At 38.2% G+C, this 243793-nt stretch overlaps 6 protein-coding genes across 16 annotated transcripts; 1 reads left to right on the forward strand and 5 right to left on the reverse strand.

The window, feature by feature from the left end:
* Positions 1-48905: 48905 nt before the first annotated feature.
* On the reverse strand, positions 48906-62368 carry LOC128911268 (E3 ubiquitin-protein ligase Topors-like). 2 transcript variants are annotated; one of them, XM_054205850.1, is made up of 4 exons: positions 62233-62368; positions 52014-52140; positions 50112-50468; positions 48906-49956 (listed from the first exon to the last, which is right to left on the reverse strand). In XM_054205850.1, the coding sequence occupies exons 3-4, from the start codon at positions 50127-50129 to the stop codon at positions 49000-49002; spliced, it is 975 nt and encodes a 324-aa protein (XP_054061825.1). In that variant the 5' UTR covers positions 50130-50468; positions 52014-52140; positions 62233-62368; the 3' UTR covers positions 48906-48999. The 2 variants fall into 2 exon arrangements, with proteins under 2 accessions (XP_054061825.1, XP_054061824.1); XM_054205849.1 differs by having other exon boundaries at positions 62147-62368.
* A 44-nt stretch (positions 62369-62412) lies between these two features.
* On the forward strand, positions 62413-69629 carry MRPS22 (mitochondrial ribosomal protein S22). Its single transcript, XM_054205848.1, has 8 exons — positions 62413-62571; positions 63440-63594; positions 64357-64521; positions 65768-65911; positions 66349-66432; positions 67021-67166; positions 68400-68508; positions 69453-69629. The coding sequence occupies exons 1-8, from the start codon at positions 62451-62453 to the stop codon at positions 69543-69545; spliced, it is 1017 nt and encodes a 338-aa protein (XP_054061823.1). The 5' UTR covers positions 62413-62450; the 3' UTR covers positions 69546-69629.
* Positions 69630-70125: 496 nt separating this feature from the next.
* COPB2 (COPI coat complex subunit beta 2) lies at positions 70126-86389 on the reverse strand. Of its 3 annotated transcripts, none has more exons than XM_054205845.1 (22): positions 86295-86389; positions 84596-84733; positions 83874-83960; positions 81973-82099; positions 80672-80820; positions 79295-79441; positions 77869-77968; positions 77585-77727; positions 77164-77363; positions 76667-76777; positions 76295-76383; positions 76107-76213; positions 75668-75811; positions 74941-75071; positions 74429-74636; positions 74092-74202; positions 73046-73260; positions 72714-72806; positions 72454-72634; positions 72243-72311; positions 70856-70945; positions 70126-70481 (listed from the first exon to the last, which is right to left on the reverse strand). In XM_054205845.1, the coding sequence occupies exons 1-22, from the start codon at positions 86295-86297 to the stop codon at positions 70386-70388; spliced, it is 2739 nt and encodes a 912-aa protein (XP_054061820.1). In that variant the 5' UTR covers positions 86298-86389; the 3' UTR covers positions 70126-70385. The 3 variants fall into 3 exon arrangements, with proteins under 3 accessions (XP_054061820.1, XP_054061819.1, XP_054061822.1); XM_054205844.1 differs by having other exon boundaries at positions 70856-70948; XM_054205847.1 differs by lacking the exons at positions 70126-70481; positions 70856-70945 and adding an exon at positions 70962-71221.
* Positions 86390-101364: 14975 nt separating this feature from the next.
* RBP2 (retinol binding protein 2) lies at positions 101365-116749 on the reverse strand. Its single transcript, XM_054206878.1, has 5 exons — positions 116677-116749; positions 112312-112442; positions 106328-106506; positions 103159-103260; positions 101365-101495 (listed from the first exon to the last, which is right to left on the reverse strand). Exons 2-5 carry the CDS (start codon positions 112382-112384, stop codon positions 101442-101444), a joined length of 408 nt encoding a protein of 135 aa, XP_054062853.1. The 5' UTR covers positions 112385-112442; positions 116677-116749; the 3' UTR covers positions 101365-101441.
* A 13695-nt stretch (positions 116750-130444) lies between these two features.
* On the reverse strand, positions 130445-146931 carry RBP1 (retinol binding protein 1). The gene is made up of 4 exons (XM_054206879.1): positions 146859-146931; positions 146053-146231; positions 133955-134056; positions 130445-130686 (listed from the first exon to the last, which is right to left on the reverse strand). The coding sequence occupies exons 1-4, from the start codon at positions 146929-146931 to the stop codon at positions 130633-130635; spliced, it is 408 nt and encodes a 135-aa protein (XP_054062854.1). The 3' UTR covers positions 130445-130632.
* Positions 146788-239144, reverse strand: NMNAT3 (nicotinamide nucleotide adenylyltransferase 3). Of its 8 annotated transcripts, none has more exons than XM_054206872.1 (7): positions 239109-239144; positions 222108-222173; positions 168163-168247; positions 165932-166068; positions 157271-157454; positions 152859-152968; positions 146788-148887 (listed from the first exon to the last, which is right to left on the reverse strand). In XM_054206872.1, the coding sequence occupies exons 4-7, from the start codon at positions 166038-166040 to the stop codon at positions 148478-148480; spliced, it is 813 nt and encodes a 270-aa protein (XP_054062847.1). In that variant the 5' UTR covers positions 166041-166068; positions 168163-168247; positions 222108-222173; positions 239109-239144; the 3' UTR covers positions 146788-148477. The 8 variants fall into 8 exon arrangements, with proteins under 8 accessions (XP_054062847.1, XP_054062850.1, XP_054062846.1 ...); XM_054206875.1 differs by lacking the exons at positions 222108-222173; positions 239109-239144 and adding exons at positions 161357-161439; positions 175812-175917 and having other exon boundaries at positions 168163-168240; XM_054206871.1 differs by lacking the exons at positions 222108-222173; positions 239109-239144 and adding exons at positions 172416-172462; positions 175812-175904.
* Positions 239145-243793: the final 4649 nt, after the last annotated feature.

Genomic DNA, 243793 nt, shown 5'->3' on the forward strand with positions numbered 1-243793 from the left:
AAAACACTCAGGTGAAGAAATAAGGAAGTTTCACACGAGATTAGCTTGTTTTTTCCCCAGGAAAATATAAAGTAGATTTTTGTCAGTGTTTGGGCTGGGTAACTATCCTGCAGAACCTAAGGAAGTAAGGTACCTGGACCACAGTATAACTTCACTGTTGGAGCAATGGCACATTTGGAGACAACCTCAGGCCAGTCCCCAACCACCATCATTTGGGAAAGCTGCAGAAGCGACACGGATCTGTTTCAGTGGGTCATTCTCAACACATGTCTTCATCCTCACACACGCTTCCCTTTTTACATGGATTTCTACAACTTCTCTGCTCTGAATACTCACTAGATGTTTTATCACTGCTTTCTCTTCCTTCAAATGAAAAAAGAACAGCCAAAGCAAGAGGTGAAAACTATCAATCAAGTCTATTTCAATGCAAACAAGAGTCAATATTGTTACTGAAGGTGGTTTTCATTCTAAAAACCACCTTTTTTTAAAATATAAAAAAAAAAAAATCAAAATCTTGAAGACGTGGTTCAAGTTGTTTTGGTGTTTGTTTTTGGTTTGTTTTATTTTTGTTATTGAATTTCATTATTAACAGGTTGAATAAGAATTTTCACTAAAAGAAATATAACTTCCACGATGATCCTTTTGGAGGTCTGTGTGTGGGTGTGTTGGCTTTTTTTTCCTTTTTCTTTTTTTCCCGAGCAATGGTCACAATCAGAGCAGCAGAAGTGGGTCAGGAAATTTAACCTGACTGGGCGAACTCTGGGCTGAATCTGTAAGGTCTACAAGGCCCAGGTTTGTCAGAACTCAGTGGATTATATGCATCGGCATGGCAAAACAGATTTAAAATGCTGTCTATTTCAACTTAACATTTGCCCTAGACATTGCCGAATTTCAATTAATACGAACTCTATTGACTCAGCTTTAGCAGTCAGCAACTTCGGTATCTAAATTAAATTCTTAATTGCATATGCAGTAGTTAGTTTTTTTTTTTCTCTTATCCATGGTCATTTAACAATTTTTTAATATATAAAGACAACAAGTGCAATGTAATCCTCATGTTTTCAGTTTTGGTTAGTGGTATTTTATGAAGTCAATATATAATGCTGACAGATCTGAATAATACTGCATATGGAATTCTGTGGGACCTTTTAAAAATATTTTAAGTGTAACTGAATCATTTCAACTACTGTAAATGGTAAGAAAACGTATTTTAAGCATATAAATACCATTTTGAAAAACGTTTGTTGAGTTTCAGGTTTTTATTGATTTTAAAATGACTTACTGAATAGAGTTAAGGAGAACGAGCATAAAAGAATGATTTAATTTACTTCACATTTTTCTGTATGATAGCTTTAATGGAAAACAAGTGGATGGTTTATGTTTTAACTAGAATAAAATTAAATATAATAACGTATTGGAGCAAATTCAACGACAAAACTAGTATCTGGGGATACTAGGTGTTCGAGCTGCTTTTTAAAAATAAAGCACTTGCTATGCTAAAAAATAATTTTCTTTTTGCCAATGAGTTTTTTCAGGCTTTTCTCCGATGTTGTAGAACATACACATTTTTAAACACTGAAATGACAATCAAACACTTTCTAGGTGGTGTTTAAAGGCATTTAAATTAACTGCTCAGATTTTAGTTCCAAAAAATTAAGAAAAGATTCAGGAAAACTGAATTCTTGGAACAAATTACATAACAAGAAAATAATGTGGACACTGAGTTCTTACTTGTTTGTGTACAAAACTCATTCGTTTACTTGTAAACCTGGAATTTTCAATTAGTAGTCTAGCCTGAAATCCTCATTTTGATATGAATAACACTGTAATTTAATATCAAGTATGATCTTAAGCTTCTTTCTTATTCCCAGCATATTTAATATACTTAGAAGTTTACCAAATCAGCCCGGTCACTGAAAAGGAAAGAACCGAGTAAGTTTCCAAACAGTAATATGAGTCTTAACGAGAGATTTCAAATGAAAACAGTGATGAGTTATGCAAACGCAGCTGATATTGCATCATACTCCCAAATCTTCTCTAAATTAGCTCTATGTCAGGGGGCTACGCTGAGAGAATAGGTTCTTGTGAAAGTGTGTCAGATTAAAAAAAAGTAAGAATAATATCAGTTTACTGCAAGATCTAAGAGATCATTACATTTTATTGCAATGAGCAAAGTTTTAGCTTCCTTTTTCGGTTGTTTTGGGGGGGGGGGAGGAGACTGTTTCATTTTAAAGCTATAGCTCAGTTTAATATATTACTTTAAAGAATTACTTTCCTGTTTTTTTCAACACAAAATGTTTTCTGATTTTAATGCCACCATGAGCTAAATAAATAGATCTTGTCTAAGTGACAGATACTTTGAGCGCTCACAGAAGGAGGAATCTTTTAACATGAACTGTGTCAGAAGAATGTCTGAACCGCTTCTACTTTCTGCCCAGGGAGGTAGAAGGATCCCAGGCAAAATTGTATGTCACAAAGTGTGTCTACAACTGAAAGAAAATACATCAGATAGATAGAAACATCATAGACCTTTGTTACATTTGACAGAACAAAATGTGACTGTTATGGGTGTCTTTTAAAATGTCAAAAAGGTAATTCCTCAGACAGTGCAAATTTTGGAGTAAGATTATACAGTAGAAGGCACCACGGGCCTAAAGAAGCTCCACAATATTTCTTCAGTTGCCAACACAACACACTATGAAAATAAGCCAAAATCATGAACGTTAGCAAGAATTCAGTTATAACTCAATTACTGAATACAGCCCAAAATGATGCAGAACAAAAACTCTCGGTAGAGGTTTATTGTTGCCAGTTGTGACATGCTATACACAGCTACAGTACTGCAGTGACTGAATCAAGTACCAGGAACACAGCTAGGATGTAACTGATATAGCTAGAGAGAGTATCAAATTAATATTAGAATTTTCGTATGTATATATGTATGTTTGGCTTTCATTTAGATGTTTACATAGATGAATTTCATATGAGAATAATGAATTTTAGTTTATACATACAGGCTTTTTTAATTATTATGTAATAGCAAAGACATATTGGTGCAATATATAACAGACATGTGAATAATTCTTTTTAATGATCTTCATGATAGCTAGCTATCATGGGGTTATGCCCCACTAAGCTGATATCATCAATGGGAGAAAATGCAAGATTCACATATCTATTAAACTTCACAACCATTTTTCTTATTAGGGCTACTTATCTGTGTATTTATCTACTAGTTTTGTTGTAAGCATCATGTCAGCATGAACAGATTAATTTTTAATGCTTCTGTACATTAGCTTCATTTTGGGCACATGTGACTGAGCTACACATATTAAGTGATTGCTAAGTTAGACAAGAAGTTGATAGTAACAGAAATTGAAAAGCAGAAGCTGAAGCTCAGTCTTTGCAACTCCAAATTCTTCATGTGAAAGATCATAGAATCATTGAATAGTTTGGGTTGGAAGGGACCTTAAAGATCATGTGGTTCCATGCCACCTGTCATGGGCAGAGACAGCTTCCACTAGACTAGGTTGCTCCAAGCCCCATCCAACCTGGCCTTGAACACCTCCAGGGGCATCCACGTCTCTGGGCAACCTCCCTGGAACCTCCTGGATTGCCGAACCCCTGCTGTGTTGTCCCTCCAACAGATATCAGGGTGATTGACGTGCCCCATGTGAACTTGAGACTGCTCCTATCTGTCTATAGAGGGCCTCATCCGCTCGGTCTTCCTGGTTGCGTGGCCTGTAGTAGACACCCACTGTAACATCACCTGTCCCTACCGGCCCTTTAATCCTGAACTATAAACTCTCGGTCTGCTCCTCACCCATCCCCAGGCAGAGCTCCATGCACTCCAGCTGGTCCTTGACATAGAGGGCGATACCCCCTCCTCATCTCCCCTGCCTGTCCTTCCTAAAGAGCCTGTATCCTTCCATTCCAACACTCCAGTCACAGGAGCCATCCCACCATGTCTCCGTGATACCAATAAGATCATAGCCCTGCAGGCGAGTGCACGTCTCTAACTCCTCTTCTTTATTCCCCATTCTACGTGTGTTTGCGTAGAGGCATTCCAGTTGGGCCCCTGATGAGGCTGAGTTACTGGCTGGAGTGGATGGAATTCCTTTGTGCTGCACTCCAGGTGCTCTCCTACTGACCTGTGATCCTTCTCCAGGCTCTGGGCATCTATTGCTGGTACTGGCATCAAACTGGGATGGGATTGATGTTCCCCTCCCCCGAGAACTTTAGTTTTAAAACTAAAAACTTCTAAACTAAGTTCTTCACAAACTTGGCAAGCCTCTGACCAAAGATGCTCTTCCCCTTCTCTGACAGATGGGCCTCATCAGCCCGCAGCAGACCTTGTTTCTCAAAGCGAGTCCCATGGTCTGAGTAGCTGAACCCCCGGCTGTGGCACCAGTCCTGTAACCATTTGTTGACTTGACAGATTCAACTGGCCCTTTCAAATCCCTTTGACTGGGGGGACTGATGAAAAGAACTACCTGCAACCATCCTATTCTACTGTTGTTTACCTCTCTATTAAATGTAGAAGTCCCCTCTTCTCCTTGGGTTTGTACTGAGCAGCTCCCTGGAACAAACCCACATTCCCTCTCAGCAGCGTGTTTACCCTGGGAAGATGGGTACTGCTCCTGAAGCAGATGTTCAGGCAAGGGGCGGCAGGGGAGGAACATTCATCACCACAATTCAGAGCTGTAGAAAGATTACGAAGAGAGGAACACCATTTTCTAAGCATTTCCTCAGCTGCCCACCTTGAGCTTTTTAAAAAAATAAACTCTCTTGAAACCCTAAGTATTTCATATACCTGTTATTTATAGAGGATGAAACTCAATTCATCCTTTTAAAGACAGAGGAACAAGCATTTATTCAGAAGCGCCATCTGGTAAAACGAAATTCAATCCAACTGTCAGGCTGCCTGAAAGTTTAATTCAGAATCTTCTACTGCAGCCTAAAGTAAAATAAAACTTGCAGCCTCTGCTTTTTCTTATTGTGTTGCTATGTATATTCATTCCTTCTTGGAGCTTTCCACATCCAGACATGCACACCTATATCAGAAAAATCCATCTACTGGCAGAGAACAGAGCACAGAAAGGGCAGGAAAGCCAGGCTATGGCCTTCTATGTCACAGTAACTTTAACTAGTTCTCTTTGAAATTGAATACAGTGACTACGAAAGAAAGGTAGGCACTTAACGAGCATTTGCATCTTTCAAAATTTCTTGCTCCCTTTCCTCACACGTCTAACATATACATTGCATTTCAAATAAATTTTTGCCTGTGATTATTTAGATTCTGGTTATCTGTTGCACAACCATGCCCTATAGATGTTAGAGAGACACTTAAATTGTGTCTATTTTTGGGCACTTCACATGGGTGTTTTGGCTCATTAAATCTAGAGAGCAACTGCATGAATACAGGGAGAAGGGGAATAGAAAAGTAACTTCCAGAATACTCTCAAAGAATACTATGACCTTGTACAATTATCCATGAATCAAAAGGTATGCAGAACCAGCACTGCACAGAGAAGTCAAGCGGAAGCCCAGAGTCTGTGACTAGCCCAAGGTCACCCAGCACTCAGTGACAGGAATGGGAACGGGCCAAGGTCTCTCGATTGCCATAAACATGCCTTTATTTTAATATAAACCGTGACACTGACATGCAATGACACCTCTCCCTGTGAATATTTAGTATACATACGCTTCAAACTAGCCTTACTGATACCCACAGGTATATCAGACTAAAAAATATTCTTAAAATATAAATCCTAGAAAGTAAGAAGGCAAAACATTAAGATTCCTTGGGAAAGTTGTGAAGCACTCTGTGGCACAGTTCTCTATGTCCCATCCCAGGCCCAAAGGTAAATATTTCTTGTTTGTCGATTATGTTTTAAGAACTGAAGGCTTCATACCAGAAGTCATACATGTTTGGTTTAGACAGGAATATTTTGATTTTGAAGAAGGCGGCTTTGGTACTCTCTGTTAATTGTTTAAAAACTGATACACTGTAGAGTCAGTAGAGAATAAAACCAAATTATTTTCTACTTGTTTTGTCCACTTCAAATGAGAGGATTTATAATAGCTTTTTCTTTCCTTGCTTGGCTGTATCTCGATGAGAAATCACTGCCTGGATAATAAATTTTGTATAAAAATAAAAAATAAAAAAAAACCCAAACAAAAGACTTGAAGAAGCCTCCTATTTTATTTTTAATGAAACACAAGTTTTGCTTGTGGAGTAAGAATTTGAGTATATTTCCTTAGACATTTTCACCAAAATTTATAAAGAACAAAAATTACCAAAACCCAAATACATAAGAAAAAAAAAAAAAAAGAGAAACTTAATCCTGGAATATCTAATCAAACAATAACTTAATTTTTACATAGTGACACTTTGGCTTCAGGGAAATAATAATTTATGTTTTGTCAATTACTGCATTTTCCCCACATTTGTTTTTTTAATGGTTGAAATTAAATTAGTCAAATTAGACATCATGTTACTCCATAAGCAACAAGGTAGAAATCGGTCTAGCTTCAGTTACAAAATACACAACCAAATCTACTTGTTCTGCTTCATGTCATAAATACAGCCACAGGGTACTTTTAACAGGCTATGTGTTAAAAAGAAATAAAATAGTAGAAATGCTGTAAAATACTAGTCTGAAAAATCAATATTATTCATGTTCTTTCTGTAAGGGACTTTTGTTGAAGGAAAACCTGCAAATTTGGGCCTTTGGTGCAGTCCTGCAGCATATGAACTTTCAGAGGAAACTGAAAACTCTGATCCAAAATATTAATTTGGAGAAACCCAAATCTCTGATCCAAAATGTTAATTTGGAGAAAACCAAATTTGCAATTAAAAGGAGAAAAAAAACCACCTAGGAAGTGGCAGGTATAGGCTTTTTTTTTTTCCTTTAGAGGTCTGTTCCCATTTTACCGAGACTTTAATATCTAGGTTGCAACAACTACAGCAAGACTTCCTTACCACTAGCCTCTTCCCTACCTCAACCCAGTAGTTTAACAAAAACTCAGTTATTTCTGATGGAAAACCCTGATAAAAACCTCACACAAACGCTTCTCCTCAGAATACCTCTACTGCGTGTATGCCAAAATGGTAGCAAATGATGAGAATTAGATCTCAGGTATGGTCAATGTTAATTCAGGCCACACCTATAAAAGACATCCACAATCTACAGCAATTGTTTCAAAAGCTTGTTAGAGCTGGGTGATAAAGCGGGTACTTCTCATAAAATGTTTAAATAGCATTGTCTCCATCAAGACTTCTTTGTCAGTGTCACACTTAAGCACAGACAATGTAGCAGACATATCTGCAGAGCTGGGCACGAGCAGATCTTGAGCTCTGATCCCAGCTCTGCTACTGCTAGAAGGCACAGCCTTGGGCAGCTCACCTGGTTTGCTTCCCCCTCCTCTGCAAATATTCCTAGCAGTGGCCAGAGAAGAGAAATTTTGTTTTTTAGTAAATAATTAAGTCATCACAAAGCATGAGAAATATTACTACATACAACCCTCTGAAGATGGGCATTACGGCTAATGAGCAGATGCACTTTCCTCTCAGAAAACACTGCCACCACAGTGTCAGCATAATTCCAAAAAAGAGGACCACTTCCATTGGAAAATCTGCCACCAAGCAAGAAGCAAGCGTCGCTTATGAAACTTAACACCACTTTTCAATGACTAGCAGGAATAATCTTTTGGAGAAAGACAGATGGAGGCAATAAAATACCTGCCTCTGAGAAATATACCTAAATTTACAAAAGCCAATTGCCTAGATTTGAGGCTGGGGATAGCTCAGGTCCTTTGTCACGCACCACATAAGGGCTAAGACTCACACGTAGGCTGGGCAATGGCTGTCATCATTTCTCTGAGAACTGCTCAATGTTGAACTCTCTTGAAAATTTGACTCACTGTGTAGACCTTTATTACCAGAAACACTAAATCACTTCTGATTGATCCAATTTAAAGCATTTGTGCAGACTGTGCATGTATGTTATATGCAATATGAATACATTGCATGGTAGAATGTCTTTTTTTGCCAAATATAGTACCTTCTTGCCAAAAACTCTTAGCCAACAGTGGCAGAATGGAAACAAATAAACAATGTGCTGGAGAAGACAATTAATGTATGTGCTGGAGTTTCACTTCGAATCCAAATTGACTGAGTTCTGGCAGACAGATAGTTGGAGTTTAGCTCTTTATTCCAGAAAGCCAATGTGCAATAAACAGTAATCCTATCATAAATGCCTAGAGATATCCCAAAGGCACAGTCAAATTTGTTTTGCAGTGATTACATCCATGCCTATGCTGAACTGAAGAGCTTGGTCTTAAGTTCAGCATTGTAAATTCCCAGTATTTACTTCGAGTTCCACGAAGTCTGATATTTCTAGCTTGTGAATGCATGCAATTTGACAAGTCCTGTACTCTTTTAGTTAAAGAAAATCACTTGCACTCACAGCTATGGGAAAAATCTTAATGGTACAACCCCTAAGCACCTAAGCAATTCAAAACCAGAAGTCAAATAAATACAAAATACCAGTTTTTAAACTCCTCCAATTGTTAGGCTTCCTCTGATTTTTTTGAGGACATGAACTCGGGATTCTAAATGCTGGGACTGTGCAACATTCTTAACAAGCCTTTCTTCCCTGGTTTAAGTTAAGGCCCTTGTCTGTCTCAGAAGTTCCCTCATTACTTGACTTTCCAAATCATACACATGTCATAAGAAAAACTAATAGACCTCTAAAGATGGAATAAAGGACTGTAAAGGCACAAAGAAATCAGCATTATCAGCACAGGAAAACTATGCCTTGCCCAAAGCAAATAAAACGGAGTCAAAACTTGACTAGACTGAGATCAGAGTGTAAACCTATTCCTAACAGCCTGCTGTTTAAATAAATTTTGCTTCCTTCATAGAATCACAGAAACAAGAGGAAAACATATATGGAGACTTGTCCTTCACAAATAAGCTATTTGCAAGCCACGCTTGCATCCTTCAGCAACATGACAGAAGTTTACAGAGGGTCCTCAATTAAAAGAGCAGAACGCTTGTTCTTTGAAGAAGGAAGGCAGTCTTGATGTATCCAGAAGATTTTGCATCTTACAAGGCAAAAGAAAACTGTGTGACCTCTTTGCTAATGCGGCAGTTGGGGTTCTGTTAAGCTATATAATATCAAAGTACTAGTCTGCAAAAGGCTTATACGCTGCAAGCATGATACAGGGCTGTGTCCAAGTTACAAGGGTCCTGAGATGCTGTGGAATAAGGGATGCTACACTTTTTTTTTTTTTTCCAAAAATGCATGCACCTACCCTAAGAGATTTTATTTTTTTTTTTTAATTATTTTTTCTGCAGTAGCTGCTTAGCTACTGGAACCCAGCTAAAACACATTCAAAAGAGAGAAGAATATTGCCGCCTGTGCAGTGCAGTAGCTATACAAACTAAGAAAAGCTGCACTTGATCAACACAGTACTCAGCCTCCAAGAATCATTATTTTATTTCCTTCAATTCAGACTATAGTCAAGTTCTTACACAATGAAGTCCAGGGGTCTGTCTACTGTCTCCCGTTTCAGAGTCAGGGAGGTCCTTTCAATCTCTTGTACGAGCTGAGTGCCAAGGAAGGGGTCGGCCATTTGCTAAAGTGTTTGGCTCAGTCATCACCCACTGCTTTTTGCTTGCTGAAAAGGAATTAGTAGAAAGGATGGCAGGGGAACAAGAACAGATCAGAAAAGGAAGCAAGAGGAGAACAGGAAAATGATCATTGAGCCTTTTTAGCGGGAAAGTATTTCAGAGAATGGAACACCTGATGTATATGGCTCTCTGAAAGAAGTCATATGAGGGGCTTTTTTAACTGTATTTATGGTCAAGGAGAGAAAAGAAGATGATGAAAAGCTGTCTGTTAATGGACACGTGCTGTTTCCTATAATGCGGAATCTGCATATCTTCTCCAGTGGATAGACGTGAGGCCTAACCTCTGGAACACTTGATATCAAAGTCCTAATTAGGACAACTTGATCACTCTGCCTTGTAAAGGATTGAAGCCTTTTCCAAGTTCACTCTGAAAATCCTTAAGTATTGATGTACACCATAAAAGTAGTAAGTGCAAAGGGCAGCATTTTCAGCTGACAAATTATCCTGCCCAATCCTGGTAAATGTATGTTGTCAGTTCTAATACAGATTACAACAGTATCTTTTTAACGACTGGTATATCTATTTGTTATTAGGTATAGCCATGAAGAAACATTGCAAATATTTTCCACGAACTGGTATTACATTATACATTTATTGACTTTTATTTTGCATTTAAGGTTTTGTTATTATTTTATGGTAGCTAACTGTGTATTTTTTCTTTCTTTTTAAAATGAGCATGACAGTAAACAGCCTCACTGACCCTCAAAGGCAATTTGCACGTGCTATCAAAAAAGAAAAAATGGTTATTATTGATTAACCATAAACTTAATATTGTTTCTGCCTAAAAGCCTTCACTCAGCTCGACATATTCAGAGATCAGAAAAAAAATCTGAAAAAAAGAGAGTATGGAAGAGAACCATGTATATATACACACACAGGCCTCCCCATAACCAATGAGGAAACACAGTTGGTATTCAAAACCAATTGTCTATTGGCACAGATTCATAATTCAGTAGAAAAGCACAAAGTGGATACATTTTATGGGCCTATACAACAGTATTTGATCCACTGTATCATCTCTAATAGCACCATCTTGAAACTTTTTAAAGAACATTTATTTGTTCATTAACATTACAGGTAAAGTTCTGTAAAAGTGCCAGGTTACTAAAGGGCTCATCCCACTTTGACATCAAGAAGTTATTGTAGCTTGAGATATACTCCTGATTAATTCCTTAACTAACATTTTTTTTGTTAAATACCAAACCTGGATCTGCTAAGCACACCATGTTACCCCATCTGCTCATTAGATCTTGAAACATATTTTCTAAAGTAAATTGCACACCACAGTGTCTTACTCATGTTCTCACATATCTCTATTCTTTTTATGTTTCTTTTACACTTTAACTGTAAGCCCTCTGGGACCAGGACCATTTTTTGCTCTGTTTATATAACGCTTTACTCACAATGGTTCTGATCAATGGATCATGAATGGTCTCGTCATAAAAATAATTAGCATTTATGGTAATAAATGAGAGGTTTTCTATTGATTTCAACAAAGCTTGTCCCTCTGCCTCTCTTCAGTCTCTCTCTGTGCTTCTGTCTGAACCCCCCGTTGATTAATTCTCCACACATCCCTCCTCACTGGTATTTTATATTAGAAGAAAGAAACACAGATTTTTCAGGATAAGAATATGCAAATGAGAAAAGCTTTGCCTCAGTCTTCTCGGATTTCTTGGGCCTCCTTCGTTGTGGCAGCCCGTATTTATATTTTTTTCTGGGGAGCGTAGAGCTGCAAAACCTCATTGCAGAGCTATGGTAATAAAAACAAATAATGTGGCAATTGAGATGATAGCCATTTTGGCAACAATATCTCCTGCCCTGTTAAGTGCAGAATTAAGCCGTTTGTGCTGCAAGTGGGACAAGCTTTCAAATGGGCAGATGGCACAGAACCAAAATCCTTCTTTCCTGCTTGACAAATTGTTTGCTTATGTAGGCATAAGATGTTACGCTAGAAGCTCTTTAACGGTGATGTTGAACAACCTTCTGCTGTTCATCAAAGGCTGTGCTAGGCTGCATTCCACACTGGTGAGAAAGCATTTTAATGTATTATTTAGTAGAATGAATATGAACATTTCAAGTTCTTTAAGCTTTGATCCTGACAAAGGATTTACCAACAGAGAAGACCATTGTATTTAGGAGGACCTCTGGGTAATAAACAGGTGTATTCAAACAGACTGAATTGCACTTACGCTTCCAGTTTGCAAAGTTTTTCACTCACTGTGATTGACTGTATCCAGATTCTCTGATAATCTCTTCCCATACTATTTTCAGTTAAGCTTTGTGTATAATCTAAGAATGTCCCAGCAGAAACCAATACAACAAGTGAAACTACAGATCTCTTCTCCATCTAGGAGATACTTAAACTCATTTCAGCTCTTGCAGACCTGATGAAAGTCATAATTATTTACTGTATTTACCCTATATATTTTTAGTGAGGGAGTCAATATTTATAACATTACTGAATTAGTATTCAGATCAGCCACACGTAGATCAAGGGGATGTTTCCACAAACTAATATATCAAATGGCCTAGTACCTGCATTTCCAGTGCCAGAAGAGTCATAGGATTTCACTTAAGAAATTTAATATAAGCATAAAAGGCTCTCTTTCTCTGAATTTAGGCTTATGTAGCCAAATGAATCTTCTACAAAATTGCTTCTGTGATTAAAACTAAGCACACACACCATTAGAAGCTGTTTACACATTTAGTAAATTGTTGATATGTGTTTGTTTTGGGATGGAATTCTAGACTGCACAGTTCATAAGGCAGAGAAGAATAGGATGAAAAGGGTACTGATGTCCTCTGTTTGCTCAGTTTAATTAGTAAACAAGAAGTTTACTTGTATAGATCTTCGCTTATGATAGACATGCTTAAAAAGTTTTGTAATTATTAAAATAAGTTCCGCTATAAAAACTTGGATTTGTATGATTATTAAAAGTAACTCCGGTAGGTGCAGAGTTTGATTAAAAAAACACAGCTACCATTTCAATAGTCACTTAAATAACCAGTGAGAGTTGGAGAAAGAAAACTCATTACGTGTACCATAAGCCACCTTTATAAAGACACTCTTCAGATCACTTGTGGTTGTCTATGTGGATGGAAAGTGACTTTAATCATTGGCTCCCAACAGTGCTGAGAAATGTAGTTCAATAAGACGTAACGGTTAAGGAGCAGCTAGTTGTGTTTGGCTAAATCAAGGTTTATGATTGAAATCTAAGTAGTTTATTTGGAAAATGATCTTTAGAAAAGGGTGAACTTTTAAGAGGACTTGGTAAACAACAAAATTAAGTCTATCTGATTAGAGATAGCCACAAGTCTGAGAATTTAAACTTTAGATTGTTTGCGATATAGAAGGCATGGGAGGCCTCAGTAGAAGAAGAGAGTCTAAACTCCTCTCTGGAAATCCCACATTAACACCATACCCTGTGGACAAGGAAAGACGACCCCTAATCTTCAATACACCCCATGAAGATGGGGAAGTTGAGGTGTACGTGGACTTCATTAAGTCAGTAAGAAAGGATTACAAAAGAATTGTTTTCTCACTTCAGAAGGACATTAGAAAAACAGCAAAGGCGGCTAGCAGGAACAAGCGGATACAGAAAGGAACACACTTTCCTAGTTTTCTCAAGCCAAGAAGTAACGCTGTATTTCCTGATACAGCCCCTACACAGCACAAGTGTCAGTATGGGATCCTTTTCAAAAAGGTTGCTTGAGTCCAACAAACATGAAAGTGACAATTCTACTCCATGCCAGCAGAACAGCGCATTATATATTCTCCTAAATGTAGACATCAGATCAATTCTGGAGAACATCAAAATGGAATTCTCTGTGCACTGTTATGAAATGCGAGAGTAGCAATAGTGAAGTGTTACATTTTTGTTGTGCAGTGGTTAAGCGAATGCTTATAAAAATAAAGCCCTTTAGTTACTAGCATCACATCTGTACACAAGCTTGCAGTTTTCATAAGGTTTTTGCCTAAAATTAGTGACAAACTACGCCTCTGATGCCATTTTAGGCATAAATATGAATATCTTTATTAAATTGTTTTCATTGCTTCCTCCCACATTTGTTGGAATACCATTATGGACTCATGGCCTTGTAGTAATGAAAGGTCTTAAAGTTCAGTTATATTGTTTTGAACATTTTTGCTGTCAACATAATGCTGTTATCACACGTGTATCTGTGCAGCATTCATTGGTGGATTAGGGAGTGCTCTATATCTATACACTGAGGTAAGTTTCTTTATCAGAAATGCAGGGTTTTTTTTTCCCTGCCCCCCCATTTCCTTTTCATTATGATATTTCCTTAAAACACAGAAAAATACTCTTCCTCCACAAGTATCCCAAGCTTATTCTTCAGAAGGAAAATGCTCGGAAACAAAGCAAGTGTAATCAGACATTTTTGGCCACAATTCCTCTCACCCTGAAGTAGACATGTGAAACAGATGACCTGCTCTGCCTGTTTCTGTCCACTGACTGTAAGGAATACACCGATGTAAAAGAAGCGGAGACGAATGGCTCAGACATCCATGTCCTCACTTCCTACGTTCAAACACGGATCAGGTGAATCCCACCTTGCACAGACACTAACTCTGTCCAGCTCTGCAATGAGATGTAGCTGGAGCTTGTAAGCAAGTACTGCAGCTTGTAAGCAAGTACTGCATGTGTTGTAAGCAAGAGCTTACAACACGTAGAAAGACGGAGGGGAAAGCCACCTGCAGCGTACATTTACACATTATTGTAAAACAAGCCCTTTGGGATTCCCAAAATTCTACACAGGGTATAGAAACCTGTCCTGGCTTAAGCAGAGGCTATGGGACGTTTCCTACATTGCAGCGAAGGCTGAGATTATTCTGAATATTAATACTTGGCTAAGTGCTACAGGTATATGCAACTGGTCGCCACCTCTGAAGGATTTACAATCAGATTCAGTCCTGCTGAAATTTTTTGGAGCGTTTGCATTAATTGCCATAGGATTTTATGGGGGGGGGGGGCGTGTCACCAATAAAACCATCCAAGATGTTTCAATACTGCTTTTGTACTTTTTATGTACTAACATGTACAAACAAAAAAATCCATGGCTGTAAGACCTTTAAGTAATATAAAAATCCATGCTTTCTGCAGTCCTTCCAAACTTATACTTGTTTACACTAGGTATAGCACAGGTTTAGAAATAAGACATATAATTCAAAAAAAAAAAAAAAAGAAAAAAATGCAGACAGAATGCCTCCATATTCCAAAAAAGCCTGTGGGGCCTTTGCTCATCAGGGAAGGTACTGCAGATACAAACATGGAGCCCAAAGCATTTTCGAATAGCATGTTCCTGTGAATGCATTTTAAAAATATGCATTAAAAAAGCCACTCAGAATTATTCTCTTTCGCAATAAAAATAATTTTGCACACAAGGGGAAAAAAGTATTCATGACCAATTTTATTGCTAATTGTTAAGTGTCCAGCTGTTTATCTTTATTGCCTTTTGTTTAAGATCTAGTTAACTGTGTGTTTTACAAATGAGTGGGTGGATTGGATTCAAGCAAATATTTTTTAAAGTCTTGTCATAGGCCACTAGTGATCTCTCTTTTTTAAACCTGCGTGTATTACTTTCCACTAGAAAGTCTTCACAGAAAGAAGAACTTCCTTATAATTAAAAAGATTCCTTTTATTTACTACTTATTATTTTATTCTACGTGGCAAGAACAGAAGATTTTTGTCCCCTAAGTAAGCCAATTTGAGTTGTACATTCCAGTTCACGAGGCAATTACGGCTAAGTTAAGAGGAAGTTAATAGCAATGTTATATTTGGTGGGCCTCCAAGCATGCTTTCACAGTTTTGATAGCTGACAGAGAGATGGTCGTTTTATGCAAGACAAAATCCACTTACCACCGAAGTTACTTTGCCAGATCTTTCACACTGTCTCCAGTAATAACCAAACGTATAAATTAATCCCATTACTAAACAATAACCCTTGATTATATATGTGTGTTTAGTATGCCCATTCTCCAACAGAAAGCACATTATTATTGTGCCATTCTGGTGCATGTAAGATAATGTCTGATACTATGTGATGATAAGTTTCATGGCAACTCTCTCAAGCAAAGCAGTGGGCACTCATTCACGCATGGCACTGCCCTTGCCTGCTCTCTAGCACTGCAGCCTCTGTGCTGCCCAACCAAGCACGCGGAACAGTTCTGGAGCCGACATTTCCAGGAGAGTCTTTCCTTCAAGCCACTCTATCAAAGGCACCAATTTCAGTACATTAGGCTGGACTTTGAATTAGATACATAACAGGATCGAAAAGCTTTGTTAGTTATAATACCTGAAAGTGTTGCAAGGCAGCAGTCCAAGCATTGGTTCCAGAGTAATTTTTACTAGGATGAAATCTCTTACTGGAATGAATCATTACATATGGTTGCCTTTACTACTTCTACTGATCCTCTTTCCCATGCACTCACTGACCTCTCTGACTCTCTTGACTAAATCTAATAGTGGAGCTATCCAAAGATATCCTTGGAAACTTGCAATCTAGTGACACAAGAGGGATATGTTTCCAAATATTGAGACAGTTATCCCCAAGGATATTTCCTATGGCAGGCCTGGCAACTATGGAAGCTGCTATAGTCTTATTTTATGCTCAACAATGTCCAAGAAGTGAAGGAACTGGTGCCAAAAATATGCCCTAAAATATTAGGGAATGACAGAGCTAATCATAAGTTTTTAAGCTGGTGAAAAACATCTGAGATTCTATCGGTCAGCGTGGTAGCTGGAATGCAGGCTGTGTTCAGGAGGAAATTTGAAAATACACCTGAAAGACTTTTCAATGTCCACCTAAATACAGACTCTTGGTCACTAATAGAACTAAGATTGACACACAAGACCCGAGAATCTCTCTTATTTTCTACCTAACTCTAACTTTAGAAAAAACTTAATTTTAACTGATATGTATACACTCAATGTAAACAACTTCTGCTCTTCTATTCTGTGTCTAAATTTGTTTTGAACAGAAGGTTTGGCATAATGAGTACACGAAGAGTTGAAGGGAAACTGAGGCACATAGCAGTGATGTGATTTCTCATGATCTCAAAGGGAACAAGTGGCCAAGTGTTTGAACCCACCAGTTACCCAAGTTATCACTTACAATGTAGAAAAAATAACCAGGACCGTAATTTAAACTGATTTATCACAGAAAGTTATTTTTCAAAGTTAACATCAGTGGACTTGCATGACTTTTAACACAAACAGGGCAATAAATGTCAAACAAACTTGCAGCAAAACGTTGCAAGTTTAATAATGTGCACTGAAATGTGACATAGTCCATGATGTCTAATCTAATTTTTCAGGCAACTTCAAAAAAACCCTTGCAACAACACACAGCATTTGTCTCTGAGTTCCCGTCCTATGGAATAGCATACCGGAGCCAGGAATACCAAATAATTCCTAAGAACAGTCAAAACGGATTGAGTTTTTGAGTAAGCATATTTCTGTAATTTGCAAGAACAGCAAGAGGATGAATCACCTTCTGAACAAAAATTTTTGTCCCAAAGTTACCTGTATACAAGCATGATGTCTTCTCACTGTGATGGGGAAATTGTTAAGAATTAGAAAATAATGTACAACTGTGAATCCTGAAGGTATTCTTTCCATTCAGTGACTGAAGACAACGACACTCAAAATACATCTACCACAGAGCACATCCTAAATGCCCGCTCCAGTGACAAGCTGACAAAAACATCTGTATTTGGATGCAGTATTGCCCTTGAATATAGTTTAAATTGCTTTGTTGCAGATCAGGGACCTTATACATTGTCGGACATTGAAGACACTCAGAACGCGAAAACCTTAATTTTATCGCCATGATACTTTAAATTATTATTATTTGCAGTTTACTGGCAATGATAGAGACAGCAATATCATGAATCTGTTCTAATCCCTGGTGTTTATTCAAACCTGGAGGTTCCTGGTCCTGTTCATAAACTGCAGTCAAGGGAAGCATCTTGTAACAGAAGGGGGCATTTTACTAGAAGATATTCACACTCAAACACTACAAGCAAAATTCAGGCTTTTCCATTGACTTTAGTTATTGTCATATTGAGTATTAGTTTTCTTCCTTTAACATCAGAAGATCATTCTAAGCCCTTGGGGGAGAAGCAGCAGGAAGGATGTATCTGACTGCTGGGACATCCAGTTGGACAGCACAGAACTCATCGAGCTTTCTGCATGTCTTTTCTCAGCTTGTACAAAGCCAAGGAAAGACTGTGTTTTGAGGGGTGGGTAGGGGTGGGTGGGTGGGTGGGTGGAGCTGAGTGTATCATCCCAAGGTATTACTGATTTGGGAATGCTTGAATTTTTGAGTGTCCAAACCCTGACTAGTTCTCAGTTTTGAAGGGTAGGTAAGTACTACTCCCTGAAAATAAAGCCTTTAGGCAAATGGAGATCGAACACCAAGGCATAAACAGATCAAAATCAGCATTTGTTTCAGGAAACATCAGCCCATGTGATCTTTTATTTGCCAATATATTTTTTTCTTTCAAAGCCAGGTGCTGCAAAAGTCCTGGAGAAGTTCAGAGGCAGAGCTCACAAGAGCTTCTTCCACTTAGTTCTTCCCTAGAAGCCACTTATGTGTTTAACTGCTTTGCTCTACCACAATGCTGGCTTTGCATTTCTCTAGCAGAAAATCCTAGTCTGCCTTAAGAATTAAAGGTGCACCTATGATTTTCCTATGATTCCTATGATTTTCCAAATGGTTTCCTGAAATATTAATGAACTAAAGTAATAGTTATAAGAGACGAAAGAGCCACTTTTTGTTAATCTACTCTGCCTACAAAATATACAAGGATGAGCACTAGCCATAAGCAATACAATATAAACTGTTTTAAAGTACTGCACTTAAGAAAAACCAACCAACATACTTGAAAATTTCACAAGATGTTTTCCAAGACTCATCTCAACAGGTCAGAGACATGGTTTTCCCTTTCTAATCAAAGGTCTGAGGACCTTCCATTTCCTATGTGAAAGAATAACCTCTAGCAAACAAATAGCAACTTCAGCCAGAGCCTGACTGAAGTATCTATTTCTAAGTTCACACCACCACTTTTTTCATGTGACTGAGCATGCTTGGAACCTGGTTCGTGCTTAAATAGTTATTCATACCGCATCAGAGCTCTAGGCTTTACCTAATCAGAACACTTCATAAATAACAATAAAAAGGAGAAATTTAATAAAAAAAAGGAAGAAAAAATTGATCACGGTGATGTCCATAGTACAAGAAAGCATAATATTTAAGGAATATCTAGTATGATCTGTATTTTTAGTAATTTGACATATATAGTTTGGTCTAATAAGCCAACACTTAAATGGGAAAGCTATGCTTCCTCTAAAAATCAGAAAATTGAAACTACCTTGCAGAAGTTTATGAAAAATGGAAACTGTTTTGTCTCTGTTTCACAAGAAAAGAATTCATTGCATGAAGCTGTCAGTCACTAACATTGAGGCACTCAATTTTCCTACAAAAAAATGCACAAATGGCTTTCATTATATTTAGCTGCAGCTTTAAGAAAATTTAATCAACTTAAACTGTTTAGTCTTTTTCCCTGATGAAAATCATAAAGTCGAATTCACATTTAAACCTGTTTAAACTGAAGCTCCTGTCAGCACCTCTGTTTATATTAAATCTATAGGCATGAAATGCACTAAATTAAGAATAATGATATAATGTCTTAAGTGTATAACGTTAACGTAGGTCCCAGACAGAAAAGTGGGACAGACAGGCTGAACATTGTAAATTAATTTTCAATGTGTTATATTTATAGTTGTCATCTTTTCTAAATAGTTGCTCTTGTAGCTTTTACACATTCTACTTATCCATCTGTCTCTGTTAGTCAATGTCTATCCACCAACATTAGTATTTCAGCAGAAAATTGCTACCTCCAGATTTTCAGAATGGGTTGGCGCACCGGATAGCAAGTTCTCCTGGTACTAGCTTTCAGCAACAACAACAACAGTTACCAGGAATGGTACACCTGATATATCCCAGCCCCTGTGCTTGCAGCGTGCTGTCCCTAAAAGGCCAATGCCAACGGTTCTCCACCTCTTCCATAAGTATGGAATCTATAAAAAAAAATTAGGTAACAATAAGGGAACAAAACTGCCAGAAAAATACTGGAATTTGTGGATAACTGATCTTAGAAAGACGGGTACATCTTCCTATGAAGTTCCATCTGATCAGAAATAAACTACATAAGAGGTCTCAAAAACTCACCTCAGATTTGGGTTTGTTGCCATATTTCATATTTTATTGAAATACCATAAGATTAAAAAACAAACCCTAGAAAAATCCAACAACTATAGCATCTCGAAGCCACACTGTTAATATTAGGGCACTTTTTCTGGGCATTACAGTCACGTCTTTCAATTCTTGAGTCAGTGGCTCAAATTATACAAATTATCTTAAATTATGCAACCAAAAGGACCATTCATGTTTGAAAAATGAGGACAGTACCGTAAAAAAAAATTGGCCAATTATTGCATTCCAGACACTTCCATAGTGATTTTACAAAAAGTTTTTTGAAAGACCGGTAACCCAATTTTATATTTATATTTATGGGATTACAGCAATACTTTGGAATTTGTAGCTCTGAATGCTACCAAAGCTAAATATTTTATAAAGCTTGTGATAAATGAGATTTTAGATTACTTAAATCAGTAGAGGTTCCCTGAATCTTCTAGAAACCAAAGGCAGAACTCTGGAGTATTCTGGGACTAGAGCCATGCTGTAGAGATTATAAATATGTAAATAGCTCATATCCTGTACAAGCTAAGAGTTTCTGATATAGAACTCTAGAAACTGTCTAGAAAATTACGTAAATGAGAAAAATTCGAATCCAATTTTTAAATACTGTTGTTATTACTTGTTGCTCTGCATGCAGTTCTTTTCTTTATCAAAAAAGCACTGAAAAAAATTGGAAGTTAGCTTTAGTTTGTACATGTTTTAGGCCTTTTCCTTTTGAGAACTGTTGCAGCGACTGCATTTTCTTCTTACGCTTATCTGCTTGTTATTGTTCTTAGGTTATTATATCCTCACTAGCTATATGTAACAAGAAGGGTAAAACTTCAGGATTAATGAGATAAAAGTTCATGGTTGTCACACAGGCAATTTGTGGGAGCAATTAGTCAATTTATTTCCTTTTCAAATTAGCCTAGCACTAGTCACAGTGTGTTTGCTGTATTCTGGTGACTGGATTACTCTGAATAGGGTTTTGCATTTTCTTGTGCAGAAGATAAAATATCTTGGCTGTGGGTAAAAGGGCCTCTGTTCTGAAGTTGATAATAAAAAGGAGCAATTCATAAATGGTATTTCTGGTATCTTAATTTTGTTTTCAGGTACGTTATTGCAAGGTGCACTTTGAATTCAATATAGTGATACTTACCGAGTATCGTGGATATTACGCTATTTAGTAAGGCTTACATTTAAGCAACTCATCTCCCACAACACTGAAATTAAAGCAATTTTTGTGAAAGTCTTCCTAGTGTAGCCAGAGAAACACTTCACGCTAGATTTAATGATTTCAAAACGGACACCAAAGGTAGGTGGGAAACTGTCTTTTGTCATATGACCATGCTTGAGATTTCAGAAATCCTCCCCATGTGACATTGGGGTAGAAATCTGAGTGATTCTATGCAGATTTTAAATAATTTTAATAGAATCATTAGCTATGACAGCAATTTCAAACTAAAAAGAATTTTATTTGGTTTAGAAAATATCAAAATAGGCTACTGCATTTTTTTTTATTAAGAAGCAAACCTGCTTGCAATGGAAAATATATTCTGTATTGATGATTTTTTTTTTTAATTATTATTTTAAAAAGGTCAAATTATTTGACCAGCTCTGCATATCAAAATTACTCTCACAAAATCTCTGGAAGCCTGCAAATTTTCGATTCATTATTATAGACAGATGCATGTAGGCAGACACACGTGAATGTTGGTGTGCATGTGCCAGTTTTGGTCTGAACAGGGAAATTCACCCAGAGTTCAAACACATGAACCTCTCCATGAATTAAAAGCAAAATTAACTGTTTTTCCTGAATGCGCAACATTCATTATCAATGTCTGGGAAGCTACATATTTTGTAATGAAGATTATGATACCTTTCATATAAAATACACTGTGTTTAAAGTGAAACTCCCCTGGCTTTACTTTTTGTCAAAATGCTTCCCATAAACTTCTGACTGAAAAATCAAAAGTTAGATCTCTGAGGCTACATAAACTAAGTCAGGTCAAAGAACAAGTCCCAAAGAACCTTACCATTGATGTTAGAGTTATATATTTATTTCTCTAAGCTTTTATGCTTGTTTTCAAAGGGGTCATTATCATTGGAGCTCACAAAAATTTCATTTGCATTCTCTGAATAACTTCTGTTAGGCCTTGTTAACATCTTTAATTAAGTAGAAGCGAAGCAGAAGTAAATTACAGATTGAACTAATATATTAAAATACAGAAAACTTAAAGACACCAATAACTGCTAACAGCTTTATTACTACTACATTATGTCACTCCCTTACCGGCTATTGAATCAGTCATCACACACTCATGTGATTGATAGCATTATTACTCTAATGGTTTTATCTGTTACATGTACTATATTTTTGTAACATTCTTTATCTTTTTCTCCAAGATTTTTTTCTATTTTGGCATTTATATTAGGAACTGGGTTTGTCTCTAGTCCATAATACCTTCTCTTCTCTCTTGACTGCATATTCTCTGGAAAATTCCCATTTTCTTACACAGACTGCCAATCTTACCACTAATGTGGTTAAACTTTTTCACTGGTCTTCCAGTTTAATACATATTAAATTTCCTTCTCAATTGTACCAGATGTGATTCTTCAGTCAACTATTCTTAAAACAGTACGACACATCTTCCGTGTTCCTTCCCATTTTTCTTTCCTTAGCCCCTGTGAATCTTGGATTATTCTCCTGCATCCATCAGCATCTATGATCTTATTGGATCAAGCCCTCAACAAACATAAAAACCAGTGTAGCTTCATGGAAGTCACTGGAACATGAGTGATTTATACCAATGTCCCCATCTTTACAGTTCAAGCTATGTGAAATTTTATCCCAACAAAACTACAGTGGAAAGAGAGAGAAAGATGAAGCAGAACCTTTTAATACTCAATATTGTGACACAGCCACAATAATCTGTAATCAGCCACAGTAATCAGCCAGTTTGTGAAGTGATTTCACAAACTTATAAGATGTCAGCAAGTTCAATGAAGGGATTAAAAGGTAGTAAAAAGGCACAATATCGAGGAAGCTGTTTTTTTCCTTTTGAAGCCACTGCCTATTTGCAAAGGAATTAAATACCACACACATTCCACTAACTCAAACAGCACGTCCTGCACATTCTGCCACATCATTTGCAGTACAATTTTCTGGTCTGTTTTGTTCTCCCTCACCTTCAATAAATAGAAGGGGAAAAAAGATAGCAAAGCAGTTAAGCTTTCTGGAAGAGACGAGGAGGCGAGCTCAAGCCGCATCAGTGGGATCAAAATTCCAAAGAGGAAGGTTGTGTCCCTCTTTTCCTATGTTATCAGTCGCTAGCTCATCCCTTTTAGATTCACATGGGACTTTTTGGCTCAGGTTTTATGCTGTGAATCTGACCTGCCCCAACTGCAATTTACTTATCTGCAATTCAATTTTTGTCTTTTTTGCCTTTTTTTTTTTTTTTTTTTTTAAATACAGTCTAATCTTCATTGCTTGCATTTTAATTGCTTGGAAATGCCAAGTTGTTTTGGTTCAGTCAAACCACAGAGGCGACGTTTATCACAGTTGTTACACTGCGAACCAGTTCAGTTCTCACCAAAAAGAACTGTTATTCCCATCAGTGACAGTTTGTTCTGAAAACAAGGCTACTGATTTGGCCAAAGGAAACAAAACAGCCTTTCCCACTCTGAGATAGCTACAAGACTCTCATCTCAACCATGAGGCAGAGGGGAGGTGCCCCAGAACCAAGGATATTATAGTTTCTGGAGGACCGTTTACTGATACAGAGGCTAAATCATAGTATGTGAAAGAAAGATACTTCATTTTTCCTGCACGCCTTGTGGATCAAAAATTCAAATTATTCTTTTAAAAAGAAGAGCTATTATAAAATGCTAGTTAGGGTTAACATGACCACTCTTCAAAATACAGTTGTTGTTAGTGCAGTAAGAAGATATCATTTCACGTGTTGGCCAGACTAAGCAAGGATGAGAGAGATACTGATATTTTTGAGTAGGCAAAATAAATCAGTTCTCTGATCACGCTGTATTACCTGTCCTGGGTCAATGACACTGTGAGCCACCAGCAGTTTGCCTTGCTTCTTGGACAGCACATTCAGGCAAAAAGCAGACTCACAGGTCTTCAGCTTAGAAAAAGTCACCACAGCTAACAAACTATCTGGATTGCTTCCATAGACATTGAAGAGTTTACTCCAGTTATTTTCACCTTAAAAAAAAAAGGAAGGAAACTCCAGCTGTGGAAGTACACCAACTATATGATGATCCTTATGGGTCCCTTACAACTTGATATATTCTATATGTGAAACACTAGAGTAGGATTTGCTCTGCATCAGTTGTGGTCTGCCTGAAGGAATGTAGACCAAAACTGAGCAATTCCGAAACTCCAGGGCTCCCTGATTAACATAGCGATATAAAAAGACTGTGTCAGTCAGAGAAAAACCATATCCATCTCTGAAAGGAAGAGTGGCTTCTGTTGAGCAGCAGTGAACAACAGTTTAAAGACAACAGCTAAGGAACATCATAAAGATCAGTGTTGGAGGGGGATTAAAGGGAGGTCGCATGTAACCATCCCAGTTGGAACTCAGCCTAGAGTAGCATTTCAAACTGGTTTTCCTTTTTCAAGAATAATTACAATGAAAAGATTCAACCAAGACTGTCAAAACAGATGTCAATATTCCATTCAAAATATGTAAAAGCCTTTCATTATGAAAAGGGAATCTGTAACTCGGAACATCAGAAGTTAAGTTACAGAGTTTTTACATATCTGTTAGCAGTTTGTCAACGGCAAGAAATAAAGGTAGTACTCCAGATCCAGATGTCTAGAAAGAAGAGGCTAAAGTCAGATGGGGTTTCAATAGTCATTTTTAAAACCAGAATAATAGGTGTTTATTCCTAAACACTGTTCTTTGCCACCATTCATGGCCTGGCTGTGCCCTTTGTGACAACTGAGGGACTGGTGATTGTGACATGGAGCAAACTGATGGAATTGAAAGGGTAGGGGTACCTGTCACCAGTATCACTGAAACACAATGCTTGACTGAACCACTGTTAGAGACTTTTAAATCCCTGATTATTCTTTAATAAATAAATAAGATGGTAGGTTAAAAGTGAGATACTAAGTGTCTTTCAGCTTGTGAGTCAACGATGATGCATACCTATATTACAAACAGGACTTTTCTGGGAAGCTAGTGTCCTCTAAGAGTTTAATATGAACACTACAAAAGGTTTTTCATGTTCCTTTCAAGTAAAAGAGCAGTTCTGATAGTATCTACTCCTATTGAACTTTTTATTCATTCCAAACTTTCTTTTGTTCTACAGGGTTGGGTTTTTTTCCTTGGCAAACACAGGGAAATTTTTTGGGTACAGCAGTACATCTTGACCAAATATTTTGAACTTAAAATATTTCATTTTGTTGGATGGAATTAAAAAAAAAAAAGCGGCATTTCAGTTATCCTGCAATTATTTCTACTCTCTTGAAAGTTCACCTGTGCGAGGATAGGAAATGAAATATAAGGGATTTAGGGCACAGAAGGAGAGAAGTAGTTTATTTTTTTGGAAAAAGCAATAAGGCAAACATCAGCCACAGTATGTAGGAAGAAAAGCTTATCATAAACATTATCAATGTTTATGTGTCTAAGAAAATAGTGCTTTTTATACATAAGCAATCATATGAAAAGCTGGGTTTTGGGATGTCTATCAGCAGTAAAACTACTAGTGGGCTGGCATACACCAAGCTATTTATAAAGGGACAGTTCAAAACCTAGGTCAGATTTGCACCAGTGGAAATTTCTTGCCATCAGTGGAACTTTTCTGGTATAAATTTGGCTTTAGAATTCTGAGTCTTTCCAGAATCAGCTTTCTAAGCAGAAGTAAATGAAAGAGCTGGATGAATAGATTAGTCAACACTTGGAAAGCTGTCTTGGTTTTTAAAAGCTGAAAGCAGAGAAACAACTCTACAAATACTGTAGTACTGATCCAACAGCAGTTAATTTTAACTTTGGATGAATGAGGACTAAATTTGCCAGACTCTAAAAGCTTGCCTTTTCCCATACTGCCTGCTTTCCTCTATGTAACCGACACCAAGCAATTTGTCTCACACTAAAGCTTGGATGGATATTATTGAACGTTAGAGGAAGTTATGCAGCTTGCTGTCTATGAGAGAAAAGAGAACAGATCTTCTCTGGACTACTCTGAACGAAATACAACTTTCTTCAACTGCTGGACTCTGAAGTTAGTGACTTAGGAAGTCTCTAGCTCATTTTAGTGCTTACACTTCTTGCCCATGATGAGTGGATTTTTAAAATTAAAATTTCCCTACCATGTCCTTAGGAAGAACATTTGAAATTACCAGGTGACCCAGGTATGAATTCTGCATGCAAATGAAACAGTCACCTTGTTAAAAGGAACTGGTAGGGATTAGCAATACCAGCTGGTGTGAGGGGCTGGGGAGCCGAGCACAATAATGCAGTTCTCAGGGCATGGGCCTCACCAGCCCTCGGCACCTGAACACGGCAAACGAAGCACTGCCAGAGAAGGCAGCCAGCTTCAACAGAAAGTCCAGGTCACCAAGAAAGATCACGGTGTTAAGCAGGGCAGAGGTTTAGCCAGCAACCCAAGTCAACAAATCAGGCTCGGGACCGGTGCTGGTAACCAGGGTCAGAGACAGCCCAGCGACTGCTGTGCAGGCCAAAGGGATGAGGAAGGGCCAAGGCCAGGCCAAAAAGAAATCAGTCCGCAGATCAGATTTTGGATCAGTGGGGTCCATGGCTGGACACATGCACGGGCAAGACAGAGCTGCAGACAGGCACTCCTACAACACGGTCAGGCGTGGAGGAGAGCCCCGGGCTGAGCTGGGCCCAGGCGCGAGAGGTGTGTGCGCGTGGCTGGAGTCCCCAGAGGAGGCTGATCAGGGACACTCGGGTTATTAGTGCCCTCAGGACCCTGACAGCAATGGTGAACTGCATACCCTTGAGAGAAGTTGAGATTTAAGATATTTTGAAAGGCAATAGCTACACACGATCAAGAAAAATACTCAGTTGAATTCTTGAAGCTAAATATGTGCATTAAAGCAATCCTGAGCTAGATTTCGATTAGAAAATATATTCTAGTAGCCTAAGCATAGGCTTTATTTTATACAAAAGAAAGCAATGATTAAGTCACAATCATTTCCCTCATCTCTGCTCCAAAAGCAAGATTAGTTCTATCAAGGTATGTTTTTTTAGCATGTAAAAATGTCCCTATTAACCTTTTTTCCTATAGAAAATTCTTTTTTTTAATATAGAATATAAAAAGGGATATTGTCAAAAACTCATACAAGATAAAGTTTTTACATCGTCTTAAGTAATTCGTTGTCATTCATTTCATTTAAAACTGTTGCTTTTTCCACTCAGTGAGAATAGGATTTAACTGGTATTAAAATGAAAAATTGTATGTGGAAAAATGTTTTAGGTCAGGCTAACTAAACTACTGTACTCAGTGCTACTGTTTTTTTATGCTGTAGTTCATCAGTTCTGAAAAACTACATCTGCTGCTCTCTTGTTCTTGTTACCTCTTATTCTTGTGAGTTTCAGTATCAGCCGTTACAGCTTATAAAGAAATACTAAGACTTCTGTATCTGAACACCAAATAATAAAGACATAATCCTGAAAAGTTTTTATTCTACTATGGCTTGATGTACTTACGCTGGGCTTTATATGACCTGGTACAGTCTAGAGAATTGGTCTCAAATCATTCTCAAGAGGAGAAGGCCCATTTAGATCCCTGGCCATCAGAACTTAATGAACTGTAAAGAATCCTAAAGTTGGCCACTCTTTAATCCTGAAGTTGGCCACTCTTTTACTTTACATTGAAAAAAAAAAAAAAAAAGGAAAGCAGCATGGCTACAGTTTAAAAGCCCAGGACAGGAAATAAAAATCCATCATAACCAGCTGAAACTACAATGGAAGTTAATATTGGCAAGTTACATTTAAGCAAGATGGGTTCTGGTCAGGACACTAGGGTTAACACTCTTACGCTTTTAAAAAGGTGCCAGGGGCTATAAAATGATGACATGTGGTCAGAGCGTTGATTGCCCCTCTCGCAGAAAACAAATGCTTTAGAACATGTGTTTCTCTACTCTCCTCTCTCACACTGACACTAACTACTCTACTTTTTTTTAGTATCAAGCTTGTGCTCAATGAAGCCTGTTGCAGGCTGTCTTTACAAGTCCACTCGGGACACAGGATAGAGTACTTAAATCGTATCTGGTCTAAAAACGTGGAAGTCAATTATTTAACTTAATCATAGCATAAGGTCTTCATTGTTTAATCCCACTTAGAGTTGTTAAACTAAGAACAACTAAGTATAGTGAAAAAAGGAAGCTTGATCAAGTCAGAGAGAGACAAATCCAGGTACTAAATATTGGAAATTAAGGGAATGTTATAAGGAGTAAATGTTAGGTATGAATTCACCCCTCTCAGTTATCTGCAAAAGCCCATTCTCAGTACATTCGGTTCTCCAGTTGGCTCCTCTGCAGCCACAGAGATAGCAGTTAATTGCCTCAGTTGATTAGAAGTCACAGCTGCATCTGCAGCAAGAAGGCTACTTTTGAAATTAACTGAGCTATCAATCAACAGAATAATTTGCTAGAGTAAAAAGCAACTGGTCAGCTGTACACTTATCAACAAAACCAACAAAGTTTCTCTGGGAAAACTCCTAATGTTTTATCAAACAATCACATGCTTCTCTCCAGCCTGAAGCATCAATATAAATCATAGGCTACAGTGTTTTAACTATTCTCAACACTTTTACCAGCTTTCTTTTCCTCACACTACCATTTTTACTGAAGAAATCTTTACAGGTTTCTCTAACTTATTTTAACATGCAGCATCAACCACTTGCAAGGCTTACAGGTGCATAGTTCACCCACGTGAAACTTTACGATCCCATTTTTTGAATGACTGCACTCAATATAATGTTATCCATGCTGTTGTTTCTATTTGGTAGTTAGGCAAACCTGAAGTTAATAGGGACTTTGCTAAATGTCTGATAATAACTACTATTACAGATTCCTAAGAAGGCAAGAATGAAAACTTACCTGCTCTGAGTATTTTAGAAGAAACAGTGCATGAAACAACATACTACACTAATTTTTTCAGCCACTGCAACACACAGTGTACGTTGAGATTGTGGTATCTCCTGCCAGACAGCCTACTTAGTCATTGAGACACAAATTTTATTGTGTGGTTTGTTTTTTTTTTTTTAAGAGAAAATTCAAGCTATATGCTATTATAGCAAGCCTTGATTCTAACTACATAGAGTATGGTAACGCCCCCTTCAGTCTGATTCACAGCCTTCAAATATGTTTTGATCAGTTTTGCCTAGTTTCCCACAGGGATTTTATATTTGCCAATTCTGAAATATGATTATTAGTGCAGATAACAGGCTTTATTTCTACTGTGATCACTGATAGTCTCTTCTGCCCCCTCAACTTGTGGACAGCAAAACTTTAAACTGTTATTATGCAAATAACTACTTGTAAGTAGTAAACTGCTAGTATTTATTAATAAGTCCAAATACTTACATATTTGCAATTTTTTTTCTCCAATTTTATACGATGTCTCAGCGTGATAACTACTGTTAATTTTCTTTTTATCTACTTTGAACATATCCAAAACTTTACACAGGAAAAATTGCTGACATTGAAGCACCTTGTAAGGACTGAGTTGTATAGTTCAATAATATGTGAAGAATTTCTCCATGTGTCAATGCATAAATATTGAGCTTGAGTTCAAGTTTTTGTAGAATTTATGCCCAGTGGAGAAGGTGGCATCACAAATCCTATATAATAGTTACCAGAAAAATCTAGAAGACGACTTGTTAGAACATTGACTTGTTTTTGAATGTGTAAGGCTCAATGTTTAGATGGTTTATTAATGACAGGTTAGTAAATATAAACATAGTCTCTATGACAATAAGACCAGCATTAAATTATCTCTCAATGACTGAGTGCACTGTCTCGCAGTTCTGTACTTGTGTGGTAAGTAAGTGCTGAAATGGGGTAGGCAATCTTGAGTCAGAGCAGGAGTTTGCCTAATGCAATGTAGTGGCACTCTAGTGTCTAGTAGTGATTGGCAAGCGGACAGACATGTCAGGCAAAATTCCTACAACAGAGAAAGGAACAGAATTTTCACTGGAGGATAGCATATTACTTAATTCTCAGGTGGCAGAGGTTCAGCTACTACTTACTCAGGAAGAACATTATTGCCCTTCGAACTTTGAGAAGGGCAGGGATTTTATTAACTGCAATTAGAAGAGAGTTAAGCCAGAGATGAGTACATTATAAACCTCCCAAGTGTCTTTAAATACCTTAGACATTTTTACGCCCTAGTCATATCTTACACGTCATTTCTTAAAGTTATATGGCTCTTCCTGCCCACACAAATGAAAGCATACAATGTCATGATGAGTATTCTTGTTACAAGTTACCATTATCAATTAAGAGTGAAAGATTGGTCACTAGATGAATTAGTTTTGGTAATTACAACTTTTAGTGTGTTAGAAGCTGTTTTCTACAGTAGTGACCTTTCTTCAAGGTCTTCATGATGAAATTTAAAGTTCACAAAATTGCTAGAACATGGAAGCACTGAAGTGCCTGTGCTATGGGAAAATGAAAGTGTAATTTCCCTTTTAATGAATAATCAACACCATACTTCCAACACCTGGGTAGTGGGGCACCTTGTTGTCAAATATCAATGTTATCAGCTGTTTCTAACTTAGAGCAATAAAACTGGACAACATTAAATGGGTTTAAGGTAAAGGACATCAGCATCATAGTTAAGGTTATCAAGAAGCCGAACCAATCCAAGGGAAAACATCAGCTCAGTCTACTTTATATTAATATTTGTATGTTTCAAAACAAGTTCACTAATTCTTTTGAACAAAGTCATTGGATGATCTTATGAAATACAAAGGTTTTTTAAATCTTAGCTTTGTAAATTGCCTTTTAATGTGTCTTTCCTGCCACAGGAGAAACGAGTTTGTTGCTACTGTTCTTCTGAAATATTTACATTTTCCAGTTTAAGCAGACTTGATTCAAGGTAGATATTACAATTAGGCCCACATATTTTAAGATTGAAAATATACACTTTAATCCTCTCAAAATATTTTTCCACAAGTAAGAGAACCTTAAGAAATAAATCTGTTGTTTACAGGGCAACTCGAGCAACAGTAAACTGATTTTAATATTACTGCAAACTGTGTGCTGTACACTTCAATACTCCTTCTAAAGTTAAAAGTATTTCCAAGAAGCCACCTCACAGAGGGGAAACACTGACAACAGCTGTAGGCTGACAGGACAGAGAGGACATCAGAAAACCAGTTGTGCTATGAACTCCATATGATCAGATAGCCCACCAGGCTCATCATGTGCTTTGCTGCATTATTGCTATGAATCTTATTCCTCAGTATTTTTTAGAATCTGTGTTTTTAACTAAGATCAATTAAAAAAATACATCATCGAATGAAAACCCTACTATTGTCACCTATAGCTCTATCTAGATGCTCATCAGGTTGAAAGCAGTTGTTTGGGTTTTTTAACAGTCATGGATCTGACTTGCATTCATTTTATTCTCCTGTCCCTTCACTAATTAAAGTTTTAAAAATGCTTTTTTGTGAGCTATGATCCAGCATCTCTGAGTGCAGTACAACTATGCTTCCTGTATGGGTACTGACCCATAACTGTGAACAGATGTGCTGCTTCGACTCAGACGGAGGTTACAGATGTTCTGCTGCCAGCAAAAATGCTGTTATTTCAGTGAAGCAAGGGGAACTCAGAGCACCTTGACCCGTCTAAGGAACACCTTACCCTTTGCTTTACTGTTCTGCCAGGTTTTTCTTCTTTTCATATAATGTCGTTGATGAAGCTTTAATGTGTGGGAGACAAGGCTATTGCTGTTTATCAAACCCTTTGAAATGTCCAAAAGCTTTGCCAGAACTGGGAAGCGCAACTTTTATTGAACTGACTCTGCAGTGAACTCTCTACGCCAGGGTATTTTTACTTTTTTCTTTCCCCCCTTCCAGTTAGTTTTATAATAAAGCAGCAGCTGACTCAGCAGATATGCCCTGCTTTTTTCATTATCATTTCAAGAAGCTTAGAGAAAGAGGATGCTATATAAAGCAGCCTTTTCTTTAGTAAAGGAGAGTGGTGGCTTCAGGGGGAAGAATGTCTTCAAAAAAACTTCTTAGTAGCTTTGAGTTGCCTTGCTTCTGATCTAGTTTCTCCTTCACACTGAGGAGATACTAATGACAGCACAAAGAGGGGCAAAAGGAGGATTAACAGTTGATCCTTCCTGTTAAGGCATAGTCTTTCAGAAGTTACTCATGCTGCTACCATAGCTAATCCTTGTAAATACCAATTTCTAGGTTTGCACAATTTCTGAACTCAGTTCAACACCAAGCAAGTTTCAGGAAGATTTTTAAGAGGGGGGTCAGCCTGCTAGAAGCAACAAACCTTGCTAAAAGAAAGCATCCACTGGAATGAAACTAAAAATGTTATGTGATTCCATAACATCTAGTCAAGCAACACAACATTTCTTTTAAAGCCTCAAACGGGAAGAAAAAATTTTTTTCTTACCTATTTCAAATATACGTAAGGGATGATGCTTCTATGTCTCTGAAGATTAAAAAGAGCTTAGGCCAAAACATTCTGCAAGCAAAGTGGCCCTCTGTATGTCTGTATTTTGGGATACAGCTGGTAATCTAAGCAGTTTTTCCTGATTAGTTACTGTTACTTTTTACATTTATCTTTGCTCACCTTCTGGGAAAATAATTAAATTAAACTAGAAGGACAGTGAGTTCTTTTCCTTTCCAAGGAATACTACACTAATGATTATTAACCTACATTGAAACACCAAATACATGTACATTAATGATAAAATCCTGTAAAAAACATTTAAGTACTATGATTAAAAATTCACCTTTAAAAATAATTATTAGACAAAATAAAGACAAACAGCCAGCAATTAAAGGACTTTAGTACATGTTAGTATTAATTGAGGAAAAGAAATCCTACCTGATGGCTCAGGGTGATTGCTTTACAGAGATCACAGCACCACGGGTATTATTCAGGGGAAGATATCCCTGCAATTCCACACAGTTTATGCCTTTAAGGACTTGAGGAATCTTAAGCTGCAAGTGCTGACATATGAACAAATTCATAAACTAGTAAGCTCAAGCAATAGGTACACTGTTAAGCTTTTTGATAAAACACTGCAGCTGCACTGCCTCAAACCCTGCCTCCCTTCCTGCCACCCAGTACACCATATTCATCAGCTCAGAGATTGCATCCACCTGCAGAAGACAGAACCCTTACAGTGCTGTTCTTCCTTAATAGTTCTGCATATAGGAAAAGTATGCGCTGACAATAAAATGGAATGGTCTTATTAGGGGTGACTCTCTAATCACCTGCTTTATTTGTAGAACATATATATGTTTGGTTATACAGCTCCTCAGGTGATCACTTGCTAGAATTTAGGAATGCATTCGTGTTTACTGCAGAAACCTGTTATCAATCCAGCTCCATCTTGCCTTGAATTAGCTTTGCAAATCAGGAAGGTATTAAAAGAAGGGTCTGTCTTCAACTCTGAAATAGCTATCTAAATGATTGAATGCACAAGAAGGATATAGGGGTATTAGGAGAAAAAGAGTCATTTTAGCCTGTAAATTGAGAATGGCTGCGATTGTATGGGCTGACCAGGTGGTGTGGTACTTCTGGTTGCAACTATTATCCTGCTCATTTAGAGTATACGTACTTCACTGCATGTATAAAATCAAACTCCTGTGCCTGTGTTAAACGTTGTCGATTACACTTTTATTGTTTTAATTGATACTAATTAATGATACGTGTTATTAATGCTTTATGCATATGCCCCTATATCCCTATACAAAGCAAATAATATTTGCCTTTTCTTTTACTTGGCAAAGTGCATATGGCTACATGATAGTGTAATTTCTATTTTTAATCCTGAAAAGTATCTCAGTGAAGTTTCATTTGGGAAATTGAAATTTTAAAAGTTGTTTGCATCTCAGATCAATTTGGAAAGAAAATATAAGATAGAAACCAACAACTGTAATGAGATGAAGAAAGGAAGTGTGGCTGTGTAACTCTCCAGATGCACCCAGCTGTTATTAGCGATATTTCTAATTCTGCGATCGGTACTGATTCTCATAGAACTAAATGGCTTTCTGACTGCAAATCTATGAGGTTTGTTGATTATGTCTTTGAACTCAGATAGTCCAAGTACACAACAGCTGGTCTTCACAAAGAAATCAGACTTACTAAAAACAACAGCATAAAAGGATCGGATGGTTTATGGTAACACCACTACTGCGTGTAGTTTTATTAACGAGACAGAACCATTGCGAACAACTAGATTAAATGAGGAGTACTTTAGGCGAGAGATGTAACATTGTCACTGAAGCTGATTTATATTCTCTTTAACTTCTCGTAATTGCAGTCAAAATAACGACAGAATTTGCTAATCGTATATATCACTTTGGATTTACAAAGCATCACAGTCTTAAGAACAATACTGCAGCTACAGAGACACAGAAGGATTTTTAAACTCCAAAGATAAAAAAGAGGCTAGAGACAACTATCAAATGAATAAAGAGCAGTTCAGCTCTAAGCTGTCAGGGAAAATCCTCTGTGTCTCTGAAACTTATTTATCCCTTTAAGATGACCTGTGACCAGCCTGGTATCACCTCTTGTTCCTTAATACATTACTGGGTCTAATCAGAAGTTGGCACTACTTTGTGGGGTAACATACCATTGCAGCGTGAGGAATAGTAGCGCTATGTCCATCATGAGTAAGGAGCAAAGTAAGGGATCACAGAATTTGCTATTAGGGGCCAGAAACATTTTTTGGTATCATCTAAATCTCCAACCTTGAAAGAGCCATGTCCTCATTCTTAAGTAGAGCAACAGCTTGTAAATACATTTCCATATTCAAAGTCTAAGCAAAACACTAAGTGCTGTGAGACCAAAACCTGTATGTCACGTCCATTCATGTATAATTAGTTAAGCATTGTTCTGCTCCTCTTAATCTTACTTGTTAATTCATGACAATATCCTATTAATATAGTCATTTAGCAGACTGTTCTATTCCTGTGAATGTAATTACTTCATTTAGAAAAGTGAATGAAAATTTCATTGTGGATAGAGTTCAGAAGCACAGTGTAAGCACAGAGCTCTGCTACCTCGGTGCCTGCACTAGTGCTGCGGCACTGGGCATCAGCAGCTGGGGGACAAATGCCTTCAGGCATTTCCAAGGCCTCTTATTGGCAAGTCTGTCTCGCTTACAGCCCAAGTACTGATTTGTCCCATGTACCAGGGGACGTCGTCTAGTATCTGCACTAGATGAACCCCTCCCACACAGGGAGAACCTTGAAGATTCAGGTTGTGAGTTCCTCAGCATGCAGAACCATTTACTCGGCAGTTCTAAACTGTGCCTCCAGTCAGGACTGACTGCCCAGATACCCTGACAAGAGTGACTGGAATGCTAACGTGATTATTTCCAGGTCCATTAGGATTTAGACTGGTAGATCATGTAGTCTAGCATCCCCAGCTCAGAAATAAATCAGCTGTGCAAATACATTTCAAAGGCTGGGTGCCAGTTCACACACAATCTCTTTGGAGTCGGCTGTGAGCTATTAGCTGCCTCTATACACAATGAATAGCAAACATTGAGATCAATATAAAGCACTGGTCAGGAGATGACAGGTAGGACATCAACAGATTTCTCTTTTATGAAACTAAAAGTTAAGAGCCACAAAAGCATATGCAGGCTAAAGTTTTATCTTTTGTATGGTAACTCTCTTCATGCTTTGTTACAGTCTAATAATTTGGTAACCACCTGGTTTAAGAGCCTTCCGCTTTACTCTGATGTAAGCTGGAGTTCAGTATCTGCATCTGTGCCATTGCACTTTCATGTCCATCAAAGCTGGGGGGCGGGGGGAAGGAATGAACACCACCATCCTCCAAATCTTCATTATCCTTCTACTTTTGTAATGGGCTCAGGTGAGCACTATCATTCCTTAATTTGGTACCTTCTGGTTTATTTTGCAAGGCAGTACATTCAGAATCAGTACACGTTGCCACCATTGGTGGCACCCATCCCAAAGAGTAACACTACTCACCACAAAGTGTAACCAGTCTTACACTAAAACAACTGTAATACAGCTCACTCCATTATCCATTGAAATGGGAACTAGGGCAGCAAAATCACAGACAAAACATGGGTAAAATGTTTACCAGACCAATTGCCAAACTGCATCTCACCCTCAGATACTCTCTGGCCTCTCTGAAAATCATACACTAACTACCGTTTTGTGTCACTTTCAGCCTGTTGCAGCATGCCAGTGAAACCCTTGTTTAGCGGCCAGTTTTGCTGCCACAACTTGACTGAAAAAGTGAGTCTTCTACACCTCACGTGTCTGTAAATCCAGCAGCTGGGTGATGCTGGATGCATCCTATGCATTCTAACTTTTAAGTGCTAATACCATATCACTATGATTCACAGTAAAAAGAACTTTAAAATCCTACGAGAAAGGGAAAAATGTATTTTGTTAAAAATAAACTGGTTTTAGAAGCTACAGCTGTTTCATGTTTCTATTTATTCTAACCTCAACAGTGTTCACTTTTTTTCAGAATGTTTTTACAGGCTGTTTTGTGTTAAGTACCTGTTGTTTGGCACCTAGACGTACGTGCAACTTCTATCTTGTGTAGAGTATCATGACTTCAAGTGGGCTACACATATGCTGCATGTTTCCTGCATACCTAAGAACCTTACTAAGATGGAGCCTCTAGGACCCAGTCTTCCTCTCTTCAAATTCAATAACAAAACAGACCTTGACGTCACTGGGCAGAAAGAGTATTTTAAATCCCTACTCTACTTCTAAAGACAGATACAGCTTGTGACAATGGCTGACATGGGATGATTTATTTTTTTTCTTTTTTGAGAAAGAAAGGGATAATGCTTACACCTAAAAATATTCTGGAAGTTACTTTTCACTTTAAACATCTGTAAAGTAAGAACCTTCAGCTTACTGCTTGTGGTATTTCCCGCTGAAATCTACAAAGGTTTTGCATTCAAAATGATTACACATTTAAGAAGTGCTCTAAATGTCATCCTTTAAATTAAGAAGAGAGTGTTTAGCAAAGCTTATTTGTTTCCATGTCTCTGTTCAGTTATTTAGATATAATTTAGAAAACAAGAAGATAGAATGAAATTCCATAGCTGCACTGCATTAGAAATGCTGTCAAGACTGGCTGAAGATTACTGATCCTGCTTCAGTTGGAATTTGTACAAGTAATGTTATCTAAAGAAGAACCATATGAGGGCAAATTGAGCAGCACAGAATGAAAACTATTAAAGTTTAACCTAGCGGCAAAGTACCTAAAAAAGATTAGACGTTCAGCAATATATCTGAATACATGAACATCTGAGATACCTAATAAGCACACCAAATTCCTCTAATTTCCATTCATCAAGCCATAGTAAAAGTAATAAAAATCTTAAGAGCACCTCATTCAGTTATAGATCCACAATGAATTACTTTTCCCTGCTGCATCTATTAATTTATAATTCATGCTTAAGAATGGCAGAATGGGTCAATTTTCTAAAATCCAAAGTGGCATATACAAAAATGAAAATTACTTTTTTCAAATAATTTAACTCTATAAAAATGTATTATTTCAGCAGTAGGCTAATAAGCAGCTATTATTTGATACATACCAAAATGGCTTCTCTGAATGCTATTTAGATCAGAAGTATAAACAGTTTATTTTGAAGAGGGAATCAGACAATAAATTATCTGTACCTGCAAATACTCCATGGTTAGCTCATAATACCCTCCTTTATTGAGTTTTATTTACTTAAATGCTGAACAGTACTGATACCCTGCATTAATACTGTTCACTGTACAATACGCATGCATATCCCACAAAATACAACAAAGAAAGAGTCATGGGGATGAACTGCCACAGCATAACATATGGCAGCAAGTAGTGTAGCAAACTGAAGCAATAGTATACCAGAAAAAGAAGGATAATATTGGACAACACTTTCCTCAACTAAGAAATTATGGGCTCTGTAGTTACAGCACAAGTAGAGGAGACAGGAAATCTGGGATTTATTCTGGGATCTGTCACAGATTTCCTGTGTGGCTTTGAGAAAGTCCTGTGGGGTTAACTTCAGCCATGATGTTTTCTTTCCTCCAAGAGCATCTTGTGCCCATATCTCGACAACCCCTCTGTAGAGTGAGCTAATTAACACAAAAGGTAAAATGTTACTAATGCCACTTTTGTACATAAGTAACGTCAAAGTCAGGATCTAATACAGGTGAAACAATATGATCAGAAGCAGGCTAGGCAATAAAAGCACAAATACAAAGGCAGGCAACATACCCCTTCCCAGGATCTAGCAGGGAGGGAATAAAAAGAACAATCTCTCCAGCCGTTGACTGGTGCAGTTGTTACACAGGTAGAATCAGGAAGAAGCAATTTCTTTTCACTGGAAGCCAACATTTCATTTCCCTGCTTCCTTCCAAGAAGAAAAGGGGAAAATACAGGTTAAACTATACCTCCTCTGCAATTTTCATACACAGCGCATTCTCCTCATGAAGTCTAGCCTCCAGTGGTGTGAATCCAAGATACTTAATCTTCTATAGGATATCTTCACATACTTTACGAAATTAGCAGAGAGTTTTCAGTTACACAAAGTATTGTGGTCATTTCAACAGGTCAGTTTTAATTATCAGGCCTGGGTGATTTAGTGTCTCAGATTTGAGCAAAATAGAGTAAATCCCACATGTTCCTGTTGTGAGCTCATACCCTTTTGGGTTCTTCTGGATAGAGAGAGGGTTCCACCCATTCTCTGAGGACGAGCCCAACATTAAAATAACTAACCCACCACCGTAAACCATCTTGTGTTTTAGGTCACTTGCCCAGTGCTCTCAGATGATCCATTTTTATCCCCTATGTTCTGAGCTATTTTGTTTCTACTCAATGTTGCTACGTGCAAGGGAAATAAAACCTCAGTGGTGTTCTCAACTTTAGGGGAACACATCTTGAACAAGGTGTGACTTAATGGAATTTCCTACCCACAAGCCAATATGGTTATTAAATCACAGTAGGTATTTTGACTTGTTTCAGTGATGCTAATAGATGCTCGGATGCTATCGGACGACTTAATGCATTTATAATTTTTGTTATTTATAAACAGTTAAAACCCCCAATATTTTGGGCAATGGAAAATGCATTCTAGAAAAGCGTTATTTTGACTTTGATCTGTGCGAAGAAGAATTTACCAAACTTCTGAAGTAAAGTGATTTATTTTAGTAGGTGCATCAAATCTTCAACTAAGAATGACTTGCTCAAACTTTCATTTTCAGGGTAAGAGAAGGCTGGAATCAGACTTCAGAGTCACAATATAATACTAGATCCCGATCTCCTAAATCATCGTAAAAAATGAAAGACATGACAACATACGGCTGCATCCATATAACCCTGAATATATAACCCTGAACTTTTGTTCACAAACTGTCTTTATAGATTGTGATTAAATTTCTAGGAGAACTGAAACCACATTTAACCACTGAAAATGAGGCACCTGGTTTCTCAGAGATATGCAGCTGCGATTCTTCCAATATTGCTCTCAATTGGATCTGCTAGGCAATTGTGGGAAACCAGTCACTTCACTGAAAGTCCTAACTGGAAACAAGTGAATGCTGGATCTATTCTGACCCATAAGCAGCACAACTCTAAGAAAGACAGGAAGCAAGATAAGAGCTTGTGTCCTGAGTTTCAGGCTCAGGACTGGAATCAGGTTTGAACACAGATCTAAATGCAAAACTCAAAATCAAAGCTTTATAATATAACAGGAAGCTCAGGATACAGGGCTACACATTCCTTTTGTCAACCAAAAGTCTCCTCCTCCTGGCGTGAAAGCAAAACACATCCCTACAAATGCTTTCACTGCATTGTAATGGGTGCATCTGTCTGCTCACACTCATCCTCTCTTCCTCCTCAGCCCCATGTGCAGCCTGACCCTCCAAGAGCTCAACCAGCTTCCAGGTTGGCAGAGTCACTGAGCAGATTCCAACTTCATGCTGAATCAAAGAACCTTCTCCTGATTCGAGTCCAGCAATTGTCCCTCTTCCACTTAACTACCTCCTATGTATACCTACAAGGACATTCCCAGTAACAAGTCAGGCCTAATTATCCACTGATCCTAAAGAGGTACAGCATTAAACCACAACAAAATAACCGCAATGTGCTTTTCTCTTCCTAAGGGCTCTAAGGACACTAGAGCAAAAATGTCCTGGACATAATTCTTCTGTTTAAAACCATAGTAACTCTAAAGAGGTGAACAATCAACAGATTTCAGACCAAAGTTATAAAACCAACATCTTCCTGATGTCTGCAGTTGAAGTTATATTTCTCTTGGACATAGCACAGATCATTTTAGAATCTGCCTCAGTAAAATATATCTCATTGCCATTTATTGTTCCATTTAATTTTTGACTCTGGTGTTGTATCAGACTCTTTATGAATCTTCTCAGACAGTTGGAAATTTAAGTTTATGGGAATAAACACTTATTTTGCAGAGTGTAAGATGTGGGTCAGTCAAATCTCTACAAAAAACAATTAATAAGTAAAAGATTATGAAATATTTCTTCTCTATGATATGCATTTTGTTTAAGTTTTTATTTCCCGTTTTTAAGAATTCAAATCCATCTATCTTTACACAAACACCATTCACATGTATCCATGTTTTCTAGCACTAGCATTGCTACTTCTTCTCCCTATTACTTCATATCACTGCATGTTAAATGCAATTGTAACCTACCTGGGGCTGGTCTTATTGACCTACAATAAGCAGAATTTACTCAGTTTTATACCTTCAGGGCTTAGGGATTCCAACCGATGTGGCACACCACAGCACATTTCCTCAAACACTTCCTGCACACGTTCCATTGTCTCCCAGGAATATCAAAACCATGTTCCAGTTTTCAAACACAAAACGAAAAAGACTTTTCACATCTTCATTTAAGAGCAGAAAACCAAAAAGTCTTTACCTTATAATGACACAAAATTTCTAAGCAAAACATTCCTTTCAGTGCTGTTCTTTTTTAGCCTTGATCATCTTGTCTAAAGCATCCTGGGAAATCTTCTATATACTGTGATAATAGGAACAATAGAACAGTCTTTCCATTACAGTAGTATCAAATTTGGGGCATGTCTTTTCTTACTGTATGTTTGCATAACATACAGCACAATGGGTGTCTAATTCTGACACAGATTTCTGGGAATACAGCACAACAAAACCTAAAAAAGAAGAGAGGGTGAAGGTGCCACTGCGGTTATGACTAGGGCATTCTAAGCATGGGCATGAACGTAAACTCATGCAGAAGGGATTAGAAGACCAGATTGTTTACCATATAAGACAAAAATGCAAAGAGTTTTTAATAAATATTTTTTTATGCTGTTACTGGGTTTTGACAACAATATCATTTTGTTAAAATATCATAAGAATAGTTTATTATCTCACAGCATTCCTTGAAAATCTAAACTCTCTTGAGTTCGACAGAACTGTACCAGATAACTGACATCAGAACAGTGTCTGTCTGTTGTCCTTCCTAGAAAACTGGCAGCTCAGAAATGAACTAAAGTTAACACTCACAAACACTAAAAAAACCCTCTTCATCAAAACATGCGATTGCTCTACATGCAAATCTGCTGCTGTCCTGAGGGCAGCTATTTAGGGGTGCCTGTGTCTCAGATGATGTGTTCAACTCTCAGTCTTGGCTTTTATATTGATTCAGGGTGGCTACGGGTGGAGAATGATTTTAATCAATGTAAAGAAGTAAGGTCCAATCATAGGGGGTAAGGTTCTGGCCAGATTCCAGTTGGAGTAATTACACTTTACCTTCCTGAATTCTCTTCTCTTAATTGTTATTTAACATAGGATTCTCTAACAAGGTTGTATGCTGTTTCTAAGTTATTAAGAAAGGAAGGTAATTCCTGTGAGTCTACACACTAAACAGGAGAGAATTTATATATATTTGTAAGATACTCTTAAATACCACTAAGTAAAATAAAATAATTATTCTAAAAGGAAGAATATATTCTTATCACAAATCAGCCTACTGCTTATCAACACAAATGCAAAATGAAAAAAAAGCCCACCACATACTGATCTCTTCAATATAATTTGTTCCTTGGGGCTTCATCACCCTACCACTGAAAAGATGCCAGGCCTGAATATGGCACTGTCAGTTTAATTTTGTTCCAGTAAGTATCAACATACAACAAACAACACATGCATTAGTTGATGGCCCAACGTTTAAACTTCCTTTCTATATGACCTGATCTTAAAAGTGCTTTCATTTCTTTAATGTTCACCACCAACCAGTTCTGCAAAAATTCATCCAGAGATGACACACCATTAAATTCCTTGCAACCAAGCAAAGAGGAGTCACAGCAAACAACATGCACAAGGATAGAGCTGCCAACCACTTTGCCGGCTTCAGAGCCAGGTCACTAACCAACAGCCACACTCAGCCAGAAGTGCTGACCATAGAAGTTCTTGCTAAAGATACATGATTTGAACTGTGACTACTTCATGTGAAACACAAGATCAAATTATCTGGAACTGGGTGAAGGATGGAATAAAACAAACCTTTTTTAAAAAAAGTTATTATAATCTCTGAGCACTTTTAAGCTTCTATGACAATTACTAAAAGTCCTCTTTCTTATAAACATTTACCTTGCATTTAAATGTGGTATGTATTGCCCTTGACATATTGCTATAATTTACAATTATTCACTAATTTGTACCATTTGTTTGATGAAAAAAAGCAGTGAGAGGTGAGGAAAGATAAGCACCAGTTTGATCACTTAGTGACACAAGCCCAGATACTCAGATGCTCTGTGCCAGAACCCATACTTTTGCTGCCGTAGCTGACTAAATGGCCCAGGAAAGCTCACTCCTGACTTTCTGGCCTCCTCTGGCAAAGCCCAGGCACAGGTAATTAACGATGCCTGAGCTGGAACTCAGAAATAGAACACAAATAAAAACTTCTGAAAAACTTCATTCATGTACCATCTTTCCCCTTGCATTTTGTGACACATTGTTTTTGCGTGAAAAGCTATGAGCTAAAAACAACTTCATCAATAACCACATAACATGCTTTACCACCATTCCTGTCTAAATTACAGTACAGTAGCGGTTTTGCTTTATTAAATGTGACATTTCCAGATCCTCTTATATGTGATAGCAGATAAAACTTTTTAAATACCTTTTCATTTTTTTCTTATACTCTGTCTTTATTGCCATGGAAGAGTCCTTCAGCCAGAGTAGACTCTTGTACATCGTAAACATCAACAAAGCTTGTTATCTTTCACTAGCTATTTTTGCTATGCATTTAGGAAATTACAAAAAATACTATCTATGCGCTCTAGGAAGGAGAGAAAGCATAATTCTCCCTTTCTAATTATTGCACTTTGGCTTCCTCAGCGTATTTATTTAGCATCAAGATGTGTTTATGTTCATTGATAGATTGCTTAAGTTTACTCTTAATTTATTTTAATTTTATGTTCCAAGGATATTTTACTGAACACTCGCTACAAGACCTTCCACTGTGGCCACCCACATCCTGACATTTTCTCTCTACCTAATGCTGCCTCATGCCATAACAGAGTACACATATTTTATTTTATTGACTTTTTTTTTTTTACAGAATACATTTCTTTCAGCAAAACATACACATCCCATAGTATTTTCTATGTTATTTTAAAAAACTTGTGTAGCATTGCACAGTGTGTGTGTACATAAGCATGTACACATGCTAACCCCCCCCTCCTCAAGCTATTGTTGAAAACTTTTCATTAAAACTTTGTAAAGGAAGTCCATCTGCCACAGCTCAGGATGTCCTGTTTCTGTGAGGGGCTTTGGCTATTGCTTGCCCATTTTCTCATTGAAAACATAAGCAGGAGACAAGACATTTAGTCTTGCTACTATTAAACCAATCTGATTTGGAAAGGGTGTTTTGAAGGGTTTTTCCCCACCAGCTGGGAATCCTGAGGCACCGACACCTCCTCAGACAGCACACTTAGTTTAGTGTCCTCTGTTCTGGTGGTGTCACACGGGAAACAATTCATTCTGTAAGGATGGAATACATTCTGGTCATCAAGATAATCTCAAAATACAGCTGTTGTTCCCAAGCAGTATGTATGTCCCTGGTTGTCTTTCACTACAAACCATACCGAGCCTAGCCCTCGTGGGCTCCTGGCAGTGGTGCTCAGCAGAGCAGATGGGCTGGAGTCCCCGCCCTGACCTGGCCGGCTGCAGAAAGCAGCAGTGCTTCCGAGTGACCTGGTCAGTCAGAGCAGGTGGGCCTCTTCACACTCTAACCCAGCAAGGGACATGCATGCTCCTCCCCTGTCGGAGGGAGGAAACTGAGATCCTTGGCTTCTGAAGTACTGGGGACATAATTTGGGGTTAGCATCTGCTCATAATATATAATAGCTTGTTTTAAGAGACTGGTTGCTTTGTAAGAGGATGGAGGCAGCTCTGTGGCTAGTTTGGATTCCGATTTTATTTTGAATTATTGAAAGACAAACAATAAGTTCAAACCTCAGGAAAATTCTTTCATGACTGATCAGTGATATTTGTTTTATTTTAGTACTGCTCTCCAATTGTTCGGTTTTAATTTTACAGTTGATCTGCCTGCAAACTGCTGAAAGTCCCTAATCTCATTTCCACTGAGCAAGGACATTCCTTGTTTGTGTTCCTCATTTGGAAATAAAGGATTGTAGCGAGAGTTAACAGTTTACACTTACACACAGTGGAAGGTGGGCACAGCACCAAAGGCAGCCCTGGTGGGGATGGACACGCTGCGCACACCATTAATGACACCAAGACTTCTCTTCTCTTAATTGTTATTTAACATAGGATTCTCTAACAAGGTCCGTGCCATGTCACGCGCTGCAAAATGGACAGAGGCCATGGTCACTGGCTGACCTGGGGAGGGGAGGGCAGGACGAAATGCCCAGACCCTGGAGAAAGACACCCTGCCGGCTCCCCCAGCCCCACGGCCACCCTGGGGAGACGTTTCCACCACAGCTCACCTCTGCTGTTGCGAGCACATCCCGCGGTGCCCGGCTGCCTGAACCAGGCAGGGCCGGGGAAGCACAGGGGGTGGCTCCGGGATGGGCACTGAGAGCTGCCGATGACAGCCCCCAAAGCACCACCCGGCACCAGGAAAAGCTTCGCTCAGCCCTCCACACCTTGCAGGCACACTCGGCAGGAGTCCAGGCAGGCTCTGCCGGCGACCAAAGATAAGCAGCCAGAGACGTGAGGTGACAAGGGACATGTTGCTCACCGACATGGATGTCACAGTGGCCCATCTCTCCTCACCATTACAAATCTCCTTCTTGTTTGTACAGCAGTAATACACCACATGCAAAATTGTACAGAGGCACATTAAAGTTGTACCATCATCCCATTCTTGTAAAAATTATCTCTGCCTACCTTTCTGGAAGGTGAAATAATTAACTTTGCCAAACACAGGGCAGAGTGAAACTTGCTAGATAAAGAGGCAGCATTTAAAAAAGTTGGTCTGTTTGGAAAAATTGAAAAGCCATTGCACTGTTAATGCAAAATTATACTAGAAATTAAAATAATACCTGGTCGAAAGCCCTCAAACTTGCATGACAGCTACTCATGAAACACTTTAATAATTTTTTAAAATTAATATATATTTCATTAGGCCTCACAAAAGTGAAATTAGGAATACATACAATAATACTTCATTTTTACAATCCACCTGATCAATCTGTATTTTAAAGCTAGGGGAATTAAGAAACACAAAATGGGAAAGTGACTGACCCAGAGTCACCAAGAAGCCTGTGGCAATTATAAAGAACCCAGCTCCTACCTAGGAATTGGTTTTATCTTGATGAAAAGTGACCTATACAGACTGGAGAAGAGAGAGACCTAAAGCAGCAAAACAGAGATAGGATATGACACAGAAAAGTAACAACACACTACGTGTGATTTAACTACATTACCAAAACACAACCTTTTTCTTAAAGACCCTATGCAGGATTGGGTCCTTTTGAATAATGTTAGTTGTGTAAAACGCAGTGTTCTTGAAACCACTTCTTTTGAAGTCATCCAAAACCAACCAAATACTGATAAAGTAACAGCTGTTGCACTGGTTCTGGTTGTCTTCAAGATGACTCTTTAGCTCAAAATAAGGGTATAAGGCTGCTGTTGCTACCTAACACCTTTGGCTTTTACTTAATTTTTAAGATATCAATTCTCATGAATGCCATGGCACTGAGTAAAAGGTTATTTGAGGAGATAGAAGAGGGCAACACACTGGCTGTCATTCCTTCCTTCCTGTTCTATAGTAAGGAGCATGCTGATGATATCAGGAACTGAAAATTATCCCTGTGGGTAGATTAATCGATTGGAGAGCTTTAGAATAGACCAAAAAAATGAACAAATTTACTCACCAGTCTAACTCATTCAGAAATGATCCCCATGTAACCATAATGCAGGGAAATGAAGGTTTGAAATGCTTTTAGAGTGTAAAAATCGAGAATTTACACGTTTTAATTGTTTTCATAATAAAAAGGCAATATTGCAAATATTTTTGAAAGATGAGGATCATTTCATGCGTGGAGAGACTTTGGCTCCTGTCATTCCTGTGTGTGACACACAGCCACACAGTGCCATCTGGCGTTCTGTGGCCATACAGGGAATAACGCTGAGAACTTCGAAAGGATATTCCAAATTATTTCACAATAACAAACATGGATTAGTTTTGTTTTTCAGAAACACGGGACTACGTGATGAAACGATTACATCTAATAGTTGACAAGGCGGACACTATTCTGAACTACCATTCTTTTTTTGAGTAGCACTGAGGAGTGCTTAGAAGAAGAAAGCAAAAGAATGCCTGACTGTAAAGTAAGCATCATTTATCTGTCATCAGTAGGAGATATAATCATATTTAGAGCATATAGTACATTGCACAGAATCACATATTGTACCAGCATTTAGAAGAACTTTGATCAGGTATACTACAAAAAAAAGATGATGAGAGGGAGAAAGAGTGAATAACTAATTAAAATAATGCACATTTAGGGCAAATATGAAATAGTAAATTTGCTTTAAGGGTAAATACTTGGTCCTTAGGGATGAACTATGCACAGCAAATGCAGAGTTAATTTTGCACACAGTTATCCAAAACTATACAATACTGCTCTCATATTGCTCTGTTAGTCCCAGGATCAGACCTAATTTTCTGCTGCCTCAGCACTCAAATTGTCCTTTTAGGTTTTTGATCTACACTAAAACCATCCAAGTGATAGCCTGCTTGATTTGTAAGCATCAATCAAAAATTCCACTGCCTACTTACAAAGTAAATGGTACTTGGGTTGGAAGTAATTCTCCTGCACTGGAGCACACAAGAAGAATGAAGCGATCTCAGTGCTGCAGCATTCTACTGCAAAATATCACGTGGGTTGGCCGTATTTCAATAATACCTTGTAAGGTTTAGAAAGTCTTTATGCTGTTGCAGAGTCGCAAAGGGGACAGAATCCAATTTACAGAATTTTTCACTGTGAGGGTGGTGAGGCACTGGAACAGGTTGCCCAGCGAAGTTGTCAATGCCCCATCCCTGGAAGTGTTCAAGGCCAGGCTGGATGGGGCTTTGAGCAACCTGGTCTGGTGGGAGCGTCCCTGCCCAGGGCAGGGGGGTGGAACTAATGATCTTTAAGGTCCCTTCTAACCCAAACCATTCTATGATTCTACCTGTGCAGATCAAGAGATACCCTTGGTGGATTTATCCGCCCATGTGTGTCAGGTCAGATTTCAGGGTACCCCAGGTCTGCCAGATAAGACCCCTTCTGTCTCAAAAGCCAGCTGGAAGCCAGGCAGAGTATCCAGGGAATCTCAAACACCCCCAGACAATGTTAGGTGGGCCGCTAAATCCAGCCCCATTGCCAGCAGAACTCTTCTTACCTAAGCCTACCAAGTAACACCAGGGGAACCCTGGAAGAGGTTCATTACTACCCAGAAATGATTAATGCATCTTGGTTCTCTGCAGCAGAAGTTGGTTGCTTCATAGCGGCTGATGCCCTGAACCAGCTTGCTTCTTCCCCTTTGTGAGCAGGCAAAGGGGGAGTGAGGAGCTGTTTTACCGAGAGCAGCACTGGAGAGCCATGGCTGCCTAAGGCAGACTTCTGGTTTCCAAAAATGAGCTCACTGCCCTAGACTGGGAAAAGAATTGCTCTGCTCCAGGTCTGCAAGGCCTCCCATCTGGGGCTGCTCAGCCTTGCTCTGCCAGGGACCAGGGCTTTCGCTGGCATTAGCTGCCTGAGGTGCCGTGGGGCACAGCCCTGCTGTCCCAGCGAGAGCAGCACCAAACCATGGAGCTGCATTCCAGGGCCAAACAGAACAGCGTGGGCTGGCACGGGAGCAGAGCCCCGGGACGTGGGGGCAATGGGCAAGGAGCGGGGGCAGCCAGGCCTGGGGTGAGGAGCAATGGGCACAGGCTGGTCCTGAGAGGCCCTGCTGCAAACGCCTCCCTGGGACTGGCTGCCCGCATGCAGCCCTGAAGCAGAGCAGAACTCGCTCTTCGGGGCAGAAACAAAGAAACAGCAGCGGGGCTGCCTGGAAGGAGCTGCTAGCAGCAACATCCCAGACCCTCCCCAGCAAAGGGCGGCGCAGACGCAGCCAGCTCCCTCCAGATGGCCCCACTGACCCCAGGCTGCAGCTGCCACCGAGGGGGAAGGTGGGCACAGCACCAAAGGCAGCCCTGGTGGGGACAGATACGCCACACGCACCATTAATGACACTTCTCCTGCAGTCCTTAATCCTTTATTTTCTTTCTCTACGAAGTATGTTGAGGACTAACAAGAGCCTCCCAGTCCACTTTGGCCCCTCTTTGGTCGCCCCTTGGTGCACCAGCTAGTGCTGCCGGCGGGGCGGCCTCTTGCGGGGCTGGGGACAGTCCTGGGGGTCGGGGGCCCTCCTCTTTGGGGGACGCTGGGGCCCCCGTGGTGAGCAGTTCCTGACCTGGTCAGGAGCAGAAGGACCTGCTGCCGCTGCCGCCTCCCCTGGCTCCTCCCGGGGCTGGGAGCCCACAGAGCTGCTGGGGGAGGCCAGCTGGGGGCCCGGAGTGTCCCCCTGCGAAGCTGTGGGGCTGCGGCTGGTCGCAGGGATGTTGTCACCATCGTTGTCATCGCCCTCTTCCTCGCCAGGTACTTGTGGGTCCTGGTGGGCCAGGTGCTGGCGGAGCTCCCTGCTGCACAGGCGCACGGCGAGCATGTTGAGGTGGCGGATGAAGGTCCTCGTGAGCTCTGGCAGGCAGTTCTGCAGCTGCTGCTCCAGCACCGCCTCGTCCAGTCCCCAGAGGCACAGGTGGGCCACGATGCTGCCCTCTGCCGCTGCCACATCCCACCACCGGTCCTCAAAGAGCACCCCGAGCTCCCGTCGCAGCCATGGCATCAGGGGCTCAATGCTACTTGGGTGGCTCTTGAAAAAGTCTGCCCAGACCTCAGGAGGGAATGCGTCCACCTGAGGCTCGGCCTCCACAGCCCCCTCCTCGTCCTGGAGGTCTGCAGGGCATGGGATGTCGAATGTTAAATAATCATCATCTGACCAGACCGAGAACACAATATCTGTTGCCACACACTGGCACACGGCGCAGCTTGGCCTCTGCTGTGCCCAGCGCACTGCACAGCCTAAGCAAAAGGGGTGGAGGCAGGGTGACAGATAGGCGATATCCTCTTCATCATCACAACAGATGGGGCATCTCCACTCGCTCTTGCTGGCCATGTTCTCTGCGCACTGCGGTGGGTCAGGGAACGCTGAGTATGAGGAGCTGCTCCCTCTCGCCGGCACCGCAGCGGCGGGTGTCACACGCTGCAAAATGGACAGAAGTCAGGGTCACTGGCTGACCTGGGGAGGGGAGGGCAGGACGAAATGCCCAGACCCTGGAGAAAGACACCCTGCCGGCTCCCCCAGCCCCACCTCCTGCCCCACGGCCACCCCGGGGGGATGTTTCCACCACAGCTCACCTCCGCTGCTGCGAGCATGTCCCGCGGTGCCCGGCTGCCTGAACCAGGCAGGGCCGGGGAAGCACAGGGGGTGGCTCCGGGATGGGCACTGAGAGCTGCTGATGACAGCCCCCGAAGCACCACCCGGCACCAGGAAAAGCCTCGCTCAGCCCTCCACACCTTGCAGGCACACTCAGCAGGAGTCCAGGCATGAGCCAGGCTGGCCCACGCTCTGACAGCAACCGAAGATAAGCAGCCAGGGACGTGAGGTGACAAGGGACATGTCGCTCACCGACATGGATGTCACAATGGCCCATCTGTCCCGCAGAGGTCGCCCGGGCAGCGATCCGCCCAGCTTCCAGTGAAGGACTGTTCTCACTGTAAAAAATGTCTTACTTAGAGATAAATCCTGTCCCAGCAGGGAGGATAGCAGCTAAGAGCAGCTGATGGAGGCAGTGGAGCAGCGTGGGCAGAGCACAGGGGAACCCAGAGGAAACCCCTGCACTCGCACACCCTTGGGTGCCATTCCATTCACTCTCGTCCTGCTGTGCCGGTCCCCAGGTGGCAGGACAGAGGCCCTGGAGGGATGGAGTCCCTGAAGCAGGACTGCTTAGCCAAGGAGGCAACCTTTGCTCTTGGATAGCTCATGCGCCACCAGCCTGCCTTCCTCCTGGAAGCTGCTGGGCCACCAGGACAGTTGACCTCTCTATCCAAATAGCCAAGGGTAGAATGAAGTGTGTAGGGGGCAAAATGATGCAGAGCGGTAAAAGAACTTTTTTGGAAGATCGTTCACCTGGCAGGCGTAGTTGCAAGAATAACAGTTTGATCCATGGCCACCTCCCTGAACACACTGCGATGCCAGCCTGGGATGTGTAAATCCCACTTCCAGGGCTAGGGGAGTCAGGGTGGTGGCCACTCCCCACCCTAGGCCAGGTCTTGCTCCCTCCTCCTTCATCATCCTGGGGAGCTCCAAAGCTCGCCTCAGTCAATCCAGCAGCACAGGCAGCAACATCTAGGAGGCCTCTGTGAGAACTTGCAGTGCACTTCACAGCGGGCCCACTGCAGACCCCCTCTGCCAAAACTTGCACACGGACACCCAAGACAGCAGAAAACACCAGACTATTTGCACAAGACACCAGCGTAGTTACTACCCAGAGCTGCCTACCACGCATGTTATAGGAGTCTGCTGGATTGACAGCATTTCCTTTTCCTTTCAATCTCTGGACCTAGAACAACAGCTGTGTGATGCTTTCAGAGGAGCACCACGAGTGCTTCATGTGTGTAGCCTAAAACAACCCAGTCGCTTTTTTAGGAAATTGTGTTATAACTAAAGGGAACATAATCATTCCAATTATCTGGAATTACTAGGAAGCATCCAAAATGTCACTCAACCTGGGAGAAAGGGAAGTTAATTGCTTGGAAAAAAAAAACAACACTGTGTGCATCCTGGGGAATTTTCAATCACACATTCAGACTAAGCTTGCCATTCACACTGGGAAATTTTAGAGCGCTTCACTCCAGTTTAAAGTACACATTGCAAACGTGGTTGCAAGGAAGTTCCAGTGTCCCTAAGAGTCCTGTAAGAGTGCGGTGTGACAGCACAAAGCTTCGCACAAGGCTTCAGAGATTACTTTGAAAACATGGCATAACTGCCTGACGTAGTAGATGTTTGTTAGTTCTTCTGACTAGTAATTCAAATACCATCCTTTCCGAGTTGCTAAGATCTCATCCGATCACAATAGTCCAAGTAACTGTTATTGAGTAGTAACTATGTTGGTGCCTTACAGAGTCAGATCCTGAGTTTGTATGTGGCCCAAACTATTGTGCTTTTAATCAAAAAAGGGAGGGCTTGAACAGAGGGAGCAGGGTAGCCTTAGATCAGTTTTGGCCAGTTATAAAACTGCATCTTGAGGTTAGAGTTACCTGAAATGCTGTGACACAATCTGCAGACTTGCTGCTAATGAAATGAGAAGATCCTGCTTCCATTCTTTTTCCCTCAGAGGCTCTGGCACTCATTAGTCCCCTCTGTGACTTGATTCAGCTCAATAACCTGAAAGAAAATTATTCATTGTTTCCACTTCGATAATAAACTGAGACTGTTTATGAAAAGATATGATGTGTGTGTATGAAGTGGGTATAAGGGATGGAATCAGAATCAGGCAGCCCAGAATAGGGTGAATAAAAGGGAGAACCCTTCTGTTGTGCAGTTGCAAAAAAAAAAAAAAAAAAGTAACCAGGTACAAACATTTGGACTTCTAGCTTTTCATCTAAATTTTCAATCTACTTGCTTGCTGTAATTGTTCCCCAACACGGAAATAATTCCATGCTTTTACTTGGTGTACCTTTGACAAATGGGGGCAAGCTGCATACAGTGCATGGGGCAGAGTTAGGCCTGTGGTTTTTATGTTTCTGTCACTAATATTTCTCCTGGCATGCTGGGCCATCTGATGGTTTTTTCCCCTTGAAACATTTTATAAAGCCACTACTAGATCTTGCCAGCTGCCCAGCTACATTATTTATTCAGATATATAATATGTGCCTTCGTAAAGATCCAAGCACTTATTCTAGTCCAAATGTACAAACATTGACATATGTTAATGATCATATCATATATTGCACAATGGCATGGCTAAACGTACAGGGATTATGGGTACACAATAGAAAGAGCTGTGGTAACACAGTGTACAAGTTTCTGCCCAGATACATACTCTCTGAAAACCAAAAGAAGCAAAAATGCAATTACTCATTCAGTGCACAGTTTTAAAATAGTTTGTAAAGAGTATGCATATATATTTTGCTCCAGATTAAGCAGGTATAGCACCAGCTGAAACATTTTGTCCACACTGTTCTGGAAATCACAGAATCACAGAATCTTCATGGTTGGAAAGGACCTTTGAGATCATCGAGTCCAACCAAACAACCTACAGTCTCTGCCCTTCACAGCATGCCCTGAAGTGCCACATCTAGACGTTTCTTAAATACCTCTAGGGATGGTGACTCAACCACCTCCCTGGGCAGGCTGTTCCAGTGCCTGACCACTCTTTCAGTAAAGTCATTCCTCCTGACATCTAATCTAAACCTCCCCTGCCCCAACTTCAGACCATTTCCTCTGGTCCTGTCATTATTCACCCGGGAGAAGTGGCCAACACCCACTTCTCTCCAGCGTCCTTTCAGGTAGTTGTAGAAGGCAATGAGGTCTCCCCTCAGCCGCCTCTTCTCCAAGCTAAACATGCCCAGCTCCCTCAGCCTCTCCTCATATGACCTGGTCTCCAGACCCCTCACCAGCCTGGTAGCTCTCCTCTGGACACGCTCCAGCACTTCAATGTCCCTCTTGTACAGAGGGGCCCAGAACTGAACACAGTACTCGAGGTGAGGCCTCACCAGTGCTGAGTACAGAGGCACGATCACACGATCACTTCCCTGCTTCTGCTGGCCACGCTATTCCTGATACAAGCCAGAATGCTGTTGGCCTTCTTGGCCACCTGGGCACGCTGCTGGCTCATGTTAAGCTGGCCATCCACCAGCACCCCCAGGTCCTTTTCTGCTGGGCAGCTTTCCAGCCACTCTCCCCCAAGCCTGTGGCGTTGCTTGGGGTTGTTGTGACCGAAATGCAGGACCCGGCACTTGGCCTTATTAAACTTCATACAGCTGGCCTTGGCCCATCGATCCAGCCTGTCCAGGTCCCTCTGTAGAGCCTTCCTACCCTCAAGCAGATCAACACTCCCACCCAACTTGGTGTCGTCTGCAAACTTACTGAGGGTGCACTCAATCCCCTCATCCAGGTCATTGATAAAGATATTAAACAAAACTGGCCCCAAAACTGAGCCCTGAGGGACACCACTGGTGACCGGCCCCCAAGAGGATTTCACCCCATTAATCACAGCTCTCTGGGCACGGCCAGCCAGCCAGTTTTTAACCCAGCGAAGAGTACGCTTGTCTATGCCATGATTCGCCAGCTTCTCCAGGAGAATACTGTGGGGGACGCTGTCAAAGGCCTTACCAAAGTCCAGACAGACAACGTCCACAGCCTTCCCCGCGTCCAGAAGGCGGGCCACATGGTCATAGAAAGAGATCAGGTTGGTTAAGCAGGACTTCCCTTTCCTAAACGCATGCTGGCTGGCCCTGATCCCTTGGCTGCCCTGCACTTGCCGTGAGAGCTCACTCAAGATGATCCTCTCCATGATCTTTCCTGGTACCAAGGTCAGGCTGACAGGCCTGTAGTTCCCCGGATCCTCCTTCTGACCGTTCTTGTAGATGGGCGTCACATTAGCCACCCTCCAGTCATCTGGTACCTCCCCTGTTGACAAATGATGGAGAGAGGCTTGGTGAGCTCTCCCACCAGCTCCCTGAGTACTCTTGGGTGAATCCCATCCAGCCTCATATACTCATGTGTGTCTAGATGCAGAAGCAGATCATTGACTACTTCCTCCTGGATTATGATTGGTCTGTTCTGCTCTCCATCCTTATCTTCCAGCTCAGGAGGCTGAGCACCCTGGGGATAGCTGGTCTGACTATTGAAGACAGAGGCAAAGAAGGCATTAAGTATCTCAGCCTTCTCCTCGTCATTGGTTGCAACTTTCCCCCCAGCATCCAGTAAGGGATGGAGATCCTCCCTGGCTCTCTTTTTGTTGATGTATTTATAAAAGCTTTTTTTATTGTCCTTAATGTTAGTGGCCAAGTTGAGCTCCAGTTGGGCTTTTGCCTTCCTAATTTTCTCTCTGTATAACCTAACGAGATCTCTGTACTCCTCCTGAGTTGCCTGTCCCTTCTTCCAAAGGTGGTAAACCCTCCTTTTATTCCTAAGTCCCATCAGAAGTTCCTTATTCATCCAGACTGGCCATTTTCCCCACCCTTTAGACTTGTGACACTTGGGGACAGCCTGCTCCTGGGCCTTTAAGATTTCCTTCTTGAAGAGCGTCCAGCCTTCCTGGACCCCTTTGCCCTTCAGGACTGTCTCCCAAGGGACTCTCTCAACCAGTGTCCTGAACAAGTCAAAGTCCGCCCTCTGGAAGTCCAAGGCAGAGGTTTTGCTAACCCCCCTCCTTACATCACTACAAATTGAAAACTTGACCATTTCATGATGACTAAACCCAAGACGACCTCCGACCACCACATCTCCCACTAGTCCTTCTCTGTTTGTGAGCAATAGGTCTAGCAAGGCACCTCCCCTGGTAGGCTCACCTACCAGTTGTGTCAGGAAGTTATCTTCCATGCACTCAAGGAACCTCCTAGCCTGCCTGCTCTCTGCTGTGTTATATTTCCAGCAGATACCCGGCAGATTGAAGTCCCCAACCAGAACAAGGGCTGGCGATTGCGAGACGTCAGTCAGCCACTTATAGAATACTTCATCTATCTCCTCATCCTGGTCACGTGGTCTGTAGCATACTCCCAGCACAACATCTCCCTTATTTGCCTTCCCCTTCAACCTTACCCATAAGCACTCGACTTTATCATCACTGGAATCTAGCTCTATACAATCAAAACACTCCCTAATGTACTGAGCCACACCCCCACCTCTCCTTCCTTGCCTATCCCTTCTGAAGAGCTTATAGCCTTTCATCACAGCATTCCAGTCATGAGAGTCATCCCACCACATTTCCGTGATGGCAACTACATCATAGCTGTCCTGCTGCACAATGGCTTCCAGCTCATCCCGTTTGTTGCCCATGCTACGTGCATTCGTGCAGATGCACTTGAGCTGGGCTACCGATTTCACCCCCATCCTTGGCCCTTTATCCCTAGGCTCATTACTAGTGGGCCTGGTTTTATCCCCTTCCCCCTTCGATACTAGTTTAAAGCCCTGTCCATGAGCCTTGCTAACTCTTGGCCTAATAGCCTTTTCGCCTTTTAGGATAGGGTTTTCCCATTCTTAGCGAGCAGGCCCGGTTCCTGTAGATCAAGTGACCTGGTGACATCTTGAACTCCACAGTTTGTCCAAAAATGGACGGGAGTCCTCCCATTAACTCTAGTGGGCAACCTAATAAATATCAAGAGGTTTACTTGGAAATAAATGGGAATAACAATCTGATAACTATTGGACCAAATTAATTCTATGTCTATTTTTTTTCTAGGATTTTCTTGATTTGCTTGGACAGAAAGTAACAAGAACAAACACAACTGGAAACTTTCTTGTGAAATACACTCTTCACTAAAAAGCTGAATAACCTTGTACCTAAAGACAACCTTCATATCAAACAGGTAAATAGAGAAGTTTGGCTAGCAAATCAAAATACTTCTACTGAAAACACATGAAAAAATGTTAGATTTTAACAGCCTAACTGAAATGACTGGGATTTAAACTCACACTAAATTCTTTTAGCTCTGCTTCTGTGAGATAAAAATATCTTTTACTTTCTGAGCCTTCTGTTTTGCTTATTTGATCATGAAGAGAAGATACTGTAGATTTATGTGTTGTTTGTACTGGAGAGCACAGCTGTTTTAGCTTTTCTGTCAGACCCCCAGGATCCTGTCTTTATAATGACTTTTTTAAAAGGCACAGTGAGTTTGCCTAAGCAAATTTAATTTGTATTACATTCTGGATCCAAAGGAAAGAAAAAAAAAAAAGAACGGAACACCCCCTTCCCCAACCCCTTGCCAGCACCACCTTTAGAAGAGAGGGGATTTTAAGTTAAAATTTATTTATTTATTTAAAATAATATAAATAAAATAAATTTTATTTATTTTAAATAACGTAAAAAAGTCCTTTAGTCTGGTATGGGTAAAAAATTGGTTAAAAAAAGTTGGCCGTGTCATGTAGGCTCTTTAAATATTTAATAGCAAGCCAAAGGTACACATTGCCATATCAACAACAACAACAAAGTAAACAAAAAGATGCATATTGTTAAGTGGGAAACTACAGGAGCTTATTTCTGTGAAAAATTAATATGGGGAAAGAAGAAAGAGAAAACAAGGTGACAAAACAAATCGTATTAAATCCAGATGAATAATAATAATATAAGATGAGAACAGGAATGCTTAGGGGCAATATGAAGAACAATTATTAGATTTAAGGAAAAATAATTACATAAACCAGAAGAAGTTAACTTGTGAAAGAATCCCAGAGACAGATGGAGTATCAGAGGCAAAAAGAACATGAGAAGGGAATAGCACGCAGTTAAGAATGGTTTCTTGACACCATTAAGAAACAAGATGGCCAGTTGTGAGGTAACTACTCTTTAAACTGGAAAAAAATAAACAAAGAAAATTATGATAGAGACTGAACCAGTTTTGGGAAAAAATAATCTATTTAACTATAACAAGTCATCAGCAGAAAAATGTATTCACCTGCTTGTGAAAGACGAAGAATGAAGTGGTTGTGTATGGTAATAAAATCAGCTATTATGAGAAAAGGCTGTAAGAAAGAAAAATTTTGCAGTTATCACTGAATTGGTATTAGAAAAGTTTAGAATTAGGATGATATACTTCTGTGTCAGGTAAATTAATTGATAAAATAAATAAATGAAAAAAACATAAAATCACGTAATAGCCCTAATGAAATTTGGATTAAGAAAAGTAGGAAAATCAGACCTCCAGGCTACTTTGGGAGAATGACAAAACATGACAAAGTGTAACTAGTAGAGACATCTGATTTGGATTCTTATGAAGCCTTTGACAACAGGCCAGGCAATACACACAATGCACATCTAGGTGTAATCCGGACAGTCTAGGTTTCACTCAGGTGTTAGGTTCCAATGAAAAAACAGATAAAAGTACAATTATGAGAGAAAGGTATTGACTACTTGTGTTAGCAACAGGAGAGAAGGGAAAAACTATAATTAACCTTTAAGTTGGAGGGTGCCATCTCCTCCAAACATTCCTGTCCCCAGAGAACAAAACCAGCCAACAAATCTGTCAGGATCCTTGCTCTGTCCTTCTACTGCATTCTATTGTGGAAATAAAGGTATCAGATTATGTCCCATCCTGCCCACATGTAACAATTTGTGCTGTACGCCAGATTTAGTTTGCGGTGCCCTGGCGAGTGCTTGGATTCAGACAGACAGAACTTTAAATAGGGATGGAATGAGAGGGAGGTTAAAAAACGATTAAGAAGGGGGAAAACAACAATTACTCAAATCCTACCTTACTCTGAATAATACTGAATATTTACTATTTTTTTTCCTGACAATTCGTTTTTAAAATATAAGTATTACAAGAGCAGAAAGGAAAAATAAAATTTATTTGAAAAATACGGACTCTTAATTCAGAACTTGCTGAAGTTAGGGAAGGCCTTCCAATGGCTTTAATGGGCTTTGGCTCAAGCCCCTATAGTGTAGCTATGAAAACAATATAAACTGAAGTGGGTTTTATACCTGTACTATAAATAATGTATGTAATCTAAATTATTGGAGACAGTATTTGTATATATCTAATTTATCATTATTAAAGTGAGATTATGGCAGCTTTATGTGAGACAGAGGCAAATCTGGGTCATTAGCAAAAACAGTTCATTTACGATATCCACTGTAACTACTCAGGCACTTTTTCATTCTTGTTTAAAATCTCAATCTTGCCCCCCTGTGGCCCATAGGAATATAGCACACGTGCATAGTACAAGTTCATCTGAAACTAAACTGAAAAATAAAAATAAAGAGCATGTACAATCCTTTTTGTTTTCTCATTCTTCCTTCAAATTTGAAATGCAAATGTCAAATAGTCAAGGCACAAATAAAACCTAGAGGGACATTTGCTTTTCAACCTATGCTTACTAGTAGCACTTGCTGAAACTGACGGTACTAAGGAAACAAACTTGGAAGGCTTTTGCATAATGTTTCACTCATTCCCCCTCCCTAAGGATATTTACGTAGGCACCAGAAGGCAGCTGTTCAAGCAGGATGATAATGGCTACAATTGAGCTCAATTACTGTAGTTTCAGTGGGCATCTCAGTTATTATTTGTAAAAATGGGCTTTGTCCATGAACTACACATATTTCTGCCCTCAGAGGTAAGTTTGGCCCAGCATGCTGGGACAGAGTTCTACAGCCACATTGACCTGTCCCTGCTGTCAGGTATCAAAATTAAATTTGAAAATAAACCAGCTTCAGATATCTATATGGTCTTTAAGATAGAAAACAGCCACTTTGATGTATTAGCAAAGGCTCATGCATCGTCATCACCACCACCAACAAAATTGCCTACCCAGGCCTCTGGATGGTAATGCAAATCCATGGCTAAAGACCTTAAAAGACAATTCCAGAGAAAATAATACTCTCTCCCTCAACCAAAAGAAAATGGCAAATAAGATACTTGCAGATAGTATGCCTGCAAGTAGACAATCATATTACAAACGACCACCCCAATAGTTTTAGAAAAAAACCCACCTCACTCCATCTATGTACATGGGGAAACAAACCAACCACATCTACTATATTATTCCTTTAAAGGATAATTTGATGATATAACAAGGTTTGTGTCACCTCTCTTACTTCAGCACTCTCTGTGAAAAATAATTTCTCTTCAGACTAACCCATGCAGGTTTAGTAAAAAGAACTTCCAACACGGTCCACTGTGTCCCTCAGAAAAATGTTCCACAGGATTGCCAGATTCTTTCTTATCAGGAACAAGAGAACCAACCATTAACTTTAAAGAGGTCACGTCATCAACTGTGGACATGTACTCAGCCTTACAGGGTTCACTCTGTTTCTTCTTATAGCAGCTGGATGCACAGTTACCAAACCTTATATTTTATATTTTTCACTCTACTTTTTTTCCAAGAAAGAATTCTTCCTTCCTAACAACTTCTTACTACTAATTTGACATGTTTATTATTCAGAAAGCCTGGTAAATGACAGCCCCTTATTTTATCAATTAAATAGGTAAAGCAACAATGCAAGCTCTTAAGCTCCCCATTTGCCTTCTCTTTCCCTGAGATATTAACCAAACTGGTTCATTCTCAGCAGCCATCTGATCCTTTTGCCCTCCTGAAACTACCAGCAAAAAGGAAATTAATGCCAATTGCGGAGGTGATTTTGTATTGACAATTTTCCAATAGAATCCAGACTTAGACCACCAGTGTGTTTCACAGGGGACATCCACCTGTCATCAGATGGTTGTAATTTTCCAACAGCAACTGTCCTGGGATGCATTCAAAATAGTAACAAAAGCTAAGAAAGATTCTTTATTTCATTATCAATTTTTACACCCCTGGTTCTTCAAGCTGGTGTCATATTTTTAAGTATGCCAATATAAAACACCCTACTTAAAATGGTTACTTCAGTACAAATATAAACCATAAATAAAATATAACTAACCTATCCAATATAAATTGCTATTATTTTATAAATTATGTTAACCTGCTATACTTCCATCTACAGTATAGTTAGTTAATATTTCCTTTCATCCCACCAGCCAAAAGGCTAATCCTCACAGCAGCTGTTACTACTCCAGTACAGAATGAATGTGAATTTAACCTCTCCTGGATATAGCCTAATAAATTCTGTTGTTTTTCTAAGCACTTCTGTGAATTAAAATGGACATCAGCTTGCCATCCAAATTCATGAACAGGTCTGAAGTGGCTTTTAGGCAAGTGGCCAAATAACTTTCCAATTCCCTTATAGGGTATAGCTCTCACTCCAGAGATCTCTCAGCAAGAACTGAAAAAACCCCATCTTCTCCATTTCCTCAAAACTATTTTTCATTTTCTTAGCATTATTTAAATAAATTAAGCACAACGTTACTTTAAACTAACATTAAGCGTTCATTTGCACTCTTCGGTTCTCAGTGATTTCAACTTAATTGTACCAATACAAATAAGAGAAGAATATGCCCTCCTGCAAAGGCCAGGATATTGAAAAGCTTGAATATAAAACGCAACCCAGCACATGTGTTTGGATATTGAATAAGGCTGAAGAAAATAGGAATGGACTCCAGTACAATGAAGATCTGTTACTAGAAACAAATGTATTTTTCATCTCATGCTTAACTTTATTCTAAAGAAAACTAATATATGCTATAAAGTCTTCCTTTTCTCCAAGACTTCAATCTCCATTTTCAAAAGTAAGATAGTTTAGACTTTGATTTGGCAAAGCAACGAAGAACCCGCTACACTTTAAAACAATTGGAAATGCACAGAATTTAGGCACATTACTCGTGTTTCCATATCTGCCCTCCTAGAGATGAAATATTTCGTGTTTTGATGGGAAGTCATCAGCCAGCTTGCATCAATGTGTGGCTTTGAACATTTTAAAATTCAAAGCATTTAGGGCCCCTGTACAAACTTGCCTGCTGATAATAGGTTTTCTTTCTGTTTCACACCCCCTAACCACAGTCTGTAAGACTGAAATTCACCATAGAAAACCAGCTAGAGAAAATAAACTTCAGGTAATAACAAACTTTCAACCTGTTGAAATAGACTCAGTTAGAAGTTACTGTTTTAATGAAATAACACACCAGTTTCAACTGCATACACATTCTTCACAGCCATTAGAGCTGATCTGCTGTATCAATAGGATATAAAATTTAATTTTGATTTTATGCTTGAATACAATTATTTATTTTCTCTCCTTTACACAAACGTTAAAGCCCCCCAAACATGAGAAGCCTAAACTCATCACCACCAATGGCAGCGACTCCTTTTACCAGACTGAGGAAACCAGTACACTGAAGAGGCACAGGTACTTCTCAGGTAGCACTCTCAGGCATGAATACTCATGGTTTACTTGCTGTGTCCTTTGGAGCCCCCCCGCATTACGGGCCAGATGGAAAACCTGCTACCTGATAACCAGACAGCCCTTTCAGTCACCATGCAAGTGACAAATTAGCAAAGAGAGCCACATGAGGTTTTTAATTTTTATATAAATTACCACAGTATTTCTCCCTCACAGGCAGGCTGCCCAAGAACCAGCCCTGTCGTCCTGGAGGGACATCAGACCAGGCAGCTGCTGACAAAGCACACCCACCTACCACCTTGCACCTTTCCTCACCCCTCAGCAGCTACAGTTGACCAGTGGTTTAATCGCGGCAGTGTGCACTATGTTCTCAGCTCCTCTTTCTTACTACTATTTTGTCTCCCCACTAAGGAAGAGAACGTGACAGCCTAGAGCCCTGCTCCATCCCCTTACCGGCTGAGGGAGCCGGCGGTCCCTTCTCCCGCTCCCACCGTCACCGTTGTCCCTGCTCTGACAAGAACGGCAGAACGAGCTCGCACCTTAACACAGCCCCTCGCCTCCGCCTCACCAGCATTTTAATAACACCAACGCATTGGGAGCACTTTTTTGGCCCTTCCCAAGGAAGCGTTCCTTTCTCCCTGAGGCGGGCCCCCCCGGCGGCGCCGCTACGACGGCCTGCTGAGGCGAAGTCAGACTCCATTTCCCGACGTGCCTCGCGGGGCCGCGCGGCGGCGGGGCGGGAAAGGGCGTGTGTAAGATGGCGGCGCTCGGGGCGTGGGGCTCCGCGCTGGTGCCCGCGCGGCTGTCGCGCGTGGCGCGGGCGCTGTGGGGCTGGCGCGCGCGGCGGGGACTCGTGCAGGATGCGGGCACTGCGGACGGTACGTGAGGGGGATCCCCTGCCCCGGGACGGGTCTCGCAGCCTGTGAGGGCCCGCTGAGCCCCGCCGTGCCCTTCGCGGTGGGCGCTGCGGTTCCCAGGGAGGCGCCCAGTGGGAGGGAAGAGGAATGGGGCGGGTGTGCGGCGCGGTGGAGCCCGGCGAGGGCGGGAGGAGGCGCGGGGGGCCCCCAGTATGCCCCCATTGCCAAGAAGACCAATGGCATCCTGGCTTGTATCGGCAATAGCGTGGCCAGCAGAACTAGGAGAGTGACCGTCCCCCTGTACTCGGCACTGGGGAGGCCCCACCTCCAGTACTGTGCCCAGTTTTTGGCCCCTCACTACAGGAAAGACATTGAGGTGCTGGAGTGGGCCCAGAGAAGGGCAACGGAGCTGGTGAGGGGTCTGGAGAACGAGTGTTATGAGGAGCGGCTGAGGGAGCTGGGGCTGTTCAGCCTGGAGAAAAGGAGGCTGAGGGGAGACCTCACTCTCTACACCCACCTGAAAGGCGGGTGTAGAGAGGTGGGGGTCAGTCTCTTCTCCCACATAACAGGCAACAGGACAAGAGAAGAGAGCCTCAAGTTGCACCAGGGGAGGTTTAAATTGGATATTAGGAAAAAAATTCTTCACTGAAAGGGTTATCAAGCATTGGAACTGCCCAGGGAAGTGGTTGAGTCACCATCCCTGTGGAGGCATTTAAAAGACAGGTAGACGTGGTGCTTAGGGACATGGTTTAGTGGTAGTTTTGTCAGTGTTAGGTTGATGGTTGGACTAGATGATCTTGAAGGTCCCTTCCAACCTAGACAATTCTAAGATTCAATGACCGTGGCCTCCCCGCCGACCAGGTTAACAGCCTGTGAAATCCCCCCACAGAGGGAAAAGCCACTAAGCCTTCCTTTGAGGATGAAACGGTTCAGAATCTGCTCTACAAAATGACTGGGCTCAACCTGCAGAAAGTTTTTAGGCCGGTGAAAAAGGAGCTTAAACCACCCAAGTACAAGCTGATGACAGAAGCTCAGCTGGAAGAGGTAGGCTGCTCTGCTTTGTTGCGACTTGAGTTTTGGTTTTAGCAAAAAGTCTGTAACAGTCCCTCTTTCTGCTTCCTTTAATGCTGCTATTGAAAACATTTCAGTTTCTTTCTTTTGTCTCAGGTCATTTCCTAAACCAGTGTACATCAGTGTTTCTTCACTTTAAATCATCAGTTCTGTTTATCTAATGGTTTCTGATTTTTGTGGACTATAGAAGGAGATTGGGTACTTTTTTTTTCTTCTTGAGTGAAAGGTCTCCTTTATTATTGGCTCTCCTTACACTTCCTAATTGTGTTAAATGGCTTTATCTGATGCTTAAATTATAGCCCTGGGAATCCTTTGACTACCCTTTTTTCCTGTTGTCTGACCACAGTCCGGGATGACAAAGGGGCCTGACTTAAACCAGTTCTCATGTAACCACAATCACAGCAATATATAAACTGTTTATTGCAGTTTGTGCTTTGGGGGAATTTTGCCATGGCAAAATGCCTGAAATAAACTTGGTGTTTGCAGTATGATACATAGATTTTAGTTTTGGAACTTCTTCCACCAAATTGCCCAAGTTACAGTAGCGGTATATTGTTCACATGCATTTTGTCTACCTGGAGATTGAATTAGTGTCTCACTTCTTCTCAACTGCAGAAGGGGGTTGGGGGGAAAGGTTTTTAAAATTTCTCTCTAAATAAAAATATTTGTCCCAAAATTGTATGTTAGCTTTCCAAAAGGATAGGGTTTTTTAACTACCTTTTTTTTTTTTTTAAGGCCACAAGAAAAGCCATCGAGGAAGCTAAAGAAAAACTAATTATGCCCCCTGTTTTGAAAGAACGAGAACCAATTGATGATGTCTTAGCAGAAGACAAATTTCTTGAAGGAACTGAAACTACAAAATATGTGTTTACAGATTTAACTTATTCCATTCCACATCGTGTAAGTAACAATATATAAACTTATTTTAAGAGCTTTTAATTCTTAATTTCAAAGTAAGCTTTAGGTTTTAAAAAAATGTTGTTATAGCAGTCTGCAAAAATGCTGAGGAATTGTAAATTCAGTCTGGTACAAGGCAATAAAAAGACATATTTCTAAATGTTTGCTTCTAACTCATAATGATAAATTAATTCCAGTGCTCAGAAGCAGGTGTGCGTAGGGGAGCCGTGGGATAGCTAGTTAATTATTTTAAAAGCATATACTTGTGACTTGCTGCAAAGTGCTGACTTCTTCCATGCTTCCTGCAAGTTTTCTGTGGAATTGAATTACTTGGTACTGTGCATAAACCAAAAGATGGAGCTGCTTCACAGTTGCAAAGATCTGGTGGAAACCTGAGTAAATGATAAATGAATTCATGTGGAAGCTGTGAAGAAACAGTTGTTAAATAAAATTGTGGAGTATAGGGATAAAGATGACAGCTAGATTTCTTGGTATAATGAAACATCTAGCTTGTCTTCAGTACCAGTAATAAGAGGCTGGAAAAATCCTTAACAATAATTAAGATTTTAAGTCATCTCCATGGTTCAAAGATGCATATGGTGATGATCCTGTGAATGAGTTGCCAACTCTTCCATCTATTACTCCATCCAAGAGCTCTCTCCAGGAACCTGCTATTTATTCTCCTGCCTCAATGTATTGAAAACTTCCTCTTTCCTGTCTGCAGCCCTAAATCAAATAGGCTTGTGAATAAATCTGAATATATTGCTTTATTTGTTGTATCTTTTGTTTTGCACTTGCCCTTGCTTGATTCTAGCACCTACCTCTGAAACAAAGTTTAAAAAGTACAAGGCACTTGCATTCTTAATTAAGTAGATGTTATTGAAAGCATAAAAACAGGCCAGCAGCAACATTAACTCAGTTCTGTGGGTATTAGTTATGTTATCTGTCTAAATTTCACAGAGATGTAGCTTTTAGTGTAGGCACATGCATAGTTATGTCATAAAATAAAATTAAGATGCAAATGTAGCACTCCATTAGCAGGTACCAAGGGAGAAATTGTGAATTTAGCATATAGCAACAGTCAGAAAGAAACTGGTAGTATTAGTGTGGGTTGAGATATAGAGGGCCTTTGCCAAATATGAATACTTTTTACAATGGTTCTGGCTACAAAGAGAGGAGGCTTTGGGAGATAATGCTGCTTTTTTTTTTTTTTTTTTTTTTTTTTTTTTTTTTTAAACCTTGTTTTCAGGAGCGTTTCATTGTAGTTAGAGAACCAAATGGTGTATTACGCAAAGCGACCTGGGAAGAACGAGACAGAATGATACAGATATTTTTCCCAAAAGAAGGGCGCAGAGTTATTCCCCCAGTGGTATTCAAGGATGAACACCTTGGGGTAAGAGCTTCCTGCCTTCCTGTTTTTCAAAACTGATCATTTTTCCTTGCTTGTGCTCGGATAGTGAAAATGTGCTACTTAGAGGAGCTCTGAATAAGCCAGCCTGCTTGTATGTTTTAAGTGGCTTGAATTCTGTTTTGAACAGTTGCTTATCGTTGTAACTTACTTAAAATACATACTATAAATCCAAATTAGATTGTTATGCATTGATAAAATTGTATGCTTAATCTGAAAATGTGAACAGGTGGATCAGAAGCAAAAGTCGAGAAACTGTTATCAAGGGAGTTACTGTACTTCTATCCATTTTGTTTTGTGATTAAGGGGATACTCACTGCAAGTGTTACACAGGAGAGAAATATTGTGGCTGCTATTTTGATTTTGGATAGTTGGAATGGTGTGATACAGTATCTATTCCTGAATTTGAACTGTTGTTTTAGACTGTATTTCGGCAAGACCGTCATGAGGATATCCTTAACATGTGCATTGCTCAGTTCGAGCCAGATTCCCCTGACTATATCAGAGTGAGTTGACTTTTCAGTTTTCTAATAAATAATGAATATTAGTGAAGAACTTTAGGGTTTGTTTTGTAAACGTGTTATCTGGTGATAAAATTGTTCACATGTGTTCTGCCCCCCTCCATAGATTACCTGTTATCCTTGTGATGATCTTTTCTTTTTTTCTTGACTCACTGAGAACATAACTTCTATCGGGCAATTTTTGAAGTACCTTTTTTTCATAGTAAGATTTCACCTCTTTGCTTTAGCATTTTTACCCTTCAAAAATAGATTACAACTTGACAGCAGTGAAATTAAGGTTCAGAGGCTATGTCCCTCCCTCCCCAAATTTTTAGTACATAGCTAGTATTTTAGCTTTCTCTTAACATAAAGATGTCTATGCCCAAGTACTAAGAACTGGGTTATTCTGGTGTTACCCTGAATTATAACATGCTTAAAGCTTTAAGGTAGCATGGTTCAGCCTGTGGCTTACTCCTGCGCTTTAGGGATGTCTGAAAATAGATAAAAAAACTTTAAGTGAGAGGTAGAGGGGAGAAACTGTCACCAAGCTCCAGTTACGCTAATGAAACTGAAACCTTTTCTGTGTGTGCATAGGTTCATCATCGGACTTACGATGACATTGAGAAACATGCCAAATACGATCTGCTCCGTTCAACAAGACACTTTGGAGGAATGGTGTGGTATCTAGTAAACAGAAAGAAAACGGATGGCTTACTAATAGATATGATCCAGAGAGACTTGTAAGTGGTGTTTGTCACTTATTAATTCTGCTTATCTAAACAAATAGAAAACATGTACTATTGCTTGAAAATGAAAACAGTATCTCTGTAAGATGTATAGAAGTTTCCATTTGCATGGAATTTTGAGCTAGCTGTAACTTTTAGCTATATAGTTGCTGAATGGAAACACCAACTACAGTCCATGAAGTTGTAGGGTATTAAACTAGGTTTCTGGAAAAATTAACCTTTTGTAGTTGTTGGGGTTTTATTTTTGTTTCCCTTGTAATTGTCAGTACACTTCCAGCTCTGGGCAGTGCTGATCTTAAAGCCTAATGCTTTTGTACTACTAAGCTCAATTTTGTCTATTAAGATTGACACACTCTGTAGTTTAAAGTAATTCCTAAGTAGCTTGGAACAGATAGATAGGCTTTCATTTTAAATGGATGAATTTCTGTAACATGTGCTGCTAAACTTACTCAAAACTCCCTGAAGCATTTAATTGTTCAAAATGTCACTAGAGCTAGGAGAAATTTGTACAATTAGAACTCCAAGCTGCGGTGATGGCGGCATTCATTTCCTACTGGTGGTTAGAAACTTTCAACAGGTGGTCAGATATTACTTTTCAACTTGAGGATACAAAGAAATACAGCAAAGTTCCAGTTTTGGAATCAAATTGTTAAATTGTTAAATTTAACAATTTAAATTGTTGTCAAAATTGTTAAATTGTTAAATTCAAATATCTGGACAATTTGAATTACCAGAGTTTGGAGCATCTTTACCTGCCACCCACCCACTTTTGGCTTATGCTCGCATTTATGTAAAACGCCCGTTACAGATTTAAATTCAGCTGAGGGCTAGGTGTCACAAGATTTATAAAACTGATTCTGTAAAACGTGCTAGTTGCTGCAGTCTGTGTCAGAAAGTTTCTCTTTGGCACGGTTGTTCTGCTAAATACTTGTTAGGTAATTAATTGTATTTTACAGAGAGATTTCAGCTTTAGTACTGCTGAACAAGTACATCAGGCCTAACCTGCAGAATGGGTAAATTTGTGTACCTTACCTGGTGCACCTTGGTGTTCACATCCTTCTGTCTTCCTTCTCATGAAGAGGTTGCCATTGCGATAGATGATGGGATGCCTGTTTAGCTGTATGTTCTAATGACTGTGTAACTCAGTGAAAGCAGAAGTCTATGAAAGCCTGTGGTGTGCAAAGTAAATACTAAGTAATTGCTACAAATGGGCCTTTGTTTGTTTAGGCTGGATGATGCTACAAGTTTAATTACACTGTATCATATGCTTCATCCTGAATGTCAATCAGCAAAAGAAGCTAAAGAACGGAAACTTCAAGGAGTGGATCTCATCAAGGTATGCATTTGTTGTGGTTTGAGAAACCCACAACAACTTATTGTCATTTAGACAATTGTTCTATCACCCGATGACCCCTCCCCACCTGGGAAGGAGAATTAGGGAAAAACAAGGAAATATGAGCATGGAAATATAAAGACTTAATAGGGTAAGACTAAATAATTAACATTAATAATACTAAAGAGCCAGTATTGATCCGGATACCAATGTAAGATATACAAGGACTGTACTCAGCCCATTCTCTCAGCAGGAAGCTGTGCACTCCCAGCAGTGGACAGCAAATGTCGGACACTGTGAGCACTGTGGCTTGGGGAAGAAGGGAAGGGCTCAGGGCTCCAGCAGTGGGGCAAGGAGTTCTCTGGACCGCAGCCATCAAGGGAGAGAGCGAGCGCATACTCCACAGCAAACTTTCTAATTTATATTGAATGTGACATTGATGGAAAGAAACAATGCTGTTGGCCAGCTTAGGTCAAGTGCCCAGGTCTCACTCCTCCTCATCCCTGCACCTGGCAAGGCTTGAAAACACTGAGACCTTGAATCCCACATAGCCTAGCTGGCTATAAAGCAAATATTTTCTCAAATTCAGACACCGGAGTCTTCTAGAAAAGTGCACTTTTTGCAAGCATTAGAGGAGAAATTAGTCCTGTGTCACTCAAACCAGGACAGCTTTTTTTATGTCAAGGCTACTTAACTACAAAAGAGAAAGCTTTTAAACAGCAGAAGCCTATTTAGTAGTCTAAATTTCTCCTTCCCTTAAGCAGCAGATACTTAACTAGAACTGTTGTGCATGCCAGGTTGTGGTTTGTTTTGGTTCTTTTTTAAGCTGTATGTAGCTGCACCAGGATTTTGTCTGTAGCTGGCTGGTGCACCACTGGACTCATGAAATCTCATTATGCAACTATGCTCTTAATTGTCCGTTAATCTCTCTCCTGCCATGTTTGCAGGTATTTGTGAAAACTGAATCACAGAAAGAAGGCTATATACAACTGGCCCTCCAGGCTTATGAAGAAGCAATGGCTACTTCTACAGCTTCATGAAATAAACCTTAGTTCATCATGAGTTTATAAACAGTCTCTGTATAGGATTCCACAATAAAGACTTTCAAAGAAAGACTGATGCAACTGACTGTTCTAGAATTTTTTTTTTCTAAAATATGTAAGAATCACTACAGCAGCTGGTTATTTTCAGAAGTTCTGTAAATGAACTTATAGCACTCATCATGGCTTCTGTTTTGAGGTAACAACATGCCCCAACTTGAATTCCTTTACTGTTGCATCTTCAATCTAAAGAATTGCCCACAGTTCATTTTACTTACTGAAGTAAGCGTAGGGTCTGGACAGCTTTGCTTAGGAACATGTTTAACACCACATCCATCCCTTAAGACATATTACTGTTCTGTTAGAATTTTTAGCTAAAAGCGTTGTTTGGAAGAGTAACTGAGCTTCTAATTGTTAACAGGTATAAACTAAATAGCACAGGTGAAAAAGTGACCATATACCTAAGTGTATATGCTAAGAAAAGTCAGGTTAAAATACTAATGCTTGGCTACTGTGCTCCTGTTTCAAGTATTTGCAATACACACTATTGAGGCTAGGCTAAGAATAGTAAATGGAGAACTGAGGAATAGAACATTTAAAAGGGTTTATTTAATTGCTTGATAAATGAAAACATTTGTTAGTATGCACTGGAGCAGGCCTGTATCTTGAATTTCAACATAGTGGAAGCAGATTCCTTTTGTACAGCTGCTGGGTCTACCCTTCTTTCTACATGTAGATGGTCCACTTGCAGTATAAAAATCAAATTAACTTGGAGCACATAGTCCACAGAACTTCATTCCTTTGTTTGGAGTAATTGATTTGGTCATCGAAAAAATATGTTCACTCATCTAAGATCTCTTCATCCAGATTGATATCTGTGGTATCAATATCTTCCAGATCCAAGTTATCCAAATCATCTTCCAAGTCCAGTAGTGTCTAGGAAAAGGAAAGACTAGATTAAGGGGACACTAGTATGGTTACATGTTAGCCAGCTTATGTGATGTATGATTCTCTATGGTGTATTTGCACGTTCCGCAAAACACCACTGTTAAAGCAAGCTGTAGAGAGAAGCTACCCCTCTCAGAACTGCAACTTTTTACTATGTTCAGCCCCACTGTGTTTGGGCTTCACCTTTTGTTCCTTGTAAATCCACAATGCTGTAGGAACGGCCCTATATTACTGTGTCTGGGTCTATTCATACAGAAAGTGATGTTTTCCAGTACCTTGGTTTCATCACATTAGTTGAAGTCTTTAACACAAAATGAATTTAGTGCTTGTACCTCCCCCTTCATAAAAATACATTTCAGTACCTTTTGATCTCTTGTTGGAAGTATATCAGAATTCTGCAAAACTGTCTTCATCACCTCAGGTTTAGGAGATGGAACTGGTTCTTCAGCCTTCTTCTAATGAAAAAGAGATGCCTTAAGTTCTTTCGAGTTTAAATTCTTTCAACAAAAGCAAGTAAAGAGTAGACCTATAATCCCCCTCTCGTGGTGGTTCTCTTTCAGAGTTTCCCTCACAATTCTTCAGCCACATCTTCACAGCCAGGAAGCGTTCTAGTTGTCAAACCAGTACAGACTGTTTCACTGCCCAGTCTATTTAAAACAGTTGATGATGGAACCGATGCAATGAAAACAGCCTTCAGAAAGTGTCAGTTAGTTTCAAATACCGCAGCACTGTTAAAATGTAAGAGATTTGCAAAGTCCTCAGCAGGAAAGAGATGAGGTTACTTGAGACTGTCACAAAAGTTTTGGCAAGCAGCATTGCCTATGAACCCTATAATGGTTTAACACTCATCCTCCTTTGCTGCCGCACAAGTTTTATGTTAAGATAATTTATCAGCTAATATCATTACTGAAGCAATGGTACTATTCTGTTAATCATATTAATTACATAATTATCTCCTACAAAACTTCCCTTATTCAGTCTCAGTTGTGAGACAACTGTTTAAGGACTTCTATGCCATCACTAACCGAATGCAAGGATACGCTCGTAACAGTCACTAAAGCTATTTGAAAGTAAGCTAACTTCTCTGAACTGTCAGTGAAGTTTTGTAGTGCTTCTACAAGGAAAAAACACAGTATTTTAAGTGTTTGTTTCAATGTGGGTGCCTCATTATCTTACACTGAAGTCGTGTTTGCTGCATAATAGTTGGACAGCTGAGGTGGTCAAAAAGAAAAATCAGTTTGAGTTACTTCAGATATTAATTAGAACATATTTTCAAATAATTGAGTAGGATTCCTAGCCAATTAGTTATAGAACAGTCTTATTGCACAACCACGCACACTAGCAAAGAATATAAAGCATTCTGAATTACTGTAATATGCAAGAGTTTCCACATTCCAACTACTGAGCTTTTGGAAAACTAGCAGCAGTTGAGGCAGTGTTTGTATGTGCAACTGAAATTGGTTTTCTGCAGGATGAGTTCAATGGTAAGAGTACCATTACTCACATATACTAACAAGAGATGAACCAAGATAAGTAACTACCCAAAAGAAATAATTTCAGAGTGAAGAAGTCATTAGTAGTTACAGTAGATTAAGAAGAGTCTGAGGCAAGAGAACATGGAACTCAGGAGTAATTAATTTGTCCACTGTTAGTGAAATTTAGTGACCGTTATTGGCCAGGGTAGACGTTCCCATACAATAGCAAAGTTGCCTCTTTCTTAGAATTCATTATTTAGTGGCAAACACTCACCTGAGGTGCCGTGACTCCAGAAGGCTCAAAGCCTTTTGCTTCTTCAAGTAAGTTTCTTTCTTCATTTGGCTAAGTAAAAAAAGAAAAAAAACCACCAAAACATATGTTCATGGAATGTTTCTGTGGTTGCACTGACTTGCTTAAAGCTGAATTTACACAACACCAAATGTTTTTCTTCTAGAGACAAGAAGAGCTCCCACTTCTTACTTACAGTGACAAGGGGATATTCCCTGGCTGGCCGCAAGTCAGCAAGACTTTGTTTAACATATTCTTCAGCAACAAAAGCTTCCTTTAATCCAGGGAAAAGATTTTCATATTCTGTAGGATCAGCAAGAGACTCAGCAGCTTTTTGATTGACTTTAGAGAGATTCTCCCGCCACAGTTTAACAACCCTGGGGATGCAAGCCATAACTGTTAGATACAGCTAATTGTGACAACACTCTTCACGCTCTACATATGCTTTGAAGTTACCTTGAAACTTGGCTTGGCAAGTATGTCCGTGCAAGAAAAGCAGCTTCTGGGAGACGCCCGGTTTTAATCAGGAGTTCCAAACATGAATCAAGCCTAGAAGATTTTAAATTTTGATTTTAACCAGTGAATTTAATATAGACAAATTTTTGCATTGGATTAGCTGTTAAAGTAGCAGCCATCATAAAATAGAATCAGATTTTCTGAAAAGGCACACGCCGCTGTCTTTCTCCATGAAGTTTTAAGTTACCTGTAGTTAACCATGAGAAGAACCCGAGGTTCTTTGCGTTTCAGAAAGCAAACGGAACAACCTGCATCTCTTGCTTGCTACTTACTTTCCCTGCAGGAAGTAGCTCATAAATGCAACATTGTTCTTGCCATCTTTTTCTGCTCCTTCAGCTAACTTATTCACCATGTTAGCGTTTCCTGAGGCTGTGGCCAGCAGCAGTAGTCCTCCGTAGTCCTGGGCATGGTGGAGACACTCCTGGGCTAAGCCAAACTGGCATTTACTAATGGCAAGTTCAGCCAGTTGTTTCCATTTCTGTTCTGACTAATGGTACAAAAAGGGGAGAGGGAGGGAAAGAAAAACCAAAAAGTACGTAACCCTCGCAGTTTTGAACGGCTTTTAAAGATTTTCAGAGCATTCAACACAGAAACGTTAGTTTACTTGTGAAGGTACCATATCCCATCATTAAACTTGTCTTCCCTTTGAGATACTGTGATTAGTGCAGCTTCACAGCGTGAGACGGTGAGTGTTACATGCAGATCATTACACAGCTATACCATTACAGAAAATAAATAGTTTTTCATTAAACATGGAGGGAGGAGGTAGAAATAACTTTGGAAATTTAAACAGTAACAGTCTCTTAAAGAAAGCTCACAAGTTAACCCTCAGAATGAAAGAAATGTATTGGTGTCTGGAACTAAGTTCACATTCCTTATCACTAACTTCATTATTTTACAACAGGAACTGTGAGATCAGTTCTCTGAATAATGGCAACGGGACAAATCACTGCCTGCCAGTCTTCCTTCTGCATCGGTTTACGTTTGCCAAGGCTGGAACAAAGGCCCAGAGGCTTCAGTCCTGCCATTCCTCCTCACTCTTAAATACTGGAGATTAAGGCTTGGTTCCAGTTTTGTATTCTCCAGGAGTTCCCGTAGCTTTCTGAGCAGACAACATTCTTTTATCCCCACCTCACAGCCTGGATTCCTTTGAATTACAAGCAGAAGAGCTTCATCGAGGAAGTTGGAGGAACACTATTTATATAGTGTTCAGAGCGCTGCACTGCATCCCCATATACCACTGTCTTTTCTTACAGGGCCTCTCAGATTTATGCTAATACTCAGAATTAGTATAAGCCACCAAAAATTTTATGTTTACCTCTGCTTCCACTGCAAGCTGATATGCTATTTTTAATTCTCCAAGTTGAAGAGCAAGTTCAAAACGGTGTTCCGGATCTGTAGATACTGCAAGAGCTTGTTGTTTGAAGCCCTAAAACAAAAGTCTGGAAGTGAGACTGTGATCTGTCAGGTCAAACAGCATCCCAGATGTTCTAACAAAAACCCTCTAAACAGAAGGTTACGGTATTATCAAATGGATGATTAACAAGAGTTTATGCTTACAGGTAACATGAATGGGTTTTGCTTAGCAAATTCAATTAGAAATGCAAATAAACTGATTTGTTAAATTTTTGATAACCAAAAGGTAGTTTTCTTGCCTGTTTTTCAAGAAAATGCGCAACTCTGGTTCTCTGTTCTTTTGGAATCGTGGGAAGAACTTTGTCAGCCATACTGAAATCTCTTCTCATCACAGCAGTTTGATATTCAAGCACTGAGACCAGCAACGAGTAGCTAACAATGTTCAGCTCCTTATCGCCCAAATACAGTCGGTTGTCCTTAGGGATATAACCCAAGAGATACATTGTCCTGAAACAAGACAAAGAATATTCACCTTGAATAGATCCACTACCAAATAGTCCATAAAAAACACTCCAATAGGTCTTAACGGTAGCAAGAATGCTCACAGGAAAGATTCCACTTTTACAATACATACGCTTTCACATAACACTGTTTATTCCCTTTAAGATGATATTACTGCCTCAGAACTTACGTTAGCATGATATGTAAGAAAAAGTAGCAATGCACAGCAAGCAGGTGAGGAGGTTCACCTTGTCCAAACTTCACTGAAAGAACCTTTAACGCTTGCTCATAACTTGATGCAGGAACTTACCTGTCTAAATGGGCAATAGTGACAATTTCTCCTCCAACATAGTAGTTCAGCCTGTTCACAGAACTGGTGTAAATAAAGCAGTCTCCTACCCACAAGCCTGTTTTCACAATCTCCTGAATCTCACCAAGAACCTGCAAATAAAATTTGATTTAAGTAGCTATAGAAATGCCTACCTTAATTCTTAACTAAACCAATTAGAAATCTAGGAAACAAGCACCAAACTAAATGTTAAGCAAGACAATTAACTAAACGTTAATCAAAGACAACCTTCCTTGTGAAATTTTTCTTTCTGACATTTCACAGCACGCAGTGTTTTGTTTTGGTTTTGTTTTTTTTTGTTTATTTGGTTGTTTTTTCACTTGTTCTCAAACTTCAATAGCATTTCAAAACTTGAGAATTGCAGAAAAGGTTTAAACTACGTAAACATGGTATCCAAATGTGTGTTTGAAAAATAACCTCTATAGCTGCGTTGGGAACAGTAAACAGATGCATGAAGAGAAACGTAGGCATCAAGGTCTGTCGTGCTGGGATTCAAACCGGGATACTCTCCCCAGGGAACCCAAATGAAATGGTTAACAGTGTTCCTCAGACAGATGGACACCATGTGGTACTCAATGTTTTGGAAACTAAAGTTTAATAGGACTATGTTAGGGACTAATTTGTTACACTCTGGGAAGACTTGCTTCAGTGACCTCTAATCCTATTCCATTTTTTAAATAGAAGGTACCTCAAAAGCATCTTCAATTCCATCTTCAGTGACACCTTCATGTGTTTCTTGGGCTGCTGCAACTTTTTCTGATAGGTATTTCAGAATGAAGAACGACTCTTCCGTAGCAATGCAGACAAGCTCACCCGAGTCAGACCAGAAAATCTGTATCATCAGAATCAACAACAGCACCGTTTTAGAGACCCCAGGTTAAGGAAGGAGGATGTATAAATTAGTGTTAGAACATGTTAATTCCAACAGAAGCTTTAGGACCTGAGAAACCAACACATACGGGGACTTTTTCCCCCCACTTCTGCTACAAGACTGACATAAAACTTAAGAAGTTATTACTTTATAATTGACAGCTTGGCTTCATTCAAGAAAATCAGTAGTCTAGTAAAATAAATAAAGTCAGTAAAAACGGACAGGTAAATATCTTCAGTCCCATCCAGAAACTTACGTGTTTGGGCTGAATTTCAATTCTGCGAATCAGTTCTGTGTTTTCCCAATCATAGAATGCCAAACCATTAACAGATCTGACCCCCAACAGGAAGCCACCATAAATGCCTGCAAGAAAATAAAGATGGAAGAAATCCACATTGTGCAAAAAAGTGTGCGAACATATCTATTTTAAAACTAAATATTTACCTTCTGCTCCAAAATCAGGCTTGAATGACTTCTTCTCTTTGAAATTTTTAAATATCTTTACAACACTGTTGCTCTCCCTGATGGCATATCTAAATAGAAATTGCATTGTAAAAAAAAAAAAAAAAAAAAAATTATTCAGCTTCCTAAGTAGCAAATTACTAGAATTGTAGGTTGCTACAAAACAAGTGCATTTGATTTATCTTCAAAAATTAGTGGAGTGCTACAAATGGAAAATTTTAAAGCAGGACAGTTATTGAAAGTTCATTATCCACACAGGTCTTAGTCTTCAGGCCAGTTTACCCTTTGTACAGCCTGAAAACTAGTGGCAGCAAATTGAAGTTCATACAAAGGAAAAAAATCTGCAACGCTTACTCTGAAGAATCATGTGCCCACACGAACTCCTGTGCAGAACCAAAGCTCTTGTTTCTCAGAGCCATAGCTGTGTAGATGATGTATTCACCATCACCACACACCACAACAAACCTACAACAGGAGAAAGATGCATGTGTTGGATATCTGCGTTCAGTTCAACAGGCATGATCAAGCACATAAATTATCTGAAAAATGAAAGGCCCCTAGTCCAATATAATCACTGCAAATGCAGACAGAATAAGAGAGCTTCATATATGCCAAAAATGTCACAGGAAGGGATGTCCGTTTATGCTGTGAGCTCTTACAGGTGAAGCCCATCCATTACTCAGATTTTACAGTGCCTGGCTCCAATATACCTGTTCTCCGCAGGCTCTCAGCCACCAGCACAAATGCAACTCATTTTTTTTCACTCAAAAAGTTTTCCAATATGAAATAATAAAAAAAAAAAAAAAGGAGAAGTCAGATATGTTTAAGTATTTTGCTCTAAAATCTATTACCGTCCATTAGGGTTGTGCTGAATTGTCTGAGGATAGATTTCACAGCTCCCCATATCCTTTACAGCCAGTGGCAATCTTTCTCCGTCTTTGATTTCAGCATCTCCCATAGCTTTCAAGTTAGCCTGTTGGACTTCTGAATGTTTAGCCCAAATAATTTTTCCATTTGCATCCATGGACATGGCAGGTTCTTCACGACCAAGCTAGGAAGTGTAGCACAAGAATTTAGCAGATGGAGGAAATACATTCTTGATTTCCTTTTCAGTTGAATGTATCTAGTGAAATACCTTGGCTCTGTCTAAAAATGCCAATTAAAATGCCAATTTTTCAGTATTTTACATATTACCGCAGAATCAGAAATTAGTTGCTCTGTACACAGGACACCGACGAATCACCATTTCTCATTTCAAATCATTAGTTGTACCTTAACAATAATGCTGCCTTCATCATATCCCAAAGCCACGTTATTGGATCCTCTTAAACTGGCCACACACCACACCCTCTCCATACCATAGTTGAGGGTACTTTCCAGGCGGTAAGTGCTTGAATGCCAAATGCGCACAGTTCCTAGAGGAAAAGAGAAATAAATGTATGCCTTTTATCTCTTCTCTCAATATGAGGGCAGGAGGTATGTGGCCACACCACAAGAAGAGTTCTCCCACAAGCTCTTCCCCTGTCCTTTATATATCAGAAAAAACCCAAAATTACCATCTTCTGAGCCTGTGATAATGATAGGCAATTCAGGATGGAAGCTGACACACGACACGTTTTGAGCATGTCCTTCCAGTGTCTGCACACATGTTTTATTCTGAAAAAAAACAAACAAAAAAACCCCAAACAAGTCAGAGGTACAGGCACAGATAATAAACACATTGCTACATTTTTACCTTCATTTCTTAAAAGAAAAGTCTGCCCCCAAATCCAAAATTTATCTCAAAACGTATTTCTCTAGATTTCTTCCAGCAATATTTATTTCCAAAATTCTCAAAGAGCATAAGACATATTAAAAGCTGTGACTGTATTGAGTTAATTCCTCCTCCCCAGAAGAAACTATTTATTTTCCTTGACATAGTTGTTTCCCCTCTATTTTCAGATGGGTTTCTGCCTAAAAGATACACTTCTCAGAGCCAGGTAGCACAGATCAAAGCAAGACAGAAAGCTTAGTTCACTGAAAAAAAAAAAATAAAAAAAAAATCAGAGCAAAACTTCTACCTGAATCTAAATACATGTGAAGACAGATCTAATACTGTCTTTGTTAGGAACATTCGTTCATACAGTTATGAAAGAAAAGTCTACCCTGCTTGAGATAACTAAAATTGGACTAGGTAAGTGATGTATATACAACTGTACATGGGGGCACGTAGCGGTCCTTACTGCAGTCCATACTTAAATTAACAGCACTAGCTTTAATTTCTGAGCTTGGATTTACCCTAGGGCAATATGCTTTAACAACGTGAAAGTACTATCTAACAAATTTTATCTTGCCCTTCTGGCCATTCGTAAACTTGTACGCAGGAAGAACTTAGGAGCTCTAGGTTCCAGCAACAGTCCCTGAATTCTATCACTTTTTTTTTTTTCCTGTAGAACATTCAAACAAGTCACCTCATGACCCCAACAAACTGTCAAGTACAAACACATGTGCCTGTGAGCATACACACACGTGCCTGTGTAAATGTGCACAGGAAGAAAATGGAGAGAGGGAAGGGAATAAAGAAAAAATGAATGAGAATTGAAGGATGGAAAGAGTTGATACATGAAGAATATTCACATTTGAACATAGGAGAGGAGGGCCTCTATCCACAGTAAAAAAAGATGTCCGAAAGGTAGGGATTACTAAGCTACAAGAAAAAAAAAAACAATGCTAATAATATAAACCTCATGTCAAATTTAATTCTGCAAATTAACTTTGAGGTTATTTAAATTCACAGCAGGTTTTTGCAAGGGTTAACAAAGTTGGGTTTTTTTACTGAAATATTTATTTACATTAAACATTCCCCCCCCACCTCCTTCTTTCCAAGGACAAAGGAGGAAAATCTGTTGGTGTATTCAAGTCTTTTCCCTCTTTTTCTATTTTTTCACTAATAGTTTTGGTATGGCAGTCTGCACAAGAGTTTACAAAGAGTTGACCACATACCTGATAGTCCCAGATCTTAACCAACCGGTCATCTGCACCTGAAATGAGGTACGGCTTGTCTCCTCCACTGTAATAGTCAATGCAATTTACTCCTTTCTCATGGCCTTCCAGAGTAAAGTTGGGTGAAGAAGAGCCAAGCTGCCACACCTTCCCAAAAGAACACCAGAACAACCCAACAATAGAACACAACTGCTTGTAATTGTTTATCTTTTGCATCCAGGTCAACCTTGTCAGAGTAGGTATTCAGATGTACATTTACAATTCCAAAGATATGGAATATGAAATTCAAAAGATACATTTGTTTTTCTTAGGCGAAAAACTTGAACAACTGTTTATCAAACTACCACCCCCTGTCATTAAACAGAAATAACATGCTAAGTTGCACACACTGGGCTCACACCTCAGAACAGTGGAATTGGTTTCTTTCAACTTTTTTTTTTTTTTAAGGACATAAAACCATGTAAGATGCTGCTTTTAAGAAGTATCTGTTTATGAAATTAAATAATAGACCTAGAAAATGCACTGTTTGTGCATACACAGGTTGCCCCAAACTGTGTCCAGAATTTTATTTTTTTCCAGTTACAGTAAATGAATGACAAATCTCATGCTAAATGAGGACACCAAATTAAGTGAGTCAAGTTGTAGATACACTTCTATTTTCCCCATGATCATCACAACAAATCAACACTTACACACACCTAATCTCAACATCTGAGGATGTATGAAATCAAAACTGGCATTTTACAGACAATATACTGCTAATTTATAGGGAACGTGATGAAGTCTCACTGACTGGGTGGCTGTAAATCTCTAGGCCTTCATATTTAGTAATAGTTTCACAGCAAATGAAACTCATCAGGGTCCACCATAAGAAGGCTGAAGACACTTTGGAAACAATTCATATTATAGACAGCCAAGGACAGGGAAAATAGTGGGAGAAATGGGTTTAGTGGGTTTGTTTTTGGGGGTTTTTTTGTTTGTTTTTTTTGTGGTTTTGTTTGTTGTTTTTTTTTAAATGCACATAGTTAAAGGCTTTACTACATGTGTATATATGTTTCAATTCGCCCAAACCCCTCATTGAAGTATAACCATTACCCCTCCCCAGTATTTCAGTATAATCCATATGGAAATGCAGTACTTTAAATTTAGAGAACCACATTTCAATGATTAGAGGTGACAGGTGATCTTGTAAGTTAACTGAATTTCTTAGTAGGTGTATAGTAACTTGACCAACGTTCAGGCCTTTATGCAATAAAAATTCTATTATTGCACCTACTTTTAAGAATTCTGACCCACCGTCCATACAGTATTATTGGTTTGTGTATTCTGTCTGATAATTTTTTAATGACCACCCACCCCCAAATACAGTTTATCTACCTTGATTGTCCTGTCCAAAGAGGCACTGGCGAACTGATTATTGTCTTTTGGGTTTATGACAATCTGCATGACATAATGGGTGTGTCCTTCAAACACCTGAGAACAAGACCACTTTTTATCCCAGTCCCAGAGTTTAATAAGCATGTCATCTGAAAAAAAAACAAAACAACAAAAAACCAAGCTGCAGTTAGTTTAATATATTCTGATACCTACCTTCGTAAACTACGTAATTCTTACTAACTTCAAGTTAAAGGCTCACCCGTCCCTTCTCCTTCAAAGCAGGCACTGCTAACACTCAATATATTTTTCATGTCTAAGATTACTGGTCCTTCCTTGCAGAAGGACCACAGGGAGTATAAGTTCATCAAAAAGATTGTCCAGCAAAATGGTCATAAAAACTAAAACAAATCAGTCTGCCCAGCTCAGCTAAATATTCTGTTCAGACCAGACATCTGCCTTAAAAAGGGAGATTAAGAATTTATGTTAAGGTATTGAATTAAACTTAAAATACTTGGCAGACATTAAGGAATCGGACCTGTGCTTTCTTCTGCAGCATCTACTCTGATGAGCACAAAGGAACAGGCAGCTGAGACAACCATGCTGGCTTCCTAGTCCCTTTGTTTCAGGTGCAAGCATATTAACTTCAACAGCAAAACGGAGAAATATACGGTACTTCTGACTCAAAGGCTCTCTGCATCCTTGCAGAGCTCTGACTGCATTAGCAAGGTTTCCAGGAAGGAAAAGGAGCACAATGTAGATGTTCTTGGGCCAGATCTGTTGGGATACTGCGATCTCCCAATTCTGAGTAACATAGTCACTGCAATAGGTCACCCCAAATAACGGAGAACTCAATGGCATTTTGGGAAAAAAAAAAAAAAAAGAGATTAATGTTATCTGTTTCTTCTAGTCAGATTGCCATCTGAAAACATACTCCAAACCATTGTTGTTTTTTTTAAAAAAAAACATAACCCAGAACTTTAGTGTGGCAAACTCAAACAACAGCTAATTAGCACGCATACGAACTTTTCCTCTGGCAGATACTAACCAATGAGGTATTTTTGGTCTTCTCTGACGAATATAAGCTATTACATTTCAATTTGCAAATACAGTTGATATCCCATTAAAAACATGAATGCATATGGTAAAGAAATAACATGAAGTGGCAACTGTCATGTTGGCTACTTGCTCAAGGATTCCTGTTTCAGTAGAAAAAGGAAAAAAACAGACAATCCTTCAAGTAGAAAACAGAAGCCTAAAAATAGCTGGTTAACAAATATAAAAATATACCAAAGAACTCTTACCGCTGCTCGTCAGTATGAAAGGCTGTGTGGGATGCACAGCAATACAACGAATGTAATCTGAGTGAGCCTCAAACATGTGAACTCTTTCCAAGGTGTTATAATTAAAAACTCTTATTTGCATGTCATCCTATGAAAGAGATGAAAAGCAACCATTAAAATAGGACTCTCTGTTTAATACACCTTATATTCAATGCAGAGTAGTTAGAAAAAAAAAAACCAACAACAAAAATCATTCCACCACAACAAAATGTTTAAGAAAATGTATTTTCTGCACATCGCTACAAGTAGATACAAATCAGAATTTGATTAAGAAGTATATAAATTACCCAGGCCCATTGCAAAGCATTTATAAAAAGAGGAAAACTTCAACTAAAATCTAATTTTTAAAAGATACATTTAATAGTATTTTGATTTAAAATTAAAGGAAGTGCAAAAATGCTTGGAAAATTATTAATGCTCCTTAGAAAATGAAAAGCAAGGTGCTCCAACATCAGACTTACAATGATGTTAATGCTGTGGGGTCAGGAGGAAAGAAATTGTAGCTCTAAATCAAGTGGAAAGATTATTTCAATTTAACTTTTTTAAAATCGAGTTTTTAGGTAAAAAAAGAAAAAAAAAAAAAAGGATATCTTTATTTCAGATACGGTATTCCCAAACCTCTAAAAAACCCAAACCAAACAAAAAAACCCAAACCAACCCCCCGATTTTGAAGAACTATCTGACAAGGAATAAAACATCAGGTAAAGCTTTCAGAAGTGACCATGACTTACAAGGCCATCAGAGTAAATGAAACTTAGGTGCTGTGATAAACTCTACACTATGCGTTTTTATCCAAAGCATTTACTTTTCCACTCTCGCTTTTCCTCTTTCACACACATGCCTGTTTAAGCAGCAATACCTACAGAAACCACCCTTTGGAATGGCAGAAAAGGACAAGTATGTGTTTTTGAGGCCAGCTATCAGCATAATTAACACAGAACACACAGAATACGTAATGACTTATTGCTTACGTCACATTTTCATAGTCACTAAGACTTGGCTCTGCTGCTGACAGCCCCTGTCTTGCCCCTTCTTTACTATTTCTTGCTACTGCATTGCAGCCTCCCTTGGGAGTGCTAGGACAAATACAGCTGCACACTGAATCAGATCAAGAAAACGTTTCAGGAGAAATTCAGCTGATAAAAATGGAGACTTCAACTTTCTTCAGTTCCTAATCCAGTTCTCATACAGCTGATTGAACACCTGTGCTGCTAAGGCGGCAGTATTGTACTTATAGGGAAACTGTGCCCACTTGAAATAACTGGGTCATGGCAACATAAGACAACAAGATTTTTTGCTGTGTATAGGGCAGAAGACGAGCAAATAAAATAGAGACAAAAAATTTTAGGCAATTTAGACAAAAACCATTCCTTCCATCAAGAAAAATGTGTTATGAAGATTAGAATAAAACTTTTGCTCTCAAAGAATTAGACTCACTGTATATAAAAAAAAAAGTATTTTTCTTAAGGTGAACAAAACTCTAAAAAAATTATTTTTAATATAACCAAGAACAAAAGTAGAAAGTCTGGGATAGCCATTAGTTTCACCTTAGTTAAAGTAGCGCTGCTAATATATAGTCAAAATTGGGTGCTGAGTGTGTTCCAGTTGACAGTAAAAGTTGAATCTAGATCTTGCACTACATGTAGGATTAGCCACCATATTAGGTTGCTCTCCTTTGAAATAAAAAGTTCAAGTTTCTAAGCTTACTTAAAGCAGAAAATTTCTGGGAAACCGTAGCAAAGTATTCCTTTCTCTTCTACAAGTTCAGATCAACCATACTATTAGGATGTACAAAATAATGGCATGAAAATATAAATTAGAGAAATAGCACTGCATATGGAAATCACAAGAAGATAGCTTACAGCTCCCGTAACAACCCAGTTCTTTCTTGCCACAAATTTTGCAGCTCTCACTGGTAGGTCACACACTTCAAAAGTCTTCACCAGAGTCTAAAAATAAAAACAATAAGTTTATAGCACTGGGTAAAATAACAGTTTTGAAATCAGCTTTTTTTCTTTTCGTAACAGTGTTCAGTATATTGTCTTTGGCAACTCTCCAAAGAATCCTACAATACTACACATACACTTTTTAAAAGGAACATCCCTGTCCAAGCAGGGGAAAATGCCTGCCTCTTCTGTTTTTTTTATCACCACCTTTATGTCCTCCCTTCGTGCTTAACCCAGCCCCAGACTTCCCAAACACTTTTGGAGCTGCTGCCCAATTTCAACTATACTTGACAGATAGGTAGAGGGCTAAGACTTCCTTCAGCGTTCAGAAATACAAATAGCAGGTACAAGACAGAGGCATCTGATCCCTCAGAAGGAAGGGCATTAAGTTTGCAAGAAATACAGAAACCATATCATTGTTGAAAAATAAATTTATATGAAACGAAACACCATTGAAGTTATAGCTCAAGATATTCTTTGTCCATTATTATAGTGACTTTTGTAAATTAGATGGGGAGAATACAGTCAATTAGTGCAGTAACGTAAGATTCTTCTTGTGTATCTAGTATTGAAAAAATGGAGTTTATGCATCTGTCAGTTACGAAGATTTCATAATAAAAGAAAACAAAAATCATCACCTGGGTTTCATGGTTCCAAACACAGACGCTACCATTGTAAAGGCTAGCCAACATCCATGGTTCCGTGGGATGCAAGTCAACGCTCTTCACTCGGTCAGACCGAGCTGTTAGTTTCCGCTTTATATCAAGTCGAAGAGGCTAGAGAGGAAAAGAATTAAGAATATTAAGTCACTCAACATAACTGGCACAGGAATACAATGGAGGAAGGAAAGCTGAAGTTAAACTTTAAAAAAAAGAGTCATTTCTGCTTTTCAGGCAGACAGAAAACTACTATTTTATATCCATCTGCTTGTTTTTGTAGGGGTTTCTTGAAACATCACATCTCTGCCAATGGCAATGGATCCATTTAATTTAACTTTGTGAAATAGAGAAGTTTTTCATACTGTATAAAGTATCTCCAGAACAGTCAAAAAAAAAAAAAAAAGATGCTCTGTACATCTTCCTGGTGTCCCTGAACTACTAAAGCAAAGCAATGAGAATCTGCTTCTAATAGAAACAATAGAAAATGAATATTCCTGCTATTTCACTTGAAATAACGAAGACGTGTATAAGCCAGTTATCACAACAACATTTGCCTGTTATAAATTTATTTCCTTTCACAATTCCAACATTAAGCTTTAGAACCGAACACTATATTGCAAAAATGGGGGAAAAGAGAAGTTTAAGTCTTTCTCTTATAAAGAGGGCTTTGGCCTTCCACTTTCATCACTGGCAATGTAAAGCCAGTGCATTTAAAAGGCATGAAGTACACCAAAGCTATTTTCTAAAATGTTTGAGGCATTAGAGATTCATTTAGAGGCTCAAAGACTGCTGAGCTCGCTTAATGCTGCTGACATTTTATCTCAGAGAGCGTAACAGGTAATATCTGATCACAGAATGCTGCATGTGTTTTGTAGCAAAATAAAACCTGTGGTTATATATGTTAGACACCACAAGGAGAAAAAAAGATACCTAGCTATCATGTAGTACCTGTAACTTATGGACATGACATCTGACGGCAGAGAATGAACTTGTGATTTATTGCTGCTGCCATAAATACTAGGAAAGCAGGCAAGACAATTACACACGATGCTGCGTTTATCCTTGGAATTGCTCTTATCTACTGCTACTAAGGACTAGACCATGGCCAATCTAAGAGATTAGCTGCAACACATACTCAAAACACTTTGACAACTGTTAGCTCTGTTTGAGAAATTGTCCTGCAACCCCACACTGGTGACACAGCCCAAGGGATCTGCTCCGTGACCACAAGCATAATGATGCTAGGGGACGTTCAAGCACTTTCTCCCGTATTTAACCTAAATTACGGAATAACACCACCACCTGTTCAAGCAGCACGGGCACAGGGAAGCCCGAATCAAGTAAGAAGACCCCGCACGGACTTACTCCTGACTTGTGCTGCCCTGAGCCAAACCCGACCGCCTCGGGCGGGGCCCAACGGAGGGCCCCGCGACCCCCGGGCCTGGCGGCTGCTCAGCCCCTCACCCCTGCGCGGCCCCTAGCAACCCTCCGGCACCGGGGGTTTGCTCGCAGCGCGCTCGGCCGGCCCTGCCGCAGCCCCCCTCAACCCTCTCCGCCCGGGCCGCGGCCCACCGCCCCCCTCACCCCTGCCCGCCCGGGCCGGGCTCCCGGTCCCCCGCCCCGCCGCGCTCCCAGGGCAGGCAGCAGGCCCCGCCGGCGGAGCGGCCACCAGACCCACCATGGCCCCGCGTCGCCCCGACGGCTGAGGTGTCTCCGACCCTCCGACGTGGAGTTTCCGGACCCACGCGCTCTCGCGAGAGCGGCGCCCAGAGTTCCCGGGGCTCGCGAGAGAGAGCCCCCCGTGGGATGCCGGGATGTGTAGTCGGCAGCGCCCGGGCTGCGCCTCGCGGGGCAGTATGGGAGTTGTAGTTGCCGCGCGCGGGAGCGCGCGCCCCCTCACCTCAGGGCGGCTGTAACGGCTATAACGGCCACTGGCGTGAGATGAGGTCCGGTCCTCGCTGTCCCCTGCCACGATCCTTTGGTGCGGCCATGGACCTCTCAGGTAGATGATGATGATGATGGTGGTGGAGAGCTACCAAGGCCTGCCCGGTTGTGAGCGAGCTGGAGAATACAAGGGTCCTCTGATTCCCTTTGCCTGCTCAGTGTGGTCTCTCAGTGTGCATAATGGCGGCGTTGGTCAGAGGGGCCACGTCCTCAGTGGTGAGCATGACAGGGCCCTGAAGCAAGCCCCTGGAAGGAGCCAGCTTGCCTCTCTCATGTCATAAGAAAGATGTGAGCCTGGCCAGTCCAGCCTTGTAGATGTGAAAGGTTATGTGACACGTCATGGTTTAACCAGCAGCTAAGCACCATGCTGCTCCTTGCTCACTCCGCCTTCAGGTGTGATGGGGGAGAGAATCAGAAGAGTAAAACTGAGAAAACTCATGAGTTGAGATAGACAGTTTAATAGGTAGAGCAAAAGCTGCGAATGCAAACAAAGGAAAGCAAGGAATTAATTCACTGCTTCCCATTGGCAGGCAGGTGTTCGGCCTTCAGCAGGAAAGCAGGGCTCCATCATGTGTAACGGTTACTTGGGAAGACAAACACCATCACTCCAAATGTTCTCCCCTTTCTTCTTCTTCCCCCAGCTTTATATACTGAGTATACTAAGGATGATGTCATGTCATGGAATATCCCTTTGGTCAGTTGGAGTCAGCTGTCCCGGTGGCGTCTCCTCCCAACTTCTTGTGCACTCCCAGCCTGCTCGCTGGCAGGGCAGTGTGAGGAGCAGAAAAAACCTTGCTTCTGCATAAACACTGGCCAGCAATAGCTAAAACATCCTTGTGTGGTCAACACTGTTTCCGGCACAAATACAAAACTTAGCCCCATGCAGCTATTATGAAGAAAATTAACTCTATCCCAGTCAAAACCAGCACAAACATTTGTCCTCCTCTTAATCTTTTTGTTAGCTAAAGCTACAGATACTGCAACCCCAAACAGCATCTTGTAGAAACATCATGCAGAATGTGAGATTTTGAGAAGCACCAAAGCACAAGGAACCACTGTTGAGAAAATTTCTCCTAGCACTGCTGCCAGATTGAAGTTTAATTAAAAATTGCAATCCCCACATTTCATTATATAAAGGAGAGGAATAACATGGAGGATATTTATATTCTTTGGGATTCAGTTAAAGAAAATTCTCCTTTTGATACAAGCGTTCACCTGAGGAATAGGAGCCCGTGTGCTCTATCCTACAACACAGTAAGAAGGACTACATTTCCCTGGAGTGTCTACAGTTTGAAGGACATAAACAAACAAAAGTGTGAAAGAGAGATTACTTCAACTCTTTTTATTTTCACTACAAGAGAGCAAAGACAGAAAAGACAGATACTTAAAATTTAAAAAACGCACGCCTGATGACAATAAGCGAGGAGAGAAATGCCTGAAGCAAGAAAAGGGGCACAATTTTGTCAACTGTTACGAGTGAGTTTAAACTTTCAGCTTTCTTTGAGGCTTTCTTTTCACTCTCATTTCATTATATTAATGATTGTTGAATAATGCTTGAAACATTTGAGTACGTAATTTCAGGATGTAGAATCTGGACAATCTTGTTTAAAAGTAATGATCTGAGTAAAATTTATGTCTTTTGAGTCTAACTCATAATTTTTAGCCAGCTCAGGTGGAACACTGAAAGAACAGGCTGGAACACTGAAAGAAAAAATGTAGGGGAAGGATTGTTCTACCCAGGACACTCCCACTGTTAGGTAAATTCTTTGTTTCTCCAGACTTCAGACGTTGCTTATTTTCTTTACGGGGATATGTGGCACCTCCCGGGATCACTGCATTTCACTTTGGGTCTCAGTTTGCCAGCATCTCTGAGCTTGACTAACTTTATTATCTTGAGGTAGAATTATGGATGTCTTACTAATTCTGTAAGTATTCTGTGAGTTATCTTGTAACCTGAATTACTGTATTATTCTCATTAGAGCCTTCCTTTTAGAATATACACAGGCTTTTATATATTTAGGTCACCTGTGTATTATTGTAAAGTGTTTATTTCATATGCAAAAGTAATGTGAAGTGCTGTTCATTGCCAGGAGTTAATAGTTGCAGTGCGGTGAAGTGAAGTAAAACTCATTGCAGCCTTAACTTGGAAGATGATAAAGATTGATGGAACAACTGGTTTAAAGAAAAGACATTATTAACGTGTAGGTGGCAGAGCTGTGAGACAAACCCCACTGTAAATTTGAATTAAAAGCTCCCTTGAAACTGTAGTATTTCACTTTGTTGCAGATCAGGGATATAGCGGCGTTGTGGAACGCAGTTTGTCTCTTTCAGTCTGAGATGCCCAGCCTTTGTCTCTTCTCAATCTCTTGGAAATGTACCAGCCTTGGATGCAATACCAACTGATATACAGAGTATTAAACTGACTAGGATAGTGAGGAATTAAAATGCCAGTAAAGAAAGCAGAACTTTTAGCAGAAATGTCAAAACCGTAGAGTTCATACCAGAAAAAAATAATCCCATCCTCTCCAAAACCTGCAACCTGCCAGTAGCAGCCTGGTGGTGCATAAACTGATAGTTTTAAAAAATGGTTCTTACTTCAAATACAACCATATATGTGGTGCATACAGAGAAAATGGATACTGCAGTATGTAAAGAACGGATTGAAAGTTTGGTGTTTGAAGTCACCTAAAATAACATTACCTGACACTTTCATTACAAGCTTGCCTTTTCAACTTATAATTCTGACAAACTTCAGCTGTCTGGGTTTAGATTTTTTTTTGTATTAGATTTCTTCATCTGAAGAAGTGACCTATGTCAGCTTGTATTTTCAAGGTAGAAAAGTTTAGTTATTTTTTAAAAGGTGTTAAGGGAGCACAAAATACCAGTTTCTTTAAAATCAGGAACAGGATAATCATCAATATTTTTAGCAGCATCTGATATAAACTTAATTTAGGCAGAAAATATAACATAAAATATTAATCGTGGTAGCACAGTAAGTTACTGGCATGCTAATAAATAAGAGAGAGATGTCTATAAACAGGGAACTTTGACAAAAAAAAGGTTATCGGTGAGAATGAACGAAGTGCTGTACGTAATATAAAGACTCCAGTTCTTACCCTTTTGTGCTACAGCTTCTTTGAGTACATTTGATTCATTAGATAAATGCTATCTTTATGTCATTTATGTAATCACTTAGCAGGAATGATCTTGATTGGCCTGCTAGTGCTTCTGATTTATTAACACTTGCTCCTTCACATTTTATTTTCTGGAGGCCATAGTCACAATTTTGGCATGATTCCACTTCCATTAAGATCAGTGGCAAAAGGGCAGGCCTTGAAACCACAGAAGTGGTTTGGAATGTAGCAGTATATATCCTCCCAGGTATTCCAAATTTAGAGCATATGATTTCTTTTTTTATGAGATTTATAACGCCTTCCACTGTAGCTGAATGTTGGTATTAATGTACTTCTATTGAGTTTTGAGGCTTCAGATAAACTTATTCCATTTTCTCTGCTCTTCTTTAAAGAAACCATCAAACTACTTCTACGATCTGATTCAGCAAGCAGTTTCATTTGTTCTGAATATAGTCTTGAGATAGATAACATGAACTAGAAAACTTACAAAATTATTTCTTCTTGTCTGAGGAGTATCAGTCCAATAGCTACTTACAAATTTATATAGTGATATTCATGATTTCAGGACAAAAATGTTCATTTATTATCACTTTTAATTGCTAATGTATATTATTAAATTATCACTGCTGACCACAGAGTTGGAGTGTGCTTAGGAAATGATTCAGCATAGGGTTTTCCATAAGCTTACAAAGAATGTTTATTTAATGGTATTATCAATCATCAGAATGACCAGTTGCCAGCACTCTGGAAAACTGAAAATACCGCATTTTTTTTCTATTAATGTTAGACAAGATTGCCATAGAGTTATTTTTTATCCAGATATAAAGCAGTGGTAAAAGGAAGTTTAAGAACAGCTGTATGGACGCTTAGTCAATGTGAAAGGTTAGTGGCCAGACTTTGATGATTGACTATAGCTTGTGAATAAACAAAGTTGTTTGTTTTCTCTTGATCAGGTGGTTTTGTGTTTTCCAGATGCAGATATGAGGTTTCAGCCCCTGGTGTAACATCTGCATATAAATGCACATAACAATACAGAATCAAACGGTCAAAATACACTTAGTTAGGACAAACTGAACAGTATTAATATCTAAATATTCTACATTAGTATCTGTTTCAAAGGAACAGTCATGATGTTAAAACTACTTTTATGGGATTGTAATGATGTAAGACATTTTCTTTCAGTTGTGTATTTTCTCAAGAGAGAAGAAAGTTGAGGTTAAAGAGCAGCTGTCATTCTTGTTACTAAGATCCTATTGCTTAGGCACTCATCCCACATGACCTAATGCTCTGCTGTGAGCAGTCTTTTGTTTTATAGTTTGATAGCAGCATTTCACCATGGGCTCAAATGCAGGTCAGACTTGTGGTGTGCTAGGCACATAAAATCAAAACCCTACTACTAAGTTTTCTTTTCAGGTCAGGCTAATTTACGCAGGGTGTGAGAATAAGATTTTAGAAACCCAAAATGTGACCGTAATCCAGAACCATTCTCTCAAGATAAGCCTGTCAAATGGAAAGTGGCTCTGTCAACAGTTTTGGGGCTTTTTAAAAAAATTATTTTTATTTTTTTAATTTGTTTTCAGTAGTGGTAATATGTAGGGGTTTTTTCAGGAAAGGTTAAGACCACTCTGTCTTTGTGATTTGAGCTGCATAGTTACATGGTTTCTCAGTTTGTATTGTAGTTCAAACAATTAGCAATCACAGAATTTCATGGCATTTCTGTGGCACTGAATGTATGTCTTTGAAGCTTTTTCTTCACAATGACACAGTAACAAGTTATTTGTGTAGGAGAGCAAGCAGTGATGAAAGCTGTATTAGATTTTATCTGTGCTCTTTTATAATAATCATATATAAATAATACATTGCCAGAAGCAAATGTAACAATGTATTTATATATGCAAGTGCTACACAAGTTCTGTTTCTTTTGTTTTCCCATTTCTATTAGAACTTGAATCGTTACATCTTTCAGAGATACAGTCATATAAGTAATTCAATAGTAAAAGTGTGTGCTATGTACCCTTTTCACTTAGTTTGAAGACTGCAAGTTATCACAACCATCCTGATGCATTTTAATATGTACCTAGTATGTATTTGGTATTTAATCCCCTCAAAGTAAAAGCACTTGTAAACTTGCAATGTGGGTTAGACTACATACGTTGTCTTAATAGTTCTTTTCTCAAAAAAAATATTATAAGAATTTTATTCAATTTACTACGGAGACATACAATTACAATGATGACAGTATTTGTTGTTTTGAGTCTGTGAAGAGGACAGGAAACTCAGATAATGAATCCACAGGATGCCCCCCTTAGCTGTGTGTTTAAAAGATTAGCCACTAGATGACGTCTTGATTCTGTTAATCTCTTTTTTTCTCTCTTTCCTGACTGATGTCTGGACCTGAAATCCTGAAATTGTTTCTTACTAAATTTTGAAGGCCTTCTACAGAATTAAATACAATTATTTCAATTTTCATCTCTGATTTTAACAGCAGCCTGTTTTGTGGGGGTTTTTTAATTTGTTTTGGGGTTTTTGTGTGTGTGGTCTTTTTTCATCATCAGATTTTCTTTTTCTGTTATACTCAGAATTTATTTGTTGTTGACAAAAAGTCTTAAAAAAATTTTTTCTTCATACATTTTTTTTTCATGTTTTTCGTGTCCCTGTACTTCACAACTGTAACTTAAAAATAGAAGCAGGTCAGGATAATGTCCTTTACAGCACCTATTAACAGATATTTAGCATGTGTGGATAAATCCTTGTATAAATGTGTTTCATTTGAGGCACCTTTTTCCTTACCAGGAGGGCAGGGGGAATAAACTATATTTTTGTAAAGCATTTTAATACTGGCATAACTGTATCCATTTTATGATACGGACTCATACATTTGCAAAAGTTATCACTGATCCTGGTATTGACAGGTTTATATCCATTAATAATTCCTGTGTGGACCAGGCTGGAGAAAGACTGAAATCTTCTGTTTAACTACAGATCAAGGGAAGCATTGTAATTTCTATTCCTCATTCATTAGTCTCTGCGCTAATAGACTTCAGGTCTGTAGTCTGTGGTACACAAGCAGGTTACCATGGTATAACAAATGAACATGGGTCAGCTACTCCACGCTAAATGTGTGCATGTTTCTACCTGGCAGTTTCTTGCCATAAATCTAAGGAAAACCACACAGCCTCCCTTTAAACGTAAGATGGGGGACTTCATTATCTGAAAGGAGGTTGTAGAGAGGTGAGGGTCAGTCTCTTCTGCCAAGTAACAAGCAATAGGACAAGAGGAAATGGCCTCAAGTTCTGCCAGGGCAGGTTTAGTTTAGATATTAGGAAAAATTTTTACACTGAAAGGTTTATCAAGCGTTGGAACAGGCTGCCCAGGGAAGTGGTGGAATCGTCATCCCTGGAGGTATTTAAAAGATGATAGATGTAGTGCTTAGGGACATGGTTTAGTGATGGTTTTTGTCTGTGTTACATTGATGGTTGGACTCGATGATGTGAAAGGTCCCTTCCAACCTAGACGATTCTATGATTCTATTTTTGGTTAAGCAATAATTCAATATAGACATTCTCAGGTGGGCAGTTGCATGTGAGCAGTTCCTGGCATCCAGTTGACCAACAGGAACTATTTCCTTTGTGATAATTTTTTTGTGTGTCAAAGGGCTGCACTGGGCCACCCTTAACAAAAAAACTTACTGTAATGGATGTTGTATGATAGGACATTGCTGTGTTCCTGCACATACTTGGCTGTTTTGCTGAGAAAAACCCAGCCTCATTAGATGGGCTCGTAACTGAAAGAGATGCTATCCACTGTTTAAATTATTTAAATATAAACTTTAATGAAAATGCTATCTGATTTTTTATGTGAACTATTTCATGACAACTGATTAATATTATTATGTTAAATGTAGTAGAAATTAGTGATGGAGTTGTTTGAGGGGCTTCTCAGAGATGGGACTCAGAAGACTGGCACTGACTGCAAATAGAAGCTGGGAGCTTATATAAAATAACACTGTGAGGCAGTATTATTTTGTCATCAGTATTTTTGTGACTGTGTGTTGGCTGAGAGAATTCCGTTGCTTGGGAAAGTAGATTTGATTTGGACAAGACAAGACAAAAACTGGGCTTTTTACTAGCTTACATCACATCTGTGTTCATACATTTAGTGACAAAAGGAGGTTTCTGGCAATAAACCTTTGCAGCGTAGACCAGATTTTTGAGGAACTTTTTCTATGCTGAAGATGGTAGTATAGAAAAAAAAGTGCTTATTGTATTACTCATTTCATCAAAAATATCATTATATAAATTCTCTTCTAAAAAAATAATCACTTAATTAAAAAATTTATCTTCAGAGAAGATGCTGCAAATTCTTCTGTGGCTTCAAGTAACTTCAGAAAGGGCCATGGAGCATATTAGTACAAAGTATGTAAGAAAGCTTACCTATGTCATGCATTAGACAAGACAGGCACACTGCACTTTGCAGCTCATTTCACCATACTGTGATGTGGTTACAATCTTACACATTAACGAGAGCTGTATAAACCAGGATTTTTTTTTTCCCCTCTCTAATTAATACTGCCAGATAATAAGACCTGGCATTGAACTACATATAGAAGTTCTCAGATTAAATCCTCTCCTATCTAAAGGTGTTCTCTGGCATCTTTTTTGATACATAATCATTATCATGCAGGGGGAAAAAAAGGCGATAAAAGCACCAGGCTACCTTTATGCTCTTCAGTTGGTGGAGATTAATTACTGCCGATGCAGCTGACAGGAAAGGATAGAAGTAATAATGGTTTTCATTACCAAAACCTAATGGAGTGGTCAGGAAAGAAGAATAACTTGTAATCTTTTAACAATCTGAGAGCAATTGATTGAAATGTTTCCGTATTTTGTTCTTTAGTCCAAGTGGAATCTAGAAAATAACTAAACCATGCAGCCCAAATGCTCTAGTATTGATCTAATATTTGAGAAAGTGATTTGCACTGTAAACTGCTTAAGGTGAAACTGACTGTTCTGTATGTGAATCTGTATATGTATATGACTGCAGAATTACATCCAGAGTATATACTTGATTGTTACTATTATTGGTAATCTAGGCAAAGGACTACACACATTTTAAATATTTTGCAGGCACATATTTTTAGATAAATTGTTGCACTGTTATATTCAATAGAGTGGTACACATTTATTCTATGAAAGAATTTTAATCTGGGTCTACTTTCATTAGGAAACAAATTTGCAGAGACACTTGGATTATTTGGGCCTTTTTAAAACCCTATTCCAAGGTGCCAAAATATGTTCTACTTTTCATTGGAAGATTCCTAATATGTTCTAGGTCACATTTTATTTAAATTACTTGCACTAGGACAGCTACAGAGTTACTTTATAAATAAAAACACATATCTGAGAAGTTATAATAGTGTTTTCATGCACAGCCTTGTTTATAGTTTGTTTATATTGAGATCTAGAGTAAACCAAACAAATTTTTTTTTTTATTTATGACTTTGGGAAGGATTTACTTTCTTCTTTGAAACAAAAAAAACCCAAAACATAAACTGTATCAACAGAATATAGAGATTTATTCGTATGAAGAAACAGGCTATGAAGTAAACCCAAGTCTGAGCTCAAGGCCCAGAATCTTTATTGCCTTGCACTTCATGCTGTGTCAATGGAGCATTACAGAGGTTTAATCTACTATACTAAAATATGTGCTGCAATTCCTTTGAGTTTACTTGTTCCATTGAAAGAGTTCAGCCAGTTGGTGTGAGATCATCTCCTGATAAACATTACTCTCCTGTAGTACTGCATTGCCCCTGTAGAATCTGATAGTGCAGGTACAACACAAGCTAAACGAGGTGAGTCAGGTAGGAAGAAGTGTAACCAAAACAGTCTGATAACCCTCTTGCTGTGAGCAGATGTATCTGGAAGTTCAAACTGGGGCAAGGGCTGGAGCTATCTAGACTCCATTGGGGACCACACTGCAGCCCAATAGCCAATGGTTAATTTATTCCTGCCATTGTGATTTAGTCACAGTCAGCACTCATTTTGCACTGCTGCAGAATGACTATGCAATCAGCATGGCAGTAGAAAATCTGGTTCTGCTTCCCATTTTAAATGGCACAAGTTCACTAAAACAGAAATAGTTCAATTATGATCATACAAGGCCCTTCTCTGGAAAACAGTTATTTTCCTTTAGTGACTTTTGATGTGCTAACATTTTAACTAAGTGTTCATGTTTTCTGTGTATTCAGTTTATGCCATGAAGGAAAGCAATTTGCTGTAATGCTACTCAAGGCACCCATTAGTAGCAAACAGCAATCTGTGTTTTTAGAGAACCAAGGCTGTTATTTCACAAAGGGAGCCATACAACTCTGCCTTAATCCTCTAGCCAGTAAGGCTCATCTTCCAGGTGTTATTCCTGACTATTTTACTGATGTTGGCTTCCCCAAAATGTTTAGAAAGTGAAAGTCTAGTTTAGATTAAGTTGTTGGTGATTTATTTAAAGAAATACAATGTGATATGTATCTATATAAAAAAATGTAAATTTTTTTTTTTTAGATAATAGAAAAAATTGCCATATGTCACATGCTCTTATTTTTAGTTGCATGTTTTGAACATCTAAGTGAGAAGAAAAATGTTTAACTTAAAAACCTTGTTCCTAAACATTCGGGAAATTTATTGCATTCTTTCGTTATTGAATCTTTGAAGCAGATATAAATAACAGTGAATAGTAATACACATTTTTCTGACACTGATACTTTGAATGCATAAAATTCTGCAGCTTCAGAGTCTATATTCTGTGTTATCAGTAGATATGCGTGACCTGAGTCAGGATCTGTCTGAATGGAATAAATGACTCCACAGAAGTCCTCCCTGCTTAAGTAGAACTGCTTGCAAAACTGTCTCCAATCTACAGTTAGAGGCCCTTATAATGATTTCAAAAGTTGTAATCTAATTTAAAAGGTATAAAGAAAAGATAAAATTATATATTTTCAGAATATAGTATTGGCTCACTCGTCATGCCAACTGATTTTACGAAGTCTTTACTCACCTTTGTGACAAAGGCTCAGTAGCCTTTCTCTGATCAAGCTAGAATGTACGACCATGGAGTAAGGTATTTTTCAGTCAATGAATTAATGTGTTGAAAAGACATACTAAAGTATTCAGTTGGGTTTTAGGACTACGCATTGGATGGCATGTTGGAAGAGCATTGTTTTAGTCTGACCACCAGAAAATTTAAGCAGCCTTTGTCTTTACAGCGCCTCCAGGAAAAACCTATACTTATTCTTCTGTTATTAAAGTTCTTTTCCCCTACACATGTGTAGGAACAGATGAGAAAATTTTTAAATACAAGTGATCAGATACTAGAGATAGATAGCCAGAAAAAGACAAATCGGAGAATTGAGTAAGTAGCAAAAATATTAATTACTATAAGGTAGTCAATAAAACAAGTACTACTCTGAGCAGCAGAACTACTGAAGCTTGGTTTCCTATGGATTTTGTCTCATGGTTGAATCCATTGGTATCAAGATATGAACTCCAGCCAAAGGTTTTCCAAGTTACAGGCATTTATCCTGGTTTTATCCTAAGTGATTTTTCTGGGACTTGATAAACATGAGTTTACCCTGTAGCCTGTCTTTTACTGAAGCATTCTATCTGGCCATTCATTTTCATATAAAATTGTAGAACTTTTATATCTTAGACAGTCTTTATCCTTTGGCAGATTTGATTGGCCAGTCTACACTGAGCAGTTGGTTCAAAAGCTGTGGGGATGTGGGTAAACAAATATTGTGAACACCTATGCCTCATTTTCTTAACAAATGAGGCTAATGAACCACTATCCCCCAGAATGTAAATACCTGTGTGTGTGTAAATGTATTTATGTATAAATCCAAAAGTGAATGAAATAGAGGTGACAGAAAGAAACAATTAAAAAACTATAAGAAAATAGAGTGGTGAAAGGCAGCAAAGGACACTACATATTAAAAGCAGTTCAAAGGAATGCCCTTGGCAGCTTTCACAGGAAGATATCTTATTTAACTTTCCTGCCATGGTTTAATTCTGAAGTCACAACTAAATTTACAGGAACAGCCTTTGTGAAGGGTTTATCAGATTTTCAGAAAGCCCTTCTAAGACAGACTGTTACCTAAACTAAAAACAGCAGTAACCCAAAGTATAGCAACATGAAAACAGGTAAAGAGAACTTCCAATGGTTCTTAGGGTTTGTTTCTGGGTCTTGGTAAACATGAGTTTATGCTGTAGCCTTTCTCTTACTGCAGGTACTCTATATGACCTTTTTTTTTTTTTTTCATAAAAACGGCAAGACTATAATATCTTTGAGATCTTCCAGGCAGTCTTTTTGTTAACTATTCCTACAGGTACAATAAAGACCCAGCTTGATTTGCTGATGGAAGAAAGTGGATACTATGGTTGGACCATAGAGACTCCACAAGCTCCTCTGCCAGCAGTCCTTCATTATCTTTTCAGTACAGAAATGTTGCCTGATGTCTACCTGAATTTTCCATGCTGCAATTTTAAGTCTTCACCATCTGCATAACAAGTGTAATGAGCAAACTGAAATTAAAATATCTGCAACCTCTGCCCTTCAAATCAGTCACAAATTAAACCTGAAAAGAATGTTTTCTAGTGGGGAAAAAACCTTCAGAAGAAATCCTTTCTATTAATCTCTCCCCACTAAGGAAAAATATGTATCCTTGCTTAAAAAGAATAGAAACACATGTAATTAAAAAAAAAATGTTTTCCTGAAATTTTATTTGTCTTCATCAGATCTTGAAGTAAATGCTGATTTAGAAACCTCAGACTTTTTGACAGATGGCAATGGAATAGATATCTTTCACAAGCAGCAAATCAGCAAAACGCGTAGGATATTCATGGCAAATTTGAAAGCCATTCTGTACACATAGTTCCTAGGTGACCCTTCAGATCTTAACAGAAAGATAGCATCATCGGAACCAGCCAGACAACATTATTGGTAGGAGCATTTACAACATTATTCTACAGTGTTTGCTTGCAGTATTGCTTTCTTCTTTTAACAATTGCTAAAAAATTGCTAGTTGACTTTTAGGGTGAAAAATTGGCCCAATGCAGAGGATTTTTAGAAACCCGAACATAAACATTTCCTACACACACCTTTGTCATTGTCATTTGAATAGTCTAGTGACAGGTCTGACCCTTTGCCCAGTACTGTACTCACTAGAAAGTGCTTTTATTGTAGTACAGGCTTTTCTGTTTTTTTGATCGGAAGGTTGCTGGTAAATTCCCTTACAGTTAGCTGTATTTGGGTAATATTCTCCACGAGGAAAAGAATCAATGCAAATGGTAATCCTTCAAAACAGCTGAGACAGCACTGCATGCCAGAGGGCTGAAAAAATATGAATGAACATTCTCTGATTTACCAGCGAGGTCCATTCCTCCCGTCAAGTATTTAATCTGATGACAAGGAGATAAGGGACTTTGTACAGCTTAGAGACCAACATAACATCACAAATATGATACAAACAAGTACACCTTTGGAAGTAATTATAATGCAGCACAATGAATATCTCCTCTGTCTCCAGTTCTGTGCATACAGTTGTAAAGGACGCTACAAGTTCTTGAATATCAGTATGTGTAGGAAGAAAATGTTGTTTTGGAGCGTAAACAACCTTGCACATTTTCTCGTTCCCTGTTAAAAAGCCTAGAATTTTATTTTCCAAAATAGGCAAAAAAATAAAGTCAGATTTAGTTTTCTCCTAATCAAAGTCTACTCAAGTGCCAAATTGCCTATTTCATTTATTGCCCAATAATATCCATTAGATAAAAATAGTAAGCATAATAAGAAATCAGTTGAACAATGCTTGCTTTCCATCTTCAAACTCATCATTTGTGAATTAATGATAGTTCTTTGTGATATATGAAAGCTTTTCCTTTGTTTTTTGATTTGGTGTGAAGTTATGAAACCCTGCATTGTGCAGGCTTACCCCTGGCAAGAACCAGCTATGAGAAATGTCACTGATTAAAATAAGTACGTTTTGTTTCCTAGTGATTACTTTGTTCTGTTATCATTTTGAAAACTAAATGAACTGTGGTACTTCTTAGCCTAGTAACTAGCAGAGACTTAGAAATAGGAATTAAATATGTTTCTGCTGGAAAGTCCAGGTGAGGGCTGAACAGGAGTTTACCAACTCCAAGTGCAGTTTCCTCAATGTGAACTAACATTAGAGCGTTGCTCAATTGAAGTACACAGGAAGTTTGATGCAGGTCAACCTCTATCAGGAGAAGCAAAGTCCAATTCATGAAAATATCTCTACATATGCACTTATATGCCTATGGCCATATAAGTATTAGTGACATATTAATCAGATTTGGGCTTTTGCAAATGTTACCTTGTTTTCAGCTGGGAGACTGTCTCACCCCTTTCCTATCTTGAGCTATTGACAGCAAGTAGGCTAGGCAGCAGATGAGGATGCAGAGCAAATATATATTCCTCCATTTCTGCAAAGTTTTTTTTCCACATCTTTTCTCTAATTCCCTACCACTGATCTGTTTAGTGAATTTCCACTCCTCCCATACTAAACAGAAGATGGGGGCCCATGGACAAGGGGGAATTGAAATGGTGATAAAGTTTACGTGAAAGTTTATATATCTGCAAGGCAAGGTTGTAGGAAAGACAGTGTATTTTATTAGAATAATTCATATAGTTGGGAAAAAAAAAAGATGAGCTTTTGGGCATACAAGTCCTTCTTCAGTTCTGTGGAACATGTGCACACATTTGGTTGAATAATTTCAGTTTCCATCTACAGTGCTCACCATCCGTGGTTAACTAAAACTTGCCTTTGGCCAATAACATGAATTCTTTTGAAAAAGCCTCAATAAAACTGAGAAAAGTTGCATGAAAATGACTTTTCTTTTGAAATTCTCTGAAAGGTAGGTACAAGATGAAGATTGCAGCATGCTGGGTATTTTTTATGCACAGTGTACATGCAGTCTGTGTATAGTCTGCAGTTTTTCTCTTATAGACATATGTATGCCTTAGTTTTCACATCATGGAGCAACTCTTGAATGTAGAGTTTGCTTTAAACAGTGGACTTCTCCTCTGGGATTATTAGTAGGATGCCAATTCTAACTGGAGGTTAGCAGCATTGTCAAAAATCCACGTTAGGACTGTATTAAGGAGCTACAGCATTTCACATTGGCCATGAGACATTTATCAGGTGATAACTACTAGCAGCTATAGACCCGGGCCAAATTCAAATGAATAACCTTGATGTGAAAGACCATGTATTGTGTTCAGTGAGCCATTCTGTTGCCTGAAACTGTGGACTTAGTGATCCAGGACTAAATTAAATAGAAACAGTCCAATGAATGCCCAATTTTACTCAGTCATCCAAATATATTATGATATTACAGCACTGTGGAGAGATATACTGTGGTTGAGATAATTGTGACTGTTAATTTTCAGCCTTGTTGCTAAAGGACATTCCTCTGGAAATTATTACAAAGATGAAGGAAAGCATTATTTGAAAGACAATTACTTTTATTTAACTCCAGACTGAAAGGCAAAGGAATTTATGATGTTTATAACTGTTTGATACTATTTCTATAAAATGTGTTTGTTTCCATAAACATGCACAAAATACATTCACGTAGCAGTGTCAAATAATTATTGCAAATCTGGCTTGGTTCTTCTTTTTAGACAAAACATAACAGCATAATAGTGTGATGAAGATCTGGGTGGCTTTCTGGTCGATCTTAGTTTTTCTTCCTAAATGTCTGATGGCACACCTGGTCTTCACATGTCAGTTCCTACAGTATTAAAAAAATTAGTAAGTATATAGAGGTACAAACTGTATTTTGCATAGACAGCAGATCCCACCAGGAATTACTACAACTAAGCCACTGCATTAAAAAGATAAGCTTATGAAAAAGAGAACAGAAAGAATAGTGTATTATATGTAACCAATCAGTAGGCACACACTACATGTTGCAGTAATTAAATTTTGACAATTGAATTGAGCTCTAAGAAAAATAAATATGAAGATGCATTAAAATTGCTCTTTAATGCATTGGTCTTTAATGCAAGGCTTTTTCATGCTCTGTTATTAAAACAATATACTCTAATAGTTTATAATTCGTACGTTACCTCATAATTCATGAGAAGCAATGAAACAAGGAAATGAAAAAAAAAAGGAGGATGCTTTAAAAAGATGAGGACATTTGGTCCAGAGATACACCCAGCCATTTTTCAGAGGCCAGAAAAATGCACCATTTTTGCTCAGTGTTAAAACTGACCTCTTAAACGTTGTCACACCTGCACATTGCAAGGGAGTCAGTTTGGTTAGTCTTCTGATTAGCCAGCATTCCTGTGCCAAATAAGGCTTTGAGGTGAACTGAGGCTGGCTTTTTGGCGAACAGTTGGCCAAATCCACAACAGAGTTTCTGCAGACTGTTACAAGAATCTACTTGGTCCCTCTGTTTCGACAAATCTTAGCCTGAATCCTCGTGCTGGCATGTTGAACCTTTGTTGGGTCAGTTTTTGAATATGTGTTAAAATCGCGTTGAAAAAGTGTGCTGGATAGCTGGCTTTTAGTTAGGTGGCAGATAGTGTTTTTTAATTCATTGCTTTGACCTTTCAAGCATACAAACTTGAGGCAATGTGGTTGGCCATACCAGCTATCTATCTGTAGGGAAACTTGTGAAGGAGTAGATATCTAGATGCAAACCATGAGATAGAAACAATGAGCTTTCCTCCATAATCTCTCTGCAGCCACCTATTGCACCATCCAACATTACCATGCACATTTATTGATTGATCTCCCAAGAAACTCTGGAATCGTTATTATTATGTATCTATTTTTTTGCAATCATTCTGGACTTCATCGACTGCTTATTTCCTGCACAGGGTCTTCTGGCCTCTCTTGGACTCACCTCATTTATCTTTGGGCTACAGCTTACTAACTTAGATGTATGACTGTTTTGTCTTTTTTATTGTACTAGCATAAAGTAATTGCAGCGTAGGTTGTTTGCAGGATCCTCTTGAGTATCCAGAGGTTTCTGATCTGTATTACAGCATAGTATGCTAAAATTTCATAGTGCTTCTTTCACAACAAAAAATAATACTTTTCTTGCAATCTGTCCCATACTGGTATTTTTTTTTTCTACCAACAATTATATAAGAATGAGATGATGTTAGATGTGCAATGTAACAAGAAGGGTTAATAGCTGGAAAGCAGTGGAGTGGAGAAAAAAAAACACTGCAGGGTTATGACTTAATTGGGAGCAGGTGGAAAAAAAATTGAGCATTCCTGAGTTGTAGCAGAGGGGGGGATTTCCTTAGAGTTCAGAGATCAGAGCTGTCCAAATATTAAAGACCATTCTAACTAGAACAAGTAACAAACCCTTCGAAATGGAAAACCGTACTTTTTTGCAGTCTCAGTTATGTGCTATGTAGCTGTATAGGAGCCCTTACCAGATGCAGTAGGTCTCCTTCAATCCAGTGCTTCCAGCCCCTGTTATTCTTTTCACCTTTCTGAACACATACCAGTTTGTCACCATCCCAGGTCACTAGTGTCTGCATGAATCAGATAATTAACTCAGATAAGTTAACAAGAAATTTATGAATATGTGAAAGTAAGCTCAATTGAACAATGAGAAGACACAATTACAGTTGCTTTCTACCATACCCCATCTTCCTCCTAAAAAGCCCCAGATCAACCATTCAACGCAAATCCGAATGCATTCAAGATGACAAGTGTTTTGATGTGAAGCTTTTACAGTGCTTTGTTGTCATTTGCATTAATTTCTTCACATACACAAATAGAAAGTTTTCATGTTAACTAGTGAATTGCTGAGTGAATTAACAGATACTTGTGCAATGTATGCAAATTGTATTTTTCATTCTTGCTGTTTAAAGCTATTAATACAAAGACTATAAGGTTTCATGAGTGAAGACCTGGGGGCTTATACCAACTAGCGCTGCGCTAACATGTTTCTAGCTCTGCGTAAAATAACAAGAGGAAGTATATGTTAGTTATTATCATCTCATACAATAAATTTATTTATTTTATAGCATCTTTCATGTACTTTCACAAAAGACCTTTAAAGAGATATGTTCATGAACTGGAAAATGTGCTCTAGCTGACCCTGCTTGAGCAGAGGGGTTGGACTAGGTAATCTCAAGAGGTCCCTTCCATCCTCCGCTGTTTCATGATTTGGTGTGATTCAGAGTCTATTACTAATAAACAGGGTATGGGGTATGCAGATATGACCATATCTGTAAGGAAAAGCTCTCTTTACAGGCTAGATTGTCTACTCAGATACACTAGAGTAAATGCAAAGCAACTTTGTTTGAATTGTTCTAGATTTGAACCATTGTACTTTAGGGAGACATTTAACCATGTATCATAGGCAAATCCTCATCAGAGACCAGTTACAGTCAGTGGAAGTTCAGTTATTAAAAAGTTCCAAGAGTATTGGGAGCTTAATTTGCTTTCTAGTTCAGCACTGGATGATTTATTTCTCTTATGAGGGAGCTTTCTATTAATAACGAGACAAAACTCATTTCATTTCAGTTAACTTCTTATTTACAGAATTTTTAAGCTACATGCTCTTTAAATTATCCATGCCCTCTTTACATTTAGATGTTGCTTAGCAGTTTTACTGCCTTGATCTAACTTCAATGTGTTTGAGGCATTGTTTTGTTAATAAAATGATCAGAAAATTCTTTTTGAGCAATCCAGAGAACAGTGGCACGACATGCCTCCTTTTTCCCTCTCCTCTTCTTAGAAACAAATAATTTGTTTAGAAAAGCATAAATAGGCAAAAATTATTAAACTGGGTAGGGTTATAATTGTACGGGCTGTATTTCCTTCCTTCCAAATAATTGATAATGAAGAGGATAGTCTGCAAGTGAAATGATTTTGCACAGACAGGCTGTGGCTTTGATAGTGGTGAAGAGCACTAGAGGAGCATTAGTCTATGGATTTAAGGAGCGATGCAACTAACACATCCTTAGATCCTTTGTAATGCCTTCAGCTGATCTAAACAGATGTGGGAGCAATGTTTTAAAGCACAAACTCTGTCACAGGAATATATCCCACCCAGTGCTCACTGGAGAAAGTGACAGGAAGAAAATTTAGAGATAGGGATATTCAGGACTCTGGAAAAAAATGTGTCTTATTTGATGCCTTGCAGTGCTGTGAATGAGAAATAATTTGGAAGAAGTAATAGGAATTACACTGCACAAAGTTAGTTTGAGAATGAAAAGTCATCCATAGTGAATAAACAATGTCTTGTGTTAAATTTGTGCCACTCCACTGAAGGATGATATGAGTTCAAATGTAAACATGTCCTTTATGCTGCCAATTTCCTGTGGCAACTGCCAAAACAAAACAGGTCTTGTTGACAGTGAGCTTTGATCTCAGCTTCTCAGAGTTTGGCAAAAAGTTATGGAACCTTGTTTATTGAGAAGAAACTGATGGAAAAGACAGCGTATGTTTGGAGAAGAGCAAGAAAGCTGAGAGCTGAGTGGAAAAATAAAACCGCGGTAATTGGCAGAGGAGTTGATACAGGTAGATTCAGTGAATGGTGACAAAGACAGGCAGGTGATGCAACATTAGCAAGACTCTGATGGGGACAGTCAATGGAAATTTAAGATATACTGCCCTTCCTAACTTTGAAAATCTTGCTTAAGTATTTTAGGGGTGAGAAGAGAGTAGAACAGAAGCAGTATTGATACAGAAATATGAAGATGAATTCAGTAAGTTAATTTAATTACTGCTTGTATGTGTTGATTTCCTCACTAACTTCCCTGATACAGTCTTGTTTGAATGCCTCACAGGAACAGACTTATTAGACTCTGTCTGTCATAGGAGGTAGGGCATGGTTTGACATGCAATATGGTCCTTGATCCAAACATTACTTGTCCACGTATCTCACTGAAAGGTGTCTGAACATATGCCCATAGTTTCCTAGGGGAATCTTGAGCTCAGGTTACTCCTATAATCCTAAAGATAGTAAAGCATGCAGTGCTGGGGCTCCTTGCCTGTCTACCACTGCCAACGGTTTGCCACCCATATCAGTGGTAGCTTTGGCTCACATTTTTATCTTGTCTCTTCCCAAAGCTCCCTTAAGGTTAATAGCTGAGTGCAGGTTTATTTTTAACAATGTCCAACTGTTAAACTGTCCAACTGAGGCTGAGCAGACTCAGGTTAAAAATACAGTGTTAACCTAGCCATTCAGAACTGAAAAATTATATTGACATGCAGAAAGTCCTAAATTCAAAGGGTTGAATTTACAGTTTTATTGAGGAGGATACATAGGTAAAAATCCAGCTCTTCTGCTACTTTCTAAATACAAAAAGGTGTATCATAGGAAGGCTGGAAAAATCCCCTACTAGAAAACCTTGTAATTAGTGATTGTCCTCACATATCTGAGTAACCATTTTGATTTGCATTTATAATAAATGCTTGTAGCAGGAAATGAAACTGTGTCAAGATGCAAGTTATTTCTGCTTTATAAAAATCCTCTGATGTCTGTAAAACACTGCATTTTTTTTTCATGTATTCAGCTGATTTTTGGAACTGCTCAGTCCTGGTGCTGACTATAGTGTAAACAAATACCAGGTACCAAATTTTTACCTTTACTACTCGGTTATCCAGTCCTTTGGTATGTTCTTCAAACTCCACTCCCACAGTGAAATCCAGTTCGTAGTTTCTGAAAGTACTGAGTGATTTTGTTTTAAAATTATCTCCGTTTTGAACAATCTCCTTTGTTTGTTTCAAGTGTTTTGCAATCTTACGAGTTGCAAAATCAATACCTATGAAAAAACAGAAAAAAGAGTATCACAATGAAAATTCCAATGTTTGTTACCAAAAATAAAAAAACCACAGCAGTTCTATTTACACATCATAAAAATAACATTTTATGTGGAACATTGTTCCATAAATGACACTTTTACCTGCAACATATTGCAGAGAAAAAGATTATTTCAAAGAAAAATAATCTTATTATTGCAAGTAGACTTTCAATTTGAGGATCTTCCACTGATTATAAATTTATTTATTAATGGGATATTTGTGGGAATGTTATAAGCAGAGTTACAACATACAACCAATAGTGAACAGGTACTGTCGTGTTAAATCATCCAAATCTCCAGTGTTTTTGGAGAATGTGAAACAACAGGGGCTACTGAGACTGACATCGCCTTTTTGGCCTCATTCACACATGAAGCTGTGGGATGCCAGGAGTGCTACTAACATCTTATGCCTGGGAGCCATTCCCTTTCCTAAGCATGCAGTGTAAATCATGTAGGCATATGAGGGTACTAGTATGTGCAGGGTTATAAATGTTTGCCACCCCTAAAAGAAGGATCTCAGAATAATATTCCTTTTCAGAAAATAAGCATGTTAGAATGAGCATGTAATCAAGGGGATTTTGGCAATTTACTCTTATGAGGAACCTATAGTCTGTGGGAGTATACAAGAGGTTAATTAATTAATTTAAAAATAATGAAAATTATACTAATGAATAAAAAAGAAACAATCAAATAAAAGCATGACTTATCTGTTATTTTTAGACAGCAGACACAGAAATAATTTGTAGTTTAGATGTTAAAGGGAGACAAATTCAAAGTCAAAAAAGTGTCAAACTACAGGATTTGACAGTACCTGTTTAATATTCTGTCAATGTTTTAAGCAGTACTGATCTCCTTAACATCCTTATTTTGTTCATGATGAAGACTAACATTAAAATGTAAACAACTGCTTGCAACTGAATGCATTGAAAGTTACCAAAAGGAGAATATGTATTACTATCATGACAGTTTGCCCCAGACAATCCACCGAATGCCAGCTGCATTACCATCTGCAATAAATATTTCTGACCAGCTGGCAGTGAATCTTATTATGGTGCTATATGCAAATGAAATAATCTCACATGCTTCTGCAAGAGATTGAAAAATGGTATTGGTTTGTTAGCCATCCTTTAGTGGTTTCACATGCGAGTTAATCATTGTCAGCTCAGCAGTGCCACATACTAATGGAGCCTTTTTTCTTTCGGTAGATTCATTATATTACTTGTGAGGTACTAATTGAGTTGAGTTAGAGGATTGGCTTGAAAAAAATTGTCATTTTTGATATGGGGAATAATGTTCTCGTTCAGTATTTATATTCAAGACTTCTTGGGTATATTTTATCTGCTGTGGTGGATTAAAGGTATCTCTGGGTCTGATTTATAGACAGGTAACATAAAATTTAGTTCTCTCTGAGGAAAAAAAATGTCTAGACTTCTAAAGAAATGCTATTTCTGACTAATATATGAGTCTTGTAGCTCCTGGAGAAAAATCAGGGGATGTTTTATTAAAGCATGGTTTTCATAACTGCATTTTGAACAATACAAGCAATAAAAGTGATATATTGTTCTATTATAGTAGATTAAAATGCTTTGTAACATGTTTATGATAAAATCAAAGTTTCTGGCTTAAAGGGCAAAACTATTCTTTAATTAAAGTATAGAAACGTGTATGCATTAATTATAAGGATGGATGAATTTTAAAAAAACAAAACCTCATTGTGCTTTGAACCTGAGAACTTTATTACTTAGAATATTAAACACATGTAAAATTGTGAGAAACAGAGCAGAAGAATATCTTTTCACCAATTCCATGTAAATTCTTTCCCATCTGAGAATCACCTATAGCCGTATGCATCTTTGCATTGCTTTTGGTGGGGTTTTTTTTTGCTAATTCACTGGCACGTTTTAATTAGTATAACTTGTAGCATATATATACATGTATGCACAAAAAATCATGATGTACTTATGAAGGGCCAGATCCAGACAACTGGTGCAAGTAGCTCCTTCATCCCAACAGGTTGCTTGCATTTGTATTGGGAGAGTAGGTTGAAAATTTTATCAGAAAGTTCAGTGAGTACCTCTCCGGTACAGTCTGCCCAGGGTAGGCAATGAATCAAAGTATTTCCCAGGAAAAATACATCTATATTGCATTCCTTATTCTAACACATTCTTCCTCTTGCTTTGTTTCAGGCTATTGGAGTGGGTCAAATTCTTTTATTGTCATGAACTGTCACTATGGTTTTTAAGCAGGCTTCCCAGTATTGTATGCCTGTAGTCCAGACCCCATTGTAGGCTGAATCCATCCATTATTCTCCCAGTTTCCACTGGGATATATAAGATCAGAAAGGGATCAAAAATCCACTTGATTTGATAATAACAAAGTTGTAATTTATCCACTGACTGAAATGGTTCTAAGGATGCCACTGAGATACAATGAGTAACTGCTGTAGGCCTGTTCATGTTGGCACATGGTACAAAAAAAAATATAAAAATGGAAAATAGATTACTTGTTATAAAAGGATCAGAATATAAGGATGATAATAATTGAAGTTTAGTTTGAAGCTGATATAATCGATACTTGCATTATGACAGCTAGACACTAAATTCTTATTGAATTTGAGTGAAGACCACAGTTTAAATTCTGCAGTGGGTAAATTAAAATTCAAAGAAATGCATGTTATTAGCAGGTGCTATCCTTTTCCCGGCATTTTTTCCTGGATTTTAAGGCAAACACAAGTGAAGTGTTACAGCTCAACTGAAATAAACAATACAAGAATCTCATCCGATGATACCCTGGAAGGGAAGAAAGGAACAATAATGAGATAGCCACTACAACCAAATAAAAAGATACCACCATAATTACAAATCCTTTTGGAAAGAAAATAAGCACACCACAAGTGTTTAATTTGCATCCTAACAAATAAAGAAGGAATAAACCTAGAAAGTAAAGAGATCTCCATGAAGATAATTATGAGAAGAAAATTATCAAATATAATGAAATTTATCACTATGACGCAAGGCAGAACTAGAGCAAGATGACCACCGTGGCTGGTGGTTAGAGTAACACCCCACAAATGTGATTCAGTTCTTGGAGCAAAGAGCTGAGACAGGACTGAAGCAGAAACAAAGTAGAGAGAACTGAGCTAGAAGAAAAAATTGCAGGTAAAACCAAAAGCTGAGGCAGGCAGTGAGAGAAGCCTGAGGTAGATGAAGACAGCCTGGAATAGTCAATTTGTGGCAACTAGGGGTTGGGTTAAATATCATCCAGACAAGCAAGCCCCATGGCTCACTTGCAGTTGGCATAATTAATGCTGAAATCAAATTTCAGTTCCATATAAAGTAGTAATTATTCTTTATGCATAACTGTCAAACCCAAGCACTTGAATTAATTCAGTTAGTGCATATCTTTCTCCTGAAATTCATGATATTGGCTTAACAGTTCTTATTTTTAAAAAATAAATTTTTTTGTACCTCACAAGTATATGTGTATAGTATTTACAGACAAAAGTTATTGAGCTTTTCTCCATAAATGCAAAGGCTAAAAACTATGAATAGGGAAACTTCCCTTTCTCTCTTAAAAGAATTGATGCTTTGAGTAAATTATAACGCTTTTCAATTGTTGAATAATGATGAGAAATTATTTTTATGTGTTTACGTGTATTTCTTCTCTTTCAATCTGAACAGGTAAATAAAGTAGAGTTAGGATTCTTTGATGAAAGTAAAACTAGTAGAAAATCAGTGAAATCATCAAATTTTTCATGTCGGTTAAGGATTTTGTGGTAGTTATCCCTAAGTCAGTCAATAGTGTAGACATTGAGAATTACTTGAAAATGTATAGATTTAATTACCTGATTATCTTCTATGTGTTGGACTCTTCTTCCTAAGAAATAAATTTTCTTATCTGGTGGAAGATAGCTATACAGTGTACTTGTTGATTTCGAACCCCTGAATTGTTTTTATAATCTACATCTTTACAAGTAGTTATTTTGGAATCTGAGCAAACAAGTTCTTTAGATCTCTATTAATTTGGCTCAACACCTTTTAAACAAAGCACAAGGAACCCCAAGTCTGATCTCGACTTCTGATGAAATGTGCAAGGAACTTTGACCTGAAAAAGCTCCTGTTTATCAGCATCGCTCTTAGAGTGGTGTCAGCTACTGTAGAAAGGCAGAGAAATAGGAAGAGAAAATGCTGAACAGAAGATAAGAATCAATGACCACTAGATAGAAAACAACAAGAGATCTGGGAATGAGAAGTGCATAGACCCAGCTGGGCCCCTGAGGGCTATCAATTGCAAGCATAAAAATAAAATGCAGGATTGATTTTTGCCACATGCTAATTTATGATTCAGAGCCAGACAGACATCTCCAATCTAGGTTAAATTAGCCAATTCTAATGACTACTTTTTTGTATAAGTTTTATAGACATCATGTGTGCTAAGGAAACAACGGTCCTTTATGCCCTTCATCTGTGATGTTGTAGAGCTGAAAGAAGATTCTGGATTCTAAAAATCACACTTCTCATGCATGTATAAATCTAACTCCCATTTTTTTTTGCAGTTTTTGGAATGCAGCTACATTACTTTAGTGGTAGAAAGGTGATAGCTGTTCTTTCAATGCCAAACCAGAGTGTACTGAAGAAATTCTTGAGGAGTGTTGATGTCTTCTATTATTTATTCTTTTCAGCAAACTAAACATCTACATCTCTGCTAACATGAGTAGAGGAAGAATCTCCTGCATGCTACTTGCATAATCATAATGTCCTGAAGCAAAAAGTTTATGCCTTTATGAGAACAAAAATGCTTGAAAGGCAATTTATATTGAAAATAATAGATGCAGCAAAAGAAGGCTTTTCTCTCATAAAATTATCTTACACTCATTACAAAAATTGAGTCTGTCAGTGTGGGGAAAAATCAATCTACAAACAACATAAACTTGATCTTTATATGAACTGACAGGGATATTGCTTGCATTCAGTTAACAGTGTTTTGGTATTCTAGCATCTACAAAGAGCATGCTTAATATCCTATACAATGTATACACAAACTGTAGCTATCAGGCCTCTAACAAGAAAGAGGCTAAGAAAGTAGTAAATTAAAGCTGCCTAAAAAGCAGAACATCTCTTTTTGCATGTACACATATATTGTTGTCATCAATGATGGTAGTAGCCAAGTGAAATTAAGCTTAGTTATCCATGTAAACATATGTTTAAGAACTCCTGTGACTTAAATCTCCTTGCTGTATAAGGATGACTTCCACAAAAATTGTCAGAAATATCTGCCCATTTATCTTTAAATGCCTTTGAAGGCTTTTATTGCCTTTACTGTGCAACTGGTGCATATAATTTCAACTAGTTCAAACCACTAATTAAGTACTAAACAGTATTGTTGCTTTAGTGATACAGAATATCCTATTCCTCTTTAACAGAGACAACCAGGTTGTGACTTGACTGTTACAGTAAGTATATACCAGCAATAAAAACCTGCTTCTGTATCTGAAAGCCTGTTTGGTTTTTTTTTTCCCCATCTGTATCTGTTTTTTCATTTGTCTAAAAAAAATTAATATCTTTGGCTACAAGTCTTCTCATATATATATACTTAGATCATTACAGTTATAAGCACATTACAATAATTTGATTTTTTATGTGATTGGCAGAAACCCTTATGCCACAGCACACATTACAGAAACAGTCTCATTAATTTTTAGAAGGATTTCATTTATAATTGAAGCATTTTCTCTTTATCTATATAGTTAATATTCTTTTCATTTACCTAAAGCAACCATGTAGCCTTCAAAGTTTTCATTGGTTTCCATTTCCCACGTTCCATTGTAATCAGCAGGCATGGTGGCAAGAGCTTAAAACCAACTTCAGGTGAAAAGGTGAGGCTGGAAACAGAATCTGCTAAGAGAATGTTTTATAAACCTTTTCATATCTTTTTTTATAAGGTTTATGGTTTCCTAGATAATACAGTTTAAGGGTCGGAGTGATAACCCTAGAAAACTTCGCCTTCATTAACAAAGTTCAGTTGAATAGCTGGGAGACAAGGAACACTCTGAAATATGTAGTAATACAGGATATGATTTTACAGTGACCTTTGTAAAGGGGTACCTTTGAAATATGTTGAACACAGTGGCAAATTGTAAAACTCAGTTCAAGTTTCCAAGGTGAATTCTCTTTTTCAGTTCCTTTCTATGTGTCACATTTCCCTATGAAGAACCAGGCTTACAGACCTGACATACCCAGAGCTCCCATGTAAAATTGATGGAAGTCTCGAATGCATATCAAATGCATGGCAGGGCAGAAAAGGGAATATTTCTGTTGAAAATATTTTTGTTTTCCTTTGATTTTCAAAATATCTATATACCAATACCTACACTTTTGCCAACTGCACTTCCATATTTTTGTTTTAATAGCAAGTTTAGAAAATGTAAAGTAAATCACAATCAATCATAATCAGTATCAATCCTATCCCATAAATGATTTTTTTAAATTACTCTGAAACATAGCAATTTGTGTTAGAAAGGTATTTTTCACCCAGCAGCATTACGTTGTTGGGGGAAAAAGCAAAGATTTCAGTTTTGCAAATAAGCACATTCAGAATGTGAATGGAGAATTTGAATGTGCAGGAGAAGTTTATCAGAATTTAAAGTAAGCACTAAGAGCAAATTAATATAAGTTAAGGTTTTAAATTCTCTGGCTTTAGATACTTAAGATAACTTACAGTTGGTTCTATAGATAGAATAATTGAAGTGATTAGGAGCCAAAAAATCCTTGCTTTTCTTTCTCTCTTTTTTTAACAACGGGAATATTATTAAAAATTTTACTAGAAAAGTATTGTGTGATACTTAAGGAACTAACTTAAGGAAAAGAAATATCTTGATCTATACCTACAGGAGATATTAAGAGGGTTTTCAATCAGACATCAGACAAAGGCTCAAGGAACTGCAGTGATTGAAAGCTGAAATTAGGTGAATTCCTATGTGAATGCACATAGGAAGATATCCGCATTCTTAACTGTAGAATATAGTTTGTCTATTGACCGGTTTACCCAGTGAAATTGGTAATCACTGTTTTAAATCTTTATATAGGCAGAGGGTGGCTTTCTAAAACATATGCCTCATTTCAAGCATAATGTATTGGGCTGAACACATCTACTTATGTATTTGCTTTCACTATAAGAATTTCTATATGAAACACTATGAATGATGTTATGTTGAAAGTGAAATTTGAAAATCTTTGCGCTTAAATCATTGTTCTGTAGTGATATTATGTAATACTTATGCAATAGGTTTGATTTTATGTATCTTTGTGTACCTTCTTTGCCTCCGCATTGCATCAACACTAATAAATACAATATTATTTATACATTTTATATATAATACTAAAAGATCCTATAAAAACAAGAAAAAGAAAATGTTATCGTTCCTCAGCCAACCACTCACAAACACTCAAAATCAGCTGTGTAAGCCACATCAGTTCCCTTGTGCACATGCATAATAATCTTTAAGTGCATGATCACATTGTTTTTCCAACTGGAAGTCATTCTCTCCTTCAGTGTACTAAAGGGATGATGTCCAATTTATAAGCAGGTACTCCGTGTTTTACCTTATCTCTCCAGAGGCCTAATGGTGGATTTATGAGGAATGAACTGGATTGAATGTCTACAATCAACTTCTAAAATCACAGCATATGCTAGAAGCTGATGGTGAGAGATTTTATATGCTCATTGATTTCAGTTCTGAAGTGGTTTGCTTCCTATGTAACAGTCATTTTGGTAAGATGCAAAAGTCAGTGAAACTGTGTCATGTGATGATCAACAATTAACGTCCATTAAGAACTAATAAAAAAATAGACCGTTCTATTGCTATAGATAGGCAGAGCTAGGCACATTCTGAGAAAATTATGAGATGAGAACACCCTTTACATATAAGCCCTTAATTAACAGTATACACATATAATTGTACACGTTTTCACAGTGATGCTTTGTTTATGCCCATCCCTTATTGCTTGTTTAAATAACTTTTTTTTCAGCGTGTGTATTTTGTAAACTACATATTATGAATTCTCTAAGCATGTGTTTTCCATCAGCCTGAAATAGCTCTTTTGAGCCTTTTCAGGTAAATACGCATCTAGGAGGTTTACAGACACTAAATTTAACCAATCAAAGAATTGGCTAAGTAGGGAATTAATAAAACATGAAATATTGACTTGACAGAGTTCTGTGATGCTTCACGAGCTTTTAAAGAGAGTTTTCTTAAGGTCCACAAAGAGAATTTTCAGTTTACGAATCAATATCTTGATAGGCAGTAAAGCCACTACCACATTCAAATGCCTGCCTAAATCATACGGAGCCAAGAGACAGTACAGATGATGTTAACACATTTTTTGTTAAACACCCGTGCGGAAAATTGTAAGTCTGAAGATCACTGACCCACTGTATCCTCAGCATTCTCTTGGGTCTGTGCCTTGCTAGTTATACTGACCTGCCTCTCATCACATTTCAACTTTAAAATTTTAACTTATCCTCTTCAAATCTTAGAAATCATTCTATTTGCTCTGTGTTTATTGTTTATATACTGCATACATAGAGACAAACTCTCAAAATGGCAAAAGAATATTTCATTTCTCTGCCGTGAGTATAAGTTTGGGGAAATGAAGAAAAGGTGCCCTCTCCTAATCGACATAATTATTTTGTTCTCAGTATCTTTTCCTTGGAAGACCACCAGTAAATAAGTGGGCATGCCATGTATAGGATGTACTGAACCCTGGGAATGGTGGGAGGAAGGTGTCTTCTTCAGGTTTTCCAATATGTGTGTTAAAAACCAAAGCTCCGAGCCCATAGCTTTTGTATCAGTTTTCAACCCAGGGATAAGTTTTATGGTTGAGTAGTAAGACCTTATAAATAAAGCAAAGTCATGAAAAATCAAAAGACTTTTGTTAAAAGCCTAAGTAACTTTTTCAATCTTTATTTGTGTATGAAGAAACAAAGATGGCTTTTCTTGCCCCTGTCCTACAAATCAGTATTGATTAGTGTCAGTTTGAAACAACACATCTCATACAAAGAGCCTAGACTGACAAGATTCAAAGTGAGGCCCAAATGTTGTTTCCATGGAATTAATCATCAGTCATGGATGCTCCTTCTAACACTTGCCTCCAGTTCATCTCACTGTATCTGAGACCTGCCCAGAAGAGGAATCCTATTTGGGTAGCTGAACAAAGTTCATCCTTCTTGCTGTCTGAAAGAGCAGGTAGTGCACTCTTCTTGGGACAGATTATGCTGTAAAACACTGTTAGGAGCACTATATAAAGAACAGAGCTTAGTGGTCAAACTGAATTTTATCTGCAAACTTTTGGGCATGGTATTTTGAAGAGAAGTTAGCATGCTTCCCACTCTGTCCTTGCTTCATTTCATTTTCCTTTTAAATTATCTAATATGCATATATAACACAGGAGAAAAATGCCTTGTACTCCCCCGATCAGCCCCTACACTCCTCATGCTTGACAGCTGGGACTTTTGCCTATAGTTATTTGGTTGTTGTTTAACACATAGAAATATGGCAAGCTGCGTTAAGTTGTTCTTAGCAACTGAATTCCCCTGAAGGATTCAGACAGAAGCAGCATGGTCACAGACACCTATTATTATTTTTAACTTGTTAGCACATGTGCACTTACTAGGTTTATTTTTATTTTTAAGAAAATTAATCACTCAAAATGAATTCAGTGATGGCTGCTACTGCAAAAACTGTCAGAGGTGCTATCTCACTAGGCTCAGGGCTCTGTTCAGCACAAACAGGAGTAGTCACATTATGACAACTAAAAGTTGGAGGGAGGCAATCCGCTTCTTGTCAGTATGTAAGATGGCTTGCAGGCCTTGGGGATTCAGCTGGGTGCAGGTAGCCATCAGCTACTGGGCAGAAATACTGAGAAGTGGCAGGAGCAGTAGGAGACGTGTACAGCAGGAGAGGACGGAATCAAAAGGTGTTATTGGCCAAATGGGCTCAGCAAATACTATTTGATTGCCTGCTTGTTAATGGTTGCCCTCCCCCAATATCAAATGCCACTAAACTACCTTGGATAACCCTAGTTTATAAGCTTTCTTGCCAGGTCAGACACAACTAAGTATAACCAAGCTTACCTCAGTGTCTTGGAGTTAATTAGAGTTTTGGCTTCTGACTCTAAAGCTTCCTTGCTTGTTCAGGTCTGGACCCTACAGAGAAGGAATGAAAGTTTGACCAGTTGTACATATGGTTGTTGGCTAAACGCTTATTATTTAATGTCAGTTCTTAGCTGATCATGCCAAAACAGAAATCTGCAGGAACAAACTTTTTGTTGACACCTAAGAGAAGGGAGAATTCCTTCATTCACACCTCAGTAAAGGAACATGTCTGACATCTTGTTGACAGAACAATAGGGACAGGTTGCAAATGCTGTGGTAGGGTGAAGATGTATATATAACTTGCAGTTATGCCAGTTTAGCACATTTTCGTTTACCTTCAATTTAAACAAAGATGCACAAAAATAGGTTTTTAATCACTCTTTTAGAAATAAAATAATTGGCTTTCTGCCGTTGGATATTTTTTCTTTTTTTGGATGAATGACTGTCTATTTGCCATCATTCTCAAAGCCTTCCTCCTCTCTAAGAACTTTGGCTTAGCTTTTAGAGGCTTCCTAATGTCACTAGTGATCATGTTACCGAATTTGATAATAAGAAAAAATCATGCAGTGGATCCTACTGGCTTGAGGGCTCACTTTTATTAAAGTGGTTTGCATTATGAAAATTATGCTGTAGAGAAATAATAGCCAATGGAAAAGCTGACCTTGATTTTCAAAATAAAAGGGCAATAGTGAATTTAACCATTCCTTAATTCTCTTAAGCACTTATTCAATGCTCTTTGTCCACTGGCTTCAAGGAAGCAAGTAAAAATCATTAGCCTTTGTGAAATCAGAAAAACTTAGGGAGCGACATGGTTTGGCCAAGGTCATGAAATAAGCCACTAGTCAGAGCAAGTTACCAAGTATAACCCTTTATGTTAACCACTAAAGCATGCTTCCTCCTGGGCTAACTTTAATGTAGATTGAAAACCTGAATGCAGTTTAAGTGCTTTGTCATTGCCACTAAGGCTGCCTAAGTTTTCCCTTCAAAGATTTTTTTCAGGATCTGAATTCCCTGCATGAACTGTGCACTAATATCTGTAACTGTAATCTATAACTTAATTGTATTTATTCTGTGGCAAAGTTTTGTAATTGCAAATGCCACTTCTTATCTTCATCAGATAAAGGTTGCATTACTCAGACATTGAACTGGAATACTGACTGATGGTTTTTGAATTAAAAGAATCTATCGAAAGCAGTTTGGGTTTTTTCTTTGATGCTCCCATGACAAGCACAATTTAGCTAAGAAAATGTGTATCTCCTTTAGCTTGTTCATGCCTGACTATAAAAGCTGAAACGTCATTTTAATGCAGGGTATCATCCATTTGAATAACATTTTAAAGAATCAGTTTTATCAAACAGAAATAGTTCTTTTACCTCATCTGGAGAACACTTTATGGGGATACTTTCAAGTATCTTAGACCTCAAGTTTTCACATACCTCATAAGCGGTATAATTTGATGATGGAAAGATTTTGCGTAAAGTTCTAGAATCCAGATGAACAGAAAAAGTCCTATCAGCTGTTGCAGTTAGTGCACAATTTTGAATTCACTGTAGCCATTTAGAAAGAGATTAAAACTATTCTTGTGATAACCTTAAGGACCTAAAGTCACTGTCCCAGGACTGTAAATTAGGTCCAGATATATTGGTAAAACCCCAAATAATATTCTGCCTGTTTGTTTTCTTTCACTGTGTTGCTACCAACGTAGAACAGTTACAGAACTGTTATCCTAGTCCTAGAAAAATTCCTTGATAGGTGAATGTATCTGTTTCCTGAATGCTTTCTTTTTGCCATAAATCAGTTTTACTGCTTCAGCTAGAAAAAATTACTAGCTCAGTAACCCAGAAGCAAAATCTTCTAGGTAACTGAATGCCATCATCCTGTGCCTTTTAGAACATAGGCATAAGTCTCTATTTGCTATTGATTAAGGGATGCTCTGTGTTGTAAATTTCATAAATTTATTTCTCTCAGAGTGCTGTACAGTTATTCTTTTCAGCTTGCATCTCCAGCTCCACAACATCACTCCTGCTGTGGGAAAGGCTCTGACTTCATTCTGCCACAACCCATTTGAGAAATTAAGCCAGTGTTTAATTCTCCAATCCATCCTGGAACTTATTAGAAAGTAATTTGTTGAAATAACAGTGGCATTTAGATGTCTGTCTGTCCTTGTGGTGATTTTCTGGATTTAAATTGGCAGTTATTTGATAGAAATAGCATTTAAGATGGAAATTTATAGCCATCTTTACAAAAATGTAATTTGAAAAATCCAGATATTGTCTGATGTAGTTAAGTGAATCAGTATACTCTGTGTTACTAAAATGGAAATGCTAAATACTTGACACTGGAAGTCAATTTACAAATTATTGGTGGTGAGCCAAGCAAAATAACTTGGGACACATTGCTGAAGTTAAGATTTCTCCCAGACATCTGACAGGATGGGCTCTTAATAGCAGTGATACCATGTGGCTTCAGAAACTGCATGCGCATGCATGTAAAGCAGGGGGAAAGATCATTTATATCTGATTTATTGATGTTGCTGCTGGATGTCTAAATTGAAATAGGGAATTGATAAATATGCTGATTTCAGTTTTCGATAAAAAGTACTGAGTACATTTAATATCGAAGAAGATACAAATGAAAATAAAGTTTCTTAAAATGCGTATTTTAGTAGAAAAATTATAGATGTAGATGTGGATGTGGATGTAGATATAGATATATAATATAACAGAATGGCAGACTGTCTTTCACTAGAAGAGGAAAAGAAAAAAGAATTGAACTAGGCTTTACCCAAATTGAAAAACTGAGGCCTGAATATAATCTCAGATTAGGAAAGAATTCCCCAGAAATTCAGAGTCATGATCATGATTTGGTACATGGTACATTTCTCTAGTTTATATGTGAAAAGCAAGTTAACCAGTTGATTAGGAGAGTTACTTTTAAGTGAGTATTTGAAAGTTACTTTTCCAGTTTTCCATTAAAAGCTTCCTAGAAAGGGTGAGAAATATACCAGTGAGTTTTTACATATAGTAACTGGGTTTAATAGGGAAGGGAAGGGAAAGGAAGGGAAGGGAAGGGAAGGGAAGGGAAGAATTATTTATGGATGTTAAAGTATATTTTTGTCTGTAATCCACTATATAATAACAGCTTGCCTAGAATGTTGCCAAAGAGAACTTATGGAAGCTGAATGAATAAGGCAGAACCACCATGCTTACCTCTTTCTTGCTAGAACTATTTGGTACTTAGTACAAAATGAAGGTATCCACTCTGGTCTCTAGAGATTTTTCCCACTTGCCCCTTTCAGACTGTATTTGAAATTGTAGTTACTAGTTGTTTGGCTTCACCTTGATTGTATGGGAATTTCCAGATGATCTGAGGTTTGAGCATGGAAACAAGTATCTCCTTTTTATGAACATAGATGCAGGCTGTCAGGTGTGTGAAAGCAGTGCAAGTGAAGTGTCAGCATTGGCCCCTGTGACAGCAACAATGAAAAAAGAGCTTGAGCTGGGAAGTATTTCTTCACTACCATTAGACTTCTTATGAGGCATCTCCCCTTCATGACAGTGGGAAAACAAAGTCTTGTGCTGAAATGAAATGTGTTACTTATAAAAATATAGATAACTGGGTATTTTTTTCTAACTTGCCAAACGTAAACAGAAGTCTTTGTAGTAAGCTATATATCTGTTAGAATGATGTTTATCATTGCCTTTGTTGCTAGTAAAAGACAACCCTGTCAGGCAAAAGAAAGTGTATCGGTTATCAGGGTATTGTGCTCCATTGCTTCCCAGTTGAAAGATGAACTTTTTGGGGAGAGGATTGCTACCTGAATTAGCTCTCTTATCAAGAGATTGCAACTAATTGGCATTTAAAGGTAGAAAAAAAGTCTGTTAGAACAATATTCAGTAAAAGAGAGGAAAAAAATAATCCCTTTCTCTCCCTGTGACTAATATACCTACATTTTCAGCCAGCAGTCCTAAGAATTCAAATAACACTATGTCGTAACAGTGACAGTGGCAAAGTACAACGTGGTTGGAAGGTATATGAACCCTACTAATGGACAGTTGGGAAATTGCTTTATGCCTGCCATTCATTGCAATATGCTTATTGCCTTTGAAGGCTGATTTGCTATCTCTGTTCAACAACATATCCTTCACTTGTGAGTAAAGGTTATATTCCTGCATGGCAATCAGAGATATCTGAAGTTTCAAAGAAGACATTATATCATTATTATAACCTTTTATATAGTGTCTATTAAATGAACGCTCATTAGATTGAGTCTCTAATGGGATGCTTTGAAAGTTCACATTTATCAAAAGCAGCCCAAAACTGTTCCTCTTCCCCCCATAAATAGATTTTTCATTAGTGTCTGACCATGCAGGCTGCTGAATAATCTGCCTGTTATCTAGCCAGCACGTCTACATAACTTTTTGCTTTCTGTCAGTGGATAGCATTGTGTTTTAACAGTTTTCATATCAAGGTAGAGATCTCAGCACCTTGCAGAATCCCATTAAAGCACATTTGCAATACAGACAGTAGATTGGATTTAGATATCTAATTACAAGTAAAAATATTTGCATTAATCTTAAACAAGGAAATATATATTTTTGAAATCGTCAGTGCAGTTACAGGTAGTTTTGCTATCCTTTCAAGGAAAAAAAAAAAAAGTGAAAAGAGTGTTATTTCAGCAAATACTTCCGTTGCAGAGATCAAATTAACAGCAAGTAAGCACTGAAATGGCCCATGGTACAGCTTTACAAGGCTGAATCTTCTGAAAATAAGGTGCATTTGCACCAGGAAGGAAAGGAACATGAAGAAAAGGAAATCTTCTTGCTTTGCCCAAATGCTTTGCCATTTCATGAACCCTTTTTTTGTTCTGTACCACTGTGCACATGTTGCACAGAGGCACATAATGCACTCCAAAGAAGTTGTAGCAAGTCCAGGAAGAGCTTTACTTCACAAAAAAGTAACTGTTTTGATAAGTGTCCTTTTCTGTGGGTACCTATTACCTTTGTTTTTTGTCTTGACTTATACAGACATTTGTAGGAGGAGGAATTACCAGGCAAGATAAGAAATCTGCCATCCTATATTTAGGCATACGATCCAGTGTCTTGAGGTTTTATGCTTCAGAGATGAACTGTACTGAACCTTTGGTCATCTCTGTTATTGAAAGCTGTATTTATTTTGCTATTGATGATTTTGTTGTAGTGGGGCTTTTTTTATTTTCATTTTGCAGGGGGGACTTAAAAGAAGAACAATGTTATTTCTTTTAATTGGGGATGTACTCTACATTTGGCTCCACTTCACTAAGATTTAGGCATTCCTGCTTCAAATCTTTAGTGTCTGATGAGAGAATCTGATTAATCTGAACTGATCTGGTTTTTTATACTGAAAACCACTCACTTACTTCAGGGGAATATGTGGCTGAGAAGGCAACTAGGTTTTCCTCAAATTACACAAGCTGGAGTGGGAAGTGCTGCATGACACTGGGCCAGCTTTTCAAAGCATTTATGTGGCTGACGTGGGAAAAAGACTAAAAAAGTCCACATGCTGTTCTAGCAAATTAAGTAGTTATTACCTGTTAATTTTAACTAACAGTTAATCACCTGGTAAGGATTTTGAGTAACCTTCAGCAGTTTAAGTGCCTTTCTGTTTCTTTGGTCACCAAAATACATTTGGAAATATAGTAAAAACTATATGCCATCATGCTGTGAGTTGGAAACAGAAATGGAATTTTGCGTAATGTGATACTTCAAATGTCTACAACGCAGACTTGCTGTGTGCGAAAAATGCATTTTAAAGGATTGTACATATGTTTCTTTGAAATAATCCTCCATATGTTTTTGGGAGACATTTGCCTTGTGTTCCATTGCACAAAAATGACAAGGAAAGTTGCTAATGGCAATTTGTGTCTTTTTGGTCCTGGAGCTGGAACCAGACTGTTTGGAGACTATTTTGTTGAGGAACTCTGATGTTCCACTTATTTTCTGTTTTGCGCACTAGGGAATGAGTCATCTGTTTCAGCATCATTTAGGACAGTGTGAAACCTAGTTTGCAGTTCTTGTTTGTCTAGCTCCTAAATCAGCCCCCGTGTCTGAGATTGGTTGAAGTTGATCTCAGATGAAGTTCGGTATGATGTGTTACGAAAGTCTGTTCTGTGTTTTCTGCTGTTTCTTAGGTATAAGAAGTCAAAACTCACAAGTAATTCTTTCAGAATTCTTTCGGAGTTTTCTGTGAGCAGCTCTTAGGAACTGAGAAAGGATTTGTGTTTATATCTGAAACAATGGAACATATGTGTTGGAATAAAGGAGTAGTGATGACTAGCTTTTAGCTAGTGGTATTTTAGACCATATGTTGCCCTTAAGAATTGTCCTGAGTAATTAAGTGTCTCTGATGAACACTGGTATCAGCAATATAGTGGAGAGGACTGACTGCATTAGAGTGAACTACATTGTTGTACCTAAAAATGAATGTTTGGAGGAGTTGCTTGGTAGTGTGTTTGAATAAGTTCTTTGCTGTGCTGCTGTAACATATATAAAATGGCTCTTTTCTCCCCTTTTCTTCTCCAAAAAATAAACTTGGAAATGTCATAATCAAGAGTGGCATTATGTTTCTTGACAGGATGAGTGATCACACAGCTATTTTACAGAAGTACTAGTACACCTTCTTGAAATATGTTAACTTCTTCTGCATGCCCTTAACATGCCCAACTGGAGAGAAGTGCTGGAAATTGTAATGGTTATAGATAACAAGCATCAGTGTCTTGGTAAGAAAAGACGAATTGAATCATGCTGATTTAGAATTAGAAAAGGGGAGCAATGAACTGGTGTGAGTCTCGTTGCACTTGATTGAATGTTAAATTTCAGTGAGCTCACCCCATACGCCATGGGTCTAAGCCCTAACAAATTATTATGGTGACAGCATTGCATTATAAATACCTCCTTTGTGTAGTAAGTGCACTGACTGGCACTTGAGAAGAATTCGGTGGGAACATCAGGGCAGAGAGGGAACTTGCAGTTTCAGTGTAACTTCGAATTCCAGTGCAATTTTTGCATTAGCCCTTTCTTCACCTTTTCCTGTATTTCAGCTCTGCACTTCTGTACTGTCGCTTTGTGTAGCTGAAATGGGAGGGGAAACAAAGTCCATCCAACCAGTTACAGGAAAGCTCTTAAAGTGATTCCACAATGTTGATAAAAGCATTTTTAAGAACTGCACATCTTTGCAGTTTACTGCTGATAATCATGCTCTGTATGTTTCTGCACATGCAAAAACGAGTTCTAAATATTGGCTACTCTAATGCTTATGCACCCATAACTAACTGCTTGTGCGTCTGCTCCACTCTTGAACTGTCAAATAGCTGAACATTTGAATAAAATATTTTAAATTTGAAATGCTTTTGTCACAATATTGACCTTTTAATTTGCTCAGCATTAGAATAGTGTTGTACCATGAGATAAATAGTGTCTTGTTATGTAAATAACTGTAGTCAATAACCGCAGACCATTTCCCATCCTTCTTTCCTCCCCTCCTTTAATAAGAATGTGTCCCTTAAAAGATGGAGTTTTATTCTGCCTCCATAGTGTAGAAACTTAATCTTCAGGCAGTGCTATTGAAGGCATCGGTGAAGAACTGAAATGCCATTCTGTTTAAGTGTTCAGTGTGGATACTTATTATTAGCCATTAATATAGAGAAAGTGCTTGCCCTGGTAATAAAAAACACAGTACTGAAGGGATTCTGCTTTTGTGTGCACTTTTGCTATACAGGAGTAAATTACTTAAATAAACATTTGCTTTGAGGTTAAAAAACCTCCTTAAAAGAGAAATAGCAGTACCACATAGGCAGTATTCCAAGACAAATATGTTACTAATAGAGGATGAAAGGATGAATAGCCATGAATCTGTTATGCGATTACAGATGAGTCTGTCCAAAAAAGGATATATTACAATATGATACATACTAGGAAGTTTTATTGATGTTGTACTGGAGAACTCTTGCTTTTTACTGTCCACTTAAATTTAATATAGAGTCAACCAAATGATAGACATTGATGAAAGTGGATGTATCTAGTGGAGCACATCATTCATGCCATGCCAGTAGACTATTACCCTCAGTCCCATAAGAGACTCTTCAGGAATCTGTTGCACCTTCTTGTTATAAGGTATTTGCCATTCAGCTTGCTTATGCTTATTTTACAATAAAACTGTTACACAGATCACACGAAGCAATTCTTTACCATCTTCCATAGTTAGACTGTTGCATAAATGTAGACTGCAGCCCTAACTCTTAGTTCAATTCTGGTTTCTATGGATTAGACTGTAAGAGTTGCTTTTAGTCCATGTGTTTCCGTGGAGTGTTTCAGTGGTGTGGACTGAAATGGGAACACTGTGATCTTCTGGTGTTTTAAACAAAAGCCTCTAGGAATGAAACCCATAAGTTTATACACTGGAATCAACCTACTGACCCTGATTCTGTTAGAACACTTATCTTACTGAGATACTAGGGGTGAAGAAAATCTGAGTGGCATGGACAAAATAGGGAATGGCTGTTTGGTATCTCTTGCAGTACAAGTATTAGGAGGAATGACATTAAAATAGCAGGTGGCAGGTTCAAGCAAACAAAAAGAGGTGTTTTCTCAACATCTGACAGAGGCTGTTGTGTTTGTTAAAAGTTTACATTGATCCCAAAAGTGACTGGAGAGTTTTATGAAAGAAAAATATGGTGAAGGCTGTTAAATAAAAAAATTACATGTGGCTTGAGCTACAGATCAGTTAAGGCTGGGAGAACGCTGTGGTATAATGTTAGTCGTATTATATGGAAATCACAAAGGGTGGTGTTCTGCATACATGGCACTACAGAATATATCTGAAGATTAAATGCTCTAGCAACATTAAAGGCATTCCACAAGATTAATTAAAACCATTAATTTCATAATATTAATTAATAATAAAATACCTCTTTAGGTAATGGAATCTGGTTTAATTTGTGTTCTTTTGTGCCAGCAATATTTAGGCATCTATTAAAAAAATCCTGGATTTCTAGAATACAGAAGCAAAAAAATTAACAGTCCTTAGACATACATGTATTTTGTATAGATTAAATTAGATTTGCACTCATATCAAATATCCAATCTTCAAGTACTGAGATAAATGCTTTATACTCTTATTTTGCCTCCACTAAAATTAATATATATGTTTTGAATTATTCATATAGAACAGAAAACAAATCATTTTCCAAATGAAAATATCATCTGTACAGATTATGCCACTGGATCAAACATAATCAACTTGTTAAAAAGTATTAGTGCTGCTCATTTTTCTTCTCTCTTTCTCTCCCTTCCCTCTCCTTCTACTCTTCAAACACCATTTTCTTTACAGATCATGCCACTACGAAGGGTTTCAGTTTTGTACCCGATCCTTTGCATTTGCACATACTTTATGCTTTTCAAATCCTACTGAAACTTTTTTCTGGTCCTCTTGGAAGTCATGTGGGAATTCATGATGGGGATAAGCCCCAGATTTGTGGGGCAGGAAAGGATATGATCTAATCACTGAGAGCATTCTCTGGGGAAAAGTAAGCCTTGTGTACAGTAAAGCAGTTTCCAGAGAAAACAAGTACAGAAATGTATGGAACAATCATGAAATTTGGGTGAGGGAGGGGGGAAAGGAAAGAATTATAAGAAAGCCAGTAGAAAACTAGCTGTAATCCAAACCTTCTTACTCAGACTGTGCAATATTGTTGGATAGTGAGTGAGTTGAAGGGAAGGAGGGAGGAACAGGAGGGACTTAGGGGAGCAGTAAGTTAAAAGCAGGTTGAATACCTAGGACTGGAACAAATTTCAACATCTAAGATGTGGTCACTCTGATCTGCAAAGAAAGGACTGAAATTATGGGGAAGGAATAATGTACCAGGGTAAGAGAGAGATGCAAATCCAAACTTATGGATGCATTGCAGAATTAGACATAAGTATAGGGGGCTTATAATTAAAAGATCTGCAGAAAATATTTCAACAATGTTGCAGAAGGTTGAAGCTGACATTATCAAACCAAAATTAATTTTTTCCTGGAAAAATCAGGTGAATATCTGAGAAATTCTGGATGAGCTTATAGCTATACTAGTGTTACATACCTCAGGTAGATTAAGTTTGGTTTATCCCTAATGTTTGTTTAATTCTCTGTATCTTCAGCAAAGCTAAGCAGGTTGCTCATAGCTGTATTACACATTGCGGATTGTTTTCACAGGAAGTTGGGCCATCCTGAACTTTCAGGCTCTGAATTTTGCGCTGTTGCACCATGCCTGCTAAAAACATGGTTATCTCTCTACTTCTTCTATAAAGCTGAAACTTCATACATACAACAGGCCTTCATGTGCTATAAAGACAGCAAGTACGTATTCTTTCTGTGTGTGCCTTTCACTGCAAAGCCACATAACTATAAAACACGGCAGTGAGTTCCCCAGTCATCTTCTGAAGATCATACGCACCTAGAAATTGAACACAAAAGTCCAAACTGTGGGAACTGAAGTAGAACAATCATGCTTATGGCACACATTGGCCTTAATTTACCCTTCAGCTTTTGTCACCTAGCATTTTCTGCGTTGAGTATAATATCAATACTGGATTTAACTTTTAGAAATGGTGAAATGCACCTTTTTGCCTTTCCATTCACACTGCTGTTGTAAGCACTGGTCTTTCCATACAAAATTAAAAATGTCTGTTATATGGAAGTAATGCCGTTGTGCAGAAATACAGGGTTGGTATTGGCAAACTGTAGCTGAAATTCTGTCGAAGATCAATAAAATTAATGCGAAGTTTGATTCCTGAGTAGTAAGCAAGTCTAGATATGAATTCACCGTGAAGATCTTGGCTACCAGGTAGCTTTGAAAGTAGTCAGGGAGGCTGATGTTTTTCAAGTAATTGTAGAATATTATGCATTCAGTAAGCAGCTATTTTATGGACAAAATTTTAAATTACATTTTATGATAACAAGTTGTTAAAGGTTTATGGAAACAACACGGCTAATTTTATACGCATTATTTGGAGAGCATCATCACGGAAGCAATGAACGAACAATATTTCCTTTTTCAAGGGAAATGGTTGCTGCAGTAGAGATAAGAGGTTACAATTATAATGACAAGCAATTGAGCTGATTTGAAGAAAATGTATTCAAAATTAAATATTTCTGAAGTTTCTGTATTTTACGTATGTGAACTGTGGAAGTACTTCTGAGCTTGCCTTTTCTCCATAATTAGAAGCATGTTATATTGCTTCTGGTTGATAAGCCATTAGTTATTAGTATGGTGCTAAATTTGCCCTTGTACCAAATGACGCAAAGGGGAAAAGCTGTCTGTTTGATTACAATAATAATAGCTTTTAACAATTGGATTTACTTAGCTAGATGTTAATTGATCCACTTACAACCTTCTGCAAAGAGAGTTTGTGAATGTTACACAAGACTGCAGGGAGCTGGAGGCAAAAATTAGAAGACATCTGGTGAATTAAGGGTTATGAACTGCCAAGTTCTATGGAAGGAAAACTACATTTCAAAAAAGGTCTCAGTCAGTGCTGAACGTTAAAAAGATTTATGCAAAGTTTAATTGTGGATAATGGTGTGAACCCTCTCTTTATTGTGTAGGTTCAGTTTTCACATGAGAAGGAAAATATAGGTGGTCTGAAAAAATTGGTATCTGTTATAAATGAGAAGTTGGGGTTCATTCCTTATTTTCAATTGCCCTCTAGCTTTCCTTGGGGCTGAGGAGTGGAGAGATGTCTGGAGGGTGTGCATGGTTATGAAATCAATAATTTAGAAACTTGAAGGAAAGAGGTTTCTGTGTCCAATAATCTTTCAAGAAAACAAATGACTGATGCACTGAAATTTGGCAACTGGGATATCTCCAACCTTGTGTAAGGCAATAAATAACATTTTAAGCAGACAGCTATTTGCAATTTCACTTAAGCAGAACAGTATTTTTCACCTGAGATACACAGGTTTCTGATCCTTTCCCCTCCCCCACAACCTTTCCATCTTATTTAACTGTAACCAGTTTTGACCTGTCCCCCTCCAAGTACAAGAAAACTTAATCACCATTAACTGCTGGTCTGTGTATCAGTCAGGAGGGATATCCATTTAGCTATGGAAGAATAGCTAGATGACTAACACATGAGAGAAAATCAGCTTCTGCATGTATCTGGTTGACTAGGCTCAAGTATAGCCTCAAGTATAATTCCCAGAGTCTTCCTCAGGCATAAGTATTATGTATTGCCAAGAAAAAAATTACAAGGGAACTTAAAGTAAACGATTGCATTACATATGTCTAATTCTAAGTATTATGAGCCACAGCTGTTGCAATAGTGACACAAGAATTTGCGTGGAGAGGGAGTATTTTTCACCTGTTTATCATATGGGGATGCTTAAATCTTCATGAATAATATTTTCTTCGTATTTTCTGATGTAAAGTAAAAACCAAAACTTTACAAAATTGAAATAGTTGTCCGCTATAGCACATTTGGTGCTACACTCACAATATATATAGTACAGTTGAAATACCCTAGTTCAGAAAGTTTATCATCCCTGCTGTACTAAGTTTATAGTTTACAAAGACTATTTCTGAACCTCCATGTCTTCATGTTAGATAGGGCTGCTAGCTTTTCTGGCTGCTAGCTTTTCTAAACAGGCTGAATAATAGTGCATATTTTAAAACTCTCAGGTTAGTAGAGAATGGCAGCATTTGTTGCCATTTACATAAGGAACGTCTAAAATTTCTCTCAGTCTCAGCATTGGGTGCCCAAAAAAGACAAAAGCAATGCTACGCACAGGGGTTGCAGCAGAATAAGGAAAGGTATGTTCTCGCTTTAGAACACCTCAGACTCTGCCATAGCAACCTCCCCACTGATTACATCCCTCAAAATGGCTAATAACAGTTGTTACAGGAGACACTTGTAATACTGTGTCATGTGCTAAAGGCCTGATCCAACCAAGTACCCTGTATCATTGTCTCTTTTTGAACTTGATGTGAAGTGGTGGTGCTAATTGTATATCCAGTGTGTTGACAGACTGAAAATATAACAATTTGGTTTGCAAATTACTATTAATATAATTAGTGATTAAATCAGTGTTGGAAACTGCTAGGCCAATGCTTTGTTATGCATGACAGTCTGCATGAGAACGAGGACTATGATGCGTTGTAAAAAACATCTGCAAATGATATTGTACAAAGCAATGCTAGTCATATCTTTTGTGTGGTGTGTGTACTATTATATACAGTTTCTAGCAGTGATCTTACTATTAGTTTCTCCAGAATAAGAAAAAAAAAAGAGTGGGCAGATACTGGCTAAAGCGTTAGAAAGCATTGTGGCCATGGTTCTCGAAGTACTGTTTTTCCAGACTATCGATCCGTATCTATACCTATTTTGAGAAATCAGGTTTTTATTTTTGGTGGAATATTTTCAGTGAAGTAATGCTCCATTGGAGCTGATGGTAAATTCTCATTGGCTTCAGTGAAATCAAGACTTAAGTGTAAACCACATACTACAGCTCTCATCCACTCCCCTACAACTGTAATTCAGCATCTGAAAACAAGACTACCTGAAGGCCCCTTGCTAAGGCTGTGGAAGGGGGATTTCCATTGTAAGTAAAAAATTAGCTTACAAGGTCTTAAACTCCAATATCTTGTTTTATAACAGTCTTATGTTGGTGTAATCAAGAATTACGGTACACACACATTTATGATGTTTAGTGTCTTTAATTGGCATTTCTAAAAATAGTTTTATTTGCAGTTACTTCTTTAAAATGATTTGTTAAAAATATTTTATTCTAACTATACAGTTCTAATGTGATCTTCATTTCCATGTTTGCTCTTGTCACTGATGATGTTCATTACTAGCGTTTGGAGGTTTGGTGGTAAGTCTGTAAATTCGACTGTTCTTCACTTCTGTCTCAGCTGCAGGCTCACTGTACCTTCTTAAAGACTTGCTTACACTTGACTCCACACACTCTTATTTCCTAGGAAGATAAAATAATTTAAAAATACAGCTTTTACATAGGACATGCATTTTACGTTCATGTGTATGTCCAGCTTAATTTGAATCCACAATGTTCTATCAAATTAGATTAGGTAACTTGTACATATTTTGGCCTATTTTTAATCCTAAAAAGAAAACAGCTTGTTTGGGTTTGTTTTCTGGTGAAAGGTAGAGTAAGAGAAGTTATTTTGGGATCTCAGATCTTAAAGGACCAAATATGTTCCTGCTGCATTATTCTCTATTTGCAGTATGTGCGTATGTCTTTGAAATGGGCATTCTCTATTTTGGACACATAAAGAAGTTATTTGGGGATAGATTTGAATAACCAGTTCTGAATCTGTGTGTTGATGACTGGTAGTTCAAACCTACAAAACCAGAAATCAGCTGAAAGCCCACTCTAGCAACACAATGATCATGGCTAGAAAAGGACTGGTTGTTGTGTACAGAAGATTTCATCTAGGTCTATAAATCACAGCACAGCAGTGAGTTTTGACTGAACTTGATCATATTGGATGTCTAATGCTGTTGACAGTTCTTTGTTTTCCACAAGAGCTTTACAAAAATCCCTACTTACTAGTCATTGGATCATATTGAACTGAGCATGAGCAGGTACAATGATGTTCACATCTCGGGCACTGATTTGTGAGGCCTACTGTTGTTTACCTAATCTCACTGAAGATGCAGTTTAATCCTCTCCATTACTGAAACTATTTAAGGTAGACCTGAGAAGTGCACACAGTATGCGTGGGGATGTATGGAGGTGTTGACTGGTTTTGGTGGAACAAGAAAAAGAGGTGGAACTTTTCAAGGTACATAAAGAAAAAGGTTATGTATGACCTAGAAGAAGGGATGTACTTTCTATTTCAGGATAAGACTTTTAATAAAGCTGTCAGAATATTTTGAGGAAACAGGAGGCAGAGTTTCTTAAGGGGGACTTTGATAAAATGACATATTAAAAAAACCTTACACTGAGTCAATAACCTTATTGGCATATGTTGCTGGTCTCTAGTAAGAGAAAATGCTTCATGATGAATTGATAAAACAAGCAAACTGATATAGTGATTTTAGTTAGGACCTGTTTTGTTCACTTCTGTATAGGTAACCCAGAAGAACGAGTGTGCAGTAAGGGCTAAGAGATCTGCTGACAGTGACAAAAACCTACAGAGCAGAAGCGATCAATACAATAGAAAAGGGCAATAAAACTCAAAAGGAAATGGAGAATGGTCAAATAAGTCACTCACATAAAATAGAATCTAAAGAGGAAAAAGAACTACAAAGTACAGACCATAGAATGAAATTCAGAAAATAGGAGGCGATAAACTACTAAAGGATGTGGTACTACTCTCTACAGAACTGTGGAAAGAATTAAATTAACACTTGGCTCATTGTGTAAAGTTCAATAGGATCATAAAGCTATCAAAGTATCAATTTTTTAGAGGTAACTGCCCATTGTATCAAAGGACTCTCAAGAGTACAGGACCTAGTAATCTTAGCTGGTCAAAAATAAGATGCTAAATGTGACTCTTTTACCGTATGTTTAATGGAGAGAGTTACATTAACAAGGATTCAGAGAAATAGAGGACATCTTTTGAAGTTCATGAAATATAAAAAGTGATAAAATTGAAATATTGGGGACTGGCCTCTCACATACTTGGTTACTTCCTTTGCATGAAGTAATTTTGTACTGACTGTTGTGTATATGATAGATTGTGATAAATTACACAAGTGACAATGAGTGCATGGATGCCTGCATGAGCTGGCAGGTATGACACAGAACTCTTCAAAACCTTCTGAAGAAGCAGCCTCAGATCAGTCAGGTTATGTTGGGGTACCTGAAGTGTGACTAGACACATATGTTTGAGCAACTGAATCTGAATTTATGACTTCTAAAATCGAACTCTTGATGGGGCCAAGTATAGAAGGTGGTCTGGCCTGGAGGTCCATGGCTAGGTTTTATGGCTAGAGCATGAATCAGAGTAAGGATAGCAGGAATTGGGGGTAAAGAAATTGGTGCTGGGGATTGCAAATGGGAAGAGATGCTGACTGCGGATGTGGCAAGGGACAGAAACCGGGATGTCAATACAGAGAAATCCAAGAGCAACTAGTGCTATTGCTTCATATATGTGCAGATAAGTGCCCGTTATGTGTATGACTGAGTGCAGCGAGGTGTCAGTCGAACTGGTAGGCCAGATATTGTATGGCTAATTGCAACCCATCTGCCAGCAGAGAATCTGAAAGGGCTGATGGTTGGTCTCATGGCACCAACTGTTGTGAAGCTGGGAGGTAGTGTGGAAGTACTGTAGTGTGCTTGTGTATAGATAGAGACAATATGTATACACAGGAAATTCTGGAGGCTCCTTTTTATTGCTTCCCCCGTACTTTCAGTGAGCCCATGACCTCAGCTATAACGTGACCACTTACGCAGTAAGCTTCTCCCTACCTGCATTATATCAAGTATGTAGTCCAGATGGTAAGATCTGTCATATACATTCTTTCCCAAACTAGTTTCTGGGACTTCTGGTACTTCCTGAAAATTCTGTTTAGCAATAAGGAGTTTGGGATACTTTTGCAAAGATTTCATAACTCTGCTACTGATTTGAGTATTTAGAGAACATTCATTTAGACTGCTGAATGAACAATGAAGAGAAATGGAGGTTGGATTTTATTATCTCAGCAGGAAGACTGCCTTTTAGCCACATTGATGAGAGAGTGAAGATGCTATAAAGAGCTATGTGAGAAAAAGAATAGGCATTTTCTTTCAGGTCCTGTTAAGTTAGAAAGATAAAAATGATGATCTGAAAGAACATGACATTTCAAAAACCTAATTACTGTTTTAGTTCTCTAGGCTATAATGCAGTCTGGCCTGTAATTATTTTAAAAGAACAATGGCGTGTTTTCCCTTACGGCTTACTGTTGGATGCATAATTTCACCAGCTCCCATACTGTGTAGTTCACAGACTGTATGAAGGACATTCTGTTAAACGTCTTCCTCAGTGTAAACATTTCAAACTGGTATGTCTGGACAGACAGTTAACACAGTAAGAATACTGCTTTGACATCAGGCAGTCTTTGTAAGGGACATAAAAGCATCATGGTTCCAAATGAAAACGTTGCTCTATAAACAAGTCAAATGCTGCACCAATACCTAATTATGTGAAAGTAAGCCAAGATAACATACCACACAGCCTGCTGCATTACATCTAACCATTTTAATAGACTGGCATTTAAAGCCTGTTATGTGATCTTACCAGGTGCATCTCATCTCCTTCAATCCATTGGGTCCAGCCACGACCTTCTTTTTCTCCATTCTGTACACAAAGAAGCTTATCTCCATCCCAAGATACAGTGGTCTAACAAAATATATATGTTCAGTGTTACTGTAGTATTCTCTGATGTTATGATTAGTTTCCTTATAGAAAAACTTCTCTCCAATATAATAAATGATTAATGTATCTCGTAAGAAGAATAATTGTAGTGTTGTAACACTTAGGATAATTACGAAATAAATGAGCTTAAATACAAAGCCATGGCACAACTGCCTGCCAAAATCTGGAAGGATGAGATAAAGCTGTTTAAATACAAGAAAAAAATAATAAAATTAATTGTGTAAAACCACACACCTCTCTCCCTGCTGACAAATACAGCAGCAGAAGGGATGTGCAGCCTAATGCTGTATTTGCAAAAGGAGCTGAAAACTTGAGATTCAGTTCGGCTTTTCCACTGTAAGAAGTGTTCCCCAGCTGCTTTACCTGAAAAGCGTACCCACCTACAAGCAGCTATGGATGACCAAGGCTTTTAAATCTTGAGCTGTTTTTTCCTCATGTCTTAATCTGCCTTCCAGCATCAAGTAGAGTGGTTTGGAATTATCAGCAAACTGGTAACTTTTCCAGAATCCTGCTTTGCGTCACTGTAGCTGGAGAACTACTCCAGCCAGAACTGGCAGAATAAGAGTGAGAGTAAGGTGTGCAGGATTCAGCTTTTGTGAATATTGGTGCTGTCCTGAGTAGTTCAGTAGGACTTGATTCATAAACTACTTAAAGGTATAAGGGTGCATCCTACAGCTTGTTACTCTGGTTAGTCTTTACTGACAATTTGCCTTTCACGTCTTCCTAAAATAAAGAGAAGCGATACTCTGTAAAATAGTTAAAGAGGGAAGGGGAAGAGCAGTGACAATTTGTGCTCCATGAGGATAGTTTAATACCAATATTAGCACATGACTTTTATACCAGCTAGTTTGAAGTTAATCTGAGGACTAAATATGGAACTGCTGTCTACGTTGTAAAAGTCTTCAGACACTATCTGTATGAGTAGTCAAATATGGAGACAAGATGAATTCTGATCTATCATTAAAGGAAAACTTACTGCCTGCATCCTGTGTAGTTACTAAGAAAAAAAAGTCAGTCTACATTTTTCATTCTGGGAACTAAAACTAGTTCAATATTCAAGAACTATGCAGCCCTATTTATTTAATTTGTGTATGTCACAAACAATTAATTCTCAAATTATAACCATGATAGCCACTATCTTCAAATGAGTACAGCCAGCAGTTTCCACCCCTGGGAAGCTTTAGACTAAACAAGCATGGAAAATGAGTCACTAGAAAGAGCGCCAGCATAGATAATCATAGGCAAGGCATTGTTATGGATCCCATATAGTCTGTTTGCACCATATGGGGTCTCTGAAAGATAAACTCATGTGTCCTTGCTAAAAAAAACTCTCTGATTTGGAAAATATATTTACAAATTTTTCTGTTCTCTCTTGTAAAATGACTTATTTAAACTAAGTACTAGGTAACATTTTTAAAACAGTCATATCCTTTTAATGTACAAAATACTAATGTAGGCAGGAACATCACATTTGGGTAAAGCTGTAGTTAATTTGGTCATCATAGTTTATACTTGCATATGTGTTTTGAATCTGTAGACGTGCAGCTGGAGATAGAAGATAAATAATACTAGTCAAAGTGAAAAATGTTTAATTTAGAAGTTAACACATCTAAGACTTTCTGATGAGTCTAAAAAATGAATATATCAGAAAATGAACATTATTTCTACTGATGACTTGTAGATGTGAGGGATACTGTGGAGTGAAGCATTGGTATATGCAACTTTGCTTAGTAACTGCACTTATATTTATCCATTGAGCTCAGCATAGCTTAATCATTACATTAGCTTAATAGTTAAATTTTGTGGGTTTGTATGTGAATTCAAACGCAATATACCATGACAAAGTAAGATTCAACTTCATTAGTACTATTAATGCTCAAAGTCAGTTATGGAAGTTATTAGTCTTGATAATATACAGTAGCTTACTACACTTGGGGGCAACTGAGAAATATTTGTAGCAGTGCAAGCAAATGTTAACTTTTTCAGCCTCCAAGGGTGGTTGAAATTGTTTTGTCTCAGAAAACAACACACTTTTTTCTCTGGCTTTCTTGTTTTTCCAGTCAAGATTAGATATTGCTTTTGGAAATTTGGTGATAACCACAAAAAGTATAATACCACGGACCGTTAACCAAGCTTTTTTATCAGCCAATATTCTCGGTTCTCATCTTCTGCCTTTCCTTTGAGAAATATAAATACTGAAGGGATGTGAGTAAATCATAGTTTCTGATTTTTGTATGTGGCTATTTTTCTATGAAGGTTATAAAGCACAGATTATATTGCAGGAGAACATAATGTCCTCTTCTTTGTTAGGAGGACAACCACTTTATGACAGTAAGATTAATCAGCAGCATTTTTATCTTTTCTTTCTTTAGGTCAAACTGTAATGTCTCATATAATAAAAGACCCTACTAATACAGAAGATAGAAACTTCTCTTAACTCAGATTGAAATAAATTCTTCTATTCCAAATATCTCTATTGAGATACACACTGAGTACTGTTTGAGGCTGGAGTTGCTATGGCTGCTAGATATGCTCTGGCTGCTGCTAGAAGTCCACCCTTCACCGACAGCTGAGATATAGCAATGCTTGCCTTAGAACATTTCCAAATATTTGAGTCAGAACGTAATAGTAATATTCAAAAAATACCACTGTAGGGCAAATGGTGGTACATATAATCTCTTTTATTATATACAAGAGCAAAGATTTATTTGTAAAGACTGGATCAGGATATCACCATTGTACAATTAGGAGTCAAGCACCTGAATAGATTAGTAAGGCAGTTCTGCACAAACTTTTAGTTGCTGCTGCCTTCCTCTCCTGGCACACACTCACTACCAAGATAAATAAAGCAACTTTTCTTAGAAAATTTGGCTTTTATAATTAGCCTTGTTTGCCACCACTATAATAATAGCATTACCTAAGGTTTCCCTGATTACAGAAACTGAGCTACTGTCTCCTATCTGAAATTACTAAAATTTCTTTGCCAAGGTTTGGTGAGCACAGCATCCCTGGGCAGACAGTTCCTATTCTTCATCTTCCTCCAAAAGCAAGAGGAGGAGAAGTAGACAAACTTTGAGGACACTGGAAAGCTGCAATTTCCTGATGGTAACAGAACCAACTAGATGAAAATGTAGCATTGCCATAAGCATGCAGCATTGTAGTTTGTCATAAGCAAGCTTAAGTTTTGCTTACGTACTACCTGATCAAACCTAAGATGACTACTTCTTAGGTCAAATATGTATAATTCTGTAGGAATCTTCAACAGAAAATAGTTATTAATGTGATTAGTTGATAGTGTAATTAAAAATAGTGAAGAAGCACGAGGAAAGGTACTGGAGTGAGATAAATTGAGTGAGTCTTGCCTCAATTTAACTTTTCTCAAAAATTCTAAGCACCAGTATTGCACATCTGTTGCATTATGTACTCGTTGTTCTTGAGGTGTACTAACAGAGAATGGAGCTCCTCTGGGAGGTGAAGAAGCTTTTGAAGCCTGAGAAGACAAAAAATGTTCCAGTTTTCCTTAGTTTTATCATGTGATTTCTGTAGTCTTACGCTCTTTTTGTGTACTTAGATAATTTCCTTTTATTACTTGGCCATTCACATACTTTTGTTAGTGATTTAATCTCTTTGTGTTATGAAAATTTAAGTACATAAGCATAGCAGCACCATCTTCCTGAAAATTAATGTGAGAAGAAATGATAATTAAAGTATTCCAGTTATTGTTTTCAGTTATGAGATAAGGTAGATTTATTGAACGAAAGATTTAGTAAAAACAAAACAAACCTATTTGTTATGTATTTGCATTTTCTCTAGTAGCAGTAACAGTAGTGAAGTTTTGCAGAATTACAATAGATATTACTTCCAGCTTCTACTGGCAAGTCATATTGACCCACAGCCAGAGACACTGACTCTTGTAATCTACTGAAATATTCATCAAATAAACTATTTTATCAGAAAACTCTGCATTTCCCAGTGAGGTCCAGGTGCAAAAACATTTGATGCTGGCTCCGCACAATGTTTCACATTCCCCTGTTGGCTATCCCTAATACGCTTGCTTGTGTCATGTGCTTCGCAGTTGAAGATGCATAATGTATTTTCAGGTGAATGAAAGAAAATAACTTTTTTTAAAAAAAAAGTAGTCCATGAACATTTTTGTTAATGCTGCATAGATTTCCACACATTGCATTTACAAATATGAATTGCAGCTACCACCTTTCATCAAAAAGATGTAATTGATTTCCCATCTGTAGGATAAACACAGCAGTACCAGTTCCATTTTTCTTCTACTTCCCTTCAGAGTGTTGTCTCTACATCACGGTGCAGCAAATGACTGCAATACTCTAAAACTGCAAGACACACTCTGTGCTCCATCTCAATCCAGTAATTCTCTGCTTAGGAGAATGACCAGTCATTTTACAGCTGTAATTGTTTAATACTTCTTAAATCATAATGGAAAGTAATTGTTTAGGTCAGATGACACAGGAAAATCCAACTTCAGCTGTCTCCTATCTTGTGTTTACAAATAATACCAAAGAAAATAACCTAGAATTTTTGGTAAAACATGGCAATATATCCAACGAGATATTTAATATATCCTCAAAATAAAGCAGTTTCATCTGTATTAAGTATCAAAGTTATATAAAAACCTCTGGTAAGCAGTCTGCAGGGAAAATTTTCATCAAATGAAATGCTGATGGAACAAACTAATGTTGATATCACAGACGAAATCTAATGTCACTCTGAAGGGGCATTCTGTGATGTTGTAGTCACTACCTATGACCTTCTGTGTAGGAGGCATGCTGCACACTGCTAACAGCAGGGCCACAACCATGTTCAGGGTTTGTCATCTCTCCATCCTGTAGCTGCTTTTATCTCATCAAATCTGCATCTGGCAGGTTGGTGACAGACAGCCAAACTATTGAGAAGACAACAAATCCAACAGAAAAATTAGCGGTAGGATTCCTGGACTTTATTCCAAGATACTGTTGCTGGAAAAAAGGCTATACCTATTTAGCCATCCTGTAGCTAGGTTGAATGATAAAGTCTATACCAACCTTTCCTTCCCTTACTAACTTCAGTTCAACCCTGTAGAAGAAGCACTTACAAATCTAACCTCCCATTTCATCATTCTTGTTTTTAGCCACGCACCAACAGAACTCCCAAAGTTAACTCATAGGAAATGGCTGGTAGTACAATACCACTTATTTCTCAGCTGCCTGTAAGGCTGGCAGATGTGATGTCTCATAATAGGTATCTACACCTACAGGACTCTGAAATGTGTTCATGCCATTACAAACTTGCTCAGATTGTTATTGAAAGACAAGCTGGTTCTAACGTGGGCATTCTGTACCTGACTGTTAAGCTTACTGAAATTCACTATAGTCAAAAGATGAGACACTTCTAGAAGCAATATTTTGCTTCTATGATTGTCAGCATCTCCATTATTAGCAAAGGGGTTTAGGATTGGATTGACAAATTTTAGATCAAAGGGTAAGCTGCTGTCAGATAGGATCAGATCTTAAATGTTCACATTCCTTATTTTGAATCCTTGCTCATAAAAGCAATGAAGGAAAGCAACGACTAGAGACATGTTGCAGGGAGCAGGAATGTATATGTGCCAAAGCTCCAGGCTATGCAGGTGACAATATGTGGGAGGAGGAATAGAATCAATATTTTGGACAGTGCATATTGTTTTATTTCTTAGGAATGGTGGATTTTTTTTTCTTACTGAAATAAAATTGTATACAAATAATACAAAAATAGGAAGACTTGTAAATACCCTATGACAGAAAAAAAGTACAAAACAGCACATCCAATTCACTTTGTGCAAGGATGAAAATCGATTCTAAGACACTTACTGTTTAAATAAATGTGTATAATCGATTTATCCTCTGTGCAATTTTAGTAAGATACAATTGTACATAACACTAATGGTTTGTCATTCAAAATTGGATTTGGTAAATCTGGTTCTCAGGTTTTCAGCTGATTCTTTCTCATTGCACTTTCTGCATTCATAACACTCTGAGCTTTTTAGGAGTCACAAAAAGCTGAAATGCTAAGCCCATCCAAAACCATCTCCCCTACAAAGCTTCAGTGCGTTAGCAGTGGTTTTGTGAGTAACTAGCTTAAAGCTTCTGATCAGTCTCAGGTTTTAGACATGAATCCAGCACTGCAACATTTGAAGTTAATGACATCTTAAATTATATGACAAAAGATTCTAGAGATCTCATTTGATATCACCACGCAAATGTGCTGAGTGTATCGCTTACAGATAATAAGCAGTAATGCCAAAAGGGCACGTAGTGTGAAACAAGGCAGAAAAGACAACAGCTCCTCTTTACTAAGGCACAGAGACTGAATGAACTGAGACAGATTCAAGAGTAGACCTCTGTTCTCTGGAGCCTCAGAGGGGTTGACTGGAGGACTGTTCTTCCTCACTTGTGGACAGCAAGTCCACACTCCTGGCAAAAGGCCAGGAGTATCAACAGAAAACCACATGAAGACTACCTCCTTTAAAGTAACCCCCCCCCGAAAGTCAGAGATTCTTTCAAAGAGGAGCTGGGGATTTTACAGTACTACAGAGAGAGAGGGCAGCAGATTTGAGAGAAGACTACTATATATACACAAACAACAACATAAAAGCACCTCCCAGCAACAATCATTCTAGAACAATGCTTGTTCCAACAAAGTATATGAAAAGATACTTACAAGCCAAAAAGAAAAGGACAGCATTTGAAGAAGTAAAGAAACAAAATATTTGAATCAGAGGGATCCAGTAAATTGTTGATCTTGCATCTTACTAGACAGGCACAATTTATTTTGAGTCGTCTCACCCCGTGGGGGATCTCTACAGAAATTCCAAGTGTTGGAATGTTGTTTGTTGTTTTTCTGGCAGCAAAGTTCTTCATTCCAATACCTACTCTAAACTAGATTAACAGCCGTGAAATCCATTTGTGAACAGAGGAACCCGGCCTAAATAGTTAAATAAGCTTCGTGAGCCATGTGGTTTTGTAACAGGGCTTTATTCTGACCTTGCAGCAGTATAAATCAAACTATGTCCACAACAACTAAACTTCATTGCATTTTTCCTGAATACAAACTAGAGAGGAATCAGTTTCACATTAGACATGTTTGTTATTTAAAACAGAGCCATGATTAGTGTCAGACAACTTACCTCCTTTCACTAGGATATGGCACACGTAACTAGCACTAGTTTGTGTGACAGAAGGATTGGTCAGGTGCCTATGAACAATCCTTATGTGGCTCTCTTAAACGCTAAAGGAAAATACTTCATAACTATCAGGAAGTATCACATGAAGTATCAGGAAGATACTTCATATGGTAAGATGTATGATAGATATGATAAGTGAATTCTACAACTCCAAAATCCCCCTCATCCTACTCCACCCCAGCAAGTCTTAACTATGACTAAAAGTTGTATTAATTCAAATAATGGAACCCTAAACACCCATTTGATAACTTATCCATGGTTATGTTCTGCTTGTATTCTGTTTTCGTTAACTAAATGGTTAATATGTACGATTTCCCACCTTCACATTCTTGCTGATTTCTCTGTTTACTAGTCCCCAGTCATTGTCATTTCCTTTCCTGCTTCAGTGTAAGAAGAAAATTACTATGCCAAAGAGCACAGGGCTCTGAATTACTGCACCATCCTTCACTCGCTTACCCAAATATACAATTCTAAGGCAACTAATGCTGTTTTCAGTTACCCAAGAAAATCTGCGGTTCTAGATTTGGAACATAGGATCTTCCCTGATTTTTTAAACAGATCACTTGCCCTTAGTGTCTGTCAAAAGACAGATCCATTCTGGATAGTGTGAGCTAAAGCACTTCAGTCTCATTCAAATGCTTGAACAGCAGAGAAAAATTATAATGCAAAAACTTTCTCTGACTTTAGCAGCAAAATTATTAGAGAAGTAAAAATGTTAGGGAAGTAATTTTTGCATCTGAGCTATCCCATTCCCAATCTGGTTTAATTCATTGGTTGCAAAGACTTGGAATATGAAACTTCAGCCTTTAAGTTTTTCAGTTAACTTTTTTATAAACTTTTGACTGAGGTACTAAGCAAATACACTGTGAATGTACATAAGGGTAACTTTTCTGCTTAGTGTCAGATCCTGACCCGTTCTTATTTTTACTGGTACATATTTCCCATTGCAGATGTTTCCTCAGCTTCACCGTTTATTACTGATGGTGAAAAAGGGAGGCAAAATTATCTGGTGATGAATGAGGCATACTTTTGGAGATGGTTTTCAGTTGTTTCAATAAGGCCTTGCCTCTTGTGCACAATAATTTTTTTACACAGTAAAGTTTATGTGCATGAAACAAGGTTTTATACTTAGTGCAATACCTGAGACACTCACTAAATCACAAATAGAGATTATAGAATTTATCTTTAAAATTGAGAAAATTTCATGATGAGACTGGATCTTCACTGAGAGTGAAGATAGCAGGATCAAATACTGTTTGGGGAATACCAAAGGCATAGTTATCCATTTAACTTTAAATTTCTGGTTTTGTACACTATACATCTGATATATGTCACCAATTAAAACCATGAACAAACCCTTCAAACTAGTAGAAAATTTATCACATGGTCCAATTCAAACTTCACATCATATAAGAAATAACGTAAGACAATATTAATGTTCTAAAATTCTTTCTACACCGTCTAATGTCCACCTTGTAACATTTGCAAAGAATAAAATGCGCTCCTGAATATGTAAACTTTCATTTCACCTTTGTAGTTCCAAGTGCCAAGTTTTCAACAACCCTAAATATTAAGCATGATTAAACTTGCAGAAACACATTTTTCATGAAATTGCCAAGCAGAGAAACTCTTACTTAACTTTTATCTAGGAGATAAAATCTCTGGGGAAAAGCTCCAGGAGAATCACAATAGCATTATGGAGCTAAGTGAATGCAGATGTCTTGTCTCCATTTCTTAAGAGTCAAGGTTGTGCTGCAGCTTGCTCCATACACGGTTTCAGTAATGCTTAGAACGCATTGAGTATTACCTGTCTTCTTGGAAGTACCTTGCACTGTGATTAGTGATCTCTCCTGTGTCCACACATCTCTGTGGTCAACTATCCTAATCTTTAGTTTTACAGAACAAAGAAACACCTTTAACTAAACTAGAAGGGCTTTTGAGCTTCTTGAGGTTCCAAAGTAGCAAATTTTCACTTCCCAAAAGAAACAAAATCTTAAAGGAACTGATGTCACCAATTGCTGCTATCTATATTTCTTAAGAAAACAGAATCACCTAAAAACACGTTGCATACAAGGAAGCGATAGTTAAAGGTCAAAAAACCGACAAACTGACACTGCTAAGGTTTATCCAGCTCAATTAACTCACTGTTCCAGAAAGTTCAGACATGCTTCTATCTATTCCAACGATAGAAATTAAAAAATCGTAACTGAAATGAAGGAGAGGGCCTATACTATCACAGGAGTATCAATTCCTCCTATCAAACCTTCAACTTCTGACATAAGCATCAACAAAACTTTTTAGCCTTTACTCATCACAGCCAGTACTGATTTGGAATTACTGTAGTTACACTCTACCCTGACTGACTTAAAGACGTGTTTTACAGCTGAAAGGTGAACATAATTTCAGTGAATTATACACAAGATCTAACCTGTTCACCATGATAATATTATTTTTACTGATACGTTAACTCTAGCTAGATGATATATTCTTCATTAAAAGAAAAAATGATGTATACCTATTGGATGAATTACTTCTAAGGTTATTTATTCTAGTCTCCTGATGATTGCTCTGCTATATAGATTAATGTTTAATGTGTAATTTGTCTTATCTGTGTTACTTTGTACTTCTCATACATTGAGCCACGTGGATAAAATTTGCACAGTTGTCTGCTCAGTCCACAATACAAATAACGATAATTGATTCACAATCCCTCCCATTACCTAGGTTGACTATTAATGATTAAGCCATTTATGGTATGCAGTTTCACAAGCTACAGATGAGAAAAGGAAACACCAAAAATTATATTCAACCTTTGCTTTTATGGTGGGTTTTTTCATAACACCAGTCAGGGAGTGGTCCAGTATCTCTTATACCACTTCCATGACCCTTCTCTCACAATACTTTTTCTGGCCTGTTGGAGTTATTTTGTTGCTTAACAACTGCAAATTTTGCCTGACACTACGGTTATCAGATTTGGACTGAAGTGGCTTCAGAAAGACAGCTTCTTGTACTGTTTTGCCTTTGCGAAAACTGAGGTCTCATGTAGAAAATAAATCTTTAATAAGAATATTGAACTATAAAGTATGATACATTGCTACAAGGCAAATAGAAAACCACTGATCAGTGACCTTAACTGTACAGCTGCAGTTGGTATCTGTTCTTGGGGGCCATGAAGCAACATGGAGGATTTCTGAAAGCTTCTGTGGAGCTACATGCCTAAGTCATTCTCAGCAAAACGAATAGTTAGAGTTAGCGACTACCTCTTGGATTTTTTTGGAAAAGGCAAGAAGATGCTTGTACCTTCTGCTTCCAAGGCTGAGTAAGCATTTTACACTGAATAGTCGATAGATAAAATGTTTACGCTACCCTTGGAAGTAGGGTAAATTCGGTTCTACTCCAAATCAAATTTCTGTTGTAATGACCAGAATAATCTTTCTCTAGTTTCTTCTTTCTGGTTCAACATTTTAAATTCTTCCCCACCACTCAGTTTGGCAAAATAGGGTAGAGCACAATTACTTCTTTTGCCATGTAGAGGATGTTGTATTCCTCCTTTAGATGGAGTTTAATGGCATTTGAGGACTTGAGACATTTTTAGCACTTGAGCAGAAATTTTGAACATTACTGTCTTTGATAGTAACTTAGCCACCTAAGTCTAAGTCTTTCTTTGGGCTCATAACTGTTCAGTGGATCATTATCTTAATGGATCTTAATCATTATCCTGATTAAGAGCCTTCCAGCAGTCAAAAATGACATTGAGGCACTTTCCTATACACAAATACACACTGCTTTTTCCTTCTGTGAATTTTGTATTCTGCACTCTCTCATGCTTCTACCCTCTGTAACAAGGAATCCAGAAGGATTAGTTGAGGCACTCACTAGCTAGCTAGTCTTTTTTTCTGATCTTCACGATCTTTCCCTTTCCTGCCATCACCAGAGGAAAAGGCAATTTGCATATCCTAGTGTTAGAGAATAGTATCGATTTTAAATGGCACTATCTAAGAATGGAAACCTATTAATTCTCTTTTATGTCCCTCAAGGTAATTTTCTTTTGCTTGTCAACTTCTTCACTGTAGAATATTGCAGGTGTCATGCTTTCAAACTAACAGGAAAGAACTTGGTATTCTCAAGTTCTTCCCCTGTTAATAGGTATTTATCAGTCATAAGTTAGAAAATACTGTCTCTCTGGCAAGCAAAAAGAGCTCATAAGGCAGAGTCCTCAGTGTTTGCTTACTGATTGGAATAAGGTTTGTTCCAGTAGGCTAATTAACACATCTGCTCTAATAAATCCACCTGGGAAGGAAGGAGCCTCGGAACAAGAAAAAGAAAAGCTGCAATTTCTAAGCACTTGGCCATTCTTACACATGGGGAACAGTGCCTGACCCTGCCACCAGTGGATTTCCTTTACTGTAAAACATTACTTGGAGAAGAGTTTCTGAAATTCTTAACCTAAATGTCTTTTTGACTAACAAATATCCCAGTATAATTGAGTAACATTTCATTGACGTTACTATTCATTCATTGATAAAATTGTTTTGTGGTCCTGATTAAAACTAGCATTCCTTTAATGTAAAGGCACGCTAAAAACTGTGTGCACATCTTGGCAAACTGAAAAGTATAGAAATAATTTTACGAATAGCCACACAAAATGATTAACAGATGTGGTCTGTGAAAGGGCTCAGATTATTAATATTCTATTTTTCTTGTCTGTTGTTACAGTTCTAATTCTTACCATGCATTTGCGATCATCCACCCCAGCTAAATCCTCCTCAAACTCCTTTCCTACATCAAATTCCATGATGTAGTTTCTAAAAGTGCTTAGCGTTTTAATGATCATATGATCCCCATTCTGAAGGATTTCTTTGTCAGGTTTTAGCAAGTTTGCTATTTTTCTTACAGCAACATTTACATCTGAAAAAGAAAAAGAATTATTTTAATCCAGAAAAGCCTACCACAAAAAGAAGCTTGTAGCTCTTGGGAGAACTAAAACGAAGAAAGATAAATAAATACCCAGATCTTTTAGGCCAGCTTTCTCATCAGGACCAAGTCCATAAGCTAATTGTTTTAACTTAAAAAAGTTAATGTTTTGATTTTATGATTATGTAGAATCACAAAAAATAGCACTTGTATTTGACAGTTAATAAGGCCTTCAATATTTATATTGAAATACTAGCACAATACATCAAATTACATCAAATGCAAACACAAAATTGTATTGAATATATTATTGTCTCTTTATCACACGTAAAAATTTTACTCTTTTTCAAATTACGGTTGTTTTTTTAAGTTTGAAATCTGCCACTTACCTCTTCAAGCTATGTAGTTTAATCTCTGTTAATGTAAGCTTCAAGATGGTAAAAAGTAGAGGCTGCTTAAGACAAAACAATTTTGCATAAGGCGATTCTTAAAATGCATTGCTGAAAAAAATATTTCTCACAAAAATGATTTATGGCTGTACAAGAAAAAATAGATTCATGAAAGAATAAGACAGGTTGCATTTATTGATTATTTGTTAAAGAAACACGAAGGGAACCTTACCCAGTGCTTTCAGATACTCCTCAAAATTGTCATTGCTGACCATTTTCCAGTAACCATTGAAATCTGCAGGCATCCCTACTTTAGATAATTCTCAAAATCAAAGTCTCAGAACAGTGTGTTGATTCTGCACCACACAGCTCACTGCCTTTCTTTGTGGCGAGTTTGAACTCTGGTTTCTTTTATCTCTTTTTTAGACCGTGTAGCTATGCAAGTCCTTCTAATCCGATTATTGTTGAAGTATTGCCTTTAAATCCTTCCACAAGGCTGAATCTCTGAGATTTCTAATGACAGCAGGATGACTTGATTTAAACAGAATGAAACATTACCTTCCATATAACTTCTGTAAGGGTACTGATTATCTGGAGATCCATTTTAACCATATAACTCTTCATTTTTCATGCCACTCAGAAAAAAACCCTTTTAAATAGCTTTAGGTTAGGGTATTAGCCAAAGTTATACAAGTGCTTATCTTGTGTGTTTTTTGAGGCAAATCCTTCTTCCTTGAATATGTACCAGCTACTATGGTACATATTCATAGAAGGTACTACTTTTCTTTTCAGAAAAATAATCAGACTCTTTCAGTGAAAGCAATTTGTGTCTGGCATTACTTTAACTTGTTCTACAAGCTCCTTAATTCAAGAGAACTACCAGTGGAAGCTGCCTGGCCAACTGAGGGCTCAAAATGTGCCAGCTAGGTGGAACCTTCTATTAAGAAGCCACGGTTAATTCTGTATGTTGATAAATGCATGCTTTCAGTTAATTTAAACAACATGAAACACAGAAGTAGCAGTTTCTAGTTCTGTCAAAAATGAGACAGACTGAATCATCAGAATAGGCAACCAACATATAAGAGAATGGATTTTTCTGGCTAACATTAGGGCTCAAATACTGAGATAGCCTCTTATTTTCATTTATTTTCCATTGTGCATCTTCAAATGGTACAGCTGAAGTTCCTCTTGGATATGTTATTTACTCCAGGGCTTTGGCAATTACTTACTCTTATAGAAGACTCTGGATCAAAGAAGCAAAGACCCACTTTAAATCTGGGGATGAGGACTGTCTGTCATTTGAGAATCTGGAGGCTTAAAAGTGACGTGAATGGTGCACGCATTTTTAAGTGCTTGCATGAAAGAAAGATTTATTTCTATCTCTTGTCCAAACTGCCAAAATACAAAAAGTTATTTGGGGTCTTAAAAGTCAAAGTTTAGCAGTAATACGTATTTAAATACATACATATATATATAAAAAGAAAAGTAATAGTTCATTTTATTTTGCTGCTTCAGATGGTAAGGTGCCTTCATGCTAAAACTGTCTGTAGGATTACAGAATTACAATTCAGGAAAATACGATGTTTGACCCTTAAGTACTACTGGATATTAATATTTATTGTTAAGATCGTATTTTATTTTCATAAGGAAGCTGTTCTTTATATATTTTAAACTATGCAGCTGAGCATCCCAATTTGCTTAAGCACTACCACACACAAAACCACGAATTTAAAACACCACATGAATTCAAGAAATTTTGAACTGATGTACTCCTCATTAACAAGAAACAACTTTCTCAAGAACTTTACATGAAAAGAACACCAGGTCTGTCCACTTCACACACCACAGACATCAGTCATTTAGTGGGTTTAGTGTTGTGTTCTGCAATTTAAGAGGCTGAAGCAAGTCACCTTCGTTCTTCCGCTCACTCTCTTCTGTGTAGATATTATGTTGTGCAATGTAGGATATAACAGAATCTGGTACGAGGTATTTTACACTTAATCCTCTGCACAAGGCACAGCGTATCTGTGTTGCACTGATTTCATTCTGAATCCATTCTTTCACCAGAAAGATATTGTGCTGGAATTTAGTTAAAAGGGCTGATTCATTGATATACTGAGCAGGATCAGAGCCAGCACGGCTAATACAGACCAAACCAAACTTTTCCACTATTTCTTTGATGTGTTCTTCCTTCCAGAGATTGGGTGTCTTAAATGTCTGTAGAAAATCAGCCCCACAGAGCAGCTTTAATTCTGGTAGAACTGGAAAGAAAAAAGGAAACGAGAAGTTTCTATACTTCCTTGGTTTTCTAGGAAGTTTATCCTTAAAGTTGGTTTCAACTCACCACTTTTTTTTTTTAACCTTCAGTCCAGTTTTCTTTCAAAAGGCTGCAAGAAAAACTCAGCTTAGATTTTATGTGTCTGGCCACAATTACTTTATCACCTACTTCCTCATCACTCACAACTTATCAAATATTATCTGTACAATGTTAAAGGAGAATTATTCTTCCACTCAAGCAAGACAAAAAGGTGAAAAAGCAAATAAAGAAGAGAATTATTTTAGCACAAAGACTAGACTTGGTTGAACCTGGCTTCTATACCCCAGCCTGCCCCGCTTGCTTTGCTCAGGTACTGTGGGACCAACCCCAGGCAGCGAGGCCCTTGCCTGCCACTGGGTTACCGCATATGGGTCCCTGTCCCTTAGGGAGAGGCTGCCCTACTGCACTCTGGCACACAGATACAATGCTTGCATGTTGTCACATTAGCCAGAGAACAACCTAGAGTTTCGCTTGGGTTTGTGCACCTATATCATCTAAAACATGATGGACTGGATCTAATCTGACTACCCTTACTGGTACAATAGGCTAGTTAGTTGACCCATGAAGTTTTATTTTATTTTTAGAGAAGTTTTAACCAGCTGAATATTATACAGATAATATTTTGTGTCATGGGGCCATGGCATTTTCATTCTAGTACAAAGAGATCTAAAGCCAAATTTGCTGTACCTTGACTAATGACCAAGAATGACACTTTACTAGTATAATTTTGTTTTCTCTCAATTTCTTATTTGCTGCCCACTGCCTAAGCCCCAGTACAGAACTCTCTCTTTCGTCAGAGCCTGTTCTACAGCACTCATCATTACACCGTCTTAGTATTTCACAAACATTGACTAGGTATTTTCACAGCCCCACATTCATGTGAAATGAAGGGAAAGGGTGGACGTATTGTCCCCATTTTACATTTATTTGTAGTTATAGGTGTTTATCACATCTGTAAGTCTTATACAAACACCTTAAATCAGCGATTCGAAAAATAAGATACATACCAGTGATGATGCATGAAAAGCATACCTTAAGTGCCTTAAGATACGCTCAGTTTTGCAGAGGTTTAGTACATCCCATCGGTTAACTACACCAAGCATTCCTTCTCTTCTTACACCCCTCATTACATACCTTCTGACCCCTACAACGAAGGTGGCAGGGGTACTGCACTGCACCCTCCTGTGTGCTGAATGCAGCATTACTACAGAAGGAGGACTGTATGGGACAAGGCCATCTTTTCTTGTCTTTACATTCACAGATTCTACTCTTCCTTTCCAGTTCCCTATCCTCAGTTCTGTGTTTAGGCTGTTTCCAGCCCCCTGCTTTCCTGAGCCTTACCTGGGTTTCACGTCACAGCTTGCTTTTTACTTAACAGCAACCTCCACAATAAAAGAGTACTCTGTCCCATGCTCTATTAGTGGTAATATTACACCAGAGCTTTTATAGTGTTGACGGGTTTTCTCTGAATGTACACGCATTGCAGTTCTAGGTTAATAGAAGCTAAATTAACAGATTGTAGGCTTTACAAAAAGGCTGCCAATTTTACATCTCTGCATATCCCCATATCATCTGTACCAATGAGAAAAATGTGTCTTTGGCCTTTCAAGGGCACTTTGCTAACTGATCATCTGCAGCTTCCACTATAGATAATGGTATAAAACCCAAATGGCTACTGCAATGCTCCATTTTTTGATTAGTACAATGGCCTTTACTTCAGGCCATGGTATGTCTGGATCAGGGAAATTTTGCTTGTTTATGATTGGCGCAGCTCAATCAATGATGGTGGACAGAAATGAAGTGCAATTCTTTGAAGTGTTATTCAGGGAAAGAGGAAAGGGTAAGCTAAAGGAGAAATAACTATTAACACAAAGGAAGTAGCTGGATTTAAGGAATAATTAAGGGAGACTGCTGTTGGAATATGCCAGGGAAAAGCATTCAAGAGGTGGCAACAAAGTTGTTCATATAAGGCAATTAAGAGACTTGAAGTGCAGGGGATTCGATTAAAAATTAAATTAAGACAATCAACCATCTCTTGTAAGTAGGAGAAGAAATATTGCATGTGAAGCTACAGTTGGTGAATCAAGGAGTCCCTGGACAGTGAAAAACAGAGAGAAAGAACTCCGTAGTCTTGTTTTCATCTTCGTCCTGAATGACTAACACCAATAAGCTATTCTAAATTTATTAAAACTGCAATCATTTGTCTATACCTGTCCTCAGTGAACCTTTTTATTTGCAATATGTATAAAAGTGACCTGATTATTTAATGTGGAAGAAAATCATGAGGTTCAGCACCATGAAAGAAGTCCTACAGTTTAGTAGGCATACATTTAGTAGAAAAATAGTATGTTATGGAATTTTGCCACTGCCAAATTCAGCCGTCGAGCTGATCTTTGTGAAAGCTTCCATTAGGTGACTAAGCCTTTCTACAAACTTCAGAAAAATCCCCAATTCAACAGATTTCATGGTTGGGAGGAATTTATTTTTTTTTTGCACTGAGAGGAAAGGAAGAGGAATTGGGTAACAGTTGCCTGCCATTAGAAGTTAGTGCTATCCAACATTTATTTATGAGAAAGGGGAGGAATTCTATTCTGCTCTGGAGTTCTCAGTAGCTCTTGATCATTCCCCATACCCCATGGGATATTATGCTTGTGACCAAAGGAAGTGGGAAGAAACCATTCCGTTCTTTCTTGGTGGGCCACATGTTCAATACAACCAAATCTGTATCACTGCCCAGTCAGGCAAGGCACTGAAGGCAGAAATATTAAGCAACAACAGGATGCTAGCCTTACTCTGTTCAAAGTAACAGACTGCTCTTTGCAGATAGCTGCCAGATAGAATACCCAAACAAATTAAATATATATCCAGACAGTATGTACTAGAGAGAGAAGCCTATTTCTTGTCCATCCTCCTTCTCACCCAGTTTTTGCTATGCCTCTTGTTTTTGACTGTAGAGGAATCCTGTGATGACGGCTGATGAATTCTAAACTGAGAATCTTTACTGGGAAAGAAAGACTAGTTTTAACATTTGTTTTCTTGGCCATTTTTACATAAAATGCTATAGAGCTTGAAGTAACTACAGAAAATAATAGCCAGAAGAATTATTTGTAATGGAAAATTAAAATAGTCTTTACTACTTTCACACTAATTTTCCCTAGTGTTGCAATGTGGAATAATCTGACTTGTCACTTGCCAACAATCATTAACCCCACAAACATAAGATTCCATGGCAGTCTAAATGCCTTGAGATTTTTTTTCCTCTACCATCTACAACTCATCTTTTGGAAACTTTTGTATAACCATGGAAAACTTAAACGTATCTATTCATGTTCAAGAAGTGCTGCAATACTACAGGAAAAATATATCAAAAACCTAGCGTCACACTAGCAAGTCGTAGGGCTGGGGAATATGATAAAATAGGAAACCCAAAACTGACACTGTTTCTAAAACCTGCTGTACTTCTAATGTCAACAGAAACTTTTCTGTCCAGAAACGCAGTAAACACCAATGCATAAGCATTGTGGTGTGGTATCCATATACTTTGTCCATTGTCTAACACTAGAAATACAATTCTAAGTAATCCCTATACTTTTTGATAGTTTTTATTCTATATTCTATGCTTTGCAAAACCAGCAGGGCCACAACATACATCTCTGACACAGCTAAAGAGATGCTTATAAAATCAAGAAAGAATATAACTCCAAAAAAAGTCTCCTGTCTACGTGGGAGTTACTACAAAATATCTGCACCAGCAGTCATGCTGGCATTTGGCACAGCTTGTTTTTTGGCAGGCAGCTCTGACCCTCAAAACTTACCAGTTACTATGTTCAACTTCTTCATCAATTAGTCTGGTCTGGTAAAGCTGTATTGTTTTTAATGATAAACAAAGAGTTGTGTTTACAATTATGAACCAACCTGAGTTGTGGTAAGAAAGGGAATCCTCTGTAGATCTTTCTATGGGCCATTTGTTTTTCATTAATTCCTTCCTGGACTGGAGCAATCTGAGTGATTCATTGTAATGGTGCCTGCATTTAAAATAAAGGCTTCTGTGTGAGGTAATCCTCTCAGAGACGCACAAAGCGATTACCTGGCACTTTCAGATTCTAGAACACAGTCTGCTTTTATGCACTTCAGATTTGAATACAATTTGTTAAGAATATAGCATATTCATTCTACCGTGAGACTAGTATCAATGTAGTTAACATTTTGCAGGATTCAAAAGCAATTTCCGTAATGGCATTCTGGTTTTCAATTCCTTTTTTAAATTCTACAGTTATGGCAATTTTGGTAGCAATATTATATTTAAACCATTGTGGAGGTTTTTGCTTGAAACAGAATTAAGTCACGCTTCAATCACTAGATTTAATCTCTTTATTAAAAACAACCCCTAACAATGATGTTTCTATAATAAGTACTCAGTTTTCAGGAGTAGACTTTCTTATTCTCTCTCATCCTCTTCTCCACTAAAACATGTTCCCTGAGTTTTCACCTTGTAGTTTTCTCTTTCATTTTAATGAAAAGAAACACAATCCTGAGAAACTCAAAATATACAATTCCCATAAGCTTTTTGATATCTGCTATGCTTCTGCTTTTACTGAGTTCAGATCCATGAAGGTAGGCAAGGATCCTTTTGTCAGTTTTTCCAGGTTTGTATTATGTTATTCTTTTGCTGCTCCTGATCACTAGTGCCCCACTGCAATACTGGTACTATTACTTCATACTAGCAGCCCCTTCTTTGATCATGAGGGCAAGTGCCAATCTTACATTCAAACACCTAAACTCCCTCACTTCCAAATGAGCATGGCCTTGCCTGTTTAGAATAGCCCCTGACTTGCACCATCCTGGGCCATGCTTCGGCATTGCTCATATTGACACGAGCCAAAATCATTTCAGGTTAAACAGGACACGTAGACACAGGCTCAAGTCAGTGTTCCATCTCCGTCTAGTACATATATGGCCAAAGTGACCATCAGGTCTTATATGCTGTATCAAAGCAAAAATTACGAGTTACAAGGTACAGTCCAAATTCAGTACATGTACAAAGCCATAGACAACCCTTTGAATGTCTTGCTTAAGGAAAGAATATATAGTTAAGTGATTTAAATGTAACTCTTCAGATCAAGCAAATACTTCCAGCCACAGGAATAATTTGCGCAAGTGTCAAGAACCTACACCTAGACAGGCTGCATAACTATCTCCAGTAATTTCAGATGCTCAGCTAAATAAAATGGATAAACAAGAGGTGAGGGACATATGGTAGAAGAGGGTAGGTAGCAGTAGCTTGGCCAGTGCCTTCCTACATTTCTAATTGTAATTCTACATTGCTGTAAACAGGCTGAGTATAGTCAAGTACACTAACTTTGTATCCTGGGCTGACATTCTTGGGCCATGGTTCAAAAATAAGAACTCTTGGCAAAAAGTTGACTGGAGGACTAATGTTACAAGTACTGTAAAATCTTCACTTCCAAAAGGTCTGTTCAGTAGGTGTTTCAAGTACTGCGGCAGGGAGGGTTAAGTTATTTTAAAGACACACCAAAAAGAACAAACCAGTCTGTCACTTTATCAAGCATTTTCTGAACTGTGTATGAAGCTTTGAATAACCATATAATTAAATCACAAGCACAATTCAACGAAAGTTGGGTAAGATAGATCATTGCCAACTCTAAATCAATTCATAGTATATCTGCACCACAATCAAATCTACATTACAAGAGGAATGAATATAGTTCTTTGGTTACTGACAATACTGTTTTCTTGTCTAGGAAGAATATTCAGGAGCAGCAGCTAAGTGGGAAATAGCTCTATCATGTTCCCTTCTCCTCTCTAAAAAGGGCCTTGGGATAGTCTCCAAAATTTCCATACTCAATGTAACAGGCAACTAATAGCACCACCACAAGGGGGATATAAGCTTTGCCACTTAAGATTCTTTTATGTCATAACTATTTGGGAGCTTCTGCAAAATCCTCAGATTTTGATGAAATATGACGTTTTTGTCACACTCAGGTAAAACAAGCACTGTAGAAAAAGGCCATTCATGCGTCTCAGGACACAGTGTTCTACTGTAGTCAAGTGTACAATTCAAAATATTGATAAGAAGAGACACTTAGGTACAAAAATGTTTTTTGGCTTTGCCTTGCAATAGCAAAATCTCTTTCTATTGGTCCTAAAGTTTCCTACCTGAACAGGTCTTCCAGAGAGGTGGTGGAAGCCCCATCCCTGGAAGTTTTTAAGGCCAGGCTGGACGGGGCTCTCAGCAACCTGATCTAGTGGCAGGTGTCCCTGCCCCTGGCAGGGGGGTTGGAACTAGATGATCTTTAAGGTCCCTTCCAACCCGAACCATTCTATGATTCTATGAAGGCAGCAGCTGGTTCTTGGCTCTTTGACCAAGAATCTATAGATTAACCTTCAACACTTGTGAAGAAGCACAACTCCACAATAAACCATTGCCTGTTTATACGTGGTAAGCATCTAGCCCTGAAGCTACCTCTTTTTTAATATTCACTGTGATAGTTAAAATACAATATAAAGCCAAAATATCGACATGTGCTACTTCACCAGGATGCTGCTTCCCCATTCAAGGGCCAGGGTTGAACATTAGATTATGGCACTGGTTCAGCTCATTAATATAGGTCATCATTTGGAAAAAAAAATATTTAAGCTGATTTCTCTCTGTAACAGTCATCCATTTTAACATTTTGTGAATTTATTTATAAAGCTAGAGGTTCGCTTTCTAGGCAGACAGGAAGTCTGGCTGTTCATATCACATTGATACTACTTCACCTGAGCAGAAAATTACACATACAGGTTTTATTTACTGTACTTCATATCCTAAAGGACTCTGAAGTGGATTTACAATTTACAAACCCATTCTTGCAAGTAGTACTGACTTCAGTTGGAGCTGTGTAAGATCAAAGCCTTTGTAAGTAACATCACCTGATCCATAAGATTTATGGCTGCTTCTCTGGAGGAAAATAGTTTTACAAAACTGAAGTTTAGGAGAAAAATCCCATACCCAACCAATACTGCAGGACAGACCTTTTGCTGACTTCTCACAATTGTGATTAGGGAAAAGAACACAGAAGCTTTCTGCAGAGACAGGGTAGTGTTGCCTAGTCTTCCTCCTACCTTGACCTGATTCTGCTGGCTGGAGGGAAGGGGCAAAAGAAGCAACTGGATGTCTGTGTTCACTCAGTGAAGCGAATAGAAGCAGAACTAAAAGGCTCGACTAGTTGTTTTGTAAGTATATGGGGTATTCTTATGTATGCTTTTGTAAAGTAGCAGGTCTGGTTTTTAATTGCTTTCACATAGAGCCATTAGAGCTTTCTGGACAGTTGTTGGAATGCATGTTTTGGAGCCTTAAACTATACAAACAACTGCTTCCAGTCCGAAAGCAACGTAGAAAACGGTGATAGAAATGAAGAATCATTGATAGTTCTAACAGCACATTTTCTTTCTTGAAAGACATCCGTCAAGTCTTTCACTCTAACAATATCTGTTGACTTCTGTAAGATCTATATTTCCAAAAAGTGGCTAGCACAAGAAGTTCATGTTTTCATACCTCGACCCATAATGCATTTATTACCACGACCAACCATATGGGAAAAAGGCACATTTCAAGGTCCTTACATCAAGGTAACAGGTTTTGGACAAATTGTTTTATTTTTCCTTCCAGCACAAAACCACAACAAAATCAGTGATTCTGAAGAAAACATCAGCAGTTACGGGCTTGTGTTTAACTTGCCATTTGCCATTAATACGAAAATTTTTCAAGGACATGCAAATAGATAAACCTGCAGGCATAACAATGCCAACACAGCTAATCTGGAATAGGGATGCTCTTGAAGAATAGGTTTGTTTGTAAACCCTCTTATTTATGATTAAGATCTCTATATTACCTGCTTAGAGACTTAAAAACAAGAGAATAACATGAGTCAAGAACTTTGCTGCAGAACTCTTTCAGTGACTACAATTTTGCAAGACCCTTTTTTGGCAAAGGCTTTCCACATGCATCTAACTACTTACATGGCATAAATGCAGTACTGTGGAGTATTGCAAAGGTCTGGGGAAAGCCTATGTGCTTTGCACTAGGAAAGGAAAGACTCCAGATGGAGAATACTGACTATGCAGTCTTTCTGAAAGAAACTGATATGAATTTTCATTGCTCACAGATCTAATACTTTATCTCATAACAGATGATGCCATAAACAGACATGTTCTGCTTTGCTTGGGTGTTTTACAGGAGCGAGTTCTGTACATTGGTCTGGTAGCCTGACAGAATTTTGGCAATCAGTAACTTCATAAAGAAAGGAAAAAAAAAATGTAATTACCTTAATACTTTTACTGTCTCTGTCCATGTCTCCTGCTCACTCTCCCATGGATCAACTCGAATCCAGTCAGATGTCTCCAGTGCTAGTTTAGCCATTGCTATCCGGTGCTTTGCTGAAACCAAGCCTTTCTTTCCATAGTCGTCATTAACAGGAGACATTATGCCTTCAATCACCCGATACCTTCCTTTTGAAAAAAAGAAAAGAAAAAAAGAAAGATAAGTAATCTTCACAGAATTTTGAAAATTTAGGGTGGATGGGACCTGGGTAGCTCATTTAGTCCAACCTCTTCAAAGCATGGTTAACTTCAAAGTTATAAGAGGCTATGAACAACCTGATCTAGGTATTGTTTTTAATACAGAAACAGCAATTAAAAAATTAGAAAGCAGCCTTCTTGTTCCTCTGTGAACTGCTCACAATTACTATCAATATGTTTACCCTATTAGATGATTCAAAAAGGAAAGCTAGATGAATATACAATTTTCAGGCAAGTAGAGATATTTGTAATTTATGGTGCAAACTATCAAAATTGCTATAATTAAGTTTTATATTCCAATAAGTGCAGCTTTTATATAGCCAGGGCAATGGATGACTTAACTGACCACTGGTTTTTTCTTAAGCGTCTGATGCTTGTTTTTTATCAAAATCATTGTGCCTTTTCATTGTTTTAAAGGAAGAATTATAGCATATTACTGCAGCTGTGATTAATGCATTCAGACAAATCAGAAGATTCAAGAACAAAGATGGGGTTAATGGAGTCTAAAATGACTTACAGCACTACGGTCCAAACATCAGCTTTGCAGCCACTAAGGACCCTTTCTGTCTGGCCAATCATGTTAATTCAATTTGAAAATATGCCCATATTTTTCTACTCCTGTAACATGATGTAATCATTAACACAACAAGCTCTTTTTGTTAGAATTTGCAGTTCTGGCCTCAAAAAAGGAAACGAACATGTAGCTCTCATTTTAATAAATCAACAGGAAAATAAAGGACTGATATGAGCTCCATCCCTCAAGAAACGGAGAGAGAAAGGGCGTTTCAAAGAAACAGAAATGAAACAAAATGATTTCTAATGTAATACATGCATTTTAAACAACTATGACAAATATGATACTGAAGGGGGAAAAAATCCTCTTCCTTTTTTCTAATTCAATTGTTTCAACAAAGAAACGTAAATGCAGCAAGTTCCCTCTACTGCTTTGTAGTAAAAATGATACCCATGGGCTCATGATTTCTCATACTGGCACATGACAATTTAATATTCTAAACTGAAAATTTAGTAATGTCACATTTATTTTGATGTAATAGGCTAAAATTTTCAAAAGAACTTAAGCAAGTTGGACTTTAAAAAATAGCATTAAGATTCAATGAGATTTACAGGCCTGTCTCCTGCTAAAATGTCAGTCCGAATTATCCTCTATTTTAAAACATTCTCATTATAGGCAAAATGGTCAATAGAGCAAGATAAAATTTTCCAGAAACATGCAAAGATATGTATATATTTAAGTCCATCTCTTGATCTGAAATTGGAAATAATTTCACTTGACTTATGAACAAAAAATTATTCTCTGGTACTTTGATACTATTATAATGCTATAACAAATTCTCATTTAAAAAGAAAGAAACGACAGTTTGAATTCATTAATATGTTACCCTTATGTTGTGTTTTAGCCCCATCCGGCAGCCAGGACCATGCAGCTGCTCAAGCAGTTCTCCCCCTTCCCCTAGAAGGGCAGGGAGAAGAGGGAGAAAAGGAGGGGAAAGGGAAAGGAAAAAAACTCGTGGGTTGAGATAAAGACAATTTAATAGAAACAATAACAGAAAAGGAAAATAGCAATTATAGTAATAACACAAGTCACTCTCAGTGCCCGGTGAATTGGCACCGTCCAGAGCAGGGATTGTGGATCCTCCCCCCTGGCTAACCCCATGTATATACTGAGCATGATGTCTACAGTACGGAATATTCCACTGGCCATTCCGTTGTTCTGTCTATGCTCCTTCTCAGCTTCTGTGGGAAGCTGAAAAGAGTCCTTGAAAAGAATAAACATTGCTTAGCAACAACTAAAAAAATATATATTATTGACATTCCTTTCACAGCAATCACTAGAAAGAAAATTAACTCTTTCGCAGATGAAACCAGGACACCTTATTAAAAGGTTTTTCTTACACAATAATTTTATTTTTCACATTTCAGTTCCTTTCTTTTCAGTTTCTACAGATATAAGTTGTTCCCTTATATTTTAAATGTGTATATTAAATGTAAAAATTATAATTGCGTGAGATCATGCTAGCCAAGAATGACTGCAACCCTGCCATATCCTTGGAGTTGTAAAGATTTCAGTCTCTAGTCTGGCCTAGAACTGCATAAATAGTACTGGCTTAGCATAAACAAAGTTTCCAGAAACTTTACTCCCTGCTGAACAGTGCTTACACGTGCACATGCATTTATCCAGCCTGATTCTTTATACCAAAGTAACTATCCCAAGTAGTATCTTCTAGATAAGAGTTTAGGTTTACAGCACATCACTATAAAAAGGCAGTAGGCAGTACCAATGTACATTAGTCGTAAGTAACGACAGTATCAAAAGATGCATGTTTCATGCTAAATTTACTATGCATAAGATTTTATGGTTTTGTATGACTGAAAACAGTAGATGAGCCAACACACTTATTTTAATGTAGTTTGGTACCTTCCTCTTAAAACTCCAAAGCTTTAAAAGTTTCACTGATGTAGGCTTACACAGAAATATTACAGACAAATGCCAATCTCATCTCTAGGTTACAATGAAACTCCCTGTCATTCAGCATTCAGTTGACCCAACTTATACTCTATAATAGAAAAAAAAAAACACAAGTCAGACTTGCTGGTAGCTCCTATGACATCAATTAAATGTGATACCAGCTCAAATACGCAAAACTTCCCTTCCTGCAGATATGGACATTAGTTTAAAGACCATTTAGGTCTCATCCACATGCAAAAAACCAACACCCCTTCCCAAAACCACAACCAAACCCAAACACCAAAAAAAACCCAAACCAAACCCACCAAATCAAAAAACCGCAAACACACAAAACCCCACACCCAACCAAAGCCACCCCAAAGCCCAAACATAAAAAAAAAACCCTAAACCCAAAAATCCAAACCCAAAAAAACCTCCCTGCAAACCCCACAGACCTTAATGAAGATGACAGTTTTTAACTCATCACCTATCTAAGGTTCTGTCCTATGTATCCAAAGTCTGTAAGTGTGAGCTCAAGAAAATTCCCCAGCCTTTATGTTTTTTTCCTGGAGACTGCCCCCATTTCCTTCTCAGCAGTGGACAAGAGACTAACTTCTACATAGTAGTGCATTAATGTGAACACCGCAGGACACAGGATTGGAAATTTTTGGTTTGGGTTTTGGAAGGTTTGTTCAGGAATAAGCATTTCTCTGCTTCACTAAGCCTGTTCTAAGGGCGTAATGTTACATACGCATCTAAGATTTAACAAAATGAGTCTGATGAACAGTTTAAATTTTACTGCATAGTACACACACAACATCAAATACATAAATAAAATAAAAAATCACTTTGAATGCCAAGGAGTCAGTCCCCCTTTGTGAGGAAAGTGGCAGCTATTTCAAAACATAAAATGATGTAAAACTTGCTATCACAAGTGAATAACATTGGAAAATAGTAACAACACAATCTCATGTTCTGACCATCTAAGAAGCAACAAGAGCTTACATTAATGTAAGTTTTCATTTCTTCACTGAAACAACCACCGGGACACTTGCTTTTATGAATATGCTTAGTTAACTGGATTTTTTTTTTTTTTTTGGTATCAGCCTTCTATGTGTGACTACACATACATTAAAATCGCATGATGAAATTCTGTATTGAAGTAATAGTAATGGTTTCCCTTGAACCCACAAGAAATCAACAGTTACCCTCCCAGAACTCTCAGCCTACTAATGTTAGGAAAACAAATACAAGGATTTTTCATTGTTCCGTTTAAACAAAAATGTTAATTTTACCGGGGTGGAGGGAGGGATATCTAACATCTTTGTTCACATTAAATATAAAAAGGATACCATTCTATGCTTACCTCCCATGACACGTATGTAGAGATTGCCAAGCATGAAAAAGGAAAATAGGCAAGACTTTTTTTACCGCATGTTCAGTCACCTTCTGTGAAGGAAATTCAACAGAAGGAAAATCAAAGGGGTAAACAACTCAGCAATCAGTGCACTGAAAGTCAACATAAACAACTAATACATCAGAGCAGTAATGGACAATCTTTTAGGATAGCTCTCCATAGGATGGATGACACCACCTTCACCACTTCAGAGTGCTTGAAAGATGCATTCACTGAATTAGATGAGATGATGCACAAAAATTGTAGTGACAGATGCCATATGAGTACCTAGACAAACATAAATCATATCCACCTCATTGAGTGAAGTACGGGGCCTGAAGATGCAGATTTACCTTTGTAGTCAGACAGCCACTCAAATACACTGCGACTTCAGGAACTCCTCCAACAGCTGAGTAACTGAACATGCACATGATCAGTCCTCAAATAAAGGCTGAGCGATCTCCCCACATTACATCTAAAATAAACATTTCGATCAAGACCTCTAAATACAACTTCACTTCTCTAGAGTTCACTGGATTTGTACAAAAAGAAGGAAAGGCAGTATCTTGACAGCTACAAAAATAAGTATTTCCTCCAGAAAGGAAGGATAAAACGGTGGTTTTATCTTGAGAGTAACAATGCGAATAATAAAATATTGTAGCTCTACTCACAGGACACCTTATTCTGAAATTCTCTCATCCAAGCTGACTTTTGCCATGTAACGTGGCTGGGAAGCAATGCTTCTCTTCAGAGATGGTATGAAACAGACGACTAGGATTCCAAAGTCAAATACAGGGCATAACCCACATGCCACTGCAAGCAGGGGATGCCCGCCCCTTATTCTGCTGGGTTTTAGAGTAAGAGAACAAAACTTGTGGAACAGAAAGACGCCTACACTTCTTCCACTTAGAAAAAGCATTCCTTAAATTCAGAAAAAAGTTAGGGCCTAAACAGCATGCACTGATAACAGTATTCAGAAAACTGAGTTTTATGTGATAGAAGTGTTTTCTTTAGGGATGTGGTATGTCTTGAGATGTCTTAAGATTTATGCTTTCGCTACTTTGATTTGCACCTCTGCAAAGTGCCATCTATAGCTCTAATTCTTTCTGAATGCATCTTTCAAGGGTAAAGCCTAATAAAATTAACCAAGTACTGCTACTATTTAAGCAAACACTGCTGTAAATCTTGTAATGAAAAAAGAAGTCAAAGATTTGTGTTCTTTTCATTTTTTAAGTTCAGTTAATTTTAACTAATGTCTGTCAATATTTATTGTATATGTAGTGAGGAACTACTGCTGATCTGATCCTATTCCAATCATGTATCTGTATTGCTATACACACTATCAAAACAGTAGGATCAAACCGAGGTTGTTTGTTTTCAAATACCAGTTATCAGAATTGTTGCAGGAAAACAAACTGAAGTCTGCATTTATGATGACTTGCTACTGTTACAATCTGTTCCTATCCCTTTCTTAAAATATCAGTCCATTTTAAGCAGATGCAGCCCTTGAACAACATAAACTTCTGAATTCCCAAGGCAGGTTAGTGACTAATTACTGCTTGGACTTCTCATCTCTGCTGCCCAGCACTGCATCTGACACAACCCATTCATTGTGCCACATTTTTCCCAAGTTTTCATAATGTAGTAACTCACTGTATCATTGTAACCTCCCCCTTGCATCTGTCTTGTCACAGATAGAAATGTCTTCGCTTTCATACGCCCGTCCTTTGTCCTCTATCCCTTTTGGTCTTATCTGGGAACTTGGTGATGTAAGTATCCTCCACCAGCAATACTTGGGAAACAAGGTTTTAAACATCTTAGATTGATTCTAGTTATATTTCTTTGGACTTTATGGTCAAATGAGAAATGCACTCAAAGAGAAATAAAAGCATCTGGCATTAGGTATTGATAGACTAGAAAGGTATTTGTCACAGTCAGTGCAAGTTTCAAGAAAGAATTTTAAAACAAGGATTGAATCTGACAAAATGATAGCTATGTGTGAGGATGTGTAAAAAGTCAAATTCACATAACTAGAAACAAAAAGCAGATAAAGAGAATCATTAGAGTTACTCAGTCATACGTAGTTATGTCTGGTGTATTTAAAAGGCAGCAGGACAAGGTTTGTTGACTGATCTTAAAGGATGAATTACTTGACATGTGGCAATGAAACTGCAGATATTGCTTAAAGTATCAGAAACTCAATAAAATTCCTGACTTAAAAAAGGGATGTATGAAAAAATAAGATTAGACAGCATTTGAAACTGAAGTGATGTGCAAAAAGCTGGCAGACACAATTACTGGAGATGTCAGTCAGGATGCATATCAGGGATAGTCATGTCATTCCTAACAGTAAAACCCAACTGTGAAGTCAACTCCAGCCAAGCTATTGCACAACTCTGATTCTGTCTGAATTGTGATCGAGCAGAAATATTGAAGTAGCACCAGAAGAAAGTCATTCTCACAGACTCAGAAACATCACTACTCATGCTAGTTAATTCTTCGCTCATGCTAGTTACCTTTTCAGGCATTCAGTGTGTACGTTAGCTCGGAAGTGCATTGTTCTTACTGAGAACAATGTGAAGATAGCAGACCACTACCTCACTTCAAACAAGCTTTAGTCATGTATAACCCACTGTCCTCCAGCCTCACTATCAGCTCCCAGTCTGCAACTAGTGCTTCTTCTCAGCAAATAAGCTCCAATTTCTCCTCTCCATCCCTGGGTAACTGCAGAAGTGGAAACGTGAGATTGAAAACATGAGAGAATGACCAACTAATTTCCTGGGTGGGAATGTTCTGCCATAAAACAGGCAGGCATCCAGAATCGATCATTGTTATAGCATGTTGCCAACCCCTTCTGCTTGAGAAACTGTTTTCACTGTAGCAAGAAAGACCGTATAACAGATTTGTGCATCCATACATATAAACACATACACCTTTATTTACAGTTACTTCAAAGTTACCTCTACTTGGGATGGGTAAAGCTTCCACAAGCTAACAGGATTCTTGCTTTCCAGAGATCCTGGGCTAAGCATTCAGAAAGTGCAATGACGACACTGTAGGCAACCCAGACACAAATGAAGTCCCCTTCTTTAATGCATGAATTACTTATGCTAGTAAGACTCCACACATTAAACTGAGAAGCTGAAAGGCAAGTCATAACCTATTCAGAACTAAGCACTGATGTTACAGAGGTGCAATGTAATGCACAACTTCCATTTCAGCCTTTCAAAATTTCATTTTTAATATGATTTTCACTAGACTTGTTTAAGCAAACTGCTCTGAGTAAGGGGTGGAGTCTTGTTACACACACCCTGGAGCAGACCAGGCAATGAATTCTGATTCAGACAGAGTCATAATTCATTTCTCAGTTCAATCCTTCTTTCAAGATAAAGAAATAAGTTACTGGACTATAACATATGTCTTAAACAGAACTACCAATTGGTCTCACATTACCTTTCTACTCCTTGCACACCTGGGCAGCAGAAGCAGTTATAAAATTACAGTGAGAATAGCCAATTCAAATCCCTTTTTAACCCTTTATTTCTAGTTCTGCAGAAACAGTGAAATCATTTGAGAGTTGCAGGACTATAGAGACTCGTAGAGGCAGCCCTCAGAGCCAGTTGTGCAATTCTTCCTCATAAAAGTCAAAGTATATGGCGAGCATGCAGTTGCTGCTTTTACTGCACAACGCGATCAGTAGGTTCCACATTCTCCCCCCCCTCCCCACAATTTGACAGACAAATTCCTTTTACTATTATTTTCTGTTCAGGTTCCTACCAAGACACCTCTGTAGGAACTTCTCTGTCAGGTTCCAATAAACTATGATTCCCTTCCAACCTCTCCCAGAAATATTATGTGTGTATTTTAGCTGCCAGATGGAAAAAAAAAAAAAGTCTCAGCAACTAAGTAGTTGATAAAGCTGAGAGTTCAATGCTTCTCAGTAGCTTTTCTGATTCTTGCTGAAGTTCCTGATGTTACCCGCCCTTCTCCTTTGTTGCCAAAAATTTCTAGCCTGCTGACATCTAGCTTTTCTCATCTCCTTGATGAGGAAATTATTTTGCTAGGGGAGATAACCTGTACCTCTTAGTGAAGATGGCTAATGAATAATTAAGGTTTCATCTTTTCTCCAGTTTCACCCAGCTGTCAAAACTGCTAACTGTAATACTTCTTCATATTAAAACACAACGTATCATAAAAACATGAAATTTGAACATAAGTGTTTCTTCGCAGTTTCAAAATTCTTAAGCATGCACTTTCACAAGGCTCAGTCCATTCCATGAGTACAATCCTAAAACTGTTGATAAAACCTTAATTTTATTTGCATGAGCACTCATGATACCTGCTTATGTACCAAGCCAAAGGAAGAGGTAACGCTGGACTTTCTACATTGAATATGCCATGAAAACCTCATATTGAACGGTCAATAAAGAAAATTAAAATTAAGCCAGTTCTAAAGCGACAGTTTATCTATAGCAATTTTTAAAAATCTTTCTTACTTTTCACAGTAAACCACTGTGTGCATGATGCTAACAACACCTTACTGACCTGTTTGGTGCAGGTGGTCTCTAGCCAGCTCAAATATACGCATATGCATGTTGGTGATGGGGTTAAAGGAGCCACAAGCTAGAAGAATGAGAGGTATCCTGCTCTTCATTCTGACATCAAAACATTAAAACTCCACCCTAAAGGAAAAAAAAAAGTAAAATAAAAGACAAAGCTGACAAAGAGAAGTCTACTCATTGTTCCTCAAACTAAAAGGGGCTCTGTTTTCAGAACTGTGTATTCCTGGAACACTAGTAAAGAATCAGAAGATCACTCTGTATCATCCCAGCATACAGGAAGTACTAGCTCACAAACACATGTGTTCTTTGATATTATTAGGAAAGCACCAACAAATTCTGTTTCCCCACATACAGAGGCAGCTAGAAAGTATTTCTAGGAATTCATATTGACATTATTAAAAACTGACATATTTTTTACATGTTTTTTTTTTTTACATGGTTTTTTTATATTTATTTTTAACATGCTTTTCTCAGAAAACAACGTTTTATTCTGTCTTTCTGTCAACCCCGTATAAATAACTTCGGAAACTGCAGGCCTGCAACAAAGCAGATTATTTTTTTAAAAAATAAGTTCTTACCATGGACCTTTGGAACATATGACAAAACCCCATATGCAGCACGCAAACCTACAGGTCTGACTTCCTTAGAGGTGGGCTGGCAGCAGCTGGGGGCCAGCCAGCAGCCAGCGCATTCTTCTAGCCAGATTATCAGCAATTGCCTGTATAGTTTCTTTGTTGGATGGCAGAGCAAGTGATGGTGGATCAAGGACAGGGAACAGCAGGGAGGAGAAACTATAGCTGTCACAGGAAAACACCGGGGACGTTAAAAAGCTATGAATAGGGTGAATGGGTGGGGAGCAATGCTGTTAGGAGCCTTGCAGGTGCATTTACAAACAAGCCTTATATAATTTAATTAAAATGTCAGTCATCTCAATAAAAATGCAGCAGAAATCAGTGTAACTTAGCCACTGTGTTTGGAGCTACTTATTTGCATAGCTCTTTTTACAACTGATCCAGGATATATGCAGCATGATAAAACACAGTTGTGTCCCACATATGTATCTGTGAATCCAATATTTAGATGGGCCTCTTTTTTTCCTAGGATTTGAAATCTCCACAATGCTCACACCCATACAACAGACATAAAACGTTCCCTTCCCTTCCCCTGGCCTCCAACTCTCTCCATCACTGTAAAGGTCTTCCTGCAGAAGACACCCGCATCCCAAACTTTAGAAGCCAGTCTTGAGTTAATAGACCGAATCTGGTATGGCTTCTGTGCTCCGTTTAGTCAAATCCAATTCTCCATCTGCAGTGTACCAAAGCACTGTAGCTCAGAGCATACCTCTCACTGTTCCAAGTCCTTATATTCCCTTATATTTTTTCCCTTTCCTTAGAAAAATTTAACAATAGTGGTCAAATCAATATCCAGTTGATGTTCTATAGCTGCCAACTCTATCAGTTCATTTACTCTTTACTCTGATTTACTATCCCTGTAGAGACACTAACAAACTCATACGTGAAAATTGCATCCAAACTTCACAGGTTCTTTATTCTGAAAAATCAAAATCAAGGTGTTCTTCTGTTCAATATCAGCAATTCTGTAAATGTATTTTCATTGTATAGGGAAAGGTCTTTTTGCCTTGAAACAGGTAGCAAAACATTAGTATCTACGATTAACTGAAAAATAAATCATTGCTAGAACATGTCAGTGGTCTCCTATAGTCCCAACTTTTTGCTAGATATATTCTATCGCCACAGATTAGTCAATGCTGAACTCTCAATGATAAACTAATTAATTCCAGACTAAGAATTTCCTAGAAGCAGAAATTTTTTACAGTAATAACTACAATGATGTTGCTCAGCATCCAGCACTGCAAACAGGCTTATTACAATCTTATGTGACAAAGTAAAATCAATGACACGGTCATGTAACTTTACCCAATTGCCAAGCCATATCACTCAAACAAATATGTGTTCAGGAGGAAAAAATCATACCCATTCTTCCCCACTACATGTATCATCAGCAGCTCTAGCTCTTACATCTGCTAGTTGATGGCTCTGATATCCTCTCTCCTGTTCTGATGAAGTGTAGTTTACATTTCCTTTCCTGTTTTTTTTCTTTTCTTTTATTTGCCATCTTAAAGGTCATAAACTGAATGATTTCTTTTGTTTTTTAAAAGAAGCTTTTAATTCTATAGACTTCTCTGTTTCTCACCTGAAACAGATGTGTTGGATGGTTTGATTGCAGCTCTTACTCATTTATACCTCGGAGACTCTAGGGAAAGCCTTCAACCTGTAATCTTAATGATAAACAGACGGTACTGCTTATGGAAACTCTCAACCCAAAACAAAACAACAACAAAACAAAAAAAGACAAAAAGAAATAGGAAAAATTCAAACCAAGAACAGTACTAACAGTAAACATATAGCAAAGAGGCATTTCAAATGATGTTTTTATACATATATACCTCTGACACACATACCATATATATAAAATATCTATATATGTAAATAAAAATCAAAACATCAGCATTTTTATTCCTACTATCCCCTATATAGTGTATCCTAAATTTATTCAACGGGTATGGTACAACTTTTAAGATTTCAAACAAAACTTTCTGACTCAGCCGCTACCTTAGCTGTTATTAATTAACAAAGATTTAAAATCATTAGACCACCCAGAATAACAGGGAAAAAAAAAAGAGTTAACTGATTTTTCAGCTAAGGTCTCTTGAGAAATCAAACAGAGGAGAAAACTTTAAACACAGAATTTTACACAGAGGAGAAAGCCTCTTCACTTTCTGTGACACAGTGGCAGTCACACTTCCTTTAAGTGCTACAGCGTCCCAGTGTCCCTACAATGACAGGCTTCTACAAACATTCAGTTCAAAGTCATATGCATTTTACCTACACACATGAAGCAGACTGTCCTTAACTAGTTTCACCAACTGAATACAAACTACATACAAGTAGATGACTGTGCTCTTATGAGGCATTAACTGAGTGTGCACGTTGTGCCAGGGGAATAAATTTCTATTTCATGTGTTCCATAAAAACTAAGCAATTAAGCCAGTCCAGAATACTTCAATAAGTTTTCTCTCTTGCCAAATGACCTACAGACCAAAAAAGCAGTAGTTTCTGCTTGAATTTAAATACGGTAATACCAGTTTGCACCTATTAGTTGCTATATGTTTGCAAAAAGTTACTCAAGCGTAACATCAATAAAATACGTTGTTAAATAAATAATCTGTCATTAATTTGTCCCTAGCAATTGCCCCTACACAATGCATATTTCATTAATGTTGTGCCAGAAGACATGTAAGTGTTTTCGCCTATTGACGCTCCCAAGTCTAGCTAAAATACGAAGTACTTCTGAAGAAGTTGTGCATGGATAATTCAATGTTAATCCAGTCTTGTTGCAAGGTTGTAAAAAGAAATTCCAATTAAGTCAAACATGTATCTTGATCTCCATCAGGAAAGGTGAGTTAAAAATGCACATAGATTGGGAGGGGAAGAAAGGGCAGAACGTGACATCTTAAAGAGAGCTGCAACCAAGAAAGCAAATTTTGTCTCTGGGATTTCCTTGGTACCCAACTTCTAGGAGTGCTGAAATGTAATGATGTTATCAATCAGCAGCCCTTCAATTACTCAGTCCTTCTAGAATTCAGGTCCTCACCTCTGTGCTTCCACTTCCATAACTTTGAAATCAGAGCTAATGTTCAGCTATTTCAGAGGCTGGACCTGGCTTCACACGCACCTGAACTGAAGTGACTGGACCTGTAGATACCTTCTTCATGTCTTCTTCTCCCTAATTCTCCCTATTATATTTGTGACAAAATACTGCTTTTATGTATAAGCTACATACATGCAAGTGCTCCATAATCATTAAATGATCATCTCAAGAACCCTTTGAGGGCAATGAATTCTATAAAGGAATCACTTCTGTACTTAAAATCATTCTTGCATCAAAATGTTATACCTAGCAAGGAATTGAAAAGAAGAGAAAAATCTAGATATAAATTGGCAGTATTTATTTTGAAAAAATTCCAATACTGGCATCACCCCTATTTTAATAAACATAATACATGCATTACAAGGAACAAAGCATTGTTATGCACATGCAACTTCAGGACCTTTTCTGTCCTCCCCAACAACACTGTGTACCTTCTCAGTATATTTAGGCATTGATTAAGCACAGGCTCCAGAGAAGGAAGGCAACCAAAACTTCCAAGAAGAGGTGCTTTGTTTCACATCATTTTCTCAGCACTCTCTTATTGAGTTTATAAAAGGGTATTGTTAACAAATCAATTTTTTGGGGGAAAAAACCCAGCCATTTTCTTTTACAGTCTCTCTCTCTCTTGTTAGTACTAATCAGTAATTTTTAGATATTGGTGCTAAAAGAGACAAACTCCCACAATTCTTCATTTACTGCAACTGCCAAACTCTTAATTCAAGAAGCAGAACTATTAAGTTGTATGGTAACATTTTATATTGATTAGGTATTCACTACCTGGCAAACCAGTTTCAAATCCTCAGTTTCATGAGAGAAGGGGCAGAAAATCACTGAAAAGTTACATTTGTACTGAAGCTTTCCCACTCCGGTACAACTACAGTACCTCTGAACTCTTTGTATGATTGAAGTGATTGATTTGCTGCTGCCTTGCTTAAAACTGTAAGATTTTAGCGGAGTCTGCTCTGCTATTCAAGTGTTTGCTGCATCAGTACCATGTCTATGTGTGCACCTCAAACGATCAAAGGACCTAAGATCCCTGTATTTTAGTGTGTACAGTCCCTGTGTACAGTAAAAACTGTATTTCAGAATTCTAAAGAAAATGCTTATAGTGTGTTAGTGAAGAAAGTTTGTTAAAGCAAGAGACACAGATGCCAATTGAGCTATGAAAGCATCTTTTGATTTGATGCAATTAATATTTTTAATAATTGCCTATGATAGAAAGACTGCACCTTCTTACAACTAGTTTAAAAGCATTTGACGGAAACCTTGGGAATAAGTCAGGTAACATCACTACAATCAAGCAGTACTAGTAAGATCTGTATGTTTATTTTAAGAGTATAATAATTGACTTAATTTTAAAAATGTAATTCTGGTTTTAAAAAGAAACAACCGCCTTTGATTTTTGCATGAAGAAGTCATTAAACTCTGCAAGTACCTCTCCTGTTAGTTCAGCTTTCCTCCTGACATGACAGACACTGCCTTCTGTTGTACTTCTAATCAGTAAAAGATAAGACATCTTTTGTCATCTTTGTTGTCCATTTTCCAAATTCATAAATAATGGAAGTAAGAGAAAGCACAGCTCTGACCACAGGCTGTGAGGGTTTGCTGCTCTGTAACACTGTAGGTATTGTTTTTAATGATTAAAGAGATTAAGACTTAAAGAATAAGGTTTGAAGGAGACAAGTTACTGTATGTTCCCATTTCATGCAATAACTGTGTATGGCTCCTCCTGGTGAGCGCTTCTGAGTCTGTGGGCTCTAACCTGAGCACATGTACCAACAGCCTTGGCCAAGCAGGTGTCTTAGAAATGCCAGTTACCTTACACAGAAGTGTCCATAGTTTAGAAGCTTTCAACAGTATGGTACATCATATCATAGAATCATAGAATCTTCATGGTTGGAAAGGACCTTTGAGATCATCGAGTCCAACCAACCATATGGCTATACATACAAGGGCAGATAGCTTCAAATGAGGAGGCCACGCTTAAGCTATACAAAAAAAGTTTTATGATGGAAAAATCATTGTAATTTCATTAGAACATTCCTGCAAGTTCTTTTTCTATTGCCAATATTCCTACAATATGTCTATAATAGATGACGTTACAGATGACCACAGTTAAGTTCTGCTGAAAGTCAGTAATTAGAGCCATATCTGATTAATTATCAGAAGCACAATGGAGTGCTGAGCAGTGCAGTCTGATTCATGAGCTGTTAAATTAGTAAACTGGAGGACAAGACACTGGTATGTGCACACTATGAGGCAGACTCACCCTTGAGGTAAAATTTCTGCAAAGAGCAGAAATAAACTGAATCTTAACACAGGATAAAAGTGTTATCTCCTCCTGTGAGGGTGCATTTAGATTAATTTAGATGAAATTTAGATTTGAACAAGGTCAAAGCTGCCCACATCCATTCTTCTTCTTGGCCACATCATTAGCTTCCATAAATTCATGCTGCTGCACTGAGCCCAGTTGAGTTACACCAGTTAATGTTAAGGATGTTATGATTGCCAGACACCTTTTCAAAGTCAGAAAATAAAAAGTACATTTTAGTAGCTGACCCAAATCATAGCAAACCACAGCACACAAATATCCCTTGAAAATATGACCAGATATCAGATTTTCTCATACTGTTCCTAATCGGAGTCACTGCCATAACAAAAGTTACTCCAATCAGTAAGTTCCCAGCATGTGCTGTCACTGAAATCAGTCCTCCACAACAGTGACAAATATTTACCTGTATATCCCCACCTTCCACTTTCATAATGAACATAACATAAATACCTGGGTGAGAGAAGAAATGAAAAATGTACAATCTAGGGTGATATTTTATTTGTTCATCAGAAAGTTACTCACCCCAGCCAAGAAGAATTTTACAAGGTGCACATAAATATTAAACATAGCCTAATATGACACTCTAATCCTCTAAAATAGCTTTTTCAGGGCCACATGATGGATCATATTACTGTTAAATTCCAGTGACTCAGGTGCATTTCATTTCTTTGACTTTCATTGGAAAGCCATTAACAAAGTATATGATAGGATACACAGTCTTCTATCAGATTCAGCATATCAGAAGTATGAAGTTGCCCCTTCCAATCCCCACACCAGGCTTTTAGTCAGAAAATGCAAGTCCCATCACAGTTTCTAAATCAGATTCAAAGGAACCCCCAAACCTAATCACCTTCAAGCTCACTGCAGTCTTCACCAGAGCAGCAACTTATACAACCTTACGAAAATCATCCGGGCTTTTTTACATGTATCTTTGAAAATGGCCCAAAGCATAACAAATATTGTCTTTAGTAATGCATAAGGTTCTTTTGTTTAAGATAGAAGATCAGATGAATAATGCCCATTTTGTAAAAAAGGTATTTCATTCTGCCTGCCCATAAAACATTCAGCAATGCTTAGACACAGAGCTCTAGCAGTTTCATCTAGTTACAAAGCCAATGATACTACACTAAGCCAGAACTACGCAGAAAATAAGTAAAAAAAGACTAGCTTGACAAACCACACGCATTCAGTGATCTCTGGGTAATGCAGGATCTCAGCATGCATTACACAACTGCAGACCCTACACCTTTTTGTAGCATTTCAACAAGGTCAAGAGAATACAGTCTGCTCCTGGCACCTTCTTGTATTCACTGCAGTATGATCTTTATAATCACTTATGCAATAATCCCTGGGGACCTCTCAACATCTAACACTCAAATCCTTGCCTGTTCCTTGTCCCATTATCACACTAATGAATAAGCTTTTTCTTCTTCTACAGTTGTTTAAACTCTTTTAAGTAACCAATACTCATCCTTCTATTTGCATGTATGAGTCAGTCATCCACAAAGAACAGGATATTGATTTCTAGAAAAAAGAGGATACACACAGAACTGCAACCTAGAGTGGATATTTTTAAACAAATAAACTGCTGATTTAGTTAAAGTACCAACTTGTCTGTCAAAAAAAAACTCTTACTAAAACTTCAAGAATTCCTTTTGAGAAGTTATTCAGAGGGGTTTTTCTTCTTTCAACATCTTCTGCAATTTTCTTACAATTAGCAAAATACGTTTAGCAGAACTTAAGGCGAATCTAGTAACAGAACTACAGTTTGCACACAAATGGTAGATATTTAAGTGGTAAAGATAGCATCTTCAATCACTAAAATCTGTTCTTATAAAGCTGGCTTTAAAGGACAGCAAACCAATGAAAACCCTAAAAGTACTACTGCAGAACACTCAGATGCAAAATAATCATTTATAGCAACCACAGGGTAATGCAGGATTTCCAGAACTGCCAGCAAGGCCAAAGTTAAAACATCAGCATCCATAATCCCACTGCTTACTTTTCTGTTTCAAAAAAGGGATAACTATTTGCTATCTACTGTGGTAGCAGCAACTAACTCCTGATGCTATTTGGGTCGTTAGGAAAGAACATCTCACTGGCTCTACAGTTATATGGAAGAGGTCTTCTAGCAAATAAAGAATTAAAATAAAATTAAAAACTTGATTAAGAAGGCTCTGTCCCTAATGGAGCAGCTGTGGCTGGTGGCAGGGAATACTGGGGGAAGCAAGTGGCCAGGATAGTTTCCCTAAATTTCATCTCCTTTCTCCATTGCCTGAGAGATGGCTGGGCTGGACAGGCCACTAGTCTGACACAGTATGGCATTTCTTAGGGTTTTCAAGATCTCCATCACACTTTGTAAGCCTATATGGCTAATTTCTCAGTTTCTTCTTGTTATTGGTAAGAAAAATACACAATGCTTTGTGGGCTGAGAGGCTTCTACAGCATTTTTCAAGCGGTGCACTGCACAAAACCAACAATATGGGGGAAAAAATACAGTTGTGAAGGTGGCCCTTGCCCTTCTGGCAGCTCTCCTTCAGGGCAACATCGCCCTGCTAGGGACAGGGCAGATGCCTGGGGAGTAACAGTTTCACTCAGCCCATTTCATCTGCTGCGCCAGATGAAATTTTTTTTATGAATTAAGACCTTAGAAATCATGACTGCAATAAAATCCAATTTGTCTCATTAGTTTCTTTTAAAAGGCAGAACCTCAAATAGCTCAAATTGCCCTTTGACAGGATTGTCACCTGTTGCGTCCTGAATGCCCCCCCTCAGACATCTCTGGGCTTCTCAAGGGTCTTTTAGAGCATCTGAATGCTAATTACCTTATCATACCTAAGCGAAATTCTACAATTTGCATTTCCAAAGTTAAAGGCATGAAGCTAATTTATTGCTAGAATCAAACAATGTAACTAGACTTAAGTAGCAAATAATGCCTGAAAAATGAACTACTGGCACATCCTGTATTGCTACAAAGCTTAAAGAAAACAAACATCAGGGATCATTTATAAAACCAAACAACAGCTGTTGCACAAGGAGGGAAACAACCTTTTAAAAGTGCAGGAGAAAGATGAATAAATTACACCGTGGAAGCCAGGTAGATTAAAAAAAAAAAAAAAAGTAGCCATATATCCTTTTCTTTAACTCTCACGGGTGCTAGAGTAGGTGTTCGGGGGGGGGGGGGGGGGGAAGCTTTAATTTGCGATTTTAAATATGTATGTGTATATATATGGTCCTGGATAGATGTATTTGACGTGGAGAGCACGACAGACTCCAGCCCCTGAATCTGAAGGCCCACATGTTTTTGGCGGTGTCTAGGGACAGACCGGCCCCGCTGCCGTCGCCGGCAGCAGCGCCCCGGCCGGCCGTCACCCCGCGGGGTGACACTGCGCACCCGGCCAACACCCGACCCGCGCCAGGGGCCCAGCTCAGCACTCGGGCTGCCCCACCGTCCCTCCCCTCCGGGTACGCAGGCGGGCACAGACGCGGAGCACCGGCCCGGCCTTCGTCCCGCAGGCCGCCGCCAGGCTCAGGGCCTGGCGGGGAGGCAGCGCGAAGTCGCCGGCCCAGTGGCGCCGCCCTCCCCGCCGCCCTCCGGCCTCCCCGCCAGCCCCAGCTGCCGGCCCGGGGACGAAGCCCGAGCTCCGGCGACACGGCGGCTGCCGGAGGGCCTCACCCGGCCTGGCCCCGCGCCGCCCGAGCTCCGCGCCCGGACACTGTTCGGGGAAGCCGCCGCCCCGCCGGCTCCTTCCCGCCGCCGCCAGCGCCTCCTCACCTCCCTCCCTGCCTCCCGCCTTACCGGCGGCGGTGGGGCCGGGTCAGCCGCTGCCGGGCCCGTGCGGGACAAGCCGGGGTAGCGCTGCGGTTGCAGCGGCTGCCTCCCTCTTGCCCCCTCTAGTGCCCCGCTCGCCCTCGGGGCTGGCTCCGCACTGCCACCTGCCCCGCCAGCGCTGCGCCTGGGACATCGCGACCTCTCCTTCACCAAGCGCTGTTAGGCGTCCTCCTCTTGTTAGAGGGCAGGGAAGTTGATGTTAAACTCCTTTGTTCACCTGAAGGGGACGTTCCAAACTTTTGGCTTCCTGCTGTTATTTCTGTTTTTAAGGGCTGACCTTGCGGCTCCAAGGATTGTGCTTTCAGGGTGGCGAGATCGATTTGCAACCGAAAAGAGTTTGTGAGTTCTTGTGGCTTTCTCAGAGGCTATAGGAATAATTCTCAGGAATAACGAAGCTCAGCTTTCTCTGTTTGATGACTAGCCTCATAGAGACACCACCTTCTCCATCAGCTATTGAATATTTTGCAAAATACACAAATGTCATAGATCCTAGCAAAAAGTGAAGTCCAGAGAGTGTTAAGTTACTTGCTCATTCTCTTTAATTCTTAGGCATGTAAAATTCAGTTTCATGAGTGTCAGAATGTCACCAGTTATAGAATCTACCCAAAACCTCCTGTTTTTTATAACAGGATATCCCCTTATAATGGGAAGCACAACTATTCCTCTTGTCTGACATTGTGGTAAAAAATAAATAGGATTGTGGATTGTTTTTTTAAGCTTTACTGTGTGAAATGTACATGCAAATGATAACATTTTACTGCTGCATGGAGGCCATAAACTGTACTTCAGACCTTTGGTTGGCTTTGCCGAAGGCCAAGGAATGGTTTCAGCATCATTTTTCAGGTCTTTGGCTTGTGACTGGGAGCAGGGTATATACTTTTTAGGCATAACTTTAGAAAGTCTGAAATCAACTTAGAATTCCCAGACAAAGCACAAGCTTAAAAAAAAAAAAATCCAGGTAAGTATATAAAGTATCATGTTTTCTGCTTTTAAACATATATAGGTGTGGTTTTGGGTCTTCCTAATGCTGAATTTCTCACACAAGCAGATGATCCCTGGAGCTGATTGATACTTTAGGATGATAAAACCGGCAGTGTGGGCAGTGCTGAAATTGTTTGCCTGTGTGTGGCTCTGTACTTCTCTGTGACATTTTCTTGCTCTTCACTGGTCTTACCCTGTTCCCATGAAGTTTTATTTTAGAATACAACTTATAATTTAAGATGTTCAGGGAATCCTATTGTTAGTGATGGAGTTATTTTTTTCGTTGGTTAGTATGGGAAAAATGTTGGACAAAAAGACTGTATAAACAATTTCTTCCATATAAGCAGCCTGGACTATAGGTGCTCAGGCTTTAAAATCCCATGGGATTGTATAATGATGAAAAGCCAGATAGGCAGTTTTAAATTATGTAATGTGGATGTATAAATAATCTTTCTTATAAAGGGTTCTACAACATTATAGAAACAATAATTCCCCCAACTCCCTTTTGAGAGAGAAAAGTCCATTTTAAAAAACTTTATGAAGCTGACATCCTAGTGCATAATGGATCATTTATTTTTGCTGACAAGGCATACTAAACACATAAAGCTTATTCTGAAAAGGAGCAGCTAGAATTAAAACCTCCGCTTTGTAGATTTTGAATTGCTGTTATGTGTTTCGGGAATAAGTAAGATTCCCTATAAAAGGAAAATTGTGCTTCATTTACAAAAAAGAAAACCAATCCAAACGTTAAATCTTCTGCATCAAGCTTGAACACTAAGGGTGAGCATCTGAATTGACACAAATTAATGTGGTTCCACTGATCTCAATGAGAGCTGTTCTATGCTAGCTGAGGTTCTGTCCTTCGCCATTTTTGTTGTAAACTGAATCAGTTGTAGTAATAAGCATTTCTTGCTTCTTGCCTTTAAACATAAGCTTTCCATTTCACATTAGAGTTTTTAGGAAACTGTTTAATAAGTTAGGTGCTTTTTGAACTGAGTTGTATCTAGAATAATTTGCTAATGGTAAACAAAGGCAGTAGTAGATCTGATCCTAAATTGTGTTCTCCATTGAGTCCTCTTGAAGCAGATGAAATTGCAAATCGTGCCTGAAAGTGCAGTGATGTAAAAGACGTGATATGGGCAGAGATGACTATCAGACAAGAAAATGTGCAAGAGCTGAAGCACTGAGATGCCACACTGCAAGGGAAGAACAAACGACCACAAGAAGTTGCAAGTTGGTTATGAAAGATGAACTAATTAAAACCTGTCTTCCAGCAATTAAATTAAGGCAAAAGTTACCACTACAAAATCATGTAACATTCTGACAATTACCTAGAGATAATGGCAATCACTGGACCAGCTTTTACTCTTTATCACAGTAGTCTTATTTTCATGGGGTTTAATTCCGGACTTGTTCCAGTGGGAGTCTGAAGCAGCAATGATATTCTCTTACTCTTCTGTTACTATTAAGTAAAACATGTTAGAATACGCATGTCAAGGTGTAAAACTGTGAGTACAAAATTCCAAGCCAAAGTTGTTCCAGATGCTATGTATTGGTAGCTGTATGAAAATTTGGCATTCACTGCAGTTCTTGAGACACAAAGCTCCCAGGGTCTTACACAAGTTATGCACATCAAGGCTGTAGAATTAGGCCTTGTAATTGTAAAATCTGCCAAAACAGCAGCACGGCAAGTCGGCATAATCTTTTAGTTCTTGGCATCTGGCCTTTACTGATGCGTAGTTCAGATCTGAACAAAATTCTATTGGGAGGAGATGGAGAAGAGAAACAGGAGAGAAGTGTTCATTAACCTTTACCCTCCATAACAGAATTGGAAGGCATTAGCTTGAAGTCTTGGACAACAAGGAGACCATTCACTCAGCTTAATCTATGAAGTAAATACACAAGCCTTTATTTTTAAATTACTTAATGCTGCAGTTACTGTTAGTTTGAACATTAAATCAAATATTACAAATGCGGGTAGACCAGAAAATGTTAACTTCTTGTAAATTAAAAGCATTGAGTTGCTTGATTGCTATTAGAATTAAAGGCAAACGTTAGCAAACTCATTATTACTGAAGCGAGCAGTAAAAATCAAAAGGCTAAAATGCAGTACAGAAACACAGCAAAGCAGGCTCCGGTGTGCTATATTCCTCTGAAGCTGCAGAAGATAAATGAGCAGAGGTAGAGACAGGGCAGAATACAAAGCTTGATCTAAAAGCTAAGGAAAAAAACCCCACCAACTTAAAAGGGCTCAAATAACAATCATAAAACCTTTTAACTTGTCTGTTAAGGAGGACTTAGCTAGAAGATAAAATACAAACACTGAAAGGCAGATAAATAAAAGTTTCTTGCTTGTTTTAGGCATCATGATAGTCAAAGCAGTTTTTTGTCACAGGTGGACAGAATGGAATGTTTGCTTCATTTCTTTCTTTCTCTGTTTTATTAGAGAGTCTGTCATGGGTGCATTTTTAATTGTTTGGGTTTTTTTTCTCTCTCTCCTTAATCCTCCACTGTTTGTGAAATTCTATCAATATATATCAATTGTGTCTTGGTAGGCATTGTTTTCTGTTCATTTTGTCTTTTCCTTTTGGTCATTGATTTTACTTGCTTGTATTTTATATTTTAGTGACATTAAAATAGCTCATTTTGTTTGCATAATGTTTCAGGAGCATTCCATATTATCTTTCCAGTATAGTGGTATTACTGGTTGATAAAATCTCAACATTAGGGTTATGTTTGGTAATTTAGTGACTCTTAAAAAAATTGTGCAGGGTTGCATCTAGAAGTAACAGCAACAACATATATGTAGTCCAAGACAATTTTCATAAGATCATTTAAAAATCACTTTTTTAATATAATAAACTTGTCAGTGATTCTTCCAAGTGGATTTTATAAAAGTATTTGTCACCTTGCTTTTCATTTTAAAATTCTTTGGGATATCTGTTGATGGATGTTAGCTATCTGTTGATGAATGTTATCCTGCTACTGTATTCTTTCTCTGTAAGCTACAGAATTTTACCTGCAGGTATTTTTAATAATTGTACCAGAAACCACGGCATCATTTCTGTCAAATATCTTTCCTATACCTAAAGTCTCTATATAAATTGGCAGTTTGAGATTTAATAGTTCTGCTGAGGTGAAAGTGGGAGTAATACTGTTATCAAAAGGAAACCATTCCTGTTTTCCTGGTATGGCTCTGTTCAAATTCAGAAAGGACCAATACAAAAAATACTGGTACTTTAATATAGAATCATAGAATCATGGAATGGTTAGAGTTGGAAGGGACCTTAAAGATCCTCTAGTTCCAACCCCCCTGCCCTGGGCAGGGACACCTCCCACCAGACCAGGCTGCTTAAAGCCCCATCCAGCCTGGCCTTGAACACCTCCAGGGATGGGGCATTGACAACTTCGCTGGGCAGCCTGTTCCAGTGCCTCACCACCTTCACAGTAAAGAATTTATTCCTGATATCCAATCTAAATCTCCCCTCTTTCAGTTTAAAACTGATACCCCTTGTCCTATCACTACGCTCCCTGATAGAGTCCCTCGCCATCCTCCCTGTAGCCCCTTTAGGTACTGGCAGGCTGCTACGAGGTCTCCTCTTTATAGTGCAGGGACCAGTCCTGTAATGATTGGAATAATTTTAATTAAATTACTTTTAGTTAAATTATAGCACTAGTCAAAATTGAAATGTGTCATGGTGGCATATTTGTTCTGATAAAGTTTTGACTGTATAGTACTTGCTGATCTCTTGCACAGATAGGACAGAGAGAAAAGAAAAAAGTCTAATATTGGAAAGTATATGGGTTTTCATAAAATTGGATATCTGACACAGTTCCATTCTACAAACATACCGAGAGGATTTTGTATTCTTTTAATGCAGAACAAAGACTAATTTCAAAACCTTAAGGTTTGTTGTGAAACAGAGCTGTCATCTTTTAGGGAGTTCTGTAATTTTTACAATAGCTTCTCCATAACAAGGAGTTGTGTAACCTAGAAAAATTAGTATAATATGTGGATTTCATTATTGCTTATTTGAGGAATTACTGTGAAGGCTCATCATTTTCCCACTCTAAGTAATGGAGGTAATCCAGGCTTTGATTCCTGTTGCCGTAGCCATGCAGGTTTGCTGGAATGCTAAAGTTCATTGCTATTTTCTGAGAGGAAACTGTAGTTACAGGGGGTTTTCCCCATGTGACCTCCTTTTCTTCTCCTCTGCTACTGATCTGAGGAGGAAATTGAGGGAGTTTCTTCTCCTCTGCTACTGATCTGAGGAGGAAATTGAGGGAGTTTTTGCCTGCCCATAACTGATCTTACAGTTATTACACTGGGAGTTTTGTGGACAAAGTGTGGTTTTTGTGTTTTGAGGAGAAATTGCAGTGTCACTCTTCCCACGAGATAATTCCCTCTGTGTATGCGTGGTGATGGTGCTTGTGCTCTTCGAAAGCCGTACAATTTCAGCAGGCAGTGCGAAGCGTTACTCAAGCCATGGGCAGCTGCAGCCCCTTAATGTCAGTCAGATGCCTGCCTTTCCTGTGGACCTTGTATTGCCATCCTCCTCAAGGGCTACTGATACACAACATGGTTTTAATTAAAAAAGAAATAATTGTTCATATTTGTGCACTTTTTCAAAACATGCAATGTTGTACTTTAAAGTGTAAAAATAAAATGCAATGTAAATATCACACTTTACCCATTTTTATAACATAGGTCTCGTTCTTGGTTTTTGTTATCTCTGTCAGCTGGGGGATTTCTCTCTCTCTCAGCCTTCACTGGTCTAATTTTTAATGACTTGGCTAGAAGATTATTTAATCTGTTTTATATAAACTTTAAAATTATATGATGAGGCATAAATATAATGCTCAAAATCTTGATTTCAGTATAATTTAATATAAAGGATCTTTTACAAAGCAGTATTGTGCAGCACAAAGCATCAAGGCTTTCATCCATCTTTATTGTTTCTCATTTAGGCGCAGATCCACACTTACATGCCAGATGGCAAGTGCAGAGGAGTTTCAAGTTATAGCTGCAATAGATGAGAAGATAAGTGCCTCTTGAGAAAGGGAAAGCCAGATTGCATATTCCTTTCAATTGCACCTGATGACTTATTGCTAGTCACTAATTGGCTTGTCCGTACACAGGCAATTCAGAATCTGACGGCAGTGCCTAACTTTATCTGTAGCTCTGTTCTTCCTGCAGAGATCACTGGCGAAATAAACCCATGCAGAGAAGAATATTTTATATGAAGCTCTGTGAAAAGCAGACCTAAGGGTTTTTCTTTTTCTTTTCATTACTGCTGTGTCGAGATTTTTTCCTTCAGGAGAGCCATAAAATCTCGCATGACTGTCATTGTTAGTTATTATTGCAAAATAGAGTAGCAGACTATGGTGGGCTAACATTCAATGGACAATATATGCATATTAATAAAGAGACGGGAAACCACATATAAGTAGGCCTTGGTCTGTTTTTCATTAAAGATATGAATGTTTTGATAGCGATCTTCTTTTCCCACATATTTTAGTCCTGAGTGGGGCATTTGACAACTTAGTCTGCATACAGAGAACCAAGAGAGCCAACTATGAGGAGCATAAAATAACTCAGGAATGAGAAACTGCTGGTTTATTTTCACTACTTAGAAGCCATCGGCAACTGAAATGTCTCTAGACATGTCTCTAGAGCTTTAGAACGGTGTTGTTGCTTGCCATTTTTGTTGAAAGACAGTATCTGTGCGTAATAGTACAGTGTATAGCCAATGCTGTAATAAGCCCTTTAAAAGGTGAAGTATCCACTTAGAAAACAGCATTCCTCATGCAATGAAATGTCAGTAATTTTCCAGCTAATGCAGAACCTGCATTGTCTCCCAAAGCCTTCAATTCAAACTATTTTCCCTTCTCGCGTTTTCCCTAGATAACATTTTGCTAAATGCAGTGACAATTTAACAGAGTTATGTGCAAACAGGAAAAAAACAGTTTTCTTCATTGTAAATTAATATTAGATGTCCTGAAGAAAAATCAAAGAAAAACAGACTATGTAATTAAGATCTTCATGTGCAGTATCTTTGTTGCCCATGCATCTGTCCCAACAAAATAGGCAACATATCAGGGCTGTAAAGCCATATAAATAGGTAAAGAGCACATCTTGTTAAATAAACATGAATTACAATGAATCACTAGGAATCAATGGTACTTCTCAAAGGCATTCTCAACAAAGGAAGGTGTGAAAGACTAGAAATTTTTCTTAAGTACAACAGGACCACGTTAAACAACTAGAAAAATGATTGGAGAGATTCCCAACACTTTAAGCGGTCTGTGAATTGAGTCCACATCTTATAAGTTACTGTTTTCTTCAGAAAATTGCTAAATTTACTTTTCCTGTTGAGGGCCTCCACCAGTAACAGATAAGACACAATCACAGACAAGCATCCAATCAAGAATGAAGCCGTTTAACACTTGGATAGCTGTGTAGTCAAATCAGCAGTTGTCAGGGAAATGAAATCTAGACATCACAAGTATATTACAAGTCAGAGAACGTAGACTCCTAAAAATCCTGGGTTAGGTCTTTTTAGTGGTGGGGTGTTTTTTTCCCTCTACATATGATCCGGACCTCTAAGATAACAGGGTACTTGCAGTAGCCCCACTGCTACAGCTGAGCCAATAGCTTGCAGCTGCCAAGAGTTTAAATCCTTTCACACGTGTGAAGGAATTACCTTGCTCATCAGCAACCACAGGTGGGTGACAAACAGCACTTATTTAACAGACAGCAGCAGTTCTCTTCTGTTGGTTTGACAGGAGCAGCAAAAGGTCAGTTATCCAACTGAACATACAGGGTATCTGTAGGTAGCCCCAAAATAGAATTTAACAGAAGTATCAGGTTGTGTGTACCGTGAACTTGCAAGCGTGAGTTATTGTTATGATAGTGTAGCCCTTTCAGTTGGGCTTTTGAAACCCTGCACTTGCCTAAGGACTTTGGAGAGTCGTCATTACAGTGGTTTCTGTCATAGCTTGGGCAAAACTGTGATCCAGTTTAACAAAATGCCTCTCAAGACAGCTGCGTTGCTGGATAAAAATGTTTGCAGTACCCTTTGTCATCTTGCAAAATAAGGGGTACTTTGTGGTCTATAGCATTCCTTAATCCCTTTGAGGGAAAATTATTAACTGTAAATTAAGGGAAGAGAGTCTGTTATGATTTGATGTGAACACATTAAGAGGCTAAAACCAGAGAATCAGTATGTCCGGCTGGGGAGACAGCAAGAATTAAGGTAAGCTTGCCAAGAGATGTTTGAAATGATAGTATGTGCTGTAGTTACCTGACAACAAACACTTGCTAATAATAATGATAAAGCAATAGCACATTCTGTAACTGAAATATCTTAAAATGCCAAATTGAATATTATAATTTGTTTAGCATATATTCTAACATGATATGTGTCAGCCTGTATATAATATAAGATAATGTAACAGCTAAAATTATTAGATAGAAGGAAGCTTTGACTGATGGAATCAAAATGATGAAGGGTTCGCTACTTACTACTTAATCTTTCTCTACCCAGTGACCAGAAGCAAGCCAAGGTGAAGCTCAAGACAAGTAAATTTGTAATAAGTAAGTGAAATCAGTAAGCCTTCCTATAGTCCATAATCATCCATAGGATTTCACTGGTCTATTACTGTGTTGGGGGAAAGGGGGGTGTCTTATAAGAACTGGATAACTGTTTAATTAACTGTCATAATTTAACATTTATGATTTTGCATATCAGTATAAAAGCAACCAATGTCTTACTCTAGGGCATTACTGTTTTACTTCTGAAGCATTAGGCATTGGTTATGGTTAGAGAAAATTCAAAAGCACCATTGGTCCAATAGTGCAGTTATGGCGAAGTGACGTGAATAGTTTTTACATTAAATTATTGCTCTTAAAGGTGCTGGCTTGACTGATGTACTATAGACCAACTTCACCTTTAGACATACAGCTTCTGAAGATGAAAAAGTAGTTTGGTTACTGTATAGCTAAGCGATAATTTTTCCCAATGGAGAAAAATTACAGCTCTTTCTCCTTGAGATTAAATGTCATTTGTTGAAAACTTTAGAGATTGTTTTCTTCAGTCTATGTTTTTGTTCTCAGCTAATACTAATTCAGTGGGGTTGTGTGACCTAAATCAGTGAGTTTGTGCTCGAAACTACCAAGGCTGATTGATCTTGGTTAGGATTGTTTGGAGAGAACAGAGGTGATGGAGATGCTTATTTTTTGGTGAGATGGAACTTTCTGTGTTTGTGAATAAGAACTTTGTTAAAAACATTTGCTTGTTTTTTTCCCCTGAGTGGGCAATGGTGGGGTACTAGGTCTGCATGGAACAGTGGGGACTTCCTTATGCTTACTTTTCTGCCACAGAGATATTCATATGTATGAGTCACAGCGATTTTCTCTGTGGCTTTTTTAACTTGATGTTTTAAATGCTCTCACTGCTGTTTTTATTTGTTAATACACCATGTCACACATATCTCTGCAAATACAGCAATGAGTAATTCCATTTTCGAGGTCAAGCCTGTTACAGGAGTTGCTGTTTTTCTAGATAAAGGTTCAAGGTGTTTTTCAATGAATCACTACTCTAATAAATCATTTTGTATATATACTAGCATATACAAGTTAGGATATTAATTTCTATGCAGTGCCTGTCATGAATATGTAGTTTAAAAAACCTGAGATGAATAAAGCATATGGCCTTTACATTTCAAGATATCTGTAATTCACTGTACATTCATGCTGATACACAGACAAAGGTGAATTAGTTCCAGACAAAAATGCATCAATGCTCTATTGAATAGTCAATTATTAAACACATAATGGAATCTGTGGTTATCAAGGCATGCTCAGAATGTGCATAGGATGCATAATTTGCACCAGTATGTAACAGAATCAGTCTATTTCTAAAAAACTTGGGCAAAATTATATTAACGTGGATTAAAATGAGTTATTGCTTCTGTTGTACAATGAATGGGCTTACTTTACTTCATTTACCCTCCCAAAGAGCTAATTTCAGAGTCTTATTATATGTACAAACCCAGACAAATAGCAGTGAACAACATTATTTTCATCGCCCTCAAGAAATAATCTATCCAGTTTTCAGTGTTCCATTTTGTGGAGAAATAATGTTTTTTGGGAACCACACATGAAGGTAAATGTTACAACGCAAATGTCCTGGCAACTGTTCTTGTAGCAATTTGGTTGAATAAAATGAAGAAAAAAAGCAAATAAATTATTGCTGAATGATGAGGAAAATCTCATGAATGCCACCTGCATGAGGTTTTAAATATTGTTCATTCACCTAAATCTATAGTAATATAGATAGTATAGTGTAGTTTTATTCGGGGGAAAAAGTCTTTTAAATTTGCCTGGAAAAGCATTGTCAACAAAGTATAAATGTTATTCAGGCTGTGGCTGTTCGTTATTTTACTGCAATTATATGCCATGGTTAAGGCATTGGATCGTTGGCCTAGTGCATATTTTTGATTAACATTAGGCAAGCTGCAGACTTATTGCAGTATGTTTAAAGGCAGCACTTGAATCAACACAGAGGTCTGTCAGGCTGGCTCTGTCACTTCAAGTGGGATTTAGGAGAACTTTATTCTCAGTTGCATTAGATGTAATTATGGGTATAGTTAATTGAAATATTACTATATATTTTTTAATGGTTTATAAAAAAAAATTGTATTCCTGATCTGTGACTTTCAAAAATACTTTTTGCTAACATTTTTTTGCAGCGTAAGTAATTATAGTTATTTGCATGCTCCAATAAAAATTTCAAGATCTCTCCTTAGTGAGATTCAACAGGTTGCTGTTAGTTTATTTTCCAAACAGATCTGGACAATGTGTGAGATGAAACTCAATTATTACTGGCATTTTGTGTATATTAAACAGGCAATATGTGTGATGGAGGGCTTCATATGTATAAATTGGTATATCCAACAAAAAGAAAAAAGCAGAAATTGCGTAACTGTTTGTAAGATATTGCAAGAATTTCTTGGCTAATGAGATTACAACTGCAAGTTAATTCATCTGTGTGAAAGAAGTGGAATTCAGAGGGAGAAGTTCAGAAGTGGAGACTGTCCGTACATTGCTTTCCAAGATACCTTTTCTTTTAGGAATTTCTGCTAGAATTTGAATGCGAAAATTACTACTTCTTTCTGCAATCTGGAATTCATTAGGGTATTCTTGTAAACATGCTGACCCTCACTACATGATTGTTGTTTTGTGAAAGATGCTTAAGACCAGAATGATTTATATGGATATGTGCAAAAAACTATCTTAGCCGAGTGACTTTGATACGTAAGAACAGAAGGAAAGTTTGCAAAAGTGGTGGGTGACATTTTGCCATTTCTGTGTAAGACATTTAAATGCATCTCCAAGCAGATAATGCAGGTGGGAGCTTTTACTGCAGTAAAACACAAAGGGAACATGCCATGATTTTGTAAAAGCAGGTGTATCATCTTTCTCTTCATGTTATGAAATACTTAAGTCACACTTAGCTGTTGAAGACAGCAATCTGAAATAGGATGATATCTTGTTATAACTTCTTGAAGTTAACTCAAATGGAGTAGACTTTAACAAAAACTTTGCAAATGAGTGTAGTTAAAATTACCAGTCCAAATCCTCAACATATAACGTGCCATTAAATCCTAACCCCCAAAGCATCAATTCTAACAAAGCTCTAAGTAGAAATATCTTTGTCGCTAACCATTAATTCCACTGGGGATTGTGTAACTGAGGCCTCCAAGTGGGAACCCACTATTAATAGTAATGAACTTCAAGCACCTGTAGTCAAGGCAGTTGCTATAGCTGCCAGTCAACTAGGCTTTCACTGATGAGCCAATTTATTCTTCTGCTCCAGTCATTGATCAAGCAACTTCTAATGCCATTTTATGAGTACCTTGTTGATACCACAGCAGATGTAATGGGATGCTATTATGATTCATGCTGTTACTTCTGTTGACCTTTCAGTAGTGTTTTGTTCTTCCCAAAGAAGAGGATATTTTGTTAGCTAGGGGGGCTTTATGATTAATGATGTGATCAGAGTACGGTAAGAACTGTCTGGAATATGAAACTATCTTGGTGTGAAGGAGGGGCTCCTTTGTCATGAGATATTTATTTTTTTTTTGCTCATATATTTGTAGCTGCAGGTATAAACCTCAGAATAAGTCTGCATCTGCCTAGTTGCACTTCAGGCAATGATTGTCTCTTGTATTAAAAGCCATTCAGGAGTGCGATACTGTTCCAAAAGCTTTCTCACGGATATTCTGTGACGTCCTCTAAAAGAAAAGATGCAGTTCAACTCTCAAATTCATTGAGGCCTGGAGGAGGTCCTGAAGTAGCTCAGATATTTGGGAACAATGTGGCCTCGTGTTGGCCCTACCTTTGGTACCTCTATTTAGAGGGGAGAGGAAGACGTGACCAGTTGCTACTCTCCAACTTAAAGTGAAATTTGCATTATTTTTTTATTACTTATTTGGGTCTTGGGGAAGGTGGTTGTTTGCGTTCTGCCGCTAAACAAAACTTTGTTTCTAGGAGTCCAAGACAGCCTGAAAAGATACCGCAGTATCCCCTGTTTAAACGGTGCAGTATTCCAACATAGTGGCTCCAATGACTAAGGGCTACTATTCTTCCTCCTTAGCTCAAGTCTCATTTTGCTTGCCACTTGCCCAAGTCTTTTCACTTAGCTTTAGGTTTTTGCTTGTCCGCATCACCCATATTGTTCTTTCCAGATTCACTTTCCTCCTGCTCTCCTGAGCAATTTTATTGTTTCCTGTAACTACTGCTTATGTTAATCTATGAAATCTTTATAATAAGAAAGTTTCTCCAAACATGCAATCATAATGACGTGGGTTTTTTAATGTCACAAGACATACATGAAAATCAGGATTTGATAACTTAGTTTGTCAAAATTATGAACTAAGGCTTGTGTAAACTAGGAGCTGTTTTAGTGGTAGGAGAAGGAAATTCAGCCCATTCAAAAAAAGATTTTTTTTTTTTAAGTGCTGTTTAGATTAGAAGAGAAGAGAAAAAGAAACAAAAATTCTGCTGAAAATATTTATAACGTACAGAGCAGACTAGTTAACTTGCTTCTTTCTCCCCCTTAGACATCTGTAATAAAAATAAACAAACAAACAAAAGCAGCAATTCTTTTTGTCTGAGCATCCCCTAAGCTTTTCTAGGCTGCAGTATCTTTACCTTAGCAGAGCTTCAATCCTGTTGTTGGTTCTACATCACCAACCCTTTTACGTGGGGACCACATCTGCCCCTCTGGATCCAGGTGCTTGCATGGTCAAAGACTGCATAACTGCATAATGTAGAGTGATGTAACATTACTGTACTGTCATTTCCTGAGGCTGCTAATGTTATAGAGAAAGAGAAAAAAAGAATGTACTACAACAGCTCTTCATCTTTCTTCTGTCCTATCCAGACTTTACTGCAAACATTTGTTTGAGACTCAGGAGTATGACAAATAGATTTTGATTTTTGTTAAAGCTACAGTAAGCCTGTGCCCCTCATGTACTGCTGAAAACTGTTATTACATTCCTTCCTGTTTTCGGTTTCTCTGTGTTCCTCCCGGTAGTAGTATTTGTCGATAGCAGAGTGTGATGCCAGCACAGAGCCCTTAGAGTTGCATAAGCGAACAGCTTCAGTGCCAGATGCAGGACTATTAGTCTTTTGGAATCTAATACTGTAAACCCCGGTGGAAAGGATGACGGATTTCTTTGTAAGATAAAAGTTATGAACCTTCAAGGTAAAGCATGGCATTGAATAAAGAAGTAGTTAAAAATAAAATTGCAATTATGCATAAGAGGAGCAGTGTCTCTTTGGAGGAAATATTACTTGCATATGCAAAAAGGTTAAAACATTTGTGTCTCTAACCTCTAATTTTTGTTTGTGTACCATGCAGACAGTCAAACAAGTACAGAAAGGGCTGGCCTCTTTCAGAAGGGAAAGAAAATCAGAGTAAAAGAGTAGTAAAGAGGAGGGAAAAGAAATCCCAGCACTTCAATGTATGTCAACATTGAAATGCAGTGAGCGAGTTCAACAGTGCCATATTTAGAACGACTCCATTTCTTTGCAATTTGCAGGAAATGGCACAGTGAAGTGAACAGGATTGAAGAAGATAAAGCATTCCTGATAATCTCACAAAGATAATGGACTTTACTTAAAAGAAGTCTTAAACTCCAACAAAATACCCAGAGGAAAAAAAAGAAGAATGAATAGCTGAGGAGTGTAATACCTGATTTAAATCTTTTCACATTTAAAATAAAGCATCTTAAGCCAAGAACGTTTCAACCATCTATGGATATGATATTCCTAGAAACATATTATATTAAAGGAGGTATATTAAAGGAGGGCTAGGTTAGAGGGAGCATAGTTAACATTTAATTTATTCTTCTCCAGAGTTTCCAGAGCCCATACCTAGTAACGCTGAATTGTGAGCTAGGCAATAAAGGGCTCCTCTTGTAAAGTTTTCTGCAGTGAGGATGCAGGTGCTCGTTATCTCTGAAATTACTTTATGGAACTGAATTCACATTTCCTACTAATTTGGCTTTCTTCAAACATGAATAATTTGAATCAAAGCAATAGTAGGAAAGGTGGGGATTTTTGCCGAGGCTTGCAATTCAGTGAGGTTAATGACAGCGGTACTCCTTTATTCAAGAAATGAATTTGCCCTTAAGTTAGAATAAAAATTCTTCAAACGAGATGCTTCAAAAGACCTAGGTAACTTTTCTTCCTATCAATCATTGACACTTGTTACAGAGGAACTGATGATCTTCAAAACGTTTATTAACTTAACATCCATATCAGGTAAGGATATACTGTCTGCATTTTAGAGATGAAAAAATGGATACAAATTCTTAAAACTGTTTAGGTAGATAATCCAAAGTAATCTATAGCATCTGGATAACTTTTGAAGTCCTGGGTATGTTTAAGTTAGCCAAGGTAAAATAGGAATTTTGTGAAATAATGGAAATCCCAATTCGAGTTTCAGGCCAACACTCTGGGCAGTGGGCCGTCCTTGCCCTGCAGAACTCCTATGGCTACTGAGTAACAGACTTCTCCACGTAACATTCTGTCTCCAAGAAGACATTCTGATGCCACCAGCATCAGTAAGAAATGCTTTTTTTCACACTTTCCTCTAAAGTATTTATTTAGTAAACAGTATAAATATTTTTGAACAACACACCTGGAACTTCTTGCAGTAGTCATAAAGAATGATTTTTTTAATTCTATCTGTAAAAGGCTATGTCAGTATGGATTAGAAGCAAGAAGGAATGTAAGAAAATATAATGCAACTATTTTAAAAGTGACTGCCCCAGTCTTGCCAAAAGAAGGGTTAAAAAAGGTTTTGACTAGCAGATACAGAAGTGAAGTATGTAACAAAATAAGGAATAACCGGGTCATGTCATTCCTTTTAGCAGTAATAACAGACAACGAAATCTTGGTCTATATCATTCAATATTCATCCCTAAGCTGTGCAGTGTGTGATACCTAAAATTAATACAAAAAAAAAGGATATAAGCTATGAAAAGTTAAAGCAACTGATATCAAAATTAGCAGGAGATTGTACCAAATGTTTGTAGTTTATTGAAGTTTATTGGTAGCTACTTTCTACACATGTACCCTTCTGCAACTTTATATACTGCCTACCAGACTGAATTGTCTAAAAAATGTAATTTGATTCATGTATCTGCAAGTGAGAATGAAAGAAAACCCACCAAAAAAAAATAATCAAACATTATGAATGCCTCTTTGAAGAGTCTGGAATGGAATATATGTCCAACTTTGTTAAAATTATGCATCGGTAAAATTCTTGTTAGCATTGAAATTGTGCCAGTAGCACAACTTACAGAGAAGGTCCAGTGAGTGATCATTTGCTCCTCAGATACATGTACCGGCTTAGCATGGAAAGTACTGTATAGTTTGATTTTGATACATTTAGAATAGAGTTCTCTTTAGCAGTATTTTAAATGAAACATTGGCACCACTAACAAGAAATCCATACAATTGTTAGAAAAAGCCCATAACTAAAGAAAATATGAAGTGGGGAAAAGCTAGATTTCACGCAATGGAGAACAGAACAATAATAAGCTGCTTCAGAGAGAAGACAATTAACGATAAACACAGGTCTGAGAAAATGCATTTACTTTGTAAGGAGGTGGTTGTTGTAGATGGCATTTAGCCTCCAGTTCAACACACACTAGAAAAGCACACAGCTAACCTGCCTGTTGTGGGTTGCTGTGTTAGCTTCTGGGGGGCTTTGCCCATTATGGATGTGCTTCGGTATGTCGAGAAGAAGCCCCATATGGGTTATTTATGTGCTGCTCCTTGATCCAGTTTGAGTGTTTGCATGTGCAAGTATGTGATATTAAAAGTTAGGTAAAACTACTGTTGCCCAAGTGAGCAGGACAAAAGCAATGAATCCCACCTTTTGGTAATAGGTTTGCGTTTCACATAGAAACTCATGCAGTTCAGTCTAAGTGCCAGAGCTGGTCTTACTGTATGTGTAATGGTAACAGTATGGAAAAGGGTGGTAAAGTGGGAGGATAAGTTTCGTCTGCCCTGAAAAGAGAAAGCTCGATCTTACAGATACCGTGTTTTTTATTTGATATGTGATTTTTCACCATGTCTTCCCAAATCTGCTGTCACCAGTAGCTTTCTTGCACAACAGTTACAAAGGTACTTCTCCCCATATCATAAGTTCCAACAGGCAAATAATATGTTGTGCTTCTAATAAATGTGCATGACTGTTCTGCTAACACCTCCATATACAGCTGACACTGAAAAGTCCCTGTTCCCATACCAAAGAGTTGTCCTGAGTGGCACAGTCCTGCCATAAGGGATTTAGATATATTTATGTCTTCCCTTTTGACCTGATTAATATATTCTTCCTCTCAGAATCTGGAAAGCTGGAATATGCTCATTTTCCTACTATATTCATCCAGATTCTCACTGATGTTTATAAATGCAGGTATCCAAACAGTTTAACAACCTGCATCACTTAGGGAAATTGTTTCCACCTCTTTCCCATGCATACAGGCATTTTCAATTGGAAATATCCTCTTTTTACCATTTGTGTTTTACTGTCGCATCTTGCTGAATGTTGGGCTGTTATGAAAACTGCATGAAGACAACTAGCTCGACGAGCTGGGATCAGCTGCTGAGTGAAGGACAATGCAGACAGCAGAGTTCCCAGTGCTGTACTGGCATTTTGTCTGATCTTAGCTCCAACTGGAAATCTTGCGCTTTGGTCTTAAAGCTTTTGCAAGGTATTTCAAAGGCCATCCCTCAGCAATCTGCTGTAACAGCTGTAATAAACACTGCAAAGGACCTTTGTAAAACAACTACTACAAGAGATGAAGAGGCAAAGTCTAATTATGCTTAAAGTCTGTTGCAGGATTTTTAACTCAGAATTTCTTCCCAACATAATGTTTTGTTCAAGTTATTTCTCACTGAAAACACTCAGATTATCCTGAGAAATAGCCCAAAATACAGGGAAGACTGTCATATGCTGACCTGTGCTTTCTAATAACTTAGGTGAAATTCAAATACTAGGAATATTTAAAGATATTAGATTCCCACAAAGGTAGATGTAAAAAGAACCTAATTTAATTCTAAGAAAATTACCATGGTTAGTTACACATTTCCGTTCTAAATTTTGGAGGTAGTATTAGAACCAGTTCTTTCTCTAAAGTGGAAAGTAATAGTCTTTGGTCTATTCTGATCCATGGGAACTAATATTACTGCTCGTTGCACATAAAGAGGAAGGACTTCACATCTGTCTTCTGCACATAAGAGTTTAAGATTCAGCTTGACTTCTGGGACCTTTGTTAAGATATTTTCCGTGCTCAGATTTTGAAAATATATGTATTCCTTGATTTCCTCACACATCAGTATGCCTGCCCCTGTCCCCCTGAGAGCTGTGCTCTGAAACTAAATTCCTTCTGATACAGAAGGGATAAAGAAGCAGCAAACAAGAAAATCTCACAAATACATAATGAGATGGCCTATGAAAGCGAACAACCCACGTTAGAAAATACAAGAAATGTTCCAGCTATACTCCAAAAAATGAAACACAAAAAATGCGGCAGATGTCACACTTGCTACGTGTTGTTTCCACTTCCATAATACAGTTGAGGAAGTTCACGTTATCTCGGTGGCAGCAGTATATCGTTGCAGCTTTGCTCCTCTTTGGTATGGAGGAGCTGGAGTCCTTGCTAGTCACTGAGCTAATTGGGGTTCATGGCTGATTGGCATTGCCACAGCGGCTCAAACCATTGGCATATGTCAGCAAATCTGATCTTTCATGTCTCTGATGTCAGAATGAATCTGGTGTAATCTCACTTATATGAAGTTGTCCCTGTGCATCTGAAATCAGAAGCTATTTGTTTGGATAATGATTGGTTTTCATTAGTATTGACTGCAAAGAGCTATCTGTACAGCTTCTGCTTTTTTTAGGGGAATAATAAATATTAACAATAAGCTGTATAGTTTAACGCACACATCTCTTACAGCTACTAAAATACTGCTAATTCAAAACCTGCAGCATTTAGATTTTAAAAGGTTAAATGCATTTCACTTAAACAGGTTATGTCTTTAGAAGTGAAACTCGCTTCCAAATTAGAGCTTGGGTGTTGTCTACAGCCCCTGTAGCTGCATACCCTGCTGCCTGCACTTGCTCTGGGGCTCTCTTCTTGCCTGTCCTTCCATCCCATCTCATCACTCTCCTGGCTGCAGGTCACTAGGCCAGGACAACTGCTCTGTCTTCCACCCTTGCTGTGTAGAAGCCCCAGCTTTAATTTGCACTTTGTGTGTGCCACCTGTGCTATGCCAGGAAGAATTTTTCTCTCTGAACAGCTGGTGGTGGAGAGCAGAGTTCCACTTAATGTGAGATCAGGCATTCGTTTGCTGCTTTTCACTATGTTGTGTCAGAAATACTTTGAATGAAGCAGGCCCCTAGGAATAGGATATTTCCTCAGGCCTTCTGGTTAGCTGGGTTAGCTAAACACGAGAGGGAGAGGGGTGTGCTACAAGCAGAAATATGAGCTGTACAAGGTCTGGCAGTTGGAATGGAAGAACGTTTATTTTGCTGTGATGGATGATTGGTATCTCAGATTCAGATCTGCTTTTAGGTTATGTTAGGAATTATCTTTGCATTCCATGTCTCACCCACATTATGAAATCTTACTTTGCTCTCTGTCTTTCCCTTAAATCATTATACGTGCTGGTCTTTCTCTTGCTAGTATGATTTTCTTTAATTATAACATTAAAACTTGATTTTTATATGATATTATTCATTATTTAATGCTATTACATAATAATGAGATAAGAAACATGGCCAGAGAGACTGGAATGCTGAGCTCTAACAGGTACTCATATAATAAGCCTAAGCCTGGGGAGGATGGTGGAGTACTTAAGAGCTTAAATTGCGTAGCCTAAAGTCATCTGTCAGGGTCCTCGTCCCCACCAGATCTGAGGGACTGCATTGGAGTTGTCTATGAAATTCTCATTCCTTATGGCAGGGAAATGGATCCCTGTTGTTATTCCTACCAGAACCCAAACACCTGAAGAACACAGTGGAAATTTCCTTTCTTTGAGAACTGGGCCAGAAAAACTCTTATACTCTGAGACAGTGCAAGAAGTGAGATTTGACACAGAAAACGTACTCAAGTTAGAAATGGAAATGAAGGTACTTAGCCGTGAAACAGTCTCTGGAGCTATAACAAACCCAGAAATAGACGCCTTTATTTTTATATCACTAAGTAACTCATGTTCTTCTTGATAATTGTCGAGGATTGCTATAACTCCTGGTTCCTCTGACAGAAAAAAGTTGAAGACCAGATGGGACTGCTGGATGCCATCCTCCAAATCACACAGCATAATTCAGCAATAGGAGCCTAGCCCATAAATAGGTGGTTTGTGTCAACTGGAAAACAGTGATTTCACAATACCTATTTTTACTGCATAACACTTAAAAATTAACCTGTGTGCACTCTAAAATTTATTGTGTTTTGTTTGGTTGGTTTTTTTAACATGGAAGTGGGTGAAGGTAATATGAAAAGCTGGCAGGACAGATCACTGAATTGCGTATAGCCGCATTTAATAAGGGTGAATAAGAGAGACTGTTTGATTACTGTGTCATGTCTATTCCCTGAGTGTGGAATATAGCAGGATGAGTCCTGCCCCAAACCTTGGTGGCTCTGAGGATCCGAAGGGGACTCTTTCACTGTCCAGCAGTTTATATTTCAACTTTTCATTCTGGCTTGGCTTGGGATTCTCCCCAAAATGTACAGGATTTCGTCCTTTTATCACGCAGGCCTTTCCCCTCACCTCAAGAAAATCCCCACTTGTTTTCCATTTGAAGAAATCTAAATAAAAGCACGAATGAAGTGCAGCTAGACATCCACGACAATAAAGTCTTCTGCAAACGCTGCTATTTCTGCGTTAACTAGAAAAGTAGAGAATTTATTTCATGACTAATTATTTAATGAGTAATTGCTTCAATTTGTCTTGGTTTTGATATAAAGGAGTTTCGGAATGAGGGAATTTGGATTTCATGTAAGGGAATGAATGAAAGAATATCAGAAATGCAGCTTGACCTTCAGGTCAACCAAACCCCTTTTTGTTATTGTAGTGTTGAAACTACCTTGTATCGGCCAGGAGAGGGAGCCCAGCGAGTAGAGCCACAGTTAACCTGTCTCTCAACATCATAGAGAGGACTACAGAGTTAAAAATTCTATTTTTCTGCCTGTTTCAGTATATTTACAGCATGAAAGAGGTAGAAAAATATTTATTTTTGATGTTCTATAGGAGTTTATGTTAGTGAGCTGATCAGAAATGATAATTTTCTTATTTCAGATTTTCTAATTATAGAGACCTGAGACAATGGTTAATAAAAAGGCAATCTGTTTTAATGCTGCAGAGGCTTTACAAGAGAAGGGCGCGCTCTACTTGGATTTGTAGGCCTTCCCTGGCACAATCATTTTTCATTGTTTTGATCAAATCACCACTTTACAGGGTACACATACGTCATGATTTTCTAACTGGAAATATGTCAGGACTAAAGGATCTGTGACTGGTGTGTTCATAAAGGTCAAATTGTTCTCATTAGAGAGGAGATAACTGTGTTCAAAACTCCTCATTATTTTACTGGAAAGGTTTGGTTGTTTCAGGTGCTTCTGGAGCAGTCCTTCTTGCAATTAATGGGTATAGGTATGCTTCTTGGTAGGAATGCTGCCTTCTCCCCCTCCCCTACCACCCCAATCTGAAAAGCAATCAATTAACTTTTAATTTGGGGGTGCTCTCAGATTGCAAATTTTGCTGTGTATGTTTGCTGAGTCAGTACTAGCACAACTTATCCAAACCAATATGGAACATGCTAGATACACCGGGAAAACATTTAAAAGGTTTTTAATATTTCTATTTGTTTAATTATAAAAGTTGGGGGTTTTATATCAAACAGTAGTATGAGAGTTCTCATGCTCATAATGTACACTCACAAATTGTTAGTGGACTTATAACTTCCACAGAAATAAAATAAAAAGTGACCAGAACCCGCACTGCAAATTAAAAAAAAAAAGCCTCGCTTTAAAGTTTCCTGCCTTTGAGCCTATGAGATGTATTGCTTTTGTTGTGTTCAGATACAGCCATAGGGGAAGATTTTTGTTATAATATCAACAGCCTGAATAGATTATCGTTATAGATTAAGCCTTGTTAGTTAGACATGTGAAAAATGAGTGGAAGTGATGGTGGAAATTGAAGTGCTGTTAAATCCTCCAAATGATGCAGCATATTTAACATTAATTCCTTGAGGAAATAATCTATTTACACTTCACGTGAACATTTATTTAAAAGGAACTGGTATCCTTGTGCCTTACAGCTGTCTTAACACACATTATACTAGGTGTGTTAAGGGGACAGAAGAGCGTCACACAAATATTTGTGTAAGAATAGGTTGTTTGTCAAATCTGTCAGCATCCAGGTACATTTTTGTGTGCAGAGAGCAACAGAATAACTGCAAACTAGATAGATCTATTGTTTTAGCTTCCTTTCAGACAATTACTATTTTAAGGAATGTAATTTCTTTGGAGGCAGAACAAAAAAAAAATTGGATGTTAATATAGGGAATTGAAAACAAGGAGGTGTGAAGGTCACCAGGTACAGTGTCACATTGTGCTTAAAACAGCTATTGAAAACATGTAGCTCTGTTTCCCTTCAGGTCTGGTGGTTGGGTGATCACCAGCGCAAGGAAGGAAATGGGAAGCTGCAGATGGCAATATGTGTATGGAAGGATGTAGGGATGGAAATGGACAGCTATTTCGGCAATCGGCTTCCAACATGAAACTATGCCTTCACTGGAGGCAGTCCTGAAGGCAATGAAGCTGTTGGATTTTCGATTCTTTCACCCTGAATTCAAATAAAGCAGAAAAAAATGGACACTGATTTTTTTTTTTTTTTGAAGAATCCATGTGCAGAGCAGTAGTGGAAAAGGTTTCTAGAAAATAAGACTTGAGTGGAAGAAGTGATAATCAGTCTGTAGCTCCTGTATTTGCTCACCCTAGATGTCTGAGACCTTTCCAGTCACAATGCATCTGCAGTTGCCTACTTTCTACATCTAGAGCACAAGCATATTTGGCCTTTAGGTCTAAACCCAAAGAATTCTCAGGAGTATTGAGGAAGCTGAGGTGAAGAAATGTGTATAGTTCTGGTTTTCTTTCATGCATGTGTGTGCCTTTTTTTACCGAATAAGAGATCAACTCTAAATTTTAAAAAAGTCGGTTTCCACTGTTTTGTGTCTCAAAAATGTGACTGTAAAGAATGCCTCTCAAGTAAGGTAATGGTAACGCCTGGTAAGCGTAAGCCTGGGGAATGGGAGTGCCTGTAGGCTCCTCGAGCAAGTAGCCTGTGAGTCCTCTTACTGTGAGAGTGTAACTGGTAAGAAGCCCATGCCAAAAAAATGTTGGAGAGGCTAAGAAAAGAATCAATACTGTAGTCAATCCAATCCAAGTAAACCTAACGGTTAAGAATTCAACTTGTAATACTCAGAACATCAGTATTTTGCAGGGTCATCAGGAGGAAGCTTAATCAGACCTGTGACATTGTCCCATACCTTATCAGACCTTTGGCTTGCTGGGCAAACTGGCATATGATAGGGGGAGGACAGAGCCCACCTTAGCTCTCTGTCTGTCTTAGAGTTTTTCATTGCTACCCACCTGACTGTGGCAACAATAAGATGCTGCTTTGTCAATCTATAGCTCCTCCCTCCCCTCTTTTTGGGGTAAATTCTGTTAGAAATACAGAAACAAGGATATACCAGGTACAAAGAAAGGAATATCTTTGCTGTTTTAGTGATTTGTCTTGCATATCTGTGCAAGGATATAAAATACTGTCACTAGATTACTGACAGAGGATTTTACCACCCTGTTTTGCAGATCCAAAGTACTCAAAAGTTCAGATACTCAAAGAAAATTTATGACATGTTGTTGGCTATGTGTCAATGACTGTTGTCTCTGCCCATCTTTGACTTGAGTCATACTATACAGCAAACACAAATCAGGTCACTCTTCAAATTTTTAGGCAGAGATTATATTTGGATAGATGGGGAGAACTAGACAGTGCTGGAGTTGATGCGGTATTGAAAGGTGCATCAAAGAGACAAGGGAGATACTTGTGCCTGAATGGACTTGAATGAAAATTAAAAAAGAGAAACATGTTTTTGAGTGGGACTGGTTATTCTGCATGGCTATTGCAGGGGCTTTAGGCAGTTGTGGCTCTACTATGGTGAGCAGATCCTATGTTACTTCTCTAGTTCATGCACACTGGTTCCTCAATAGAATTTCTTTGGCCTTCATGGACCCCATTGCACTGTTTTGAGGTAAAGAATTGGGGAAATATGCACCTTTTCCTATCATAACTGATGTCTTTATTCTGCCCTTTGCTTCATTATGGTGTATATCACCACCTCTGGGCTAAGTATTTTGATGTCTGTCTGGCAGTGAGTAAATTCTGTTCCTACAAGAGAATATTCTTTATTTTCGTGATACAGTAATTGAAAGTTCAGTTTTCCTTTGAAATGAAAGTATGTTTTGGTCTTCTACAGTTGGTGCTGTATACGTGTTGCTTTCTATACTCGTCAAGCACTAGGGAAGAGGAGGAGGAGATCCGTGATCTTCCTGGATTTGTATAATATTTCACATCTATTTAAGGACAAAAGAGAAAAACAAAAAAAAAATTCTTATTGCTGTCAAGGGCTATTTCTTATCTTCTGAGTGCAATGTTAGGTGTTCTATATACATAAATTATAGTCATCATGTAAGTAACTGAGGAAAGGCATTCTGAGTAACTTTGCAGAAAGCATGTTACTTTCTGTTTTGTTAGGGCAATTCTGATGCTTGCTTTTAAAAATATGTGCTGAAAAACTTTAAGAAAATATAGATAGAAAGGAAGCCTGGCCTTATTAAGGCGTCTCTGATGTCTGTATCTCTGATTACTTTTAGTACAAGTGGGAATACAGACGAATTTAACATATCATTATGATTAACTCATTCTCTTGGGTCCACATTGTGTCTTCCAATATTTTCTCAAATGGTTTTGGGCCAGGATACTACCGTTATCAATACACATTGGCTTTGAATTGGTCGTTCGTTCAGTTTATGCTTTCTGTATCAAAGGCCAGTTAAAAATGAATAGGCTTAAATCAAGAAGTAATTCTAGTCTTCCCATCTTTCAAAAATATCACTTCCTCCTCACTTAACTGTCTGTATGCTTAATGCTTCAAGCTGACAATGACAGGAATAGAAACTCAAACTCTGCCGTTTTACGGTTTTAACCCCGACTTAAATGGTACTGCTGAGTTAGGTTCTCTTGAAAGAGTTAGGGTAGTGTTCTTTTGAATGCCAAATCAATACCAATAACCTGTTGAGCACTTGAGCTCAGGCAGGCTATGACAAAATCCGTTTTATTCTTGGTGACTTGTTCTTAACAATCTGTAGTTCATAAAGAAGCTCTGGCCTGAGCTTGTAGAATTTTTCCCGGATAGAAACTACTCATTATATGTTTTACAGTGGTTAGACTTTCCCAGGTAGCTCTGGATATTATAGTGCCTACAGAAAGTGATTGCATTTTAAGTTTAGCAGAGGAAGAGGTGGTGGATGTTCCTTTCAAATCACTTTAACACAGAGCGCTTCCTACAGCAAAGTCGTATTTCCATTGTTAAGAAAACTGTTATGTCTAGCAATGTGTAGTGTCAGTTAAATATGCTGGAAGAAAGGTTAAAAAAAAAATTACTGAAAAAAAAAATGTAATGGTATTCAAAAACTCAAAATAAGTGGGACCCTGTTTTCATTAGAAAACAACGTGAATAATAAAATTTTATTGCAGTATATATGATTGTATAAAAATAAATCGTAAAAAGTCTATTTGAGCGATCTTACAAATATTTTCATGGTCTTTCTACAGAATGTCTGCAGGCAAATCTTTGTGAGCGTGAATAGAAACTGTAGGATGATTTTTGTAAAAGCGCGAAAAGTCTATTCACCATACGGTTACTCCAGTTTTATGCTACTGTAGCATGACTGTTTTCAAAGTATAGGAAGCTTCATATACTGTTTTGTACTAAGGCGTGGTCCCGCTCCTTTTCCATCTCAGTAAGAAAGGTATGGCCATTCATGGATGGTTAACTAATTCACTGTGTAAACAATAAAAATAGTAGGAAAGATGATTGCAATTGTACATCCCTTCTGATACTAGAAACCCCTGGTGTTTGCAGCATTGGACAAAACCCTTCATCCCTTCATGTTGATCATGGCAAACTGCACGGATCCCATCTGTGATGAGGTTCACCAGTCTCACTGTTCTTCACAACTTTAGACAATTCTTCCAAATGAACAAAGCCATCAGTCTTTTACCTTTACAGTACTGAACTTTCCAGTATACCAAAGTTCAATGAGAGCGTTATGCTCTCACACATCTCCATAGGAACAAGTTCTTTCAAGCAGTACACATAGGTGGTACTGTTAAAGGCAGTGCATACTAATGTCGTGGTATGTGCTTGGATTATGTAGCAGTCACTCATGCTAATGTAGAGGTCTGTCTAATCAAGGACGGTGGTTACATCTCTGCCTAGATTCTGCCTGAAATCACTAATTCCTTGTTACAGCATCTTCTGCCAACTACGTACACTGATATTACAATGTGGAGAATAACAAACATGATACATTCTTAAAAGTAAAAATTATCTTAGCAGTGGATAAACTCATGCGTTTGACCTCAGTGATATGGGAAGACTCTAGGTTTTGAATGAAAGGGTAATCAAGGTTTCAGAGGTAAATGGAATAACATGCAATGTAGTTTCATCATGTGCAGGTTTTAGCAAACTAATTTGATATCTTGGTAAGCTGGCTGACTTCTTAAACAAGGGTAATGCAATGAACCTAATCTGTCTAAATTTAAGCAAAGTATTTGATATAGTTCCCCAAGGGAAATTATTATTAAGGAATGAGAAAATGGGGATTAATTCAAAAACTGTGAGGTGGATAAAAAGCTTGCTAAAGTAGAAGCTTCAGTGAATTATATTGAAGGAAAAGTTACCAAACTGGAGAGAGGTTACTAGTACTGTTTCTCAAGGTTTGGTCTGGAGAGCAATCCTGTCTAATATTTCAATTAGTGACCTTGGTGCAAGAGTGAGGTGGGTGCAATTAAAAAATTTGTGGCTGACACAAAGTCAGAAAGTATTACCAATTTTGGAGGAGGATTGGGTCATAATTTAGGAAGGATTAGATGAATTTAAAAGAATAATTCTTTCTGAATTATGATCCAGTCTTCCTCCAATACTTTCCCATTTTGTCATCCACAAATTTTATACGGCCTTGTAGACTTGACTAATAGAAAAGGAATGAAGTTTAATTGTACAAAGTCAAACACATAGAGACTAATTACAATAACTTCAGCTATGAGATGGAACCTTATTTGCAGTTGGCTGTTTCATAGGTTGTGATATGCTGGAGATGGATGATGAGAGTATATGTCTGGTTACTTGTACCATGCTAGGGTTCTAGAGTTGATGAACCAAGCTTCCATCTAATCCTATACATCAACATATGTGAGAGACTATAAAAAAAAAATGATTAAAAAGTCTGTTCTGTGATGGACAAGAGTTACAAAAATGGAAACTCCATCTACTTTTTCTTTAGCAGGACTAACTGGAGATGGTTAGTTCAAAGAGTACCTTATTCTGAATATTCTAATTGGGAAGCACAAATAAGCTGCAGCTCAATTATGCTGTTACTCAGACTCATGATGACTGTAACATCATAAATCATTTCAACTTTCATTTCCATGGCTGACAGTGTCAGAGTCTTTTATGATGTATGTATCCATTTTTTTGCACTTAAGAGCCAGTTGGTGGCTGAGAGGTTACTCTTGCAATTATGAGGTTACCAGAAGATTGTGTAGGAAATAAAAGGGTTTTTTATTATTATTATTTTTTTTAAAGAGGAAGATCCATGTCAACAGTGGTTCGTCATAGTTGCTGGCCTCAGTAGGCGAGCGGTCTTTATGTTTTCATTCACGGTGAATCAGTTACAAATTGTTTGTTTCTCAAGTCCTGACATTCATAATACTGCTTGGAATAGTTTCAAAACTGCTATTGCTATGATGATTTTTTGCCTGTCTGCTGTGTTGTCATAGATGTCTAAAAGCCCATTATTTATATCTTATTAAAAGTTCTCTGCTGATGTTTATTGTTCAGTATTTGGTATTGTGAAATTTTTGTGCTTACAGTAAGGCCACAGGCAGACATTGACCAACTTGTGTTCTAGAAAGGGTTGAGCCTAGAAAAGGTCGAATTGCAGTGAAGTCTGCCAGTAAATGGTCTGCCTAAAAAACACCAGCATGTGCAATTGAATTATTTTGACAATACACAGTATATAGCTAGGAAGCCATTGTCTGTATAATCCTCACAAAATTCTCACTGAATTCTGAGTTACTGTTAAACATTTAAAAATAAATGCTCAAGAGCCCTGATAAAGATAGGAAGTCAAACACCGAGGAATTAGAAAATGCCACAACTAAATGAAATCTGAGTGTATAGAAACTAAGGTATTTCTAAAAGTAAAAATTTGATCAAGTATACACAGTTTACCATGGGAACAGGCTCAGACTTGGTACTAGAAATTCTGCCTTGCTGAATTTCATTCTGTGCTCCAAATAATGGCACTGCTCAGGATCCTCCAAATGAATTCTTATGACCAAATAAAAATACTGAAAGTTTTCCAGAACATGTGCATAGAAATGGCAAGACCATGTTTTATTTGACCTTTAAAGGAAATCCTCCCAAAACCCAGAGAAAATTTCAGATACAGAAAACTCCTCTCTTCATTCTTAACCTTTTAGAACACACTGGAAATTGGAATATGATAATGAAAAGGACTAAGTAATCTCTGACAAAGTTATCTCAAACATCTATAATGGTGTAATACAGGCCATTACTACTGCTGTAATTATTGTATTGGGCACTACTATAAATGCTAACTGGTTATATAAAGGTTTTTATAAGGTTCTAAATTAGACCATTATCTGACTGTGCATATTAAGGAGTAGGTATTCGATAGGGTATATTGCATTTCTACATCATAAATTTTTATCCATCACATCGTCATACATTATATTAACAAATGTAAGATTTCTCAAAGCTTTCTGAGATATTTAGTTGGGTTATAGTCTGGTAAATCATTCACACAAGCTATTCCACTGACCTGAACAGAGCTATTCCAATGAGAAACTGCTCATCAGGGTCAATAATGTGATCACAGTATAGCTCATAAATTACAAGGATTTTGATATTGCTAGAGTAGTTAATTAAGATTAGAAATGCAAATTTTAATAATTTTACTTTTCAGCTATGCCTCTTCTAACTAACAGAACTCTCTGAAATTAACAGTGTAATTTTAAGACAGTAGTCCACTTCCAGAGTGATAAAGCCTGATGTTTATAATTAATACTAAGGGACGGTACGCAGAGATACTCTTGCTTTACTTTTTGCTATAACAGCTAACGCCAACTAACTTTGTTATATGCCCCATTGGAGGGTCAGACCTGGAAAAGTGTAGAGGGGTCACACCTCTGGGGAGGAGCGGACAGGACAGGTGACCCAAACCTGACCAACAGGGTGTTCCATCCCATCTGCATCATGCTCTGTATAAAAGCTGAGGGATCAAAGGGTCAGCTCTCTTTCTTCGGTGGCCAGTGTCTGAGGAGAACTCTCTCTGTTCGTCTGCCTTTGATTCTGATCGGAGCATTCCTGAATCCAGATCTGGAACTGGGAGGTCAATACGGTTTTGTATATATTGTATATATTTCATTATTTTCTTTTTATTATTTTGTTAATATTTTCATTAAAGTAGTTTAGTGGGTTTTTTAAACTCATAAGTCTCTCTTCTCTCTCGTCCTTCACTCCCTCAAGGGAGTTGCTCCCCTTTTTCTGAAGGGTAGAGGAGTAAAGGAGAGCATCTGTTGTTCTTGTGCCTGGCCCAGCTCAAACCCCAACAGCCTGAATGTTACCTAGAACTCAGGATATTCTTGGTGCTGAATTCCTCCAGTCCTTGAGTTTATCCACCATACATGGCTCCTTGCAGGTTTTCTGCATGCAGTACTTCCTCTCTCAAGTTCAAGAGGTTTGAGAGAAGGCAGAGTTTGGAGAGTCTTCAGTCTCAAGGACTTCTCATATTAAAGTATTCCCAAAGCTGTAGTGTATTAGAATAAGCAGTAATGGGTGTTAGAGAGGAATCTTTGTTTCAGTTCTGACTATGACTTTGGCATAATTAAATTTAACCTCCTTACTGAATATGTCAGATCTAAGTATCAGCAATGAAATGATTAACTATTTTTTTACCTATGTAAGATGCAAAACATTTAAATGTGCCTTTCTGGAAAGATGATTAGTAGCTGTGGCCATTGTTTCAAACTGTACAAGCGGTAGTCACCACACTTTACGTAGCTGGACTTAGAGACAAAGTGAAAATTCTAAAAGAAAAAATTGAAGGATTTAATTTTTTTCCATGTCATTCTTCTGCACCAGGAGGTGATGGTTTGTTATGATCCCAATAAAAAAGGCAGTTGAACTCTGTAAAGTATCACTTAGAATGCCACATACGTAAAAAGAGAGTAGTATATAAAGTCTTACATCCCTTCAGATACTGGGAACTTCAAATTGTGTGAGATCAGATGGGCTTCCAACCAGGGTGATCCCATCTGTGGAAAATTTGCCCATAAATTTGTTTTTTTTGAGATCTTACAGGATTTTCTTACAATATAACAATTCTATTAGCTATTTCGACTGTAAAACAAGAAGTATGTTCACAGGAGAATTTGTTGTGGCACTTTTATCTAAAGGCAAGGGCAAGTAGGTGGTGTAATCACTGGTACTGAGTGGGAGCTGCCTCCAGCCTCTGTTACAATTGGCTGGCTAAGTTTATTCTGCAGCCAAGGTGTATGCGCAGCACAACACAAACCTGAAGGTCAAGCTCTACATGCAGCATAGCACAGCACAGCCTGTGCCTCCTTGGGTGAAACTGTTAAGTGAATCACTAACTCCTTGATTTACAATGGCCTTCTGGTTAGCATCACTCCAGTGATGAATTTTGATTTGCACAGATCCTGTCTCTCTACCCAGAGGGACCAGTCCAGTGCCTTCAGATTTAAAAATATAAGAGCCTTTTATTGAAATTAGGATCAGGTATCTGCTGTCATATTGGACAGTGCCTTTTTCAAATTTATTTCAGGTGGAACGTATACTATTGGGCATTGTTTAAGTGTCCTCTAAATTTTGGAACATTTAAATATTGCTGTTCTTTGAATATTTATATACCTTCCCCTTTTTAGAATGGCAGATATAGCCAAAAGGAAGTATTCTTTCCCTAGGTTTTGGCAGCTGCTGCTGTTGTTTAAGACAGGAATAGGATTGGTGGACTGTAACATTTTTAATCTTTTAAAGTTAAAAATACAGTTTTGCCTGGTTATATATTGTTTTAAGCCAGTTGAGCTATTTATTTTAAATGGACCGTTTTGGAGTGTGTTTAGGGCTTCACCTATGAACAATGCATTACCTTTTCGAGTCCCTCTCCCCTCCAGTTGCTAATGTGAGGTTACATGCAACTCAAATAATCTGAAATATTTACTGGAGGAGACACCATGGACTTGCACGTCCCCAATGTATTGTATATGCCCTCAAGATGATTTTAAAATAAGCTTCTGTATTTCTGCATTGAAGTCCTGAGAATGGTGTCCTACTTGTTTAATCATATAACTCTGATGGAATAACAGAATACTTTTTTATAGCTATGGGTCATTCCAGAACTACTGAGTGAGAATAAAGAAATAGTTTGTCTCGTGAAGCCTGGAAAAACTAATAACATTTTCAGTAAACTTGGGTGGGGGGAGGGGGAAGAAAGTGTATTTATGTTTTCAAGTTATTTTATATGGTATATGTCTCACATATAATAAAGCTTGTAGTAATTTTTCTGAAACTTTGTACTGGGGATGATGCCTATTACCTGTGAACTATTAAAATCATACATACGATTGGCAACTTCAAAACAATGTATAAAATTAATTTCTATGACACTTTGCCCCCTAGTTATTAATCCAAAACTATAGCTTTATGCTGACTAACTTTGATCCACCAAAATCTTTTTGTACAAACACTGGGGAAAAATGTGCTGTTTCAACCAGTGAAAGAAAAAGACGTTTCCCTTGAACAATATAAAAAAAAAATCTAATTTATCAGTATATAACTACATGAGCACATGTGCTTGCAAACTGGATTTAGATAAGGTTGTTCCCATTATTACTGTCATAGCTTCTTTCAGTTCAGTGTATTTTTCAGGAGGGAATGAGAAGGCACTGTGGGGCTCTAATGGGTACGTGAACAGCTCTGTACTTTTGGAAACAGCAGTTCATAATTGGATGGTTTCACACATAGAATTGCTTTGGTGTAATCTGAAATGCCTAGGTGACATTTTGTGTTCATCACATAGACATTGACATGGTTGTCAGTTTTTGATTGGGGTACCAGAGAAACTAGATTTCCCCTACAAAGCATAGGACATGGGTAGTAACGTTTCCATATCTATGCACTGTGTTTTGCTCAAGTTCAGTATTATTGGTCTCAGTTTTCTGAGAGCAGAAGTCCTAATGTTAAAAAGGGAATTAGTTCTTGTCACTAGAAATGGAAAAAATTTACTGAGTTTCATTTCACAAAAGTATAGCTCGATATAGGCATAAAATTGCACAAGTATTTGGCCTGTAAGAATTTTATGGTTTACAATTACATATACTAATAATTGGTGGGAGATGTTGTCCTACAAAAATGCTACCAAATTGGCTGTCCACCATGGACGTAGCAGGAAAACAAGGAATTAAGAGATCTGTGTTCTAGTTCTGTGTCTTCTATAGACTCAGTATGGTATTGGGCAGTCACCTCACTTTCACTGTCATCTGTAAAATGGGAAAGATTATATGTCTTTGTAAAGGACTTTAAGATATATGTGCTTTCAAAGTACAAGATATTTTTACTAACAAATTAAAGGGCATTAAACATTGTGATCTAAGTTTTATTTCCTTATTGAATAAAATAAAATGACATCTCAATGCATGAATAAGGAATTCCTCAGCAAGTTAAGAACATACGTTTTAAGGCTGTTTATTCATTTGCATCCCACAGTAAATGCTAGATTTAGTCTAGAAGCTGAAGGCTCTTGCAGTTCTGTGAAGAGTATCACAGGTAGCAGGCAGCGCCCAGTTAGTTTGCTTTTATCTCATCACAGAAGAGCTGCAATAAAATATAAAAAGACATTGTTTCCATGGCTATTAAATGTCTGACTTTCTGAACATGCCTGGCAATCCAGGTGTTAACTGTGATGAGTACTTTTGTAATATGGACAACACCTGTCTGTTTTGAACCGTGCTTTGCACAAAGTCCAATCGCATTGACCCACAATCAAATAGGATTGAACAGCTGTCAGTTCCTACCACCCAGACCTCCTTTGAATTGGTAACCAATATTATATTATTGAAATAAATGGCACTGGCCACTCCTCCCGTGCATCATGCTTTTTCTTTACCTGCTGCTAAGGTGACTGAATATTGTATTCTGGCAATTTTTTTGAAGCTATGCTTTCAAATACATCAATCAGACTTCTTTCTCTTGTTAAGTATTAAGATGTTATTAAGGCTGTTGTAGAAAAATCCTGGACAGACTGGGAATTTCATTTCGTGTATGACACCTCAAAATCCAAATAGTAAAGCTATTGTGCAAAACAGATGTGTTCCATAAAAACTAAACATTTGCAAATATGTCTCTCCCTTAAGAGCTGAAAGTCTTTAACTTCATCTTTTAGCCAGCAAGAACTTGAAAGCTTGCACCATCTAATGGAAAACATCTTTCAGCGCTAATAGCATAATAAGAACAAATTGGGCAATGATCACACATAAACCAGGATAGATAGCACCCTGGGAATATGATCTCTAACAGATTGTTAAAGGTGAGGCTGTTTACTGATTTCCAAAGAAATGCTGTTTCGGAAGTGACAGCTGCAGCCTCTGCAGGGGATACTGCTGGCTTCACATTCAAATGCTGGCTTTCTGATACTTAAAAGAGGATTAGGTAGAACAAGAATAATCCCTAAACAGGCAAGAATGTGTCTCTTAAATGAAATGCAAGGGTGAGTGCTCTTACAGTTTGGACAGCACTAGATTCTGTTCCTCTCTTTGGTTGCTGTTAGTTAGCTTTTTCCTTTCAAATACAGTAACAAGTATATTTTATTATTTTACATGATCTTTGGAATATTGTTCCTCATATTGTTACAGAGATGTTTGCCTGTATTTTCTCTCTCATTTATCAAAATTTTACAGAGCTGCAGCCATGGGTATGCCATGTGCATTGCAGTCCGTTTGAAAAGTGTAGTTTTTCCAACAATATTTCACCTCTACTTCAAAAGTGTAGCTAAACTGGCTTAAAAGGAAATTGAAAGAAAGTAAAAAAAATCAGTGAACTTGAAGCATTTTTTTCCCTGACAGATTAAATTTCATTGATGTTATATTCTAGGTGAGGAGAACCTAAGATGGAGAATTCAAAATACCCTATGGGATGACCTGCTTCATTTCTAAAGCTACTCAATTTAAAATGATTAAACAACTACCAAAGTGCTATTGGCTGCAACATTAAATCTCACAGTTTATACTCATAGACTATTCCTTCTCTTCTCAGCTTGTTTAATAGTTAGCGTGAAGCTTTATTGGTCTTTTAAAAAACATATATTTGAGTTGCTGTGATGGGAATGTGGTATTCCTGCTGCTGAAGTATGCCACATGTGTTTGGCCACATTGATTATATATCAGTCCTTCTCTCTAGTGTCTGTAGATACCTGCCTGGAAACATTTGCCTCCAAAGGGATGTCAAATCACTTGATAAATCATGAAAAACAGTTTATGTCCGCCTAGTGGTCTTCACAGCTGAAGTCTGCTTTAGAGAGAAAGGCTGCATTTTTTGTGGAAATAGGGAACACATTGCATGCTTAAGGCAATGGAATGGAGAGAAATCACGGTTGATAGGAAATGGACAGATTGGGGCAAAGGCCAGATGTCTGAAGCATCTCAGTAAACAATTTAGCTAAGGCACACCTAGAGCTAATACACACAGCAAGAGTAGCTCCCTGTTAGTACTGGTCTGTGTGGTGTGGATTCTTGAATTACATGATATGGTCACAGCAATATCTGGGCACAGCTTTCCATTTAGGCTGGGATTCTCACCAAACTTGCCTTGACTATATGAATACTGAACAGGAGACTGAGGGTGTCAGTTCAGTACTTTTTTGATTTGAGCTCAGATTTTTCTCAGCCTAAATTCTAGCTAAGTCCCTATGAATGGCTATTCTCACGGTTTGGTTCTGAGTCTTCAGAGATGTCTGGCCAATAGGAAATTCAAGCCTCAAAAGTGTAAAAGGAACGTAGGATGGATTATCTGGGTTTCTTCTGTTTGAGTCTGTGCTTCAAAATGAACTGAGGAATGGAAAAGGTGGTTCCTTCCCTTTCATGCTTCTTGCTATGATTTGTAAAATAGGAGCACCTATTAGGAAAGGGTTTATTGTGCCAGACAGTGAAATTAAATGCGCAAGTTGGTCAGCAGGAGGAACTGAATGTTTCTAACAAAAAGGATAGCTAAGGCAGTACATACGTTGCACTATATTATACTATGTCAGTGAGCAGAGCAAATAGTGTACTCAGATCTCTTGAGTTTCACTTTTGTACAGTAAAAACATGACTTTTCCATCCTGTCAGTTCTTTTTGGTAATCCTTTACCATTTTGGCATGGTAAAGAGCTACAATCTCTTTGAAACATCATAGTGTGTAAACTGAGGATTCGTAACTTTATCATGTATTGATAAATCTAGTAAAAGGTTATATTTGAAGCTTTCATCTTTTTCTTCATTTGATGACCATGGGTGATGTGAAAAGATAGCTACTGTTATTTTATTACAATGCTAACATTTGTGTTTCCATTATTACAACACCTCCTGTCAGTATTTATAGGTTTGAATTTGTGAGGTTTTATAAATTGGACATAAAATAGTCTGTCCTTACTGAAATTTGGCAAAGAAATTCTTCAGCCTTGAATGATTTGAAACTCATGTACGTGGAAAAACAATAACAAAAAAAAAAAAAAAATCCCCCAAACACCTCACCAGTCCAGATTTTCTTTAACTAAAAAAAAATATCCAGCCATATGGAGAAACTTCTGATTCCATTTCCCTGTAGCTTAGCAAGAACAAGGCAAAGTTATTAATAAAGGTCCATTTCTAGTGGCCTTAGGAATCTGTCAGCTGTCTCAGTGATGAATCTCCCTGAAACTGAAACAGTTCCACAAAATCTGAACGTTTTTTGGTGCCGGTTGGTTACAATGACCATCTTCAGAAGAAGAAAATTATTCCTTTAATTCAAAGTCATATGAGTGAATTCTATAAAGTATTCCCTCATTCACACTTATTGGTTTAAACAAAAATGTAGTTAGACGGCTAGATGTCAGCAGAATATTATTTGTGGTCACATCTCAATAATAAGGCAGCCTTCAGCTTTTTGAGTACTTGCATGCGTGTATAATTTATTATGCTAGGTCAATAGCAGTTTCATAGGTTAGCAAACTGGGTCCTTGAGCTTACCTCATTTGCTTCTTTAACAGAAAGGTCAATATTTTTTTTAGCTTTTTCTTTCATCAAAATATCTGTCTTCTGTAAAAGTCATATATGGGGGTTTTTTCAAGTCGGACGTGGTACTTTTTAATTTTCAAAAAATTTGTTTGATAGGCACAGCTCTTTCACTGCCATGTGTACGGATTCATAGCGTATAACGTGGGCATAAATCTAATCATCAGGGAGTTTCCACTGCTAGGTAATTCAGTGCTCTTCATGAACTCTGATCTCCTCTTTTAGTAATTGCTTCTCTTCTAAAGTAGATCTAAATCTTGGCTATTGGAAAATTCAACACAATCGATATTCTGTTGGCCTTCCTGCCAGCAAGATTTAAGTACAGTTTTCAGTAGGATCTAATCTATGTCTTTTAAGTATAAGTCCAACTCTATGCACAAGTTTTTGCCTGCCTTGCATCCAGACTGCTTAACTGCACTCCACGTAGCTCTCTGGATATGAGTAAGTCCTGGAGCACCGAAATGGAGAAAACTGATGTCTGTCCCATCCTTTTTCAAGGGCACACACAGTACACCTAATACAGTGTCGGTGAGATGACTACGCTCGTTCTGTGTGCGCTATATAAAACTACTAGCGACTTCACTGATGTCAGGCATGCAAGGCTGGCAGCTCCTCCTCATGGAGTCTAAATTCTCATGCAGCAAGGGTTGATGGTGATATAAAGAATACTCAAATTTGGCCTTAGAATACTGTGGACACACCACACTTAAGCAACAGCATCTTAAAAACATGGATATGTGGCCACAGGTTGCATAGCAATTTGTGCTTTAGCTGGCTCTGTGGCCCACAACCTGACAATCAGTACAGACAACCAATGAATTTGTGAAACTGAAAGGAACGTTTTGTTAATTGAGCCTGTCCTTGAGTCTGAGGAAAAGCTTATACTGAAAAACAGTCAGTCTGGATCTTCCTCTGCATTTCTTGTGAAAAGTCTCAGTGTGTCTGCGTCTTGATAGATGAGAGCTGTGTGCTGGCCCATCAGGTGGGGAACATGGAAGACTGAGAGAAGAATAGCAAGATATCTCCAATCTTTTAACCCTCCCAAGGTTTTCTTATTGCTTTAGCAATCTGCTGCTTAGGCTTCCTGTTTCCAGGAGGAGAGAAAATGAGAGCATATTGATTATATTGTAGCAGTAACTAGCGTACAGTTCGGTCAAGGCACTGCTAGCCCAGTAGCAATTTTGGCTAGGCCAGCTAATTTGGTTAAGGCAATGCACTATCAAAGGGAACCCTTCTACACTTCATTACAAAAAGCTTATTTGGCTTTGAAAAGAGAAAAATTATCAGAAGAAAAGATATAAATTATAATCTGAGAGAAGAGAGGAAGGCTAATTAAGAAAGCTTACTGCTTGGGTGAATCAAAATTTTGGAAAGATTTGGCTGCAGTGCTACCTTGGATTGTATTTGTAAATACCTGATGAAAACTGGCTTTGACTGTCAATAAATCTGAAGTGTGTTTTGGCAGCTTTATAAACTCTAGGCATTTATAATGCAAGGGATAGTAGGAGGACCAAAGAACTACATGGATAGTTAAAAATGAGCTGGTGGAGAACAAAGCAGTGAAAAACTTAGTATATGAGAAATACATAAATTAGTCTTATTCCTGCAGCATTATAGGATAATAAAAAGCCCGTTGGCCAGAGTTAGGCATCTAAATTTAGTTGAATGTTTGTCAGAATTGAATTCCATACTCTTACATGTTTTTAGTCTTACAGTCTAAACAGTGTGTTTTTAGACTAACACTTACAAGTGTCCAGCACTTCTGAAAATCAGCTCTTATATTTAGAGACTTATAACTGGCTTAAATGTGTCTTCTGAGTCCCTTTGATTTTTTAGAACATTGGCCTAAAATTTGTTGAATTTGCACTTTCATTAAAACAGAATGAAATATTTAGGAGCAATTATTATCTACTGGCTAAGACAAAGATAACACTCACTTTCACACACGCTCCTTCTGCTTTTGTTTTTAATATTGACTAGAGGTTTCATGCAGATACCTAATTTGAAACAAAGGTAAGCAGTGCCATCTCAAGAAACTGCTTTAGACGTGTAGTGGTTTACATAAATGGAATCACATCATGGGGTGATGGAAGACAGGACATTTTATGCTAAGGAAATTATAGCTTTGAGTAGGGCACTTGAGTGTATTACTGACAACATTCATTTAGTTCTGAACTAGGAGAGGGTGTCAAATCTCTAGCGCCTAGAAGGACAAAAATCTCCATTTTGGGACCATCTCCCACCTGCAGTTAGGTTTTGAAGCTAGATACACACTAGGCGAGCAATGGGGGAGTGTCAAATATTTTTGGGCATGCAGACTGCAAGCTCTAACCAATAGAGTCATGAGGACTTAACCTCATTGTCCTGTGATTTAAACTGGAAAAAAATAAGGGAGCAAGCCCCACCACCCCCCCCCAAAAAAAAAAAAACCAACCCAAAAACCAAACAAAACCCAAACCAAAAACCAGCAAGCCTGGCTGTTAATTAAATGATAAAAGACATAGAAAACCCATGAAAAAACTTTGGCCTGGCAGAGGAAATTTAAAGCAGGTACGTCTGTTTTTGCAGAATTTAAATGAAAAAAAAAAATCTGGTACTGGTGCCCTAAAAATTAAAAAGACCTCAACTTTCACATGAATATTTCTTAATGGGAAGAGATGGCAATGCACCTGTGTGTGCACACATGTATGTGTAAATATAATTAGATTCTCCAAGTTTCCTTATATAGTATTTGCAATTGTGATAGTGCTGTACACAAAATCTTCAGATTCCATTCTTTGGGACTGTCCTGTTTAATGATGCCACGAACTCAAGTCCCAGAGTCTCACTCAGTGACTGGGGCGGGTTTCCAAAAGACCTTCATGATGTCTACATGCTAGTTGCAGTATAGTAATGAAAGGCCTCACAACCAGATGAAAATCATAAACCATAATTTATCACTGTAGGTGATCCAGTACCAGGCAGTACTTTGGTAAGGAATTTAAGGCGCCTAAGCTAGAAAATTGCACCACTAGTTGAAAATGAGGAATTAGAGTTAATCTTATTTGTCTTAAACAAGCTGTTTAGGGGTTATCCAGGATAAAATTGGACCTTAGCAGGCTGGTAGAAGTCTGAACTTGTAGGTCCTCATTCTCAGCTATGACACAGAGGATAGGTCTTTTAAATTAGGTATATGCTGACTCATTTCTCATTAGCTTGAAGAATTAACTGCTGTCAGGATGGTTCTTCAACTACCGTTAGCTGCTGTTCTGGTGCTGTTTCTTCTGCTTGTAAAGATTATATGGGGTTTGAGCAAAACTAATTTTCAGTATAAGTGTGCTGACATCACTCAGAGATGCATCTGTCCAGTGACTAAAAAAAAAAAAGTGAAGTAGTTGAGGAGGGACAGTTACAGTGGCTTAAATCTGTTTGCAAGTATTTTTTTGGCTTTGTTTTTTGTGTGTGAATCAGTAGATAGCAGTAGAGCTTGGTGCGGGGTTTTTTTATGTACTGAGGTCAGGTCTGGTTTATTGGGTCACTCATCAAGGTGCAGCTCAGCATAAAATACAGAGGAAATACATTAGCAGGGAGGACAGCTTTAGATGTGGATCTGTGAATGCCCCAGGGATCCTGTATTGCAGCCTCACAAAGCGTAGCCTAAGAATGACTCCTGTAAGGCACAGTAGATATCCCTGAGAACCTGTATAAAGCCAGGTCAAAGGTATGAGTAATGCATTATATTGTATGCAGCCAGGGGCTCCATGCAAAAAAGTATAACAAAGATGCAGTAATTCTTCACTGTATTTCCTTCTTCACTTTTGCAGCTTCTAGCATCGTATGGTGTTGTTTAATAATCTTTTGTTATTTCTCTCAGTAATTTGTCTAAATCTTTCTTGAATCATGTGAACTGCTGACATCAACAATGTCATGCAGTGAGGAGTTCCATAGTACAATGATGCTGGGTGAAAGATCACCTCCTTTTCTTTGTTTTAAAACTGTTTCATTTGATATTCCATAGCTCTTGTACTGGGAGTTATGGTGAAAGTTGTTCGCTGTTCTTCCTCTTCTTGCTCTTCTTGATTTTATAGGTGATCTGGTACACGTGAATTGACTGCAACATCTGGAGTTCTGTCTCTGGCCGGAAAGTTGTGTTCAATACAATAGGCTGTAAATTGAGACTGCATTAGCCACCCAATACCATTGTCCACCCTGGACATTCCCTTAATCTTGGTGGGACTGGGAGTGCCTGCTACCAGATATTTTTGTTTTATTTAAAGGGGAAGTGAATATGGTCAATGTTAAAGGAATAACTGGAAATACTTTTTCTTCCATGTACCAAGCTATGGATAATCTTTTTGGTTTTCAGAATAAATGAGGTGAGTGTTCAGTGTAGAACCTCTAATTTTCAAACAAATAAGGTAGTAAGATTTTGAAGGGATTTAAGAATCCTTTGATCAGTAACATGTACAATTACTCAAGATTAAGTATAAAAATCAAGCCCCGGTGATCTTGGGCTGAAGTCAGGAGTGGGATTTTTTTTAACCTAACGAAGGAGAATTTGCTGGCTGTTTCAAGGAGGAAGGATTTATCTTGTACTGACATATTTGGTGCTTCTTGCTGCTCAGGGCAAACATTTAGACTTGCCAGAATGATGGCCTAATCCAGGATGGATACCTCAAGCTGCCAGACTGGCTCTGAGTACTTCAAGCAGCCTGGCTGGATGCCGCAGTTTGAGGCTATCCATTCTCCTGTGTCGTCTGGCTCTCCTGTATCTGGCATTGTGTTGCTTTGTTTCCATTGCAAGGCAACAAAACAGAGTTACGTTTTTAGCAACTGATGATGTGGGGAAAATCCCCAGCTCACTGAGTGCAAGAGCTTTTTTGGAGAAGTGTTCCTTCAGACAAGCAGGCCGCCTGCAATATGGGGATTTACAGGAAATGCCCCATTTCCCATTATGGAATGGCTCTTACAGAAGAAGGCTTTATGCTCTTTTGTGTTCCAGTTCAATGGGGTGAAGTTAATAGAAAAAACTGATAATTATTTTACTGTGCCTATTAGTGGGAGAAAGTCATAATTTGTTTCCAATAAAAAAGCATCACTTCTAACTGCCTTTTCAGCTGATGTACCCTGATGTTTCTAGGTTTTATTAGTTAAAATAGTAAATCATTTTTCATTGGTGTATCTGCAACTCTTTTCAAAAAGTACCTACCATTGCAGAGTGTTGTTATCATCACTTTGCAAAGAGGCTTATCATTTTATAGAGAGAGAACTGGGACATAGACTTTGTTGACTGCACTGGCCAAGACTTTCCTGCAGTGTCCCCATAACTCTGGTTTCAAGGTGCACATTTTGCCATTTCCACCCCACACTTTGATTTCCCAGCAAGGCGAAATGTCTTGCTCAGTGTCAACAGAACGGGCTGATAACAGAGCCAAGCATAGACAACTAAAGCCATTTTTCACCCTGGTGCAATGTCAATGAAAGCATGGAATTGCTGCTGAACAGAATAGCCTCCTTCTGCTCTGTCAGAGTTCTTACTCATTTGCTGGCTCCTTGCATAATTTTCTCTGTGTTGCTTTCTGTCAGCTCTCCATGCAATCTTTGATCTCCCTGGGCTTCCTTGCATGTGTTCTTTTAATGATCCATTTCTACTGAATTCCTTACAATAAATAAATGTGACATATTATGGCAGTGTATAAAAGATTCATGCCTGTCATTATGGATGGTAGCGAAAGTGCACCTACATGGTCTTGACCGCAAGAAGATATATTCTTAGTGTAGATTATCTTTTATTTCTCCCTCCTCATAATCTACTACCTATTCCTAACAGGTAGTAATCCCTCCTGACAAATGACCTCATAACCTACCAGAAACAAAGAACAAATAACTGCCTCACAGGCTGCTCAATAAAGCCAGACTTATAAATTAACAACAAAGTATTTGCTCGACAAACATGTGGCCTCTTTTTAATCTGATAATACCCAATTACACTGTGATTTTTATCAAAATCTCATCCAGGTAGCTTTAAGAAATTAACAGTTTCTTAAATTGTTGTTGTCTCTCTTTCTCTTCATCTCCTTTTATTTTCTTTCCTAGATTAACTGTAAGCAGTAATTTCCTAGTTCTTTCCAGTACCCAAAGTTTGAACTTGTAGTTGTTTAAATGACTGGTCATTCAGCTCAGATACTGGTTGGTGTGTGGGTGAATTGCTCCTACTCTTGGCCAGGTTCGTACTAAAATCAGTGCTCAAGGCAAAGAGTGCTGAGCTGCTGCTAAACATGGCTGTGCCAGAAGAAGAAAGCATTCACCTGTGTTGATAGACCACTTATGTTCGTTGGCCTTTGCTATAGCGTAACTATACAGCAGTGGGTCCTGAGCAGGTATCACCACGCCGGTGCTGCGCTTTGCTGTGTGGGTGTGCTGGCACTAACTCAAGTGGTTTTGTTTGCCATAATCCTGCCCAAGGTCATACAAAGTAGACACATGAGTGAAAAAGGGATTTGGGGAACAAAAAGATAGCAGACTAAAGTAGCAATTCTAAATAAGATTTTTCCTTCCCATTTATGTGTTGCCTGTTTTGATCAGGAGCTCCTTAAGGCTAGAGAATGCCTTCGCTATGTCTGTACAGTATCCAGTACAACAAGACCCATCTTCTCTTAGAACCTGTAGAAATTACCAGGATAGCAATACAAAGTGCTTCACGGGGAAGACAAGCTTATATTAGGAGAAAGGCAAGTAAATTGTATAACCGATAAAAAACTGGAGAAGGAAGCCGGATGCAGTTGTCCATGCTAATAGCATCCACTAGCAACTTGCTAGCAAGGTTTTGTGAGACTACAGACAGATGTACTTGCACACCCACACACCCAGTGTTGGTTCAGGCAGAGCCGGGGAGTGCTTATTACAGAGAAAACAAGAACAGTTCCCCTCCTCTTTCTGTTCAGTAGCTGAGCTGAAGAAGTAGGTGATAGTGTAGCCTATCTTGTTTCTAATTGTTATTTGTTGTGTTCAGATTGTGAGCTGCAGGGAAGTTACCGCTCTTCAAAATTTGCAATTAAAATAGTGTAGATGTGGAGACAGTTGGATACCGCAGCAATCTGTGAGAGGATAATATTTCCCATCATTGAGATGATTAATTTATTTTGTTGCATACAAAGAAAGTAACACCTAGATGTTTTGTTTCCATCAGTTAATCTCACTCTGCAAAGATCAATATAATTTACAGGTTGTTTTTCCAGTGTTACTTAGCCAAAGGGCTGGAGCAAAGAATAGAACCGCAGTCTCCTCTATTTACTGGGCCAAACTCTTGGTTGGTGGGTTCAGAATGGCACAGAAAATAAGAGGACATATCAGAAATGCCCACTCAGGGGACAGTTTTCATCTTTATTATTCAGTGACAAAGGGCAAGCTGGATACCTCTCTCTATTCTGCAATGAATGTGGGGGTGAGTGGACCTTTCTTCTTGTTATTGCCATAAGATCCCATTGCTATTTGGCATTCCTCATCCTTGTCATTATTCAGCGGCTGGCAAATGGACTTGCTGACTCCTGGTTAACCTGCTAGGCTTTGTGTTTTATTGATGTCCTATGGTTTCCATGACTTCAGAATTCTCCATTCGCTTTAATTAGTTGAACCTGAGTTCAAAAACTCAGAGACCTTTTAAAGCATTTGGCAAGCTGCATGGAAGTGTCACAGCAAAAGTCTGTGAAGTGCACACTGCAATCCATGTTGAAAACACAGGGAGGTTTTATACATACTTTTTAAAATCTTGAACATTGAGGAAAAAAATACATGAGAAAAAATATGCCAACTCCGCTGCTGAGCATCCTAAAAAGAAACTCAGGGTGAGCTTTCCCAGGTACTTAGTGTAGACCTAATGCAGCTCTCATTGATTTAAACCAGAATGGAAGTAATCCAGGTATCAAAAATCTCTCCCCAACTAATAAGTTGCTTGGTGTTTTGTCCAAAGTGTGCACAGCAATGTCTCTGTGATTCCACCTGTTTGTTCCAGTGAGGGACATACATGTACAGGCTATGGATGTACAGCCAAAAGCAAATGAGCTCCCATGGGATAACAACTAGCTTTCTGCCCCCTGAGCCTGTATGGTGACATGCTCGCCACAGGTCACATGGTCACCAGGGATGTGCTCTTCATTGTCCCAGGTATGACGGTGCTGTAAGCTAATCCACACAGCTTCATAACTGGGGGAGTCTAACAACAAGTATTTGGTCATTGAAGCTGATGGATGGTAACCTATGAAGTCATAGTAACTCATTGACTTTGAATCATCGACTGCATTCCCATTGATATCCTTAATGAGTACTGAGTAAGGACTGAGTCCTGTTTGGGTATGGTACAGCAGGGGCTGCATGTTTCAATGCTTGCCTGCCCTTATTGCCAGTGCAGAATGAAAGCCTGATGTTGATGCGTGGGCAGTCTGTTGTTCGAGTTGTAGCTGGTGCCCCAAGTATAATTTTAAGTCTATCAGACATTCCATTGTATTTTTAATTGCCTGAAGGATGTTTGCAATCCAATTGCGTCCCAGTGTTAGTTCACCAAGAAGTAACAACTGTTAAGGAAAATAACCATCATCCATGATCCTTTTGTCTCTGGTATTGCTGTTCTAAATCAACACTGTGGTAACTGAGCACTGAAATGTACAAATCTCTTGAGGCTTTATGGAAATACAGTGACAAAAATAAAAGGTCACGATCAAAAGACCAGAATAATTGCTGTCATATAGAATTTAAAATATTTAAGATTTACTTAATGAATATTTAAATACATTAAAGCCTTTGATATCAAAGTGGTTGTGCTTAGCAGAAACTATTCCAGGGCTGGTATCTGAATTTCAGGTCAGTCCGACTCCAGACTATTAATTTGCACTCTGGATAACTGCATCTGTTTCATTCCCTGCTGATCATGACAGCTCTCATCGTTTTTGCTGTCCTGTAAACTCCTTGGTTCTGTTTGCTCAACTCAGTTGCTGACTTGTTCAGATCTTAGTGATACTAAATGGGCATAACGAAAAGAAGCAGCGGATTGCATGTAGAGCTTCAAGCAGAGTCAAAGCTGTGCAAGGGGAAATCCCCAGCTGAGGCAGATACTCTTCCAACCTTGTGAGAAGGCGATGGCTGTACTGAAGATGTTAGATTGCTTGTGTTATTGTATGCCGTGAAATTCATTAATGCAAATTGGGCCTGGAAGCCCAGCTTAAAGATAGGGAGCAGGCAACTTAGCTCAATTTTATGACTGCGTGAGTAAATAACATGTTGCTGATTCTTATTAAAGGCTCAATAAATATAGAGGAAACTTCTTAAAATGGTTTGTTCTTAATGTGATGGGAACTGGAAGAATGCTAGAACCTCTGGGTCAGATTGTGTCTTGTCTTATATTGCTTGAGTGGCTGGTTTTTGAAGAGAATGGAATTCCAGGAGGAACCAGCTGGAAATGAGTACGGACCATTGGAGGCTGCACTTTCACAGTCTGTCTTTTCTACATAGCTGTAGCAAGCAAGTGGGGGAATCTGCCTTCCCTGAGACTCTGGTCTCCTGCTGTTTCTGTGGCAACAGGTGTCAGTCTGCTGAAAATGGAGCAAATGAGAGTTTGGAAACAATTGTTGTTTTAAATCACTCTCTTAGTTTTTGCAGTCTGACAACAGTTCCTGTGGCGATAGCAGCAGGTAACAGAGCAGTTAGGTTCCCGGTTGGCAGGTTCACAGCCAGCTACTAAGTGAGAGCTGAAAAATCTCGTTTTGTTAAGAGCACCCCTAGGCTTGTGGATCTGAGAAATGGGAAGTGGTTTTAAACTGTTTATTAGACAAAAAAAATAATATACCTACCTGTAGGACAGTATAGAGGGGAATGTTAAGAAAAAAACACGGTATTTTAATACTCCAAGAAGTCCTCGCACTTCTTGGTGGAGAGAGCAGAGCTGGTCTTCACACACATACTTACAACTTTACATCACCATATGTTCAGCGCTTGTAAAACTAACTGTAAGATTTCAAATCCACTCACCCTTGAGGTTTCAAAGACAAGCATTTAATGCCAGTTTTTCTGGATTCCTGTTGTATCTTGGCGAGTCTGTAGGGAGTGGGAGAAGAAGGAGAAAAAGCTTAAAAAAATAGAGGAGGTTTGTATATAAGACATAGAAAGGAGAATGTGTCACAGTATCTGGCTTAACTTTTCATGAAAAGAGAATAAATACTGGCAATGCTTTCAAGTGTTTGGGAAAGGAATTTGCAATATTTGGCTGTGTTTGTAGCTCCTCTTTCTGCAAAAATGGGTTCCAAGTATATGTTTGCTTTACCTGTGAAGTGAAACCTCTATTGCCTCTTTCTTTTGTTTCTAGTGTAACCATTGTTCATGTTCTTGTCTGCCTTTCAGGACCTGGTCTGCATAAGTAAAACGGTGAGGCACCACGTTGGATTCAGTCTCTACGCAGCTGGAGAAGCCTTGAGCTGACCAGAAGCAGCAGTGGAGGTATTTTATAGGAAGTAGACACAAACCCAAAACTCTGTGCAGGGACGTTAAGGCCACATAATATCTTGTTGATACTATGATTTTAGAAGTGTTATACTTAAATTGTGTGTAAACAGTTGTTGATTTTTAGAAATTGTAATAATGTTTTGAAAAGTGAGGACATCTTAAAAAAAAAAAAACACCACCAGGTTTCTTTTCACTGCTTCTGAATTTTTCAGTGTGATTCAGGAGCTTATGTCCTATGGCAAAGCAGTGCGTGTTAGATTCCAAACTCATTAGGTGCAGTACCTACTTGCCAGATATTTCACTCTCATTGAAATCCCTCTCTAAAATCCACGTCTGTCAGAAAGCTTTAGAAGAGGTAAACTAATTAAAATGTTACAGTGAAATAATTTTGCTCACCAGACTGCCTATGATTTTACAGAGGCAGGAAAGTCCTATCAGTAAGATACTTCAGTGTTTTAAGTTCAACTGTCTGTCATCTCAGCTTTGCTGTGCTCCTGAATACAGAGTTCACAAGTCTTATGTGCCTTGCGAGATACCTAGGGCATTTGTGGGCAAGATATGATCAGTAGTGCTAATTAATAAAAATTTTGGTAGGCATTTCAAATGTGATTTTCTCTCTATTAATGTTAATCAACTAATATCAGCCTTATGCTATCTGTAGTTTCTCCATAATTTTTTGTACTAATTTACTCTATAAAGATCAGCGCTTCTATTTTTCTCTCAGACAGCTCTCAATCTGCTATTCTACATGTGAATCTTTTTTGCTCTCCATTTTCTCTGCCATTTCTTTGATCTTTGCTCTATTTTGCAGTTCAGAAAGTTTTCATTCCCCTAGATAATGTGCGGTGTTATCATTTTTCTCAGGAGATATGCAGAATTCTTTTTATAGGCCCCAGAACAATTCTGCAGCATGGATCTGACAACTGTGGAAATGCCAAACCTCAGGTTTGCGTATCATAGGATTCCCTCAATTTTGCATCCCTAATATTTCATGTTCACAGTACAACAACATCTATGCAAATACTAAGGTTAAGATGCAGAAGTCAAATGTAATTGCCATTCTGAAAATACATCCCACCAAGCCTTAGCTCAGAGGAGTTAGCTCCTCAGGTTGTCTTAAATCCATTGCTGAAAATTGCTAGAAACAAACATAAAGACATTTGGGGAAATAAGTGAGTTTGAACTTTTTAAAAAAAAAAAATTAAGTTAATTCTTAGTAAAATAATAGTGGGCAGGCTGGTCTGCATTTGGAAAAGTCTACAGCCGTTTGGACATCTGTCTGAAATTAGCAAACCTTGAATTCCAGTATATTTCCCCAACTTGATCATGGCAATGAGTGTGTTTATTGGACACTGGCAGAATTTCAGGGTAGAGACTTAGTGGGTTCATCACTGGATTATTCTCAGGACCTGATGCTGCTGCTTCCCTGGAAACTCTGCAAGGGAAAGGAAGAATTTCCTCTGCAGAAAGGAAGAATTTGAAATCTGAACATTTTAGAGCTGTTCCCTTCCTGGCTCTAATAATTGTATTTCTAGAGTTAAGGTAGTTCTCTTAGGTTTCTACAACTTCTGGGACAATAAATTTATCATTAAAGGAAAATGCACGCCAATCTGCTCGTGGCTTTTGTTAAGGTAGCCTTTAGGTCATGTAACTAAGCTTGTTGGTGTTCATACTGTAAACTTTGTCTTGATAGGAAGGGAATAAGTACTTTGGAGGTTCTTTCATAAGTGACGCCAGTCTGTATTTTAAGAGGTGTTGGCTTGCCCCTCACAGTATTCTGAAATAAGACATTTTACTAATTTCTTAAGATCTTTTTTGTATATTTAATACAAATAGAAGCCTGATCTTATTTATGTAATTCTAAGGAATTTGTGGTTTCATAATTGTGGAAATTGTGGTTTCGCAAGTAAGTGACCGTCTATGTTAAGTCGATGAAACAGTCTATGATTTAGAAAAAAGTCTATGGATCTCTGTTGTTGGCTGTTTTGCTTAAATGGTGCTTTGACTTGTGTTTTGCTTTGATAAGTGTTTGGTCAATATATTGATAGACTGATTGTTTGGTAGCACTTAGAAGAAGGATAGTATGAAGGTCGGCCACTTTTTCCTCTCTCATTTTAGGCATCTGGTATTAGAAAAGGAATATTACAAGGTATCTTTCTTTTCAGTGCAGGTGATGTAGCTAAATATTTGTCTGTTTTCATTATTCCTGTTTTGTTTGGTTTGGTTTTGTGTTGTGTTTTTTTTTTTTTAATGATAGGTAGTATTAGTGTGCCATAGTTTCTTTCAACCAATAAAACTTATAATGGAGAGGACAGAAGCATGGAAAAAGGAAAGCAAATTGTAGATAAAAAGCACATTAGATGTAACTTTCTCTCCTAACTGTTCAGGCTCGATGTTAGCTACATCTTGCACAAGGGTTTCAGGTATATGATACTTTGGTTTTAGAAATGGATTTTATGAAGAGTAGGATATTTCTGTAATTGCAGTGCTGTAAGGCAATGACTGTTCCACTTCACAGACTCTTACAATAAACCCCCTTATTTTTGTTGTGAACTCTATGCTATATACAGTTCTTCCTCTTTGCACTGCTTTCTTTATTCTTTTTGCTTTAGTAGTCTTAAACTTGGTGTAAGCCATCAGGAAGTTCTTTTGCTAAAAGTAAAAAAAGAAGAAAAAAGCCCCCCTTTTGAAGCAGGTTTTAAAGTATAACAGTAATGGCTTCTAGAACAAATGTTGTGTGGATGATGAAAGGAACTGATTAATATCTATGAATACTTGAAGTGAGGACTGATAGCCAAGAGCTGACAAAGAGTGATTTAAAAATGAAAATGAAGCTATAATGTATTCAAAGAAGTGAAATGGATATTACTTGGGGGGGAGGGTTGGGGGTTTTTGAGTGTGATGTATTAATTTTGAGTTCCAAATTTTTAAACAAAAAATTGGGAGGCAATTATCACCCAATTGCTCCAGGCTGGATTTCCAACATGATATACAAAAATGGCAATCATACAAGGTTATATACTCTTAGAAAAACAGGACTAATCAAAGATCACTTCTGCAATTGCCTGCAAGCTCTGACTGGCCAGATCCCAAGTCCAGCATTCACTGGGAAGGCAGGGGGGAAGCAGTGGATTGATGTATCATAATAGTGCAGTCAAAAAAGATATGGGGAAACAGAGACTTGGTTCCCAAACCAAAATTGTGAACTGCACTTAATATCACAGCTTACAAAAAGTGGTGTATTATCTGAATGTCACCTATAAAAAAATCTGGAATTTTCTTTATGGACCTGCCCAGTAAGGCTTTGGGGGGAAACAAAGGTCGGGGAAGAAAAGCAATAGCTGGTAATGTTCCTGAGAAGTATGATCTTAACTGGAAAATACTTGTCTGTTCTTTAGAAGCAGAGTTTTGATAAATCTTTTTCAAGTCATGGACAGATTTCCCCCCAGCCACTTTGTTGATTTTCTACCACATTGGCTGGGAGGTTACTCAGGAGTCAGCGCTTCTATGAGCTGCTGATGCAGTTGCATCTTGCCATGTAAGTGGTCCCAGAGACAGTAGCTCCTTGCGTCTGGGTGGCTGCCACGAGATGCTGCTGGTCTTTACCACTTAGGGAACCAGCTGGGCCGAGTCATGGGAAGGTGTTCCTGTTTCCAAGGAAGTCCTTGTGGGAGGACTGTGCTAGACCAAAGGTGCAGAAAAAAAGTACAGAAAAGGAACATCTCTTAGTGGACTACATGTGGATGATATTATTTTCTAGGTTGCTGTTGTCTCTTACCAAATAATTAACTAGAGAATGCTAATGGTATGTGAGCTGGAGTTATTCAGCCCTAGAATTATTGAAAGTCTCTCCCATTCGTATGATTTTATGAGGTTTATCTGAATACAGAGAAGACTGAAGGTCCAGGTAATACAGCTAGAAAAAATAGGGATTTTGGTTATCGTATCAACTGAGGAGACCAAGCTAAATGGATTTGCAGCTATACATGAGAATTGAGAACAAGTGTCCAACTAACAGAGCTGTTGACTGTAGAATGGACTTTTGAGGTACCTGGTTGTGGTATGACAGAGTGAGGTGTGCTGCAGGCTTTGTATCAGAAACCATTTGCATGCTGCATCTGGGTTTTGGAGTCATTTTGGGCAATCCTACAGCAACAGTGTGTTCTTATTTTCATTGACACAGTACAGAGGTGCAGAAAATTGCCTGGGGGCTTAATATCTTCATCACAACAAATTCCTTGGAATAAAATTGTAAGAAAGTAGGCAGCTGGGATTTAGTACTGGAGAGATGTTACTCAAGGGAAGAGCCACTACAGCATTTGTGCTTATAGAGGGTAGAATGTTCTCTTCATTTGCCCTAGCATTGTATTCAGGCATTTGGGCTTTTTTTTCCCTACAGCTGATTATACACAACATAGGAAGAGTTCATTTGCATGGCATAGGCACCATTCTGATTCACATAGAGAGAATAAGCAAAGATGAAGGATAGTCAACAAAACATACTAAAAAAAGCTCATCACAGTGAAACGGATATTAATCTCTGATTTGGGATAAAAGAAACAGGATGGCAATGGCTAGCACAACAGGGGTTGCCCCAGCGCAAAACTTGCTAGTGCTGGTTCCGAGTCCTTTCCGCTACAGAACATGTTTATTAAATATCATCGTATTGTACGTAGTAGGAATTGTGACATTATATTCACATGATTACAAAGAATTTATCATCTAAGCTAAACGATGCCATATATTCTCAAAAATACTAAGAAAGTTGCTGCATTTATACCATGCTTTAGTACAGCACAAGTATGCTGTGTAAAATCAGACTTCACAAAAGATTTTTTTTTTTTTTTTTTTTTACTGGTGCACTTAGTGATTGTAGCACTAAGAAATTACCCTGGCTAGTTACACTGTAAAGAGAAATTCTATTGTTAATATGCTGTTATCATCACAATTCATATTATTCCCCTTCTTTCCCCAGCTTCCTCTTTGTTCCCAGATATAGCAGGGGATGTCAATCGAAAATTCTTCATGAAGCATGCTAAACGATTTTCTGCTACTTGTACTACTGTACCACAGTAATTTTATAATCTGCATGCATATTCATATATAGCTGTGATAAAGTGCACACTTGTGGAACTCGAAGAGCAGGATTTGATTTGTTTCATTGAGGACAGGAGGTTGGGCTGCTTTCACCAGGCCTCCTAAATCAGTTAAACTTTGGAAAATGGACTTGTTTTCTTCTGGCTGGTCCAGAATATCCCATTAACATTTCAGTGACTTACGTGCATCTTCTAATAATCCATCTCCTGGAGCTGCCTTAATTGCTTGTAGGAAAATAAGTTTGTGCCATAAAAAAATGTATTTTGGTGCTGGAAGAAGATGAGCCTGGCAGTTCAGAATGCTGAACAGATGGTGGTGCAGAGTCCTGGACTGCAAATTCAGCTGTGCTTTGGGGTGCCTGCAGATTAGGCCACCCCTTTGGAATGCTGCAGAGCCAACAAGGATCCATTCAGGACCCTTTTATAATAGCTGGTGTTGCATCCTATGTTGAACCACAAAAATAGCAGTTGTTATTTTAATTTTCACATAATAATAGTGCCACATAAACTGCTGGATCTGCTTTCTAGCTGTGACTATGGGTAATCAGATGCTACTTAGCAGCTGCGCTTCTGTGGGAAGTTACTGTAAATATCTCAATTAAGTATTTTCATTCTTTTGATAAGTAGTATTTGTTGAATAATGCTAAAATATATTAAAGCTTCATGTTGTTAAACTGGAAGCAAACTTCTATATTTAATTATGTACAAAAGTATTCTGTTAATGTAACGATCTAGTTTATGCTAAATAAAATAGTTTCTTTAGACTTTATGTAATTACTGTAAGTGCTCATACTTGGAGATCTTAAAATCCATTAGCGTATAATAAAAATTAAAATCTATAGCTACGCTGTCTGCACACACAACTGAGGCTTAGATATTATTCTCCCACTAGTGATCACTTCAAATTGCATCTTCCCCAACAACTGGGCAAGGGCAGAGAGGAAGTTGTTTGTGGACATGATAGTACATTCTAAACATTAATACAATTAGGTTATTGCATGCAAACCATAAGCAAGGTTGGAAGAAGTATGAATCAAAAATCTTTCATGAGAGTACTATCCTTACACCCTGCTCATAAAATTAAAAGAGCATCCAGATCGATTGCTTCTATGGATCAGAACTGTTCTATTCAAAAGAAAAGGGCTATTTCTTAGCTTAAAATTAGCACCATATCCTCTGTACTCACAAATTCTGAGAAGTGAGTCAAAATCACTAATATAATATACTTTTGATAGCAGTCTCATTTTGAAGACAGGGACTTTAGTCTTGCCTTAACTCTTAAGTCACACCCAAGGAGCAACTCCCTAATAAAAACATGATACCTCTAGCTAAGGAGTGGTTTTTTGATATATATGCCCATATAGAATGTGTAACACTAATTTTAAAAACTAATAGGTCAGAAACTCAAAGCTGGTAAGCAAGTATAACACCATCCTCTCTTTCTACAGTTGTGTATAATACTTTTTATTTAAGGATACTAACTTTCAGGGACAGGTATTTCCTGGCATTTGCTGACTGGCTGGAGGAGTTGATGCTCTTGGCGTTGCCTGAGGTACTTAACCTAGCTGGTCATTAAATGATAGGGATTGTCTGATGTGGAAGTAGTTATTGCCATTACAAAGAGAAATAAAAATATGATTCTCATTGAAAATAAGAACATTGAATATTATATCACCATAGGTGTGGATTTTTGTTCATAGTTTGGGATTTTTGCTAGTAATTAAAAAGCATAAGCACTTTGAATTGTCTTTTCTGTAGTCTATTAAATTTATAATTCTATTTAGGTTAGGTTTTATACCCTCGGGTGTAACAGTAGTACACAGAAGAGCAGCTACGTAAGGTGGCCTCTCCTCACTCAACTAACCTACTTGCTATAAACACACAACCACTGTAGTCTCATTTTTCTCAGTTTAGGCACATTTTTGTTTTGTTTAGTTTACTCCATTCAGCACTAACCAGCCAGAGCTACTAAGGGAAACTTAGCTGCATAGAAGCTGAGTTGCCAGTGGTGCTGACACTAACAGAATTGTCAAAATTCCAGGAGTGGAACCTCATCTTGAGCATATGAGCAGGAGAAGCACAAGTTCTGAATCACTGATGGTAATGGATTTGTAGCTGGGGAAAATATTCAAGCCATTAAGCAAGCCTGGAACTAGTATGATCAGGTGGAGATTTACTCTAAGTTTTTTTTAACTCTAGCGTGCATGAAAAGAAAGCTCTCGGCTCTGATAACTACTGTGTGTTAGAACAATAAAAGGTGGGTCTGATTTTTGTATTCTGAATTTTATCTGAACCAAAGCCTAGTGGAGGGAGCCTTTAAATTTGCTTCCCTTGACTTCGTGGAAAATATTGCCAAAAAAACCCCCATACAACTGCAGTGAAAACAGTAGCTTTGTATTACTGTTTTGTGGCTGAGTCATTTTGTAATATGTTGTGGGTGCTGTAGTGCCTGGTTCTCTTCACACAGGCAGTAGTAGAAGCCTTGAAAACGAGTATCAAAACAAAAGAGAAGGGATAGAAAGGGAGAGGTGCAGAGAAATGATTTGATTTGCCGTAGGTTCTGCAGCAGTACTGAAACACAACTGAGAGTTCTGCTCAAGTCCTCTCATTCTCAGTTTAATGAGCTATTCATTAATCATATTAATGTGTTTTGGTTTTTTTTCTCCACTGAAGGCACATTCCTTACAGTTTTGAGAACTTGCATCTTTGCTAGGAAAAAGATGGATATTTTTATGAATTAGTTTATTCATTAAAACAGAGAGAAAGAAAGGTTAAAAGAGAACTATGATAAACTGGACAATGACATAAATAGAACGAGACCTTAAAAAAATACAGATGTGCATCCTGCAGATCTGTGTGCATACAGAGTGCAGTCTTGAGGTAAAGCATCATATAGATATGCAGTTTTTCATCTCAAGGCTTTTTCTGTTAAGAACAATAGCGTGTATTCATCACTTGAAGTTCATCCACATAGATTTCTTTTGGCTGAACATATAACCTGATGGCTAGGGTTGCATCTGCCTATCATCTAGATTACACTGCAGATTTAGATATGTAATCAGGTTTAGAGCTTTACTCAGTTACTTGAGAACACGGTTAAAAAGAAATGTCATTAGTTGTGTGCAATCTGCATATGTACTGAGGTTTTTATCTTCAAATTTGACAGCTGATGAAACTCACAGTGACCTCTTGAAAAAGCGTATGTTTCAGGGTGATATTATCACAAGAAAAAGATGCTACCAAATGTAACATTATGCTGTTCATTTGAAATTCACAGAAAACCTCAGCTCGCGCATAAATTATAGATTGAGCCAGGTCTATGATCATCTGTTTTAATATATATCTGTTTCTCAGAGTTACATCCCAATGAGTACAAGAATGCTAAGTAATACAAATCTTGAAAATGCTACAGAGATGCAAAGATCTTTGGCAATGTGCAGATTTGTGCACTACTCACAGATTAAATTACATGATTAGAGCTCCATGCTTCCAGTTTTAAAATAGGTACCTTTAAGCTGAATGTGACTGAGGAGAATTAGTTTCATAATTTTCACTCTCCTTGTTGCAGTGCCCAAAAATCATCATTATTCCAGTTTAAGTCTCTCAAATAGAACATTTTTACCATATTTAGTGTGCATCTGCGTAGTGGGAAAGATTCAGCCTTCTACAGAGGTTGTGGTATTCTTGGTATTTTGCAGAACATTTTATGAAAAAAATCCATTTGACAAAGTTAACTGATAAGAGCAAGACATTAATACAAAAGACAAAGAACCATTTTTCTTGCCTTAATTCACTGTCAGAGACTTATTTGAATGTTACCACTAAACAGGTGGGGGATGTAATTTGACAAGCTACACGATCTAAATACATCAATCCTCTAACTGTATTGGGGCATGTTAAAAAGCAAACCCCAAAGCATCCCTATGTGTGTAAAGAAAAATCTGCGGACTTCCTAGCACTCAACACCTTTGGGGAAGCAGGGAGGAGAAATACTGTGCACCACTATGCCAGGCTAAACATCCCAGCCCAAACACCCCCATCTTGGACCACAAGACAATATTTTAAAAAGTGACAGTCAGTGGTCATGAGGGAAAAGCAGTTTTTACTATGGGTTAGAGAAAAGTGCTAAATGATTCCAAGAGCTCAGCAAAAGACGACAGCAGATGAAAAGGCTCCACGTTTAAGTGGCTTATGATTTTCATGGGACCTGACTTAGAGTATCTGAGTGCTTGATGCTGACAGTTCTTCATATTCTGTCATAATTAGTCTATCGTTTGCTCATTTTGCTCTTATTCGCAGCTACTTATTATGTTACTGGCCATAGCTTAATTTGCATTCAGTGCTTCATATTCTGTTTCAGCACCATTTTCTCCTGCAGGAAAGTTTCCTTTCTGGTTCTTCATTGGCCTTGTGCACTGAGGAGGACCTAAACCTGCAGGTGATACCTTTATTGTAAGCAGAAAGTGGGTCACTGGCTTCTCATAAAACTGGGGATGATTCTTCCTTAGATTTTATCTTCACCTGCTGCTCCTGCATTTTTAAAAGCATTAGACACATCCTAGCTCCCTGGGAGACACTTCCATACTATTTCCCTCAAGCAGGCCTCAATTGCATTTTCATCCTCCAGCTGGGAGAGCACAATGAGACTTTCCCCAGAAGTCTGTCAATGCAGATCATTTAATTAGGCCAGATGGGATCACTCTAGCAGAAGTGCAAAGCTCGTTTTCCCCTTGGAATTGCTAATGCTGCCTTCCCAGTGTTCTGTCTTGGTGGTTGGAGAGAAGAAGTTAAGATATAATGCATCCTTTTCACTCTGGTGCATGCACTGTGGCTTCTTATTATAGGTCTGAAATATTCAACCTTAACTTCCTGCCCTCTTGCACTTCCGTGTTTTCCCGTGTTTGTACATGGCATAAGAGCAGTGCCATTGTTCAGCTGTACTTGAACTCAAAATGTTTTCCCAAGCAAAAGGAGCTGCTACTGTAGCTGAGTACATCTCGATAGCTGAAGACTAAACATGACAAAGGTTTTTCTGTATATCCTAAACAAGAATTACAAATGAAATGTATTCAGAGTTAAGGCTATATTCTAAATATAGCCAAACAATTCAGAAAAAAATCTGTAGCTAAAGCACGCACACAACTTTGCACTGTTATGATGTTGTGCAAGAACTATGATTATGATGGAGTTTTAATATTTGTAGTGCTAGATGGCCTGAAACTGGCTCTTAAAGATAGAGGTTTTATCCATCCATTTATTTTTTCCTGTTTGTGTTACTGTTAAATGGCATAGTTAATATTGTCTGGCTGTGCATTTCTTACCTTACAGCTTAACTGAGACCGAAGAAATCTTGAGAGATCTTAAGTTTAACTCAAGTACAGCCTTTAATAAACTTAAACTAAAGCTGACAGAAAAATTCTTCTCCATTCAAAGATAACTTGATGTTCGGAAAATAAATCCATATTTGGTTATATAAGATAAAAATTTGATTTAAGCAAAAGTATATCCAAACTAAAGCCATGGAATCATGATTGCTTATCTGCTGCAGGTACACTGGAGAAAGGGCAAATATATAATCTTCCTGCTTTTAGGGACCCCACTCATAGGCTTACATCTAGTCTTAGAAGTAGCATGTTAGTGAGAATACGGTTCGTTGCGCCTTTTGTTTGGTATTTAATATTCTTGGTGAACTTTCTTGGATAACAGCAGTTGTGGTGATGGGCTATTTGTAGCTATTGATCCTCTACAGACCTCGATTGAGGTAATCAGCAAATTAACATGAGCAACTAAATTGCCATTATTATTGACCTGAGCTGGATTCACAGCAGTGACCCAGTGCTAACAGACCCCATTATGCTGTCCCTAGAGCCTCCTGTTCTGCAGTGTAAGCTCAAGTATAACACAGAACAATCAGCCAATAGAATTTCCATGCTAAAAATCCTGTAATCCACAGAATTACGGTTCCCTTATCCTGATTCTAGCCTTTTTTTCTTTTCTTCTTTTCAGACTTAGTGACTATTAATGAAAAGCAAAGCTCATTGTCTGCCAAAGCAGCTAAGCAGAAGTATGGTTCAGTGACCAGTACAACCCATCACTCAAGGGAAAGGACTTAATTTTTCTACACTGTCACTTTCAGTGTAACCATGGATGTATGTAATTTAGGGACAGCAAAACCAGTTCAGGTTTGCAATACACTGCTACCCGTAGCCCTGACATAAGCATCGAGGCTCTGTTGCAGTACCTGGTAAGCTGGATGCCCAAAATGCCAAGAAACCCATAGGGAGGCAGCACTCTTATGGTTAGTTGTTTAGTAACTCAGCTCCATTAAAGCCTGACCTCTGAGCCTGCTTGAAGGCCATGGACCTTTGGTAATGAAGATGGACTCAGAAAGCTGAGGCATCTCCATAGCTAGACAGCAAATGAGCAGAAGTGTTGAGAGCATACATTTGGACTTGAGTAGCTAAAAGTTTACACGAGTAGGCTACTAATATTTGTTTTTCTAAAGAAAAAAGAAAGGCCACAAAAAGAAAGAATGATAGGGTAAGACTGAAGTATGCAGGAGTACCTCAGATATCTGTATGGTGCTAATAATGTAGGAGAACAGTAAGAAGAGGGTTATTTCCTAAGGAGAAGCGGGGCGCCAAGGATAGCCACAGCACTGGCCAGGCTACAAGCTCCCCTGCAGGGCATGGTCCCACAGTACTGGAGCCAGGCAAGGAGAGCACAGTGCTGGTGGCAGCAGCTGTTCCCATCAGTGGTGTCAAGCAAAAGCAAGGGAACAAATTAGGTCTGATGTCAAATTCAAACACCATAAGAACAGGAAAAGAAACAAGAACCCACAACATGGCTTAAGCTAAGACCAAAGGCCCAGGTTGGAGCGTATGTGGGACTTCTGGGTGCACAGCCAGAGGGCACATGGATGGAGATCTGAGGTGAGGCTGCTCAGGGCAATTAAAGGCGGTTAAAGACCTTTACAATGTTGGTAGGTAAGAGCAATCTACCCACACTTTTTGGGCGTGGCACCTGGAGAACAGATGAGTTAGCCTAGAGCATCTAAATGGCATCACATGTCTGCATTTAGGCCACTGAAACCCACCTGCAGTGATGAATTGCAGTATGAGCATTACAGCACTTCCTTACTCTGTATTAGTATTCTGAAAATAAATAAATTAGACTGAGGAACTCAGCAATTACGGTATGGGAAGCTGCAGGAGCATCTAAATTTGGAGTTGGATAAGATGGGGTTCCCAGAAAGAAAACGCAGTTAAGAAAATTTGTCTGGGCTTGATTGGAATGAACTCTTAATTTCTTTCTAATTTTCACAAACCAAAAATAAAATAGATTATTTTTATATTAATCTGCTGGGTTTTTTTTTTTTAAACTCCAGTTAGGGAAAAATTTATATTAATACTTTTTGATGAAGAATTTCCAATTGACTGTGCTGTTGAATACGGGACACTTAAGAAACTGAGTCAAGCAATGTATCAGATCCTTTTCTTCAAAGAGTTATTGTTTTGACAAAAAATGCAATAAACAGAGGCATGGTTGACCAGATGAGCTTTAATAGAGGTTTTAGTGCAGATTCCCTGCTCTGGCAGGGGGGTTGGACTAGATGATCTCCAGAGGTCCCTTCCAACCCTATGATTCTATGATTAGATAACAAGTTCTTAAAATATGGATGCAGTAACTGTTCTTTCTTCCCCTTTCTGTGAATTTAAAAATGCCTTCCTGGTGTCTTAGTAAACTAGCTGTGGTGGGTTTTCCTGTTTATTGGGTTTGCTGTTTGGGCTAAGGCATCAAACCGAGTTCTGAGTTTGCTTAGAGCTAAAAGGCTTAATGTACTCAGCTCCTTATACCTTGCATGAACACACTGTGTGCAAAGACTAGCACTTGAGATTTATCTGCGTCGTCATTAAAGTAGAGAGAATGCATTAAGAAAAGCTGATAGACTGAGTATTGAGATTCTTGGTGCATTTTGTGAAGAACATAAAATCTGCTCTGTCTTTGCTTTTCATCAGCACCGACTGGGAGTATAGCATCTTTCTCTACTTACAAAATCTTGGGGAGAAAAAAAGCTATAATTCCTGATGATTTGTAACTACCTAGATAATTTGTACTGCTATTAGTAATTCTCTGAATTGAATTTAGAGATAGTAATTGGTATTTAATTCATGTGTTTGAGGTGTGATTGGTCAGAAGTCATAAAGTAGGAGTGAGAGGAATAACTAGAGGTGGCTCTGATTAAGTGTGGGCTTAAAACCTGTCCTGGAGAGTGGAGAAAGAATGATTCTCACAGACTTTTAAGGTATCTTCTGAACCTTTTCCATTATTGATTGCTAAGGCCTACTGTGGGCACCTTTCCTCCAGAGCAAGTAAGGCTATGTGAATGTGTAGGTTGAAAGGAAATCGGGGCTTTCTCGCCAGGTATGTAAAGCTGCAAGATGTGCAGCCTGCCTTGCACAGCCCCCAATACCTCCTTCTCCACTGGGATGCAAACTAGGGTTTGGTCAGAGAATGGGGAAGACTCCATGCATTTTATTTTTTTCTAATTAGCAAAGAGGTATTTCCTATAGTAGTTCAGAATTAGAATTCTGATATAATTCAATTGTACTAATTAAGTCTAACCATAATATTAGGGATGAAGCAGTGTATTTCCATCATTCAATTTCAAAGTGAAGTGATGACAGAATGAGAAATATAATGATGACAGAATGAGGAATATGCATAATTTATTATCAGGATCTGTGTTGTCTCAGTTCCTGATTGGTTTCTTTTTTCTAAGGGAATAGTTAATGTGTGATATTCTGATTTTTAATGGTGGCTAATACAGAGCTAAGGTCTGGTGTAAAGTTGTTATTTAAATGGATTTAATTTATTATGAATATATAAAATAACTAAAGTACATGATGTGCACTGTACCATTAGAATTTGTGCCTCTTTTTAATCTGATTAGTTATTTTATATGAGTAGAATTAGATGATTGCAGTGGAAATGCCAAGAGATAGATTTGATGTCTTTATTTAAGAGAGAATCTGTTAATCCAGTTTCTCAGAACATGTGCTAGTTCTGTTGGTTGTAAATCCTTTTCAAGATGACTTGAATTTCCCTCTGCTTACTTTGAACACTTTTTCCTACTGGAATCTGAGAATTACGTAATCATGTTTTTTTTTAAAAAATTAACTAAATTTTTTACCAAAAATAGTAACACAATAAATTATTGGAAAATATACAGATATGCCTATTTTGATTCTGAGGACTAATATGGCTTTGGACTCCTTTAATGAAATTCAGTTTCAGTAAGTTTCACTGAAACTTGTTTTAAAAGACCATCAAATATCCCATGTAAAAAATTAATAGGTCCTATTTTTGTTTCCAAAACACCAACCCTATCCCCTACCCCAAAAAGCGTGCAGAGACAAAGTACCATAGATGTATATCTTGTAGTATTTCCTGCTGAACTGAACTTTTGTGAAGTTAAGGAGGTCACTTGGAACTACTGTGAGATAACTCCATGGATAGAAAAGTGCAGATAGACTCTTACAAATGTTGTAGCTGGCCACAAAGACAGAAGCACAACTACTGTCCCTTCTCTCATGTTGTAGCCTGTAAAGTATATATCCTAGTCTTACGCACATTGAATGTATCTGATTTGTAGCACTGTTTCATTAATATGAAGTACCTCATGAATCTGTATCCTATTGTGTCACAGTGCAATGACACCAGTATGCAGTCTTATTTGATATGTCTGCATATCTCCAACTATTGGTAACAAAAGTTATACATATGGATCAAATGCTTTTTAGAGCAGGTGGTTCATCGCTTTCCCTCTGTCTGTTCGTCTTGGACCCCACATACTTTTATCCTGCTGATTCTCTAGATTAGAACAAAACCCAGCCTTGGAAGTTGGGATATTATTTATATCTTTATTTGTTATAAATATGCTTCCTTATATTCATTTTAAGAACGCACCAAAACCACATGCTCTCTTCTCTTCTGTTTGAATGACACTGTCCAGTTAATGAGTTTAACTTTATGTTGTCTGAGAGCTCTATATAAAAATGCCCACTTGGAAAATGCCCTTGAATTCAGCAGACAGCACATGATGTATGAAATAGAGTAAAAACAAACAAACTTTTCTGAGCACAATGGAGAGTGTTTATGATTCAAACTTCCTTCTGCAGGAGTGCACAATTGGTGGATTTAGACTGTTATGAGTGATTTGTATTGCAGTGAAATCTGGAGATTTCAGGAGATACTGTATTCAGAGCCAGCTCTTTCACTTGATACATTAGGAAGGTGAACAAAGGGGTAAAGTTCCTCCAGTTCATGCAATAAATGAATAGCCAAGATGGTATTTTGGATGCGTGGCTTGTTTAGGGAGTGTCTGTATTGACTGTGGAAAATACAAATGAAAATGTAAGGACTGACATCTGTTCCGCTCCAGTGGAAGCTCTCCAGGAATTTGGAGGAAAACACCTAATGTGGAAGAAATAGGGGCAAGAGAGACAAGGAAGAGGAACTTGAAAATGATAACCTTAGAACAATATTTACTAATAAATGAAAATGCTTAAGTAGGGAAATCAGCAAAGGTCTTAGATATTTTGGCCATAGCTTGACAAATGCTACATTTGACAAATACTGCCATTTGTAAAATGAAAATCCAGGTTCAGTTTTAGACCCCAGATCCTCTCAAACTGGATATTTGTATTCCAGTTTCCAGTTCAAGCCTATTTCTAACACATTTTGCTAGTAAAACACAGAGATGCTAACAGTTGAAGTGATTACACATTAAGTCACGTTTTGTTTAATTTCTACCTAAAATAATATTTTCCTTTTTCCTTCCCCCTCCCCCTTTCCCCCCTTTAATCAGAGAATCTTAATACTAAAACACTCCAGTCTGCTGAAACATTTGATTAATTTTGTGTGGTTGCAGTTTTGTAATGAAACCCTGAAAGCAGCCAAGAAGCTTTACACAGCTCCACGGAACATAGCTGTGAATTATTACTGGGGTAACATTCCAAGGAATTAAGTACAGCATTCAGCCTCAGTGGAAGGTTTCTGTCTGATTGGTTTTCTCGTCACAACTTCTTACTCCTTATACTACAGAGGCTGGAATTCCTGTGAGGGTGCTGGGCTCAGTCTGAGAGAAGGGCAAATATTTATGGTGTGGAGACGGTTTTTTTATTCAGCTATAAAGATAGGTGACCATGGCACAGGGCTTTGAGAGAAGATTTAAGTGAAGAAGAAAATACCAATGAATCTGACTAAACATGGAAGGGAGTAAATGTTGGAATTTGCAGACAAATACACAGCTTTTGAAAACATCATAGTAAATTATGGGAAGGTTTGGCTCGAAAAAACCCAATATACCATCTAGTCCATACATTTCCACAAGGTAAGATAACTTCTGCCAAGCTTTTCCTGATAAACGTACCTGTAATATGTTCTTCAAAATCCTTCAGTGCTAAAGCAATGTGTCACAGTTCTCCGCTGTCCTCGCTGTACAAGTTTTTGTAGTGTCTAGCCTGAATCTCTCTTGCTGAATGCAAAGCATTATTCATTCTTTTGCCCTTAGAGAATAAACAGTTTATTAACTCTTTCTCTTCCCCTTTGCATCTTGTACATAGAGGTTTAGAGTCAGAATCACAGAAGAGTGCTCTTTCAGAGAATATACATTCCTAATAGTTTCAGTCTTTTTCTTAGACATTTCAATAAGCCTATGATTATGTGACATCTTGCTGGATCTCTGGTAGTTCTTATCTCCTATGGCCATTCTGTGGTTGATTTGAATCTTTCTTCAAATGCAGTGCTCAGGTGATTTATTTCAACTGAGACACTATCAGGCTGGATAGAGGAATTGCTAATGTATCTTACCTGTAACACTTACTTTATGTTTCCTAATAAGATGTTTGGTTTAGAGCGGTAATATGATAATGCTGATTTCAATTTGTGATCTATCATAACTCTGGTATCCTTATCTGGAAAAATGGTGCTTATCGCATTGTTCACCCCTATAGTTGTTGGTTGGTAGTTGGGTTTTTTTGCAGTTGATTAATCCTCACTGTAATGCTTTGCATTTCTCCTCACTGAGTTACACCTGGTTTTTTCACACCTTGTCTTCAATTGCTCAAGATCATTGGGTATTCCAATACTCAATACCCCAAGTACTCATAACTTTTTCTGTTATTGCATTCCATGTTTCTCTTTAACTAATTAACAGCGTTTGGATTTTCTTCCTAAATTTTGTTGTGCTTTGTTATTTACAGAAAAACAGAAGCAGACCACTGAAAATACATGTGCATGCATTTACATGTGCTCTTTCACTTAAAATACTGCCTTGTGTCTGGCAATATCTAGTACAAATGGGAAAGTTCAGAAAAATATGTAGGAGCAGATGGAAAAACCAGTTTGGAAAACTTTGAGGGGAAGAGTGAGCCAGTAGAGTCTTGGAGTTCAATGTACGATAATATTCTCCCATGGGTAGAATCCTGGAGAAAGTGAAGATGGTCCGCCGTCTTTCCTCACTGAGGTAACTGTTAAAGACAAGAAACTTGAGGAGATAACTCAAAGTTCACCTCTTCCTTGGTAGGTGTCACTAAGCACAGAAAGGAAGGAGTGATAAGAAATAGCAGTTTACTTGCTCTTGGTACAAGGGAATGATATAAAATTTCTGTAAAAGCTATCCATCTTCATTACTGAGTTATCGGTTTGAAACTTCCTTGCTATGTAAATCATTCTGAGGTATTATGAGAGGAGTGATAAGTGTATCTTTTTCCAGAAGGATGTTGTGCTGCTTTTCATTTACTAACTTGCTAATATTCATGAGACAAGGGTAATGGTAGTTGAGTTTTTTTGAAGGGCTATGTGCAGAGATAACTCTCCTCAGCATGATACTAGTGATGTGTATTGGGAGGGAACTCCTGCTTTGCTTAGATGTTATGCCTGGCATTTGACTATTCTTGTTCCAAAATAGGAATGCCAAATAAAGTTGGATTCCAAAATGCTTCAACTCCCCTGAGCAAAGCAGTATTTACAAGGACAAAAATAGATTTAACATCCTATCACCAGCCTTTTAATGCATGTTTTAAATACTAGGAACTCTTTTGGGGGGAAGGAGTAGGGAGAGTTGTAGTTATGTATAAATAAAATGCTTGAGCTGTAAATAACAGAAGAGATCAGAGGTGGAAAATCTTGCTTTTTGGATAGCCTGTGATTAGTCCTTAAAAATTGCTTGAAAGTAACAGTTTAAAAAACAGTTGCCTTAATTCTCTTTTTCATTTAAAGAATGTTAAGATGGAATGCTTAAGGGAGATCACATTGCCCATGGTACAAAGTGCACTTTAATTATATGCTGTCGCTTCTAGATGACCTTGAAATTTATTGACATAGAATTACTAGTCCCTGGCTTTTTCCATCTTTTGCATTTTTGCAGCACCATGAAATTTTTCCTGTTCTAGACAGACCCACCTGGCATCTCATCCATGACCACAAATCAATTAAATGGTCTTGCCAGGGTTGCAGAATTTTACAGATAGAAATTCAGCAGTTGTCATTTACAGCAGGCTGTGGAGAAAGCTTTGTAAAACGTGATACAGTAGGAAACACCACCCTTTTGGGAGTCAGGCCAGTCTCTGTGAGAAACAGCGCTGAAAAATCGTCACTGAGAAGTAGGGATAATCGAGGAAAGGAACCTGGGAATATAGTGTGTCTGTCTATGGGCAAAAGAGTGCTGGAAAAATTTCAGCTGACCAGCTCTAGAAGTCACAAAAAAAAGGACTTCAGAAAATAGTTTAGATTTTAAAAAATTCTTCACTTGTGTTTGAAATCAATTTGAAACTTGAATCCAGGGGGAGAAGCTTCAAAACAATGAAGAAAACACTGTCGTTCTGGTTATAAGCATAGAGCACTTGTAATCTGGGAGGCTCATGTTGTCTGTCTGACTGAGAGCAAGGGCCAAAACCCCTGAGTCTAGCGTCATAGTGAGTGTCTTCACCCAGAAACTATGGACTTCCTTTTCCTTAGGACCTTTTCCATTTTGTATAAATGTAAGTTTGAGTTGATCATTCAGGGACCACAACAGAGCTTCTTATGGTGTGAGTTTGAAATTAATCCTGAGCCTCAGAAGTCTTTTCTGATAAAATTTTCATGAAATTTTAGTAGGAGAGTATCTGTTGCAACATTGTTGTAGTATTTTTCTATGGACACTCCACTGCGTTATATAATCCCCAACCATTTTTATTCATCCACTACTGAAAAGGAACTGATACCATTTCTGCTATCAAAAAAACTCCACCCTCTAATCCAAAGCACATATGCAAAGATTTCCCAGAATCAAGCAAAGAACACAAAACTCACCATGAGGTGGTGTTTTATTTTGATGAGATGCCAGAAGTTCTTGAAAACACATCAAATATCTGTGATAGTCTTTATAAAGGCAATTTGTGTAAAATAATTTTAATGATAACTGTACTATTTTCACTAATTAGGCTTTATTGAAATCAACAGAAATGGGGTAATGTTCTTTTACCTGGATTTAAAGGAACGGAGTGGAATGAATAAAGAAATATTATTGACTCTATTTGCTTCTTTTGATTAGTGTAAGCCTCAAATTTCCAATAATACACTATCTGGGCTCCCTCCTTCCTTGCGGCAGTTGATACTGTTCTGTTTTCATAGGTATTGCTAATGCATATGGCATGTTTTGAAATATAGTCTGCCTTCATTGCCCACTGAGATGTCATTTAAGAGGGAATTAATGAAGGTTAGGAACTAACATAGGTTCCCGGCCAGCAGTTGCTAGTAGAGGAGGGAATAGAAACTTCTCAAGTGACAAATACTAAAATGGGTGAAACAAATGCTTTCAGAGTAGGGTTGGATGGGAATGTTCTTGTGTGGGAGAATCAAGTGACAGGAATATAGATCTATACATCTTTGGAGAAGAGTGCTGGGAACAGAGTCTTGGAGGATTTTGACAATTAAAACAGAAAGCGTGACTGGAAGCAGTAACCACATCCGAGTTGTTCTTTCCCTGAAGGGGAATTTGCTAAGACTGGCAGCAAGAGCTGCCTGAGTGGAGGGTTTACATCTTTTCTTTCACTCTGCCTCTCAGATCTCTGTGACCCTCAGGGACTGACGCGAGCCTTGTTCACTTGGTTTAGTCTTCCTCAGAGTTTCCTTCTCCCCTGACAGTTTCTTATTCATTTCTGGTGGCATCCAGCAGTGACTTGTTTTGGTATGGTGATAGTTCTTCATGCTACATAGCTCTGAATAATTTCTGCCTGTTACATTTCGTGTACTCCCACAGTAATAAGCACTTTTTAATGGAGTCATTAAATAAACCTGTAAAATTCCTTGTGTAACACTTTAGGACTGCTTCATCTGGACCTTCAGAAAGCTAAACCTCTAGTTGTAGTTTACAGTATGGGGAAAAGCAACTGTCTGAAGTCTTAAAAGCCTTGCTTTACCATATGGAAATAATTAAAACAAAAGTAACATTTAAAACATTTTTTTTTTAAGCACAGATTATGTACTGAGAGCACTCTCTAATATTGCAGAGAACAACTGCCACAATCTAACCAAAGTGTCTTCTTCCTTTCTTCCCAAGAACAAGAAATGAATTGTCCTTATTTAGATAAATGTTGCAGAGTTGTCCGTTCATTTTAAGTAAAAACTAATTCTGTCACTTAGATTATGTTTTTCTTAGGTCTTTGCTAATTTTTCTGTAGTTAGCCTGTGTAGCTGTGCACAGATGTGACTTCTGACTAAACCAGATCTTCTCAAAAAATACTACTTCACTGTTATTTAAGGATGCAATATTAGGGCTTTTATGGACCACAAAGCTGACTCCTAGCCTTTATTTTAAAAAAAGAAAAAAGGGGGTGGGTGTGGTGGGAGAAAGGGTTCATTTCAGAGCCATCAGAATTTTTGACGTTTGAAACTTTTTCCTGTTTTTTTTTTAAATTAAGATCAAAACATTCAGCAGTTTTGAGTGAAATACAGAACCAGTTTGGGATTATCCAAGTATGCATACAAGTTTGCTTATAAACTCTACTGTGATCACTCTTCCTAGTTCTCAGTGTTTCTACAAGGTGTTGAGATGCATCTGTGCTGCATGACTTG

Source organism: Rissa tridactyla, chromosome 6 (assembly GCF_028500815.1).
Source record: "Rissa tridactyla isolate bRisTri1 chromosome 6, bRisTri1.patW.cur.20221130, whole genome shotgun sequence".
NCBI lineage: Eukaryota > Metazoa > Chordata > Aves > Charadriiformes > Laridae > Rissa > Rissa tridactyla.

Coding starts and splice junctions, on each gene's coding strand:
- MRPS22 (XM_054205848.1), top strand. CDS start 62,451: ATGGCGGCGCTCGGGGCGTGGGGCTCCGCGCTGGTGCCCGCGCGGCTG. Junction 64,522..65,767: donor CTTATTCCATTCCACATCGT/GTAAGTAACAAT, acceptor CCTTGTTTTCAG/GAGCGTTTCATTGTAGTTAG. Junction 65,912..66,348: donor TCAAGGATGAACACCTTGGG/GTAAGAGCTTCC, acceptor CTGTTGTTTTAG/ACTGTATTTCGGCAAGACCG.
- COPB2 (XM_054205844.1), bottom strand. Junction 77,364..77,584: donor AAGGCAGCATTATTGTTAAG/GTACAACTAATG, acceptor TACACTTCCTAG/CTTGGTCGTGAAGAACCTGC. Junction 72,312..72,453: donor GGGAATATCCCCTTGTCACT/GTAAGTAAGAAG, acceptor TTTTTTACTTAG/CCAAATGAAGAAAGAAACTT.
- RBP2 (XM_054206878.1), bottom strand. CDS start 112,384: ATGCCTGCTGATTACAATGGAACGTGGGAAATGGAAACCAATGAAAAC. Junction 106,507..112,311: donor AGGCTACATGGTTGCTTTAG/GTAAATGAAAAG, acceptor GTTTTTTCATAG/GTATTGATTTTGCAACTCGT. Junction 101,496..103,158: donor AAGGAGACCTACTGCATCTG/GTAAGGGCTCCT, acceptor TTAATACTGTAG/GAACTGACATGTGAAGACCA.
- RBP1 (XM_054206879.1), bottom strand. CDS start 146,931: ATGCCTGCAGATTTCAATGGTTACTGGAAAATGGTCAGCAATGACAAT. Junction 134,057..146,052: donor TGGATGATCGCAAATGCATG/GTAAGAATTAGA, acceptor ATATTTTGTTAG/ACCACTGTATCTTGGGATGG. Junction 130,687..133,954: donor AAGGAGATGAGATGCACCTG/GTAAGATCACAT, acceptor TTATCTTCCTAG/GAAATAAGAGTGTGTGGAGT.
- NMNAT3 (XM_054206872.1), bottom strand. CDS start 166,040: ATGAAGAGCAGGATACCTCTCATTCTTCTAGCTTGTGGCTCCTTTAAC. Junction 152,969..157,270: donor GAGACAGTAAAAGTATTAAG/GTAATTACATTT, acceptor TTTTAAATGCAG/GCACCATTACAATGAATCAC. Junction 148,888..152,858: donor CCTTTCTTACCACAACTCAG/GTTGGTTCATAA, acceptor TTTTCTTTCCAG/TTCTACCAGAATTAAAGCTG.